Genomic DNA, 232,549 nt, shown 5'->3' with positions numbered 1-232,549 from the left:
ACAATCACAAACAAAAACAGAAATTTTAAAAGTAGGAACAGGATTTGATGCACAAAAACAATTCTTAGCAAATGTACAAGATGTAATAAATAGTCCTATCGATTTACCCACCCAAATATCGAATTACGAAAATGTTTTAAAATACGCAAGAAGTAAAGTTGATTATGCTTATGGACTTGGTTTATATATGTCTCCCAGTGATATGGTTTTACAAATTGGAAGTATTGTTGGTTATAATAATAAAATTATAATTGCAACAGAAAATCAAACACTTGGGTTAAATGATGATTTAAATAATAAAAATTTTGATCATGTTGATTTTAAACCAAAAGAACCTGTAAAACCACAAGAACCTATAAAACCTGAAAAGCCTAAAGAACCAAAAATAGATCCAATAAAAAAAATTGAACATGAAGATCATGAAGATAATAAACAAGCAATAATATTTGTAAGTATTGTAATAGGATTTACAGCACTTTATTTTTTCAAATAATCTCTAGCAGCAGTAAACAATAAACTAACAACTAAAATAAGCAATGCCCATAAGTTGTTTGCAAACCAATTTACTACGTCTTTTGTTGCAGACAATAACCAAGAAACAATAGAACCTATAATACCTGGTAATGCAGCTGCTAATTTTCCTGCAAGAAAAGATAATAATTTTCCAAGATTTTTTAATTGTTTTTTTATCCAGTCTTGTACACCACCACCTTTTGATGGAGGAGAAGGAGAAGGAGAAGGAGAACCAGTAAATACTTCAACAATAACACCAATAATCATTCCAAAAGCAGTTAAAACACTAACTATTGTTATTCCTTGTTCTCTGAATAATGTTCTTATTCTTTCACCTAATGTTTTGTCTTCGTTTAACATTTTATGTATTGTTTGTTTAAATCTGTTTACTTGACTACGTAGTTTTTCTTTATTAATATTAATTACTTCTAGTCTTGCACTTCTCTCAGATTCTAACTCTCTTATTCGACTACTTATTCTATTTATTTGAAATTCATCATTGTCTTCTTTAGCTTGTTCTAATTTGGCGTTTTCTTTTGCTAAGTCTTTATTTGTTTCATTCAATTTTGCTAATTCATTTGCAATCTCTTCTTTTACTGATGTCATTGCACTGATTATACCATCCATCTCTCTTTTTGTCATATCTGTTTGTGTTTCTTCATTTATGAAAGATGTTCCTTGTTCAATAAATGAAGTTTCTATTTCTTTCACATGTGTTTCTTCATTACTTGCTATTTCTAATAATTCTTGTCCTTCTTGTTGTGTAGATATTTCTTGTAATGGAATTTCTATATTATCGAGTTCACGAATTGGTGCTTTTATCTTTTTTTGAAAATCTTGAAACACTGATCTACCTTCTTTTAAATAATCAGATATTTTATAATCATCTACACCTAAAACATCCCTGACAAAATTAACACCGTATTCTTTTTGAAGAGTACTAAATTTATAAAACTTTAATACTCCTTTTTGGTAATATGTTAATGCAATATCATTACCTTTTTCATCTTTTACATATAAGATTTGTCTTTCATTATGATCTTCCCTAACAAAAAAACCTACTTCATTACGTGTAGTTTCACCATTTTTTTTATAAAATTGTTTAATCATTTTTTTTGTAGTTTCTTTTTTACGAATTTTAGCTTCATTTTCTGATAAATCTCTTGATTTTTCAAATTCCTTATTTATATTATTTTGAAACTCTTCATCATCTTGAAAAGACGTTTCTTCTTCTTCATAATCATCATCATAATCATTATTTTTAAACTCAGGATTATCAAACTCATAACCTCCTTCAGCCATTTTATTCATCTAAAATATTAGATAATAAACAATAAAAAGAACCTGTTAAAAACAACTTAAGATAAAAATAATTAAATTTTTTATTTAACATTATTTTTACATTTTTTACTAATTTTTCTTTTGTTTCTTCATCCATTTATTTAATTAAAAATTGATTCATAGTTTGGTGGATTTCCCACGTTCACATAGTGGTGATTTTCAACTAAAGTTATTTTGTTTATAAAAATTATAGATTTTCCATTTTTTTTTTTATTTCATTTCTTACTCTATTTTCTGTTTCTTCTATAATTTTTCTTCTTTCATCTTCTGGTAAACTTTTTGAAGTTTTTAAATTTGCCATTTTTAAATTTTTTTTCATCTCATTAAATTTTTCTAGTTCTTCTAAAATAAGTTTAAATTCTTCTTCACTTATTTTATTGTCAGTTAAAGATCTAGAAATTAAATCTTTAATACTATTTAATTTACACTCTGCTAAAGTTTTTATTTCATAATGTTTTTTAGCTTTTGAAGTAAGCTTTCTTCTTATTAATTTTATTACACCCCCAACACTACCGCATGCGACTGCTGTAATCTGTAATGGTAATAAAATAGGAATAGCAATACCTATACCTGCAGAAATAACTGATGCTGAAATTAAAGTTGTATCTATTCCATCTGTAAAGTTTACTCCTCTTTTATATTTTTTATATAAAGAATTTCTTTTGTCTCTTTCATTTTTTAAAGAATTTTCTATTTCTGAAATTTTTTGTAATCTATAGTTTTGTCCATCTTCTATAGGTAATTCTGGATATAAATTAGGAGCTGTAGGTTGTTTCATTTTTTTAAGTAAAAATTGATTTTTTTATTTTTCTCTTAAATCCCACAGAATTTTTTCTCTGCCTGTTCTCCCGGTTTTTTTTATTTATTTTTTTTGGAATTTTTTAGTTGTTTTTTGGGTGTTTTTAATAACGTTTTTTTCCAAAGTAAAAAAAAAATTTTTTTGGGAGTAAGAAAATTTGGTGTTTTTTGGGGTGTTTTTTTGCTTTTTTATGAAAATTTAGGGCTCTTTTACTTGAAATGAGGGTAATTTTTTGGGGGTCAAATTTTTTTTTTTTTTTGGAGGGGGTGCGCTGGAGTCGTTCAAGTACTATACTACTCAGGTTAGAATAGTCATAAAACCAAATATTGCAAAAGCGCAAATGTCTTATGTAAAAAGCGCAAATGTCCTTTTTTAAAAAGCGCAAATGTCCTATGATTTGAAGCGCAAGTATCCAAATAAAAAAGCGCAAATGTCCTATGAAAAAGCGCAAACGTCCCGTGCCGATAATGGGCTTAGTACACTAGACGTGCGTTTGGTCTACATAAGACTCATCAGTGACGCTCAGATTAAAATAGTTATAAAGCCAAACAAGTACAAAGTTGAAAAGCATCGAGGACCCGAAATTTCCCCAAAAAATTTTTGTGCCAAATACGGCTACGTTAATCTTTTCCCGGGATAAGAAAATCCTTAGTTTTTCAAAAAATTCAAAGTTTTGTAACAGGAAATTTAAAAAAAAAATAACCATATAATTGATATTCATGTCAACACCTAATTGCCGACAACTAGACTGTTGATACCGCGGGGACGAAACGTCAACCGACAGTGGCATCGATCCAGTGGTGTAAATAGTTATCAAAGGTACCTGGATTATGATTTAATACGCCAGACCTGAAATCATCTTCTAGAAATGTGTGTCTTTAGTTTGGTTTGAACATATTTTTTTATAGTGGATTGGGAAACATGTTTGCAACTTATATTAATCCCTTTCACTTTTCGGGTGCGAGTTCTGCCTTGTAGCGGCATTAGGCTTCTCTTTTTCGAAATCTACTAAGGGTGTCTTTAACGTGCAAGAGATATGGCTCTCTCTTAACACGGGTCAGCCATAATTGATTAATCGTCCCCTTCCGACGGACTATCATCGTTTCCTCAAGAACATACTCGCAAATGGTGTCAAGAGAGCCGAAAATTGAGTTCCTGAAATTTTCATCCCAAACGGGAATCGAACCAGTAACCTTTGTATTAGTGGTCCGATGCACTAACCACTTCACCACGGCTCTACTTATGTGTTTTTTTGTTACCGTTGCTAACCTTATTGAAGCTGATCTAGCTGGTGCAGCTACAAACATTTTAGATTTTAAACTTTTTGTTTACATATATATATATATAGATGTTACAGGCATTTTCTAAATTTAGGCATTTTGTAAAATGACTGAATTTAAAGGCATTTTAGATAATGCCTAAAGTTGACAAGCAATTTATATAAAGTGCCTTTTTATATTTTATATATATAATTTATATATATAAAATGCCTAATATTACCTAGTCATTTTGTAAAATGCCTGAAATTTGTAATGAAAATTTTACAAATTGCCTGGTCTGTTTTAGGCAAATTGTGTAAATATGAAATACATGAAATAGCTAGATGATAAAAATGTATTGTAAAGCTACAAAAAGGGTTTAGTTACATAAATTTAAGATTATTCTTTAAATTGTAACAAGCGTTAATAAGAAAATATGTAGGCTTCTAGGAGCCTGAATTGCTCATCTTGCAAAATATTGAAAATAAAAGTATGATACACTCATGGAATATTTTAACTACTAGTATTGGTCAAGTAAAAAAAGGACATAATCACATATGATGATTGAGTTAACGACTTCTGTTACCATTAAGTTGCCTCGTAGGCCTATTGAATATGCATGAAATATTTATTACTTGAAAATCATGCACCATTCAATGTCTGATACTATTACTTGTCATCTGTGTTCAAATGAAGAGGTTATCAAAAATGAAAGAATGCATGCATCAGACTCAATGAAAAAACAAGCTGTCAGGTTAGAAATCTATCGGAAAGAGTTTCGACAGAGGTAGAATTGGAGCAAATGTATTAGTTGCAATTCCCCATGTGGATCGAGAGAAAGGAGACCTGTGTAACCTTTTTACTGTTGTTACTGGAAAGGAAGAGCATGGTTATCAACTGGAAATTAAAGATGGAATACTACGTGGACTTTACACCAGGAATCAGAATATGAACGGTCTGACAGTAACTTTATTGCTATTCAATCTGTAAATTATGATAATGAAATATCCTTCAGTAAAGCTGTAAGTAAAGTTTCTTTGGGTGAAGGTCAGGGTTACACAAAATGTGGCTGTAGTGCTAGTGGTAAGACTTAACATGTTTAACCCCGCCAAATAATTTATGTTTGTGCCTGTCCCAAGTTAGGAGCCTGTAATTCAGTGGTTGTCGTTTGTTTATGTGTTACATATTTGTTTTTCGTTCATTTTTTTTTACACAAATAAGGCCGTTAGTTTTCTCGTTTGAATTGTTTTACATTGTCTTATCGGGGCCCTTCATAGCTGACTATGCGGTATGGGCTTTACTCATTGTTGAAGGTCGTACGGTGACCTATAGTTGTTAATGTTTGTGCCATTTTGGTCTTTAATGGATATTTGTCTCATTGGCAATCATACCACATCATCTTATATTAATGTAACACTAAACGTTGTCTTGCAAAAAGTTAAAAAAAAATGTGTAACAGTTGCTGCCATCCAATCATTACATGTAGCAAAAATAATTGTCATATTCAGTTTAACGTAAATGATTTAATTACAATTATAAAATTGTAACTGTTCAAATTGCATGCTATATTTAATGATAGAATAAAATCCAGTCGTTAAATTTTAAATACATTCCATTCAGTTTTAGTCTTTAGGCATTTTGTCAAATACCTTACAACTTTTTCAGGCATTTTATAAAATGCTTGAAAAAAATAGTCAATTTGTAAAATGCCTAAATCATGCAGGTCATTTTACAACATGCCTAAATTTAGAAATTGCCTGTAACATATATATATAGTACTAAAACACTGCACAGAGTTTGCCGCTAGTTTTGGTACAATTTTTCTGTTTACATACACAGCTTATTTTGCATAGGTACTATTTCTGTACTAAACATTTGTAGTACTGGAAATCTACTTTTAATATTCAGTACTCAGTTATTACTCTAAAATTATTGTAATATTTAGGTACCTGTATTTTACGGTACTTTATTTGTACTTGAAATTTAGGTACTAAGATTTTTGGTTACTACCGTTAAATTTTCAGCATTTTGAAAGTTTTTCTATTTCAAATCTCTTAAAGTTATGGAATATTGTACTATTTCTGTACCAAAATATTAGTACAAATCAAGTACTGTAAAATACAAGTACCTTAATATTGCAATAGTTTTAAAGTAAAGAAAAAGTCCTAAATATTAAAAGTAAATTTTCAGTACTGCATTTGTTAGTATATAAATAGTACATATGCAAAAGTAGCAGTGTAAAATCCAGGTAAAATATCAATTCATAACATATTTGTTTGTGAGTGAATTTGTCGAGTTAATACACCAATAAATTCCGTTAAAAAGACGTTAAATCCTATAAAAATTTCGAACGACACAAATAACAAAATGACATATATAGAGGTCAGTATAGTTTTTTGTTAATACTGTTTTTATTAAAAAGACAAGTGACTTAAAATATGTAAGACTTCCATTCGGTTCCCCAATTTGTTTGCTTATTTTGTCAGTAAGACGGGTTCACATTGAAGTATTTCCAAATATATCGTATATTTGCTGATCAGTTTTGAATTTATAGTCTCTACTGAAAGAACAGTTTCGAGATAATGGAGAAAACATATGATTAGATTAAGAGTGTCATTTAAAAGCAATAGATTCTATATTGAGTCATCAAATGAACACGGTCATTATTGATATTTTAGTAGGACTTGCGTTACTTTTTTTCCTTCCGTTTTCGAGTAAATAGGCAAAAACGCGAAAATAAGTAAAGCCAATGATACTGCAAAGGCAATAATTCTTTAAAAAAGATTTCCAATGGTTTCAGTTATATTGACTTTTTGTAGATTTTCAGTGATTGAACAAACAATGTAAAAATCATAATCCGTACCAACTTATTAAGCGATCTGTATCTCAAATACCATAAACAGAGAAACCAACTAAACTATATGTGGTGCGAAAGAATGATTTTAATGTTTAAATGACAGTTTGGTGGATTTCATCTGACTGTGCATCTTTTTCGTGGTTCACTAGGATCTACTCTTACGTAACGATCAAACTCAAATGTTTACAAATAATTATGAGTAATTGGTATAAGATCCCTCTTTTTTTTTATGGTGAATCAACAGTTGCAAGGTCTATTTATATTGGTCATAGAAATTATATAAAAAAGAAAAAAGATTTGTACAGGAAATAGATGGAATATTATTACAATATTGATCATTACTGGCAATCGGAATTATCATTGACATGAACATTAGTTCTCAACTGGAATTGGATTTAACATTGGTAAAATTATCAAAAACTAACGAAAGATGCTATGCGATGTATGTTTGATTTTAATATGTGAAAATGCATTCCCTTTGAACATGTACATTATGTCTAACTCGGCAAACTAAAGTTGTAACTCATTACATTATAAACACGAAGAAGGAAAATTAATTGCACATTAGTAAAATTATAGTTATAAATATAGGTTCAGTTTATGTGGCCTAATATGCATCATGTTCTTACACTTCTAAATTGAACTGACGAGGAAAGTTAACCCGAGGCCACCAAAAACTGAATGTTAGTTCAGTCTAGGTGACCGAGTGGTCTATAGCGCTGAACAAAGTACAGGCGGTGTTGCCTCGATATCCAAATTACATGAGTTCGGGAAGTTACAAAAATTTACTGACGCAAATCTGCAGATTGAACATTGTTGTGCAGATAGTTAGAGAAATGATATACAATGGGGATGATCTTGTTTGTCGTAATTTAGTGGATTTACTACGCAAACCAGGTGATATCTTTGGTCATTAAACTTAATCTTAATCCTGTTTGAATTCGTTCCAACTTTTCATTATAAGCTTTTGGATTTTTAAATATTTCTACCTCCTGCATCATGGAAGAGATATTGATTGTCGAAATGTGAAATTAGTACCAATAATAAATAAACTCATCATAGATATCAGGACTAAATTTAGTATATACGCCAGACGCGCGTTTCGTCTACAAAAAACTCATTAGTGACGCTCGAATCCCAAAAATGTTAAAAAGGCCAAATAAAGTACGAAATGAAGAGCATTGAGAACCAAAATTTCTTAAATTTTTGCCAAATACAGCTAAGGTAATCAATGCCTGAGGTAGAAAAGCCTTAGTATTTCAAAAAAATCAAAAAATTGTAATGTTATAAGTAGAAAAATTTGATAACAAATCCAATCATCAGATGGTTGCAGTGTGTAACCGGTTTACTCAGTATAGAATTTTATATGACTTTAAATCGAAATAAATTCATTTAACAGCGATAACTAAAATGACTTTTTATGTTTTTGAGTGTTTCTTATAAAGGTGAATGCAAAAAGCTTCGGATAGACCTAACTAATTCATAGTTATTTTCATTTACCAGCACTGGGTTGATACCATTGATGATGAATTGTTATAGTTCCCGAAGGTATCATCTCAGTAGTCAGCTCTTTGATACTGATTTTTAATTAACCTTTTCAAAGCAGTTTATGTTGATGGATTTAGAAATTATTAATAAAAAATAAGGTTCTTCAGGCCAATGCGACCTCAGGTTTTTTTGGATTTCATTTGTAGTTCCCTTTTGATAGAGCTCTTCTCATGTTTCGGTCTTATACTCCTTGGCCTACAAGTGTTTGAACTAGAGCCTTTGTAAATCGAGAAAATTCTTCGGGCGAACAAAATTGATAAACCGTTTGCAATCATTTGAGTTTGGTAATTTTTTTTATAATTTCAATAGTATAAAACAATTTCAAATGAAATACACTTTTTTCATTAAAGTCATAAGTAAAAATCCGGTGACCACAATACGCATGGATTTGTCATTGGAATAAACAAATATGTGATTATAGATGTTAAACACGTGCTCACTACCCATGGTTTTTGTGATTTGTTTACTATAAGGTGACAATCGGTAAAACTCGGCTCCAAAACACGGCATTTAATGAGCAGCCATATTTGTTAAATCATAACAAACAGAGAGAAAAAAAATTGACGATTATATGATATATTTGCGAAAATAATGAAAAATCGTGCACAGAGGACTAAGTTAATGATGTATACATGCATTGGTTCAAGAATTAGACGTTTCATATGACTTTAAAATGCCAAAACATGTATCCGACTATGGTAATCGCTAAAGGATATGCGTATAGTTGATTAATTGAGTTCGATATTCGAAATACACCAGTCGAGGCCTGTTATTGTATTGTAACATCATTCTGCGACCTACGTTGCAAAGAAACATTCTTGTATCTTATAAAACAATCATTATATTTAAAAAGCTTATGTTTGTGAACATAATAGGTCAAAACATCAAATATTACAATTAAAAAAGTCAAAGTACAAGTATAATATCTAGATGAATCTTTGAATCTTTAGACACATGTAATTGTTTTATCAAATATTTCCTTGATTTTTATATCTATTCTACTTTTGACAGGGAACAAATGACTTTCAATAAGTACAACTATCTACTAGAACACACCCAGGACATTGCGTGTCAGTGGATGACTTAAAATAAATCTGTCTCGAATTCTATTATGCGTATACTGTCATCTGAAAAAGTCATTAATTTTCTATCTGAATCAGTTCTGATTTTTCTTAATTTAACAGGAAAAATTCAGGTGTCAATAATTGTGTTATTCCCTTTTAAGCATGCAGTTCAGGTGTGATTTGACCCTTGTAAATAGCAAATACACCGTTTGGTGATGCGCCTGACATGAATGGAACGTACAGATTAGGTAATATATGTAACAGGTGACATACTATTGGTATCGGTGTCGGATTCGTATTCGACCTCGGCCTTGTAAGTTATTGATAATATTATCAATATTGAAAACAAAAATGCCTGAAATGGTGCAGTTTTTTTACCAACAGCGTTGTCATATATAAGTGAAATGTAAAGTTAAATTAAATTCTTTGATTCGTCGTTTTTCCGTCATGACGGCAAACAAATTGGACATTGTTGTTTTAGTATTATTAATATGTCAGCAGTATCGACTATTCAATATATAAAGAAAGTCATATACAGCTACTTTAAGTATTATTATTTCGTAGAAATTAAACAAGTCATTTCCTAATTGAAAAAAAAAAAATCGACAAGACCAAATATAATTTTAAATGATTTACAATAAAAATCTTTTTTTATGCTTGTTAAATCATTTATTAGATAAATTAATGATAAAAAAAGAAGATGTGGTATGATTGTAAATGAGACAACAAATGACAAAACTGACAGAAATGAACAATTATAGGTCACCGTACGACCTTCAACAATGAGCAAAGCCCATACCTATGGAACGCCACATCTGTCTTATGCGGAACTGTGATATTACTTTATGTTGTTTTATTATTACTTAATTATATTTTGTCTTTACTTAATACGGTTTTGATATTACATAATGATGTTTTAATATAACTCAATATGGAATAGTCATTACTTTATGATATTTCGATATTACACTTTGTGGTTTCGTTTTGACTCAATATGGTTTTGTCATTTCTGGATTTGGTTTCACCATTATTTGATATGGTTGTGTCAATAGACAATGTGGTTTTAACATTACTTGATGTGTATACGGATTAACGTAATGTAGTTGTTTCATTACATGATATGGTTTATTTATTTCGTAATGATGATTTGTCTATTTTTTATGTGGTTAACTTTAAACATTACGTAATGATGGACACTGATGGTTGAAAATTTGTCGATTTTACACTACTTGTCACGTGACCAATTTCGGAAAAAACAGTTTTTTTGTTAGATATATTTTCATGTTGTATGTGCCTGGAATACGTGTGTCAATCCATCTAGTAAGTGTTCAAATTAAAGGTCGGGTTACTGTTTGAGTATGTTTTCGAACTCAAGTCATGCTTAGAATTAAAATGCTAGTCAGCATTGAGTTTCGAGTTGGACTTCGAGTTTGAGTCACATTTAAAGACAGAGTTGTAGTTACTTGAATTTGAGTCACTTCTTGAGGTAGAGTTTGAGTAAGATTCGAATTTAATTCTCATTTAGATTAATTAAGATTTCCAGTTGAAATTCGAGCTTTATTATGTGTCTTTTTGAGTTTGTAATTAAATTTTCTATCGCGGAAGAAGGGTTTTTGCTCTGGCTTCTGAAAAGAGGCTCCGGGATATGCGTAGTAAATAATAAATATTGCAGTATACAAAACGCAACATAGGAGTTGAAATAAAGTTAGATGTGGTGTGATTGCTAATGAGACAACTATCCACCAGAGTTCAAATGCAGTGGATGTAAGAAATCATATATATGCAACCATACAGCCTTCAGCACTCCGTATAGTCAGCTACAAAAGGCCACCAAGCACTATTTAAAAAAATCAAACGAAAAAACTAACAGTCTTTTCTATAAAAAAAAACAAATATGACACATATGTATACAACGACAACAATTGAACTGTATGCTCCTGACTTGGAGCAGGTACGTAACGAAAGTGCACGTGTCGGAGTTTAACATGTATGTGAGCGAACATCGGACTGATCTGTAATAGTAGTGTAACAGCACAAAACGAGAAAAAAATGTAAACTAGACAAAGTAATGATCCCGCACTTCACTCATTTAACCGCTTATACACCAAAAGGGACAAATATCAAATGTTCTCCCAATAGAGGAAAAATAATAAAAAGAAAAAAACCTGACCACATGCACATCTTCAATACATGTTACAAACAGCTAGCAGAGTGATAAATTCCTAGCATTCAAACTGTAGGAGGAGTTATCTGGAAACGCCCTACTTATGCATGTAAATTTCCCAAAAATTACAAAGTTCAACTCTCTCCCCAAAAAACACATATTAATAAAAATTAAACCCTGACCACATGCAGCACAACTTCAATATATATACAAACAGACAGTTAAGAGAAAACTTCCTAGAATTCAAACATGCGGAATAACTATACACCCATAATGGGACGTAAAGACGTACAGAGGTTGAACAATATGCCCCCAACTTTCAGTTGCGGTAAAGTTCAATTGGCTGACCGAATAAATCAGTATGACTGGGTTTTTTAAATCCATCGGGGTGATCTCGAGTTCCTCAGAAAGGTAAGTAGATTCTTCTAAACGTGTGCCACTAGTCGTGTTATTCGCGAAATTACAAACCGATCGATTTGGTTTCATTTATAAGTTCATAATTGAGAAAAAGATGAAAGTATTATGGTTACGACAACTGGAACATGTTCGTCGTCACATGTGAAACATATATTCCAAAAACTTTATTTTTCAATTAGTGCGAGGTAGATCAGAGAGTTCAATTGATTCAAAGTAAAAGATTGATATTCGGATATATGTTCAAATGATCATTAACGCTAAAATAAAATCGGAGAATTCTTATTTTATAGTATTTATGCCTTGTCGCTTAGTCCGAGCCCCGTCCCCGACTTTCCTGTGACTTAAGTGTGAGTTGATTTAAAGTGTCTCATTTGTTAACAAAAAAGTATTAGTCTTTTGATTTGTGTCGAGCCTGCGACATCAATGTAGCGGCAGAGAGACACAACAACTTCGTTGGAAGTGGCGTCATTTCGGGACCTTTTATAGCTTACTATGGGGTATGGGTATTACTCATTGTTGAAAAGCATACAGTTTTGTTTTAATTAAATAAAACCGAATTAAACTATTTTGACATGATAAATTTATTACCTCCATGAAGTGTTTTAAAACTTATATAGGAGTTTTTCATCAATATCAAGAAAAAGAATCTACAGAAAAACATTTTTTAATTTTTTTTTTTTTTTCCGTGGACTTCCGTGGACTATTTTACAAATTTATTATAATACTGCTTTCATTTGAGAATTTCGGATCAAACAGCAGGACCAAGTGGTTTGTGGATATCCGGCCTAATTATATCCGAAATATTGAAAAATGTAGGATTTTGTATTTTTTATTATTGTCTACCGTTCCCCTTTTTCATACCAAATAACTCTGAACAACCACTCGAACTTCAATTTGAACTTTAACTTTGGCGATATCCATCCAAAGCACATTAAACAAATGACATATTGAAATCTGTTACAAAATAATTTTTTTTTTCACATAGTGGATGGTGATCTTTTGTAGCTGACTATACGGAGTGCGGAAGGCTGTGCGGTTGCCTATATATGATTTCTTACATCCACTGCATTCAAACTCTGGTGGATAGTCTCATTGGCAATCACATAACATCTAACTTAATTTCAACTCCTATGTTGCGTTTTGTATACTGCAAGCCAACATTGTTTATTAAGAACGCATATCCCGGAGCCCTCTGTTCGGAAGCCCTAGCAAAAGCCTTTCTTCCGCGATAGAAAAATTAATTACAAACTCAAAAAGACATATGAAATAGCTCCAATTTCAACTCGAAATTTTAATCAATCTAAATGAGAATTAAATTCGAATCATACTCATACTCTTCATAAAGAAGTGACTCAAATTCAAAGTTGTAACTACAACTCTGCCTTTAAATGTGACTCAAACTCGAAGTCCAACTCGAAACTCAATGATTACTAGCACTTTAATTCTAAGCATGACTTGAATTCGAAAACTAAAACTCAAAGTTTAACTCAAACAGTAACCCGAACTTTAATTTGAACACTAATTAGATGGATGACCACACGCATTCAAGGCACATACAACAAGGAAATATATCTAAAAATAGAACAGGTTTTTTTTTCGGAATTGGTCACATGGTTTTACCTCATCAAGTAATGGGATAACCACATCAAAGAATGACAGGACCACATCCAAGAATGACAAGACCTCATCAAATAATGAAACAAACACATCAAGTAGTGTAAAATCGTAAAACTTTGAAACATCATTACGTAATGTTAAAACCATATTAAGAATAGACAAATCATCATTACGAAATAACAAAACCACATCATGTAACAATGAAACAACTACATTACATTAAGTCTTATACATAAAAAGATGAGTTGCGGCCCCTGACTAAGGTAACGGGTCTGTGAGTAGCTCAGCCAAAAAATAGATTTTTAGTATCAATTCTCGGTGAATATCGAATGCAGACTATTTAAAATAAGAAAGACTACAAACAATGATAATTATTCACTCGTAAAATTGCATTTGCAATTTAAAACTATCAAGATATTTTAGTGAACATGACAAAATCAAACACACAAGAAGAATCCAATATGGCGTCGTATGCCGAAGCATTTAAAAGAGGTCCTAAATCTGAAACAACTGACTCTCTGACTTCAGTAAAACCAGTGTTTGTGGAAGAATCAGATGTCTTTAGTCACATTCCCAAAGAAGCCACTAGAGGCTTATTTTTAACCATATCTGAAATGTACAAGGCTATAGGTGCAGTCGTGCCAGACAGATCAGTTATGGGCCTTCAGAGAATTAAAGGTTTGTGGAGAATCTATCTCGACACATTAAAAGGCAAATAATTTCTCCTTTCAGAAGGTCTTGAAATTCGAGGCAAATCTATTTCTATATACTGTATAAATACTAGAGTTCGCATTGAAGAAAATTCAACAGATGTGAAAATTCGCGTTAAAGATGTACCACTCTCGGCTGACGATGGACAGATTTTGAGAGCCTTAGAGGGGTACACTTGTGTAATTTTGAAGCACTTAAGAGAACGATTGCGCTACAATGACATGATAACTAACTGTCAAACTTGTGACAGGATAGTTTATTGTGAAGGTCCATTGATCTCTACTATTCCAAAGTCTATTCCAATTGGGAAATATAGAGCAACGGTTATTTACAGAGGTCAACAAAATTACAACATTAAATGCAACAAGTGCATGGAACTTGGACACACAACCAAAAATTGTGAAAATGAATGGAAGTGTAGAATCTGTTGTGAATCAGGCCACAGGCAAAATGAATGCACCAGTGAAATGTCTTCTGAGCAGGAGCAAGAAGGTGCCTCGAGCGCACATCATGAAAATCACTACGAGCCGAGCGATGTAAACACACAACAACATACAAACAGTAATGAAAATCTTGATGCTATGCAACCAACTGAAAATGTAGCACACGCAGAAAATGATTCTGTCTCAAATACAGTCACTTACGATGATGCAATAAAATCACAATCAATCTTGACTGAAGACCAGAGCTCGAGCCCTCTATGTGAACAAAAAAATCAACCTCCAGCAGCCAGACCAAAAATAAAACCAGGTCGAAGAGAAACGAACAAACCCTCACATACAACAAGTGAGGCCACTAACAAAAATTCCCGTGGTCAATCACAAATCACCAGTTTCATTCACGGTCCAAATCAGTCAACACGTCGAAACCAACATCAAGACACTCCAGTCAAAACTTCAAACAGAAGTGGTTTAGAGAAGTCTCCAGTGACGCCTACAGAAAAGCTACATGATGGTACTAGTAACAACACAAGTAAAAAATCAAAAACAACAAAAATATAGTTCTGTAGCTGTCATATATATTGAACTTTGAAATTAACATTAAACTATTTCATTTTAGTTGATATTATATTTTTACCATATAAAAAAAAGAATAATAAAAAAAAATATCACTGTGTATAACACTTTTCTCTTTTTCATTTCTCATTGCTGGTATATACATGTATTTGGAATGTAGTCCGCTGTATTCTAATTTTCTGATTTTGGCAAGTGATACCCATCACAGATTAAAAAGTAAAGAAACTGTAAAATACAAAGCATTTAATTGGTATCAAACTGCTTATTTTTTACAATTACTATCAAGCATACTGTTTAATAATGTTTCTAGTAAAGCAACATTGGAAAAAAATCCAATTTCTATTAATCTGTTCATATTCCTTCATTCACAACCAGTCAGAGAGGTCTTCTTATCCTAAAAATAAAAATAAATATTTTTTACCTTGTTTGTACATAAATATTGTTCTTTTTTTTTAAATTGATTTGCATATGTATTTCAATATGAAACGCATACATAATTGTACTTGTATTTGTTTGACAAACATTGAGTGTGCTAAAATTGTGAGACACATGTCAATGTGTGTTTTTGAAGTCACATGGATGACCCAAATAATGACCCCTGTGGTACTATTTGTGAATAACACACATACATTTTCGACAAAAAAAGATCAGTAGATAACTAAAGAAAACTTGAATAGTAAACTCACCATATATAATCGTTAAATCCAGTGGATAATATTTATATAATTTAGACACACATCCAAACTATACCCGATATAGTAGGGTGCCCAATCAACAAATTTTATCGATTTGCCTTAACGGAATATCATACGGCTATATTTTATATCCTTGTAAAGAGGAGAACAAGCCTCATCGAAATAGCGTTGTCATCGTTGTCTGTCGTGGTCACGTTTTTTTTTAATCAGGGTCAAAGGTCAAAGCAAAAAATCAAGAAAAATGCACAGTTGTAACGGTTTATTTCTTCCTCTGTGATATTTCATCCTGAGGATAATTTGTCCCGGTAATTTTTTTCCAGGCATGGTATTTCACAGGTTAATTTTTTCCAGAGGAGTGAAAATCTATCTGTGTTCTGCGGATAGTATGTACCGGTATATATTTGCCGTACTATATTTCACAGAACCGTGTGAAATAGAGTCCCATTAACTACTATGTATGTTACTCACAATCAATATATACCTGACTATAATTATAAAATGTTTCACAAAGGAAGACCAAATTTGCATAATTTATCAAAGGGAGGTAATTATGAGGAATTTGTATTTTAAAGATGTTAATATAAAATATTTCTGAATCTATTTTTGTATATACATGTAGTGAAACTTTTCCTTTATATATTCATTTATATAAAACGAAGACTTACAACTTGATTTAATAAATTAGATAACATTTCACAGGTAAAAACTATCCAGCTGTTAACCATGCTTTTGTTCCAATATATTGTTAGATGCTATGAATTATCTGATTTCCATATAATCAACAACTATATCTCTGTCTCCAGACAAAACTATTTATATAGTTTAAATATCATCATAATCAAATTCTCCTATTACTGTTAACAGTAGTAATATTTAATGCAACTATATGTCTACCTTACTTTTAAATTTATATTTGTACTGAGATCTGAAAACAACTCACTTTTACATATATTTCACTAACCTTATTTAATCATGATATCATTTTCACAATTACGATCTTGGAAATTACTTCTGGTTTTCTTCCTTATGTTTCATGATAATTTTCTTTTTAAATATATGATATATATATTGACTTGAATATTTCAGGAATTTTTTTCAAGGATAATTTGTGAAATTATTACCCATTATAATACAATTTTTTTTAACAATTTTGCTTTATTTCAAATACACCATTATTATTTCATAGTATTTTTTAAGGACAATTTTTTTCTAATAACTATTCAAAAAGTTAACTACCCAGATAGAATTTCACGGCAAAGGAAAAAATATCCCAATAAAACTATATCAAGTCAATACGAAACCATATCGTGTAATATCGAAATCTCATTAAGTAATGACTATTCCATATGTAGCTATATTAAAACATCATAACGTAATGTCAAAACCATATTAAGTAAAGACAAAATATCATTATTTAATAATAAAACGACGTAAAGTAATATCAGAGTTCCACATAAGACAGCTGTGGCGTTCCATACATACCTTACTTTTAACACGGGTAACTATCCAAACCTATTGTAAAAATCTCTCCTGATAGCTTTTTACAGAAATCCAAATGATCACAGCAATCTTGTTCTTTTTTTATTTCAATTATTTGTCTTTTAGACATAATTAATACAATTTTGAATAGCAGGTTTAAAATGATTAGAGATGGGCAACTATAAGTAAAAATCAAACTGTTGTTTTCCTTCTTTTTACGAGATAATAAGCAAAAACGCTTAAATGACTGAGTAAATCTGATGACAATGTAAGGGCAATGATTCCATATGTTTGTAAAATAATATGATCAACACACCAAATTTAAAAAAAAAAATTAAGTGCAAGGATAGTATCTGAATGAAATCTTTCCAACTTTGGACACATGCAAATGTTTTATTAAATAGTTCCTTGAATTATATATATATATATATATATTCAACTTATGACAGGAAATGATTGTCTTTCAATAATCATAACGATCTTTATAAACAGTCGAGACTATTCAATTATAAAGAAAGACATATATAGCTTCACCAGTGTTTTCTTAACAAAAAGTAGGTATAAATATATCGTAGAAATTAAACAACTTGTTTCCCAACTGAAAACAGGTAATTTAACAAGATGGAACGGAATTTGAAATGGATTGAAAAAAATGATGCCTGGTAAGTCATTTATTAAGTAGCGTAATTACCGTAACTTTAAGGCTCGAATTATATTATTCGTATATTGTAATCTGAAAAGGTAATGCTGATTAAATTCTGTCTGAACCCGTTCTAGTTTTCTTACTTCAACAGAAAATTTATGTGTTAATGATTGTGTTATTTCTTTGTAATGATGAAATTCATGTGTGATCTGGCCTGTGTTAATTGATAGCAAATCTCAAATACACCGTTTGGTGATGCACCAGACTGGCATGGATGGGACTCACATGGAGATTATGTAACATATATAAGTTGCAGGTGGCATATACTATTGGTATCGGTGTCGGATTCGTATTCGACCTGGAACTTGTAAGTTATTGTTAACATTAATGATATGGAAAACAAAAGGGACTGCAATGGTGCAACTTTTAATCAACAAAGTTGTCCTATATTAATGATACGTAAAGTTTAATTCTTTGATTCGTCGTCGTTTTTCCGTCATGACGGAACACAAATTGGACCTTGTTGTTTAAGTATTATAGATATATTGGCAGTCTATAATATTCAATATATAATGATTTCCTGTAAAAAGCTATCAGGAAAGATTTTTACAATATGTTTGGAGACTTACCTGTGTTATGATATTCCTTATTCAGGAAATCGAAATGATGCACAGCAATCTTTTTTAAAAATTTCAATAAGTTGTCTTTCAGACATAATTAATACAATTTTAAGTACAGGTTAAAAAAGAAAGAGATGGTCATCTTATAAAACATCAAATGTCTATGGTCATAATTGATCAGAATTGCCGTTTTAGTATATCATGCGTTATTGTGTTTCCCCTCCGTTTACGTGATAATAAGCAAACAACGCTAAAATAAGTAAAGATAATGATAATGTAAGGGCAAGGATAATATCTAAATGAAATCATTCAATTTTTGGAAACATGTAAGTGTTTTATTTAATAGTTCCTTGAAATGTACACATATTCAACTTATGACAGGAAATAATTGTCTTTCAATACTCATAACTATCTTTAAAAGCATTCAATACTATTCAATTATAAAGACATATATAGCTCCATCAGTGTTTTACAAACAAAAAGTAAGTATTATTATATCGTAGAAATTAAACAAGTTGTTTCCCAACAGGTAGTTTGACGAGACGAAACAGAATTTAAAAGGATTGAAAAACATTTTTTTTCGTGCTTGGTAAATAATCTATTAAGTAGCGTAACGGCCGTAACCTTATTTTGAAAACGGGTAAATATCCAAACACATTGAAAACATCTTTCCTAATAGCTAATTATAAATCAAGAAATCAAATTTATTACGTCAATCTTATTTAAGTTTCAAATCAATTGTCTTCTAGAAATATTTAATCCAATTTTTGATAACAGGTTGAAAAAATAAGAGATTGGCAACTATAAGTAAAAATCGGTTCCAATTTAGAGAACGTTAGCGAACATCAAATACCATATTTACTTTAAAACTTTTAAATTATGAAATTCATACAAGAAGAAATTCAAAGTACTGCAGTACTGAACATCGGATGACCACAAGTTCTTGTTGATGCTCAAACGCACTTGTCTCAGAAAATAAATTCTCATATCTCTTTACCTGAAACTGAGTTTAATGTACAGAGATATATTTTTTTCTGGGGCAAGTTCGTGCGTGGATGATGAACAAATGACAGGAATTCAACTTCACCGTAATAACTATTCGGTGATATTGTAGTGATACACTGATTTGTTGTTATATATCATATAGTTACATGCAACTCGTCTAAACATCAACCCAACAATGTTAGATCTGTAAATTTGCTTTCGCAAATTTTTGGTTCTTCCCTCGCCGGGATTCGAACCCATGCTACTGTGATATCGTGACACCAAATCGCCTGCACTGCAGCCGTCTCGCTAGACCACACGACCACCTGGGCTCTCAAAAAAGAGCATTCGCTGGCCATGTGTTACCTTTCCACGTCAGTTTTAATCTAGCGGCGTACTACAGTACATTTTATATAAGGCATGAAGATGATATTGTTACAGATCAGCTAAATTATCTATAGTAAAGGATCCTACAAATTAATGTAAGATACAGTCACAGAAAATAATTATATTCATAAGTACGTCTGAGTCAGTGACAACCCTACAACAGATGTTTCCATCGGATCACCATCAATGATGGTGATACATGGCTGTGTACATAAAATTCTGGTATATACAACTCGTCTAAACATCAACTTAACAATGTAAGATCTAGTTTCATGTATATATGATTTCAATCCATTTCTGTATACCATTCTATTCTACTATTCTAATAATAGTGCAATGCAAGTGCATGTTGAACATTTTTCTGTAACATTCGATTTTTTTTTTTTATTTTCCAGCAAAAACAATTACAGAGTTACCGGTCTTGCCGGTATTGTCGCAAAACGTTATTTGAGATATTCTTCCGCATGTCTGAATACAATTTATCGGTACGTGTGCATTGATATTATCAATGATTTTTTACTTATCTATATATATATATATTTATCGCTATTTTGTGCATTTTTTCTTTGATCTTTTTTTGTGATAATTTTCATATCATGCTTCTCGCTTGAGATGGAAAAATTATCGCTAGAAACTAAGGAGGCCACGTGGGGTTGCTAACGAAATTGACATGAAATTGACAACGTCTTCATAGGTAAAATAGCGATAAACAGATTATCATTGGTCATCTCAACTCGATTGCTTTTCTCACTTTCGCTGTACCAGCTCAAGCGAGAAAAACAATCTCGTTGAGATGATCAACGATAATCTATAAATATATATAAATCTAACTACGAAACCTTTTCATATTATTAATTTATGTTGTACACAAACATATTTTTATCAGTATTCATTGAAGAGATGTATTTATATCAAACGATAAGGAATGATATTTTGCACTCGTTTATGTGCGCGTATTTATCATGTTACAAAACCAAAACTAATTTTCCGATAATGGAAATCAAGGCGAAGCAATACATCGAAATGACCACAAGGTCAACGCGATGAAAACATGGGATGTAGGTATGCAGGTTTCGTTGACCTCTGTAAATCGTGTGTATTGGTGTGGACAAAAACCTTGACGGAATAGTTTTTCTCATTGTTGAAGGCCGTACATTTGCCTGTTATTACTTACATCCACTTCATTTGATATTTGGTGATTGAATATTTCACTCGAATATCTATTAAATTGACATTTATACCACATAAGCTCATATATATATTTTATAAAAACTAGTGTAAATCGGGTCTTGGAAAGTATGTATTTAATGTTAAACAAGAACACTTCAAGAGTAAAGCATCCTCTATCAAATATGAAGACAATTTTCAGATTATTTATATATTCCAAGACGGGTGAAACAAAGGGATTCATTGACATTTTTAAAAAGTGTTATTGTGATAATTGACAGCTAAGTTTAATTGTAAATAATTTATGTGCGTCTTGTTGTGTATTCTACATTGGTTAGAGGTATACGCATTGCGTGCATGGTTATTTTTAGCCTTTCAACTATTTTTATCTCAGCGTAACTGATGAGTCTTATGTAGACAAAACGTGCATCAAATTATAAGCCTGGTACCTTTGAAACTACTGATATCTCATAAGACTTGTTTAACCCCGCTGCATTTTTGCATCCGTCCCAAGTCGGGAACTTCTACCCTTTGTTTGTCTTCTGTATTAATAAAATTTTGGTTCCTTTATATGGTAAGGAGTTAAATGTGAAGTCTATATAGCTGAATTAACTAATGCCTGCTTCTGATGGTGGTATTTCCTCGCTGCTTTGAAGACCCATTGGAGGCCTTGGGATTCATTCTGCATTTGTTTGGGTTGATGTCTCTTTTACACGTTCACAGCTGCAATTCTCAATTCTAATGTGACGTTATTTTTCATTTTTTGATGATCTGTTTTACAAATTTAATGACGACATTTTTTCGTTTTTTAGTTTCAAATATGACATCACTTGGAGTTGAGGTTTAAACTTATTTGGATGTGTCTACTTTTGTGTTTCAAATGTCTGAATATGTAATGTATATCAGTTGTTTCCTGTAATTAGTTAATACTTCAGTTTTATCATGTACATCTTTTGTATAGTCATTTTATAAAATTTACTGTTTGCAAAAGTATAAATTATTCTAAATAATAAGGATGTTCTGGTTACTAACAGAAAACCCTTGCCGTTTTTGGCACAACTTTTTTTGATCTTTTGGTCCTCGATGCTGTTCAACTTTGTACTTGTTTCGGCTTTCAAACTTTTGTATCTTGACGTCACTAGTAGGGTTGAGTGGACAAAATGCACTACTGGCGTATTAAAATTTTGAACTTGTTGCTTTTTGTTGGCTGTTGTTCGTGTGATTCTTTGTCAATTGTGTACTCCAATTTATATATATATATTGTAGTCCTGTGGTGTTGTGTTGTCATTTTGATGTTATATTTCACATGGCCATAAAAGTGCGAGGTTTGGCATGCCACAAAACCAGGTTCAACCCACCATTTTTTCCTTTAAAAGTGCCCTGTACCAAGTCAGGAATATGGCCATTGTTATATCGTAGTTTGTTTCTGTGTGTATTACATTTTCACGTTGTTTCGTTTGTTTTCCCTTATTTTTGAGTGTACATTCACATTGCGATAAGACGTGTCACGGTACTTGTCTATCCCAAATTCATGTATTTGTTTTTTATGTTATATTTGTTATTCTCGTGGGATTTTTTTCTGATGCTCGGTCCGTTGCTGTGTGTGTTACATTTTAATGTTATGTCGTTGTTCTCCTTTTATATTTAATGCGTTTTCTTCGGTTTTAGTTTGTTACCACGATTTTGTTTTTGTCCATGGTTTTATGAGTTTTGAACAGCGGTATACTACTGTTGCCTTTATCTATGATAATGATAAAGAAGAAATGCTCTGAAATGGTTCCTGCATTTATAGCTTGCAGATATAAATACCAATGTCATATACAAATGTGTAACAATTTTGGGAATGTTGAATTCATTAAGTCAACAATAATTTATAATTTTGCTTAATCTCCTCTTTTTCAGGTGAATATTCAATAATGGAACTTACTGTATTACTCCGTGTGATAATGTTTCTTTCATATGGAAACAGTGAACCAGCCTTAATGAAACCAGGCAATTTTCATAGTGAATGTAACTGTACAAGGAATAACCATTTACTGATTACTAATTGTTCAAATTTAGAACTATCAGAACTTCCAATATTCCCATTAGATGTTAATGTCTTGGATTTAAGTTTTAACAGTTTTGAAATACTGAAAAATAAATCTTTTGACAATCTACATCAACTTATACAACTGAATCTAAGTAACAACCAATTGTTACATCTAGCTAGCGATGCCTTTTACGGACTTAGTAGATTACAAAATCTTAATCTCAACAGCAATTACTTGAAGTATGACTTGGAATCATTTCCTAAACTTATTTTCAAGCCTCTGATATTACTCACACACTTGAATGTAGCACATAATTCTAAACATGCAGATAAGTTTCCAGATGAAGTGATTTCACACTTAACAAATTTGCGAAGCATTTCAATAGATGCTAAAACAACTGAATCGAATGAAACACCATTTGGAATAGGATTTCTACAATTAATCCATCTTCAAACGCTTACTATTCATAATTGCAACTTGCACTTCAATTCATATACCTTTGAAAATCTGAAATATTTACACTCTATTGACCTTTACCGCTGTTTGATACGTACTTATACGTATGGAACTTTAAGTGGAAGGCACCTGGAATTTCTTAACCTTGTGAAATTGCGGTTACGGACGGGATATAGTAATATTCGAAATTCCATCATGGTTGACCTATCAAATACTACAGAGGGAACTTTGATAATGACTGAAATGTTTATTGATCAGAATATACATGGAAATTTAGGTTATCTAATTAGAAAACTAGAAAACACTACCGTTCAGACGCTTTACTTGAACAGAAATAACATATACATGTTTGAAAATGATGTTCGTCTTCTTCCTAAAACTTTAATGTTCTTAGATTTATCTAATAATGTATTGGAGGCATTAGTAATTTCCATGCCTAATTTGATTTTCTTAAACTTAACTGGGAATAAGTTAGGCAATTTTTTACAACGGAGCAGATATTGTCGCTCCAATATAACTAAACTAAAGGCCATTTACCTGTCAGATAACGGAATTGACAGACTGATTGTATCAATTTTTCATGGACATCCTCAGTTAGAAATTATTGACCTGAGCAGAAATGCATTAATTGACATCAACTTTGACCTTGCTCAGTTACAAAATTTAAGATTGCTTGATCTTTCAAGTAATAGAATTAGTAGTTTAAGTCCAATGTCAATAAATGTTATCAATGAAATATTTAAGAAATCTGATTTAAAAATAAACTTGTCCAACAATGTGTTGCAATGTAGCTGTGAAACTTATCAATTTCTAAAATGGATGGCAGAAAATAGTAATCACTTTATGCCGAGCAATAATTATAAGTGCAGGTTCTCAAATAGTTCTATCTTAGAAATTCAGGAATTTAAACATACATTTTTACAGATAGCGAGAGAATGCGAATCCCATGCAGTGTTTATAATTTGTGTTTCGATTGCCATTTTTGCAATGCTGACAGTGACAATCGTAGGATTAGTATATCGTTACCGTTGGAGGATCCGTTACTTGTATTACATGACAAAAAGCAAATATAAACAAAACAAACCTGTTGATAACTGTTATCAACATAAGTATGATGCTTTTATTTCATATGCAGACAGTGAAGTAGATTTTGTTCTGAAAGATTGCATTGAAAACTTTGAACAACACGGACACAAAACATTGTGCATACACCAGCGTGATTTTATTCCCGGCGAAGAAATAGCAAATAACATTTCAAATGCAATTCATGAAAGTAGAAAAACTATCTGTATTGTAACTAGATCTTTTCTGGATTCGTATTATTGTATGTTCGAATACAATATGGCCAGAATGGAAAGTATTTATTCTAGAAACGGACAAAATATTCTATTTTTAGTATTCTATGAACAGATACGTCCAAAGGAGCTTCCATTGGTTATGTTAGAACTTGTGCAGCAACATTCCTATATAGAATATCCACATGATGAACAAGGAAATGTAGTTTTCTGGGCTAAATTGATTGAAGCTATTAGTTAATTGCATACCACTAAATGATGGAACGTACACAGGTTCAATCCATCACGCAATATCCAATCGATACACGAGACTATCTTCTGTGGAAAGCTGACATGTGTCAATGATATTGTGTTTTATTTGTAGCATACAAAATTAGAAACAACAAACAATATTTTAACACTTACGGTTCTATATCCTGTCAAAAATCGTGATCGTCATTGCAAAATAAGTCTTGTTTTCTTAGAATGGTAACGACGTCATTAACTAAATCTATTGGATGTGTACTGATTGACATTCTTTTTATAAAATTTGTAAATGGCTTGAAATTAGCTTTTTGTAACTGCATGTACCTTCGAATCGATACTGCGTGTTTGGTTCCTTATTTTCAGAAGCCTTTAATGAGACGTATTAGGGTATACCGCGGTCTGTCCGTTCGTCTGTCCAACTGTCCGTCCGCCGTCAACATGTCGGACAATAACTCAAAAACGCATAAACCAACTTAGATGAAACTTTGGCGAATTGTTTATATGTATTGGTGCAAGCTCTCTTTCGATTTTTTACGTTTCCGAGTTACTTTATGGTTTTATCCATTAAAAGGTTTTTTTCCAAGATTTCGACTTTGAAAAACTTTAAAATGTTTTTGGCAGTTTTCATGAAACTTTGGTGAATTGTTTCTATTGACTCTCTTTCGATGTTTATATAAATTTAAAATTTTTACCTTCAAAGTTTGAAATTATTTACATTAAAAGGTAGGGATTTTTTCGGCTTTTCGGACAATAACAACAAAGTCCTCTGATCTTTGAGCAGTTTTCATAAAACTTAAGCGAATGATTTTTATCTATTAAAATAATCTCCCTTAGTTTTAAAAAAAGAAGATGTGGTGTGATTGCCAATGAGACAACTATTCACAAGAGACCAATTGACACAGAAATTAACTACTTTAGGCAGTGTCAAACATCGTTTTATGTAACATGTGTAAACTGCAGGGGTTTCTGCTAGGCATTTTAAGGGGGTTTAGTCACTTTTATGCTAAATGAAAATCAACCTAATTTTGGAAAACACTTAGTATTAAAGGGACCAAGGACGTATATTAATAACGCAGTCTTCCCTAGAAATTTGTTGATGCATGGTGGGTCTAAGGTAAAGTTGCAATGGAGAGCGCATCGGCCTTTCGAAGAATTATTTTTATTTCATTATTGAAATGAATTGTGGATGTCAGTTAAAATAGTACACATACATCTGTAATACAGTCAGGAACAATGCCTAACATTTTCTCCAGGGGCCAACCTGGATCCCAAAACTGTTTTCCAAGTAGAAATTGTAAGGCTTTATTTAATAGGGTATTTTTACTACATGTACATACTTATTAATAATACTTCAGCAATGAGTAAGGTCATAACGCATAGTCAGCTATACAATTAAGGTTAACACCTGTAGGTCACCGTTAGGCCTTCAGTAATGAGCAAAGTGATTATGTTTGAATTGTTGGATGAAACATGTAAATATAGAGCGAGGATTTAGTTTGACCGTTTTCATTTTAAGGAGATAAATTTATTTTACAGGTCATATAGTTTCAAAAAAACACATTGAGAATTTACAATTACACACTGAGATTTAAAAAAGACACTGAGATGAAATAATTTGAAAAACACACACTCACTGAGAAATCCAAGATTAATATCCACTTTACTAATGAATTTTCATCACAGAGATGAATAATTCAATAGATTAATACTTTGGTTACGAGCATATTCGATATCATCTGTGAAATTTGACAAAGTTTCATCTATTAAAGTTGGTTTATGCGTTTTTGAGTTATGGTCCGAAATGTTGACGGCGTACGGACAGTTGGACAAACGAACGGACAGATAATGGTATACCCTAATGCGGTGCCAAATTGGAGGTCAAATGACTTATGAAATTGTTTTTGTCTTAATTAGTTGTATCTCAATATCAGAGTAACTTTCAATTCACAGCGTTTGTTTTTCAAATAAATCTCAATGCATTTTTAGCTCACCTGGCCTAAAAGGCCATGTGAGCTTTTCTCATCACTTGGCGTCCGTCGTCGTCGTCGTCGTCTGTCGTCGTTAACAATTTTTCAAACATCTTCTCCTCTGAAACTACTGAATGGATTTCAATGAAACTTAGCATGACTGTTCCATAGTATATCCTGCACAAAATGTGCGCTTCGATTTTTGATCCGTCAAAAAACATGGCCGCCGTTACTTAAAACAGAACATAGGGGTCAAATGCAGTTTTTGGCTTATATCTCAAAAACGAAAGCATTTAGAGCAAATCTGACACGGGGTATAAATGTTTGTTAGGTCAAGATCTATCAGCCCTGAAATTTTCAGATGAATCAAACCAACCATTGTTGGGTTGCTGCCACTTAATTGGTAATTTCAAGGAAATTTTGCAGTTTTTTGTCATTATCTTAATTATTATTATAGATAAAGATAAACTGTAAACAACAAAAATGATCAGCAAAGTAAGATCTACAAATAATTTAAAATGACCAAAATTGTCAATTGACCCCTTAAGGGGTTATTGTCCTTTAATGACAATTTTTCACAATTTGTTCATCATATTTGCTAACTTTAAAAAATCTTCTCCTCTGAAACTACTTAATGGATTTGGTTAAAACTTAGCATGATTGTTCCTTAGATTATCCTGCACAAAGTGTGTGCTTTGATTTTTGATCCGTTGAAAAACATGGCCGCCGTTACTTAAAATAGAACATAAGGGTCAAATGCAGTTTTTGGCTTATATCTTAAAAAACGAAAGCATTTAGAGCAAATCTGACAGGGTAAAAATGTTCATTAGGTCAATATCTTTCAGCCCTGAAATTTTCAGATGAATCAAACAACCAATTGTTGGGTTGCTGCCACTTAATTGGTAATTTTAAGGAAATTTGGCAATTTTTTGTCATTATCTTGAATTTTATTATAGATAAAGATAAACTGTAAACAGCAAAAATGATCAGCAAAGTAAGATCTACAAATAAGTTAATATGACCAAAATTGTCAATTGACCCCTTAAGGGGTTATTGTCCTTTAATGACCATTTTTCACAATTTGTTCATCATATTTGCTAACTTTAAAAAAATCTTCTCCTCTAAAACTACTCAACTAAATTCAACCAAACTTCAACTGAATGATCTGTAGGGTGTATAAAATAAAGTTTGTGCTTTATTTTTTATTTCGTCAAAAAACATGGTCGTCATGGCTAAAAATAGATCACAGGGTAAAATGCAGTTTTTGGCTTATATCTCAAAAACTCCAGCATTTAGAGCAAATAAGACAAGATGTTAAAGTATTTATTAGGTCAATATCTACCTGTCCTGTAATTTTCAGCCGAATTGGGTAACTGGTTTTTCAGGTATAATGCCCCTGAATTGATGATTTTAAAGAAATTTTGCAGTTTTTGGTTATTATTTTGAATACTATTATAGATACAGATAAACTGTTAATAGCAAAAATGTTAAGCAAAGTAAGGTCTACAAATAAGTCAAGTGACCCAAATTGTCAATTGATCCCTTAAGGAGTTATTGCCCTTTAAAGACTTTTTTCACAACTTGTTCATCATGTTGACTTACTTTAAAAAATCTTCTCCTTTGAAACTGCTGTATCAATTTCAGCAGTATCTAGTATAAATTTTATATTTCATTTCCTTGTATGTCAAGAAACATGCTCATATGGCTAAAATAGAACATAGGAGAAAATGATTTTTTTTGCTTTTGAAGAAAATAGGACGATTCAAAGAACATTTAAATAAATTGAAAAGCCAAAATAATCATTGATGAGAGATTTAACCAAAAAAATTCAGGTGAGCGATTCAGGCTCTTGAGAGCCTCTTGTTATGAAATCTCATTGCGTAATTTTCAATTCTTAGTGTGTGCGTTAAGTCTTCTCAAGTAATCTCGGTGTGTTTTTCTAAATTCTTCTAAATTGGTTTGAACGTTGTTGTTATTTTACAAGAACGGCTTTTCATAACAATATTTGGGTTTCACAAGGTTTTGTTTTTTCCTTTTATACTATAAACAAAAGGTCAACCTTTTCTTTATGGAATGACTTAAAGGTGTACATGCAGTGGCGAAGCTAGGTCATTTTTACGTGTACGCCCGGAGCTCGGCCAGAGATTCTGAGGTTTCCAATCGGGTCCATTTCATAGCACCTGCTGGTAGTAGGTTCGAGGGTGGCGAGATATCGAGAATGAGATACCGTTGCTTTCATTAAAGACTCAGCAATACCACCATTCTTAAGAATCTAAAACTTTTTTTATGTTCAATTCATTCATTGTGTTAATTTGGAATCTAATGGTAATTGGTTCAAGAGAAATTGTCAAAAGCAGTTACTTTAAAAATAATAGGTTCATTCTCAATTTTATCAAATTAAAGTGTAAATCGTTAACCGACAAAAAAAAATGTGCAAATTTGTTATTTAATGAAAATGAAAATGTAATACTAACTGTTCAGAAATGTTAAGGTGCACTATTATAATTCGTCAAGAGGTCTGTGAAACCCTGGTCCACGCCTGGGATTGCTTTACGACAAAGCTGGATCCGGCCTTCGTCAGTTATTCAGAGGATTAAAAAAAAAAAGCTTTCGATATTTTTTCGTGAATTGGTCAAGTTTCATGACAATCTATAAAGGTTTATAAATTTATCATGTAAAAAGAAATCGAGACGGTCTGTTAATTGCGGAATAATAAGTCTATCTGTCAATATAATACTGAGAAATGAAAGAAAAAAAAACTTTCAAAATTTTCTTTGGACAATAATCATTAAAAAGCTTCTGTCCAAACTTTCATGAAATTCAATAAAAGTTTGACAAAGGATGTTTTGCGACACGAATGTCAAAGGCTCGAAAAAAATGCAAACTACATATATATCGAATTTCAGTATAGATAATCAATTGCTATAAAGAAAAGCAAAGTGATTAGAATTCACATATTTCAGACTTTGACAAAAAATGACCAAAAAATATAATATGATACCATTTGATTAAAAAATGGAAATAGTTATCAAAGGTACCAGGATTATTTAAAATAAGTACGCCAGACGCGCGTTTCGTCTACATAAATTTCGAAATTTCGTTACTTACAGTCGAAACTGCAAGCTATTAAAGAAAGAATTGCATGCGGCTGATGTGCCTATACCAGTTCTTTTAATTTTATTTAGATTAAAATATCTTTTTTTGTTGTTGATCAAAATGCACGGTGTACCGGGCGTTTTGACGTAAACGTAGCTACGCACCTGAGTTATGTATTTCTGTCATGGGTTATCTGATCCGCCAGCTTGAAATGGAGACGCTAGAGGAAAGAAGACACAGCCTCCGTCTTATCCTGATTTACAAAAATGAGTTCAGTTTAACAAAATTTGTATCATACTACAAATTTAAAATTTTGTTATACAAAATTATCTTTCAGCGGACAAAAGTCACTTTTGTCATGACAAAATTCATTTTTGTTACACAGACTTGACTTTTGTTACCTAATTTGAAAATTGGGCGACAAAAGTCAATTTTGTATTCAAATTAGTTTAGTTTGGTTTCTGTGAACTAATTTGCATACAAAATCGACTTTTGTTACACAAAATTGACTTTTGTCTCAACAAAATTGACAAAATTGACTTTTGTCTCAACAAAATTGACAAAATTGACTTTTGTCTCAACAAAATTGACTCTTGTCTCAACAAAATTGACAAAATTGACAAAGTTGACTTTTGTCTCAACAAAATTGACAAAATTGACTTTTGTGAGACAAAATTGACCAATGTGATCAACAAAACTGACAAAATTGACCAATGTGAGAACAAAATTGACAAAATTGACTTTTGTCTCAACAAAATTGACAAAATTGAATTTTGTCTCAACAAAATTGACAAAATTGAATTTTGTCTCACAAAAGTCAATTTTGTCTCACAAAAGTCAATTTTTCTCACAAAAGTCAATTTTGTCTCACAAAATTGAATCTTACCTCACACAATTGACTTTTGTGATTTAATTTCCATATCAGGTAACAAAAGTCAATTTTGTATGCAAATATGTTTATATTTGCATACCTTTTAGACAAAATTGACTTTTGTCATGACAAATATGACTTTTGTCTACAAAAATGAATTTTGTCATGACAAAAATGAATTTTGTCATGACAAAAATGAATTTTGTCTACACAAATGAATTTTGTCATCACAAAATTGAAGTTCTCACAAAACAAGTCTGTAGCACATAGTTTTGTAAGACAAAAATGATTTTGTTATGACAGAATTGAATTTTGTACAAAACCACAAGAGTCCCATTGGGCGCCCCGTATTCAGCGTGTGCGCTCTTGTAAACTTCATTTACTTAACCATACTGTAATAGCAGATTTTGATCAGTTTTTTTAATCATGGCAAGTTAAACTTTTTTTAGTTCCTTATAAAAGAATTGTTGAAGACGCAAGTTTGTCACAGTACCGCTGTATATCGAGTGCATGAGAAAATTGACAAATTATGGCATAAAATAGGTTTTTAAATATCTACCCAGATACTTGGAACCTGTAAGTAACATAAATCACCCATTGGAATACTCGATACGCGGCGACGTGAAATGACGTCTTGACGTTAAAACCACAGGCACTTGTTTTTATTTATGGTTTCCACTTGCTTCTATTCATGAGAAGATCCACTTTCAACGTAAATGTACGTTGAAAATGGGTTTTCCGGGAATCCCATTGATAGAAACAAGTCCTGTGACTAGTAGAATAACGGAAAATCTATGTTGTCCGTTGTTGATTTTAAATTATTAAAATTCATTCACTTCCGGTTGATTTATAACAACGTTTTTTTTGGTCCCAAGTGTTTTGGTAAAACAGAATATATCATGTATATTATCATGCAGTGATATTCTCACAAAAATAGATGACTGGCTTCTCCCTTGTGGAAAAAACATTGATTATAAACTCAGATACATCAAGGGTACAATGAGCGATCGATAAGTCTGTCACTGACACTGTCAATAATTTCTTAGGCCCATAATCAAAGGCACTTGTCTCTGTCAATGTGGCGTTTACTATCCATACCAGTACAAAAAAACGTAACTTTGGTAAAAAAAATAATCAGTATAAGACTCCACATAGTAACATTTGTCTTCAATCTAATCATTCATTACACCAGCACTTGTTTCTAGGCACTGGCTACGGTTACATGGAAATGTAACAATAATAAAAATATTATTGTTACATTGCCATTGGAGACTAATTACCGGAATGCAAAGTTAGGTAAGGAACCGATTAATTACGAATGTAACAATAATTATTGAGGCTACGGTTACATTACGTTTTTGTTACATGAAAACTTTACAGCAAGTCAGGAATGTACGCTACATTTATTAAACTTAAGGTGGTACCTAACACTACAGGGAGATAACTCTTTAAAATCAGCTTAACGTTTTAATTACATTGTGTTGTAAAGGGAATAATAAGCTTCTCAATGATCAAAATTAGTGTTTGTCAAACTGCTATATATATAACCAGTGTAATTTTTCTGACAAAACGGTTGGTTCAAAACTTTTGAAATTTTTATATTTTTGTTAAAGGGTCAAAGTAAATATTTTGTCAAAATTTTATGAAAATTAAACGAGCCAAATTTATTTTAGTGAAAGTGTTGGGTACCACCTTAATTTTTCCTATAGTTTTGTTGCTTAATTTGTTCATATGTACTAAATAATACTTGTAATAATGATAAATAATAAATATTATTATTCAACAAATGGTGTTTAAAAAGATTTGCGTTTTCAATGGTTTTGATGTTCTTAAAGATACTACTCCAGATGAGGAGTGCCAAAGGCGAAAGATATATCGTGCAATGGTTTCACTTCTAAGTATTTAACTGCACACCTACCCTTAATATCATTGTCATTATACTTTGAACAATGGATGAAGATATTTTTATTACCAATTTTGTTTAGGGTGAAAAATTTAAAACTTGGGATTCCTTTTAACATGTTTAAACGAAACTCGGAAACAATATCAAGACACACATTTCATATACAGCTATACAAACGCAGTTCTGAAAGAAATTGATACATCAAAAGAAAAGTTTGCTAACTGTAACTTAAATACTGGGAACTTCTGTATGTACATATATCCATGGAGGACGAAATGTCGTTCATCAAACTGAATGTGTCGGACTTAAACATGCTTTAAAAATCACTTACTGGATTTGTAGAAACTGTCATTGTAAATAAAAAAATACATTAAAGTTATTGTATGTAATAAATGTATGTATTTTAAATATAATGAGAATGTCTTCAACTTTTATTAGGCCTATTTAGTATATATTACTAGTCCCATCGTAAATTGCTGTTTTTCATGTAACAATAAGGCCACGGTTTTTTAATTTGTTGGTTTACGGATTTTCTCCATGAAAAAGTCGGGTCGGTCGGTCGGAAAAAAAAAGAAAAAAAAGATCTTTCAAGACAGAAAACTGATATGCAAAATAAAAATATATTTCACCTTTCTAATATATGTTTGTCATACTATTTTTTCATCGTTCTTAAATTTTAGTTTGATAATTATTATTGCTCAGCTATAAACATCGCATGACATTGTCTAATAATTTCCCGTAAAAAAAGGGGGGGGGGGTACACTGTCAAAGACGAAATTAAATCGTCAATTCACAAACAAGAAAAACAGATTCACGTCAGTTATTTGACTTAGCTTTTAATCAAAACTTGGTGAAAAATAATAAGCACAATAACTAATAAAGAAAAAAAAAGTAAAAACGTCGTACGAAAATAAGTTTCAACACACGTGTCAAAAACGTAATAGACTCGTCCATTGGAAAAACGAGAATATCAGGTTAAATAATCTGTTGTCATGCATTCCCGTTTATTATCCAAATGGACAATATTTTTTTATTATCTATGAAACAAGAAAATATCAAATGATTTGTTAAAATTCAGTATTTTAACTTGATATCTTGAAATTCCACTTGTCCACATTTGGACAAGTCTATTTATATGAGAACATGCATCTTACGGACTGGTGACTAATAAGGAAAACGAACTTATTGTGTAATTGGTTTTAAACACAGGTTATTTGCGCAAACAACCTTTCAAGGTCATTAATAATTGATTTGTCTATTTTTAGAAACGTAAACTGAAAGTTTCATTTTTCACAACAGAAAGTGTCATCACTTCTGTTAGTGATTAATGCATTTTATTTCATAAAAAAGGATATTTTAATTATTTTTCAGGGATAATGCATTTCTTAGGGTCGGCGAGAATAAAAAAAAGCCTGAAAATTCGATTTTATTTTTATTTTGGAAATCTGCAAAATCGGGTCGGCGGATCCGTAAACCAACAAATTAAAAAATCCTGGCCTAACGCAATGTAACCGTAGCATCAATAATTATTGTTACATTCATATTTAAACAGGTCCTTACCCAACCATGCATTCCTGCATTTAGTCTCAAATGTAACAATAATATTTTTATTATTGTTACATTTCCATGTAACCGTAGCCAGTGCCTTGTTTCTATCCATGGGAAGGTCGACTATTCATATACTAGTATATGTAATTTCTCATATCATATGAATGTTCTATGTGCTTACTGTGTGCTTCACCTACCTCCCACCCTTTATTTTTCCATATTTAAACAGTTTTCACAGTGACCCATCGATTCAGACATTTTTACCTTAATTTTCAAAAGGATGTCATGATTATCATGTGACCATGTCAGAGAAAAAAGTGATGATTTATGGAAATGACTATAATCTAAAACCTCGTTCATATAAGATACAAGTATTCTTAATGTCCAAGAGCTTCTGACTGTTATTGTGGTTGGCACTAAATGCTTAATACCGATCTCCTGTAAAGCAGGTGAAATATATATCCTGGTTGGCTTTTAAATATAAAACATAGTTCTCCTGTAAAGGAGATGAAAAAAGTATAAAATTTTGCATAATTGAGTCATGATGTAGTGAAATCTCTCGAAACTTTTGAAAATAAAAGTAAAAATGTCTGAATCGATGGGTCACTGTGAAAACTGTTTAAATATTGAAAAATAAAGGTGGCAGGTAGGTGAAGCTTACATAAATGAAGAGATAAATGAAAAATGAACAAATTGATACCCAATTTATATAATACCAAGGCTGTTAGTTGGCACCAGAAGCAACAAAGCACCCCATCTATTTTGGATGGGCAAATATCCACTTTTTGATACGGGACGAGCTCTGATGTCACACGGCCCCAACTTTTCTGGCAAACAGCCGTTTGATGTCAGAGTAATCTTGGACTACCTTAAGAAATATATTGATTTTTATCATTTAAAAGCATTTAAAACTGTATAGAAACAGTTGTAAGGAAGTGATGCCCATTAGAATATTCAACCCTTAGCTCAACGTACCAACATAAACAATTTATACAATGAAACTCTACACATGTATCAGGAATTACTTTGTGAAATTATTTTATGTCAAATTCTTACACTAGACCTTCAAAAATTCATCTTTAAAGATCTTCTTAAAGCAAACATAACTTATTGCAATAAAGGAAGAAAAAAAGAAGTCAATATGGCATATTTTTTTCTCCAGGTGCAGCTTTCAGCCTTTTAAAGAAATTTAAGTGTAGATTTCCTTGTAGTTTGAAATAGCAGTAGTTTATACATGTACATTTATTCTTATATCGAAGATCTTACTGTATTTGATAGGTATGACAAGATTTACTAAATTAACTGGTAGTCAAAGAAAGAGACCTGAAGAATCAACTAAATGGGAAGATCTAAAGAAAAATCAGCAAAACACTGACAGAAGTGGTGAAAACAGGCAGAGGAATTATGGACAAGCGAGTTCAGAGATTCATCACAGACAAGGTGCTAGTTGTGGGAAATCCAGAGACGGTTTTAAATTGAAAAAATTTGGATTTAGTGATGAAAAGGAAAAAGAATTATTTACCATGTTAAAGAAGGAGACAAGAAGTGACAACAGGAGGGTGAAAAGAATAAAGAAAAAACAAGACGAAAAGGTAAATGTAACTGACCACTGTAACTACTTCTCATGGAAAATGGTAATGGGTAGATGGTAGTCATTGCTGTGCACCTAGCTGATTTTTTTTTAGCATTTATGTTAAATGATATTGCTTTAATACAATGTTACAATGTATAACAGTGCTCCAGCTAAATAATTCGGAATACAATTTAATTATAAATTATTATACATTCCAACTCATTATTGCAGATTTTTTTTTCTGTGCATTTATATGTGCAATGTTGTACATGTACAACTGTCATATTTTCTGGCATGCAAAATGCAACCTTAAATACCTTCTGGCAGCAAGAGGGTTGATGATTATTTATTCTGTATTTCAGGTTTGTTATAACTGTAGAGAGCCAGGCCACAATATGTCTGAGTGTCCAACAGCAAAAAAAGATATTGAACACGGAACAGGAATATGCTTTAAATGTGGGTCTACAGAACACTCTTCTAGTTCATGTAGAGTTAAAGTCAAGCCAGGTATGTAATGACAAACTGGAAATTCATTAATCAAGTATGATTTATTCAAATTATTCTGTAATCTTTATTATGTCCTAGCAAGAAACAAGCTTCTGCATTCCAAGGCTCTCGCTGGAATCAAGTTTTGCTTTATATTTAAGAACCATCATATAGGAATACAGATTTTTGGAAGCATCACTTTGAAAGTTCTTGAGTTATGTCCCTTAGTAGCATTATTATGCTAGCGGGGGAATCATCTGTGTCCCTATGGATAGATACCCCATTTCTTGTTTTATTTTTTAAAGAAATCAATTCTCATAAAAATAATGTAAAATGTGTAAAATTTAATTAAGGTCTTTCCTTTTACAAAAGGGAAAGACCTTACTGTATTTCTTCTGTTTATTATTATTCTTCCACCAAACTTTGACAAATTTATCCGCGTTAACAGTAAGACGTGTCACTTTCATATTCACACTTTGTATCGATGTCATGAACACCTATCCTGAACTCACCCTGTGAGTCGAAATATTTTGTCGGTTCGGAGTAATCATTCCAAACCCAAAAAACTTGTTATCGTTCCAACACCGTAACCGTAATAGGTAGAAAAAAAACAAAGGGTGAAATTTGTTCAGGACCAGACCCTGGTTCTTCGTTACATTTGGATCAAAAAGATTCAACGACTCATTGGTAGGGTTATGCCCCTATTGAAATTAACCGGTGTCGGTTGGCCACCAAAACTCAGAAACCGTAAGTCGTAGACACCTAGGATCTTCACCAATCATCATCAATTCATGTATCTTTGAAAAATACCTCAAGGTCAAATTTGTATGTTGACCTTGACCTTTGACCTAACACCTTGTTATGGGATAATCTCAGGAACCATTATACTTACAGAAGATTTAAACAGTGGAAAATGTTCGGATCATTATGACGCAACTTTGTTACATTTTGACCAAAGAGATTTGACCTTTTTTTAAGGGGCATAACCCCTGTTTTAGGTTTCTGAAAACTCAAAATCAGCTTTTACTATATAACCAAAGGTCCTAGACCCTTGGGGTCTTCAGTAATGGCATTGGGGAGTAATGACCTTGACAAAGGACAAAAGGTTAAAGGTCAAGATCATGTCCCAGATAGCGAATTTAGTGTTTTTAACCTTATATAAAGGATTTTTAGTGTGTTTTCGAGCTTTTTAAGGTTGACCTTGACCTTTTCAATACATTCTACGTCTGTTGGAACATGTATTTTACATTACAAAAGGAAAGACCTCTCAATTGTTCAAGAACAATTGACAGTTTAATTAATATTTTGTTTTGTTTTACAGGAGATTTTCCCTATGCTAAATGTTTTATTTGTGGAGAGACAGGTCATTTATCTAAACAGTGTCCTGACAATCCTAAAGGTTTATATCCTATGGGTAAGTACAAAACCAATGCATATGGTAAAAACAGATACTGTGGAATTTGTTTATTTTCACGTTGTATGAATTTTTATGGATTGAGAAAAAAAACTTGCATTTTCATGGATATTTGATTTCCTGGATTTGCCAAAGTTTGCATACAACTTGATGGAAAAGTGTTAATGGTGAACTGTTAAATTTGTGAATCACCTAGTCCTGTACACACGAAATCCATTAAAATTGGCATCTAAACAATAATAATGAATCCACAGTTAAGAAAATCAACTTGGTTAATTGAATTTCTGTGACGGTTAATTATTAATGATAATAGAAATAAACTGTTTAATTCAGTCAAAAAACATAAACATAAAAACAACAAATTGACCAGTGCACTCACAGACTGAATAAAAGTCAAAGGCTTAAATGTTGAATCTGTTTGTGAATTGAACAGTTTACACACAAAAAGCCATGAGAAAGGGTAAACATCTTATTTTAAACCTAGACATTTGTTGTTTTTGTTTCTATAAAATTCACCTTAGGCTCTGTTGGAACCCTTGGATTGCATTCAAATGTATCCCTCATGAATGAAACACTGTGAAATCAACAATTTTTACAAGGGTAGCAAAAGTAGTTTCAACTATATGGTCTTTTAAAGTGTAAAACAGACAAAGAAAAGGGCCAGTCATATTCAAATAACAGTGCAATTATGCAAATTATTTAAGGAATGACTAATATTTTTTCTGTCTATGAAGAAATAACATAAAAAATGTGGTGCACACTGAATAATTATTTAACTGTGTGCACCACATTTTTTTTGTTATTTCGAATAGACAGAAGAAATATTACAGTCATTTGTTACAATTTAATACTTAACTCTATTTTAAACTATAGAAAACCATGAAAAAACGTTGATGACATCATGTTCACATGACTTAATTATGTCTATGGACTGATAACAAAATAATGTCAGTCAATCAGAAGAAGCGTTACATCCAAAATTAAATTATTTAAGAATAAATGCAAATAAATTCAAAATTTTTATAATATTCTTCATACAAGGTTTCATACCATATTAAAAAGAGATAACTAAAATCTCAGTTCAAAATTTGTTATATACATGTGTCATGTCCTGACATAGTTATGCACATATTCTGATCATTTCAGGAGGGTGCTGTAAAGAATGTGGGTCAGTGGAACATTATGTGAAAGATTGCCCAGAAGCACATGCCAAACTGGGTAAGTTAACTGTAATTCAAGTAATAAAAAAATATCAGGGTTTAATTTCCAGAAAAATTATCCAGCCTATTTAGAGTTTTTTTTTTATATACCAATTAGATTCTTCAGATGCACAAGTAATATGACATTTTGATGCAAATATTTTACTGCAGTAAACTACAAAGTAAATTACCACAAAATTTGGCATATTTCTGTCCCATCCAATACACAAAATGTACCCTCATTTTCTAGTGAGAATCCCAATTACCTGGACAGCCTCAATTGTATTTATTGATAATTTGGTTTCATCCTGAATATGCAGTAAATGTTAGCCACTGGATGTTAGCAAACAAAAGTCTATTAAAGCAATAAATCCTATACATTCATGAAAAAGTTGAGATGAAATGTAGATTTTAATAACACTAATCACAATATTCAGTAAAATCTTGGAAAACAGCAAGCAGACAGCAACCCAACAGTATCTAAAATGCACATTAAACATTTTTTTCACTCCAAGAAAGATAAAATTAGTGTTATCTAACTTTTGTGATTGCATTTTGCAGGAATAGACAGTGTCACACTTCCCACACTAGACAACTTCACAAGTGCTGATGCAGAGGAAGAGTTGGAAGATGTTTATAAGCCACAGACTGTCAAGAAAAAAGTTCCGAAAATGGTTAAATTCTGATTCCTTATTAAATGCCTTAAAAAATGTTATACTGTTATATTAAAAAGTGAATTATTATCAATGTTGTTCTTCTCTTTGATCTTCTTTAAATGACTTTATTTAATCTTTCTATTAATTGTTGACTACAGTATGGACTTTGCTCATTGTTGAAGGACATACAGTGACCTATAGTTGTTAAATTCTGTGTCATTTGGTCTCTTGTTGAGAGTTGTCTTATTGACAATCATACCACATCTTCAGTTTTATATTTTGGGATTTATTGCATCATATGCATTCAGCGCCTATTAAAATACTAAATTCAAAAGTTACTCTGAAATTTTATTCTTGTGAATATTGCCGGTGATTATCACAATAGTAACTTACAATCCAATACCTAATACATATGCAGATTTTCATGGAATCACAATAATACAACTCATATCTTTGTCCTTGCTTCAAAAATCGCATGCCATAATTTCTGAATTTACATTACCAGTTTTCTGTTGTCTTGGACTTATTGTTTAACCCCTGTCCGTCTGTTCTATTATAGCTGTTTGAGATAACTCCTACAGTTTGAATGCAAGGAATTTTCACTTTGCTGTCTGTTTGTGCATATATTGAGGGTGTGTATGTGGTTAGGTTTTCGATTTCTGTTAATACATTCTTTTTTGGGAGATAGTTGAATGTTGTCACTTTTTAGTTTTTGCTTGCATAAGAGGTCTATAGCATGTTTTTTTTGTTTATACAGTTTTGATTTCGAAGAAAATCCAACCTGGTTAGAAAGCAGACACTGAAATATCTTGCCTTCTTTACTTAACATTGATTTTATGTTGATAGTCCTAAATATAAAGCTTTACAACAAGTAACACATAAACTTAACATGATCCAAGAAAATGACATTAAGGTCAGATAAACCATACAAAAATACATGTAGAACACCTTACAATCATTCAATAAACCAAACAAAGTTGACCTATTGAATATAGTTTATAAGAAACCAACTCAAACTAGAAAACTTAGCGTTGACCAAAGAACCATGAAAATGAAGTAAAAGTCAGACAAGTATGTAACCATCTTAAGGTCTTGGATTTTAGTTTTGGTGTTTTAACGCCACTTTTAAGTTTTTGGGCATTTTCATGGCAGCCAGGATTATTGGTGGAGGAAGCCAGATAGCCCAGAAAAAAAAACAGACCTTCGATATGAAAACTGACAATCCAAGTCAATTAAGATAGAAGTTGAGTGCACCTGGATGAGCAGAGTTCAAACTCACAACCTCAATGTTGACTGGTTAGTGTTTACAAGGGTCTTGGAAAGAACAGTTGAATCTTAGCTATGTTAACATAAGCTTTACCAGCCTGTGCAATGCATTCAAATGTACAGTGAAGTGTTTATGTAGGCTGAATTTCCCTGATAAACATGCCCCATCAAGTTCTAAATCAACTAAATATGTTTGACTGTACATCAACCCAAAAACTGCAGACAAGACACAAATACAACAAAAATGTATCACTTTTATTATTTGCCATCATGATCATAAATTAATGGTTATTAACAAAATTCTTTCTACTGGAATAAAATACAGCTATATGACATGATTATGAATGTTAATTATATGTAATGGAACCTGTCTTAAACTGCAAAACTTACTTTGAATCCTCCTTTTTATTTCATTAATTAAAGAAAACATAATTTATATGCATAAACAGACTTGAAAGCGTTTTTGTTTGTTTATATAACTTTACAAGAATAAAATATGAAACAGGTAATCATGTATTTTATATTAAAATAATTTATTGAGATTTTTAAATCTTTTTGCAAGAATTTGTCAATGATTGCTTCAAACTCCTCGAATAATTGAAATATTCTATCCGCTAAAATGTCACTGGCAGTAAGACAGGCTCTGCTATGTACAATTTTACAAGACTATAAAATGATTATATAGTTTGCAGTCATGACTAGTATACACGTTATCACAAGCATACACACAAATTTTATCTTCAAACTAATTACAAACTAAAGCTGATTCCAATGAAATATAGACAGTATCCACAGAAGAAAGACATTTCGAAAAAGATACACTAGCCACTAACTGAATAAGTTTCAAAATTATTTTGAAAGGAAAACTACACAACCGTTTATCAAGAGATTTAAAAATGCCGTCTAGTACAGTAAGTGATTCATAGTTTCATAGTAATTTCCAGATCATTACATATGATGAACAAAGGAATGGACAGGTAAAATACAAAGCCTGTTCTTATAAAAATAAATTTGTTTTCAGGAAAGAAGTTCTAGTATTAAATAAGGTATGAAACAAGAAGGATGGACATGAATGCCAACCTTAATGTAACAATTCATTACTGATTAAGTAGCAGCTGAAAGCAAGTTTAAAGTCAAAGTTTCTATTTACATGTATACCTTACAATGAATTGGGACACTAATTATGGTTGACCACTATCTCATAGTAACTTGAAACAGTTTATGAAAAAATAAATAAATGTCACTGAACCAACCAGGAAAATTAGGTCAAAGGTATATGACATGACGGACAAAACTTCAGAACACCTTTTTCAAAATATGGAGGTCTAGCTTTTCTACATTAATAAATAAAGCTTTATACAATTAATTACTGCCCTTCCTGCCAGCTAAGTGTCAAGTATTGTGTCTTTCCTTGCAGGTAAGACAAACAGATTACAAACCTTCCAGTACCTCAAAGGACCCTGTAGTCCAAAACATTTTGTATATTAAAAAAACACACTTTGTTATGGATGATTGTATACTTTTCATTTACTGATTTTTTTAAAAAATTTACAATGCAGGGCAAAGTGATCTTCTTTTAGACATAAATATCTGTGTGCAAAATTGGCATCAGTAAAATAGCTACTATCTGGTCAGTACTGATAAAATTTGAAGTAGTGATAAGGTTTACAGATATGAGCATGTTATATGTTTTACCAACATCACTTGAGTTAAAACAATAGTAAATATTTACTTGAATATGCACTAGTAACTAAACAATCTGCAAATCTAGTAATTAAATCAATAATGGAATGTATGAAAATCCCTTAAATAATGGAGATGTTAGAAAAATACTAGGGATCCTGTAAAAATGAGCTAAGTGTCCATTAAATACAGAGTTATATCCCTTTATTTCAGTAAGAGTTGTCTTGTTTAGCAGAAACAATTCTGTCATATATTTTTTTCTCCTGTTTTGTTTTTATGAGCATGACTATATACATATAGATTACTCATATCAAAACCTTTATTATGTTTTTACTTTTTGCTTCCATTAAATTTTCTTCTAAAGCATTCATGTCAATTTAACTAAATCATATTTAGAAAATTCACATATCACATTCTTAGCTTTTTACCATGTAGCAAAATGTTCTTCCCCAACACATAATAATCTATAATCCACAATTTAAAGCATATAATTATACACAGTACAATCAGTGACTGGAAAATAATCAGCTCTGATGTAGCACTTCAGGCTCCCTTACGATTTATATCTTTAATAAAAGTGGACTCTTAAAAGTTCCACATCCCTGGAAGGGGATTCTAGAAAAAAATAGCGAAGTAAAACGATGCTGGAAAATATATAAACCTTAAAAGAGTATAAAAGTATCAGAAAAATGTGACAGACAAAAATTGAGTTATCAAAAAATACCTATAACTGTCAAATGGTTAATGGTTATTGTAACAAAAATCTATAACAAAAAAACATAAAAGCAGAGGAAGTAGAAAAAACATAAATACAACTGAAACAGACCTAGCAAAGTGCCTTCTGTCAAAGCTTGTCTAACCAGTAAAAAATGTCTCTACTTGACTTCTACCATGCTACCCTGTAGGGTTTCATAAAGTTACTATAATCCAAAAATATCCTAAAATTAAGGCAAAACAGGTAAGGAAATAATGAGCATTGAAAACACACTCCATCAATACTGGTCAATTGGCTTGTATTTAGTCATCTGCAGCCAGTGAATTGGTAATGGCATAATTTAAATTATACATGTTTACTTAATTTTTATTCATTGAATAACATAATGTTTAGTGAATTCCTATAAAAGCGTAAATTAACCTTAGATATTTGATTATTCTGTTTTGGCCCTTTGGTTTTGATGGTTATAAATTTTTGATTTCCTAAACATTTTGTCTCCAGAATAACTGATAACTGGTAATTACAGAACCTTTTAGTTCTTCTATACATTATTCTACAAATTCCTAAAATACTTCAGCATTAAAATAGAATTTTAAAATAATCACAAGCACTCTTCATTTAGTAAAGTATGACTGCCACACAAAACAATGATACTAATTAGCATCTAAAATGCCAGCAAGTATAAAATGGAACAAAAAATGTTTAAAGTCAGAAACAAATATATTCTAAAAAATCATTAACAATAAATAAACAAAATAAGCTCATTAACAAAATGGAATAGTCTTACTGACACTAAAACAAAGTAATAAAATAGTTATTTGTAACAATATTCAATGTATTTGTTGACACTCAAAACAACTGCTTAAAGCTATGACATATATACAAAAATCTATATACACAATCTGATTGGAGGACCTGCCCTGTTACAATGTGCACAATAAAAAATCAATTGTTTCGTTCATTAAATACCTTCTCATTGTTATATGGGGCTATTTCAAGGCTTTGCTATGATAAAAATGGCACTTACTTGATTCTACATTACATTTATATTTCAATATCACTAATTTTAAATTAAATTCAAATAATGATAATCATATTCTTGAACAAATTGTAACTTGTATTTCTTACCAAACACTTGAATAAAAATTTAAAATATTCAAAAATTAAAATCAGGTTATTTTTTTATTTACTTGATCAGCGTTAAAACAACAAAGCCAAGAAAGAGTGACAATTTAAAAAGTGATATTTAGTACAAAACAACATTGTTAAGGAAAGCATGAGTGCAATGTACTGTAAATTCAGAAATTATTGCAAGGTTTTTATTAATGCGAAAAATGTGACAGAGTTGTAATCGCAATAATTTAAACTCGCATTTTGAAATATTTTATATCAATTAAACAGGATTTTTCTCAAAATCGTAAAAATTAAAATCGCATTTTTGTTAAAAATGACAAAATCGCAATAATAAATGCACGCAATAATTTCTGAATTTACAGTATGTTATGAAATATTTTATTTACATTGAATCACCTGTAACAGAGAATGCTCTCATGTGACAGTATCATGAGGGTCTGGAAGGGTGTCCATTATTTCTGTATTCTCAAACCAATTTTTAGGTAATTATTCTCTATTCTTTATATTTAATCACCCCATAATTTTCTATTCTTTAGTTTTTTTTAGTTTGTTTTTCTCTGTTCTTTATTTCTTGGCCCATTTTTCTGTAGTATTGACCAACTATTCTGTAAATTCCATCCAGACCCCCTATTATGCATTACTTTTATTTTCATGTATCATATAAATAAAGGAAGATTAATTAATAATACTTTCAGAAATGAAAACAGATTTTGCTTTTCTTGACATTTTACTAATAATTTCATGAGTAACAGTTTAAAAGAGATTATCATCGTGTTAAATATCCTGTGAATAAAACTGCAACTGGCACCAAATTAAAACAATATGAAAGGGTACCAGTTACTAAACAATGATAGGCTAACAATTATGGTCAACAGTTGGTGTAGTTGTTGCTGACTGGTCTAACCAGATGAAGTTCACTTTCTTGTGAAACAATCGGAAGTCCATGTTTCATATGATATTTAATTAAATGAGGAACACTTTCAAATGTATGGTCTTTGGTTCGTACCTGAAAAAGAACAATAATTTCAGATTTCATTTTGTGAACAAATTTTCACACAATTTTGACTTATTAATTTATGTAATGCTTCTGTTTAGTTGAGTAATTCCTGTTTTGGCTGTTCTTTAAATTTTAATGATTTTGTGCATGTCTTTTAATTTCTAATAAAAGAAAAGAATGTATTCTACAAAATACTGTTCACTTTCTATCTAACTGACTTCCAAGGATGCAAATTTATACATCCTGCACAGCCAAACAGACAAATGTTTTATTGATGGTCTGAAAAAGATTTTTTAACCCTAGTCATCCTTAAGGATTATTGCTTTTAAAAGTAATGGTTCTGTGAAGTAGAGTTCTATATATGTACTTGACTTACAATGCCATCTGGGTCAACTAATAACAAGTGTTTAATAACACCATTTTGTCTCCCACTCAGGACGAATTGATTTTGGTCATTTGAACTTTTCCGTACTAGAAAATCACCATCTTTCTGCAGAAGTTTTTCAGCCTGTAAAGAATAAACATCAGTGATTTAGCTAGCGCTCGTCACTTTCGTATTTTACGAAAAGGTTTTAGAAATGACGAAAATATTTCATATCAATTTCGTCACTTAAATTTGGAAAGTGTAAAAATATTTACACATCAAATTACTTGAATTCTACCTGTCTTTATGTTTCTGACAAGTTTATGACCCTCAGGTAATTAACGTTTACCAAAGGTGTTAAAAGTTGTGATGACAAGTAATCCGCCTATCGCCAATCAGATGGGTCACTAATCCCTTAATTATCATTATAAAACCTCATAAATGATCATCATAATAATCTATTTAAGTTAAATCAGTCAGTCAGCTTTTCATTTTAATCATTTCTCACAGTTCAGTTGTATTTTCGTCATTTGAACAAAATTGATAAACTTCCCGGACATTTCAACTTTATTTTATTTTCAATATTTCCCTTACGATCATAATTTGCAGTTTGCTTGTCGTAGTTTCGTCAGTTCAACGTATTTTCGTCATACTTTATATAAATATTCATTAAAAACTTTCGACAACTTCGATTAAAAAGAATGAACTTTATTAAAAACGTAAATATTTTCACTTGCAAACAGGTGCTTCCTGTTCTATGCATTGCGCATGCGTTAAAGTTCGAAAATGAATCCGGTTTTGTTCTGAAATTATTATTCAATTGTCACTTCCCGTTTTCATTTCATTTTGTTTAAAAATCGAAAGTAAACGTGATCTACAGTCTACAGTCATAAGAATCGTCACATTAAGTATAGATGCAGATTCTTCTATCCAATATTAAAGAAATTGATTCCAAATAGATATTAAAACGTATTTTCAAGGATATAAATGATTGTGAAGTGAAAAAGTCGTTACAAGTTCATTTGTACAGTGGTTAAAAAATAGAGGCACCCAACTTTTGTTGATAATTAAGGGGTGTGCCCTGAAAATAACTGAAGTGAAGTTTTGATCTTATTACCAGATCCCTATTCTTATCTTCATATCTTAGCATCACATCAGTCAATTCATTCAATATTGCCAATAACTGCCTACATAAGCAATCCTAAAGTCTTCAAAGATCCTAGACTAGTCCTTAAAGGACTTGGACATATATGTATAGCTAGTTTGATAAACATCCTAGATCCCTTGCTTTATAAAAAAAATAAGGCTGATTTTTATCGCGCAAAAGTGACTAAAGCCCTCAAAATCCTAGCTAAAACCCTGATAAACATTTATTATTTCTGTAGCATACTTTTTTTTCTATACCAATGTTAATTCAGAAAGTTTAACTACTTTAGATATATGAAAACTGTATTAGAATTCCACAACTAAGTAACAACAAAACTAAAATTTAAAATCTTACTTGTATGTAGAAATTTTAAAGACCCAACAAAGGGAATGTATGTTATCATGAGATGTTCAGTACTTGGTCAGACTTTTAATGATTTAAATCATCCCTTAACTCTGAAACAACTATTCTAAAAATTGTTAAAAAGATAACGGAGCATTTTTAGAGAACACAAGGTGTGAATATTTGTAAATTTCTGTTAGCCAGACCCGAGTCGTCACAAGACAATCTTCTGATCATAAAATGTTTAATGTTTGAAATGCTTGAAGTCTGAAACAACAATTTAGAGAGCTTGACTTCTTAAAATAAATTTGATAAAGATCCATTAAATCAATGAGTTACTATGAGAGGTGTACAAATGGATGGAAAGATTGCTAGATGAATGAATTGACAGATAAACAAACAACCATGTTCCATAAAATATAATTTTGTAAGTTAACTAATGTAAACTTGTCTTGAGAATTTTGTTCCTACCTGCTTTCTTGGTAATTGACCATGGTACCATGTTTCAAACATAGGAGCTATATTATGTTTAGAGACACTATCTTCCTCTGGTAATCTAGGTTGAGGTCGCTGCGGTATTTCAGGTCGAGAGGGCTCATGTACAACCATACTGTCTGAAAATTGTCGCTGGGGAAGCTCTGGTTCTGTTTCTGTGTTCTGTAGGGATGATTGAAAGGGATCTGAAAGTTGATATATATTAACATATTATGCAAAGGCACTATGTATATAAACATTTTCAAAGTTTCAAGACCAAAAAAAAACAAGAACCATTACAGCTGATTGAATACCTTTGTTTCTGTTGAAGTTACTGTTTTGATATTTTTCCTTTTGTTAGATACTAAGGATTCTTTTATTTTTCAGCTGTACAATTTTTTATAAATTGAGGACAAATTTCATTTTCATTGATATTTTATTTCATGGATTTTGACAGCTGCATAAATTAGAAGCTTTCAAGTATCCATAAAATCCATGAAATTTAGTTTCCATGAAAAATAATAATAATCCAACAGTAAAGAGATCAATATAAACAAAACATTTCTGTTAAAACATGTTTTGTCATTTTATTTTCATGTGCAACCGTGAAAAAGTTTCCTTATTCGCTGTGTTTTGTGAAATTGGTAAAAAGATCAACAGGCTTGAAATTTTGTATTGTTTGTTCATCATGAAATGGCAATTTTATTTTGCGTTTTTCCGTGCAGATACCCCCCTTTACGCCCCTCCATTTAATGATTTCCAAAACTCTTCAGAGACAATTATCCATATGTACATGTAATCTTACCCATGTCAAAAGGATCCCCATTTGTTGTTGGTTCTTCCATAACATTTTCTTTATTGTCATACACATTACCCTCAAACTCAGCATCACCATTGAATACGGTTTCTAAAATAAAACACAAATACATAACAAGTTAACATGTTATATTTGGACAAAAGACAAATTGTTAGACCAACCTTAGTATGATTGAATAACAACTCAGCTTCTCAATCTCCTGTTCTGAAAAATCACGGTCGCAAAACAAGTGACCTTGAATACCAAAAAATCTTCAACAGGTCTGAAATATTTTGTGAATGTTCTCTGTGAAACAAACAGTGAAATTCAACTGTATATGCATCCAAATATTCACAAGAAAAGAATGCATATGATGAGGGGGGTCCTATGTATGAACTCAATGATATGTAAATACTTACATTTAAAGTTTACATCGAAGCAAACTATAATAATTTGACGGGTGCCATTTTTCCATGAATCTGATCACACTAAAGTCATGTGTTTCTCGACCATGAAAGTTATAATGCAAAATAATTAAAGTATATCAAAAACTTTATTAAAAAAGTATTTTCTTACATTTTTATTAATTTCAAAGTTAACTAAAATATTATGATATTAAAATATTATAATATAAAGTAAAGTAATTTTCTATATACTGTGAAAGTGGGTATCAATTTTCGTGGTTTGAGCAATATTTACATGTTCGTGGGTTTTTAAATTCGTGGATTTAAGTTTTCTCAAAAAAAAAATTAAAGCATTTAGAAACGAAGGTTACAAATAGTCTGGATTGAAGGAAATTGCAAAGTAAACATTGCCCCGTGTAAATCGTAGTGACAACACTAATTAACCCAAGATAAAGTGATCAACAGATTAAGGACCATTTTTATGAGAATTAAAAGATCAAAAGTTGTAAAGTTTAGGTTATTAAAGATTAAATGGGTATAATTCTGCATGCAGTTGTAGTTCTGTGACTGCTATTAAAGAAATCTCAGATTCCAGGCTATTCAATATGTTCTCTAGATCATATCAGAAAGCCCTTCATGGTGATCTTTCCATGTCTTGATTTGGACAATGGTTGATTTATTTCGTTGGACACTTAAATTCGTGGATAAAGTCATCCACGAAAACCACGAAAATTGGTACCCCACGAATAAAAGTACTTTCACAGTACAGGTATTTCATTTCTAAGTTGTTTTATTTATTTCTTTAATTGTATGTGATTGTATTTTGTAATTTACCTCTTGTTTCACATGTCAATGTGACTGAGTGTTAAAATAAAGCATATTGTATTGTATATCTAATATAAATGCATTAGCTGTCCAGCATGTAATGTTCATCTATGAATGTAATTAAATATGCTCTTGCTACAGAATAGATGCATGAAAGAATGTTTACCTTTATTATCATACACCTGACCATCTTTATTGTCATATGTCTGTCCACCGGTGGCACCAAAGTCAATCAGAGGTTGGTCTTTAGGTACATCATAAAGCTGAGGAGGTTCTTTTACAGATGCATACAAGCCATCACTGACCTGTAATATATAAAAGTAAATAATCCATATGTTTTTCAGGAAGATAAGCCTTCAGGCCATGACAAATATTCCCATTTCTAAGAACTTAAAATTCCTTACACTTTAATCAAGTAAGGCCATGGAAATATACCTCAAATTGTTTGTTCCACAAGTTCTGCTATACAAAGAAAACTGACACAGTTACAGAATCTGTTTTTTGGCAGGGGAATAAATTCAATAAAATTATGTAAATTTTTAAGTGATAAAATTAAAGTAAGCTGCATAATGAAGATTTTTCTCACAATTTTTTTTTATTATCTAAATATATAAGTTCAACCCTTTTTCTTTATACAGGTATTAATTCATTGAAATACTGGTTTGTTAAATCAACACAAAACATTTCCTGAAAAACCTATACAACTCTTATCTTAATTCATTGAACAAACAAGATTTCCTTAATAAATCATAACATACTTATCTAAATGAGGACATATTAGACGTCATTCAGATCAATACAATACTATTTATTAGGGGCATTAAAACAAGGGTGTACACAGCAAAATGTCTCAAAAATTTTTTTTTTAGTATTTATGATAATCTTCTAAATTTACTATCTAATACATTGTTGATCTAAACAGTAAGCTTAAATCTCACCAATGTAATTTCATTTGAGGTGATACAAAAATTGTATATAAAAATGTGTTAATAAACTATATTTAGCTTTATCAATATTTTATCAATATTTGTGAATATGTGCTTTTTTAATTTCTTTTGACAATTAACACAAAGGATAAAATTTTTCTTCTTTTTTAAATTTAAACAATCGACTGGTGCTAAATATAATTAAAAAGTTTACTTCTTTATGTGTCTTGCCAATACCTGAAAGTTGTGCAGAATTGGTGTGTCAATATATAGGACAAAAGTGACTTACAGGCAGGTTAGACTTAGGTGCTGAATAATTAGTGTTTCCTGTTGCAGCTTCAGCTAGAGGAGGTCTTGCATCAGGTCGGTCATTATAATAGTCACTCTCGTCATTTCCCCAGGCATCACTGTCAGCAATACCTTTCTCTGTGCTGTGGAGGAAGGAAATGTGTAAGGCATTTAGGTCAAGATTGATGGATGGATGGCCGTTTCAATGCCAGTGGCAAATTAGTTGCATATTCAGATCGATATCATGATTATGTGATATGACATATAAGCCCTGCTTTGAAATAGACAAACACAATGTCATATCTGGATTGTAAAGTGCTAGTTTACAAACTAACAGTCTGCAGGAAGATATGTCACCCTTATTCTTAATATGACCAGACCAGATTTTGCTTTTTCTTTATAATGACATGTGCTTAGCAGAGAAAAAGCAAATATTACTTTTTAAGTCTTTGGTTTGACCTTACCAGGATTCGAACCAACAACCTCTCACAAGACCACTTAAGCATTTATTGAAGTCAAGAAGGTTAAAATTTAATGGAATATCATTACATATAGGAAACATAAAAATGCTAAAAAAAGAAAGGGGAATTGAGAATTTTGTTTCTTTTTCAGCACCTTCTAAATATTTATTACACAAGGGAAATAACTTAACTTTACAATTCAGCTTAACTCAATTTTTAGATACATCTTTGTGGGTTCAAACACTGTAGTTAAAGTCTACTAGAAATCACAAATAAAGGCATCATTGTCACCATCTACACCAACCAAATCTCTTTTTATTTGTCTATTTCTCATAGAATAAAATCACAATCTGAATTATAGTGCAAAAATCATTTCCATTTAAGAGCTAGAGTATTCTTATAGAAATTGTGACCTATAGGAAGGCTAAGGGTTTTGGGAAGGTGGAAATATGGGAATGGTGTGAAATTTACTTTAAATAACTTACAGGAAACTCACTGCTATCATGCTTATCATAAACTGGGCAATCCCAGTCCTCAATGCCACTACTACATAAATGAAAGTTTAATTCAGATTTAAGATTAAATTAAAAATTTTGAAAGGGCCACATTTTTCATTAATGCAATCAGGGCTGCACTGAGCAATGGGTTGATTTTTTTTAAATGGTCTTATATGTTATTGTGGCATCCATATATTGTCATTGTAAAATTGAGAAAAGAAATGGGGAATGTGTTAAAGAGACAACAACCCGACCATAGAGCAGACAGCAACCGAAGGCATTATAATGGTTAAATCTAGTTACGCTTGAACCTTTCCTTCAAATGAGTTAGAAATCATTCAAATTAGCATAACCATAGTTCGCCTTTATCATTTAAAAATTTATTTCCTTTCAATCAAGTTAATACTGTCAGATTAATATACAAATAAGGATATATGGTATGACTGCTAATGAAACAAATATCCACAAAAGTTGAAATGAAGTCTTTTTAAAGCTTTCACCTTAATTGTATTCATCAAATTTCATAGACACACAACCAACATTGTGTTTACAATAAATGGCAAGCCAATTGGTATTGAAACAAAGCACTGTTGAAAAAGGCCATTACAAGTGCCCTATCTTTAATTTCAATCATGGTTTTTGCTTTAATTTAATTTATGCAAAATATGTCTGCTGACTTACGGGTCCTGGACTGTAACTGGTTTTGGTTGATTTTTTAGATATTCTTTGAAACGAAGTTCAAAAGCTTGTCCTACTGTGGTTATAACATCTTCAGCTAATCCACCTCCACATTCTAACACATGACACGCTCGACCATTAGCTGTGTCCTTAGCAACATATGCTACAAAGTCTAGTGTTTCCTGGGAAAAAAAAGAAAATCTGAATAAAATGAGGCAAACAATTTCTAAAGCGAATATGATTAAAATATGAATGATAGCAACCCAACTACATGTACCCATGAGCAAACAAAAAATATGCATTCAATTGTTTCAGTCAAAATAAGATTATTAACAGGGGTTGTGTCACTTTAGAAATCATGAAAAAAGATCGAAAATGTGATGATTGTCCAGAAAAAAGGACTTATTTGATTTTTAAAATCTTTTTTTGCTAATAGGTTTATAATAAATGAAGCAGATATACATTTTGTCTTAAAATACTACTAAAAATATTTAACAAGCATGACTTCACATTAGATAAAGATTACTGAAACTATCATATATAAAAAATCCACCTTCACAGAGCTTTTACAGTGGTAACTGTCTCTACTCCTGTTTTGGGAAATGCTTCTGGAATTTGACACTTTTACTTAAAATTTGACAATCTGCCTACTGAGGGTAACTTTAATGAAGCAACAATCAAAATAAACTTTACATTCAAACTTACAGAATCTCCTCCCGAAGCAAAAGAAATTCCAGGCATCTGGTGATTGGCTATCATCTGAAAGTACAACATACATAATTTTAATTATTATGTGGAATAAAACAAAACAGACAATTTGATAGCATTTTTTCCCATCCATGTTTTAGTAGTCATGTTGTATAAAGAAGCTGCAATATGCAGTGTTATTAAACTGTTGTATGTAAACTACGCAAGCAATTTAAAGAGAATGAACCATGACTGGGGGGTAATCAGTAATTTCAAACTAATACATTGTTGATGACGCTGCCACCAGATTGTGTCACAAAACGGATATCCTCAGCTTGGAAAATGTATAATTAAATGAATACCACTATAAGAAGTAAATACTAATCAAAAAATAAAACTAGACTATAGACTGTTGAAAAAAGATCCATTAGTTTTGATTCTACCTTTTTTCTTATTTCAAAATGACTTAAAAGCTAGGACATGTAGCTGTTAACATCCTTATCTCTTGGTGTTTTGGTGGATATTTGTCTTTACTGAAACATGTTTTTATTTCATAATTTCACTGTTATAAACTCAGGTTGACCTTTACCCTGCAAAATTCAAGTAACAGTTATGCCTTTACCTCTCCAGATTCCATTATAATAAGTGTGAGACAGTCTGTTGTGATTGTCAAGTTGACATTTGACCCTGCATACTGCATCTTTGGTGCATCACCTAACATTTTTACCAACTTTTTATCTACCTGAAAATGAAAATGATAATGACGATAATATATAATCCAAACAACAAGGCATAGAAATATTTTCTTCCATATTTTCAAACTTTTAAAAGTTTCATTAGAAAACGTGGCATATTTAAGGTACATGTATTTGACATTTGTATCATTAAAAATAATTATGCTTAGAACATAATAGGAATACTGGACATAAATGACATTTTTTATCCATAAATAATGATGTGTACTTGATAAAATGGGCTCTTTCTCTTTACTTACTTTACGTTTCTTTGCCGTCTTTAACCCTGCTGCTTCACATACCCTGCATATAGCTTCCCTACAACATATATAACAACATAATGGCATTGCTAAAATAAACTTTTCCTCAAAGTATTTTAAGTAAAAGATATGTGAGGTATATGTAAATGAGATAGTAACAATAAAACATAAAACATAATACACAATAAAACCCGGAAAGACATCTGTTAAATTTATTGACAACTTTTTGACTGTTCAGAGTCAGACAATTCAAAACTAGACAAATATCATGAAATCCTGAGGTCCTGAATTTAAATAAATTTAAATCCTGACATCCTGAAATTCAAAAAAAGAATTCCCGGATGCCGAAAGGGTCAATCCCAAAATCCTGAGCTTAAAAATACCCAATCCCGAAGTCCCGGCAAAGGTTCTACATTTGTATCACCCCTAACTTATACCACATTCTCTGATTTATTTTGTATATGCTGGAATTACATATATACATATGGAATGTATATACCATAGTAACTTTTGACAATTCATAACAATTGTTCATTTGTAAACAAATGATTCTTGAATCTTATTTGCATACAAAATGCTGTAATGCTCTAATCATATTTGGAACTGAAATTAATAAAAGGGAGATAACACCTCATTTACCTAGCTAATGCTGTCCTTGTATCAAAATCTAGTTGCCTCATTGACTCTTTGACCTCCAGGCATCCTATATACTGATAAATAAAACAGATACAATCAATGTAAGTCATTATTAAATACATGAATGTTTAATGTGTCATTTTGGCTTTGGGGACATTTTTTAAACTAGTATTACATGTTTGGTTATATATTCAAAACTTTTGTCATCCATGTTTTATTAAAAAAAAGGCCTCTTTTGATAATTATAAAAGGCTAAAATAAATGGTTTGTACAATGGAGAACTCTTTTCCAGATAGAAAAAGATAAAAACAAAAGTAAAATGCTTACTTTGATGTAATGTATTCATAATTTGATGTTACAATACATGTACCAGTATTTTAAATCTATTGAAAATTGTCTCTGTTACACTTTTAACATTAAGAGAGGTTACTGCTACTTACCCTTACACCATAGCATACACCAGCATCAGGCTTTATTTGTGCATCTGGATGAATCCAGCCTCTCTCTGGTTTGTGCATAAAACTACCAGTTTTTGACCATTCAGAAGGTTGCTTCTTCCCCTTTTTATGCTTGTCCATTCTGGAAAAAAAGTGCTTGTAGACATTTTGACTACTGTAAATTTAGAAATTAATGCGAGGTTTTTATTTTGAAAAATGCGACTGAGTTGTAAACGCAATAATTTAAACTCGCATTTTAAAATATTTTATATGAATTAAACAGGATTTTTCTCAAAATCGTAAAAATTAAAATCGCACTTAAGTCCAAAATGACAAAATCGCAATAATAAATGCACGCAATAATTTCTGAATTTACAGTACTATCATATACAGGATATATATATCTATAAGTACATTATAAGGAAAAATGTTATTTGTTTTCTTTGGTGTTGGTTTCAGATATCTTGCTGTTATGTCTTCATTATATATAATCACAATCCTGTCTAGACAAGAGACTTTATTTTGTATTGAGCCAATCCATTAGGTGTTTGTTTGTTCAAATTGTTCATAGTTGGAATTTGTCTGTGCTTTTGTTTTGCATGTGGTTAAATACCACTGAAGCGGTAAGGTTGCTCCCCTACACTCACACCATACATTATTCAAGGACCAAGAAAATTGGAAGTGCATTGGTTGTCATCTAAATTTTATAAGACTGTATAGACACAGTTTAAGCTAGGATTTTGAGGGCTTTGGTCACTTTTGCGCTGAGTGTAAAGTCATACATGTATTTTAATGGGTACCAATTTTCATGGAATAAATAAAAAAATTGTTTTTCGTGGATATTTGATTTCATGATGCATGATCTTGTTTTTGCATGTGCAACAGTTTGCATAAAAGCATACAGAAAATTTGTATTTTGTTAAATGTTTAAATTTGAATTTCACCAAAACCTATGAATTCTGTGAAATTTGGTATCCCACAAATAATATTAATGATTTCACAGTTCTTCTAAGACGACCTTATTCAGTCCTTGTATCAATTGTTTTTCCTTTGTTTTGTCATCTCAAAAACATATATAGATTTCTATGAGGTATTGTTGGAGATTATCCACCATCAAATGATTTCCTTCTCATCAGATCATATCGAAATTCACAATAACTTAGACAAGGCTAAATTTTAAATGAATTACTGGTTTAATGATCAAAATTGAAACTCTATATAACTTTTTTAACCATGTTTTAAAACATATTTAAACTTATTGAAGTAAAGGCAAACTTTTCATAAGAATGATTGGACAATAATAATTTTACACAAAAGTCATACATTATATATACACAATGTATTATACATGCATATTTTTGTAAAGCACTGTATCCTTTTTAACATGTAGGCCTTTAAAATAAAATGTACCAGTATATATTACATATACTGTGACATGTTACAAAAGGAGGTTGAAATAAAGGTTAACTAAAATTATCAATGTTTTTCAAAAGGTCAAATAATTTACTACAATACTAAAACACAATAATAACCATCAACCAACTGAATATCCATATGTTTAATCTAACAATAGTTACTTACATGTTATATGTATCATTTACAGTGTGGAAAAGTTTTGTATTATATTATATTAATAAAATTAAAATTTATCACTATCATCATTGATCATATATATTTATAAATGGAAATAGATGTATAAAATGATTTATGAAGATTACAGATATATATCACTTACACATTCAAAGTTATGCACATTTACAAACGGTTACAGATGGTTACTCATGCAGATATGGTAGAGCGATGACATTATTACTAAAACATATTGTACACAATATAACCATATGTCTGATAACAGGGATATTAAGTTTATCTCTTAGTTCCTGGTTGTAATATTTCAACTTTATTATGAAAGTCAAGGACATGGATACTTTATTTTATATATAATTTATGAATGTTATTTGACAAATTATCTTTCTTCAAATATATTGGTTTTTTAAAACCCTTCAGCATGTTGAGTGTGAAAACCAAATCCATCAGATGTACACAATATCATTATCAATATTTTTTAAATGTGCCTTACCTATTTGTTTAGGGGTTCAAACTTCTTGGAAATCTTGACAAAGGAGTCTCATTTTGAGATCTTGGCATTTATATTTAGATATGAGTTATCTAAAAAGATATTTTTGACACATCATGTCTTATGCAATGATGTAAATGGGGGTAAAATACATGTATGCAAGGTTGTGACTCAAATATTGTTTTGCCAAAACGGGACCATTTTATTAAAGACAAATCTGTCAATTTAAACATGTTTATGACAGCATAACTTATATTTTTGCACTAAAATCATAAAAATGTCAGGAGTATATCATTCTATTAATTTCTCATATAATAAAGGATAATTTAATCTGATGTCTTGTGCAGAATATGCCACACATTCTGATCATATTGTCCTTCTAACTAGTATGCACTTGTGTATATTTTATTATCATTGTTGATACTATCTCAGACTCTCTTCCATAAAATTTTGCCCACTTTGTTTAAACTTCATTACCCATTGTTTCATCAAAATGTGGAAGCAATACATGTATCACTGACCTACATCTGACCTATCCACTTATGGTTTTAGAGAAGAGGCTCTAGACAGGCCTAGGCATGTACTTATCATGAATGTACAATACATGTATATTCTGAAAGGCTATTAAAATAGTCTACTCTAGATTTTGTTGATATAAACTGAAAAGAAGAATGCTTGATTGTTGGTAATTCCCTTTAATTAACATTTCTATTTCATCATGTGCCATCCATATGGAAATCTAGTTTTTTTGAAAGCTGTCAGCTCACTATAACTCACTCAATACATCAACCACTTAACTGATCCACATTGTGTATATCTTATATCCAATGATACATGTAAATGTGAGTCTTGTTCCAGCTACCGGTATATATTAATGTTGCAATTCATTCAAATTAATGTGACATTCAAAAAATATCTCTGATCAGTTTCAGATCTACATGTACATGTCTTAGAAATGACTTTTGTTAAATTTGATTGAAAAAAAAGAACATACATGTATATTTTATTGTAATATTATTAACATTAAACAAATAAAAAATGTACATTTAAAAGTACCTTGATTCATCCTAGATACAGGACATTACTTTACTACATACATGTAGTACTTACATAGTACCAAAACACAACAATAAGTCCTGACTCATCACAACTGGAGCAAACGATTTGTCATCAATAATATATAATTGTTTTAATGGCCATCATAAACTTCCTGATCAAAAATAAAACAATACCACAAGACTGCACCTTGTAAAGAAATGTACTTGGCTCACTTAAAATCTATACTTCCCAATTGACATATATAAAGTATATAATGAGGTTCATATATCATATACTTTTACATCTTTTCATGTATTTTATATACCGGTACATGTACATATGGTTAAAAAGGTCAATAAAGTACATTCAATAATGGTTTCAGAGGAGAAAATTTTGGTGCAAGTTTGTTACCAGAAACCAGGTACTGTAAATTCAGAGATAATTGTGTGCATTTATTGCTGCGATTTTTGAAGAATTATCATAAATGGGAGAATAATTAGTGCAAATTTCAGCATATATACATGTATGCATATATCAGATAATCATATTAGAATGCCAGTTATTATCATTGCACAACTTCGCTAGCCAAGGGTTACAATCCACTTCATTCCAGAGTGGAAGAAAGTGGATTGTAACCCTTGGCTAGCAAAGATGATCATTACAATACTAAAAGCAGTCCCATTATTTACATTAATAAACATCATCAAAACATCGTAATAATTTATGAACTTACAGTAATCTCATTTACTAGCCCTCCATACCAGGTCAGCTAAAAGGGGGAGTTATAGGTTGTACTTTCCACAATCAAATTATATTTACATGTAATACTGTACTTGACAGCTTAATCATGTACATGATAAATTATGATTTTTAGAAAATTTTCAAAAAAACCCCTAGAATTGGGTTTAAAAGCAACGCAACATTACAATGTACACCAATAACAATATTTCTGATTATACTTTTTAAGTGCTTGATTTTTAATGAAGCTAATAACTTCAGTTTTATTGCTGGTCATCTTAAACTTGCAGTTAGATTTATCACTTAGATCTGTGCTTATGGCCTTACTGTGACTTAGAGATGAATAACAGCAATAAAAGTTCTTTTACCTTGGTTTTTTTTTTTAAACTTTTTTGGCTGTGCATGTACTGATATAAGTGGATATCTCAATCTTTCCATGTTATTTTTTGGTACATGTATAAGGTTGACACTGCTTGAATTTGATTCAATCCAAAAGTTAATCCAGCATCAAGATTATCTATTCAGCTCAATAATGAACAGATAGTTCTAAGAGTCTTGAGAAGCATTTGGTTCAGGTTAAATAGAAATTTGCAGATGCAAAATTTATTGCACTGATGATGAACAAAAAATCCTTATATTTTTAAAGATGTAACCATAAACCAACATTTTTGTCTGTGTCTAATAATAGTAATATGGTATAAAAGTCAGCCTGCTTATATATACATAAATATATATATATAATGATATGGACAGAGTCAGTCTGATTCTCTGCAATGTAGCCTGAGATTACTCTGATGTCTGTTTAGTCAGCCAAGCTGGGGCTGTTAGACATCAGAGCTCCTCCCATGTCAAAAAGTGGATATTTAACTGTCCAAAATCACTGCGCTGCTTTGTTGCTTCTGGGCCGGGGCAGACCGACAGACTTAGAATTATATAAATGGGGCATCAATCTGTTCATTTTTCATTTATCTTTTCATTTATGTAAGTTTCACCTACATGTACCTGCCACCCTTTATTTTCCCATATTTAACAGTTTTCTATATACATTCATTTGTATGTGACACATTGTTTTTTGTGCATTTTTAATACACTGAATGAGATACATTGTACTTTATAATGTGTGTTTTCTATACAATGTATGTGATATTCAAATTGTTCTTTTGTAAGGTAGATTTTTAGATTTAATATCTTTAAAAAGCTTAAGGGATTCAAAACCCTGAATCTGTCACACATTGATAAAATCATGAAAGTGGGTCTCATTGGGGTCTAATGACGCGGGATTGCTGATTTTTTGTAAGCGTGAAACGTGAAAGTCAAATTATTGTGTCGTGAAAACAGGAAATGAGGTCAAGCGGGATCCGGGAAATGACAAAAAAAGAGAATTGCTTACGTACATAGTGTAAGCGGGAAACGGGAATGTGACAAAACAGTAATCGGGATCCCAATGAAAATGACACTGCTTTTTTTAACACTTATAATTATTGCTATAAGTAATGTTTCGGATATGGGAGTTCCGCCCCTTTCCAATTATGCATTATAGTGTATTGCCGCTTAGCACATCAGATTTTACACCTGCACAGAAATAAAAGGTAAAATAAAAAGTTAGACGAGACTGCCCTTCCTTACAAGTTACATCGTTACTGCAACCACCTAACGGCAATGTGTAAGGGTTTTCAGTCTTGTCATTCCTAAAGAGGAAGATATGTGATGATACTGATAAGGGTAACATATATTTCTTACCTATTCTGTGATTGTTTACTTCATAATTTACCAAAATAAACGATTTCCAGATTTTATCGTGACAAAGTAAAACCGGAAGTTTATATCATTACTTCGCATGCGCAAGAAATAAGATCGACAACTTTTGTTCCCGCGAAGTTTAAACTGTGATTTTATCTATCCTTAAAAGTATTGTGCCAATGTGGACTTACTATACACATTTGAAAACAAAGACCAACAATTCTAAAACTAATTGCTAAAACTACAATTCCCATAAATAATAAGATTTTGACAAAAGTATGTAAAATAAGTCATTAGTTGTGTGTGGACTGTTGTACTTATTGTCTTTCCCTTCGTAAACATCATTGAGGCTAAATTTTGTAGACACATAGAAAAAATACTAAATTTTGTATGTATTATACACATAAAATGTGAACCAATGACTAAATTTTGTAGAATGTGAATCAATGAATAAATTTTGTATACACATAGAATGTGAATCTATGTCTATGACTAAATTTTGACTAAATTTTGTATACATATAGAATGTGAATCAATGACTTAATTAATTTTGTACTATAGATTTCTACACATAGAATGTGAATCAATGACTAAATTTTGTAGAATGTGAATCAATGACTAAATTTTGTAGAATGTGAATCAATGACTAAATTTTGTAGAATGTGAATCAATGACTAAATTTTGTAGAATGTGAATCAATGACTAAATTTTGTAGGATGTGAATCAATGACTAAATTTTGTATACACATAGAATGTGAATCAATGACTAAATTTTGTATACACATAGAATGTGAATCAATGACTAAATTTTGTATAATTGATTCACATAGAATGTGAATCAATGACTAAATTTTGTATACACATAGAATGTATCGGAGAATGTGAATCAATGACTAAATTTTGACTTAATTTTGTATACACATAGAATGTCTCAGAGAAAGTGGATCAACTGAGACTACTATAACACATATACTTATTCAATTATATCTTATCTTCTGAGCTAAAAGCTGTTGAAAAGAACACCATGATTCATTGTGATTGATGAATCATTATATATGGAAGTTTTTCATGTTAAAGTATATCCTGGTATAGGTTTTTGGGCCTTCAATCTCTCAACTTATGAACTCTGGTCAAGTTCTTACAATTCGAAAATTACGTTAGCTGCTGATGCATTACGAATATTTGTTGGTGGTAATGCTGGGGATTAAAGACAAGACAATAGAATTAACTTAATCACTCAGTTTAATCATTGATTGACATTCTATGTGTCTAAACTGAGACTACTTCCATATAATGATTCATCAATCATTCACAATGAATCATTGTGTTCTTTTCAACAGCTTTTAGCTCAAAGGGTATGATATAATTGAATAAGTTTATTTGTTCACATTGTTATTAATATATATATATATATATATATGGATTTCTTGTTTATAGAAAGTGATCATTTTCCAAGAAAAAACTAAGCTATGTTTCTTATGAACCGATTGGAATTATAATATATATACACATACATTTGTCTGAACTCCCGTCTTTCCCGACGGTAGCTCTCGTATATACCCGTGGTCGTCTTTTGTCACAGTTTCTGACTGTTTGAAAATGCGGTTTTGTTATTGGTTGATGCTGTAACAGGAGAAGGTTCACGAAGGGTTATTAACTTATTATATAAGATTGGCCTCAAATGTTTGATGGTTTTTTAAATCGGGCCAAAAAATTACAAATTTCACATATTAATACTTGTGACAAATTCAATACTCTTAATTAAGACACAAACATTTTTTTTAACCTTCCTTAAATAAAATTTATGAAGATATGACCCCTTAGATAAACATTATTCGTATTTTAATAAGGTCAATTTTGGTAAAAAAAAATTAGATAATCCATAATCCCGCCATCCACGATCCAAAAATTTTTATGTTAATGAATTCTATATCAAAGTTGGAATCTTTTGTAACAACACATTTTGGATCGTAGGGGGAGGCCAAGCCTTTTCTAAAGCGTTAAAAGGTCTGAAAATTGAACAAAATCATCTTATTCTGACAAAATTTGCAAAATGAGCTTATATTTTGTACTTTTATGAAAAGAACTGATTTATTTAACTTTAAAAAAACTTTTGAAATATACCCATTTACAAACCAAATTGTGATCTTTTGGTGATTTATGTTAAAGTTGATATTTTATGCCATCATTTGAGCCATAAGTGAATCTTGTCCGTTATTCACAGCAGCGTACACGACATCTCAAGTTGTTTGATTGTTTGCCTAGGTTGATGACAAACCAGCGACCACTATTACAAGAATTACAGTTCGAGACGGACATAGTGATATATATATAATTGCATGGTTATATTTTCTTTTGACAACTAGTCCCTTGGAACAATGTACCCCTAATCTCTTTTGGGAATTCAAGTCCGAAGCGATTTTGAAGTGGCCACCCTTAGAGTTGTCCAATATTGACAGACCTCGAACGAAAATCGCCTCTGAATACCAAAAAAGGCCGGATTAATGGACATGGAAATTTTTTAATTAGATAATTGTCTTTGTTTCAATCATTAATGACACGTATTCTATCTCTTTTTTTCAAGGTGTTCTGTAATAAAATGGTTTTCTCAACACAATCGTACATTTGTCTGTCCTACTGATTGATTTTCGTACCCGGTATATACCGTCTAGTCTAAAAATAGAACACGATATTCAATGATTTAAATGTAAGATATTTCATAGGTCAATAAATATAGAATTAACCTTTCAGTCGCTATACATAATGTATAAACATATATATAATCATAACACGGTTTAACAATATTATTGAAAAAAATGGCGACTCCGTTAATTGATGTTTATGTGAAATTACCGACAGGTCGTACTTCAGTTTTGAAATTATTACCCACGGAACAAGTAAAAAGAATTATTGAACAGATTGCAAAAGAAGAAGAAATTATCCCCGGGAGAGTAAGAGTGAAGTACCAAGGAAAATTTCTTGATAAATCTAAAGCAATCGGATTTCTCGGAATTCGTCCAGAAACTATACTGAAAGCAGAGGTATATATCTTATTCTTTTTTGTTTTTTTTTCCACAGTCGCTTGCGTTGACTATGTAATGGAATTTGATGCGACTGTCATAAAAGTGAGAGCCTGGTTTAGCTAGCTACAAAACCAGGTTCAATCCACCATTTTCTACATTAGAAAATGCCTGTACCAAGTCAGGAATATAACAGTTGTTATCCATTCGTTTGATGTGTATGGACTTTTGATTTTGCCTTTTGATTTTGGACTTTCCTTTTTGAATTTTCCTCGGAGTTCAGTATTTTTGTGTTTTTACTTTTTGTGAAATGTTTTTTTTCCACGGGCGCTTTATTTAAACGTATTGAATAATTACATACTATGATATTCAGATTTTTTTAATTTGTGTTGTATTTAAAAAAAATCATAAATATCAAATTCAATTATTTAATGTGTTTTTGTTCTTATTCATCTAGTTTTACAACAAAAGTAGTTGATACATCTACAAGAATGTGTCCCCAGTACACGGATGCCCCATCTGCAGTATCATTTTCTATGTTTAGTGGACCGTGAAAATGGGTTAAAAACTCTAATTTGGTATTAAAATCAGAAAAATCGTATCATAAGGAACATGTATACATACTAAGCTTCAAGTTGATTGGACTTCAACTTCATAAAAAAATACCTTGACCAAAAACTTTAACCTGAAGCGGGACAGATGAACGAACGAACGAACGCACAGACCAGAAAAACATAATGCCCATAAAAGAGCATAGAAATATCTGTAATGCTGAATAAAAAGATAGAGAAGATGATAGTGATGTCGCGGAGTAAGACTGGTATCTGTTTTAATCTAGCTAGATATTCTCAGATATACGTAACTAGTAGAAAACGGTTTCAAGTTTACATTTCGGACTTTTAAAGATTTAAATGATTCAATATTTGACCTTACGAGTGCAACATTTAATTTGAAAATTGGCCCTAGCTCTTCACACCGATTATGTTACAGCATACACGTTTTGTTTGTTTTCAAATATGTGCGTAATATGTCATTCACAGTTCGTAATTCCAAGAGATATCAAAGTTTATGCTAAAGTAGATGGAGGAGGTTCAGCTCCTATAGATATACAGAACATTAGTACATTAGAGGATTTGAAATCTGCTGTTGTTGAACGTCTAGAGATTGTGTCTCCAAAAATAGTGCAAGTAAGTGTCATTTCAATTCTAGAATATGAAAGAAAATTTAAAGGAGGGGGGTGGAGGGAGGGGGAGGGGTAGAAAAAAATATAATTTCTACAAATAGTTTCTTTTTTCTTTTTTTTAATCTAAAATGAACAAAGTCTAATCGATATAGCCATTATTAATTGACTTCCATTGATAGAATCCTTTTCAACAATGTACTAAAATGAATTTGTATTAAAAAAAAAGCATTCCATGAAGTTATGAATATTAAAATTTACTAAACTTTCAAATTTATTTATTTTTACTCTTCAGTCCTTCCAAAGCTCCGGCACTGTTTATCGTCCATGTAACACACCACTATATGAAACAAGTATTAGAGAGGAAAGTGTTATAGAAGTGACTATCTACGACAGAACAGAAACTGGTAGGTATGATTTCTTGTAAATCTTTGTTTAAGTAAACCCCAAAACTTGTGTCGAGTCCAGGAAAAGCATGAATGGTTTACAGCCTTGTGATCTGAAACGAGAATAAAAAGTCCGTGTTATTTTGCTTTGTTTAGTTTTGCACATGTGTGTCTGTGTGCGTGCTTTTTTTAGAGGTGGGAGACCGACATGTTTTAAAGTTTTATGAGCTTGCTTTTACTAACCGAGAGCGTTATGTGACATAATGTTATAAATCATTATTTTTGGGTAAAGATTGCAGAAATACAACCAAAACCCCATGTTACTACCTTGATATCTAAATCTTCCAAGGTTTATTACTAATTTTGAGATACACTAAATATAGTGCATTGACCATAACATTCTATTCACCCCATCCATGAACATTTCCAGCAATTAATCAATGAAATATATGCTCAGATATTCAAATTACAAAAGGGTGCTATTTTGTCAAGTAAAATCACCTTTGTAAGGTGCAGGAATCATGTAATCAATGATGTCGTTGTTAAGTCATCTTTAAAAATTTGAGTTATCTTTCTTTGTCCATAGTTGTAATTACATACTTTTCCAAAGAAGAAACGAAACATAGCATAATAGGGACATATAAACTCATCAATCGAAAACAAACTTTTATCGATGAACTAGTACACATTTTTGTTTAGGGCCAGCTGAAGCACGCTTCGGGGTGCAGGATTTTCTCGCTGTGCTGAAGACCCATTGGTGACCTTCTGCTGTTTTCTGCTCTTTGGTTAGGTTGTCTCTATGACAATATTCCTCCTTATCATTCTCAGTTTTATTTACAACGACAAACAGGAAAAAATAAAACGAAAAATGACCAACTGACAAACAACTGTTTACAAGGCACACTATAGATAGGGAACTATAGATTGCAACAGGAACCCTATCAAAACACCCCTGTGTGATATCATGTGCCTCGGAAGGTTTAGCAGATCTTGTTCCAAGTGCTTTAGGTTTCGAGAAACGAGGTGATTTGAGCTCGACATATCAGAGTGCATGAAATTATGAAATTCTGTAAAAAGTTAATTATTCGATCGATGTGTATGAAAATTAAACACTACCACAAATTGTTGGACCATTTTAACAGATCACACTTACTACCAACACTCGACTTCTTAAAGCCTAGACTGGTAAAGTTTTGTTCATTTCGAAATATAACATGCTGATATTTACATTGTTTTGTTTATCATATTGTAATCTGGAGCGGACATTATTTATTATTAAATGGTTTACTTGCATTCAATTCATTTTACTTTGAGTAAATAAAACATGATGAAAGTAAACTTTAGAAAACCAAACTTGGTACAGAAACAGTATGTTGGGATTATTGCAGTTCATATCCCTTTACAAATCTAGAACATCTCAAAATTATAATCCAGGTAAAACCTGTCCATAGCAGTTACCAATATGATTAAAAAAACATTACAAACAATTTTAATAAGAAAAAAGAGACAATACATTATTTGTAAAGTGCTGTTGGTTGGTGTATGATTTTTTAAAACAGCGTTTCAAAATAACTCTGAACGTTTGAAGCAAAATTCCCGTTTCCCTTTTAATTTATTCTATGAATATTTTTTTTCAAATCAAATATACAGATCACACAGCTATTGATGATGATTTGAAAGATGCCGTTCTCTCAAGTTTCGAGACGAATGGAAAGAATGTAGAAGTCGTGTTCTCCTTTGACACAACTGGTAGTATGAGTCCATATCTTGAGAAAGTAAGAAAACGATGGCATTTCTGCAGACTACATTTTTTTCTATTTATTGTTGCTTTGCGTTGAAGAGTCAAAAATTTCTGTGCCAGATATTTCAATTTCAATTTTCATATTTATAAAAAAAAAATACAGAATTGAGCATTTTCTTGACCAATTTTTTTTTTTACCTCTCTCCAAATAAAATAAATTCGTGTTTTTTTTTTTTTAAATTGTTTCTTTTCTCTTTGTAATTCATAAAATGTTTGGGTTGTAGGTGAGGAAAAAATTAAAAGAAACTTGTCAAAAACTTTTAAGAGACATACCAAATATAAAAATTGGAATTATGGCTCACGGTGATTATTTTGATTATGAAAACTACGTCATCAAGATTCAGGACCTGACATCAGACGTTCAACAGCTGGTAGATTTTGCTTCTAGTACGTCATCAACTAGTGGAGGCGATGCTCCAGAGGTACTTAAATGGTTTTAAAAACGAGTTATCTCGCTTTGAATGTTTAAATCAAATTAAAAGTAACCTCGAGATTATTTCACACAATTATGATAACATGTAAGAACATGAAGAATAAATCAGAGGTTGTACGATTGCTGATGAGACATCTATCTAACAAAGACTAAGGACAAGTATGAGAAGAAAGTTATCTAACAAAGACTAAGGTCAAGTATGTGATGCCAACTAACAGTTTGTCTTTGCAAAATATCTATAATTGATCACACATGCGAGTTGGTTGCAACTCTTGATCATTTTTTTTTAAAACTTGCATATTTTATGTATTGTCCCAATCGCAAACTCATTTAAACATTTTGGGGCCTTAAAGTCTTAAGAAAACAAAAACTTTGGAGACCTTACCAACGAAAATTCCACACTTGCCATAACACCCCTCCCGAAAAAGAAAAAAAACCAACATAAACAAACACCAATTTACAATGTTTAACCAAGCATTTAAGATGAATTAATATTTAGGCCAATAAATCAAGTTCATTGTATTTTCTTTTTCAGTGTTATGAGTGGGCATTACATAAAGCTCAACAACTGGACTGGTCAGAAGATTCGGCCAAAGCTTTGGTTGTAATCGGAGACCATGAGCCACATCCACCATCTTATACAGATCAGAACATCAACTGGCACACAGAACTAGACGTCTTAAAAGGGATGGGGGTTAAGGTACGATAATAAGATACTCTGCTCTTGTCTAATATGAAACTGGATGACTGGTTACTGGAATGACGATGATAACGAGATGCAACACGACCGGTTGCAGAGGTTGCCGATGTCAGTGAACAGTGAAACTTCTTCTATAAAAAAAAAAGGACTTTAAACTGATCCTGTACATATTGTGTTTTTTAATATACAAAAGACTTACATGTATTTTCCCTTAATGTTTTATCATTAATATAGTCAGCATCGTATTTTGATGTACCGGTATAAAATTTACGAAATCGAATCCTGATACTATAAGGATAAGAATTTTTCAATCTAATTAAAAATATTGATCTCTGATTTCGTTATACTACATCATAACAAAATCAGAGTCCAATATCTTAATTAGATTGAGAAGTTTTGTTTGACTGGTTCATACGTTTCTGAGACGTACATGAAGTAATAGTAAAAGCTCAAAATGGCATTCCGCCAAATGAGCTAAAATGTGAAGTTTTACTTATTTCTTGAGATAAAGATGACCGAAAGAAAAATTATCAAATAGCAATTAAAATTGACTGATTGAAGAGCCAGAAAAATAGTATTCAAGTAGATTTTTCCTGAAAACATGTCTTCTTTTTTCTAGTAAAAGACTGATTAAGCGACTGAAAAAGCTGAACAAATAAATATACTTTAATACCTATTATGCATATCTCCCTAGGTTTATGGTGTATTTTGCAATAGTGCAGAAGGAAATGCCGAGAAGTTTTATGAAGAATTAGCAGACCGTACCGGTGGATGTCTTCTTAGATTAGCCAATTTCAGTTTAATTACAGAAATGTTTTTGGGAGGTATATAACTTTAAAATTATTATACATTACAATGATATTTGATTCGTATCAAAATATTTAAACAACTGAACTGAGTTTTTCACTAGTAGCTATAAAAGCCTTTATGAACGAGTACTAACATGCATATGTATTCTAGGACAGGGGAATATGTTGTATGGCAGTAGTATTGAACGGGGCTCTGGTCTGACTGTGCATTTGTTTATATATATATATTATATATATATATTAAAAGTATATAATCATTTAAATTATTTGTGCTTTTAAATATGTAAATCATTGAATCATATTTGACAAAAACACAAAATGCAGAAAATAATTAGCATGCGGAGCAATAAATGAAAATAAAAAGACAATCCCAAAAGAATCCTACTACCCCAACCAGAATACAAATGTTAGCCCCCTTAGAATGACAAACGTCGAAATACTTCAACGGGTATTTTGTATGGGTTATCTCTCCTTTATAGTGTGTTACAAGGAGTCGAACCAGGAACAGTTGGAAGCATTCACTGAAGAATTAAAACTAGAAGGTAAACTAACAGAAGAAACCAAAGACCTCATGAAACAACTGGAAAATACGAAACCATCAGAAGAAAGAAAAACGAAGGGCACTCCCAGTTACTTGGTAAATCTTTTTTTAATCAGGGATGGATGTAACACTGAAACTGGAAATTGGAAAATCGGGAAAAGCGGGTGAAAAAGAGAATGCGTTCATTCATCCACTGAGCATGTTTAATGTTTTTATTTAATATAAACTAGTAGCAAATTTTGTAACTCGTTGGTAACTGAAAAAGTGTCGTGTCAGCATATTTTGATTTTGAATAAATAATTCAAATTTTGTTGACAGAATTTTTGGAACAGTCGGCGAGTTCTGCTGCATAATGACAATCTGTTCTAAATAGTCGGCGAAGTACCGCTGCGTTTTGGCAATCTCTTTGAAACAGAAGGCGAAGTAATGTCAATCTGCTTGAAAAGAAATGTTTACTTTTTTGTATTTTTCAGAAAAAATACAAATTTGATTGGTGGAACTTTAAAAAGGACCATACTAAAACACCACAGTATAGTTACAACTCTGAAACTGACAAATGGAAACAATACAACAATCCAACACAAAGTAAGAATTTTTTTCTCAAAAAAACATCTAATCATATCAATGATAGAAATATTTACATGGTCAGTTTCAACTTTTCCCTTCATTGTTTTAATGTTTGTATTTAATTATACAAAAAATTACGACATCTAATACATTCTCTTATAAGGGAGGAAGAGTGTATATATAAATTCACAAAAAAAACTTACGACTAAGATTGGTCTTAAGTCATGAACAAATCAGCATACTTACGATTAATCTAAGTCGTAAGTTGTTTTGTGAAATCGACTTCTGGAATTTTGAACATAGGTCAGTGTTTACATCACCACCATTTACAAATCCACATAGAGGGGTCAGTATATCAAACTTCTCTAATGTATTCAATATCTTTTTTTTTCAGTCCCTCCTTCGACTTTGACATCAAGCGACACAAATTCGCCAATGATTGAGTGTAGCTTATTTAGGGGAGATCGTCACAAGAAAAGACGTGGATGTAATGTAATGTGAACAATGAAGTTTGTCATAAAACACTTAAACTAAGTGAAGAGGATAGCCATAGCCAGCACCTGCAATGACGGGTACCAGTGTCCTTAATAACAAGCAAGGCCGTTTTAAGCTCTCCAAAGAAAAGACTATTATGCAGCAATGTCGATATGTCACATGACATACCAAAGCATGCATTTACATGGAAGAAGATGACACAAAAGAGAGAGTATCAGAATTTGCATTGTTGGATATAGCAAGTGTGCAAATGATCTGAGACAGGCACATATAATTATAATGTACTTTCGTTGAAGTGGGTGGAATAAAAGAATGAAATTTTCATTCATATATTTGTTACTTATTATTTTGTTCTTAATAAACAAATAAATGGAAAAATATACATGCAATTTTTGTTATGTACTTAAATTGCGGATCCAGCTATTTTTAAAAGGAGGGGTTTCCTAATCCAGGATTGAGGGGGAATGTTCAACTTTATTTCCCCATTCAAATGCATAAATCATCAAAAAAGGGGGTTTCAACCCCCGGAACCACCTCTGGATCCACCACTGAACCTTCCATATCTTCCCGTTTTTAAAGTTCAGTTTTCTGCCTGCATATTCTAATATCTGCTTCTTGTCCTTTTGTTGGTTTCTGTCTCATGAACGGTTAGGTTTTTTTTATTATTTCATCTGTGAAAATAAAAAGATGTGGTATGACTAATGGGACGACTCTCCAAAAAATCAATATGACACAAAAATTAACAACTACAGGTAATCGTACGGCCTTTAACAATGAACCAAACCATACCAATATGTAAGATATAAAGGTCACGAAAAGAAAAATGTAAAACATTTCAAACTAAAAAAACTAACAGCCTGATTGGTGTACAAAACAAAGGACGAAGAACAAATATGATTTATAGTAACAAAGGACAACCACCTAATTACGGTCTCTACTTGGGACAGGGGGATACAGAATGTGGCGGATTTGCTGGCACCAAACGCTTCCCTTTACATGGGACAGCTATGTAATAGTACAATAGAAGAACAAATCATTGAAAGGGGTTTACTCATCAGATATTTATCAAGCAGAACAAAACTTATCAAATCACAGACTGAACATGAAAGGGTATTTATACATCTCTACCGACAGGTAGTTCAAAACCAATAACAACTAATGAAAAATCATGCATCTAAGACTAATATTCTACTGAAACCATCTCTTTATTCAACGTATGCAGTCATTCTTATGTTTTTAAACAAAATAAAACTTAGACATGCATGTTAATTCAATCCATTCTGCATTAATACTACACCAGTACAATTCCATGTGCTTCCACACTCAGCAAAAAATATATAGATATTGATCCCAAAAATCATTACTAACACCTTCTATAAAAAGAGGAAACATAACATTTTGGGATGACAACTTGTGTCGAATCTCATGTAAAAACTTCGTATTTGAGGATTTTGATACAGATCACTGTTATGTTAGCTGAATGAAAATTGGGCATCCTACAAGTACAAATGTTAATCTCTAACTGGCCATAGTTTGCAACATAAATATCAAATTAGTCCTTATTATACAAACTATAGTTATAATCCTTTGAATTATTTGAATTTGTTTTCCTATATGCAAATATATGAAGGGGCGGTCAGCTATCCGAAGGGGACTGCGTTTTCCTTGAAATTTAAGCTATGACCTTTGACCCAAGTTTCAGAAAATTGTGACCACTGTTGATAACGACGACGTCAATATTTCGATGAGGCTTATTTTTCTCTTTTCAATCCTATTAAGTATATATCAGTGTATTATTCAATTAACCCAAATCGGAAAAAATCGTTGACCCTACTATTTTTACAAGTCCTCTTTTTAATGTTATGTGGATGACTGTGCCCCCTACCATTCCATAACCAAATTTATGTTACCGACCATTCTTCAACTTTCCACGAAATGAGGTCGAGGACTAGTGAACCTTGTAGACATTACAATGATACCATAAATTAATTACCAAGTCATAGTTATCATAGAACTCATGATACAAGAGATGTGAAAGATACCAAAGGCACATTAAATCTCACAAGTGAGACATTCACATGACGATCAACGTTATTTAGCAGGCACTTAACCATGACAATGAGGTCAAGGATAATGATTAAATGACAGACGAAAAATTCGTTGCAAAATAGGTCTATATACAAAGTATGAAGTGTCTTGGTTCGAATTCGATTATAAAACGAAAATTGAATAAGCTTTCTAACCTAACCGTGTCAATAGGCTTTCAACTTAACAGTAGGCAGTTGAATATAACAGCTACTGCTAGCTGCGGCACTTTTTCTATGTTATTTTAATCTGATTAAAAGTTGTGAGTATTTCCATTATTTTGCGTGCTTGTATATATGAGCTCAGCGATAACTTAATTAGAGTTCTATATCTTAATTAAATTGCTGCTGTTTACCACTCTTTTATATGTACCGATTATCAGGTTATCTGCATGTTGATATCGTAAAATATCAGCTGCGAGACATGATATGAAGCTTTTTGTCGAGTGAGCGTAGCGAACGAGATCAAAAAGCCTTCATATAATGCCAAGCAGCTGATATTTTACAATATCAATATGCAAATAATCTGATAATCAATTTATCGGGCTATATTTGCGTGTTTCGGAAGTGTTTGCTTTGTTTCGCCAGCACACAAAAGATGACTTGATAAGTTCAGGTCAAAGTTATTAACGTCGGTTCAAACATTATGACGTCGCTGATAAGTCCGGGTCAAAGTTATTAAGGCCGGGTCAACGTATTTGTCGTCACAAAGACATGATACGGAATAATATAAAGAGCTGAACAGAGTGATATAGACAGAGGGACGACCGATAAATATATATATATAAATTGTAGGCCAATTTATGTTTAATAACTAGGCATATAAGTGTGTAAGATTGACCTGTGTCTAATTGTCATTTTGTTTTCATATATATATACTTTAACAGAAACCCTTCTCTTCTTCACCGTTTGCAGTCTTTCTTAATTCTATACAGCAAAAATATAGATCTGCTTATTCAGTGCATTCTGCATTAATATTATAACAGTTTTGAAACTAACTACAATTGTATGTGCTTCCACACTCAGCAAAAGAAATTGGATATTTACCCCCAAAACTCATTATGGACACGTTCTATCAAAAGACAGAATTATAACATTTTGGGAGAGCAACTTATAAATGTAAATATCTTGAAAACACCTCGGAATCACTTGCATCGAATCTTAGGTAAAACATCCGAATTGGAAATTCTAGCAGGTCAAGATCACTGTTATTGAGGCCCCTCATGGGGGGGGGGGGGGGGGGGGGGGTCCTAGTAATCACATAATCACCATTTTTTTGCCAATATAATCACATAATCATTAAATATTTGCTTATCTTTAGTAATCAAATAATCATAAACTAAAAATACAGTCCTAGGTAATCAAATAATCATGAAATATTTGGCTTAATAATCAAATAATCATTAAAAAAACGGCCAAGTAATCACATAATCAAAAAAACCCATGAGGGCCCTCGTTATTTAACAGTGAAATGAGAATTGGGCATCCTATTACCGATATTAGAATTTGGTTTCTTATAAAGGAATATATGCGGCAGTGCAGCTGTCTAACGTTAGTATGCGTTTTCCATTAAAATCTAGCTATGACCTTTGACCCAAATTTAAGAAAATTGTGACCACTGTAGATAACGACAACATCAATATTTTGATGTTGCGTATTTTTCACTTTTCAATACCTTAAATACCATGTTTTTCACTGCTTAACAGGTTCCATCATCAGGTGGATCACCTCTCCTCGACTGTTTCGGCGTTGTCCACGACAATCTCCAGGGGTGCGCCGACTGAGTTGATCAGACTCAGCCAGGAACGAGCATGTTTCCCAACTTTTCCAACCAAGCTTCTTCTGACTGGTCCAGTTAGTCCTAAGGCTCTCCACAATGCTTGAGAAACAAAGCCTCTACAGCCTACCTCCACTGGAAAATACCATGTCATCCAATTCTTCTCTTGGATGTCTGTTACCAATTCCTGGTACTCGGCAAGCTTTCTCTCATGGGCTTCATCCAGTCTTATTTCCATTGGCACTGTTAGCACAATGTTTGGTCGGAGGGTTGTTATTAGAATCTCGTTTGGGAAGGTGGTCTTTCACTCAACGTCGGCTTGCATCTCCCAGTCATTTGCTGTTGCTAGAATACCACTGGCTTTGCTGTATGTGTCTTTTGATGACTATCCGCCTCTCCACGAAGAACTTCTTGATGAACAAGTTTTCACTTTTAAGTCTTGCATCTACTGACTGCCATAATGGTTGCTGAATGTTGCCAAACACAAGTGGCCCTGAAGTCACCACTCCCACTATGTCTCTCTGTCTTAATCGGCTCTCTACATTTTCAACAGCGCTCTTGGCCACCCATTTTCATCCTTTCATGACATCAACATTTGCCTCTTTCACCTTGTCATCTTTACTGTCTTGTCTGGTTTTGGTGACTTTAAACTCCTCTGTGATAGAAGACAGTGGTAGTTGAAGTTTTGAACTGGTGCTGTACAAGCCAATGCTGCTAAAACTCTTTGGAACCCCAGGCCATTTCTGTAACTGTTGAACATCCTCTCTTTCAACTTTGGTTAGAGATATTTCGTACACCAATAGTTATCCTTGGTAATATTCCATGCTGGTAGCACCACACCTTGTACTTTCCAGGGTAACCAGACTTGTCAATAATGTCCATCCTATTTCCTGCCTGAGATACCACCCATCTACGCTTTCTATGTGGTTCAAGGAGTCTCTAAACCACTTGCCCAAGCTTTTGACCGGTTTCTCCATGATTTTTGGAATGATGTCTCCTCCAATCCTAATCTTTCTGTCCTGCACCTTTTCTTTCTTTAATATCACACTCCTTGACTTTGATGTCTTGAACTTCATACGTGCCCAGCCTATAAGCTCACATAGATCTTGCAGCATACACTTTGCTGTTATTGTCATGTCATCCATGAATGCTCTTGTTGGTGGCTGACTTATCCCAGATGACATTACAGGCCCTCTTTTCATCTTCTCTGCTGATTTTACTAGCATTTTTATTGCTGCTGAGAATAAAACTACTGATATGGTACATGCTGTAACGATTCCCCCTTCTAGCCTTTGCCATGCTGTTGTGTAGTCTGTCACTGTAAAACATATTATAAAGTTGTTAAACTAGTACTGAAGCATTTCTCTAATCTTTCAAGGTATGTGATAGTACTCCAAGGTTACGTCAACTAGCTTGTGTGGAATACTTTTGTAAGCAATTGCCAGGTCTAACCACAGGACAGCCAAATCACCTTTGTTTTCCTTGGCTTCCTGGGTAAACTTTCTTAAAACGCTTGTATGTTCGAGGTACCCTGGTACTCCTCCTTTCTGTACTGAGATGTCGATATAGTTGATCTCAAGCATAATTGTTGTAACCTGCTTCGCAAAAGCAAGATTGCAAGACAAACCTTTCCCTCAACGTTGCGAAGTTATATGGTCCTAAACTAATTCAGCTCTTTAGAATCTTCCTCCTTTTGAATAAAACAACCATCTGATTTCAAGTAACCATTCATCTGGATACCGATTTCTTCTCCTATAACTTTGATAAGACTCCATAGATGTTTTGCGAGGTTTGGACAGTTCTTATAAACTCTGTATGGACCGTTTGGTCCAGTTGATGATGCTGCTCTTTAAATTTTACATCACTTAATGGAGTTTGGGTTTTTTGCATATCAAACTCTACTGTTGGCTCATCTGGACCTATCAGTTTATGTTGGTCTCCAAGCTCTTGTTCTCTGTCTAGATCACTACGAGTATCTCCCAAATATTGTTCAACCTATTTTTTGGGCAATCTCACCGGCGTGATCTTTTATCTCCTAGAAGTTTCTTTACAAAGTAAATTGTGATCCCTTTCTTGCTCCTTTCCTTCTGTTCTTTCTAAGGTTCTCTAATCTCCTCAGTGTTTGTAATCTTTTCCTATTGACATCTCTTAGCTCTTTTAATGTCTTTTGTTCGTGTAACTCAGATACCAGGATGAAATAAAGTAAATATATGCGTTAGACGCGCGCCATGTTGGTAACCGTCTCCCCATTGTTTTTATAATTCTAGGTCCACGTCTGAATAGACATATATATGTCTAATTTTCCCCACGACGGGATCTTATTATTGACGAGTGGTCGACCATGGTAATGTTTATTGTCATTAATTTATGTCTACTTGTAAATACGGCGCGTTGTTACCGGAATAGATTCGTGTTAAAGATCGGAATCCTAAATAGTGTCGGCTGTTGGTTAGCGACCAATATTTCAAGCATTACAGTTGCAGATAGATGTAGTGGTATCTCTAAATGTTTTTGTTCCGCTTTATAGGTGCATTATGTTTTTCGGTCTGTGCGTCCGTTCGTTCGTCCGTTTGTTCGCCCGTCTGTCTAGCTTCGGGTTTAAGTTTTTGGTTAAAGTTTTTGGTCAGGGTAGTGTTACATGAAGTAGTAGTTCAATCTACAATCAACTTGAAACTTATTACACATGCATGTTCCCTATGATACATGTATGACCTTTCTAGTTTTAATACCAAATTAGAGTTAAAATTCAATTTTCACAATCCACTGAACATAGAAAATTATAGTGCGGATGGGGCATGATGATGCGTGTACTATGAACAAATTAATGGTGGTTTTTTTTATTATTATTTTGCCTGTGTGTGTGTGTGTGTGTTTTGGCTTTGTCTGTGTTAAAGTATTTGTTTTATAAATACATATAATAAAATATATAGTTATAGAAATTTTTATTTATATCCCGAAGACTTCGTCGTCTTAACAATCATTACAGTATCTACTTTTGTTTAACCTACAGGTGCTTGCGATTTGAAACCCCGGGCCCTCATTCCTTTTGGGATACTAATTAAATGCGGAGGGTTTACTTTTCCGACTTGGCCGCCCTTGCTTGTATTTACAAAAACTGATTCTCCTACCATTTTAAAATTAATTCTAAAATATCAATATAAATAGTATGCTAACAAATCGATTTTTGTACACCGTATCGTCTAATAATAGAACAGGATATTTTAAGATTTTATTATGAGATATTTCATTGGACAATAAATATAGAATAAATCTTTCAGTCGCTATAGTATATAAACAAGTTAGTATAACAAAGTATTCAGTTTAATATATATTATACACTATAATTCCTTAGTACACGGTTAAATATCACTGAGAAAATGGCAACTCCTTTAGTTGATGTTTATGTGAAATTACCGACAGGTCGTACTTCAGTTTTGAAATTATTACCCACGGAACAAGTAAAAAGAATTATTGAACAGATTGCAAAAGAAGAAGAAATTATCCCCGGGAGAGTAAGAGTGAAGTACCAAGGAAAATTTCTTGATAAATCTAAAACAATCGGATTCCTCGGAATTTGTCCAGAAACTATACTGAAAGCAGAGGTATATATATGTAATTCTTTTTTTATTTTTTGTTTATATTTGATATGCTCACAGGAATACACTTAATTGTGGGATGTATTACATTTAATTTCTTTTGCAGATTTACATTTTTTGTGTTTTTATACCTAAAAATTCATTGATATTTTAATTAATTCATTAATTTAATGGCTCAGGAAAGCACAGCAAATTTTACCCCCAAAAATATGTATACATATATACAAAGACATCCTGAACAAGATATTGTTTTGGTGAAGGTAAAGCTGTAACCTTTGGTAAGAGACATTCTTCGATGAAAAATTTTACAAACATATTGTTGGTAACGGATTTAATAGAAAACCAGAAGATGGGGTATAATTGCAACAAGAGACCAAATGACATCATATGGCTTATAACAATGAGCAAAGCCCATATATACCGCTTTGAGTTAACACTTTTAAATATACTTTTATATTTGGCACTGCGAACAAATGCAAGTAATTTGCCTTGCCACTTATCGTTTTTCAATATAGCATTTCAACATTAACCTTAAGTTATCTTCAAATATATATGCGTTATATTTCATCCACAGTTCGTAATTCCAAGAGATATCAAAGTGTATGCTAAAGTAGTTGGAGGAGGTTCCGCGCCAGTGGATATACAGAACATTAGTACATTAGAAGATTTTAAATCTGTGGTTGAACGACTAGAGATTGTTTCTCCTAAAACAGTGAAGGTACGTGTACACACGACAATAATTTATTTCCATTTACAGAATGAAAGTTTAACAGGAAAAATAGAAAATTATAATGTCTACAACATGACAAATAATTTATTTTTATTAACCCCTAAAATAAACAAAATCTTATTGTAAGGTCCTCAGTGCTGTTCAACTTTGTATTTGTATGGCTTTACAAGTATTAAAAGATCTGAACGTCACTGATAATTCTTATGAAGACGAAACGCGCATCTGGCGTATCAAATTATAAGCCTGGTATTATGAAAAATATTATTGATATAAGCATAAGTAAAATTGTAATGGACTTATTTCATTGATATAATCAAATGGAATTGACTTTTTCATGAAGTGACTTTATCGTTGATAGAATTACTATTGGATAATTTTTTTTAAACAATACATTAATCAAAACATGCAATTTATTAAGTTGTACATTAAAATCTACTATAAAGTTTCAAATTTTATAAATATTTTCTTCAGTCCTTCAAAATCTCAGGCACTGTTTATCGTCCATGTAACACACCACTATATGAAACAAGTATTAGAGAGGAAAGTGTTATAGAAGTGACTTTCGGTGACAAAGCAGAAGATAGAACAGAATCAGGTAGGAATTATTTCTTGTTACTCTTTATACAAGTGACATTCGGTGACAAAGCAGACGATTGAACAGAATCAGGTAGGAGTTATTTCTTGTTACTCTTTGTTGGAGTTAATCCCCTGGGGCGGAATGCATTGATTGTCAAAAAAAAGGGGGTTCCAACCCCTGGAACTCTCCCCTGGGTCCGCCACTGATCCCAACACTCTAGCGAATCTAGAGAGGTCATTACCGAGAGTTATGCACTTGGTGTTTGTGTGTGATTTTTATAAGGAGGGGTATTTTAGCACACTCGTTGATAGACTTGCGAATTATATGGTTAGTAGACTTGTGATCAGGGTTAGAAGATTGGTTATTTGAAACAAGAATAAAATTTGGGCGTGATTTTATAAGGGGGATCGTGTTTTACTACAGTCGTTGATATTCAAGTGTTGGACAATGTAATTTCTCATCGACATGACGGTTTTTTTCTAATACTATGAGCTTGTCATCAGTAACTGCGACCACTATTTGAGACGTTATTTTAAAATTATTGTTTTTCTTGTACCTGTCAGGGTTGTTATGTATTTAACAATTATATTTCGCTTCTTCTATTTACCTTAAACTATGCCTTTGTCAAGTTTAAAAAGGGGGGACATATCTAAGAAATGGTTGACCGTTATAAACTCAAATAGTTTTTTCAAGACTCGAGTTGTTTGGAGCTAGACCTATCGTGCAGAAAATGTTTGATTGATTATCAAATTATGTCAAAAGTAAAAAAGGCGATTTAGCAATTAATTTCAGAAGACCAAACTTAGAGCAACCACAAACTGTGTTGGGATTTATCCAGTTCACCCCGTTGCAGATCTAGACCATATGTGGCAAAAGTAAAATTCACATTAATAACTGTCCAGTGCATTTACCTAAGAGTATAAACTGCAGCATGACTACTAATTTTGATATGGGAAAAACGAAGACACTAACGTTCTGGTGTTTGGTGTATGTTCTTATTAAACCACAGTTTAACAAGTTTTACAAATCAACCCTGAACCTTTGAAGCAAAGTTCCTGTTTTCATTTTATTCTATTGATTTAATTTTTATTTTATTAGACCCAGCTCAAGATACAGATCCCAAAGCTATAGATGATGATTTGAAAGATGCCGTCCTCTCAAGTTTCGAGACAAATGGAAAGAATGTAGAAGTTGTGTTTTGTTTTGACACAACTGGCAGCATGAGTCAATATCTTGGGAGTGTAAGTAAGGCTGCTTTAGTTTATGTGATCAGATAAGTTGTTTTTTTTAGGGGTGGATGGGGTTGACAAATAAAAAAAATAATGTTGGTTTATAAAATGGTATTTCTACATTCGAATAATATTTCTATATTGTTGCAGTAAAATGTAAAAATGTTAACACCAGCTATTGCAATTAAAATATTCAAATGTTTCAAAATAAATGTGCAAAATTTAGCATGTCCATAACAAAAGTAAATTTAACAGTCTATAATAAAATCAGTTAGAATTCCTTAAAATAAATTCTTAATTTTGTGATTATTTCTCTCTGCTTGTTATATTACTAGTAATCATAAAATATCCGGGTTGTAGGTGAGGACAAAATTAAAAGAAACATGTCAACGGCTTTTAAGAGACATACCAAATATAAAAATTGGAATTATGGCCCACGGTGATTATTGTGATTATGATAACTACGTCATCAAGATTCAGGACCTAACAACAGACGTTCAACAGCTGGTTGACTTTGCTTCCAGTACCCCATCAACAGGTGGAGGCGATTCACCCGAGGTAATGTGGTTTAAAAATGAGTTATCTCGCGTTGAGCGTTTGAAAAATAAGACGTAAAATTAACACTTTGATACGATGATGTGATACGATTGGTGATGAGGCAACCCTCGAAAAAAGAAGTCTAAATAACAAGTTTTTAACACAACGAACAGTTTGTCCTTGCAACATATGTGTTGTTTAAGCTTTAAGCTGGCTGTAATAGCTCTTTATGATTTCAAGAAAACCTTGCATGAAGTCTTCAATCATTCAAGTTCAATTTTAAATTGTATGGTAAAAAAGTTAAAAGAAACCCAAAGATGATGACCTATCCAACGAACATTCCATACTTATCAACACACGTCATCACCCCCGAAAAAATATATATATAACAGTTTTAATGGAATGAATTGTCAATTCCATAATATTTTCTATTGCAGTGTTATGAGTGGGCATTACACAAAGCTCAACAGCTGGACTGGTCAGAAGATTCCGCCAAAGCTTTGGTAGTTATTGGAGATTGCGAACCACATCCACCATCTTATACAGACCAGAACATCAACTGGCACACAGAACTAGATGTCTTAAAGGGGATGGGAGTTAAGGTATGCCAATTATATACTATACTCTTGTCCATATACTTAGGGTGCGAGAAACGTGATTGGGTGATATGAAAATTGGCAGATTAGTATCATTACCAGAACAAACTAGGACTACATCTGGATATATAAACTAGAAACCACAAGGAGCGTGAATCACTCAACAGATAATAATGTGTCTACTGAAAATTTGTTTGAAAATCGGGGATAAAAGGTTCATTAAAAAAACCCAGACCCCATGTTTCAGTTCCTTATAATTGCTGTTTTCTATTTTATACCGATAACTCCTACAGTAGATGTATTATAGAGATCATATTGAAATTGCTGTACTAATATGTCTTACCTTGACTACCATTGTACTGCTTATATATTATAGTTTTCAAGATACCGTGTTGAAGGCAAAACTCTGCTTTACTCATAAGTATTTTTAATTCGTTCTAGAGTTTTGGATAAGGATGTAAAGTGATAGCAAAATGTCAAAGTGGTCTTGGGCCAGATGAACATAGTAAATGTGAAGTTGATTTTAATATTTCCTGAAATAAAAAGGATTAAAACATTGACCAAATGAATTACCAATTAAAATGTACAGACTAAAGAAACCAGAAAATATAGAAATAGAATCTCATGTAAGCTTGTCCTTTTGGGTAAAATTATGATAAAGCAACCGAAATAAGCAGAAATAATAAAGTTCTTCGTTAAAAATACGTGTTATGCATATCTCTTTAGGTTTATGGTGTATTTTGCAATAGTGGAGAAGGAAACGCCAAGAAGTTTTATGAAGAGTTAGCAGACCGTACTGGCGGATGCCTTCTTAGATTAGCTAACTTCAGTTTAATTACAGAAATGTTTCTTGGAGGTACGTACCATTAAAATGATTATACATTGCAATGTTATTTTCTGTTAGTATGAATACTTTTAGGGTGAAATTTAAACATGCGCATGCATGCCATTACTGGGAGCATATATTGAATGGGGCTATTGCGTTGAACGTGGCTATGGTCTGGCTGTGGTTTTTATATAAATTGTGATAATTTATTCATAAAAACAAGTTCGCAAATGAATTTATTAGCTAAATTATTTGTGTTTTTACATGTCCATCATTGTTGTATATGATTTTGCTTGTCATTGTCCTTATCTCATCATGTTGTACTGATCTTGATATTATTGTATGGGAGATGACGTTAGTAAGAATCTCAACCCCTATTTGTTGTCCGGGTATTTATTCGTTAATGTAACAGGCAAATATGACCACAATACTCGAGAACTCTGATATCAGGAAGGCCAGCTGAAGGACGCCTCCGGGTTCGGGAATTTTTCGCTGCATTGCAGACCTGTTGGTGACCTTCTGCTGTTGTCTGTTCTATGGTCGGGTTGTTGTCTCTTTGACACATTCCCCATTTCCATTCTCAATTTTATATAACAATCAGTTATCAGAATAAAGATGAAATCATCTATAATATCTAGTCAAATGAGTTTTCAATTTAACGAAGCGAAATTATATAAAGGGGTTACGACATTAAGGTAAAGTCTTGCAGAAAAAGGAACAAAAAGTACACAGTGAAGTTAAAAATGAAGAAACAGAAACGACCAATTGATTTCTGGAGAGGGATTGTGATTAAAAAAAAACATATTTAATTCTGAATATAAATAACCTTGCAGAAACAGGATGTGAATGAATATTTTGCATCACAAAATGCAGGGAATAGTAAGCATGCATTGCAACAGAAGAAAATACAATCCGGAAAAATCCATCTTTCTCTTCCCCTCCCCAAGAATATGGAATGAATGAGGAATGTTGGAATACTCTATTGATTATTGGTTGTGTTTATATTACAGTGTGTTACAAGGAGTCGAACCAGGAACAGTTAGAGGCATTCACTGAAGAATTAAAACAAGAAGGTAAACTAACAGAAGAAACCGAAGTTCTCATGAAACAACTGGAAAATACGAAACCATCAGAAGAAAGTAAAGTGGAGGACACGCCCAGTTATTTGGTAAATTTTTTTTTTTTTCAAATGAGGGACGGACAGGGTAATAAAAGATTGCCGAAAGAAAGTAGGACGAGGGAAGAGAAAATAGGGGAAAACAGATAGGAGAGAGGACTGTGATATAAAATAAAACCTGGAATCAGAAATGAACCATCTGTCCATTTAACAACTGAGCATTCATTACAGGTTGAATTTTTGAAAATTTGTCTTAAACATAATAGTAGAATATTTACTTCTATTTTGTGTGAGACAAACACAGTAAAAGTGTTAACACAATAACTGGCGGTAACTGCATAGCTTTCCTTACGTTGTCATACAAACATATTTTTATGGGTTTTGAAGTTTTGTGTGACTGTCAGTTTGGATTGTTTTTGCAAAATAAAAGAATCAATACTTGTTGACAGAATTGTAAGAAAGATGTGAGAGTACTACGTTTGAAAGAGTCTGTAATGTACCGCTCCGTTAAGTATTTTTGACCTTTTCTTATTTATTTTATAGAAAAAGTTCAACTTTAGTTGGTGGAACTTTGAACAGGACCATACGATTATACCACAGTATATTTACAACTCTGAAACTGACAAATGGAAACAATACAACAATCCAACACAAAGTAAGCATGTTTTTTTTCAATTAAAACATCTAATTAAAAAGTGTTCTCTCATCATATCAATGACAGCAAGCGTTTATTTATCAGTTTTAGATTTTCCAGAAAGGTTGCAGTATTCACTTATATCAAAATAATTAACACACATGAAAGTTTATACTATAGTGTTTAAGTTTGCAAAACAAATCGTTTTATCTGAAATTTTGAATACAGGTCAATTTTTACATAACCACCATTTATTAATCTAGAAATATAATCTAACTTCACTTGTATGTATCTTTCCAGAGCAAACGTCGACATATATATATATCCCTGGTTTAACCCCTTCTCCGTCTTCGTCAGCAGGAGACAAACATTCGCCAATCAGTGGCAACTACGTAAGCAAACATCGAAAAAGCAGTCGTAAAGGACGTGGATGTAATGTTATGTGAACAATGTCAGTGTCTAATAAATGCACTAAAACTGTTATAAAGAAAGAGGATATTCTAGTTTGAGGACATTCTTCATAAAAAGCATCAAAATGTTTGACAGGATCCCTATGAACAAGCATGCCCAGTGTCCTTTGAACCTCTCGTAATATAAGCTTTCAGCTGGCAAGACAGACTATCATACATACATATGTCAAATTCGACATGCCATACATCATTACAAAACATTTTCATCGAAGAGGGTCAATATATCAGCTATAAGCCGTAGAGGTGAGCGAGTGAGAGAAGGATAATTCAATTTGTGTTTGGACTGATATACTATGTATACTTGTTAAACAATAAATAAAGATATATAACTGAGTCTTTTATTAAGTTAACATCTTCCATAGTTGTCATGTACTCATAACGTTGTGTCCGAAGCATTCGATATTGCCGACAGAAAACCTCGCATTCATATTTTCTGTGGATTTTTTCCGAGATAAGAAAAATAAATTCTTGAACTACCAGAACACTAAATATTCTTCTTTAAGTACCTATATTTGTACAAATTTGAATTTTTTTCAATGAAAAGAAGGGGAAGACTTTGGATAAGCAACAAAGATAAGTATACCGACAAGCTACAATGTAAGATTCACTAGAGATTACATTTTATATTTCATGATTTCATTTACCAAATCTCGATAAATTTTTAAGAGCTTTGACCTCAAAAGACCAATTGTTGAATACTCTACTTATCCCTATGTATATCTCGTCAACAATTTTATACTAATCTCATCCATAATCGGGTCGGGTGTAATAGAGGTGGACGCTCTTGGTTGTTGATAGCAGTGTGGATAAGGTAAATAATAGTTAATACAAGTGTCACTTATTGATCTATAATGAAAATTACGAAACACAAAAAACAAGTAACTCAGCTCAGTTTTCCTCTTTCGGGTTACGAAAATACATACTATCAAAGTTAATGACAATTGCTTTGACCATTTATTAGTATGACCATCAAAGTGTATTTAATGTTTCAACCTTTAAAAAATGAATTGAAGTGAATACTGGCGCTTTTCTAGAGTACTTAATTGGCCTGAGAAAATGAAGCATATCAATGATAAGAGGGGCAAAAGATGACAGAGGGACGGACATTCAAATGGTGAATAGACACTAAATCTTGTTGCATAGTTTGGTTTGCGACACCTTGGAATAGTTTTTTTTTTCAATATTTACATAACTTTATAAGCATCTAGTTTTATATGGTTGATAGCTAGTGTATTTAATGACGTATTTTCTTTTACAAGATACCTGTTTTATCTTCCTAACCGTGATACTTGCAAAAGCGTACATTTGCTGACGTCTTCTCAAAATGTTTCATCTCAAGGCTGTTATTTCATATCCGTTCATATGTTAAATGCTTTTGTCAAGGAAATTGATAAAACCTTTTGATATAAATCCTGAGAAATATAATATTTACGTATATTCTAATTCAAGTTGTGTTTTCAGGGACCATGAGACCATGGTACCAAACATGAGTAGTCAGATCAGCAAAAACCCAACACAACAAACAAAAAAATCAAACGATAGACAGTTAACATCAAAAGCATATATCATATTGCATTTATTGTTTTCTACTGTAGAAGCCATCCCGAAAATGATGTTTTACCGAGTTTGTTACTATATATGTTACCATTCCCGCCGTATATTGACTGATTTCGAACATAAACTGTATCTCCTTTTGACACATGAGCAACAACTGTGCCACTGACTCATCCATCGTCTCCGTCATTGGCACGAAGACTGTGGACCCGTAAATCGTATTGTTTATCATCAACTCGGTGGAATGCTCGGAATGAAACATTCGAATGACCCATATAAATACGTAGATTCCTGTCTTTGGACATGTAAATACTCCAGTATGTCTATTGTATCCGTTTCCTTGGTTTGTCTTGGTCACATCAAATACCAGTCTACGACCAGCTCCTGGATTCACGTCTTTAGATTTGTAAGTATAAAATGCTATAACTTTAGGGATTTTATCACCGACACTTCGACCAATTAAACTGACTTTATATAAGCCTAAAATAATGAATAAATGGTCGGAATTAGTAAAGATAATTATTTTAGGATCACATCAATGGTCTTCAATTTCCATACCTTTTTTTTGGAATATAAAACCCGACATTTAAAACCTTACTCCGAATAATACCGCTCATAATTGATGTCAAAATTGCTACATAGAATTTAAAATATTTTGGATAATTCTGACAATTAGCAGTAAAGTTCGACAATGGCCGATTCCTGAATACTATGAGGAACATGTTAACGTCTGAATTAAAGTCATCACGTTTATCATATTGTAAAAGAATATATTGTGGTTGTGCTTCCTCAAGAATTAAAACCCACTGATAAGTCTTTCACGATGTACTTACCGTATGTTGTGTGACATGAACTTTCAGCAATCCCATATCCAGTAACAACAAAGACAAGTATGAGAGACGTCAACATTCCAAGTCGTTTGAAGCCCATGCAGCGTTAGGTGGGGGAAAAAATTGTATGCGCGTTATTGTACAAATAATTTCGTTTTTGCGTGTGTCATGAAATTTGATAGTTTAGAATTTCAAAAGGCAACTAAATTATTAAAATAATATGTTTAAGTGAATAGTTTCAAAATACAATGGGTGTTTTCATTTTTTTCATGCTTCCTGGAAAAATATTAACATACCATACCTTATCTGTAGAAAACACATGTAGAAGATAGACCAGATGAAGAGTAACATACAAGTGAGAGATTGATCTAGCTTTAAAACCAGGTTTAATCTTCAATTTTCTATTTACGAAAATGCCTGTACCAAGTCAGGAATATGGCAGTTGTTATCTATTCGTTTGATGTCTTTGAGCTTTTTGATTTTGCCATTTGTTAAGGTACTTTTCGGTTTCAATTTTCTTCGCAGTTCAGTATTTTTGTGATTTTTTTTTCAAAGGGTGAAGAGGTGCCGACATATTAACCTCTAGGTAAACATTCTCTTTTTTTTGTTGATCTTGTTTACTAATCATTTATTCACTTCAAATTTTCTGTCTTCGTAAGATTTCCCCTTAAGGATATTCTTTTAAAGATTTCATATCACCGATTTCGGCAAAAGTTTGACTTAGAATCATATTCAAAACAGTGTGGTCCTGGCCAATGATTGACGACCTTAATTATCCCATTGACTGGGACAGATTAGGTGAACGTTTGTCGGTAACTATCACTGCTCACTACGTACTTGTTAAAGACACTGAATCTGTGGGGTCACCAAATGTTCTCAACACCTAAATAAAGCAATTCGAAAAACGAATCCGGAATAATACGATGTGTTGATTTATATTAATAATATAAATCAAAACATAAAGGTAATTCCTGAATAATTTTTCGAATTATTTTATTATTAAAGGCGTTAAGAACCTTTGGTGACCCCACAGTTTAAATTCTATAATAAGTAAGAAGTGAGCAATGGTCGTTACAGACCAACGTTCACCTAATATGTCCCAGTCAATGGGATAATTTAGGTCGTCAATCAATGGCCAAGACCACACTGTTTTGAATATGATTCTATTTGTAGATCTTGTCTTGATGATCATTTATGCATTTAAAATGTCTATCTAGCTCTTGTAGTTTTCAAGTTTGTAATTAGAAAAAAATAAAAAAATTGGTAAAACTAAATATTCAAGTGCAACAACTTCAATAAGAAGTCGACTGACGATTTCAATAATTCGTCTTATTTGTAGATTTTTAAATATAGAGTCGCTAAATCTTGTTTAGTTTTCAACATAAAAGGCAAACAAGAAAATCATTGTTTTTTGAAATTTAAGAGAAATGATCTGGCAGTTATGTATAAATAAACAATTGATACAGCGGAGATCACTTCTTAACTCTCATCAAATCTGTCTGAATCTGACAGGAGAACTGTTCTAGAACAGTATCTATGGAACTGTCATCTTGACACCTTTTAGTCAGTTCTAGCTTGAACAGTTCTGACCTAGAATTGATCCTAACACTTCTAACCTAGAACAGTTCTACGACTAGAACAATTCTACAGCTAGAACAGTTCTATGACTAGAACAGTTCTACGATTAAAACTGATTTGGTCAGTTCTTCGGTTATAATTGATTTAGTCAGTTCTATCCATAGAACAGTTTGAAGAACTCTATGTCTTTAATACAAATAAGTCAAAAGAATATAATGTCTAATGTATGTTATAAAACTCATTTTAATCTGTTCTACAATCCGGACAGGTTAGGTTAGTTCTACGACAAGAACAGTTTTAGACAGTTCTGCTGATAGTTCTACGGTTAGAATTGATTTTGGTCAGTTCTGCTGACAGTTATACGACTAGAACTGGTTTTAACAGTTTTAGACAATTCTACACTAGAACTTATACTGACAGTTCTATTCAGAACTGATTTAGTCAGTTCTGCCTAGAACTGATTCTGACAGTTCTAAGAGTTTAGAACAGTTATATGACAGACTTTTTTGAGAGTTCTATTGAGAGGTTAGAAGTGATCTCAACTTTATAAATGTGTCCCCTTTCAAAAATTTTCTATTCAAAACTGTTTTACAAATAATATGACAAAACTGCATTTCCACCTCTTTAACATTTTAAGATACAAAGTTTATGTTGGTTGGCTGGGTCATCGATCGCACCCTTTAAAATAGATACTCCAAGGATGGTTGCGAGTTTGGTCAAATGGCCTACTATTTTCAGTTGAGAAGATAACTGAAAATTAAACAGACGCAAAGAAATGATAAAAAGCTTCCTTTGCCCTTTTTAAGCTAAACCGTAAATATTATATTATGTAATAATTGTCTTATAAATGTATGAAACGAGAGTGAAAAAGTTTACAGGGGGTTTATATAAACTACACATATGCCTTACCTGTTTCCATTTATTTTTCTACTGGCTTTGGGAAAACGAAAATAGCATGACTAAGCACAATGATGAATCAGAAAAAATAAAAAAACAAAATCGAAAAACAAGAGTGCACACACTGAAATGTCTCGCCTTCTTTACTAATCATTGATATTGTGTTGATAGTCCTAGACATAAAGCTTTATTACAACTGTCACCTAAAGTTATTTACATTAACCAAGAAAACTAAACATTGAACAATGAACCATGAAAATGAGGTCAAGGTCAGATGAACCATGCCAGGCAGACATGAACAGCTGAAAATTCTTCAGTACAACAAATATAGTTGACATATTGCCTATAATTTCAGAAAAACAGACCAAAACACTAAAACTTAAAATACTCAACAATGAACCCTGAAAATGAGGTCAAGGTCAAATAAAACCAGCACGACTCACATTTAATTCATAAAATATTTCCATACACTAAATATAGTTGACTTATTGCATAATATTTGAAAAAAAAAGACTAAAACTCAAAAACTTAACTTTGACCTCTGAACTATGAAAATGAGGTCAAAGTCAAATGATACCTGTCTAAGACTTTCATCATGGGCGGTTCTTCTAAAGAGTACATAATCTACATACTGTTCTCGTCCTGTACACGCAGGAAATGTTTGTCACTAGACGTTAATCAAACATCAATCAAACAATCTAGTGCATCATAGGACTATGTGGATCAGAACTTCTTGCTTGAATATTACCATACTTCAATGTTTAATTTAAAGTGAAATTCTGCTTGGCAACACCTTAAAAAATAATTGTTTTTCATCTAGTAGTGTCCATAAAAACATGGTGTTTCGACTTAAAACTCATTGGATGTAATTCAAATAATGAGTAACATAATAATTTCAACAAACATTTGTAATGATTTTAATTGTAAAGTTTGTTTAGCAATAGAGCTTCTGTCCTTACTTTGGAATGTTACAAAATCACATTGTTCAGCACTATTCATGAAAGACTGTTTTAATTGAAACATTTGATACTTTTTCTCTTTACTCGATACCATATAGCCGATAGTAATGTTCGCAAACTCTGGAAACATCAGGTAAATTATGGAGTAAATTTTCTGAAAATGTTTTAACTTCTTTGTAGATAAATTCGAAATCTTCACAGCTGTGAAATAATCCAGGAGGTAAGTAGTCGCCGTCGTCACTTTTGGTCTCCTCCACGGCTATTTTCCATACACACAATGACAGCATTGATGGACGTCTTTGTGAAAGGTCATAATCTTGAAGGGAGAGCTCTAGAACACAGCGAGCAAGAGCACGTGATTGTCTGAAAATATTGATTCAAATCTTTGAAACATGTATTTTATTTTAAATTTTTCAAAACTTAGTAGAGAGAAATGTTCCATTTCAGTGCATGACAAACTGACAGTTCTAAGATTTAGTAAACGGTATGCGTTAAAACATTGGTTTCAAAGACATTGTATTGCTCACTTCGTATAAATCTTCTGAGTCACTATAGTATTGACTATTTAACTAGTATTGTCAGATTTCAAAACCAAATCGGCTTCGAGACAACAGGAATGCCTCTGCATGCCTTTGAAATTACGAAAGAACTGTCTTTTTTCAAGTTGTTCATTCGGAACAAACAGGAACTCGATTTTTATATTTTGTCATTCAATAAATAAAAAAAACCACTTAGATCATCTCAGAATATAATCAAAGAGCTGATAGCTCTGAAGTGGAAGAAGGTGAATAAAAAGTAACTTGAATTACCATAAAAGCAGCCCCACTTACCCAGGCTGCTTTGTTCCATTATTGTTAAAATGTATTTTTTTCTTCAAACAAGAAAAGGTCATAAGTACATGGATTTCCCATCCGTACAATCTCTTTCTATGTTCAGTTTACTATGAAAATTAGGTAAAATCTTTAATTTGGCAGTAAAATTAAGAAGATCATATCAAGAGGAACACATGTGTACTAAGTTTCAAGTTGATTGGATTTCAACTTCATCAAAAACTACCTCGACCATAAACTTTATAACCAGAAGCAGGACGGACGGACAGACTAGAAAACATATTGCCCATAAATGGAGCATAAAAATAGTAAGACTTGTTACATACCTGCCAACTTTTGAAAGTTCCCATATGGGTTTTTACTGCACAACAACAATTTTAAAGGTTACAATTTTTAGCGACGTATTTTGCAAGATCTGGATTGTCTAGAAAAAGTGTCATATTTGTATGATGAACTTACATGCCTTTTCCTTAAGTTTGTTTGCATGATTCTAGTTATATATTAAATCGGTAGAAAAAATATACATGAAGCTAGCAGACCAGGGTTTATTTTCCAGATTAAGAATATTAGATGCTTGTTGAAATTTCCAATTTTGAATAATGCACAAAGATGGACCTTTAACAGGTTGGGAACAACACTCCAAATGAGGGTAACCTAACTGGAAGATCATCACAACCCACTGTTAAAAATGAGCACAAAAAAGTCATTTATATTCATATTATTTGATGAAACTTTTCCCCAAGAACTATGCATCTATTAAGTTCTGAATGGTCAAAACATCATGTTTTTTTTATCGACATCAATTTTGTCGTAAATGTAACCAAATGATGTAGAAATTGTGTTTTTTCTTCAAATCTCCATCAAATTGTAATGTTTATAGTTCCCTTATTGCCTCTCTATTTGAATAAAATACAATAATAAGAAGAATCTGTTTCTTGTTTTGTTTTGTTTTTGACAAATGATTGTTCACTGCTTGCAAATGAATCATTATATTTATATATCTTATCTGTATATATTTTTGTTCATGTCTCCATCTCCTTATCATTTGTAAATGTTTAGACAAATAAGAAAGAAATAAGCTCCACATGTATATTTGCAACATCGTAAATTAATTAAAAAAATAACATACACTATCACTAGTACTGCATGGATTTTAAGCATTATGAAAGTCATATTAGTAGAAAGCTTAAAAAGACTTGAAAACCGTGTAAAATGTCTTGCTATTTCTTAGCTTACACAATAAAATCTAATATACACTAACATTTACAAATCTAAATTTCAACATTTTACTAGAATTAATCTACCTACTACCCCTTTTATTAGTCTAGTTGCACATATTGTATGATGGTACATATCATTTCTAATAAATAAGAAACAAATTTATCATATAAACTTCAATGTAATCCTTGAAAGGAGGTCTAGATTGCTAAAATAATTTATAAATTTTAACTTTTTTATTTGTCCAAAATCATTTAAATTCATTTAATTAACATCATTTTATGATTATTTGATTAATATATTAATCATTTATAGTCTTTTAACAATTTACATTTTTAAAAGCAAAATAACTGAAAACAGGCTAAAACAAAGGGAAGTAACAAAAAAGTATTTCAATATTCCAAATACACATCGTTTTGATAACACAACGGCAGTTAGCCGGAGGTAAACATCGTTGATTACCAGTATGTTTGACACCCAAGCTGTCAAGTGAAGCCATATAATTATACATCTTCTTTGATGTCCAGGTAAAATTTAACACAGGTGTCAATTACACCCGTACAGTAGTAAGAAATGATTAAATTTGGCGTCTGAAAATTTTCATACACGGGAGTTTTTTCCTCCTAAACGGGAGGACGGGAGGAGACCCCTGAAAACGGGAGTTTTGTTCTCCCGCCGGGAGGTTCACATGTATGTATTACGAAGGGCATCTAATTCACATGACAAAGGAAAACCATGAATGAAGACAACACTTTATATATCCTTTTTATTTATATAAAAACAAAATCTTCTTGTCTGCAGGATTGCAAATTCGTAACTTCAAGGGCGAACTTGTAAACAGGGCGAGTTGTCCCGATACCAAATTCACGCATGCGTAATACAAATATCTACAGTTAAAACATCCTGTTACAAGTAAACAAATAACGTTCATGTGGATGAGATGAAATCTAATAAATTACATAAATAAAAGGGTCATATTGTTTTACAATCATAATTTACAAATTAAATGATTCAGATGCCTAATCATGTGTAAAAATCGGTGTCAGGAATCTAAGTTGTTTTGAAATTGTAATATACGAAATGAATGCGGCATACAGAGACTCAATGCCAAGGGTCGGCCCCTTAAGTCTTCAGAAGACTTGACGTCTTCTTCCACTAATAAAAGGACAAAACCAAACCGTGAACTAAAATACTTCGATATACTTTTCAATTTCCGCATGCTGTGTTTATTTTGTAAAGCAGTGTAATGCCTGAAGCTATATGTGGCAATTTTAGGTGTTTATATGCTTGCGTTATTTGCTAGCTTCAGAATCGTAATTTTTACTCCGCTTTTAGTTCCCCGTGATATTTTTTGGCTTTTTGAGGATAGCTAAATCTGTTCACCTGATTTGATCTACATGCTTCATGATTTGATCTATTTGTTACTTTAAGATTTATACATTCGACAAAAAGCTAACGTTATAATGTTTATCGAATGATGTTTAAATTTACAAAACATGAACTCATCTGCAGCTTACCATTATAAATCGTTATATACTAATACCACAATATGCACAGACATAACAAACAAAGTTATTTTGTTTTAATTTCATTTTAAACAGCAGAAATGATAAAACATTATAAGAAGTATGCTTCTATTGGGCGTTATTTGAAATTAATAAAATATGTTTGACGTCCAGATTAAAATAACAGCCACCACTTCTACAAATCAGAGTGCAATGAACTATCAGAGATTTTTATAACGAATTAAACAAAAAGATGACAAAACCACATCAAAACGAACGTGAAATACTTAAATAAATTTATAGAGTTTGCACCTGTAAGCTGGCATCAATTACTAATACTGACTACTTTTTATAGGATGAAACGACACGATTACATACCAGCAAAACAAGTGCTTTGAACATGCTTTTAGTGACAAAAAAATCCTTTAATGTCGTGCAAGTCCAACGATCGAAATATTGTACGGGTGGAGTTTATATAACATCACTTAATCCCTTCATATATATATTATGTTGCCTGTTGGAAGTCAGGATCTTCGTCAGGGGTTGTCATGTCAATCTTATTGTTTAAATTTTGATTTTAGAAGAAATTGATGTTGACGAGAGACATTCTGATTATGTTCTCTCTCGTACCTAACATTCTAACACTTAAAACAAGTTTCAGTTTATACTTGTTCACCGTTCTAATTTCGACTGATTTAAAACTCACCTGAGTTGGTCTCCTTGGAAACCTTGGAATGAATTAATGCAGGACGTTGCGTAGTATTCTAAGAAAAATTGTGAAGTCGGGACCATCAGATCAAATCTGATAGCGTCTAATATAACCCTTTCTAATTGCTTCGCCATGTCCCTTGTGTACACCCCGTCACAACAACCAAGTAATTCGCTGATTTCGGGCGGCGTTACTTCCTCCTGTAAAAAAGGTATCCGAAATACAACCATATAGATCATAGTGAACCTGCGACTTTAATAGTCGTTAAATCGTCATGTAAATTTTTTATAATTCTCATTTTAAGAACCCTTAATATTGATCGATTGGTTGATATTTTGTTGATGATCATCAGGTGGGTAATATTGCATGCATGTTTTGGACCTAAACATAGAAGTAAAAGACATGATATGCAAGCCGCTTCGTTGCCTCTGGAGTCAACTGGCTTGGATCCATATAAATCGGGCTTCAATTTGTTCATTTTTCATTTATTCATACATTTATGCAATTCCCATGGGCCCAGCCTGTCTGGCAAAACAGCCGTTTGACGTCAGAGTAATCTCGGACTACTGTCTACTAATTTGAGAACAGAACTAGTATGTTGGACAAGATGACAAACGTTTTGAATATATGTATTTTATAACACAAATCATGTTTCAAACTCTGTTGCTTATAATACTTACAAGTTTGGAAGCAATCAGTATTGTAGTTATTCCGAGAAGTTGTAGATAATCTCGAGATGCCTGCATAACGTCTAGAACTCTGTCTACGATGTTTACAGCAATGAATAGTGTGTCCTGACATAACTTCATCTGGTGATGGACACCGGTCATCCAACTGACCAGTAAGCCACGCATACCTGAATCAACCTACAAAATATATATTATGATCTGACGTAATGTTCCATTGTATAGTTGACGAATTACAAAGATCTACTCTATCAAAATAGTAATATTCAACTCCTGACAACACATTTATATCGGGTCGGGTATTTGATGTACAGCACGAAACTTTATCAATAGGACTCAATTACTTTACCCAAGTATACATAAAACAGTCACTAAGTCCGTTCCCTTAAACAAAATTCAAATCGAAACAGGAGATTATAAACGTTAGAAGGTACCAAAGGTAGACAAAACCTATAGATAGAAAATACCATTGGCAACTGACAAACGAGTACAAAAATGCAAAAGGTAAAAACGGTCTCAAAACACCAACATATAATTCAAAGACTAAACCCTGTGAACAACTGGCGATTAACTCAAATGCTCCTATATATCTCATAAATATATTCGTTTGTACTTTGAAAAACCTCTTTTGTAAGTACGCTCTGTCCTGATTGATCACTTATATATTGAGATTGAACATTGAACATTGCACATGAACAGCTGTTTATGTATGACTTTGTATTTCAAAGAGCATTGTGAAAACTGATGCATAATAAAGCTTTTGCATATTATATCTGTTATTTAAAAATTGTCCACGTGTTTGTACCTGGAACAAGAAAACATTCTTAGCTTTACCTCCGGTTGGTTTTCCAGACAAGTCGTCACTACATATTTATATTCTATACTAAGTCTATGGTAATATATATCATCCAAATAATCCTCGAACCCTTGGTGATCTAAACAGTGGTGCATACATGTAGCTGTTGGTGATGCTGGGCTCTCTATTGTTTTGTCATCTCCTTTCTGTCCCTTCCAGTCGAATACGCTTTCTAAACATTGTAAACTGAGTGCATCGTTAAAACCAGAATCTGCTAGTGACGGGTCCAGTGTTTCCGTGTCTGAGGGTGTGTATGGGATACTGTATTCCTAAAATGTGATAAATACAATGATATTTGCAATGCATAAAGGGAGATGTTCGTACTTTCAAATTTTCTTCTAGTAATATGTTTTCCAGGGTAGTTGAAAATACAAAAATATGAGCAATCAGATATTAAATTTCAAATATGCATTCTTTATTAATATCAGTTTATAATATATGATTTTTTTAACTAATAATTTTAAACCTAGTATCTAAAGTATTTAGCTACAGTAACAATATTTATGGAATCAAAGTGCAAATGATTGCTGAAGTATTATAGAGAACTCGATAGGCATTTACTCGAAAGTTGGAGGAATACGGTACGCAGATGATAGTCTTGGTGCTAGAATATTCACAAGACCTACTAGTTGAACTCAATGCTTTCAATGATTCAGTACAATGTGTTTAGGGGCCAGATGAAGCCGCCTCCGATGCAAAATTTTCTCGCTGTGTTGAAGACCCATTGATGGCTAACTGTTTTCGGTTCTCCGGTCGGGTTGTTGTCTTTTTGACACATTCACCATTTCAATTCCTAATTTTATTTCAATGAGTATTACAAGAAAAGCTTAAAAAGCCACGTTTGAGCTCTTATAAGACGTAAGATTAAATGGAAGATGGATTTATTCGATAAAATCGTCAAACCAATATGGATGAAGAATTTCATTAACAAATTTTGCCAAAAAACATCTTAAATCTTAAAAACCAACAACCAACTTTATGGTACCGATGTACTGATGAAATGCATTAATTGGCTGTTTGAGAAGTAAATACTAGTACATATTAGACAAAACTTCTTTCTTTCATGCATTCAATTAATAATTTTGAGTAATCCTATTTTTGTAACAATATCTGTCTTTTGTCTACGTTGGAACTTTATTTGAATTCATGGGTGCCTGATAAACAGACTGATAAGTGAGAATAGGCAAACACTTTTTACTTTGATAAAGTAAATGTTGAAATGTAACCCAACTTGTTAACGATTTTTTCAAATAAGCCAGTGCCCGTGAAACTCGAGTCTAATACTGGAAATGTTCACCTATAATACAAGTGTGTAACAAAATCGCACGAAGTCGGTCGTTTTAAATTGTTCATTAGTTTTGAACGTTGATCTGTGTAAGTTATAATTCAGGCTCAATACGGGTTCTGTTAAAAAGTCTATAAAGAACTCAAAGAAATTAATGGCCAAAGGAGTAGGTCCGGTAAGAGCCCTTTTTGGCCCCAAAATATAGCAGTTTTACAAAATTCTGAAAATGTAAACTTTTAGTTATTTATTGGATAGTAGAATGGTTCTGCTACATAAATATTGGCTGTTTTTGGCAATGCAATGCACATATATTGAGAACTAGCACCATTAAGTCATGCTAAATTACTGAAATCATCAAAATTCAAGCATTTTAGTTAAATTTAAGACGGTTTCCGTGTAAAACGAAAGTGGCCGCATTCGTGTTCATCCAAAATATTTAAATGGAAGTTGTATTTGATGATAATACATAACATATATAAAGATTGAGGATGAACACGGATGCGGCCACTTTCATATTTGACAAAAACTATCTGAAAAGTGACATTTTTTCGCATATTTGGTAGGTTTTTCATATTTAAGCTTGAATAGGATCATTTTTTATGACTTAATGAGTTAAAATCTTTCACAAAAAATAATTGAATCAAATGAAATAGACACTTAAGTGTTTAAAAAGTGGTCAAAATCTTTCGTCAGATGAAACTGAAATTTGAGGCCAAAATCGGTCCTTACCGGACCTACTCCTTTGGTTTAAAATGTCACAGATATCACAAAAGTATATTTTTTCACATGATTGTTTCCATCAATGATTTATAGTATACCACATAAATCCTTGTTTTCTAGATGCCGATATGTACATTGAATTCTTCCAAAGGAGTGGTTACATTAAAACCTGAGGTTGTATCATAAATATTCGAACCTGTCTTCCACAGGTTTTTTTTAATAAAATTTCTATATGTAGTTTACTAATGACAGTGATATATTATTGGTCCTCTAGTCTGAAATCTTTTCTTTAGGTGAAAAAAGGTGGGAGGCTGTCTGCGACGTCTATAATAGGGACTTTTTTCACTCAAATTGGCTATTATCTTAGTCTAATAATAATGTTGCTTTGTTGGTTATTCTCCCAAACTTTCTATACAGTTTTATAATTGGTCATGAGAGATAGGTTTGAAAGTATGCCCGTTAACATGTCATTCCACTAACATCTTAATCCCCGCCACATTTTGCATGTATGTGCCTGTCCAAAGTCAGATGCCTGTAATTCAGTGGTTGTTTTTCGTTTATGTTACATAAAAATAAAATTGAGAATGGAAATGGGGAATGTATCAAAGAGACAACAACGACCATAGAAAAAACAACAGCAGAAGGTCACCAACAGGTCTTCAATGTAACGAGAAATTCCCGCGCCCGGAGGCGTCCTTCAGCTGGCTCCATCACAAATAAATACTAGTTCAGTGATAATGAACGCCATACTAATTTCCAAATTGTACACAAGAAACTAAAATTAAAATAGTACAAGACTAACAAAGACCAGAGGCTCCTGACTTGAGACAGGCGCAAAAATGCGGCGGGGTTAAACATGTTTATGAGATCTCAACCCTCCCCCTGTACATTTAGCCAATGTAGAAAAGTAAACTTTGTTAGCATTGTCATTTCCGGGCCTTAAATTGCTGACTATGCGGTATGGGTTTTGCTCGATTGTTGAAGGTGTACGGTGACCTTGTTTTTAATTTCAGTGTCATTTTGGTCTATTGAGGAGAGTTGTCTCATTGGCAGTCATACCACATCTGTTTTATATAACAACTTATGGAGTGTGTGTATGCGATTTTAGACTCTTATTTAGAATTGTAAGCAAAAATTGCAGAAAAGATGGTAGAAAAAGAGGCAAAAACATAGACAAAAAAGAGTCACAAGACAGAAAAATACGAAAACAGAAAATTAGGGAAAAAAATAAGGAACAGAAAATCATGTGATACTAAATTAAAAAGATTAAAGGGAATAAATGGCAGAAAAAAAAGATTGGAGAAAAATGTTCTAAGAATTAAAGTTGAAAGAAATGTCTGTTTCCATAAAATGTATTTACTAATTGAACTTTAAATGAAATGCCAGTCTATAAACTAGTTTTTATAACTCCATAAACTATATACTGATTGGCACAAAATAAACTCGTGCCAAATTTTCTTGAAAAATATCTGACACGTTTTCATTTGATTTAATTTAAAACCTAGAACACTGATTGCCTGTGAAAGAAAATTTCGGGAAAGGACAAGTCGTGCATATCATCTCGGACAACAAGGGATTCATTTATGACTTTGAATCAGAAAATTGTGAATAATATTAACCTCTAACACGTGCGGAGGTCTTCGATTTTTTAATTGTTGATTATGAAAATATAAGTAATATACACATACATATTGATTTATTGGGGTTTGTTTTACGCTGCATGCGCATAAATGTCATATAAATAAATGAAATCGAAAGTTTTATAGGTCTCAATTTTTATTTTGGAACATTGCAAATACATACTACATAAAATTTATAAATTTCTGAATTTTATTCAGAAAAATGTTCAGGCAAAAAATCATAAAACAATTAACGTTCTGAATCGCCAATTATATTCTTATTCCAATACTATTTTTCTGACAAAATAATTTTATTAATATATATATACATTTAATAATCTTTTCAATTTTGGAGTTTCAAAATTGCTGCTTCTCAGAACAGAAGAAATAATATCATTATCACCTGTCATCGGACGAGATGGCAAAAAGGGTGATCTTAGAACTAAAACTGTTGACAAAATTCTTCTATAGTAGTGAATTGATATTTACAAATTTAATTTCTTATTTCATCCTCATATAGTTACCTGATCAACATAAATACCGACATCGACATCTACGTCAAGGAGTTCCGTCTTTAAACTGGTAATAATGCTGTCACCATCTTCAGTAACTTGTCCCAGCATGGAAGCGACCGAAGGGGACAGAGTGTCCGTCATAAGAAAATCGTCAGGAAGACCACACAATAACCAGTAAACAGGCTCCTCCAGTTTGAATTCGACAAATTTATTTATTTTTTTGTCATTTAGAGTCTTGTTCAAATCGTTGGCCTCGTCAAAGTTTTCGGGCATGTGTTGACTGTTTACATTTTAGTGGACGATTCCACAGGTGGCAATTAGGTAGTGGACGAGTTCATTGCGTACACAAATAGAATAGGGGTAATCCCATGATTGGTTCATTAATTAAACTTTTGTAAGGGGTCGTCAATTTAATATTCGTGACAAGGGAAATCGGATAGAATTGCGAATCGTTTGTTTATTTTCATCTGTTGCCTTGCTACAAATGCTATTTTGCGGAAATTTATTTTCATTTTTCTACATTTTGTCGCGTTCAGTACTCATGTACTAAATCGAATAGAAGATTAAAATTTTGTTCATCTCGTATTTCCTGCCTATTTGTGCTAAACATAGATAAAATATCCGTATTAAATCTATGGTACCAAGGAATTGTACATTTGAAAGGTTTCAAATATACAATTCATTGATGGTAGTACTAAACAACGCATTTAACATTTGCATCAATATTTCTTAGTTTTCTAGCAATGTACAGTTAACTATCCATGTCCGTATAATTAATTTGGTAATTTTTAAAAGTATATTTTTTAATGCTTACTTCAGTTATAAAATAGATACCATAGTAAAGACATAATGAAAGACAGTAGTACATTTTTAAACAAAAAGTTCCTACACATAGATGTGTAAATAAATAAAATATTGTCGGTAATTTAAAATGTTTGGTATCAAATAAAAACTTAGGACTTGAGATGACTGTACAACCCTTGTGGAAAATTTCTTTTGAATACAAAATGAATATATATATTTAACAAAACATGAGGGGATATTTCCTGTGTTGCTCATGAGTGATCAGAAATACCTGTAATTGTACTACCAAACTTTCGGAAACCATTTCGTAAATGCATTTTGAGATTTATGGGAATTTTCAGCTAGAAAGGATAAGACTTTGTCTGACATGAAATGACTGTCGCTTTTTTTAAACTTAATATGACAATTAAACTAGCTGTGGAATGATTGAAATTGCAGTATTTAGCATAGATAGCAATGGGACTATGCATTGCTGGTTTTATTCCCATAAAGTAAATAATGAGTTGTTAGGTTAATTTTTTCCCGACTTAAAGCCCAACGGCAAATAATGCACTTGTATATACAAGACAATAACAATAACTATACTTTTTCCTTTAGTTTCTAACTTCTACAACATTTAGTCTCTGGAGCAAATATGTCTCACTTGCGATGTTACCCCATCATCTTGATTTAAATGACGATGCTCTGCCTTATATAGACCGACATAATGAATTGGATTTGTAACGTGACATTTTGGATTCCGAGTATTCAGACAAATCTTTTTTTTCCTAACGTATAAATATCGTTTGAATGACAGCGAAGCAGTGAATACCAATTGAAGCGTTTTGTCGATCTTTGTGTGTTGATTTTTTTTTCTCAGTCATCTTTTCGTCCGAATATTCTTTATCTTTTAAAACAAACTTTGCATTTTGGTCATTTGTGCACCACCATCAGACGATGGGGCTTGGGGGTATGCTATCATAACTGATGATGCTTTTTTTTTTATATATATACTTTGACGACAAAGTCAACATACTTGTCCCGAATTTCGAAATTGTTCTCTATGCCTTTTCTGTAATGTCGTTATAGATTTCAAGGAACGAAATATTTTTGTATATAACTAATTTTCACAGTGGTTTATATTTTGCTGTTACAATCCTCACAACATAATATTTTACTTGGAGGATGGGGATCTTGAACGCTCGAAAACGTGTATAAATAAAATTAAGAAAGGAAATGGCGAATGTGTCAAAGCGACAACAATCCGACCATAGAGCAGACAACAGCCGAAGGCCACCAATGGAACTTCAATGAAGCGAGAAACTCCCGCACCCGTAGGCGTCCTTCAGCTTGCCCCTTAAAAATATGTATACTAGTACAGTGACAATGGACGTCATACTAAACTTCGAATTTAACACAAGAAACTAAAATAAAAAATCCTACAAGACTAACAAATGCAAGAGGCACCTGCCTTATGACAGGCACAAAATTGCGGCGGGGTTAAACATGTTTATGAGATCTCAACCCTCCCCTATACCTCTAGCCAATGTAGAAAAGCAAGCGCATAACAATAGGCACATTAAAATTCAGTTCAAAAGAAGTTCGAGTCCAATGTCAGAAGATTTAACAAAAGAAAATAAATAAAATGACAATAATATATAAATAACAACAGACTACTAGCAGTTAACTTCCATGCCAGCTTCAGACCTGTATTAAACTGATTGAAAGATTATGTCTTCCATCATATATATGAATATCAGGCATACTCACTCACGTTAGGGGTTTAGTATCATACTATCATAAAATATGTGACGGAAGAACATAACCCATGGCATGTTAAAAACTGTTTTTAAAAAGATAAATGTGTTTACTTCCGTTGCAAAGACCCTATAACTGAATCAATATTAAAGCCAAAATACGCTATTTTTAATGACCTGATACAGTATCGTAACTATATCCCTTCTTAATAAGTCTGTTTAAAGGTTTTGTAAGCTTTTGAGGTGAACACTGACATTTTTTGTGCTTTGTAAAGAATATTACCTTTGTTAGTCTTGTATCATTTTTAATTTAGTTTCTTGTGTATAATTCGGAGTTTCGTATGACCAAGCATTTGTATAGGAAACTATACAAATCCTTGGTATGACGTCCATTATCACTTTTAGCGTACATACTAGTATACATATTTTTTAAGGGGCAAGCTAAAGGACGCCTCTAGGTGCGGAAGTTTCTCGCTACATTGAAGACCCATTTGTGGCCCTCAGCTATTGTTTGCTCTATGGTCGGGTTGTTGTCCCAATTCCTTTCTCAATTTTAATATCAAATTTATATTGATGCACACAGTTCAAGCATAGGTCTTCTGACAGCTTATTGAACAAGAGGCTCTTAAGAGTGATAAAACTCTTAAATACAACTGTAACCACTGCAATGATGTTATAGTGCTTTGTTTGATGTAACACCCATTCGTTTGTAAATATTTGTAGAGGGTGAAAGATTATGTGTATTTTCAAACTGATAGTACTGTAGTTTAATTGTATCAGATTGTTTTGTTGCAATGCCTATCAGTTGTTGTCCATTCGTTTGATGTGTTTGAGCTTTTGAATATGCCAATTGATTATGGACTTTCCGTTTTGAATTTTCCTCGGAGTTCAGTATTTTTGTGATTTTACCTTTTTTAAAAACAAAAGAACGATAATGTGCTACGTATGCTTGTGAGTCCATTGAATTGGAAAAAGACACCTTCTTTTTTTGTAATCGAGGAGCTTCTTTATTTGTTCCGCTTGGAAAGGGTAAACAAGAACAGTTGATGAAACCTTGTGGAATATGAATATTGAAGAATCTTCATATAACAAGTGTTTTTTTACAATTTTTTATGTTGATTTTGTGGGTAAAATTTTGCCTTCAAAAGCATCCAGAAATAAATTTAAAAGAAGAGTTTTAAAGGTATTACTTAGTTTTAATTTCAATAAAATTGAGAATAATTTAGAAATATTAACAGCAGTTGATAGAGATCTCCAAGCAATTATGATATGAACTCATGTAAAACAAAACCCATAGCCCCCCCCCCCGAAAATCAAATGGTTCCTGCCTAATAGTCGACAATGCAAACTGATGCCAATTATTGAATGTGAATTTAAGAAAAGAAAGTCTGAACAGTCTTCAAAATCGAAAGACAAAACAAAGGATTGAGTAAAAGCTAAACTGTCAAATGGCATATGAACTGCTGCATAACTGTCTTCCATACCATTTTCCAACATTAGAACAGAAATTAACGAAAGGTCACGATTTGATAAACTTTTCTCTACCCGGTAAACCTGCTTTCAAATGATAAAAGTCTATGACGGAACTGCCAATGAATAAAGATACTGTAGTTGAATAGTCTATAAATCACCGATTCTCATAAGATAAAATATATAAAGCCAAAGGAGGTATTGACCTCGTCAAAGGTCTTCGTGAATATTAATTTAAAGACTTTGCAAACTGATTGCTAAATAAAATAAAACATGAAGGCGGATGAGAAAAGAGATATTTTATTTCAAAAACTAATCAAATGTGATAAACAATCCAATGTATTCACGCTGCTTTGCATGTTAAAACGATCATGGTACATATTTATTTTGAAGTTGATGTCATAACTGGTAAAATTCAAATGAAAAACATGTTTATTCTTGTTTTATTACAATAATAAGAGAATTACAAAGAAAACATATGTAGATAACTATAAGTACTGAAGAAACTGATGAATGGATCTTGACATTGGATGGGCTTTGTGGTTTAATTATAACTGGTTGGATGTGACCGTGAAAATTACGCTACATATTGATCAAAGTATGTCTGTATCATTGCTGCAGAGATAGAATAATACTTACATTGTGAAAAGGGCTATTATCTAAATTCTGCTGAAATTAACATGAGCGAAAAAAAAAAAATATCTTGATCTTACAGTGTTTTTTTTTAACCCTAATTTAAAGCATGGGTACTATCAGAGACATATAAATACATGTATACATGTCTCTGGTACTATCAACCAGTTCTGATTTTCTTCTTTTGCCCATCAGAGCAAATTTTGATCAGCATGAAATTTACCGTTATATTCGAATACTCTAGGCTACTTTGAGATGGGCATAATGAAGACTAGATCAGAGTTATTATTTCTTTCTTTAAGGTTGCTGCAAGTGTATAATTATTTTTTTACTTGCCAATACCGCCTTACTATAGGCTAGTAAGATGACGACGTGAAGGTTATAGAACTAAACGTGGTTTATACATTATGTCGAGCACTAAATCAGACATTGTTTAGAAAAAAACTGTGCATCAATTGCACGATGGACTTCCAAAGATCTACCGTCAATATAAAATTCTGCAGTTAAAACGACCAGAAACAATATATATATGCATTACAGGCCTGTAGCCAGGAATTTCCAGGGGTGGGGTGGGGGGTATTTGGACTCACAGACTCGACTTTAACAGTCACAATTCGAACAGAACGTTGACTTTAACAGTGCTATTTGTTTTAAGGCCCGACCCCACCTGACTACGGGTATGTATTGAGTCTATTGACCAGCGACGGGTTCTGGACTTAGGGTATACGTAGATGCATGATTATTTAATCTTTACCTCCCCGATTCAATATGGGTCTGTGCTACAGCAAAAGGTGACAAAGCATACACTTACATTAATATGCCATTATGATAGAAAATAAAAGACTGGCAATCAAAACAACAACTTATTGTGTTCTGGTTGTCGTATTACATATTCTTATCTATGTGCATGCTTGCAGGGAGAGAGAATTTTAACGGTAAATGTAAAGGTAGTGTAATTGTTTTACATTCTAATGTGCCAATCAACGAATCAGAAATGTATGGTGTTTGTATCAGTGTTTTCATACGTTTAGTAGAAACAATGCAATGACATAAAATAAAGTTATTCATGAACTTCAGTAATATTTCAATAGATAGTTCTAGTAAAGAAAATATATTAAAAAAAATAATAATGGAAATATACATTTGATTTTTATAGTTAATATTTTTGGAATATGGAATATTTAAGTATTTTTCTTTTTATGTTTGGATTTATCACAGTTGTCGAATCCCAGATTCGTCAAGGTAAGTGATATAGATTTCTTAATTCAATTTAATTTTCATTTCAAAATATTTTTCTTGGTTATATATTCGTTTCCTAAAGATGTGCTGTTATGTTTGTAGAAAAGCCATTACGATTGATTAATTGCTTCTACGAAAGTATTATGTCTATTTCGAAGTTTATTTTTGTTTTTACGATTCCAGTTTTTTGTTTTTCAATTTCTAAATTGTTGCTAAGGCTTTTGAACATTAAAGTTTGCAACCGCCTCGATGGTTTCGTGGGTACGATCTCCAACTGGGCTAAATCAAAAATTGAAAAAAATCTATTAGCTGCATATTCTCCGGCTGCTCGTGGGTCATCAATGCCTGTCAACTTCGCACTTTATTTCGCCTTTTAAGTCGTTTATTATATCTTGGGGTCACCGATGAGACAAGACGAGCGTACACAATTTTAATCCCGGTCTATCGTGAATTTGTTTACATGCCTTTCGGCACACTGGACCTTATGAAGTGTTATAGACCTTTTAAATCTAGATTTATTGTGTCGGTCCGTTACTAATCAGGGCCATGTATTATGAAAATGTTCTCCTTTTGATATGCTGTACAATTTTTCACTGAACGTTAAGCACCAATTCATCATGATCATCATTTTAAGATTTCTCCACAACACTAGAAAAAAAAAAATCGGCGACGGGAAATTGGCGGGAAAATCACAAGGTCCCGATTACAAACGGCTCTGTTTTTTCTTACGTGTCATAATTGTAAATGAAGTAAAGACAAAACAAATAACATTCATAATGATCTGCGTTCAAAATAAACCGAAACAATGGTTTGAACTTAGTGATACGTAGAAAAAACTATAACCCTAATTTGCTAGTTCTTTAGATCACATCCATAATAACGGTACTAAGAAAGCGTCTCTCTAATCTATTTCTTGGATTGTTAGATTCAGCGTACAGCTTGGTTATAGAAGACCAATACTTGTCCTGAAAATTAAGAGCATCACATGTGTTATTTTACTGATATTGTATAGGCGTGTCATACATTCGTACATCCATCTTATATTCCATTAAGATCAGTGTATGTAAGTTGTTCTAAAATGTCAAATTCGAAAGCACTAGTATCTCGACGATTAGCCCAGACAGAAAACCCTAACCGTATTGGTCGCAACGTTTTGGAACTGTTGTGCTCTTCAAATTTGTACTTCTTCGAATTTTTTTCATCTGATCGTCAGTGGTTAGTCTTGTGTGTACGAAACGGACGTCTGGCGTATCAAATTTTAAATCTGGTACCTTTTGTTTGCTATTATTCTTGTGTTTTTCTGTTCTCCCATTGATATGTATTGTAGTCCTGTCATGTAATATTGTCATTTCAATGTTATATTTAACATTGCCATTAAAGCGGGAGGTTTTGGCATGCCACAAAACAAGGTTCAAACCACCATTTCTTTTCTTAAAATGTCTTGTACCAAGTCAGGAAAATGACCATTGTTATATTATATTCGTTTATGTGTGTGCTACATTTTAAAGTTGTGTTTCTGTTGTCTTTTATATTTTTTTTTAAATGATTCCGAATGAGACAAAATCAACCAAATACTATCCTGTAATGATCTAGTGCTTTTCTTACATACAATAAACTTTAATAGAAGTCTTTAGATTTTCGCTTCTTAGACTTCCAGATTAAATCATTGTCGAAAAGGAAGAATGTGGTCCGCATTTTATTCTTTTCCTGACTTGTTTTATATTCCAACTTTTATTATTACTGAATTCAATTTTCTATTTCTTACCACAAACACAACTCATAACAACATCTAATTTTGAGTTGATTTATCAATTCTGTAACGTGTTACAACTACTTACTAGTACTTTACAATCCAATAGTATAAGAATAAGAATATTTATTATTCCAATCGAGGGCCCTTGATGGGCAGCATAACATGTACACATGAAACAATACATCATGATTTGTAACAGAAAAAAAATGAAACATTAAGAAAAGTTCAGACAGATATGTTATAATCTTCATTCTGTAAAAATCATATACATTTAATTCCAGGCAGGACCAGAACCATAAAATCATTGCAATTATCATTGTTATTACATACATAAATTAACACTTCGTCAATACTAAAATACAGTTTTCAACTCATTTATTTCACTACCCTTATATATTATTTGTATTTAGTTCAGCAGTATGTAAATAAAGGTTGTTATTTATTGCTGTATATTATATTTGTTTTCCGGTTATTGTTTTGTAAAAAATTCCGGCCGTTAGTTTTCTCGTTTTATTTGTTTTACAATTGTCAATTCGGACGGGCTTGTAATAGCTTGCTTTTGAATTAAGATAATGTTTGTAGAATTCTCAGAGTATGATAAAAATTCTTTGACAAAACATCTAGGGGTTTCAAATTTCAAGTCTATTACATGTTATAAATTCGGCTGTATTGAAAGGGTTGGTATTTAGTTATCATCTTTTCCTCAATTCTAATTTGTAATGTACTCCTGCTAGTTGCTATATGCCATGTGACTATATGCTAAACATTCAAGCAATGCATTTTACTTTGCAATGACTGCAAAGAGTGATTACATTTGAAACATGCAGCCTCCTTAATTTATAACTTATTTCCCAAATCTTGTGCAATCGGCATTGTTATGTCATGATAGGCTTTGTCATTAAAATGTCTGCATTTCGATCTTCATTCGGTCACTAAGGCATTGAAAGAGACAGCAGTATTTGTTTTATGTTCATGGGCAAAGAATGCAGTAGTTTTTTTATCAGCAATATTAACCTGGTATCTTTTATCGGGTATGGTGTGCCATAAAGATAGAACAACTATATAATTAATCATATTTTATTTGACATTGTTGCACATTAAGAGCTAATGGATTACCGGAAGTTTTACATACCAATATCGTTTTTTGGATCACATGGATATAATTATATAATAGTTTTTAATAATAACAAAAAATGTGCGTTACACGTGCAGCTCTTGTGTTGAAGAATATGAGAAAGCGATCAAAGATGCAGAATTTGTCTCATTTAATTAGAGAAGTTACAGTTGAAACGATTTGTGAGAAACCACAAATGTACATCATTGTTTATTAAATAAGTATTGTGGTTTCCTGGTACGCTCCTTCAGTGCAAAAATGTCGAATCAAATTGTGAGTCACTATTTTCGTGCACTGTCGTTATAAAAAATTTAAATTGAGAATGTACTATTTTCCGTGTACTGTCATTACCGAAAACTTTAATTTGAGAATGTACTATTGTAGTTAATTTCTACGACAAAAGAACATATTCTTATTTTTAAAATTTGTACTATCATATATCCATATGATCAGTAAAATGTGAAATCTGGGTAAATTCGTAAATCAGCTCCAAATTTCAAAAGTTTCTCAGTTTCAAGTTGGTATGGCTACAACTTCTTGGTAATTTGTCCCAGCCAAAAACTTAAACCCGAGAATATACTTATTGCATACTGCCTCATTTCTATGTTCATTGACCATTTAAATCGGGGTCAATACCGTAACTTAAAATTTTGACAAGAACATTTTAAATTGAAGTGACCGCATCTTAATGGTACTTTACCTTGACAAAAATGTGTATTGTGATAGTGATACGAGACAGACTAACAGACGGGCAGACAGAAGGACTAAGACAAAATAAATAATGCGTTTTACTACCATCGACAGGGTAATTCAAATTCTAGTTACAGTTATTTGAACTGCATTGCACATTTTGTTTTGTATTTCGTTTCGTGCCGTTGTTTAAATTAATTGTATCATAGCAGATAAATCAAATGTTTGTCCTAAATAATAAGTTCATTTTGATCATTATCCTCATTGTTTGAAACAAAACATTTTGATCTGTGAAAATATATAATTGTATTACCGCTTGTGTCAATTGTGTTGTCTTATTATTTATAAAGTAAACACTTTTGAGAATACTAAGTTATTTAAATTATGTGTTGCTTAATTGAATTATATAGATTGAGCATGTGGTTAAACTGTTTGCGTTCAATTATTGTCTCTTGTACTGTTTGTGTTTTTGTGTTTCTATTAGTATATTGTGTGTCGTGCCAGCCTGATGAGCCTGAAGAAATTTCAAATGATTTTTACAGTTTGTTCTTTTGTTGTGTTGTAACATCACTGTCTCGTTTAAGCACTCAAAGAAAGGCAACAGTAGTATAATCATCTGTGTTCAAAAGTCATAAATTGATTGAGAGAAAACAAATTTGGGTTACAAACTAAAACCGAAGGAAACACACAGTTTGTTTTTATATTGAGCTGTTTCTCCACTGTCTCGGCCTACATGACGATTTCATCACTCAAATAAAGGCAACAGTAGTATATCGGAGTTCAGAAGTCATAAATCGATTGGGAGACGGAAAAAAATCCGGATTATAAACTTAAACCGAGGGAAACACATCAACTATAAAAGGAAAACTGAAATGCAACAAAACAAACGCCAAAATACATAAACACACACTATTTGATAACAACTGCCACATTCCTGACTTGATAAAACGGTGCGTTGAACCTGGTTTTATGGATAGCCAAACCTCCGGCTTTTATGGCAATGTTAAAAAATATCACTAAAATGACAACACTACGTGACAGAAATACAGCAAAAACACACACAAGAAAAATCACCACAAAGAAACGCCAAAACAAATAATATAATAGTCGACACAACATAAAACCATCAGAACAACGATCATACATATTCTATCAGTGACAAACACCACAAACAGTGACACGGTGATGTCCGTCACATTCTGTATGAGTTCGTTCCAAGTCAGGAGCCTGTAATTCAACGGTAGTTACTTGTGGCTGCTATATTCATATTTGTTTTTCGTTTATTCGTTTTTTTCCCTTTGAATTGCTTCACATTTGGCTTACCAGTGCTTCTTATAGTTGACATTAATTTACTGTATTATGCTTATTGTTTATGACCAAACGATGACTTATATTTGTCTATATACTCGACATTTGTTCTGATAGTTGTCTCACTCTCAATCTTACTAAATCTCTTCAATTTCATATGTGTATAATTTCGACGCCATTGGCATCCTTTCTTTATTACACAGACTCCATTAACTGATCAAGGACAGTTGTGACTTTTAAATGATATTTTTCTCAATTGAATTTTTTCATATTTTTTATGTCGTAGCCTTTTAAAGCCGTCTTTACGGTATGGATTTTTCTCATTGTTGAACGTTACTTACAATTGCCTACATCTATTTCACTCGTACTTTGTTGGATAGTTGACTCATTCATCTCCTTATTTTTATATTAGGTGCCACTAATGTGCAAAATTTTAAATCGTTTTTTAAATTGTCAAATCTCCCTATGTTTTTTTTCTAGCTGCTGATAATGAACTGTACGAAGTATTTTCAAGAACGGAAGATGTTTTTCTTAGTGGAGAATTACCCCCTTCCAGTGTCCAGAGGTCTGGTGTTACATTCCTGTTTAGTGGACAGGATTTTGTTGCAGGGACACAGTTTGCAGTGTATATAGATTTTAATGTAAATCAAGGTAACGCACATTAAGGAATATATATGATTTTGAAAACACCCGGTTACATTGATTATTCTTATTATGAAAATGTGACACACATTTTGTAATTTTAGTTCAAAATCACAAAACCACAGGATTAATTCAATACTAATTTGAACACCAAAAAGTGCAAGTTATTTATAATTAAAGAAAAGATAAGGATGACGTTTATCTTAGCAGCCTACATCTACAATAGCTTTCTCATTCTCGTGTATAAAAAAGTCAATCATTTTGTAGTGGAGACAATATTTTAGCAATAAAACATCTGCATGAAACAAAAAACAGGACAATATAATCTTGCCGTTACTCATTAGTTAGCGATTTTTTTTTCAACAATTGTGATTATATGTTTTCTTCATCATGTATGCATTTTCTTACTGGTCTTTTTCAGTTATCATTAGATCGTCTTCACGAGCTGTTGGCGATGATTCCATGACATTCCAAACACCATTGCTGAAAACTACAGATGGAATTAAGATGATCATTCATTTTCACAATCTATTTCGGCAGCGAAATGTTGCTGATCTCTACGTAAATTGTGTGCGCCAAGGTCAAACCAGGTCAAAATTACCATTCAAAGCAATGTTGTATGGTAAACAAGCAATTGTAAGTTTATAATTTTACAGGCTCGAACCCAACACTATATATCGTTTTGTGAGTGTTACAATGTTGTAAGTCTAATTGGAACATAAAGTTTAAAAACGCAATATCCTAAATATTTGACAAAAATGAAGATATAAAAAGTCACGGACATGAAGAGTAACTGTTTTTTTCAATTGTCTTTTGAATAGACAAGCACATATAATATATAAAAGACCACCATTTCTGGAGATGGAAGGTGGTCAAGACAAACAATGTCGTTTTAAAATGTCATCCCCTCATCTCTATTGAAGATAGATCATGGATTTTACAATTGTGTATTATCCTCAATCCATTCAGGAAGTTATTTTGCTAAGCATTAATCAAAGATTGAGTTTAAACCATGCAAACAATTAAAGCAAAGAACAACTGTACTAATTTTGATAAGTATTTAACCGCAAAAATAACCTGTTATTATTCAATGGGAGTGATGATATAGAACAGCATATAGTTTAACAAAAACTTTTAGAATGTAGAAATCTCGCATTATAGATATTCTAGTATATAAAGCAAGATATACCATTGCACCTGGTTATCAAATATTAGTATAGCTATCTCCATTTTTATCAAATTAAGTGAAATACAACTTTTTAAAACTCACTTTTCTGCATTCTTCGAAAATGACTATAACAAGGTGGGGGAAGCGCCAAAAAGTAGGGGTTGTGATACAATATTTGCATTGATGTTATATTCCTTCCAACATGTTTATTCTATTAATATAATTGAATTTCATTACTGAAACATGCAGTTGCTTTTTAAGACGTCTGTTTCGACAGCTGTGCAGACACATGATCTTACCTGCTTTTACTTAATTAATGGTTATTAGGCATTTGTTACCTGTCCAAAGGTGAAATATGTACGCAAAATTTAAGTATAAATGATAAACTATTTACCAGATGCACTGAATCAGTATTAACAATTTATTATCATTGAAAAATTATACAGTAACAAAAAACTATTATCAATCGAGTAAAACTGAGGTTAGTAGTAGCTACTTCGATCTGTGTCATTGTAGCAATGTAGCTCTGATTACGATTCTTAAATATCAAAAGCATACTAAAGTACTCACCAACCGTGTCAGCACTGACGTTAGTTTTCCGATCCAATGTAGTAAAGACGACACAATAATTGACACATTCTTTACACAGATTGGATTTTCATATGTTTCATTTGTTTACAGAAGAAAGAAGATGAATTCAACTTCTACTGGAATGCAGACATTCATATGATTTTAAAGAGACAACACTGTAGTACACCACAACCATCGTTCACAAGACCGACCCAAAGACCATATTTGCCACTTCCAAAATCCCGCCAGCGTTCATCACAAGTAATAACTGTACCGGAAAGGGACGGAATTCCAATTACAAGGCAACGGAATGAAGTCTCTAACGTAATTCCTGCCAGGGAATTTAGGGGAGTGGAAATCAATGTAATCAAAGGTCCAGATGATCCAAATAAGCAGACGAATGGTGGTGGTGGTTATAGGACAGAAACGGAAACTGTCAATCATTGTAAATATATAAAGTTTACTATAAAGAAAAGGAGCTGTCGAGCATGCGTCAATGAGACAGCAAACCAATAACATATGAAACCAAAATATATATTGAAAAGATTAACTTACGGTCTGAACTTACTTTATTAAAATGTAATGGGTTCACTTCCATTCTTCTGGTAAGCTCAGTGTGTGCCTTTCTGTTTAAGCTCTCTTCTTGATTTTTCGAAACAATGGGATACAAATATTTAAAATTCTGCCAAGTTTAATTATGTGTTCATGATATTCACTTTTCGCTCCTCGTTGATTTCCATACGGTTGCATTCAGTTTTGTCCATTGACTAGTGTGGTAAGTATTGAAAGTATATCAGTCTCTGCAAAAGAAATCAAATGACAAGGTTTAATATGCACTGGTTTAAGATGCATGGTTGATGGTTGAAAGGAAATTGACTGTTAATTTAATGATAGTCGTTTGTTGATGCAACACATCAACAAACGACAATTCGTTTATATTTTGTACATAAATTCGACCGTTAGTTTCCTCGTTTGAATTTTTTTACATTTGTTATTTCGGGGCCTTTTATGTCTGACTATGAGGCATGGGCTTTGTTCATTGTTGAAGGCCGTGTGGTGACCTATATGTGTCATTTGGTCTCTTATGGATAGTTGTCTCATTGGCAATCATATCACATCTTTTTTATATGGGCCGGAGACAGAAAGGCATTGGTGTCATTCATGTTAATTGGAGACTCGCGCACTCTTATTCACTTGTATTTATAGTTGACAATAGTGATTTTCATATTCTTTTTTTTTAGTTCAAGATGTCAACAATCTGCTGACAGATGCTTTGAAAGAGTTGACAACTTCAGTGAAATCACTACAAGAGGAAATTAAAAAGCAGGTTTGATTGTATTTACAATCTAGATTGTCAATACTTAAAACTATACGCATATATTTACATCATTAATGATCTGATTTCCCACGTGCATTGATTGATCTGTAAATACGAGACCACAAACATTTTCGGCAAATTAAATATGAACATGTACTTTCTAAGTACAATGTTTTGAGTGTTTCTTGTCTTGCGTTTAGATATTCATTATAAGACCGGAGTGGTATCACAATCGATGTTAACATTTTGTTCCTAACATAAATCTAGCTGGGCTCTTTCTTTTTATGAACTTGAAACGTTTTTTACAGAATTGAAACTGTTGAGTCTGTATGTTTTGTTCAAAATCGTTGTCAATATAATGGAATTTTATGCGACTGTCATACAAGTGAGAGGTTTCACAGAAAATGACAGTTGTTGTCCATTCGTTCGATGGGTTTGAACTTTAGATTTTGTCATTTGACTAGGGTCTTTCCGTTGTGAGTATTCCTTGGAGTTCGGTATTTTTGTTGTTTTACTTTTCATCAACATTTTATTATACATTCAATGATAAGACTAGTCCAGTGACCGTTAAACTATGAGGCACAAATCTATAATTTTGGTGTCGCCTGATGATCAGAAATCATATTTAAAGTTTTTGCTTAAAGCTACATTGTTCGTTATAACATTTCTTCATACACTAGGTCGATATATCACTTTACAGTTCCTTTCATAAATCAGCGAGACCATTTTAAGTGTATTTCTTATGAAAAATGCATAAATAAAAGTTTATAATAACCAAATTACTTGATTATCAATTCATAACTGTTAATCCTGGTACTTTTGATTACTATTTACATCACTGGGTCGATGCTACTGCTGGTGAACGGTTCGTCCTCGAGGGTAACACCAGCCCAGTAGTCAACATTTCGGTGTTAATATGAATATCAATAATGTGGACATTTTTTAAAATTTTCTGTTTACAAATTTTTCGAAAAACTAAGGATTTTCTTATCCCAGGCATAGATAACCTTAGCCGTATTTGGCACAACTTTTTGGACGTTTCGTCCCCGAGGGTATCACCAGCCCAGTAGTCAGCACTTCGGTGTTGACATGAATATCAATTATATGGTCCTTTTTATAAATTTTCTGTTTACAAAACTGTGAATTTTTAGAAAAACTAAGGTTTTTCTTACCCCAGGAGTAGATAACCTTAGCCGTATTTGACACAACTTTTTGGAATTTTGGATCCTCAATGCTCTTCAACTTTGTATTTATTTGGCTTTTTAACTATTTTGATCTGAGCGTCACTGATGAGTCTTATGTAGACGAAACGCGCGTCTGGCGTATAAAATTATAATCCTGGTACTTTTGATAACTATTTGGAATTTTGGATCCTCAATACGCTTCAACTTTGTACTTAAATATTTTGATATGAGCGTCATTGATGAGGTTATGTAGACGAAACGCGCGTCTGGCGTACTAAATTATAGTCCTGGTACTATTGATAACTATTATTACTAATAGGAATATTATTTTTGGGTATGTGTTAGTATGAACATATTGAGCGAATCAAGTTAGCAGACTATCTCCATCTTGCAAAATATCCATTTTAGGCTACTGAAACGCGATCTCTTCGGGAAATCATCAACAAATGTGATATGTGTACTGTACTTTCGGAGCGAGGTGAGTAGACATAGCGTTTTTGAATACCTGAAAAATAGCAATATTTTATAGAGAGTTTTGTGTCAGTCAGTTTCATATAAATAAAGGCAACAGTGGTATACCGCTGTTCAAAAGTCATAAATCGGTTCAGAGAAATCAAATTTTGATTACAAACAAGTACTAGTACCGAAGAAAACACAACAACATAATGAGAAAATAACGAAACAGAAACACTGATATGTAACCAAAAACAAACGACAATGCAACATGCACAGAAACGAAAATTACTTGTACTTTCTGTTGAATTTTAAGAAGTTGTTAACACGGAACTATTGCTGAGTAACCATTAAATAATTAGTATTACAAATGTAACAGTTGAACACTATTTCCCTTCTAAACTGTCTCTGTTCAATCTGGAGTTTGAAGCCACGACCCAGACTCAGTATATTGTATATATTATGTTAAGGTAAGCACGGTTGTTATAGTAAAACATAATCGGACAATTTTTTGCATGGAACATCATCGTACCAGAGTAACCGTGCAGCTTAGTTTAAATATACCACATATAAACAGGATTATATAGAGATATGTAAATTAGACTTCATAAAACACCTCAGTTTTTCCTGTAATTATTTTAGCTCCACGGGACCAGCTTATTTTAAAGAAGTTAACATGTGCTGATAATCCATGCTCCAAGGGAGTGTCCTGTAAAAACACAAAGAGAGGTTTTAAATGTGGAAAATGTCCGCCAGGTTTCAAAGGAAATGGTAAAAAGTGTTTTTTGCGGCCTAACTGTAAACTGCAGCCTTGTTTTAAAGGTACATGATTTACTTATTTTGAAACGAAAAATGACACGTACAATGAACTCAAAATATTGTACCAAGAACAGGAGTGAATCAGTGTTTTTAAAATATAAAGGAACGAACAAAATAAAAGTCATGTATTGACTAAAATGAGAAAAATCACTGCAAAAAAAAAAAGATGAGAACACAGGATGATCACATGTTATTTTCTTTTTTAGAAATCGGGATTTTTTCCACCTTTTTTTCTAGTAGTTATTGTTTCTTTTATAGAAATACTAATGTTTCAAGACACAGAACCACCCAAAATATAATTTTGACATCACTGATGAGTTTATTTATAATAATAAAACACAGGCTCTTGTCTCTGAAATGTTTTCTTGATATACACCTAAGGTATTTTATTTGGAGACAACTGCTTGTGTTTACAGCCATACTGGATCGATTCAACTGCTGCACGGTGGAGGTTTAGTCCTCTACAGTATCACCAGCCCAATAGTCAGTCAGAACTAATGTGATGACATGAAGTATCATTTATATGGTCATAATTACAAATTTACTGGTTACAAAACTTTAAATTTTGCAAACCTTTCAAAGTTATGGGTCCTTAAATTTGTACTTTATCTAGCATTTTTAATTCGGGCATCTGCGGGGTCATTTGAAGACGAACCACGTGTCTGGCGTACACAATTTCAAACCTGGTATCTATGATCAGTTTATCAAACTGAATGAGGCAAACACTGTATTTGTTAAAATATAAAAAAAAAAGAATTGTAAAGAGGTAAACATAAAATAAAAGAACAAAGCAATTAAAACAAAGTGGTAAAAGACATATAAAACATTCACATGGGTTATGTTCTTCTCATATATGTTATAATGGTATGATACTAAACCCCTAACGGGAAGGATTGTGCCTGATGTTCATATGATGAAATCCTAATCTTTCAGTCAGTTTAATTGAAGTCTGGAGCTGGCATGTCAGTTAACTGCTAGTAGTCTGTTGTTATTTATGTATTATTGTCATTTTGTTTATTTTCTTTGGTTACATCTTCTGACATCAGACTCGGACTTCTCTTGAACTGAATTTTAATGTACGTATTGTTATGCGTTTACTTTTCTACATTGGTTAGAGGTATAGGGGGAGGGTTGAGATCTCACAAACATGTTTAACCCCGCCGCATTTTTGCGCCTGTCCCAAGTCAGGAGCCTCTGGCCTTTGTTAGTCTTGTTTTATTTTAATTTTAGTTTCTTGCGTACAATTTGGAAATTAGTATGGCGTTCATTATTACTGAACTAGTATATATTTGTTTAGGGGCCAGCTGGAGGACGCTTCCGGTTGCGGGAATTTCTCGCTACATTGAAGACTTGTTGGTGACCTTCTGCTGTTTTTTTTATATTTGGTCGGGTTGTTGTCTCTTTGACACATTCCCCATTTCCATTTTCAATTTTGCATATATCAATTAAATATGATATAGTAAAACAATTTTTTTTACGAAAGATCGATTCCATCCATTGATAGTTGACGTGTTTTGTGTAATATTTTTTTTGAATTTTAAAGGTGTCTTATGCACAAATACCAGGAAAGGCTATAAATGTGGGAAATGCCCGTCCGGAATGGAAGGCGATGGAACAAAAAACGGATGCAAGTTACCTATAATAAAATGTGATAAATATCCATGTTTTGACAATGTATCATGTACAGATACAAAATCAGGACATATATGTGGGCACTGCCCAATCGGGTTAACCGGAAATGGAAGCAAAGACAACTGCAAAAAGATTATTATTGGTTGCAATTCAAATCCATGCTTTGAGGGAGTTCTGTGCAATGACACAAAGGATGGATATGAATGCAGCGCTTGCCCAGAAGGAATGAAAGGTAACGGTGAAAGGGATGGATGCATGCCATCATGTAGTTCAGAACCTTGTGATGACGGAGTAGAATGCTCTGAAACAGAGACTGGATTTACATGTGGTGCGTGTCCATCTGGTAAAACCGGAACTGGTTTGAAAAACGAATGTGCCACAATAATTATTACGTGCTCGTCCCAGCCATGTTTTGAAGGATCTGTGTGTACAAATACAGAGGATGGTTTCCAGTGCGGAGCGTGTCCAAGTGGGATGACTGGAAACGGGACAATTAATGGCTGTATGTCACTTCCTGTTACTTGCAGTTCCAGTCCTAGTCCTTGTTTTCCTGGTGCAACATGCGATGATATCACAGATGGATATATTTGTGGCAACTGTCCGCCTGGTTTCGAGGGAAATGGTACCCACTGTACAGACATAGATGAGGTATGTAATTGAAATATTTTCCAAAATTATAACAAAGATAAATATAGGTTTTCTATAAATTCAAAATTCATATTTACTTTAAAAGATATTAAGGTGGCTCGTGGGTACAAAATTTTAGCAAAGATTAAACCTTTATTTTTTTTATCATTACAAATTTTATTTATTACACTATTAGCTGTTACTTTATGATATGGTACAAAAAACAACCCCAAAAAATGATTTGGTTTGGCCCCAGATGTCTTTAAAAATTGAAAAAGTTCCAAATTATCTCCCTTTGGTGCAAAAATGCCATTTTTTGGTCTTTAATTTGAAATTTCTTTTTTAACTCATCGGTGACCTATATTTTTTATTATTGTTTTCAAATAAGCTGTACATAAACTAAATTATTGTAAAATTTGAGCGGTTTCTTATATTAGGTTATTTTTTTATTTTTTTATTTCCTCTTTTTCTCCTATTAGTTCAACAGAATAAAAGGACAAATGTATGCTTCTTCCAGAGGCAGATTTTAGCTGAAATGAACGGTGACCCCTTCTTTTTATTTCATTTTTCTTTTAAGTATATAATAAAGTTCATTTATGAAAAAATATAGCGAAATCCTATATTAGAAAAAAAAATCATTTATACCCACTAGCCATTGGTTTCATATCGTTAACAACTAAATTGATGCACGCATCCGGTCATGCTCGAAAATCACAGACTTCTATTTCATGTAAATAAATTACGAATCTCTAGAAAATCGTGTATCGTGTACGCTAATTGATTTCTGTCGGTATAAGTGTAACATCTCTGAATCAAAATAATACCTTATATCTATACCGATCCTTGTATCTATTAATAAACAAACAAAAAATCCGATGAATTGATTGAACACCACATAACCATTTCATTTTAAAGAAAAATGGTGGGTTGCTTGTCATGACGACAAATTATTCCAACTTTGAGCACATTCGTTTTTGCCCTTTACTTCTAAATTAATTATGCACATGCTTCGGAATTGCCTGAAGGTCAGTCTTTGTTACGATCAAGCCAGTGCTTGAATCAAGTTCGTCTTGCATATGCCATTGATAACGAAGTCACAACATTGTGCACAGTAGGCTCCATGTTTTAATCATAGTATAACAAATAGTAGTCGTACTGTATAAACTTCATTTGTATGAATCAGTGTGAACTGTCCAATCCATGCAGCAATATGTCCAGTTGTATCAACTTAGAACCAGGCTTCCGTTGTACAGAGTGTCCATCAGGTTATACTGGGTCCATTGTGACAGGAGTTGGATTAAATGACACCACAACTCAACAGGTATATATTTTCATATTGACTATTTGCTATTTTTACTAAAACATTATTTAGACCCTGAAAAGATAAAAGACAAACTTTATATTATATTATATTATGTAAATACACAAATGCGATAAAGTCTATACATGGAAACAGGATATAAAACACCAATAAGAGACAATTAAAGATAACCATTTACATATATTGTCAGGTCCTGACGAATGTAGCATTATAATTTTGATACATGGGGCATACGGTATTTCGAAGATTGATTTTTTAAACTACACGAAAAGACAAATTTTCACAACCAACAATCTATCTTTAATTTGTTTAAATGCATCTTGATTGGTAATGATTGTTAAGAATATTCAATATTTGAATACCATTTTGTTTCACCATTGTTCGCTAGCATTAAAGTCTGGTTCTTTCTGATGTTAAGTCCTTGAGCAACAAAAATGTAAATTTCTCTTGTCACTTTTCATCTGTCTGTAAGACTCTTACTGTACCATAATTATGTAATAAATCGAGATCGTCACATTGTCAAACAGTAATTTAACTTCGAAAAGTCAATTCATGGGTTACAGAACACAAGTAGGACAACAATGTAACAAAATACAACAAAAGTATATAATTTGATGTAGTTTATTAACATATCACTATTTACAGATCTGTTCAGATTTTGACGATTGCAGCATCGAAAATGGAGGATGTGCAAACTTTTCTGTGTGCCAAAACACTGTTGTGAGTATTGTGTTTCTTTTATCTTTTTCGCTATAACTCAAACATATACGATTATTTAAATACAGGAACTGTTACTACTCCATATGACAATGTCTTCTTCCTATACTGGAAAAGACATAACTCTTTCAAATCAAACATGTAAAATCGTATAATATGATGTCCCTTCATACAACATATGTTTCCGGAATCACACACATCATGGAGGTATGATCATGCAAACTAAATAAATAATTATGAAAGCGATAGAACAAAAAGTGGATGAACAGAACAGCCAAAAACAGATAACGCCTTTGTCGACTGGCCATGGCCTTGTCTATTGTCCTTTGACTTATGAGTTTTGAATGTTCCCTTGTTATATTCTGCTCTGTTTTGTTCTAGAGTTAATAATTGATAGCAAATGATTAACAGTCCAGAGAAGTGCATTAACAGATAATTTAAGTAGCATAAGTATAGTAGAGTAAGCTGTAAGGAAACCTATGTGTTTTAACATGTAAACGAGATTCTTAAATAAAAACAGTTTTAGGTATGGAAAGCAAGATAATAAAATACACAAACGTATAATTATTCCGTAACATTTTTCGGATATTATTTTTTACATTATATATATTCAAAAAGGCATATCGAACGTTATTTTAGGGCTCATTTGTATGTGGAGGTTGTATTGATGGTTACTATGGAAACCAGACAGACGGTTGTAAAAAACTTGGAACAAAATGTCCTGACCAGGAATCTGAATGTGATATCAATGCCAGATGTATAAAGCACCAACGTAAAGCAGGATTCTTTTGTCAAGTAATAGTATTTTTACATTTCTATGCATACTCAGTATGCAATTTGTCATTTCATTTTAACCAGGACTATTATTTATCAATGTTTTTTTAAATGGAAATAGTATTCCCCATTTAACCTGTCGTATAAATTTCTTTTTGTAAGAACGAAATAGAAATTCACTTCAAAATTACATGTTATAAAAAACTACAGAAATGGTCACTTTTAATGATTTCTGAACTATTTTTACAGTGTAATATTGGTTTCGCTGGTGATGGATATATATGTGGAGAAGATTTTGACATTGACGGTGTCCCAGACAAAACACTTGACTGTTCTGGCTCTAGATGTTTACGAGTATGTAAAATACTTTAATGCGTCATAGATAAATTCATCTTTCATCTTTCTCTGAATGTTAAGCAAGCAAACGTTAACCTATTAACCTTTCTATCTATATTTCTGAAGCATTAATATTATATAGTTTTATAAGAATTGACCCATGGGCACTCACACCACATCTTCCTATATTTATTTTGTCTATGATTAAATTTATCGGCATCTTGTAAACGTTCGTTTTGTCGAAGTTTTTTCGTTTCTGTCTTACCTGAATTGGCAATATTACATTAATTCTTTTGTTAATATCGCGTCTAATATCTGTTTTCCACTTCTCTTTAAGGACAATTGTCGTGTAATTCCAAACAGTGGTCAAGAAGATACGGACATGGACGGTGTAGGTGACGCTTGTGATGATGATATAGATGATGACGGGATACCAAATTCTCCAGTAAGTATTTTCGTCTCTGGATAGTCAAATTTATTCTAAATCTCAGTCATCAACTGGCAAGCCACACATCATGATGGGTAACCGGTATTCAAAATTATAAAACTGGTTTAAGATTTTGACATCTCAATAGCAATCCAAACTTTTAAATTATATGTAGGCACTTTTAAAAATAATCAAGCTTCATTTTCTTCCAAAAAAGTTAGGTTCACTATCGAATCACGTTTATCTCGAACTCGTTGTATTTACATTACAACTAAAACCAGTTTCCTGTCGAACGTTAATCTTCATCAACTCGCGCTTTTTTATATGTCGATTGAGTTGCAGACCATCGATATTTAGCTATTTTTTTCTGTAAAATGTCATATTAAGTACAGACATAATTTGTTTATGTATTCAAATAATTAAAAAAAGTACTAGATATCAAGGGAAGTTTACAAACAACAGTCAACTCTATTTTACACAGACTTAACAGTGTCTGACTGTGGTATCCTTTATATCAAGATAAATTGGATAGAAAATGCAGCAAGGTCACATAATTTTAAGTACTAATAACTTACTTACTTCGGACCTTGGCTCATGTGGGGAGTATAGGCTATTGGCGAACCCCCTAGCTCAACTTAGCGTCGCTTCTCTAATGTGTTACAGTTGTGTCCTTGCTACTTCCTTTTAGATTCTTGTTCATGCACCAGGTGTTTCATGGTCGTCCACTGCTTTTTCCTCGAGGGTGCATTGGCAGTTGTTGATGAACCTTTGGAGTCTAGACAACATTGTTTTAGTTGTTCTTCATGTCTCTGATCAAAAGCAAGAGCTTTGATTTTACGTTGGAATTGAAAATTTCATATTTGTGCTTCTTGAGATGTTCTTGGCACTCCATACTTTCCCTAGAATTTTAAAAATGACTCTGGCTTTGTTGATTCTTGCTTTGTCATCAGCGTCTCATGCTATGTTGACAATGCTTTCTAGATAAGTAAACTCAATCTTAATTGGTTGTTTACGTTTGATATCGATCTTCATCATTTTTTTCTTTTCTTCGGCACTTGGTTTTAGTCCGAGCTTTATGGATGTTGAATAGAAAAGGGTTGTTTTTTCTTTCATTTGTTGTGTACTGGATAAAAGGGCTATATCATCAGCAACATCCAAGTCTTCTAGTTGTTGACACATTGTCCATTGGATTCCATTTATTTTCCCTTCAGTTGCTTCTTTCATGAGGTAGTCTATTGCCAAGAGGACAAGAAAAGGTGATATCAGGCAGTCTAAAATTTTTACATAAAGACTCTAGCTGAGCTTGCCTGCATGTATAACTCTGTATTTTATGTTGTTATAGAAGTTTTTTTTATGATGTTTATGAATGATTGTGGTATTCCAAAATGAGCCATGATGGTCCAAAGGGTTTCTGTGTCCAAACTGTCAAATGCCTGTTCGAAGTCAACAAAATTAATCAGTCGCCAGGTGTTCCATTCTAAGGGCTTTTCTTTTATTATGCGTAGTGTGGCTATCTGGTCTATGCATGATCGGTCTTTCCTAAATCCTGCTTGCTATTCTCTGAGTTTTAAGAAAATGACATATAAAGAATATGTACTGTTCAGTTAAAGGAAAATACTACTTTCTGTTCATTTTCATAATCCAGATCACACGAATACAGAAATAAATCGACAAGTAAGTATGTGAATGTCGATTGTCCATTGAAAAACCAACGTTCTCTTAAAACGTAACCGATGTTTGAAAATAAATAATTCAACTTTCAGGACAATTGTGAATTTGTTGTGAATCCCGACCAAGAACACATAGGAAATGATGAAGACAAGTTCGGCGATGCATGTGACAACTGTCCTTCTCTGTCAAATCCAGATCAGATAGATACTGACCAGGACGGATACGGTGATGCCTGCGATTCCGATATGGACAACGATGGTATAATTATACGTTTTTCTCTTTATATCTTCTACTAAGGGTTAACAATTTCAGATTTAGAACGACAGAAACTCTTTGATGCAAATTTATTATTGCTTTTGAAATAATTCAAATAATGAATTTGTGTGAGGGTTTGCAGAACCATGTATTCTCATAGGCAGCCGCATACTAAAAACCAGCATGTTACTTGTTTTTTTTTTCAATATCAATGCTTATTTTTCAACAGAGAAAATTTACGGGAAATTGTTTTCGTTCGTTTGTTGGATGTGTCTTTTACGTAATCGTTAGATCTCATTCAAGTGTCGAGATACTTGTCCGTTCATACTAAAGTTCTACCAATGTATCCGTCTATATTTCCTTCTTTACCAGTGAACGGATATCGTTATAATATAATGTGTGTCGTCTTTAACTATTTCAACCAAATGATTTTCATCTTTGCAAGCGAAGGGTTACGGTTCAGTTCCTTTCTCTTTATCATTGGCGGAGTAAGATAGAATAATTTCGGAGACACTATTATATTGATTTATATTGGTAATAGTGTAAAATATGTCACTGCTGGTGGAGTGTTAATTCCCCGAGGGTATCACAAGCCCAGTAGTTAGCATTTTTGTGCTGACATGAATTATCATTGATATGGTCACATTTTTAAATCAACTGTTTACCAAATTTTTATTTTTTGAAATACTTAGGCTTTTCTAACTCTGGAACAGATAACCTTAAGCTATATTTGGCAAAACATTTAGGAATGTTGGTCATCAGTGCTCTTCAACGTCGTACTTAATTTGGCCTTTTAACGTTTTTGGATTCGAGCGTCACGGATTAGTCTGTTTTAGACGAAACGTCTGGTGTAAATACAACATTTAATCGTGGCATCTATGATTAGTTTATTTGTAACTGGTTTCATCCAATTTCGTAATTCCTGGCTAACAAAGATGAATGATTTGTTGGTTGCCAAAAAAAACCCCTAACATACTGTAAAGTAGGCATCTCATTCCCAACGTTTCCTCCTAAAACATTACATAACGGATTCATGTGTGTTGGTGATAACCCATATTATTCATAACACAACAGCATTGGCAGATTCTGTTACTTTTATCTTTATCTTAATTTAATTATTGAAGATTACAATACCAAAAAAAAAAAAAGTTTTTCAAGTAGGATTTGACAACCCATTTATAATTTATTTTTGCATTTGGCTCAGTAAATTGAACTTAATTTTTACAGTACCCAATGTTAAAATGTATATTTTAATTTGATATGGATCAAGGGGATGACAATAAAAAAAAAAAAATTCTAACAAAAAAATGAGATGTTAACAGTCGAAAATTACAAAAATAAATTTATTGCACAAGAAGTGCTTTTTCTGGATTTTCCTTCACTAGAGACAATCAAATCCTACAAGATTGGAAGGCAACGACGTAAGTGTATTTTAACAACCGAAAAGCTATTAAGCGAGGAAGAACCATGTCTTATGAATAACCAAATCCATCGGAGGAAAACTTTCCCAAAGGAATTGGACCACTTAGTTTCTTAATAATTTCCAAAGTGCCCAACAGAGGATATATACAAAACACTTTGTGGCCTTTGATCATAGTACATCTTAATTGTATGGCAGTATATAAATAACCGTTATGTTTTGTATTAAGTTGGAACTTTTCTTTGTGATACGTTGTAATAGATTAGATAATGATCTTATATAAGAGAAGATGATAATGAAACATCACTGTATTCCTGTTAGTTTATTGGTCTTACATGTTATTTTAAATCGTAGAAAGACTCCTACAGACTTGACATAGATATCCAAAATACACCCAAATGCCAAGGTCAAGAGCAGGAAATGAATATACCTTGAGGTACCTACGACACGTTTGTCAGTACAGCAATATTTTGTAATTTTGTGGAATAGGTTGGATAATTATCTTATATATGGAAATAAATATCACTTAAGTCTAACTAATTATTGGTCTGTCAAGTTAGAACCCTTGAAATATTTCATTAGACATTGACATACATATAGAAATACTACGAATGCCAAGGTTGGGAACGGAAATGATGCCAAAAACTTGATATTGTTTGTATCCCTTCTTTCTCATAAATCTTCATAATATGTAACAATTGTAACAAATGATTAGATCAGCTTTGACGTGTGGGAGATCATTTTTCAAATAGTGTTCTTATTTTAGCTGCACTAATTTGACATCGGTATAATTTAATGTTCAGTTATCTTGCGTACTTGTATCATTGCCATTACTAAATGTGTTCTTAATTGTTATGATTTTTTTTTAAATTTGATAGTGGCATAGTGTCTTCGGATAGTTAAAATAAAAACGTGCATGTCTGTCATGATCTTTATCTTCTATTTCTTTTTACTTTAAAAGTTTTAATATTGTCTGGTCCATGTTTAAGATGTCAAATTCAATCTCCCCGCTGATGAATTGTATTATACACCTGAATATCATCTTTGGCACTATCCTTAGTCTTTCCTGCTGTTATTGTAAAAAACTGCAGTTAAAGTGCAAAACATAATCAACAGAACACATGAGAGGAAAAAATCGACAGAAAAACAGGCGGACAAGCGAACATGTACAACTCTAGATGAAATGATCATTAACTTTTGAATATTTTCAAGTTTATACTTGAAATTTGGTAAGAAATTATATTGTTAAATTGTTAAATGATTACGTTATCTATTTGCATTCAATGAATTAGATTGTCACGTTTGTAATAAACTTTTTTTAAAGGTATACCAAACGAATTTGATAACTGTGAGAAAGTGTACAATACGGACCAGAATGATACAGATAGTGACGACGTCGGGGATGCCTGTGACAATTGTATAAATATTTCAAATTACCTACAGGTATGAATGAAAAGATTTATAATGTATATATTAAAAAGAGTGGTCTATATATAGTTGGTAAGTCTAAGATAGCTCTGACTGTTGGTGGTCTTTACAGACTAACTAGGACCATTGCATGTCCATATGGGTAACATGGAAATTACCAAACCAGATTAAGTGCGGGTTCTTTCTCGCAATCGTAATAGATACATGAAATTCAGTAAGGCTGTTCTACCTCCTAAAGAATACCTAACCTGTATTTGGCAAAACTTTAAGAATTTTTTGGTCCTCACTGCTCTTCAACTTCGTATTTTTTTGGCCTATTTAATTTTGTTGGAAGACAAAACGCGCGTCTGTCGCAAATACAAAATGTTAATCCTGGTATCTATGATGAACTTATTGCCAAGCAGATAAACCATACATCATCCACGTCCTTAACCATTTTTATCCGAATATTTACCTGTAGTTCACTGACTTCTTACTCGAGCGCACAAGCGCTTATTACGTTTCCCTCTACCCTACATTTCCAGCGATGCAATTACGCTATCTTTAAGATATGCTATATTGCGTTATTTCCTATAAGAACTTGTAATAATTGGACCTAAATGAATGGTGTAATGCCAATTCGTCGAGCATAATTTATATAGTGGTATTGTCGTGTTTTATTGAATGAATAATATATGTGAATAGGATGGACTACTTTTGCATACATCAGATTGAATGAAGAGGCAAATTTCGTTAATATGTACTGGTTAATGAAAATAACGCGTTGTGCGCTTAACAGCCTACTGACTATGGTATTGCCAAAGTTGTTACTGTAGTACAACAACTTCTGATATCGCTCATGAGACATGCGTTTCTGGTATAAGATGATCAAAACCATGACAAATTTCTAAACACTTAACCGAACAATGTCATAGCTTAACCAAACCATAACAATTTCGATAGTTTGCGTTAGTTTCTTATAAACAACAATTCTGATGTAGACTAAGAAAGCACATTATAACATATTAATTGCTTTTTATTTGTTTGTTTGAACAGAACTGAGGCAATCGTTTGGGAAAGTAACTGAACACAACCATGTTCATCTTAACCAACTATGACAAAATCACTGCACTAATCGCTTCTCGATATGACGAGGTTACTATCCGTGTTTTGTGTGAATTAAATATTAGTATATTCATTTTACAAAAACAATGTTAATAACCAATGTTAATTTATTGTTTGTTTTCTAATGATTATATTTTCAGTTAGATGACGATAACGACGGTATCGGAAATGAATGTGATACAAACATTGATCTGTAAGTTAAATATGGATGATTATAGGAACTAAAAATATATAATATTATTTTTCAATGTAACACGTCTTCTGGTCAGTCAATAGATAGAAAAATATAACTACCATTCCTTTAATACGTAAAACCTGCACAAAGTTTAAGCATAGTTGAAGACTCTGTGCTATACCTTCGTTCTGGGAATTGCATGAACTATTTGCCTCAGGTCTTTTAATTTAAATCACAAAATAATTGGTCAGTCATGTAAGTAAGTGCATCTTACAGTGCAGAGTGGCATAGGAGTAAACTTAAAAATTTGTGGGGACAAACTTCTGAAAGTGACAAGCATGATCACCCAACTTGTCAATAGTACAAGAATCAGAGGTAATTCAGTCCTCTCTTTTTGTTTTAAATGTTTATGTTAGTTAATATTTTCACCCGAAAAAGGTAGAAGAAAGCAACAAAACAATCCCAGACTCCTCGATAAGCTCCTGTGTGATAATGATTGTTTTATTCTCTTTAATACATTTTCAGTGACAGCGATGGTATACAGGATGACCGTGATAATTGTCTGAATAAAGCCAACGCAGACCAAATAGATACCGATAAAGATGGTGTAGGTGTGTAAATACGACTTATGAAAGTGTCAATGACATCACATCTTATTAAAATGTTCCCAGTTTGTATCAATTGAAGTGTTATATTTCCTATTTTGCAAGTAAATTTCAAAATATATCTATAACATTTTGAAATTTCCAATTTGCAAAATAGGAAATATAACAGAAGTAACGTCAATTTGGTGCTTTAGAATTTGCCTGTAAATTTGTTTTTACTTTCTGTAAATACAAAAAGTAAAGCTAATAATTTGGCTATAGAAAACTTATCTTTATTTTCTACATTTCTACGTGAGGTTCTGGAAATGGAAACATACATTATATGATTAGATAGAAAGGAGTTTGAGTTTATTATGCCTTGAAATGATCGAAAAACAATTTAATTTGATAGTAATGGTCTTGTATTGTTTTCAGTCTACGTCTTGGCTTTAATTGAGACATAAAGATCACTAATAGTGCTTTCTTAGAATTTTGAATCAAGGGAGCTCCCCTTAAACTTTTGGCTCTTTGCACAAAAACTCTTGAGATAAAGATAAATCGTAAGTGACTTATGAGTATCGTTTAGCGTCAGATTTGTTGTGAAATGAATCGCAGGTATTATACCCTGTTCATACGACATTATATAAATACCACAGCCATGTGATAGAGTAAATTAACATCCTCGAATTAGCCAATCAAAATATGGCATTTTAACGTGAACTACAATAAAACAAAATGATATCTTATACAAACTTAATCAAAAATCCATAAAACCTTATGTTAATCTTACATGCGTGTGAACCGAGTATTAGTTACATGTACACGGACTTATTCTTATTGTTAAATTTTGTTTAAGTGATTCACCTTATTAATCCAGAGCATATGATAGTTACTATATTTCTTTTCTAGGCGATGCTTGCGACGATGATGACGACGACGATACTATTCTCGACGATGTTGATAACTGTCCATTAGTCTACAATATCAATCAAACCGACACAAATGGTAAGATTGATTTGTAAAAATAAACATGCAATATCAAAAAAGTATAATATAGAAAAACTCCGAGGAAAATTCAAAACAGAAAGTCCATAATCAAAAGGCCTATCGTATGTTGCCTTCATTTGGAATAACAACGTCAGACATTTTCTTATTTAAACCCACTATTTAAACCTCTCACCTGTTAAAACATTCGCAGAAAATTTCATGATATTGACAACGATGTGTGAACAAAACAAGCTGACATAATTGGTACAGATGTCAAACTCTTTTTTTTAACACAGCTTGAAAACTCCGAATTTTTCTAATTTGTTAATATAATTCGTTTTTTTTTTTTTTTTTAACTACCTTATTTAATATTTGTTTTCTGTTTGTTTCTAATAAGAACCAGAATTATATGCTTTTTTTAAATATTCAAATTGATTTGAGTGCTCTTAAAATGATATTATGCCTTCCGGATGAGATTTTGCCCCAAAAGTGCTGAGACATGATGTTATGCAAGTTTGGTCGAGTTTTCCCGACCCGTATGTCAACTGAGAATTTCAAGACCCTGTGTCGCTTACCTGACTCTAATTTGGGTTTGGAAATCGTGTTGAAATAGAAAAAAATCATAACAGATGAGTGAGGCCAAATTTGGTTCAATATTTAATAAAAATTAGTGGATCGGCAACAAAGTAGCAATACTTCTTCATCACCTCATCATAAGAAACATTTATGCCATGTTTGGTTTCCTTCTGTTCAGTGGTTCTCTAAAAGAAGACCTTTGTTTGTATTTCCCTTAGGGTCCTGTGTTAAACTGAGTCCCCCGTTGGTTTTTGTTTCTTTCCGTTCAGATGTCTCTTAAAGATGACATTTGTATGTATTTCCAATAGGGTCCTATGCTAAACTAAGTCCCCCGCTAGTTGCCATCTTGGATGATGGATCGGCTTTAAAGTAACAACACTTGGTCAGCACCTCATAAGGAACATTTATGCCATATTTGGTTCCTTTCCGTTCTGTGGATCTCTAGAAGTTCAAACTGTAAAAAGTGACAAACGTTAACGACGACGGACGCCAAGTGTTGATAATAGCTTATAGTTCGTAAAAACCAAAATACAACATTTATGACACTGTTTTGATATTATATGAATTTTTGCAAAGCCTCAAAATCCATCTTTCTCAAGCATATTTTCATATGAACATAATTATTTTAGAGTTTTTAAATTAACCTGTGAACCAAATTATTTAGATATCACATAGAGTTTAATCCTAAAATATAAAAACAGAATTAAAGTTTTTTTTTTAATTCTTTTACTCTTGCAAATATGAAAAATAAATTTGAATATTTATCATCAGGTGATGGGTATGGAGATGCTTGTCAGTTCGATAGTGACGGAGATGGTTATCCGGATGATGAAGATGTGTGTCCGAACAACGCGGGAGTTTTTGCGACTGATTTCCGGTCGTACCGTACTGTTACATTGGATCCAGTTGGAGATTCCCAAATCGATCCTAAATGGGTTATATTGCATGGCGTATGTAGATTTTTTTTTCGAAATTATTATTTGATTTGAACAATTTGTCCACTAAGTATTTATTTTTTAAACTAAATTGAATTTTTTGGTTCTCTTGGCTAAAAAAAAAGCCACCCTTCCCCTGACTAAAGATGAATGGCCGTTGTGGTGCCTATTTGAAACGAATTACATTTTCAGTATGAAAGTGAGATACAAATATCTGAATTTACCTAAATATATTTTTAATCACTTTTCTAGAATATAGACTCATGAAAATAAAAAAAAATGAAAAATAAAATGGAACATGAATATTTGTAGGGTGCTGAAATTTACCAGGTTATGAATAGTGACCCTGGTGTAGCTATTGGTAAGTACTTTATATGACATTTGTGTTTAAAATATAAATATGAAAATGTATAGTTTGTGTTCATTTTGCAGCAAAATATATGCAAACTGTGGGATGTTTTGCATGAAACGTGATAGTAATTCTTGATAAATATTGAGTCGAAACTCGATCATAATTCTTTTTGCTTCACATTATCAAAAATTCGAATCGGTCATTGAGGTAAACCAATGTCTGATTTTGCCACATATTTTAAGAGAAGTGTTACTTTCCCGCTTTACCTATTTGCAAATGGCTGCAATGTTGGTTAATAAAAACCTTCAAAACCAGCCGAAAAAATATTTTAATAGGGTTTTGCCTACAAGGTCCATATTTTATTTTTGTGGTGTCTGGGGATTGTTATAATCCCACCAAAAACAATTGTAAAATTCATGATTTTGTAACTCTGTGAATATTATTGATAATTCCAACAATATAATATGTCTCAGTTTATTACAACCACATTCGCACGCACTCATACACAAGCCCTAAAGTATCTCCATGCACAATAGTAAAAATACCGATGAATTTCAAAAGGAGCAGGTCAAGTGAAACGCAGATTCCTTTTCTCTGACTGAATTGTTTTAGCTGGGATAAGTTGGTGAGAATGATTTTTATCTTTAATACAACTTTACTTAATTTAAATTATATGGTTCTTGTAGTAAATACGTTCATATTTGTTAATCACACTTTGTATGAATTTGTTTAAATCGTGTATTTGTTTCAATATCAGACTACGCCCAATGACTTTTCATTTTAAGGGCATACATAGTTGAAAGAAACATTAAATAGGCATTGTTCTAAAATGAAATTCGATGCATATGACACAAAATAAAGAAATCTTTTGATAAACCAATGAACCGATACGTTGATTTAAACAATTGAAATCGTGTGTTGACTTTTTAAGTCATTATTAACGAGCACAACCGCTATCCGAATATTTAAAATTGGGTGTCAGGAATTTCAAAGGTAAGTTTTTTAATTAAAAATTATGTTGTCATTTTATAATGCACTGTGAAATGTTTTGCAATCCCTTAATACATAATTCACATTAGTTTTCGGTCAAAGTTGAAATAGTTTGTTTTGGATCCAAAAAATATTTGCAATTTTGCAATTTATTTTTTTTTAGATTTTCAAGCATCATTTTAATAATCCGGCTGCTTCTACAAACTTTTTTTTTCAATGATGCATACTTATCAGCGAATAACTTTGATTAATTATTAAAATGCACGTAAATGATCTGTAAAAATTGTATTTTAGACAAACAATGGCAGAAGCAGACGATAAGGCAGTGAAGTTTCAGTCCCCTGATCCAACACCGGAAGAAAAGGAACCTACCAAGCTGTCGTTTGAATCTCTTCCAATTAACGACAATCAGAACGAAACACCGGAGGTTGTCCATGAAATAATCAGGCTAAAAGAGAAAGCAGAGCAATTCTTAAAGGACCAGCTTCCACAATCCCCAGGACATGTGTCGTCTTTATCTACAAAAGAAACAGGAAATGCAGCAGCACAAACAGCAACGGAACAAAAATTGACACCAACTCCAAGAAGTACTGCTAAACCAAGTTCTGCTGCTTCGAAAACTAAACCAAGATCCAAAACTCCAGTTTCTTCAAGGTCTTCTTCCGTGACTTCGCGCAAAACACCCGATTCAATACCGAAAACTGTACAAAAAGGAATGTCGTCCAAATCCTCATTCACTCCACGCAGTGGCAGAATGTCCACGGGGAAAATACAACTTTCTCCTATTCAGAGTCACAACAGCTCATCACGTGTTTCTAGCAGGAACAAAACATTTACTTCAGCGAACTCAAGTATTTCTATTGACCTATCTGAACGGGAGCATACAAAGGATTTTGAAGGACTAACTTGCACACCATGTGAAAACCAAGACACTTTCCATGAAGCACACTATTGGTGCCGGGATTGTAACGAGGCTCTATGTGAAGCGTGCAGTGACCATCATAAATCTCTCGGAATGTCAAAGACTCACAAGCTCATCAAAATCTCCGAAACTGACGAAATGCCATTTACTCTTAAGATAAAAGAGAACTGTTCATTTCACAAGCACAAGAAATACGATTTTTTCTGCACTGAACATGATGTATCAATTTGTGCACAATGTGTTACGTCAACACACAAATTCTGCAACGACGTGCTGACCGTAGATGATGCTGCACAAAAATCGCTAAGTTTTACCGACATGAAGTTGATTGACGAAAAAATGAAAGTTTGGTCGCAAATGGTAGAAAAACTCCAAACACAGAGAGCTAGAAATATGCGCGAGCTAGATCTACAGCGGTCAGCCATAGAAAAAGAAATTAAAAGGTTTAGAGATGAGTTAGTGAAACATTTTGATGCCATGCAACAGAAATCTCTCGACGAACTAGCAGACGTGTATGCTAAAAACATGAAAGAGATTCAGCGCCAAAACCAAACCCTTCAGGAACGACAGCTGTCTCTCGGGGATATGCAAAGGGATATCAAGATGATGCAAACTTATGCATCACAATATCAAGTTTTTCTTGGTAACCGGGAACTAAAGGAGAAACAGGCTCATGAAATGAAACTTCTAAAAGTCTTCGAAGGTCAATTCAATCACGTGACTTTGGAGTTTGTCGTCACAAATTTTATGGATTTGCCCTTGAAAGTGGAAAAGTTTGGAATAGTCAGAAGTAACATCAAACCAATGCCGCTTTCGCTGGATATTAAATTCGACAAGAAAGAAAAAGACAAGAAAGCTGCCAACCAGGCTGTTGTTACTACCATGCCAAGCAATATCATTTTGAAATCAAAAGGTTGTTTCTCAGTGGAAAAGGGTAGCAACTTTAATTTTATACGCGGAGGAACTATCTTGTCGGATGGGCGTATTATATTATTAGATCACAACAATAAATGTCTCATAGTATTTAGTCCAAAAGGATCAATTTTGGACAGGATCACATTTTATTCTTGTCCTTGGGATGTGGCGTGTATTGAACCAGGCCAAGTGGGATTGACGATCCCCGACAAGAAAGAAATAGTCATCATGGAAACGAAGAAATTCTCTTTAGTACAACAGATAAAAGTTAACAATCCGTGTACTGGAATCGCTGCGATGGATGGAAGAATTGTTGTTGTGTGTGAGAAAGTTGGATTTGTCATTCTAGACAGGACCGGTACAATAGCTGCTACCTTAAAATGTGACGTCAGTGGAGTCCGGTACGTCGTAGCTGCATTTGGAAACCTGTACTATACCGACTTTATTCGCAAAACTGTAAATTGCATTGATTTGAATGGGAGTAAAGTGTTTAAGTTTCAAAATGATAATTTGAAATATCCCTGTGGAATCACTGCGATAAGAGACGAATTTGTTCTCGTAACGGGTTACAATTCGAAAAATGTCATTGCTGTGTCGGCAGACGGCAAGTATCACGAGATAGTTCTTACTCATCGAGATGGATTGATGTATCCAACCGCAATTGACTATTGTCATGAAACTAGTACATTAATGCTATGCTCCAACAGAAGGGGAACTGTTGAAGTTTTCGATATGACATGAACTTAGTAAACAAAATGTATATATATAGTAGTTATCGGTTTTCTAGAGACATATTTATTTAGTACTGTTTTGCTTGTATTTGTTATATTTGCTATATTGTTGTTTTTTATTAGATTTTTTATTAAAAATTTCTGAAGTAAAATAGTGTTTATGTTATGATAGGAAATTCAAAAAATGAAACTATTAGATTAGAACTTATGAACGGTGATCATAATTTGACAAAAAAACTGTCAAGAAACAGATTAACGAAATTGTTTAGGTTAGTCGACTACGTGCAAATGAAAAAAGACAGCAAGTATTTCCAAAACAAAAAATAAAATTCAGGGTAATACGAGCATCATCAGTAAAGGACCTAAATATCGTCCCCCGTCAATTATTAATTGGAATGAGTGTCGTAATATCATCCACGACTCACTCCATACTTACTGTATGAAATGGATAAAACGGGAAAAAGCTGACAAAAAATCTTTAGACTCGTTTTTTAATTCAGTAATGAAGATAGTTGATATACGTATTCAACATTTTAAAGAACATTTTACTATTAACAATAACCACAATGAAACTATTTCTCGCATCAAACATAAACTAAAAGAACTAGCCAAGGAATTTGTTTTTGTCCCGGCCGATAAAGCTGCTAATAATATTATTATTGTTTGACGTAAATTTTACATTGAGATTCTGAAAAAGGAAATCACCAATTCACCAACATTCCAACTGACTCCATTTTCAGAAAACGAAATCTGTAACAAACATAAATTTTTAGCCACCGCTTTACAAGCAGAGCCAAATACAATGAAAGTCCCAACTATGTATTGGCTTCCGAAGCTACACAAAACCCCTTACACATATAGATTTATTTCGTCTTCAAGCCATTGTTCAACTACTGAATTGTCTATTATTCTTACCAGCACACTTGGTACAATTAAAAACCTTATAATAAATTGTTCAAATAAGGCCTTCGAAAATAGTGGAATAAATTACTTTTGGAGTGTCAAGAACTCGTTGGAAGTACTTGATAAATTGCATGCTTATATTGGTGATTTTGAATCTGTTCAAAGTTTTGATTTTTCTACCCTGTATACCACATTGCCTCACATTCTCATTAAGAAAAAATTCACACACCTAATTAAATGGGCATTCAAAAAATCAGAATGTGAATATATATGTTCAAACTCTTTTAGGTCATTTTTTAGTAGCAATAAACAAAAAAACTATGTTAATTGGACATGCTTTGATATATGCCCTTGAATTATCGGAATTCCAATGGGGACTAACTGTGCACCACTTATTGCGGACCTCTTTTTGTATTGTTACGAGTTACAATTTATGACAAAAATATGCAAAGACCCATCAAAACAACATTTGATAAACAAATTTAATAATACTTTTAGATATTTGGATGATATTTTGGCTCTCAATAATGACGACTTCAGTATGTATATTAATGAAATTTATCCTGGTGAACTTACTTTAAATAAAGCTAATACTAACAATGACCACTGCCCTTTCCTCGATCTTGATATCTATATCACTAACGGAAAGCTGAATACTAAAATTTATGATAAAAGGGATGATTTTTCATTTCCTATCGTTAATTATCCGTTTTTAGATGGTGACGTTCCCTTGTCACCATCTTACGGTGTTTATATATCTCAACTTGTACGATTCGCTCGTGTATGTAACAATGTTTTAGATTTTAACGAGAGAAATTTATGTATTACTGAAAAATTATTACACCAGGGTTTTCGATATCACAAACTAGTCAAAACATTTACTAAATTTTATCATCGGTATAAAGACATCATTCGTAAATATAGCTCAACAGTCAACATGCAGACTTTTTATACGTTCAGGTATTTCACATCCAATTTTTTATGGAAATATTCTTTATAAAGCACAAAGGTGTCAGTATTCACCTCATAAACTTACAAAACCTTTGAATAGACTTATTAAGAAGGGATATAATTACGATACTGTTGTCAAGCCATTAAAGATTGCATATTTTGGCGTTAATATTGAGTCACTGATAAGGTCTTTGCGTCGGAACTAAACACATTTATTCTAAAAACAGTTGTTGGCATGACACGGGTTATGTTCTTCTCATATATGTTATGATGGTATGATACTAAACCCCTTACGGGAAGGATTGTGCCTGATGTTCATATGATGAAATCATAATCTTTCAGTCAATTTAATTGAAGTCTGGAGCTGGCATGTCAGTTAACTGCTAGTAGTCTGTTGTTATTTATGTATTATTGTCATTTTGTTTATTTTCTTTGTTTACATCTTCTGACATCAGACTCGGACTTCTCTTGAACTGAATTTTAATGTGCGTATTGTTATGCTTTTACTTTTCTACACTGGTTAGAGGTATAGGGGGAGGGTTGAGATCTCACAAACATGTTTAACCCCGCCGCATTTTTGCGCCTGTCCCAAGTCAGGAGCCTCTGGCCTTTGTTAGTCTTGTATTATTTAAATTTTAGTTTCTTGTGTACAATTTGGAAATTAGTATGGCGTTCATTATCACTAAACTAGTATATATTTGTTTAGGGGCCAGCTGAAGGACGCCTCCGGGTGCGGGAATTTCTCGCTACATTGAAGACCTGTTGGTGACCTTCTGCTGTTGTGTTTTTTTGTTTTTTTTGTTTTTTTTTTGGTCGGGTTGTTGTCTCTTTGACACATTCCCCATTTCCATTCTCAATTTTATCATATTTGTTTAAAACGTGTTACAGCTTAATCATGCTCTTCTTATATAAGTAACGAGGAGTTATGTTAAAACAAAATAAAAGAAACGCTACTCTGTTTAAAGCTAACACGTCAACAATACAATGCACACATCAGTCGGTTGAAAAACAAATTGAAATTATTTACATCATGTTATAAGACAAGACATACCCAACATAATATATTTATATAGTTATTCTAATATGACTTCGGCTTCTTTCGCTTTGTAAAAAACACCGTGATAAAATTCGCTCAGAATAAAACACGACCCAGGCCATGTGTAAATTCCAATTATTCACATCATTTACAATCATTTACATCCAACAAACCTATGACTTCCATGAAATATTTCGTAAACAAACTTCTTCTTTCAAGTAAGGAACCAGATTTAAAAGTTGAGCGCCCACAAACAAGTTATGCTTTTGATACACCAATTTCTTAGTTTTGATCACAAACAAAAAATCTGCGCTGTTGTTACACCAATGTACAAAGATAGGGGATTGAGCGCTAACAAACTTGGTGTGCTGTTATACCACTGTCCCAGGTTAAGCAGTTGAGAGCTCACACACAGCTCACACACTTGTTGTGTTGTTACACTAATGACCTTAAATTAGGAGCGCTCACACAGTTGTGCTTCCAGATAAGGTGAATCAGCAAACACAAACATGTGTTCTTGTGGCACCGATGTCTCAAATCAGAAGATTGGGCGCCAACAAATTTGTGCTGCAACACCAATGACACAGGTTGGGGATTGAGCGGGTATGAAATAGGAGTTTAGCGCTCACAAACTTTTGCTGTTGTTTCACTTATGTCCCAGATAGGCGTTGAGCGCTCATCAACTTGATGAGCCTTACGGCCAATGTCACAGGTTATGGGGTTAAGAGCTCACGCACTTGTTGTGTTGTTGTTAAAGTAATGTCCCAGGCTAGGGGTTGCGATCTCACAACATTAAATAAGGATATGTGATACAGTGAGGTGTATGATTTCCAATGAGATGATGATCAACCAAGAATCAAATGAAGTGAATGTGAGCAATGTATTATAGAACAACGAGAAAAAAAACACTACATGCACTAATTTTGCTACTTTTTTTTAGTGTATAATGCTTACATGTTGCCATCAGTAACGTTAGTAACAATTCACTTGTTGTCATTAGTAGTTACAGTTTTTCCTTTTAAAAGAGGCATCTTGTTTTTATTCCTATCTCATTTTAATAACAATTTAATCACTTGAATTTTAAGTGATAAAACTCTTTTAATGAGGTTTTTGTCTTTTATTTTTTAATTGATTCAACTAGTATTCCTACAGTGTTAGATTATTGAACAATTTATTTACATTTTTACAAGTTTTTTCCCAGTTTCGTATTTTAATATTACTTCAGGTGATGCCACATTTGGAGGGGTAGATTTTAGCGCCACATTCTTCATAAACTCTGGAGTAGACGATGACTATGCAGGGTTTATCTTCAGTTACCAGGACAGTTCTAGTTTCTATGTTGTCATGTGGAAAAAGTCCGAGCAGACTTATTGGCATGCTACTCCTTTCAGAGCCGTAGCACAGCCGGGCATTCAGTTAAAAGTTGTTAAATCTCTGACGGGACCCGGAGAAGACCTCCGAAATGCTTTGTGGCATACTGGTGATACAGAAAATCAGGTAAACTACGAATTCCTCACATAAATCAGTCCGCTATGTAGCTGCAAAAAGTGTCACGCTCTATGCATTCAAAGCAACAAGTCAGAGGTCCAAATATGTGGTCTTTGCAAGACACAATTATGTCCCTATCAAACATTTTCTCCTTTTCTGGTGGCATTTCAAATTTCCCTGTCGGCTCAACTGTCTGAACCTACCATTTGTATTAATCATTATTTTGTTCTTGTCATGAATATGCATGAAATATTAGACTAAACGTATAAAACAAACTACAATCAATCAATCACCTGTCTGTCATGTTAATTGCATATAAAGCAATACTGGTATCCTTAACAAGATACTTGTAGTTTTGATAATCATGGTAGTTTCGGATAAAATGGTATGACTGTGATGTGGTAGAAAATATTTGAATTGTGATTTCATCCGTTCAATCAGTTTCAATGCAATTCTTATGTCATGATTTACATCTCCGATGCCCGAATCTCCATTGTATAAAACGAGACTTTTTTGCACAAGGTTTCCCAGAAACAAAAAATAAAAGTTAGTTTTTCAGTTCCAGAAAAGTAATAACCATCAAAATCGAAAAGGAGGAACTGTGGCATGATTACCAATTAGACAACAATCAAAGTGTAATACGCCTGATCAGAAGAAAGGTTGATCTAGAGATCAACCATTTGGTTTCAGAGGAGAAATCATATCCCAAAGGATTCAGTGTTGAGATTTGTTGGGTCGTTGCAACCATGCCTGATACTATAACGGCACACAATTTGGAATTGTGTATTTCGCATTCTTTTTAAAGTGTAGTGTAGATGATATGTCCTGTTTTATTGACCTTTCGGAACCCCTGGATTCATTTCCTTGTAAGTAGACACGGGATCTGTTATTTATTATTTTTATAATAGAAAATAACTTTATAGTTGCAGAGTAGAATAAATATTAAAATTCTACTTATCTGAACAAATAATTGCAAACGGTGGAAAAAGACCATCTCAGATTTCGACAAATTTGTTTGAAAAGAGAAGAAACATTTTGACGTTTTTATCTGAACATTTAAGGTATTCTTTTTCCTATGCGTAACTCACTCGCAATTGAAGAACAGGAAGTAGGTGGCTGACAGTATCACAAAGCGCTTACACGCTACAACTTATCACTTTCAACAAACTGCTGAAGAAATCATAAAGTTATTCTGTTGTAGTTGACGAGGAAGGTATGGGGGAAATATTTGTCTGATAAACGGACGGACGGACAAGGTAAATGAAATCAGCACCAACCTAGGATATGATAAGATTATTTTTTTCTGGTAAATTGTCAAGACGAGATACTTTTTTTACCACACACAAATTACTATAGGGACTATAACCTTTCCTCAAATTCATTTATAGATTTGGGCGGTCGACTGTATCTATGGTAACTTATTTGAAAATAGATCTCACATGCTCGTTTTTACGGCGATGTTCAACCTTTTATAGCTTACTATGCTTATGGATTTTACTCATTGTTGAAGGTCATACTGTGGCATGTAGTTGTCAACTTAAACGTCATCTGGTCTCTGGTTGATAGTTGTCCGAGACTCTCATTGGCAACAATACAACATCTGTGACTTTTTATATTGAGTATAGAACCCATAAATTTAGTTACCCTATGTAAACATGTCGATCATTTGAATTAAACTATTTTGAAGGTATATAAATACCGTAAGATCTTTGAATATTGTCTTTGTAGAGTACAGTTCTGAATAATTGTGGTCCTACATTCTAGGATATATGTAGTTTTGCATTGCACAAGGATGTGCTTTTCCCAGACTGTTTAATATATGTATCGATTGAAATATTAGGTTTGGAGAAAAAATGTTTATCTATTACAAGCGACTTTGTATTATTTCAAAGTAGCTGGCTGCAAGTACTCAAAGATTTTTTTCTTTGTCATAGTGTGTGCTTAGTGCCGATCTGACGGCTCTTTAAACCTTTTTTAATTGAAGTTTATTGCTTATTCTCTGGTTGTGCTAGCCGAGACATAACTTGCCCAGGTTTGGTAGTGTTTAAACACTCACATACGTGTTTAACCCTGCGAATGAGACTGTCCAAAGTCAGGGGCCTACAATTCCGTGGTTGGCATCAGTCTTGCGTGGTTTTATTTTGTTCGTTTAACGTATATATGTTTGTTTGTTTTATCTTTCACACTGCTTTACCATTGTGTCATGTAGGGTCTTTAGTAGCTTAAACATTTTCAATTTTCACTGAATTAGTACCCGTTGCTCCTTGGAGTCAGCTGAATCCCGACTACGAGTCCGGGATTTTCTCGCTGTGTTGAAGACACATATGTGGATTATTTTTTTTGCTCTTTAGTCGTTTTTTTTTTTTGCTCCGTTTGCCATTCTCAATATCATTGTTTACACAATATGGAATAAGATAAGTGCGTGCAGTGTTCTATACGAGTAAGTATCCTCATTATTTTGTTTTTAGTTGATAGATGTCTCATTGACAATCGTACCACACCTATTTTGTTTGTAAATACATTCAGAGTGAGTTATAATTGCGCTTCTCAACTGATTTGATTGAGAGAGTTATTGTTGGTTGCTCAATATCCAGTGCACGGGCATTCGATCAATTGTAATCAATACATTACTATTACACCCTAGAACTGGTTTAACCCAGTCGAGTGGAATTTTTCCATTTCTAAATTTTTCAATGGGTTGGAAATTCTAAATCACATGATTTTTTTCTACATATCGAGATGAAAATACCAAAAAACTTAAGAGTCGTTGGTTAACCGTCTCATCGGCCGTTTCCCCATTAATATACATTTCATATCAAAAGTGGACACAATACACCATACATCATTCATGTGGCAAGGCGTCTGTCCCTAAATTCTTCGAGCAAACACAATTCAAATGAAGACCAAAACACACACTGACAGCCTGGATGTTATAGAGCAAGAACATCAAGGTCAAGACTTTCATTATGCAAACTACATATAAATAAATGACAAAACTTATTCGCAAAATGGAATAATTTTAGTTTAATAAACAACAAAGACGTCAATGATCTACAAACTTTTATAGTAAAATTCTACACTAAAATTCAAAGCTTAAAAAAACTGGTATACTATACGTGTTCATAAAATATGTGTTGATAAAAATGTAAACTTCGTGCAATGTTAAAATCTTTCAAAATATTTCAGCAATAACAATATTAATTCAATATAAAAACCAAATTCATTTTTTTCAACTCTTAAAATCTTTTCTTTTTTCTGTAATGGTACTATTATGTGAAATTAATATAAACGATCGAATTACATTTTCCAATGATACCAAGTTCAAGAATTACATGTGAAGTTCAGACAGTCAATGTATTTTATTCCTTTATACACAATACCAAGATAATTAACATCAAACGGGTCTTGGTAATTTGTTGGTTAATACTCGATAAACGCAAGGATTTCTTTCCTTCATCAAAAAGCGAACTAACAAAAAGTTTTAAAAAGTTGACCAAGTTCATGTACAGTGGCAGTGTTTGTCTGACCATTTACAGCCACAACTCTTTCTTGTTGACTTTATAGACGTTATTGGTGCCTTATCTCGACCCATAGGACAGTATGCTACTGTATGGGCGTAGTCACCCGTCGCCTGACATTGAGGACAAGTATAATTCCTTAGAATTGGACATTCAACATTACCGTGCAAATCCTTCAGAGAATGGGAATAAAAGAATGCCGCTCTTTCTCCATTCCGCCTGCAGAAGCCACATCCATTTTGTTTTCGTCCCCCGGCGATTCCTCGAAAAGTATTGTCATTTATTTTCCATTTTCGGCTTTTCTGTTGTGTGACAGAATGCATGCTATTGGTCAAGTCCAGTTCACCGTTACGATAATGTTCGATATGTTTGTCATTTGTTGTTGGTCTTCCGGTCATGTTTTCTTCCTCAAGTGGCCACATTGCCACAATCCTCTCCTCGTCAACAGGTAAAACCGGCACAGGTACAAACTGGATAATATGAACTTCTCGGATTACCACAGGCTCTGGATTTTCCGGTGCTAAAACAGTAGTGCCAGTCGGATTAAACGGCTTAAGACCTGGACATATTACATCTTCTTTCCTATTATTTCTCAAAAAGTCACTAAGTTTTAAATAATCCTGGTTCAAGCTATACATATTTGCAATCTTATGAAATCACATGCGTTCACTTCGTCAGCATCTACGCATATGGTGCGAAGGAGAATTTATCTTTATACAAGGAATTTTGATTGACAGCTCGCTGACCTTTGATGATTGATTCTATTTTTGGGACTTCACTGAGGTGTCGGCAGATCAAAGAATTCGCATTGTGAGAACATTTTAATCTGATCGTTGTTTCTTTTCATGTTGGTTTTGAATAAAATAAAAATTAAAAAAGAACTATTATTACGTTAACAAATTGTCAACTCCAATTTTGTTTATATGAAATTGTATAAACAAGTTATGATTCGAGTATGTATATGTGTGATATTTTATTATTTTATCTTCCAGAAATGTTTCAATTCTAAATGTTTGCCGTTCATAATTAATATTAAGAACTGCGCAATTTTGCTATAAGAACAAAAAAAATTCAATGCTTGCACCAACGTTGTTGTACAAATTTGACACGGCCTTTATTAAAGTCTTTGTTTTTTTGTCGGACGAATTTTTGCAAGGAATGGTATATTTCGTCATTTTCCATATGATTTTGTTATATAATTGATTACAAGTAATGATTGCATTGCGTATTGTTTGTCGTCAAACTCTCGGGTGTGTTAATTTTAACTTTTCTTAATATTAGTATATTAACCAACAGTTAAATAAATATCCACATCTCCCATTTGTCATATAAAGTCAAAGAATTCTACTGAAACCGGTGCTAGGGACCGACCGTCTTAGTCTCGCAGTGAAATGAAAGTTTTTCCGTGCACTGTCTCTCGAATAAAGAATTTTAGATCCCCGAAAGTGCTTAAACATTTTAAATGACGTCACAATAATATTAATTATTCGAGATTAAAACAATACACAAGCGAGTTTTTATTTCAGTTTATACGCATTGGTTGAAGGAATGGGGATATTAGATTGTTATCCCCGTCGTAACAATGTGGACATGACGAGTAACCTGTAACTGCCCTTCTGTTGGTCCGTCCCATTTCATTTGCGCACTCTTATTTAAATTTTCCTCATGCAAGTTTTATGAAACTCATACGCAATGCTAGGGACCACAACACACAGTTCTAATTAGAACCAAAACTCATAGACAGTAGGAATATGAATTTTTGCGTTTTAGATTTATGCCTCTTTACAACTTGGAAAATTATAATGCTGGAGCGGGGCCATTCGTGCATTTTTATTTTATTTTCCTTATGAATATCCAGCCCAATCTTTTATTTCTTGAAAGGTTTTGTGCAACTTTTTTGAAAACACGAGAGTATCACAATGTTTATTTTCCTTGTAGGTAAGGTTGTTATGGCAGGATCCACTGAATGTTGGATGGAAAGACAAGACAGCATATAGGATGGAACTGATTCACAGACCTAACAATGGATTAATCAGGTCAGATAAATTAACTTTCCTTTAGTAAGGCAAAGTTTAGAAATTTCTATTTCTGAATATATTTTAAGTGTGTTTTGATTAACGTACCCATTGAAATCCATAATGTAGCTACAGTATAAGAATAGAACCAACAAGTAAATGAACAGTTTGTCAACAAACTAGAGCCACACAGAAACAGGTCTGTTTCGATTACATGAACTTTTTTTTTTTATAGTATTGGTGCTTATACCACCGTGATAAATATGTGAACAGGCAACGTACTGAATTTCACTAACAAGCATGTTTGTATAATGAAAAATAAAAGATGAGTTGTTCCTCCTTATTTTTGTTTGTATACTTATTAGTGTTGTTCGATTACCTTTCTGAAAGCACATTTTTGTTATAATGATACACACGAATTAATTTTATTCTTTTTTTGTTATGTTTTAGAGTTCAGTTTTTTGAAGGAGCAGATCTAATAGCAGATTCTGGTAACATAATTGATACAACTTTACGTGGCGGGAAACTTGGTGTTTTCTGTTTTTCACAAGAAAAAGTCATATTTTCAAATCTGTTATACAGATGCAATAGTAAGTATGTTATTTGATTGGTTAAGCTTATAATCTGTTTACCCTGCATGGATCTGCCTATAGACTATTCATATTCTTTTGGAAGCCGGCAAATTATAGATCTATACCATGCAGCTAATAAAAGCGCAGTTCTTTCACTTTTTGGTGTTTTTTTCATGTACTGAGTTTGTGTCTCCCGTATACTTTGGTTTTCTATTGTAATGTGTTGGTTTTTTCTACAACTATCCGGTAAACAAAATATATAAGTTTTTCTTGGCCTCTATGGAAGCAACTGATTTTATATTTGGTATGGAACCTTATAAAGTCAAGTCGTAGTATGTAAGTCATTTTGACATCTATTGTGCAGCTACATCCTGTTTGCCGGTATTTTGAGATTTCACAACACTCATTGGACAAGAAAAAAACGTCCGTCAATCTTTCCTTGGTTTCTACTAAAGCAAATAATTTTAAATATGTTCTTGGAGCACAACACATGCTTCCTGCATTATTATTAAAATTGCATGCAGCGACGCAGCTACGGACCCAAAATATGTTTCTTTTTTTAAAGTATGAATTAACCGTTCTTATACTAATAACCAATAGAAAACAAAGGTTGGGTATCCATTTGTCACATATAATCAGTACATGCACAGCTAAAACACACAATAAGTAAAAGGAAAAGCATTTGTATTGTTGTTCATGATCTCCAAGGCCTTCAACACGGAGTTAAAAAAAACTCCCCTCTGCGAGTTAAAGACGGGCCCTTACACCGGCTTGAGCGAAATTCTTTACAAAAAATGATTTGGATAGACTATGAGATTCGAGATGAAACACCATGAAATAGGGCCCGGTTGAAAAAGGAACAACCTGAGAAGTAGTACATACTGTTACATTTATTTAAAACATAATAGTTCCTTCGTATAGGTGTAAACGTAAAACTATGCATATTATAGTTTAGTAATTTTAGGTATCAGATGGAAGGTGAAGGACTGATGGTCCTAGTAAAACACATGTTGCGTGATAAAGTTAGATACTGCATATTCATGTTCTCAACCTTTTTGGTGTAAAGAGGGTTTAGTGAGCGGTGATATCAATGTACAATATAAAAAAGAAGATGTGGTATGATTGCCAATGAGACCGGCAACTGTCCACAAGAGCCCAAAATGACACAGACATTAACAACTACATGTCACCGTACGCCTTCGACACTGACCAAAGCCCATACCACATAGTCAGCTATAAAAGGCACCGATAAGACAATGTAAAACAATTTAAACGAGAAAACTAACGGCCTTATTTATATAAAAAATGAACGAAAAACAAATATGTAACACATAAACAAACGACAACCACTGAATTACAGCCTCCTGACTTGGGACAGGCACATACATAAATAATGTGGCGAGTTTAAACATGTTAGCGGGATCCCAACCATTCCCCTAAACTGGGACAGTGGTATAACAGTAAAACTTAAGAACGAACTATAAAAATCAGTTGAAAAAGGCTTAACTCATCAGATGGACAAAAATACAAGTGGACGTGGCCGGGTACGTATAAATCACAAGCTCTGCTCACAGTACTTCTATTTATAATTTTATTTTCAGACTTTGTACCTGAGGGTCTTATGGACGAAGACTACAGCTTTAATGGAACAGAAATACACAGCAAAACGAGAAGATAAATTAAGATATAATAATAAAAAAAGATGGTGCTCACCAACATCGTCAGGCTTGCAACCAATTTACCTTTTGCAGCTCATGAAGACATTATTTTGTTCTCAGGTTCCATAAATTGAAAATATCTGAAAACTGTTAAGTTATATTTTGTTCAATATTAATATGATCATAAAGCTTTTGCAACTGCAAGTTTTGGTTTTGTAAAATATGGAATTTAAAATTTAATAAAAATATTGTTTTATTTTTCTGTCTTTGTTATTTCAACTCTGCATTTTGACCTAAATGCCAATGGCATTTTTATTTTTATTTGATGTTTATTATTTAGTGGCACACTATCAGAGGTATTAAGCCCGAGGACAATATCATTCGGTGGTTGATAATAACAGAACAGATCTAGAACAGGGCATGCAATAATCAATTTTTAATCACTTATCTATTTGTGTCAATAATCATGGTATATTTCTTGTGAAATAACTTTTGAAACAAGAGAAAACATCAAAAAGATCTGTAAAATTGATTCAACAATATTGTCGAACATTGAACAGTGGCGGATCCAGAAATGTTCATGAGTTGGGGCCCATTGACTGCCGAAGAGGTCATTCTTTAGTGATTAATTGTGCTTCGTATCAATCTTAACAGTCAAGTCATTATTAACTGAAGTAGTTTCGTATGTTGTGCTGCTACATCACTGTCCCAAGTTTTACCCCACTATATTCTCTGTCTGACTGTCCAAAGTTAAGAGCCATTAGTCCATAGTCGTTGTTTCCTGGTGGTCATTTGTGTGACCTATCCGCTTTCGTCCGCGTCATCTGGGCTATGTTGGATATAATATGTGTTTCAGGTCGAGTTCACATTGGATTTTACTCGATATGCGGGATTGCCATAATGGTGTTAATTTATCCTAGGTTAGGGGGCCCGTCCCCTGCCCCTCCTACATCCGCCTCTGACGTTATTTATAAATTATAGGATTTCGTAACCTGGGATGAATTTTGTTGATTTTAAAGGGAATAACTAAATCATATACAGCAACAAATTACGTTTTTTTCTTGATTCATGACCATTTGATAAATATGAGTTATTTCTGAATAAAAAATGCATAATATTTTAGGATTCTTATAAAATACAGAAATTAAAAATTATTTAACAAAAAACAATTTGTGTTTATCTTTTAAATCCAAAAAGTTACGTCTTTCTTTCGAAAAAGAAAATACGGCCACAAATTTGAATTTTGAGCAAATACACAAAATGTCGACCTCATTTTACTCAAAAGTAGCACATGAAGGTATATTTTTTATTACACATTTGATTTAATCAGGTAAAAAATCGCCAATATGCAAATTTTCATCAACTTGTAAATATAGGTTCAAAACTATCGTATATAAACTGCACCCTTAATTCAAGATCTGTGATTTACTTCAAACTTTTGGTGTTGGACTTTGGGAAGATTTAAAGCTAGATATATTACATAGATAGGTGACCGACTTGCCCATTATATACCCTTTGATTATTTTTTCATTAGTTCGCCGTCTTACTTGTATTGACTCAATATATCCTCGTGTTTTAAACAAAACACCATGGATATCTAATTCGAGTATGTTGCCCTCGTTCGTCTTCTTGATTTCACTAAGATGTAATTTGAAGCAAATGGGAATATGAGGCTCTTGTGGTGTCTTTTGTACTCTTCACAATGATAACATTTGTTCGTGGCTCTTCTTTTCTATTGCTGGATAGATAACAACAATAGTTCTAGGATCTAGAAAACTTGTAAATGAAAACAATTATTATTCTGCGTTTTCTTCCAAAAAGCACACAGTACTGATATTAACTTTTGATCTCACAAACTAAACTACCTGTTATTTATTGACAGTCTCTGGAACTGTCGTACAAGAAATGTTTATCGTAATCACGCAAAAAAACAGGTTACACTCGAAAAAACACGTTACACTCGAAAAAACACAATAGCAACCGTAGTCACAGTTTACCTTCAGTGACTACGCTTTTAACTGAAACGCAATAGATTTACAAAATTAATTATTTATAGTTGTAATATTGAAGTCTTTGAAAATTGATTCATGTATAGTGCACCATTAAACATGTTTAAATTATGAATGAGATATCGATCCATGTCGATAGTGCCTACGATACGTATTTATTGTACTCACTAACACAGGAGTGGATCTAGTTCGAGATTACTAGATGATGTCCAACGACTGTTTTGCCAGACAAACTGTGGACCTTGGTTGTCTAATAAAAAGGCCGTTGGACGTCAGGGTAATCTCGGACTAGAGCGAATCCAGCACGTTTGCAAGGGCGCGCGTTATTCCACAATATTGAAGACATTTTTTTGACGATTTGATGCTAAAAGTTATATACTAGTCAACAAAAGAAACGATACACGACTTTGAAGTAAAAGTTATAAAAAAGTATTAAATATAAAACAAAATGTGATACACTATTTTAAAAAGGTTTATTATTTGCAATGTATGCACATGTGATAATGAAAATCAAAACTTGTCGGAAAGTATCTAAATTCCGTGTCAACGATTATAGGGTGCAAATTAGTTTGGCGGAAATTTGAATAAAAAATCGACACGTAATTTTCTAAGTACTAGATAAAATTTCAAACTTGTTTAAAAATATGCAATATGCTAAATCAAGTTGTGTTTCATGTTGTAACTAATGGGTTGAAATATTGTTTTTAAAAAAAGTTTTTTTTGAAATCTCAAAAAATGCATTTTTTTTTTTTAATTTTGTCTCAAATATATGAAAACAACACAAGTAAATTTGGAACGTTTCGGATTAGTTTTAAGATTGTGACCGCTTTTTAATATAACTTTACACGTACTGTCTATGGTAAATCAGTTGATAATGTATACATTTTAACGATTTCTCGTGGGGCCGAACTTTGCTTAACAAATAAACGAAGAAATTGTATGATTTTTAAAAACAAATTGATGGCAAACATTGTCTTTGCCGTTAAATGAGAGGTTGACATTATTAGTTGGAACTTCTGTTTATCAAATTGTCGTTTTATGTAAATTTTGAAAAGAAAAAAAAACGCTAAAAAACGTCAAGAAAGCAAAAAAAAATATTGTTTACACGGATTTATATTTCCATAATGATTAAGTCTTACTACCTTCAATATTGGTCCTATAAACGGAAAACTTTATCTTTAATTTGAAAAAAGTCTTGTATCGTTTCTTTTGTCGACAAGTATATATTTCACTATCATATTGACGGTACGGCCTAATCCTCCTCATCACATGACGAATGTCTGTCGTCCCACTGCTATTGTCATGAACTACAGAACTAGGACCATATAAATTTTACTTTTCCATATCCGTCGATAGGGGATAATCGACGGTAAACACGAACTTTGGGAGCAATCATTTTATCTTTGAATGTTTTTTAGTATGCGTCAAAAAAGCAAAGTGAAAATTGGTTGCTTTCTAAAGTATGAATCGCTTGAATGTTTTGTCACTAGTATTTTTTAGGGCCCTTTTTTATCTTGAAGTTTGATGTGAGTCTATGCTCCGTGTTGAAGATCGTACCTTGACCTATAATGGTTGTCTTTTATAAAGTATGACTTGGATGGAGAGTTGTCTCATTGACACTCATACCACATTTTCTTATATCTATAATATATGAGGAAAAAATTGGTTTCAGAATAAAAAATTAAAAAAAATTGTCATCTGCTTGACCGCAATATTTCTTTCTCCATCAAATTGGGGATCAGAATAGTTTATTACAAAAAGTAAATAAGTTTAAAAAAAAAATACCAAAAAAAACATTACCCTTGCTGACATTTTAAAGGAAATCAAATAAATGCAATAGATATACAGTATTGGCCACTGTTCTTGTAAACAGAGACTGTAATATAGGAACGTAATTCACTTGCTTGTATAAAGTCGTTAAAAAATACAGGTACTCATGTGAACATAAAGATCGACAGGCATTTGCAAGTAAAAAAGTTCCGGGAATTTCTCACTGCAGTGAAGACCTTTTGGTGACCTTCTGCTGTTGTCTGTTCTATGGTCGGGTTATTGTCTCTTTGACTCATTCCACATTTTCATTCTCAATTTTAAGTTGAATTTCCTGCTCAATCTTCAACATTTAACTACTATAAATGGCATTGAGATACTGTATTATCGTAATTTGGTATCTTTGTAAGAACTGCCACATACATTTTCAATTGTATTTACCATACATCTTTATAAAATAGTTTTCAATCAATTACATATTTTTGCGATTTTTCGTCGAATCAAATACTTGATCACTGATGGTTGAATATATGTACTTCCATCCTCAAATTCATTCCAAGTTTGTACATTTTGCCATGAGGTATAGAATAGTTTTCGCCATCGCGACATTGCTTTGAAATGTATATTCGAAGGAAGAGCATATTTTGGGAACAACTCAATTACTCCTGATCCGGGTTCCAGGAAAAATACATGTGACATACCGGCTCCATGCATTCCAATAAGAATATTAGTTTTTGAAATCAGAAATAGTTGTTCCTTCAAATTTAATTTATCCATTTGCCTACCATCGATATTATGATTTGGAAAAAAGCGTCTAGCATTTTCTAGAAGTTCGAATTCATTTTTGATTTTTCTTTTGAGTTTCCCAGTTGGGTTTCGCGGATGAGCAACATAGTCGTGTCTCCATATAAAAAGGATATTAAGATGGTTACAGTTTTTAGTCACTGTTTCGGTTATTCCATGTTTTTGTAGAAAGAAGTTTCTGAATGATTCAACCATTGGCAAGCTTTTTGATTTATGGTCGTTCAATGGGCTATTATTTCCCGCCAAAATGAAGTAACGGTATAAGGTTGGTTGTCTGATAAAAGATGCTCTGGTAACTTTTCCGAACAGCGTCGACCATGTAAAATCTAAATCAGAATACGGGTGACCATCAAGAAACAATACATTAATTTGGCAATTAATTAGTTTTCGAAAGACATAAGCGACCAAAAATACATTGTACCATTCCGTCATTGCGTGGTATAAGTTGGCATATTCGATTCGGTGGACGGCGATCGTCAAAGTATTTTTAGTTTCGTTAAACATCAACATCCCATCCTGTCTTGCAACTACCTGCATCCACCGACGATTCATGTCGTTAAGAAACACAAAGTGTTCATTCGTCACTTTTTTATATTGCTCGAAATCACATTGAATCGTAAAGTAACCTAGTTGAGGCTGAAGCTCTTCTTCGTCTGCTTCTTGGCCTATGACGTTGGTTAAATCTTCTCCTCCTTTTTTAATTTTAGCTTTAGTAGGATTTATCACAACATTTTTCAACATGACGAAAGCATAAGGATAAATCTTGATATTTGCACATTTCTGAAAAACGACAGACGGTGAGTAAATGATATCCGCTAAAACGCTCACATTGGGACAAATTTGAAATTCAGGTTTGTTTGATCCGTATACTTCAGTATTTGTACTGGGGTTCAAATGACTGACTGTCCACGTCAACCAAATAATGTTTACCATCACAGACATGAAAAAAAATATGCCAACCCATAATCTGTATCTTCGCATGTTCTTTCATTCTGGGGGATAACTGAAATTAAAGGTTGGACAGATATTGTATAGTATAGCACATTATGTATCCAAATTTTACGTCGAGAATATTTACACACACTACATGATTATGTCAAATGAAGTTAAAGATTAGAAAGAAAATTGTTTTAAAAAGAGTTAAAGAAAACCATAAAAGGTTCAAATATCATAGCTGTTTATCTAAGCAGTAGACGAAGTACTTTTCAAATGCCCACTAAACCAGCCAAGTAAGTCGGCTTTTTTATTGTTGAGGAAGCATGCATATACTATATCTAAATCACCGTTATAAACCAATTGTCCAACAAAGACTACCTGTATACAGCTGGATCAAGGAACCCATGTCAAATGTTTTGAATGGAGCCGATTTTTTGTTTTTACCATGTAATTTCCATAGATCCCCCGGTAGTATAAATGAACAGTTGAAGGGTTGTGTATTTGCTAGATAATTTTGTCTTGCCTTTAGGAAGCGTCAACAATGAACTTGTTAGGGGAACTACTAGCAGTGTTAGCAGTGTTATTTGGTTTGTAGTTGTATATATTAGCTTTAACACATCTGTTTTCCATGGATATTATTTGGCTTGTTCCCTCACAATTATGGTCTATCGACTTTGAAAATTTTGCATAAGTTAAAGACATTTTTAAAAAAGAAATCACTCCTAATTAATTTAATTCAATACTATTTGGTAAGCAGTTGTTTTGGCTCTTGCACATCTGATTTCCACAAATTTAATATGATCATGCATATTCAATGATCGTTAGTTTTTGATTTTGAATGTTTGCTTAGTTTATATGTTAAAATATTCAGCAAGTGCATGATACTTTCAAAATTAAACAAATATCTCCGTGGAACCAGTTTATCTTTTATTTTTGTGTGTATGTATGTTTAGGGAAATAATTCATATTTAAAACGGTATTAGTATTTCCGACATAATCATATTATATAACGCTAATAATACCTACAACAATCTTCCTGTTTAAAAAACAGTTTTTGTATCAATTCAAATAACGGCTTTTGGTAAGTTCCTACAATCTAAAATACGAAAGAATAACGACAAGGAGCGGATATCAAAATGAGCTGTGGGATAGACATATCAGCCTCTCATAAAAATATTAAAATGGGGATAATTCATGAAAATAAAGTAACTTTCATGGATTAATTTTCGAAATCTTTGTTAAAATAAAAGAAAACAAAACAAAGATGAATGTATGAAAAAAAAAATAATAAGTCATATATAAAGAAAAGAAATAACAACATACCTGATGACTACCATCACAAAGGTTCCTGGTTCGATTACCGATCTGGGATGATCATTTCAGGGACTTAATTTTCGGCTCTCCTTTGACACCATTTGCGAGTATGGTCTTGAGGAAACGATGATAGTCCGTCGGAAGGGGACGAAGAAAGGCTGACCCATGTTAAGAGAGAGCCAAATCTCTTGCACGTTAAAGAACCCCTTGTAGATTTCGAAAAAGTGCAGGCTAATGCCGCTTCAAGGCAGCACTCGCACCCGCAAAGTGGAAAGGGATTGATGTAACGTGCTAAACTTGTTTCCCAAACTACTATAAATAAATATGTTTAAACTTACATACCTGATGATGAACAGTTTGTGCTACAAGGACATTGTAGAATTATCTAGTTCATATATGTTATTAATTTGTCGATATGGTGTAATCACACGAGGATACCTTATTAAAAATGCAAACATCCAATGATTTTTATTACTGTATCTATTATGATCTATCATCATCAACTTCTCTCCCCATTCACAATAAACTTAATCATGACAACGTGTCTCATCAAGCATTTCATTCTGAATCTATTGAAAATTTTAAGTCTGAAATTACTGATGTTGTAAGGAAGTAACTTTTCAACTCTAGTAAAAAAAGGGGATGTTTTTTTTTGTCAAAGTCAGAAAGTTTTTTTATTCCGTTTTCAACGCTTTCAGTCAATGTTTTTCTCTCTCAATAATTAACATTCTGAAGGTATGGGTAAAATTTCGACTCTGATTTTTGTCATCTGCTTAACCAGATATTTTTTTTCATCAACTTATTGGGGATCAGAATATTCTTTTACAAAAAAAATCCCGTTAAGGTTAAATGTTTTTTCACTAAGCAGTTTCATTAAAAAAAAAAAGTCCAGTATCATTAAAAATCAGCCCTCTTCCCAAAATGTTGACCTTGACAAATTTGAAATTATGAAGACCCAAGTGACCCCAAAGATTATTAAACATCACACTTGTATGTACTATTACTGCAATTCAAAACAAAATTGCTTTCTTGGAATTATTTCGAAATGATAACACATAAATTGACTGTAAAGGACAATAACTCCTTAGGGGGTCAATTGACCATTTCGGTCATGTTGATTTATTTGTAGATCTTATTGCTGAACATTATTGCTGTTTACAGTTTATCTCTATCTATAATGATATTCAAGATAATAACCAAAAACAGAAAAAAATCCTTAAAATTACCAATTCAGGGTCAGCAACCCAACAACAGGTTGTACGTTTCATCTGAAAATTTCAGGGCTTATAGATCTTGACCTGATAAACAATATTACCTCTGTCAGATTTGCTCTAAATGCTTTGGTTTTTGAGTTATAAGCCAAAAACTGCATTTTACCCCTATGTTCTATTTTTAGCCGTTGCGGCCATCTTGATTTAATGGCCGGGTCACCGGACACAATTTTAAAACTAAATACCCCAAAGATGATTGTGGCAAAGTTTGGATTCATTTGGCCTAGTAGTTTCAGAGGAGAAGATTTTTGTAAAAGATTACCAAGATTTATGAAAAAATGGTTAAAAATTTACTATAAAGGAATCAACTCCTAAAGGGGTCAACTGACCAATTCGGTCATGTGACTTATTTGTAAATCTTACTTTGCTGAACATTATTGCTGTTTACAGTTTATCTCTATCTATAATAATATTCAAGATAATAACCAAAAACAGAAAAAAATCCTTAAAATTACCAATTCAGGGGCACAACCCAACAACGGGTTGTACGATTCATCTAAAAATTTCAGGGCTGATAGATCTTGACCTGATAAACAAGTTTGCCTCATATCAGATTTGCCCTTAATGCTTTGGTTTTTGAGTTATAAGCCAAAAACTGCATTTTACCCCTATGTTCTATTTTTAGCCATGGCGGCCATCTTGGTTGGTTGGCCGGGTCACCGGACACATTTCTTAAACTAGATACCCTAATGATGCCAAGTTTGGTTTAATCTGGCCAAGTAGTTTCAGAGGAAAAGATTTTTGTAAATGTTGACGACGACAGACGACGACGGACGACGCCGGACGCAAAGTGATGGGAAAAGCTCATTTGGCCCTTTGGGCCAGATGAGATAAAAAAGAGCTCGACCTTTTTTTTTTTTATATATATATATATATATGGACAATATGTTCTTCCCATTGTTAATATTCTTTTACTAGTCAGTAGTGACATAACGTCGAGTGGCTGTGGTCAAACACGACACTACAATTAAATTGGTAGATCAGAACTACAATAGAAAGATTTAATCAACACAGAACTACAGTGACTAATTTACATTGGGAATTAAAATTTGACACTTCTGTGCATGTCTCACCTAGTTTCGAGTGATTTAAACGACCTAGAGAAAATACCAAATTTTACTATCCATACTAAGAAAATTTAGTATGGATAGTAAAATTTTGTATTTTTTCTAGGTCGTTTAAATCACTCGAAACTAGGTGAGACATGCACAGAAGTGATATATATGTATCATAAATATAGAAAATTGAATATTTTAATAAAAAAAAAAAAAAAAAAAAAATCTGTATCATAGACCCAAGCGCCTGTGGTCAACGCCCTCACAATAATGCAACGGAAAACGAACGAAAAATTGGCTATTGCCGTGATTCCAATGTGTTTGCAGAAAATGAAATCATAAGAATTGAATGCTTCTTTATTTGTACTTTAATGTATTGGGTTGCAAAACCATTGATTGTGCGCATGTTTTTAGTATGAAGCGTTCCCACAAAATGTGCTTCGGTGAACTTTTTTTACAAACCCAATAAAATCACAAAATGAAGCTTTCAATTCTTATTAAGATGCGTACCTACAGCAAATAGGGAATTATCAAAATTAGAGATCTATAAGATAGACCACCGGCTACCGGTGTCCTATAGCCATTCTTCCCCATGCCAAAATTTCCGGGGGGAAATACTGGATCGATCCAATATTTCCTCCCGGAAAAATTGGCATGATCCCACTTTTCCCCCTCAGCGTTATAAGGGGAAAACTAGGATCAGGCCAATTTTTCCCCTGTAAGTAGCACGATAAGCTAAATTTTCCGCCTTGTAATATAACGTCGGCGACGTCACGATAAGATTTTTTAAATGATAGTTACTTTTTTTCAGCTTATAGTTACCAAAGCTTCTGACTTTCCGCAGGGGAAGAATGACAATGATCCAAAATTTCCCTGGGGGAATGATTGGCTCATGACAGTCTTTCCCCCGGGGGGAAAACTGTCATGGGGGAAGAATGACTATATAACACCGGTACCATTGCTATTAGAAATAAGATTGCAAGGTAAACACATCGTCAATGTTGTTACATATGAAATATAAATATGTTCATACATCGTAGAAGGGTTTCTTGGGAATTCAGCGTTTTAAGCAATATAATTTCTATTGATATTGATAATATTTTCTTTACCATTATTGATTATGACCCAAAGTGGCATTACATTGTATTGATTTGGTATATTAATATTAACTCTCCGATAATTCCATACATGTAACTTCTGTAACCAGAGACATTGTGTAAACCAGAAACATTGTATTATATGTCTCTAGTGTAATCCATTGAACATTTTACAATAATAAACTAAATGTTGAGAAATACATAAACCAACAAAGAGAATATCTAATGTATTGAAAACTTTAATAAAAAGAGTTTTGAGTTTTATTACTAATGTATTTTTTTAAAATTGTTTTCATTATTTCACTGGTGTATGGAGTGGAAGGTACAGTCTGTAGTCAGACAAGACGAGAGATTAGAATCCGAAAAATGCCTAACAATCATGAATAAATTGTGCTTTTTATCAGTGGTTACTGATCTGACACAACTGACGGTATAACAAAAAGAAGCTGTATAATTCTTCCTCTTCTGTAGGTCAAAGAAACAGTCAACATTTTGAGTATGCATTTACTTCCGGTGCGTCTCTAACTGAGTTGCTTTAACGTTAATTTCATTATTTTCTTTTATTTGCAAACTATACAATTGTTGTTTTATATATATATATATATATATTACATATAAACAACAACAACAACAAATTGGCAAATTTAGTTTTGGCGAGAGAATGTTTTAAAGAGGAGTTCGTGCTTCCTTAAAATTGTCTGTGGAGGTTTGGTATGAAATTTAAGGTGGTAATCTATTCCAATCTTTGATTGGTTGACTAAAGCATGAGAACTTAAAACTGTCTTTGATACATTGATGTATGTATGTTTGTTGATGTGTAGATAATCTTTTAGACTTTCTTTTTATGAGAATATCTGTCGATGGAATTATACTTTCATTGTTTGTGCCTTTGTAGAATATTTTGAGGTCGTGATATTTGTTACAAGTATATCGTGCAGCTCTTCTTTGCACTTGTTCCAGTTTGTATATGTTTCTTGAAGTGTTTGGATCACAAACTTTGCAGTAATAAACTAATTTTAGTATTCCTATAGTTTGATAAGCTCTTTCCCTTACTTAAATTTTGAGTTATGTTTTTGATTTGAAATTCGTCTGATAAATAATACGCATTTTCTTTAGATGCTGACTATTGTATATGTTTGTTCAATTTGAGATCAAAAGAAAATGTAATAACTTCGGAATTTTGCCATTTGTACTTATTCTAGGATATGGTCTTGCTTGTTGTTATGATAGTATTCTTTGCTCAGACTCCAATGATATTACATTTGTCCGGGTGGAATGTCATAAGCCAGTCTTTCTCTCGTTTTATAGGTAGGTAATAGGCTGGTGGATAATGCTGTCGTCTGCAAAAAGTCTTCAAGTTATTTGGTTGTGTTTAAGGTAGTCAGGTAAATCGTTTATATAGAATCATATTCAAAACAGTGTGGTCCTGGCCATTGATTGACGACCTAAATTATCCCATTGACTGGGACAGATTATGTGAACGTTTGTCTGTAACGACCATTGCTCACTTCTTACTTATTATAGAATTTAAACTGTGGGGTCACTAAAGGTTCTTAACGCCTTTAATAATAAAATAATTCGAAAAATTATTCAGGAATAACCTTTAAGTTTTGATTTATATCATTAATATACATCAACACATCGTATTATTCCGGATTCGTTTTTCGAATTGCTTTATTTAGGCGTTGAGAACCTTTGGTGACCCCACAGATTCAGTGTCTTTAACAAGTACATAGTGAGCAGTGATTGTTACCGACAAACGTTCACCTAATCTGTCCCAGTCAATGGGATAATTTAGGTCGTCAATCAATGGCCAGGACCACACTGTTTTGAATATGATTCTAAATAGGAAAGAGTATTGGTCCTAGAAGAGTGCCATGAGGTACGCCTGAAATTGTGTTTTCGATGACTGTTTGAGTTCTGTTGGATAGGAATTATTTAATTCATTGAGTTGCCTGATCTGAAATGCCGTAGTGTTTTAATTTCAACTTTTGTATGGCACTTTATCAAATATTTTTGGCAAAATCCATGATCACTAGATCAGTTTGTGTGATTTTATCGTTGTTCTGAGCTAGTTTTGATTCATTTGATGTTTATGCTCTATTAAGTCCGTGTTGTAATTCATTCAGTATTTTATGTGTTTCATCATGAGGTGTAGGTAAGTGAAATTGGTCTGTGATTACTAGGATGATATTTGTCTCACTTATTATATACTGGTGTAAACAACATATACTGGTGTAAGCACGGTTCCAGTCTGATGGTATTTTGTCTGTTTCTAGAGATTTGCTTAAAAAAGTATAAGTTTATTTCAAAGTTTGCATTCAGTATTTTGCGAGCAATAGTATCTGGTCCTGTAAATTTGTTGATGTTTTTTTTATAAGTTTGTATATTCCTTCTCAACTGAATTTTATTTGTTCCATTCAAGGGCCTGAACTATGTTCTTTCGTTTGTAAAAGGAGTCATACTTATTTCTTGTTGTAAATTTGGTTTTTCTTTCTGATAAGTCTTTTGAGATCTATATAAACTCATGTTAATGATCGTTAATGTTGATTAATAAATTTCTTAGGTTGATACTTTTAGTTAATGGATTTTACCATTTAGGTTTTAAATGTGGCCAATCATAATCTTTCAGTCAGTTTAATTGAAGTCTGGATCCGGCATGACAGTTAACTGCTAGTAGTCTGTTGTTATTTATGTATTATTGTCATTTGGTTTATTTTCTTTGGTTACATCTTCTGACATCAAACTCGGACTTCTCTTGAACTAAATTTTAATGTACGTATTGTTATGCGTTTACTTTTCTTCATTGGTTAGAGGTATAGGGGAAGGGTTGAGATCTCACAAACATGTTTAACCCCGCCTCATTTTTGCGCCTGTCCCAAGTTAGGAGCCTCTGGCCTTGTTAGTCTTGTATTATTTTAATTTTAGTTTCTTGTGTACAATTTGGACATTGGTATGGCGTTCATTATCACTGAACTAGTCTATATTTGTTTAGGGGCAAGCTGAAGGATGCTTCCGGGTGCGGGAATTTCTCGCCACATTGAAGACCTGTTGGTGACCTTCTGCTGTTGTTTTTTTATTTGGTCGGGTTGTTGTCTCTTTTTTACACATTCCCCATTTCCATTCTCAATTTTATGCTTCAGTGATTCCCTATATAATCAACCAAATTTTTCGCACAAAAGGGGGGGCTGGGCCCCCTCCCTCTGGATCCACCTATGATGGTAACTTTCTCCTACGTGATGGACTTGTCATCCACATGAAACCTAAGTTCTATCTTTTCTAGTGCTCTTGTTATTTTCTTGTATTATCATTCAGAATATTAAGTAGTTGTAATTACTTGTGCCAAGCTAATCAACTGAAATGTGAATTGGAGGCCAAAGACAAAATTATTAAATCTAAAGAAAACAAAATCTGCAAACTGGACTCAGAAATTACAACGCTCAAAAAGCAAATAGCCACAAACAGGTCATTTACCATCAATTTAGAACAAGAAAAAAAGGACGTAGAACACTCTCTGATAATAGCAAGAAAGAGAATTGAACAACTTGAAGGTATTAACGGAAAATCCCATGAATCAAGTCACACAAATCCAACAAACGTAACATCTGACTCAAACTCCACAATGAATGAAATGAAAATATGGTTTTTGGAGCAAAAAGTGCGTCAAATAGAGCTAGACATGCATAAACATGACACGAAAATAATGTACATGAATGAAAAAATTCACAACACTAATAACACCAGAAAGGAAGAAAATCACCACGCTCCAAAGGAAGCCAGAAAACGTACTTTTCAATCAAACAGTACCAAAAACCACACAAACAATTTCCCAGATGATGCAACAGATCTATATACCAGACTGGACGACCTGATAGTCAACATGCGAGGTGACGAAACTGACTCTATTAATGATGATGGGGCCAATAGCTTCAATGAAAATGAAATAAATCAGGACCATTTTTTAGAAACTCCCATTCCAAGGAAGGTACGGCTAAAGGAAGCAGAACAAATTCAACCCCAACTCGGAAACTTCAAAAACAAACACATTCGATCACAGACTTACAATTGGAAGAGATCAAACAAGCAGAGATATCAGAATCACAGAAAACCAGCAAAGGAAACAACATCATCCAACAAACAAACGTGCAGTCAGCAACCGAACAGATATCAGCAAATAACACCACAGCATCAGATCCAGCCCCACCCGCATGTCCAACCAATACCACAACAACACTGGATACATCATCCAACAGCAATCCAGTCACATCCTCATCACCAGATGCAACATCAATTCCAACTGCAAAATCCGTACGTCAATCCAACAAATGCACCATATCACTTCTAACTTTTAACGTAGAAGGATATAGATCCAACAAACTATATCTTGAAAAAATAAGCAATAGAGCAGATATAATCTTTGTGCAAGAACATTGGCTTTATAAGCATGAAAAACATATAATTGGCACAGAATTTTCGGACTTTCAATGTCATGTTAAGTCTTTTGACGAGGATAAGATGATTGAACCAAGGGAACGGACAAGAGGACATGGGGGGGTGGCTATATGCGTACGCAAGAAATTTGACCAGTTCTCTGAATTACTCCCAGATGGTGGAAACAGAATTATCGCTATAAAATTAAAGTACGAAAAGCCATTAATACTTATCTGCGCTTACATGCCAACAAGAGGCAGCAATACACAGGATGACTATCAAGCCATACTGGATGAAATAGCAGAAATTATGGAAAAATATAGTGCTACCGCTGACATTATTCTGGGTGGAGATATGAATGCTTCACTTCACAGAAAGGATGGGATTTCCAGAGATAAAACATTCAAAAATTTTCTAGAGGAGCAAAAACTATTCATTCCAAATCAATGTCGTAGGCAAAATACATTTTATCATTATAATGGGAGGGATGAATCTCAAATAGATTATATCATACAGAGTAAAGAAATTATCTCTATGTACACAACATTTATGAGAGAACCAGAAAACTGCTCAACTCATGACCCAGTACTGGTGTTACTCCAGGGTGCAATACCAATACAGGATACTCAAAATGTAAGAAAACAGACTAAACGAATCATCTGGAAGAAAATAGATAAACAAAAATATGCAAAGGACGTAGAAGATGACTTAAAATTATTTAGCTCAGATATCACCTGTGAAAATGCTGCAGAGAACAACTCTGTACCATACTAAATAAAAACGCAGAAAAGCAATTTAAACAACCCGTCAAAAAGCGTAAAAAGAGAAAAATATGTTGGAGCCCGGACATAGCCGCAGCAGCAAAAACAAGCAAAGAGTGCTATGGAAAATGGAAGTCGTTAGGAAAGCAAAAAGATCCTACTCAGAGTGCATACATTGAACTAAAAACTAGTAAGAAGGTACTCAGAAATACACAGCGTAAATCGGCTGCACAAAAGCGAAATGAAAAATACGAACGAATTATGGAACTAAACGAAAATGATAGTGAAGGTTTTTATCAGCTTATTCGTAAACAAAGAGACCCTGGGAATACCTGTGCATCAGCATTCATCTTTAAGGAAGAAATAATCAACACAGACCCTGAAATAAGAGAAGCATGGGCGGACTACTTTTACGATCTCGCTACACCATCTGAAAATCCAAACTTTGACCCAATCTTTAAAAACCATGTAGAACAAGATGTACAAAACCTACATAAATATTTTTTAGAAGAAAATCAACACAATATAGAACATGTATCAACTGATGTTGTGGAAAAAACAATTTTATCTTTTAAAAATGGGAAATCACCAGATGAACTTAATATATCCGCTGAACATCTTAAATATGGTGGATCTTCATTAATATCTATTTTAGCTTTTATTATAAACTTCTTGTTTAAAAATGTACATATACCAGCACTTATCAAAAGTGGAATAGTGTGTCCGGTTTTTAAGAGTGGTGGAAAGCCAAAGGATGACCCAAACTCATATAGAAAAATAACAATTACAAGTTCAGTGAGCAAAGTTGTGGAGAAGATACACTTATCTAGAAATGAAAATAAAATATTAGATAGACAAAGTAGTCTACAAAAAGGATTCACAAAGGGTGAAAGTCCATGTATTGCGGCACTTATCATTACGGAACCAATAATGGAGGCAAAGAAAAGGAAATCAAGCCTTTACATTGCTCTGATGGATGCCAGAAAAGCCTTCGATATACTATGGCATTTAGGACTCCTAAGAGAAATGCACAAAACAGGACTTGAGGGAAACAACTGGCTATTTTTTGAAAATTGGTATACAGAATTGACATCAAAAGTTAAATGGAAAGGAGAACTCTCCCATCAAATCATAGAACAACAAGGAGTACGACAAGGAGGAATATGGTCCCCGTCAGCATATAAGATATTCGTCAACTCCCTACTAACAACATTTGAAGAAAACCAAATCGGAGCCACCATTGGCTCAATATACTGTGGTATTCCAACTGTTGCTGATGATGTCACATTAATTACAACCGACCCATATGAACTTCAGACCATGCTGGATATCCAATCGAGTTTTGCAAACAAGAATAGATACGAAATAAGTGAACAAAAGTCTGTGGTACTTACCTTTAACGATTCTTCAGAATGTAATTGGCATTTAAATGGCAAACTTATGGCTACCCCAACGTCATCAACACATCTAGGAATTGAGAGGGACAATACCTCAAATACAGGCACAAAACTAGTCGTAAAAAAACGGATCATTACAGCAAGGAGAACAGTATATGCACTGATGGGTGCAGGTCTTCACGGACTTAACGGAGTAAACCCAAAAGCTGCAATTCATCTGATTCAAACATACGTTCTACCTCGATTGTTATATGGGCTCGATGTCATCACACTTACTACTGAAGACATGAAAAACCTCTCCACTTATTTTCGGAAACTCTTGCGACAAATTCAACACCTGCCAGACAGAACTGCAAACGTAGCTTCACATCTTCTTCTTGGACGGATTACCATTGAATCAGAAATACATAAACGAATACTAAAAACCTTTGGAAATATCATAAGAAATGAAAACTCAATTGAAAGAAAATTAGCTATCAGACAGCTAGCAACAAAATCTCTACAATCTGGTAGCTGGTTTACAAAAACTGTTGAAATTGCCAATATATATGACCTACCGTCGCCATATGATATTATAGATAACCCACCCGGGAAACAACTTTGGAAAAACCTGGTAAATAAAACCGTCAACGATCACTGTATAAAACAAATGATAAGTGAAGCAAAATCGAAATCTACTCTGTCTCGCCTAAATTATGAAAATGTCAAAGAAGGGAAAATACATAACATATGGAAAAGCTGTGGCACAAATCCATATGCCATCACATCTGCCTCCTTAAAGGCAAAGTTAGCAACAGGGACAATATACCTGCAATATCACTGAGCTAAATTTAGCAATGGACATGTGTCGCCTATTTGCCAGTTATGTGCAGAGGAAGAAGAAGAATACTTAGAAGATATACTTCACTTCATATTAAAGTGCTCTAAGCTACAATATATAAGAGTTGATTTTCTACATATGATAGGCGAGGTATTGACAGAAAACCTAGATGATCAGGATCTTATCCAAGAATTAATAACCAATGACGAACATTTGTGTCAGCTAGTTATTGACTGCTCAAAATTTAGATTTTTAAATGAGAATGCACAGAATAGAATAGAAACATTATCGAGAGGTCTGTGTCATAAATTATTCCAGCAACGGGCAATATTAATTGAACAGTGATAAAAAGCGTGTAATACCGAGCTGAAAAGAAGGGTCATACCAAAAGATAGAACATTTTGTTGTATATAGTGTATTTACATTTTACCGTTTTTAATATGAAAGAAACAACTTTTATATTTGAATGATGGATGACTTTTTATGCATACCAGAATAGTGTAAATATTGGTGATAGGGTCACATCCCCCAGACGAGATAAATTAATATCTCTTTTATAGTTTTAAAGGTTTTATATATCTTTTAAACATAATCTTGAGGATTTTAACCGCGAGTGATATTACACCGATTCTAGGATTGGTGGTTCTCCTGACATAGGAGGGAGTTGCAGTACAGGTAACAGGTAACAGGTAACAGCTAATATAAGCAGTGGTTGATGTAATGCTGAGACAGGTTTGTTTGGTTATAAGAAATGTTTACCTCAGTTTATGTGATCAAGATAATATTAATCACTTAGCCAGATGTTTGGATTTGTTTTCCTGCATGCAGTATTAAGAGAGAAACTCATGTATTCTAATGATTCCCCTTTATCTGAAGGTGGTCTATAATACACACCTACATTATGTAAGTGCAGTGTTTTATGATCTTTTATACTGCAATCAGCTATTTTACTATACATATAAAGCTATACGTATAAACGTAAGCTTTATACGTCAATGACCTCGACTAACCTATAAGCCCCGCCTCCTTATTGTATTTCACCAACAACGTCACGTCACGACCATGACAACGTAAAGTAACAATGGTCAAACTTTTATGAATTTAAACTTTTATGTATTTATATACCATGGTTATCAAATGTTATCAATTAAGTTCATTTTCGCTTTCTAATTCCTTAATATGTCAATGTCTTACCGCCTGGACTACGCTCTTAGGGAAATACCCCAAAATGGTACCCCAAGAGGGAAATTCCAAACACTTTTTTTAACAATTTTTGTTACATAGTTTTTTCATTTTTAAATTTTTTTTTCGATTTCAGTATAAAAACAATATACGTATAGTGTCTTGAAATATGAAATTTATTTGTATTCGGCACGAAACTGGAAAATGCTCGGTAGAACCTTGCATTTTCCCGTTTCTAAGCCTCATACAAATAAATTTCATATTTCAAGACACTATACGTATATTGTCTAATTATTGTTTGGGGATGTTATTTTTGCCAAGATTATTTTACACTCTGTCAAATTCGTTTACTTGTGATGAGATGTATTAAATTGGGACTAGTATATTAGCAGAACTCTCCCATATAAATTTTTTATATTTCTGGTTTTTTTTTTGTAACTCAAAATTTCCTAATACTTTACAATCATTCAATATACACTACATAAAATTGACCTATTGCTCAAGTTATGGTTTCTGAGAAACAAATTTCAACTTGACAAGGAAAACTTAACGTTCATCACTGAACCATGAAATTAGGTCAAGGTCAGGTAAACACTCTCTGACAGGATATGTAGACTTTGCAAGGATCCCATGTACCAAATATAGTTATCCTATAACTAATTTATAAGATGACATGACAAAAACAATAATTCTCAAGCAGTCGTTGAACTATGAAAATGAGGTCAAGTACAACGGACACATGACAGACAGAAACTTTGTAACATAATTCAAGGCATTCAATTATAAGGTATGAAGCATCCAAGTCTTCTACCATCTGAAATATAAAGATTTACACAACTAGTTTATTCAATCACCACAGGATAGTAAGCTCTCTTCTGGCAACTAAATATAGAGATACAGCAATTTGGTTATGTAAAACCAAAAATGTTTTGCATATTAAGTGAAAACATTAATTATTTTGATTTTATTTAATTCATTCAAGTAGGGTTGAGTCTCACTCATGTAAACAATAGTACACATAAATAATAATGTATACATGCACTAAAAATCCAGGCATATAATTGCAGCATCTATCTATCACATATTCAACACACCATTTTATAAACAACACTAATATATCAAAAGTAAGATTCGGTCATTCTTACAAAAACAAACATTCATATAAAAAATCTTGTAAACTACTTGCACCAAATAAAACACAATAATGATCATCAGCAATGTTCATGTTTGTTATTGAAAAATACAATCATACAACAACTTATAATATTTTTATATATCATAACATACAAAATGCTCTTAATAACATAAATCTGTCCAAAGATTTATTTAAAGAATTTGTTAAAATTGACCCCTAAAAAATACCATAAAACTGGTTCAAAAAGTAGTTTTTGACATATTCTTAATGTCAATACATACTAAATACTTAAAGGTTAGGCTATATTCAATATACATATATTATGTTCAATGAAATAGAAAATAAGCATCCTTTAAAAGGTAATACAGTAGATTTATTTATTTTTGTAGGTACAATTTTCATGGATTGAGGAAACATTGTACTTTCATTGACATTTGATTTAATGGTTTTGCCAAAGTCTGCATAAAAGCCTATAGAAATTGTTCTATGTTGAACATTGGACATGGTGGTTCATCATGGCCTCAAATATCAACTTGATTATAAAACACAATAAAGGTCACAAAATCAATGAAATTTGGTACCCCTGATTTTAAAATAATGAATCTGCAGTAACAAATGTACACCATGGCATAATCAACTCAAAAATAACTTTCCATAGGAAATAATACCCTTTTTGGTCTATTTTTCCATGTTCAGTGAAATGATAAATTATAGGAATCTTGAAATCTGGATCAAAACCCTAATTTAGAATATATTTTTGAAAGTTTACTACATAATGAACACATGTACTAAATTTCAAGTTGATGTGACCACAAGTTCATAGTAAACTATCCCTTAAACTAAAATATTTCACCTGTTACAGGACTGATAGATATTGAGATTAAAATTTATAGTTGTTAACTTCTATGTTATTTGGTCTCTGGTGAAAATTTGTCTCATTGGCATTCATACCACATCTTTATAAACAGAATAACACAAAGACACGAAAATGAATATCCCTTACTTTTGTAGCCAGTACTTAGACAATATACATATAGTGTCTTGAAATATGAAATTTATTTGTATGAGGCTTAGAAACCGGAAAATGCAATGTTCTACCAAGCATTTTCCCGTTTCGTGCCAAATACAAATAAATTTCATATTTCAAGACACTATACGTATATTGTTTTTATACTGAAATCGGAAAAAAATATTTAAAAAAATGAAAAAACTATGTAACAAAAATTATTAAAAAAAGTGTTTGGAATTTCCCTCTTGGGGTACCATTTTGGGGATATTTCCTTAGAGCGTAGTCCTGGCGGTAAAACATTAACATATTAAGGAATTAGAAAGGGAAAATGAACTTAATTGATAACATTTGATAAACATGGTATATAAATAACCAATTTGAAGACATGAAAGTTTAAATTCATAAAAGTTTGACCATTGTTACTTTACGTTGTCATGGTCATGACGTGACGTTGTTGATGAAATACAATAAGGAGGCAGGGCTTATAGGTCAGTTGGGGTTTTTAACGTATAAAGCTTACGTTTATACGTATAGCTTTATCTGTTTAGTAAAATAGCTGATTGCAGTATAAAAATAAATAGATGTCCACATATAATGGTCAATTTTTTCAGGGAAAATATTGCAACATTCGACCATTCATTTTCTTGGATCTTTTCTTACTCAAGGCACTTGGCAAAATGTAAATCGTGGATCAACACAGAGGATAATTATGTCAACATGACTTTAAGTTTCCTTGACTGGTTTATATAATGCTTCTATCACAGCTTTTGGGCTTTTGTATAGTTTATAAACAATACATATAATATGCTATGATATAGATTGTCTTTGGGCAAGATTGGCTTGTATCCAGGCAGCTGTTACGGCTAGGTTCCCGTCATTGTGTCTTTGTATAAAACTGTGAAGCTGAAAAAAGAATTTTCTCAAAATAATATGCGTGTTTAGCATTAATGGTATTCAAGTAAGGAATAGTTAATAGTATTTTGCAAGACTAAATATTAAAGTGGTGTGTAACATTGAATTTACTTTCTTACTACACATTCAGAAACATAATAAATCCTAACACGTGATACTGAAAGTCCATTACTCTGAATTTTCATTATATTTTTCATATATCTATTATGGGCACAAACACAACATAAATATAGATATTCACTTTCATCCAGTGTTTAGTTGTTTAATGATTTTTTTCAAAATAAGACATGATGTTTTAGTAAAACTCATTGAAGTCACTGTTTTGTTAATTTTCAAAACAATGAAACAATGAATATTGAGTAGGGTTACATCAATTACTTTAAAGTTTTTGGAATGTTTATTTAAAATTGTAAAGAAATTTTATTATATCAAAAATGACATCCCCAAAAAAACTCCTTATAAATGTATCATTTTATGATTTTGGTTGATATTAATCTTAACGTTTATGCTCTTTCAAATATGGAATGAAAATGAGCATAGCACAACCAATATTTGTGTGTGTGTGTACTTAGTTGTAAAACTGATATAATTACCATGTAAAAATGTAAATCATGATTTCAATATTAACTTAATCATATAATGTACATGAATAAAGTTTTATTTTGAATGAAGACAGATAATACAATTTTCTCAATATTGATGACTAAATACAATATGGCCAATACTTACAGACAATTCTTCCATCTTTAATCTGTGACTTGGAATTGGCTGCATACTGTTAAAGAAAAAAATGTAAAAAAAATTTCAAATGAGGTTGTTCACTGGTAGAGTTTAAAATTTGATAGATTTTTCATTCTGCCTGCTACTTAGAAATCCCCCCCCTCACAATTTTTATGATTTCTTAGATTTTCTTCATTTTTGTTATCAGCATCAGTATACATTGAATACTGTTATATAAATCAATGATATATGCAAGACCTAATCTCAGGCCTCACAGTCATAAAACTTTTGAGCATGATTTTTGTACTCAAACTCGAAAATCAACCAATCAAATTGTTGGATTTCATGTTTCGAGCATGATTTTTGTGCTCAGGGCACTGAGCAAAGTTTTATGCCTTCAAGCAGTGATAGTATTTTCATCAAGTTTTATATTGATTCTTTGATTACTATTCTTGTGTTTTTTGTGTGATGTGTTTCAGTTTTTTTTTTTTGGACAGATGTGATAAACATGAAAAGGGGATGTTTGTTATACTTCAGCAACATAAATTATTAATAAATAATTAAAAGACTGTTAGGTAGACACAGTTTCAGTGTTAGCCACCATTAGTGTTTTGGAACATAACCAGATTTTTAAAATGATTGATAAAAAATAGTTAAATGATTGATAAAAGACAGTTAAATGATTGATAAAAGATAGTTAAATGATTGATAAAAGATAGTTAAATGATGGATAAAAGACAGTTAAATGATTGATAAAAGATAGTTAAATGAAGGATAAAAGATAGTTAAATGATGGATAAAAGATAGTTAAATGATGAATAAAAGATAGTTAAATGATGGATAAAAGATAGTTAAATGATGGAAAAAAGATAGTTAAATGATGGATAAAAGATAGTTAAATGATGGATAAAAGATAGTTAAATGATGGATAAAAGATAGTTAAATGATGGATAAAAGATAGTTAAATGATGGATAAAAGATAGTTAAATGATGGATAAAAGATAGTTAAATGATGGATAAAAGATAGTTAAATGATTGATAAAAGATACTTTAAAATCAATACCAATTTTTATCATAAATAGCTGATATTTTTATATATTTTTTATAATATATGGCCTTAAAAAATAAAATAAGAATACAGCTGTTTAAAAACTTACCATCTTGATACAAAATCAATGAAATCAGGTGAATATTCATTTTCAGGTAGTCTTGGAGTAGGCTGAAAAAAAACAAAATATCTCTGTCTTAAAATATCGGAAATGTTTAAACAATATTTGGTTTATGTTAAGCAATGATATAGAAATTGTCACAGCACTTCAGTTTAACTTTCTGAGCCTTTCCAGTTTTCCTGAAAATCAGAATATTGTAAAATACTTCTTGAAATAAATATAAAAATAGCATATCAACATTTTGTCCATTTGACAAAGCAATGTTGTTTTACAACACAAACCTTAACTAGGTAATAACCATCCATTTAAAATATAACAATTTAAATTCAGACTTTTATGTTGCTTCCTACAGGAGATATGAAACTTTAATTAAAAGGATGTATTCTTCTGACTTTTCAGTCTCATTCAGTCTCGTTGAAATCTCGTTCTTGAATTATTTCCAAAACATGTGATACAAGTGGAAAATATCAATGAATTTTAAAAATATTATAATCAAACATAACTCTGTGAAAAAATTGTGTATTTACAATGAACGGTTTTTGAGTAATCCAGTTTTCAAATTTTACGACCAAATAAGTCAGTACATTTAGCAAAATTTTGGAGAAAATGGGTGAGGGATACAAAAAATGATTTTACAAGAATCATGTACGTCCCATATCATTTTGGTCTTTTCAAAGTTCTTAGATATGTATTTTTTCAATCATTTATAACAAAAAAGTTGAAATAACATGCATTTTGTTCTTAAAACTGAGAAAAATCACAAAAATTCAAATTTGACAGCATGGTAAATTTTACACCAAAAAACGTCAAAATATGATAAAACTTTCTTATATTAACACCTACATATGATTTTTTTAAGTAAAATTTATTCAGATTGGTCCCCTTCATCTTTCTAGAAAGTATGAACAAAAGTTTAATTGTGGAACCAATATTTTTTTCACAATAATAGCCCAAAAATAGGTGAAAATCGATGAAAAATGGGAAAATCATCAAAATTGGGCATTTTCAAAGGGCCGTAGCAAAAAAAGAAGTGCACCACCATATGATTTTTTCTTCACCAATTATTTCGTTACAGTCTTTTAAACCCAAAAACCAGGTTAAGAACAAAAGTTTAATTCTAGAAATTTTTGGCTCCTCAGAGGTGTACATCCTTAAGTGAAAGATCTAAAACTTTAGTTAAAAGTATTCTTTACTATTTCATTGATAATGACTAAAATCATTGTTTTAATTTGTGTTAGGTGGTAATAAGCATTGAGTGTAAGCTTCATAACATTCGGTTCAGGAAAAATAAATAAAGAAAGAGTGTGAAAAAGTCAATTTCTGCATTTTTTTTCATTTATAAAGGGACATAACTCAAGAATGGCAAAAGTATAACCACCAAAATTTGAATTTGATCAATGTAAAATGGTATTTTAAAAGCATTGTAAATAAGACTAATAACATTTGGTTGAGGCAAACTAAACATAGAGAACAGAAACAAATTTCAGAACATATTAAGGTGTGTACAAACGGACTAGGGTAAACCTGAATGCATCCATTGTCCATGATATGGTCAAAATCATGACAAATAAAAAGTAGGAAATGTACATTTTGTACTTACTTCACTAGTTATTCTGTTAAGTAATGCCATAGGCTGAAAATAAGAAGTTTTATTGTAAATTAAAAATATTATAGCTTTTTACTGAAAAATATTTAAAGAACTACCGGTATGCATGATAAAAAGTATGATGAAAAAACAACTGTTCATTCATATTTTATGTGGACTATTGTAAAGGTAGTCTTGTGAAATCAATGGTAGAATTTTTTTTAATTAAACAATCACTAATGCTTCACTCTTTATTGCCTTTATATTAAAACAAAATACATAAATTGCATATGGTATACAATTTATAAATCTAAATTAAATATTAATAAAATATCACCAATTACCCATCCAACTGTTACTTTCAAAAGTAAAAGCCAAAGAAAAATACTCACTGAATTGTAAACAGCCATCTGAAAAAAAAATTAAGGTTAACAAATGAATTAAAATCGAAAGAATTAATTTACAACCTATTAGACTTAGATCTTGATATTCACATTTAGAAATTAAAGTTGATAAAGCCACAGCTTTAAACTGTTTTTATCAAATTATTATATTATTATACTGTATTCATTCATAAGAATCACCTTCAAATTCCCCATCTCATATTTTACCATCCACCCCTACTTAACTGTCTATAAATAATCATCCCACATGCTGAATTATGACTTTATTATTTATCTCCCACTAATTTTAAACAATGATAATTTAATTTTGGATGTAACACATCTTCTGATTGGCCGACATTATTTTGTTATCAGACCATAGACATAATTTAGTCATGTGAACGTGACGTCAACAACATTTTTTCATGGTTTTCTACGGTTTAAAATGGAATTTAGAATTAAATCATAAGAAATGACTAATATTTTTTCTGTCTATACAAATAATATAAAAAATGTGGTGCACACTATTAAATAACCTGCTACACGCGTTTTTCAGTGTGCACCAAATCTTTAATATTATTTCTTCATAGACCGAAAAAAATATAACAGTCATTCCTTAAATAATGTGGTAAATGTATGTTAAGATTGATTTTTCCCCCCGAAACACTTAAGTCTATATTTCAATAAATAAATGCGTGATATTTTTTGAAATGAAATCCCATTGTTAAACATATTATTTTATTTAATCCAAATCTGAATGCTCATTTCAATTATAATGTGTAGAATTTTTCAGTTGAGATTCTGTAAGTTATCAATTTTTTTTTCTCAAAACAACAGTGTTGGATGAACATGGATAGAACATATCTGGTTATATTTATGACTCAGTAGTTATTTATTTTGGTTTAATTCTCTCTCTCTCTGACTCTAACTTATGATTTTTTTTTATCTTAGATGCTGACTTATTATACTCAACACTTACATTATCATATGGAAATCTTCCTTGAACCAGCTGCAAAAAAACAAAAATTCTAGATATTTTACATATGTACTAAAAAAAATTACCAATTGGAGAGGAAAGCAACACATGTCATTAAGAGTAAAAAATTACACATTTCTATAAATCATATATACAGGATTTTCTCGCTGTGTTAAAGACCCATTGGTGGCTTTTTTTACTATTTGGTCAGGTTATTTTATATTTGACACATTCCCCATTTCCATTCTCAATCATAACATGCCCATGTTAGATGGCAATGTTTTGAATAGTGTTGGATAATCGGTTGAAATTACCAACCGATTATCTATTACAATCGGTTGACAGCAACCAACCGACTATCGGTTATAATCGGATCATAATACCTTGCCCTTTTTTTTAAAGGAAATCATGTATTTAGTCTCATTGTACATGTCTTATGTGTACATTCAATATCATTGCAGAGTTTATATATTCATATTTGATCTTTTGTTTCCTTTTCATATTCTTGTGTACTAAATTATAATCCTGGTACCTTTGATAATTATCTATTCAGCAGTTAAAACAATGAATTGTCTTGATAAGAATCAAGATTCATATTGAACATATTTTATCTCATAATTACAACATTTATTACCAACAGTGACACTAACATTTCTAAATTTCAATGGTGCAACTCACAAAACAATTTCAATAACATAGCTGTATGAACATTTGAATGCTTCTAATTAGGAAAAGATATATAAAGTTTTTAATTTTTTGAAATTTAAAATTAACACAAACAAATAAAATAATGCATTTGCATTATAAGATATATACAGGATACAAAGGGTATTAAGCCATTGTCTGTTAATTCGTGAAGAACGCTTTTTTTCACTCTTGTGATCATTAATTTCTGTCAATTGTTTCATTCGTACGTCCGAAATTATAATTGTAAGAATGCGGAATTATTACATAGTTGAACCGTATCCGATTCGTGATTCTTATATTTTTATAAATGGCGGACAAATTTCGGAAAATTTACAACAATAAACGATGTTTGGCAAACAATTTGGAAAGGAATATGACGTTTTTGATGCAACACATGGATAAACATTTCTAAAAGGCAATTTGCAACACGTTCTAATGAAGCAACGAAATTATTTTGTCTAAAATGATCTAAAATCAGAATGATTTGTACCGCTCTCAAGTAACAAATACCGGTAATGAAAGAAAGTATTTCATACAAAGTTATTAATGTTAAATAACCTTCCATCAATCTGCAAATGCTTTTGTCACGTTTATAAAGAAGGAAATTGGTTTATTCTTTAATTATTGGATGTTTGACATTGTTACTGTCATCGACTGGTTAATATTGTTTGACTGCGCATATAAAATGCAAACCGTAAAACAGACCGGAAGTTGACAAGCTAAAGGTCCGGAAACTTAAAACGACAATCGATTGAACAAAATCCCAATCGATTATCGACATCGCAAGGCCCAACCAACTGATTTCCGACTTATTCCGATCATCGGAACAACACTAGTTTTGAATATGTTTAAGAGACCAGTTTTTCACCATTACTTATTTTTTTTATCATTGTCTGTCATTTAATATTTAAGGGAGGGGGATATACCAACGCTCCTTATGACTCCAGGATGGCTACTTACCTCAAATAAAGTTATACCAAAGCTCCAAACTTCTGCAGGATGACTATATACCTCTCCCCTTATTCTCTCTGGCTAAAAGTACATTGATATTAAATTATACAAAATTTGACAAAGGTGAAGTACTTAACTTTGCAGTTCTACATTACAATGTTCCCTTTTTTATGGTTAAACAGTCAATTAATGAGGGATAATTCAGTAGAAAGGCAAAATTTTGCTAATGCTTATTACTTGTGTATTCAAATCGTACACTTTTGCCTAACCGGTTACTCGGATAATCGTTCGACCGATTAACCGGTTAACCGGTTGTTTGAGTTGGTGATGGAAAGCCTTATCAATAGTACCCTACACATGTGGTATGAGTGTCAATTTGACAACCTTTCATCCAAGTCATAAATTTACGCTTTTATAATTGAAATTTGTCCTCCTTGTTATAAGGCTTGTGTGTGAGGATTCCTGTCGAAGTTTGGCTTTTAATAATCAACTACACCGAATCAACTATAGCGTTTGTACCAACTTCAGATTGAAAATAGAAAAACCTTCTTGATCTCGTAGAATTGAATATGTCTGAAACTGATTATTCTTTTCTTTTCACTTGTTGACTCCGAAAATAATATGGAGTGTATCAATTAAAATGATTGATTATAAAAAAGAAGATGATTGCCAATGAGACAATTCTCCACACAGAGATTGAAATGACACAGAATTCACAACTATAGGTCACCGTTTCTTTACTTTGTTCGCATGTTACTCGTACTATCACGTATACATTGTGTACATTCACATTGGTTTGCATTATACATTTTTTTAGTTAGCATTTCGTTTAAAGTATAAAGACTAAGCCTTGCGAGACGGATGTTGTACATTCAGGTGTTGGTTTACACACTATTAGATCAGTAGCGAAGTAATGAAGTAAATCGTAAAATTTAATCGCATTACTGATTTAGAGTTACTGTTGAAAAAACAAATATACTAATTATGTTTCTTTAAGATCCTGCCCCGAGCTGAGAGACAAGTTCTAATTAATTAATTAATTTTATTTTTATGTGTATAGGATTAACAGTAGCAATCAATTTAATGGACAATTGATCTGTCAAATTAATTACCAAGACGACAATTATTAAATAAAACCTAACTATTTTATGATTTCAATACAATTTAATATAAAATCTGTCAAAATTGAAAAAAGTCCGTTTAACCGGTTAACGATTTTGGTATTCGGTATTCGGTCGTTCGACCGATTAACCGGTTAACCGGTTAACCGTTGACAACACTACTTATGACCTCATAATAAAATTTTGCAAAACTCAAAAAAAGTTTGCACACATGAATTCATCTCAAATTAATCTATACACTGACAAGAAATATTTTTGGCAATAAGTTAGCTCTATTTTAGTTGTCAATTTTTTTTCTAGAATTAGTCATTTTTTTGGGGTCCAAAATCTGACCTGTATTTATCTTTTTACTGTTCCTTTAATGATGGCACAGTCACAAGTCCATATTTCTTCTTTATAATCAACTCATTCCATTGATACGTAATATTTCAAAAAATGTGTGTCTTCAAGTGAAGACTAGGCTTGCTGTCTCCAAAATAATATGAACAGAAATTGTGACCTTTTAATATAATAGAGAAAGGAGTAGGTTCAGTAAGACCCCTTTTTGGTCCCAAAATATAGCAGTTTTACAAAATTGTGAAAACGTAATCTTTTAGCTATTTACTGGAAAATAGAATGTTCCTTCTTCATAAATATGGACTGTTTTTGACAATACAATGCACATATATAGGGTACTAGCATCATTAAGTCATCCTAAATTACTGAAATCTTCACAATTTTAGCATTTTAGTTAAATTTTAGACGGTTTCCGTCTTAAATGAAAATGGCCGCATTTGTGTTCATTCATAATATTGAAACATAAGTTGTATTTGATGATAATACAAACCCTTTATAAAGGTTGAGGATGAACATGGGTGCGGCCATTTCTAGTTTTGACATAAACCATCTGAAAAGTGACGTTTTTTGGCATATTTGATAGATTTTTCATATTTAAGCTTGAATCGAGCGTTTTACTCCTTTATAAAAAAAAATCTGTTTGAGCATTTAAAATATCTAAATTAACATCAAAGATTAATATAAAATATCTCATGAATTTACAAATCAGTTTCTTTTTTAGATGTTATATAGAGTTCAATACATGCTTAATTTTTAATGTGAAATATCTTATAAATAAACTTACAGCCATATATGCATTAGTTCCTATATAGGTTTTAGCTATTGACTTTACAAGCTGAAATTACAAAATATATCAATGAATATACATGTATATGTTTTTTTAATATAGTATTCATACTCTTACTTCATAATATCCTTTTTACTAATAGATACAACATGTGTATTAAGAAAATAAATGGGAAATGTGTCCATGGGGCACAGATGATGCTCCCACTTGCACATCATATAACTTAGAAAGGGACATAACTGAAGAACTGTAAATGTGAACCTACCCAAGTTTGTTTTATGGTAATGAACATTGTGTATAAGTTTCATAGCATTTGGTTGAGGCAAACTCAAGTAAGAAAACAGAAACAAAAATCCAGTAATTTTTCCATTTATAAAGGAATATAACTCTAGAACTGTTAAAGTGATGCCACCAAAATTCAAACTTGATCTGTGTTTTGTGGTAAACAGCATTGTATATAAGTTTCATGGCAATTGGTTGAGACCAACTTAAGTAAGAGAACGGAAACCAACTTTGGAACATAAGGACATATGTACTGACTGAAGTAGACATACAAGGGTAACACTTTATACCCCTTCTGCTTTTTTCAATAGCTTTAGTTTAAAGGTAACCGAGTACAAGAATACACAATAATCCCAAATAAGCATTTAACTTGTTTAAGGACAGTTAATCAGCAGAAAATGAATGATTATATATCTGTTTAACTTTATCACACCATCTTCTAAGAAAATGTCAGTATATTCATCATTTAACAAGGAAGGGTAAAGAAATGTGCATACTATTGTTCTCCATTTAACATAAGACATTAGGCATGCCCCTTATGCACTATCACATTTCCATGTTCAACAAATCTGCTTCACAACTCTAATTTGTCAAAAAATAAAGTTTCATTATAATGAATATGTGTTTTTATATCTTGAATTGTAATCAAACACATTCCTTTTTTGGGGTTTCATATTGTGTTGTTTTATTTGTTCATATCATATTTCATATTTCATTTGATTAAAATAATTACCTGAACACTGACACCAAAATCACAGAGTTTGACCTGACCCTGGGTATTGACTAGAACATTGGAAGGTTTGATATCTGTAAAACAAACACATCCATTTAATCATTAATTATATCAAAGGGAGGATTTTATAGAACTGTGTAGAATATAATATAGTTATCTTTAATAACTGTAGTATGAGTTGGACTTTTTGGCACAGTTTTGATACAAAATTTCCTGAACTATAATATCTTCATTGACTTCTGTAAAGTGTAGCCAATAGATACTTATTAAGTTTAATCCATACCACTATTAAGTTAAAACTGATTTACCATGTTGCAAAATAGTTGTATGTGCCTGCTTCAAGTTATGAATTCAATCAGTGCTTGTCTCTGTGACTCTACAAACTTGGAATTGGTGTTCAATAATTTGCACATCTCTTGAATTTGTTTGCAACTTTTGAATAGGGTGATTAAAACCTTGCCATATAGTGTGAATGTTCTTCAAGACCAACTAATGACCAGTAGATAGATATAGGAAGATGTGGTATTAGGGCCAATGTGACCAGTAGATAGATATGGGAAGATGTGGTATGAATGCCAATGTGACCAGTAGATAGATATAGGAAGATGTGGTATGAGTGCCAATGTGACCAGTAGATAGATATCGGAAGATTTAGTATGAGAGCCAATGTCCTAACTCTTCATCTAAGACAGAACTTATAAAAGTAAACCATTATAGGTGAAGGTACAGTCTTCAACACAGAGCTTTGGCTCACACCAAACAGGAAGCTATAAAGGCCCCAAAATATTATGTTCATATTTGACGACCTTGTAATGCAAGGTTTGCTGTCTAATAAAACATTCAACCTATACCTCTTTCAAACCAGACTAGAAGATATACAATAAGCAACAATCAGTCTCTAGCATTTCTTTAGGTACCTCTGTGTAGAATTTTTAAAGCCCACATGTAACATAAACCTTCTACCATAGACACAGCCATTCTTCCTAATATATGCTCAGGAATCAGGCCATACTTATCTAAAGATCCACCTGAAAATAAAAACAGATTACCAAAGTACAAGCAAAATATAAAGGTATATGCTTTATTTAAACATGCAACATTTATTACTGTTCTTCATCTTAAAGTCATATGAAGCACTTCAACATGGAGCAATAAACATTACTACAAATTCAAAATGATCTCTAGGTTATGTTGGGAAATGCCTATATACCAAATTATGACTAATTTCATAGTTGTTTTTAAATGCACAATATGACATAACGGATGTATATTTCTTTCAAATATTAAAATAGCACTGGTATAAGCTTTCTGATCTTGAAATTAGAAGTATAAAGAAATATCTGTACAGTCTAGAAATTTTTTCAATGTTGGACCATAGCATTGAAGATTAATGCCTGCAAATAAAAGAAAAACCCAATTGTTATTTTTAGTTCTTCTAATAAATACATACCATCCATAAATTCTGTACAAATAGAAATTCTGTTTTCAACAAAGAAAGCTTTATAAAAGCCAATTATCACAGGAGAATTACACTGAAACAAAGAGAAACATATATCATTATATATAAAATCAGCATTAATATACTGTTGTTATAATTATATTTCTTTCTTTTCCCTCAATCTTGTTTCTCTTTTTTGGCTGAAAACCACAGTCATATATTTTAGACACAATAAACATTGTGTAAACAAACAAAAACACAGTTTGATATTGGTTTTACTCATTGACAAAGGCTGTATAATGATCTATACATCATTTGAACTCTGGTGGATATAAATAGTTTTCTCATTGGCAATCATTACCACATTAACACACTTTCATAATAAATTGTCAAGTTTGAAGGACAAAAAACTATATACAATGCCTTCACTCTCATTTTCTCCAAAGTGACAGATTTGACATTCTTTTCACAAGACTGGTTTTCATAAGAAAATTGATAGTTATCTTCCTTAGATATTGTAAAATATTGTAAAGCTCTGGTCAATATCTGTAGAGTTCACATAATGTACTTAACTTCTAAGAAGGTCGCGCACATTTGTATATTGCTATATCTTAAATGTCTTCAGTAATAATAATTTAACCTCAACCATGCTTGTTTTAATTTACTCTATTCTTAACTTCTACTTACTTTGTTTAAAATATCTAATTCAGACAATATACTACTTTGTTCTTCAGTTGAAACATCAAGCAGCATTACCTATAGACATAGATATAAAATGTAAAGAAAATTTAAAATAACACTTTCCACTTATAACAAGATCAGATGCAGGGAAGGAGTACTTATATACGAACATTGACATATAAATATACAACTCGTCTAAACATCAAACCTCGTCCTGAATATGCATGAAATGTTTGCTACTGGACATTAAGCAACCAACAATCAATCAATCAATCTAAACATCAACCCAACAATGTTAGATCTGTAAATTTGTTTTAGCAAATTTTTTGTTCTTTCCTTGCCAGGATTCCCACCCATGCTACTGTGATATCGTAACACCTAATCGCCTGCACTGTAACCAGTGCGCTAGGCCACACGACCACCTGGGCTTCAAAAAATAAAGCTTTCAGTGGCCGGGTGTTACCTTTCCACGTCAGTTTTAATCTAGTGTCGTACTACAGTACATGATATATAAAGCACGAAGATGTTATTTTTACAGATCAGCTAAATTATCTATAGTAAAGGATTCTACAAATTAATGCAAGATACAGTCACAGAAATAATTATATTTATAAGTACGTCTGAACCAGTGAACTCTACAACAGATTTATTCATTGGATCACCAGCAGCAAATTTTTTGTTCTTCCCTTGCCAGGATTCAAACCCATGCTACTGGAATATTGTGACACCTATTCGCCTGCACTGTGAAAGCAAATTTACAGATCTAACATTGTTTGGTTGATGTTTAAACGAGTTGTATATACAAAATGTACACAGCCATGTATCACCATTGCTGCTGGTGATCCAATGGATAAATCTGTTGTAGAGTTGTCACTGGTTCAGACTTACTTATAAGTGACTACTTAAGATAGGAACACATAATTTGTGACTGTCTTTATCTCTTTAGAATGTTTTCTCTTTTTGCATCCACACTTTAGCAAAATTCAAATTAATTTTCAGGCAGCTTATTGACATACATAAAAGATGTTATTTCATCAAATTACACTCATATATACATCCTTTAAATCAAAATAAACAATCTCACTGAGTTCACTAGTTATGACCCAACAACAAGTTAGAAAATACTATATTTTACCTTTACGGCCATTATTGCTTGAGTAGGTTTATGTAATGCTCTGAAATAAAGAAGCATAATCATGATAACTTGACACATACAGTTCTGTAAAACACCAGAACTAAGACATGATTTTGAGCAATAACTTCAATGATAATGGCAAACAATATCCTCATGAATTATGAATTTGCTTTCTGTTTGACACATTACAATTTCATGACATCCTTATTAAATGAATGCAACAAAGTTTCATAAATGTATACAAAATAGAGCATGACTTGTCTCCCTTTAATAGTTCTTGATTACAGCTTACAACATTTTACACCCAGGTGATTCCATGTAAATTGTGTTGACCTTATTGTTCTAGTATATAATTTTTCTTTGTATGGTTTATATATAGTTTTAAATGTGTTCAGTTTTTAAAAGAATGAAGAGCCATAAACATATATACATATATACTGAATTTGGTGTTTCAAACACAAATTTTGTACCCAGAGTACTGTGTAAAGTTTTATGAGGAAAATAAACTAAGAAAATGGATTAGTTGAAAATGGAATCAAAAGACTGATTTAATCTACGTCATCATCATCATTTAAAAAACTGCAGATGTATCTGTTTGTCTACAGTGAAAGGTACAGGTGACATTATACAGAAGAGTTTCTTCAAAGGGCAAAAAATCAATGCTGTTTTCCATTGCACACAATTTTCATTTATTTTACCCATACAAATGAGTGCTTCCATTTAAAAGTCAATTTTCAAATTATTTCAAGTGACTTAACAAGAGATAAACAAAATAAACAGACTAGATATTGTTTAGAAGCCAGCCAAGGAGCCTCCAGGTACGGGAGTTTTTCGCTGCATTGAAGACCAGTTGGTGACCTGCTCCTGTTGTCTGTTCTTCTATTGTTGGGTTGTTGTCTCTTTGACACATTCCCCATTTCCATTCTCAAATTTATACTTTCTTCAAAACAATGAGAGTTATAAAGGAAATATTTATTTACCTGTAGACACAGCCTACATTGCCTTTACCAATTAAATTTAAAATTTGTAGATCTTCTTCTGAAATGACTTGTGTAGCTAACAGCTGTCTCAGATCACTAGATGTCCTGATCAACTTATGTTCCATTCCTGTAGGATTAGTAGGTTGAGAACGGACTTCTGCAGGATGTAAGCCTTGTCCTATACCAGTAGGATACAAGGCTTGTCCTGTGTTTGTAGGATTATGTCCCATTTCTGTAGGATGCAAGTTCTGTCTCATATTAAAAGGCTGGTGTCCAACCTTAGTCGGCTGAGAAAACTGCCCGGTTGGTTGTCCTGAATCGAAATGTGTGACTGAGGCTGGATGTAATGGCTGACCAGGAGGACGTCCTGTATCACTGTCACCACAGTCCATCGATTGACAATTCTTTTTAGGATTGTTATTTCTGAAAACAATAAAACACTAGATAATTATTGATGACCTTTCGCTGACATATATGTTATTTCAAATTTGGCATACGGAAGATATATAGATTCCACCAATGCATCAAGTGTGTTATGATATTTATCCACTTGACAGTATAATTTTAATATTTAAAGCATGAGGCTTGCAGAGAAATATCGTAATACATGAGTTATAATTGTGGGTGGAATTTGTTTCTCTGATGATTTTTAAACTTCCTTTACAAAGATCTGCTTAAGTTGTGTTCTTTATATGTCGCTTCATCAGACATGTCCATCTTTTTTCATTACATCACAATAGAAAATTCAGAAGCAATCAAGTTTAACATCATAATTAAACTTTGACCACTCATTTGCAGGGAACAGAACTAGTGAGGAGAACAATTTAAACACATTTGTTGGGAAATGTGAAAAAAGTGAAAAATTATAAGTATGCTTGACGAGATTATTAGGAATTCTTTTAATTCCTTTTTTTTCTTGTGCAGAACTGGTCTATGAGAGATATATAGAGGAATTTCTATACAAAAATACCTACTTCTGAATGTCTGAAATCATTAGTACAGGTTTTGATGATTTGGATATTGACTGTTTATCTGTTTTAATCTGCAAGAATAAAATGCAACAATTCATTTTTCAAGTACATGTAAATCAGCTTACACTCTTTCCTCAATGATATTAGATTTTTTCAGATCCATTTTACTTAAACAATACTTCCCTTGATAATCTATTGCTCAGTAAACAAATGACTTTTTTTTTTACATCTTTTAATTCTTGCTTTTTGATACGACCATTGTTTGCCTACAATACTTCTTGTGTCAGTACTATATGCTGATCACAGTGAAATGTGTCTACCACACTGCACACATGTTTTATTTCTCAATATTTGGTTCATTTCTTCAGCTAAAAAATGACGGAGGAAATCATTACAGTATTAAGTATAAAGCCAGGTGGATGATTAAGAATCCATGCTGACTCCTATTCTTGTACTGTCAATCAAATGCAAATCCTACTTAAAAGTATGTCCGGTATAAACAGACATGGAATGTATAGAAGGCACTTGAAAATAAGTGGACTAAGGAGACAAAAACCTTTTGCTCAATTCATTTTTATTTTAAAAACAAAATATTTTTTTTATGGAAATGATTTTAATGCACTTTGCTTGCAAGCCATCTCATCAAATACAATGTACCAATATAGGAAATCCCTAAATATGGTAAAGATTTCCATCTATGAGTGGGCCTCAGTGGCTAAGTGGTCTAAATAGTCATACTTCTGCATTACTAACTGGTGAACACTGAAGTCAAAAGTTCAGGGTGCCAGGTGTGTTTGACTCCAATTTAAATTGACTAGGATTGTCACTTTTCCAAATGAAGGTTGGTGGTTTTCTCAGTGCACTCTTGCTTTCTCCATTGAACAATAAAAAAAACTGACTTAAAAAAAAGCTCAATAGTGTTGAAAGTGGTGTTTAAACGCCAATCAGTCAATCTTTCAGCCTTTCAAACTTACTTTTAAACCAAACTTGTTTCTGTTCTGTGGTGTTTTTCCAACTGAAATATAAATAAATCAAGCATAATAAAACTTTTAAAGTTAACTGTCACTGATCCAAAGATAATATAAAAATAATTTGTTTTAATTTTGAATGGTCAGCAAGGTCAGAACTCTAACAAAATACATTATAATTCAGTGATCAAAAAGACTGTTGAAAAGAAAAGGAGGTAATCATTTACCTGTGAATCCTTTAACTAAACTAATATCCTGAGAATATAATTAGGGGATGTAATAATTCACTTGAGACTTATATTTCCAACTTAGCTCTAGAGTATGATAAGGGGAGGTAATTATCCACCTATGAATCATTTTTGGTAACTTACCTCTAGGGTTTATAATCAGGGGAGGTAATAACTCACTTGTGAGTTATATTAATAACTGACCTCTCTGGTATGATAAGGGGAGATAATTTACTCTTATGAATTAATAATCAGGGGAGGTAATAATCCTCTTATGAATTATCTTTCTAACTTACCTCTAGGGTATATAATCAGGGGAGGTAATAATCCTCTTGTGAACTATCTTTCTAACTTACCTCTAGGGTATATAATCAGGGGAGGTAATAATCCTCTTGTGAACTATCTTTCTAACTTACCTCTAGGGTATATGATCAGGGGAGGTAATAATCCTCTTGTGAACTATTTTTTTAACTTACCTCTAGGGTATATAATCAGGGGAGGTAATAATCCTTTTGTGAACTATCTTTCTAACTTACCTCTAGGGTATATAATCAGGGGAGGTAATAATCCTCTTGTGAACTATTTTTTTAACTTACCTCTAGGGTATATGATAAGGGGGGGTAATAATCCTCTTGCATAGTCTTCATCACTTAGTAAGTTAAAATACTGAAAAGTAAGAAAATATAGTTATACAAAAAGATGATATCCTTTTAAATTTAAAGCTAGTTACAAGGTAAGTTTTCTTAATATCAGAATTGTGTCAATAGTGTCATTCAAATTGTCACATTTGTGCTTTATATGTATCAAATAAACATTCAGTTCACTTTTTGAAAAAAACTTACGAAAACCAATTTTATGTCATGTGTACATTTACCCCACCAATATAACACCAAGTAATCATTTTCTTTTTTTTTTATTTCCCAAGCTGAGAAATAATTGAACAGAATTTGTCTCATGGATTTGATTCTATCATTGTATCAGCAGTGAGTTTTTCTAAATAAATCTAAAGCATTTTAGAATATCAGATGTACCTACGGTTTGGAACATAGACTTCATCTCTTCATCACTTCTTACTGTTATTCTGTCCCCATCTTCATCTTCATCTTGGAAAAAAAATAATAATACATAATACACAATTTAGTTCTTACTCCCAGTACATAATTACACAACTTTCACATGCTTCTTACCGTTCACTAGTACTTTTTGCCTACTTTTTAAGGTGAACTACAAACAAGAAAGCATTGTTAAAATAACAATGCATTTAATGTACACCTTATTTTAATAACAATTAGAACCAAATTGTTGTGTTGAAATAAAGACACAATACATACAATTTCTGATTTTCAACAGATGTTTACATAAAAATTGAAAATAGTGTTGTAATTTTAAGAAATTCTTTTATTTGCACATTAACTCTTAAATTCTTAATTAATTTATAATATGTCAATAACTTGCCTCTGAAAAATTAGAGAAACAATAGTTGTTTTGCCCCCTGATTTAAACATGTGTACACTTTGGTTTCTGATGGAGAGTTGTATCATTGGCAATCTTACTACTTCTTTTTATTTTTCTAATAATTTCAAAATCATAGATGCCCAGGCCCGTAGCCAGGAATTTCCAAAGAAGGGTTCGTTGGACTCACAAACTCTACTTTAACAGTCACAATTCGCACAGAACATTGACTTTAACAGTGCTTATTTGTTTTCAAAGGGGGTTCGTCTGAACCCCCCCGAACCCCCTCTGGCTACGGGTATGGATGCCTATTATCAACGATAACATATACAGAAAAAAATAATCACACTTAAATATTTACATACATTCAAATGCTGTTATCGTGGCTTGAGGTAGTACTCTTGATATCACTTCCTGTCAAATATAAAAAGATAAATAAAATATTTTGGTCAATTATTTGAGACCATCATTCATTATCATGATAAATGTTATGTATATTTTTTGTTATTTAGTATATATATAATATCATATCCCCTATGGGAGGGTAGTAATGCCCTTTACCATCAGACATCAAATAGTCATTTATCAGCTACCGTTTATTGAAAATTAGAATGAAACAGAACTTACTTCTAAAATATTAGAAAATAACAAAGCTACATGTATTTTCATGCTACTGTCCTTTAAAAGTTTCTGATGTTCTGTATTTTTAAAAAGTTGTTTTTTCCCTGCAGTAGGTATACATTTTGTATACCTGACACAGAACCAAAACAAGATTTAAGGGCTGAGAACTCTGAATTCATAGGTGGAAAAACATTGGAGGTCATGTCAATTTTGGAGTTTCTCTGCAACAATTACTGGTTAATATTTCTGAATGGTTGTCATTGATAACATATTTATAATATAAACATATCTATCTAAATGAAAAAAAGTCTATATAATTACATGTATATACCGGTTTTTATTTATTAAAATGGTTATTGTTGGACATTATGTGAATAAAGTTATATTGTGAGCTTATTAATTACATTCTGTAATTTAGGATTGGTATTATGTGTTATTATATTTTTAATTATTGACATTGACTATGGACGGACAAATTCTATTCTTATGCTTTGGTTAAGTCTGATTTCACAGTTGATTTGAGCGCTTTCGGACATTTCTACTATTGGTCAGTACTTTTGGTGGTTTAATTCTTTTGTTTTATATCGTATGGGAAGACATGATATTGTGGTCAACAAATATATTTACTTGTTTGCAAATTAACAACTTTAGAAACCAATCTATGCAATAACAATTCTGTGATTGGAGTTTCTTATATAAGGTCAGTCCTATAGCTTTCTTTATTAATTGAATTTTAAGATCATATAAAATAATACTTTAATCACCTTTTAAATCTGGTATAATGATTTGAAGATAAACATGATAAAGTTTACATATAAATTGAATGATTGCAAGTGTCGAGTGGACCCAAAGAATGTTGTAATGTTTAAAGGTTAATCGAGTTAAAGTAAATAGATATAAGAACTAAAAATAAATGCATTGTATCTAGATTTAATATTGATTTTTACTACATATATAAACAATAAACATTGCTTTATAAAAAACAAAATAATCAATTTTGTTATACCGGCATATTTAAACCTTACCAAAGAAGTGTTTGTAATATAATGGTTTATATGGAAATGTGCCACTTGCACCTTATGTGAGGTAAGCTAAGTGTATTTGTATTCTTGTTTCGCTTTATAGCTTTAGTTTTTAATATTTGCTTTGCTTTTATTGTTACTTTTTGTGATTAGTTGCTTTTTTATTTAACAAGCATGCAGCTTATGTTTTGTGTAGTTTAAAATATCAACACAAGTATTGTTCAATAGACTTTGGTATGAGACAGCATATGAGAACATGTACTATAATAACTTAAAGTTGAATTGGTATAACTGTAATTGAGACAAGTAATTGCTATGGTATCCACATTATATATTTTTGTGATGATGTGATCAGATACATATGCATGCAGCTAAATAAGTTTGCATGATAATTAATAACGAACATTAGTTTTAATTATTATTCAATATTAACCGATTTATCTATCTGTAACTTAAGTACATTGATATTTTACAGGGCTTTATTTACATAAACAATACACCTTATCACTATTTAGTCCATTCCTGGAAAAACAGTCATTTATACAACTTCCGGTTTATGGAGCAACCATTTGATTTTAAAGGGGGGGGGGCTAGGATGAAATTTGAAAAAAATAGGCAGGACAGGAGTTTTGAGTAAAAAAAAAAGGCAGGACGAGCAACTTGGTAAAAAAAAAAAGGCAGGATGACAATTTGTGTAAAAAAAAGTCAGGATAAACTAGTAAAAAAAAAGGCAGGACCAAAAAGAGTTAAATGGAGGTCATCAGCAGTGAGCTGAGGGAGGAAAAACTTTAGAAAGTGATCATCAAAAAACTTTGATATAGTATGATTCACTTTTTTCGAAATTAAAATTGAAGTCAAAAAATATTTTGTTTCAAGTATTTACGGTAGGTTAAACAGGTCTCATTAAAATGTATCGTGCATGGTGAATTGTTTAAACAGGGTCCCAGATAGCTTCAACTGGATGAAAAAGATGTGTAATTTTAGAACTTATCCGGAATGGAATAAATAGCGATTAGGTGTATATTGAACTTCGTAAGTCTGAATAAAAGTTACAGAACCCTAGTCAGAAGTTTCAGTTATTTATTACTAAAAGCCTCAAGAAACCGGCTTTACAATTAAATTACTCTAGTCTCTAGTCAAATTAGCACTACTTCATTGACACTGAGATTACTCTCAGATTGACGGTTCTTCACTCCTTCAACATGTTCAAGAAAAGTTGCATTCTTCAGCTTATGATATAAACATTTTTTTCTGTGAATATAAAGAAACGATATTCTTTGAAATTCAAAGTGTAATTTGTTAATATGAGACTTCTATGATTTCATGAATTTATTGTTTACAAAGAAATGCATAATTGTAAACAATGGTAAAAATAGGGCCTAAAATCATGAAATCATAATCATGGGTTTTTGATTTTCTCACTAAAGCCTGATTAAATGTGATCTGATCGGGTTGCACCATCCAATCCATATCTTGTTCTTGTTCTGTACGAATTCGAACAGTAAATGTTGGTTGTAAAGACATCTTCTCAGTTTACTTCCCAAAATTTTTCACGTTTTAAGGGAGATAATCAACACGTTGAAACGTTATAAATTGAGACCTACAGTTTCGAGAGAGCCGATGGGCTCGAATGGATAGTAAAAAAAGTTATTGTAATCGACTAGCAATGGATTGTTGAGACTTGATATATGTGTATACATTGTAGAAAATTGTAAATAAATAAAAAAAACAACAAAAAAACATTTTTTTTAGTGAGGTCCAAAAAAGGGGGATCCATGCCCCAAACACCTGTGATTACATTTGCTAACTTTATGTAATAGTATTAATAAAGATAAAATCTTTCATTTAGAGATCTTTAAAGGCTCCGGTGTACTCCCTATTTGTGTTGTTTCTAAACATGGCATATCTGTCCTTTGTCATGAAAAAAACTTGATGTTTGTGCCCCTCCCCCCCCCCATTTTTTTATTATCAAAAAATATAGAACTCTGATATAGTTATGCTCTCTCACATCTGGAACTATCATACTTGTCCCAGCTCATATGGAGAATAGATTGGTTTTCACCACAGGGATTTTCTATACGTTTAGTATAAAAAGTCCCTGTTCACCATGATTTTTATTTTGAACTTTGCATTCGGTCAAATGGTAGATTTATTCAGTGACATACATGGCTGCATTGTATAATATAGTTGAATAATATATGACTTTGTGGTACCATCACCTAGTTGAGACTAGATTTTACAAATATTATAGCAATGCAAAACTATTTTTTTTCTAATCATGGAGGGTCCACGGTATATGCATAAACATGTATAAATGTTAACAACCTATATGGATATGTGTGTTTATGTATATATCTAAATTATTGTGAAAATTTTGTAATAATTCTTGGTTTGAAACCAATAAAAAAAAATTTGTTCTATGAATTTTCGGTGTTGTATTTTATCATCCTGAAGTAACTGATTCGGTGGGAGTCGCCAAGAGGAGTAGAAACAGCATTCACGGCAGGTGAGCATCAGAGTCAATACGGGCCAGGCTATTTCAGAGCGGTCCATAGTGTTGCTTTAAGAAATCACTAGGAAGTACAGAGGTCAATACCATAAATTGTTACGAAGAAGCCGTGACACGATAAGATTCTCTAATAGTCCTCGTTGATACCAAGGATTTCTATAGTCTAACTTTACAAATCCTTGTTGATACTATTCAATTTAACCAGAGACATATATGTGTATATATGTCTCTGATTTAACTGAGTTATTTCTTTGCTTCACTCCAGATCCCACTTTTTTTTTTATTTCTTTTACATGATAATTCAGACTGATGAAACTAATCAGTGGTTATCTTCGTTATAATCTGATTCTGTCCAAAAATCAGGACGATTTACGACTTGAATTAATGTTGAAAAGTGTGGATCAATTTTTCATACACTACACTCTTTTCGTAGTCTAAATAATTATAAGATCGATATGTGAAGGAATCGGGCCTTTATTATATTCTTTTTGTGTGTTCAAAATGGAGAATGATTTGTATATATCATTATTAAACTAATACATGCGCAATATATTCAAAACTAATCGACAAAGGGGATTAAAGTATTAACTGCGAAGACAGAGAGAGCCGGTCCTGTCACGACTGCAATAATCTAAGACGTCAATGTAGTTTCTAAAGAAGGTACTAATATTGTAAGAGATTCAAGGTGTATACGTTTTAAGAGGAAAGTCTGCTTTCAAGTTGATCATGTTATACCACAGTCTAAATTTAGAGAGGATTTAGCGATTCCCGTATGAACCCCTTTGCATATATATTCCTTTAAGTAGTGGGGAGTTTGATTTTGTTTATTGACATAATATGATCTAATATATATATATATTAATACAGTCACTGTCACTTAGTTATCAAAATATCATAAGTCTTCCCCTATTGTTGCGAGGCGTAAAAGGCGACCGCTTATGTAAACTTGATAATTCCCATTCCTATGAGACGGCCAAATTTCATCAAATCAGAAATTAAATAAAAATTTTGTATTCCTTATTTAGAGCAAAAAAACTTAATCTGTACAGATAAAAAGTTCATACAATATCCAAACATATATCACACGCAATCTTACATACATGCTGATTATCAACAATTAAAAATGTTTAATAACAAATATTGAAAAAATAAACAGAGGTTTTAAAACAGGTTCATAACCAGTACAAAGAGGGACAACTCAATTAGTTAACTCTGACTTATATTTCTTTTTTACTGTTTCATATGAAATTTTAGGTAGACTAGCTAATCAACACTTCATTAAAATCAGAATCTCATAGTTGAAACTATATTTGAATAAGTAACATGTGATGAGTTTTCCCAGGTATAGTTGAGTTTTCAATCCTTGTCAACATTTCGATTTAAAGGTCATTAAACAGTGATGTCAGGTCCAAACTTAGGTCCTTCATCACCTAGCTGGTTTAAAACCCTATTGTTGCCTTTACCATCTAACCATAGACAAAGATCCATCATTAATTCAGTTATATCAGCATACATAATATAAATAAAATAGTACAGGAATCAATGAATAATAATGGTGAAATAAAAACAATAATAATATATTAACACATGGCAAGAGTAAAATCTCTTTGTTCTTACTGTGGTATAATCTGGATAATGCACAGCTAAGGATATTACTTGAACCTCATGTCTTTGAATTAATTTTTGCGGCAAAAGAGATTTATGGATTGATTGCTTGGCTTGAGGGGACAATAGAAGAAGGTCAAACGAATCTCCTTATATATAAACAGCAGAAAACATGATTTTTTTATTAGTTTAAACTGGTTTTGTACTAGCTTTAGTAATTTTTAGTATTTTCCTTTATTATTATTTTTTTTATGTGTGATTAATGACATTAATGCCGCTTTGGTGAGCCAAGTGTCATAGTTTGTTCATATTGTGCTGTCACCACTGTCCCAGTTTTAAAATGGTTTTAGAGAGGGTTAAGCGTTCACAAACCTGTTATTCTCTTTGTCCCTGTCCCAAGTCAGGAGCCCAGGGGCGGATCCAGCCATTTTAAAAAGGAGGGGTCCAACTACATGTCCCCATTCAAATGTATTGATCGTCCAAAAAGGGGTTCCAACACCCGCCCCTCCCCCCCCTGGATCAGCGCCTGGGAGCCTGTCATGTATTGGTTGTAGTCAATTTCTGTCTTCCTTATTTGTTTGCGTGTTTCAAGATGTGTTATTATAATGTAGGGCGTTGTATTTTTCGTTCGAAGTATTTCAAATTTTGTCATCTTGAAGCTCACGATAGTTTACCATACTAGTACATCATTGGTTTTACTCATGGTAAAGACTATACGGTTCACTATATATAAAAGAAGATGTGGTATGATTGCTCATGAGAAAACTCTCCACAAGAGACTGAAAGGACACAGAAATTAACAACTATAGGTCACAGTACATCCTTCACTTATAGTTGTTTACACTCTCGTCTCTGGTCCATAATGGGTAGCTATCTCATTGGAATTTATACCACATTTCTTTATTTATATTAACCGTTGACATATAAACTGCATGGCGAAATCGGCAAAAAGCTGATACTATTACTAGTATACCGTTTAGTGTTTTGGGCTGACAAATTACTTCTTGCATAAAGTAGATAACTTTACGGTATGATGGTTCATAAATATATAGTCAACAGAAATTTCCAACAATATTGCAAAACATATGAAAAAATAGCTCTCATACTTATTCAATAGTATATATAAATTGGCCTTCTCTATCAACATTTCAACTAAGTTATCTTAGTACTGAAAATAGAAACTTTTGAAGAGATCAAAATTATTTCAGATGTGGCAAAATAAAGCATAAGTAAGATATCAAAATTATCCCCCCCCTCCTCATTTTTGATTTAAGGGATTAGGTACTGAATGTTTCAGCTGGCTGCTCATCCGTATCTTAAAAGGTCCGAAGTGTGCACCCGGTTCAAATATGGTCGATTCTAAACCCCAAAATTAACTGCATAAACCAGTGAACAATCAACTAATTAATCTTATAATAAATTGAATTTGTCATATTGAATAAAGCAGTTTATTTGCATTGACACTCTGTTCCAGTAATTTTACAAAGTTTGGCTGCAAACGCATATATATCTATAGTCTTATTTTTCTTCGTTGTGCCACTGTCACCCTATATAATTATAATCAATTTAACTATTGTCAGTTTATTGTCTTAATTTTGTATGCCATAACCATTTAATGTAAATGTGTTTGCGCTAATAAAAAAATTGTCTATTGTCTATATACTTGATATTGAATCCTTACAATACTTCAAGTGGTAATGATTGTCTTTTTTAGAACTATAGCATAGAAAAGAATATTTGACAAACTGAATAACACATGCATTACAATATATATAATAGATATGTAACTATATATTTATATGGTTCATGATATAGAGCAAACATAGAAGAGGGTCATAGAAATAACTGATGTCCAACTCGGAATGACTTACTAGTTATAAATGTTTATACTGCAATCAGCTATTTTACTATACAGATAAAGCTATACGTATAAATGTTAGCTTTATAAGTCAATGACCCAAACTAACCTTTAAGCCCCGCCTCCTTATTATATTTCATCAACAACGTAACGTCACGACCATGACAACGTAAAGAAACATTAATCAAACTTTTATGAATTTTAACTTTTATGTCTTCAAAATTGGTTATTCATATACCATGATTATCAAATGTTATTAATTAAGTTCATTTTCCCTTTTTAATTCCTTAATATATCAATGTCTTATCGCCTGGACTATGCTCATAGGTAAATACCCCAAAATAGTACCCCAAGAGGGAAATTCCGAACACTTTTTTTTATCAATTTTTGTTACATATTTTTTCATTTTTAAATATTTTTTTTTCGATTTCAGTATAAAGACAATATACGTATAGTGTCTTGAAATATGAAATTTATTTGTATTCGGCACGAAACGGGAAAATTCTCGGTAGAACCTCGAATTTACCCGTTTCTAAGCCTCATACAAATAAATTTCATATTTCAAGACACTATACGTATATTGTCTAAATACAATGTATTATATTTATAATTATATTCTGAACAAATTAAGATATATTTAATAATTTATGTTGATTTACATGCCACTATGATTAACAATTTACTTACTTATACAATATTAAAAGTGTTTCGAAACTAGATAATTTCGCATATTTCACGACTACCATAACTTTATAGCAAAAACAGATTTTCAATTTAGCTGATAGTATTTAATTTTGAAGATAAAAAATATCTGGGAATTCCTCGTTCATGGGGAAGAATTACAAGCCCCAATCCCTAGCACGAAGGAGGTTCAACGGGTTACCCGAATAATTTGATTAGTCCGAGATTACTCTGACGTCCGACGGCTGTTTTGCTGGGGCCGTGTCAGAGTAATCTCGGACTATAATTTGATGTGATTTCGTCGAAAAACCAAATAAAAATAATCGCCCTTGGCACGTTAAAAAAAATCAGAAAAAAACATACCCCCTGTATTAAAATGGTTGCTCCCATAGATTTACGGTTAATTTGAAACCGTGCTTCTCAAAGATTGAACCCGTTTTGATTGCCTTACTTAGGTGCACTTGATTTCCCGCTATTTCTAAGTCCGTGCGACACAGAACATCTTCGTCGCAGTAAGATCAGGTCTTCTTTGAGTAAGTAAAACACATACAGAAATTGTAAAGTTATTGTCAAACTAATCTAATATTTATTCCATGGTTGTACGAAAATTGTTTTTGTGATAATATATCCATGTTAGTCAATTTTATTTTAATCAATTGTGATATGTTAAAAAAAGAAAGTTGTAAATGATACAACTTGATGTCACAGATTCAATGGCAAAAGGGATTTATATATCGGAAATAATGCAAATTTTATATTTTCAATTTAGATATTCATTGTTAAGAGCAAATTACCAATTTTTATTAGCGTAACCTTTTGTTTATATGCAAAATCGAAATATTCTCTACCGGACAAAATATCGTAGAACAAAATGTCCACGTATAACTATAAATTGAGAAACTTTAGTCTTTCAAGACAATATATATATTGTGTAGTGTTCGTCTGAATCGAATGTTATCAAGTTCTTATGACGATATTTTAACTGAATTTCTGTCCGACATTATTTCACAGGCACTTGTTTCTATTCATGGGAAGGTTGACCATTCATATATATATATGGTCGACCTTCCAATATAGAAACTAGTGCCTGTGCAATATTCTATAGAATTTCGGTTGATGCGTCAATATTTTCTACTCAAAATATGCCTTGCGCCATGCGATTGTGAGTATTTCTGAAATCTTGAAAGTTTTTTTTCGTGAAAAGTATGAGTATAACCGTGAAAAATGCATAAAAAAAATCTTGTCTACACTAAAATACACACACATGAAGCATGCTCATTTATATGCCCCTGTGTTGTTCCTTATGATATGATCTTTCTAATTGCAATGCCAAATTAGTTTTTAAACCAATTTCACGGTCCACTGGACATAGAAAATGATAGTGCTAGTGGGGCATCCATGTACTGGGGATACATTCTTGTTATATCATTTATAACTGAATATATTATTAATTTATGCAAGTATGTTATGTATTAAAAAACATACATGTATATATGTAAGAGGTAATTTCAAATTTGCAGTTCTGAATTTTGCTAATCACATAATTGCTGGTCATAGTTCATCTGTTCTTGATCTCATTTTCATGGTATATTTATAAATTGTTAGTGTTCCTTGGTCAAGTCTTGAGTCTGTATTAGAAACTATAGCATTGAATAGGTTAACTTTATTTAATGTATTGATTGATTATCTAACCGTGGTCTCATTTTCTTGGATCTTGTTAAGTTTAGGTGATACTTTATATTTAGGACTATAAACATTATATCAATGGTTAGTACATTTATTAGACATTAGACATTAGACATTATTTTATTTTTCCAATCATGGGCCCTTGTCAGGCAAGATACAAAAACATCATAGTACAGAAGGCTAGACACTTCAGTTTTTTCATCTGGTAAAATAAAGATATTGGCATACACAAGTTCAAGTATGGACCTAACCAAGTACACCCTCAAATTTAGATACTCAGCACCACAATGTTTAGGGGATTGATGCGTTGCTTCTGACTTCTTGAAAACAAACTCTGATTCAACTCTAGCACAACATGGACAAACAAAGTGAAAAATTATTTTTAAAATGTTGTCACAAAAATCTCGGTTTTAAAACCTACAGATGTGTAAAAATTTTGTATTGAATTAAAAAAAAACCCACCCTTTTAGAAGTTGATTTTATGCAATGAATTAATCAATACTTTTACTGTGAACAGTTTTTTCTTAAGGTTTATAAAAAATTTCACACATTTTTCATATAGTTTAAAAACAATGAGACAATTATAACCCTTTGAACCACTAGGGATGTGTGATTAGCAGACAAGTATTTAGCAACCATATATTTAGGTCTAAATTTACCAAGATATTTCTTTCAAAAACAAATTGTGGTAAAAGGATAAAAACCCTACATCAGTCTTTTTATTGTAGAAAATGAGTGGAAGAGGAAAAGGTGGAAAAATCAAAGCCAAAGGAAGAAGTAGATCATCAAAAGCCGGTCTACAATTTCCAGTGGGTAGAATCCATCGTCTTCTAAGGAAGGGGAATTATGCTGAAAGAGTTGGAGCTGGTGCACCTGTTTATCTAGCTGCTGTGTTGGAATATCTTGCAGCAGAAGTGCTTGAATTGGCGGGAAACGCAGCGAGAGACAACAAGAAGAGCAGAATTATTCCAAGACATATACAACTAGCCATCAGAAATGACGAAGAACTTAATAGACTATTAGGATCTGTGACCATTGCACAAGGAGGAGTTCTACCCAACATCCAAGCAATGCTTCTACCAAAAAAGACGTCGAAGAAAGCTGCTGGGGGATCGTCACAATCACAAGAATTTTAAATCTAAAATACTGTTTCTGTTCATAATAAAAATTGTATTTGTCAGTCTGCAATAAATTGTTGTAAATTCTAAAGCTTTTTAATATTGATAATAACCTATTGTTTGTCGTGGTGGCAGTTTCAACTTACTTCTTAAATGCTTTGTATTTTAAAATGGATGCTTCATACTTTGTTTATATATGTATACACAAAGCTCTTTTAATGAGAGCCCAGGTGGTCGTGTGGTCTAGCGGGACGGCTGCAGTGCAGGCGATTTGGTGTCACGATATCGCAGTAGCATGGGTTCGAATCCCGGCGAGGGAAGAACCAAAAATTTGCGAAAACTAATTTACAGATCTAACATTGTTGGGTTGATGTTTAGACGAGTTGTATATATATATACATTATATACACATTATGTTACAAAGTTCCCGTTTGTCACATGTCCATTGTCCTTGACCTCATTTTCATGGTTCAGCAACAACTTGAAAAAAAAGGATAAATTTTAATGTTAATTTCTCTCTTATAATGAGCAATAGGATAACTATATTTGGTATGTACCTACCTTGCAAAGTCTTCATGCCCGTCAGACAGTTTTCTCTTGACCTGTATCTCATTTTATGGATCAGTGAAACAAGGTTAATTTTTGGTGGTCAAGTCCATCTCGGATTCTATTCCTATATAAAGCAATAGGTCTGAATATTTGGTGCATTGAAGGATTGTTAGGTGTATGTCCAAATGGCAGGTGTCATCTGACCTTGGCCTTATTTTCATTGTTTTGGGTCCGTTTCCTATACTGTAAACAGTACGTCTATTATATTTGGTGTATGCAATGATTGCAAGGTGTACATGTCTAATTGGCAGGCGTCATCTGACCTTGGTCTCATTTTCATTGTGCATGGGTTAAGTTTTTGAGTTTTGGTCTTTTCTAATACTATATGTCAGTCTCGCACGTTTTATTTGACCTTGACCTCATTTTCATGGTTCATTGATCGGTGTTTGATTTCTCTGACTGCACCTCCTAAAATAGCGTTTTGTGTTTTGTTTCGGATCGATACAAAGCACAACAAAACTTTAACAAAAGAAACAAATAGATATAAGAAGATGTGACATGAGTGCCAATGAAACAACTCTCCATCCATGTCAGAATTTATAAAAGTAACCATTACAGGTCAGAGTACGGTCTTCCACGCAGCCTTGGCTCAAACAGAACAGCAAGCTATAAAGGGCCGCAAAAATGACGTGCAAAACTCTCAAGTCCAGATCTAAGATAACTCTAGTTACTGAAATGTAGTTGAAAGCTAAAAAATAAATAAAAAAAATTGTACTCAAGATTGAATCTCGAGCAACTTTAAGCATTTGGTCAACACTTCTAGCATCCAACCCATTATCGGACTAGTATAAACATAACTACTGTACATCAGATTCCTGACTTAGGACAGGTGCAAACATTTGCAGCGGTATTGAACGTTTTAATGGTACCAAACTTCTCCCTTTTCTGAAACAATAGCATAACATCACAACACAGAAAAACACGATAAAATATCAATTGGCAGTCTTGACTCAATATGCACGATTTACTTTGATCTATTACTTCCTGTTGATACCTTTGATATTAATATAAATTGTTCAGGAATAAACTAGCAGTAAAGCTAAAGGTTTCCTATATTCTTTGGATTACGATGTATACATAGATCATCTTATCCAATAATGAATTTCTTATCTAAGTGCATTTTTTTTATATCTAAATTGAGTTCCTTTTATCCAAATGGTGTTTGATTGATACGCGACAAAAACTTGACTTTAATTTGATAAACAAATTTAATTTCATATTTATTAGTTTTCGCCAATTGGAATTTAACGAAGTTTATACTCCTTATGATGTTTTAAAATGTTCGTTCTTATTGTTAGCTGAGTTCCTGCCATGAAGGATGAAAGGGTGTATTACATTTTTTACGAACACAACTGTATTATCTGTGTGAATCCCGTAGGAAAAATATTTTACAAATATTTTAGGATGAAATAGTGCCATTAAACATTCTATGGTGCATTATTAACTGACACTTTCAGTCGGCTTCACATAGTTAATAAACGATTTTTTTTTATTTAAGTTTTAACTAAAGCTATTTTAAAACTGAATTTACCGGATTAATCAATGGCATGCCATTTAGTTCAGCGACATATATTTCATACTTATAATATAAAAATAAGGGGATGTGGTATTACTTCTAATGAGATAACAATCAATCAAAGTTGAAATGGAATTGATGTAAGAAACATTGCAAGCAACTGTACGGCCTTCAACAATGAGAAAAACAACACCTATGTCGCCTATAGAAGACATCAAAATGAAAAATGTGAAACAATTCAATTGAGAAATTCATAACACTATATTTGGCTTATACATATTTGTGTACAAGTATAACACATAATGTTTAATCATTTAATTGGAAAAAAACCTGAAAATACTGAGTTTTAACGTTTAGAAAGATGTGCCAGGTTCTGTATTTCTATTTCCAATATCACTGGTATTAAAGAGATAATAGTAACTGCAATTACGATTATCCCAATATGGCGACGGTAGATATAGGTAAAATCTTTACACTCGTTTTTCTTAAATGTAGCATGTATTTGTCAATTATAGTTACTCAGCTGCAAGGTTTATCTATACCATTTCATCATATTTGAATCGTAACGGTGCACTGGAATTGTCTAAGCGCTGTGAAAATAGCCGTTGAAAAATTCGGGATGATAATCGTAACTCGGAAAAAAAGATAATCGTAATTGTGTATCTAAAAATAAAAAAGATAATCGTAACTGGAAACTGTTTTATTAATATTGACACTAAAAACGTAAATCTGATAGCATATAATGAAATTATGGCGATGGATTATTTACGAAACGTACCAACATCTTATGACATTTCTTTTTATGCATATATAATTAATAGTTCTTATGAAAACAGCTACATACTAGTATACCATACAATTGGAAGGGCGAACAAGCTTCAAGAAATTTGGAAATGGGAAAACACGAACTTTGTTAATTAACAGAAATTTCCAAACACTAGGTAAGCCACAAAATATGTGAATGAGCGATGGAAATTATGATACATGATAATAATTGTCCGGCGACACGCATGTGTCCCCTTATATCAGATTTCTGATTAAGACAGTAAACAAAAATTAATTTCTGAAGTAAATAGTAAATATAGTTAATATTGTTTAAATTCATTTATTGCAGGTGGTTATATGTGCTATTTCTGCCCCCGGTGATTTAATTCTAGAACATACCCTATTATGCCATAACGAAGTAGGAAAGACATTTAGTATTCGTCAAAAACCGTTTGACGAGAAATTAGTGGCTACTGTTTTCATGTCACTTCGATCATTTTTCATGGATGATATCATAACTTAAAAGCTATGATGAACAAGGGAAAACTTTGAAAAGTGTTTTACAGTGTCATTTCGGAGTCTTTTATAGCTGACTATGCGGTATGGGCTTTGTTCATTGTTGAAGACCGTACGGTGACCTATATTTGTTAATGATGAGTCCTGTCGGTCTCTTGTGGAAAGTTGTCTCATTGGCAAACATACCACATCTTCTTATTTATATTGGCTACTTCATGACTGTCACTGAAATTTCAGTATCTCAGATATAAACTATAAAAAAATCAAATTTAATTTTGAATTATGATAATATGACATCCTTAAAACATTTATTGCTATATAATTACATTAGATGTATGTTTCATTATAATACGTTATTCTGATTGGCTAATTGCACATCACATGTTATTCCGTAAGCAGTTGCATGAGACAATAACATTTCATTCATGATGACACGAGGTCCCACAATAAAGTGCACAGGTGAATTAAAAAAAATTTAACTTCATGAAAATCGTGTTTTTATAATCCTAGCTAAAAAATGTAATTACAATGTATAAGTATTGAATGCTTCTTTTTGTAACTTTATAGGGTTGTAAAAGCGTTGACCGTGCGTACATTTTTAGAATGAAGCGCTTGCGCGCTTCATACAAAATGTACTTCGGTCAACGCTTTTACACCCCAATAAATTTACAAAGAGAAGCATTCAATTCTTAAATAAGATTAGAGAAAGATTGGCCCTACATAGGATTCTTTGTGTATTATGAAATTAAGTAACGTGGAGTTCATTAACAAACATGGATTTGTGTTCTTTTATAGTTTGGCCAAAAGCCCGAAAATCAAGAAATAAAATTGATGTGACTTTGAATTTTCTTACAAGAAATACTTATTCAAAGAATGACTGCAAAATTGAGAATAATTGAATAACCCATATTCCGCAAAATAAGAAACAAACTTATTAAAAATTCATAAATACTCGGTATATGAAAAATATGCTGCATACATATGCATGGAAGATATTGTAGAGAAAAATATTGAAGGTACTAAACAAGGAACATTTTTGTATTTGCATGCTTGCCATATAATTCGAACTTTTCTATTAAATTACATTTTTAACACACAAAATACCATTGAAATGCTGAAAGACACATTTATTATGTTTCAGTTACTATTATCCTATTAAGAAAATTACGATTATCAAAGAAGAAAAATACCATAGAGTTACGATTATCATCCCGAATTTTTCAACGGCTATTTTCACAGCGCTTAGACAATTCCAGTGCACCGTTACGATTCAAATATGATGTAATGGTATAGATAAACCTTGCAGCTGAGTAACTATTGACAAAAGCATGCTACATGTAAGAAAAATGAGTGTAAAGATTTTACCTATATCTACCGTCGCCATATTGGGATAATCGTAATTGCAGTTACCATTATCTCTTTAATACCAGTGAATATTATTTCAAGGAGATGATATTGCTTGACCATAAACAGAGAGTATTTATCAACTTTTAACATCAGCTTAATTAGATTTCATATAGACCCTATTACAGATTTTTTCTTACATATCGATTCATGACATTATTTTGGTATTTTTAGCCATGCATACGACATCTATATCAACTTATCAAGCTTGAAATTTTAAAGAGACCAGTGCTTCAACTTAAGGCCGTAGCGTAATGGAGGCAACTGAGGTAAATGCCTCAATTTTGAAACGACGACAAAACTTTAGAAGTGTCATTTTTTTTCTTTCAATTATGTATTTAACATTATCAATATGCGAGTTTCGAGTTTCAAATTATCTACCGGCTCACTACATACAGTGTGTCCAATCTGCAGCGATTGCAGCTTTAATCATAGCAGTGACGGTAAAAAAAAAAGGTGTTCCGAATACAAATCAAAATAAAAAAATTGAAACAAATCTTAATGTCGTTTCAAAACTGGTTGAAGACGGGTTCTTAAAGAGAAAGAAAAAAATGAAAAATGTAACTCATGCGTATAAACGCCCTCTATGAGTATACTGGCTTATTACTTTCTTTGGTTTATTTTTTGAATCGATAACGATATAGTTACGGTATACGTATAGTTACGGTATACGTACAGTTACGGTACCAATGTTTACACTATCAACTCACTGAACAACAAATGCTAATCTATAAAATAATTCATTTACCAAATAATGAAGCGCCTTTTCTATGGAAGTCTTAGATGTATAAGGCAATTCCTGATTTTTAGTTATCTTTAATAAAAGTGTGAAATATATTTTTGGTATTGTTTGAAAATATGTTTTTTTCGTGTTTCTTTTTCTGATTATGATCAGCATTGTCTGGTTGTATGCTAGCGTGTTCAATTGATTCTAGTGCGGTAGGTCGTGGGTTCGAACCCCGGTAGGTCAAACCAATGACTTAAGAATTGGTAGAATAATGTGTCTAGGTAGGTTGACATGTCTTCCAATGGAATGTTAACAGGTAACTTGTGCCGATCACTTGCATTTTGTGACATAAACACGTAGTCTTCTCGGTTGAAAACATGGGAACGGGCTACAATGGGTGGTGACAGGCTTTGTGAGCTTGTCATGCTCCATGTGCATAGGAATGATAAAGTTGACAAAGAAAGTGTGTTGAAGCTTTTCGATGATACAGTTCACAGGAGAATCGGAAAGTTTTGGTTGACCAACAGAGATTAACCTTGATATTGAAACTTATTTTGTTACTTACTAGTCTAGCTAATTTTTTTTTATATTATAAATACATTGACCTCTCCCATAGTAATGCTGAAATAAGCTTCTCCCTTTTCAGGCACCCGCACCCCCTAACCAGTATTTGGCACTATTTTTTTGATTTTTTGTATCCTCAATGGTCTTCAACTTTGTACTTGTTTGGCTTTATAAATATTTTGATATGAGCGTCACTGATGATAGTTATCAAAAGTACCAGGATTATAATTTTATACGTCAGACGTGCGTTTCGTCTACATAAGACTCATCAGTGACGCTCAGATCAAAATAGTTAAAAAGCCAAATAAATACAAAGTTGAAGAGCAATGAGGACCCAAAGTTCCAAAAAGTTGTGCCAAATCATCGGCTAAGGTAATCTACTTCTGGGGTAAGAAAATCCTTAGTTTTTCGAAAAATTTAAAGTTTTGTAAACAGAAAATATATAAAAATGACCATATAATTGATATTCATGTCAACACCGAAGTGCTGACTACTGGCTGGCGATACCCTCGGGGACGAAACGTCCACCAGCAGTGGCATCGACCCAGTGATTCTTATGAAGACAAAACGCGCGTCTGGCGTACTAAAGGATAAACCTGGTACCTTTAATAACTAATTATTCTTTCGATTTGTTCAAATGTCGATGGCAGAGTCATCGATCGATGTACTCTATAAGGTATATAAAAAGATGCATTAACCTCGTACTCTGGACACACAAGTTCAGCAAGTAATGAAATATTTGTTACAATGTCATCAGGAAACAAGTGTCAAATGAATCTAAAACACATTATTATTTTATTGCGCCATCTTAAAAACTAAAACAATGAAATCTTCTGTAAAATAGCTGTCCCTTTAACAACTCAAAATCAACCGTTTGTTTCCAGAAAGAATAATAAAAACAAGATTGCTGCCTTGATATCTTTTTATCTCTTTAAAATATTTATATCTGGCTATATCTTGGACTTTTATACGCAGATATTGTATATTTTACTGTCGTGATTTGTATTATTTTGTGAAAATGTTTTTAATATCTTTCTGTGGTATGACTTATATAAGTTGTTTTGAGCTAGCATTGGGACAAACCAGTCCTTGATTCAAAAAGCTAAACATATTCGTTCGTGCGCAGCTAACTACTACAGCAAATGATAATGATATGACATATGCAAACAATTAAATTAAAAAAGGGTCACCAACAAGCGAATGGATATTTCAGAGTTAATAATGCAAGAATACGTGATTTTACTTTTGACTACTTTTATTCTTTGTCAAGGTAGGTAAAACTGTCAGACAGAGAAACTATATACTAACTTATTTATCTTTTTCATTCCATTCTACTGCTTTACTGTAATGTGTGATATTTTTTAACAAAAAAAGCGACATCTTCGTCCTTTCCCTTGTATGTTGTATTTTTATACAAGAGTCGGTAACATTATCAAACAATACAATTAAAGAAAGGCGAAAAATATCAAAGGGATATTTAAACTCATAAATTAAAAATAAACTGACAATGCCATTGATAAGAAAGAAAAAGATCATCAGACAATGTATAGTACATAAAGCACAATGTATAACAATATTGTAACATAAATTAAATTTTTTCCTTTGATGTTTTTATGAAATAATTTGCCTAAAAAGTGTGGTGAGGGAAAACCATGGTATATTATATGCAAATTAATGTTGTACCATACTTTGCTAATTAAATATGCAACTCAACTAGAATTCAAAGGAAAAAAGGCGGAGCTTCAGCCATGGTATAACATTCATGTTCATGTTAGTTTTAAATGTATCCGCCTCTTAAATATTAAAAAAACGGTTAAACGTACTAAAAGTCGAGATCTTCATTTGTTTTCATTTCATAACAAAAAGCAATAAATAATGTGTACCCAAATCTTAAGAAACCTTTTTCAAACTATATAGGATTGTTACGAATTCCCCTAATTTTGGAAACAATTACTAAATGTTTCTTCTTTAAGTTGTGAAAAAAATGAAATGTGAAACTATCATTTCCTTTGCGAAGATCCAATTAAGTTTCGATTTAAAAAAGGGGGTACTTATAGAAAAAGGAATAAATATCGGCTACAAATATCTGTGAAAAAAACATGATTTTTTTGCGATCAATTAGGGGAACGTAATCTATCTACAATCCCTGGATCTGCTACTGTTTAAATACAGTGTTTTATTATTAAAATTGTGTTTTAATAAAATTAATAATCTAATAATCGAATTAATAAAATAACGGAAGAAAGCAGTTTGTACGAAAACTAGAAATGTACAAATATGCATTTTTCAATGAGATGAAAATTCTGTAAAAAATGATTAATTTGTATGATACTAGTACTTGAAACTTGAAAACAAAAAAAAACAATTCTTACCGACATTAGAATAATTATTTAATCCTTGTCCTGCGCTGGAATCCGATATTTTTGTTTACCTCAGATTGATGAAATTATGAAGTTACTTGCGCAAACAACCATACACGGGGCGCAAAACTAAATAAAAATCGGGAAAATCTGACATTTCCTTTCCTTTTTGCAAATTCAGGGGTTCTATTACATGAAATACACAAAAGATCTTACACGAGGCGCAAAAGTGACTTGCGCGAGCTTCCATTTCATTGGATAAAACTGTAACGTGATCAATTTCCAATATAAGTTGAAGGTCTTGAAGCTGTCAATCATTTTATTTATATTACAAATTTTATATACCATGTGTCTTACTCATTAACATATTTAAACAAACTCATCCTTCGGATTCGTTTGTTTAAATATGTTAGCTCGTAAAAACCATGGTATATATAGTACTTGTGCTTTTCCGTTGACTAAAATAACTGTTTGACAAAAGTTCCCTCTCATATACCTTTTTTACTTGAGAGTAATGGTTGTTAGTTTCGGAAAAGTGAGTATGCTAGCACGCATATACAAGGACTATTGTTTGTGTCTTTTGACTATTGGATACAGAGATAATAATTTTGCACCCCGACCATATCAACACTCGATCCCGAGTGTATCATCGGTCCAGTAGCTATAACATCATTTCTTATGCAGCAAAAATACTGCAATCTGATTGGTTAACTACCCCGGTGTAATCAACACCCCACCCTTGTTCACCGGAGATAAATAAAATGTTGCCATAAACTATAAAAAAATAAAATTTTGCCGAAAATTAGAAGAAAGAAAAAAAAAGAAAAAAATAAAGAAAAAAATAAATTTCAAAAAATAATAATAATGAGAAAATGCTAAAAAAAACCCAAAAAATCTAAATGTTTTTAGATTTTTTTTAAACTCAAAAGGACACAAACATTTTCTGTTTTTTCCCCCCAAAAAAATAAGTAAAAAAGTATTAAACAATGTGAAGCAACATGGGCATTGAAACAATATTACGCTGGAAATTTTTCATTATAATTTTTACAATTTTACATTCTAGTTTCAAAATGAGTAAAGGAATTGATCATAAGAAATAAATTCGTTATCTTGGTATACATGGTGTAATCAAGGTGTATGGAATTTTATACCGTTGTTGAAAATTCATACACCCATTCGGCTGCGCCTCAGGGTGTATGAATGTTCAACAACGGTGTAAAATTCTGTACACCCCTGATTACACCAAGATAACTAATAGTATTGGCATGCAAAACTTAAATTGTGTTTCTAAAGTTGTTATATAGTTTTGGAAACTATATTAGATAAGGGAATATATATCGCTCATGCAACGCTTAGATTCATTGACCGACTTTTACGTTTCTTTTTGTCCTTTTTGTTTTTATTAGCTCTTTATTATATATATCAGATTTAGACATTCAAATTTTGTTGGCCTCAAACATGACCATGTTCACTAAAGAGACATTTCTTGTCGAAATGTCAATCTGAAGTAGTAACATTGGTACCGTGTATGGTTAGAAAGGTGAATATATATTAACAACAAAATGTAACTATGAATTTCTTGTTTTGAGATGGGCTTTTGTTTGTGTTTGATATCTTTTATTAACTTTCTGATTTCAATTTTCACTAACAATTTCATTTCTTTTGTTTAATAAATACAATCAGTACGTGCTTCGTTTTTTTCTGAAAAAAAAAGAAACTACACTTTAGATAAACAAAAAAACGACGAATTATAGGAGTACTATTAAACAAAAACGTTTCTTTCTATTTCTGCATACATGTCTTTCACATTTTCAGTCTTGATTGTTCATGTTGTAGGTAAAACAAGAAACGCTTCGAACGTAAGAAAGTTATTTGTGCTATTTCTATTGACTATAAAATCGTCAATATCATAAAATATAATTTAAAAAAAATGGACAGAAACTCCTGGTTTTACAGACGATGGAACTCCGAGTTATACCGTATTAACAATTGATCGATATAATTGTAGATTCTTAACGATTAATTAGAATAACATTATTTTGAAATTAATTATTAATGATGCAGTATACATAAAACAATAACTGTATTTTGTTTCGGTAAATACGTGGTTTAATTGAATTTTGAAAAACTGATATTAATTTCGGCCTTTGGCCTCAGTTTATATCACTGTCCACTTTAAAAATGCTTTATCAAAACGGATGCCGTATGTGGAGCTGGCTTTGTTTTACCTTCCTGAGCATCTGTTTTTGTGGATAAACTTATAGATACCAGGTTTAAACTTTGTATATACGCCAAACGCGCATTTCGTCTACAAAAGACTCATCAGTGAAGCTCGAATCCAAAAAAGATAAAAAGTTCAAATAAAGTACGAAGTTGAAGAGCATTAAGGACTAAAATTCCTAAATGTTTTGCCAAATCCAGCTAAGGTTATCTGTGCCTGAGGTAGAAAAGCCTTAGTATTTAAAAATTCTAAATTTTGTAAACAGTTAATTTATAAATATAACCATATCAATGATAATTCATGTCAGCACAAAAGTGCTGACTACTGGGCTGGTGATACCCTCGGGAAAATAAATCTCCACCAGCAGTGGCATCGACCCAGTGGTTGTGATTAAACTCATCATAGATACCAGGACTAGTACATACGCCAGACGCGCGTTTCGTCTACAAAAGACTCATCAGTGACGCTCGAATCCAAAAAAGTTAAGTTTGTGTTGATCAGACCTTATGCCGGCGTCACACATTGGCATATAGAACGGCGTGCACCAAACGTACGGAGAATCATAAGTTTGAAGTACGTCGAAATACAAAGGTATACGCTTGGTGAACGCTACTCGTGGAAATTGTAATACGCTTGGTGAACGCGACACGTGGACAAATTTATGCAGTATAAAAAAATTCATCCAGCTCAAACGTGTGTCTAGCGTATACATGTACGCTACACGCATGGTATACATACGCTACAAGCACGTTATACTGTTTCATACGCTACAAGCGCGTTTAACGCGCTACATATAAGGATGAGACACGTTTAACGCACGTTGTATACGCTTCAAGATCGCTCAACTTTAACTAAAACGTATGCGGGTGTGTTTGTAACAAACACCCCATAAAAGAACGTCCATGACACGACCGGGACGCGTCTCAAATACGTCCAAGACATTTTTTTCCTTCGAAGCGTGCATTCCATCTACGTCAGACAAACGCCAGGCACACGCCAACATACGTTTCTTGAACGCCCGATAAACGTTTAGGTACGCTTTTCGTACGCCAAATACACGCTTAAAGCTCGTTCTGCACACGTTAAAGATATGATTGACAGGTTGAATGCATCCAAAACTAGTGTATTGGCAGCCTAAACGATTTTTTTTAACACGCCCGGCGTACGTCGGGGCTATACGCTGATATGTGACGCCGGTATTAGTTTTCTATACTATTGGTTGTCTGTTGGTCCTCTCTTTTTTTAGCCATGGCGATGTAAGTTTCAAAGTTCCGTTAAAATATTTCGCCTCTCTTTTCTTTCTGCTTTTTTAACATTTTTTTAAAAAATTTTCAGGGTTAAGAGAAAATGTTGCCCTTTATAAAGAAAGTAGACAGAGTTCAACGTTTTACGAAAAAGGGATACCTGGTAATGCATCTCTTGCAAATGATGGTAACAAATACCAAGTTTTTGAAATACCATATATACAACTATTTTGCACCCATACACAAGTTAATGAAGTGAACTACTGGTGGGGAGTGGATCTTGGACAGGAGTATTCTATCAATAGTGTCACGATCTTCAACAGACTAGACTGTTGTAGTAAGTATGTAAGATGAATGATATGTTTTAGTGAACTTTACCTTATCAAAAAGTTCCCCGTATCTGTACCTTTACTAGCCGTCGGTGGAAGAACACATGATTCCATACAGTTGTGAGATATCTGCAAGAGGTAAATATCTACCTGTGTAATGAAATAACAAAACAGAAGGTTTTGGGTCCAAGTGACATTGATAGGATACGGATATATGCATCAATACTTTTGTATTTTCTATGTTTACCTGTGCTACGAAAGTTACAGTCTTAACAACCGCTTGTCGTAGTGGAAATTCAGGGAGTTAATAAAAGTGCCAACGAGTAGTATTGCGTTTCCCGGGGTTATATTGAGCTTTTTTTATACTTAAAACAAGTAGTTGACGTCAATTTTGAAGCTCGGTGATTGAATAGAAGGGTATGCACAAGTTGGGAACGGAACTGTACGGTTTTACAATGTTTTGGTCATTTTGGAAACTGTCAAGCGGGACAGGGTGGTATGGCACGTTTAACAAAATAATTTTTCAATAATTGTTGAACTTAACTGAAGATAAACCTCTCACTTGTTTGACATTGGATCAAATTCCATTATATTGACAACGACGTGTACAAAACAAACAGACATAATAGGTAAAAATGTCAAAATATGGGCACATCAGTCAACATCAAATGTAAATTTAATAAAGTTATCTCCCCTTATATTGTAAAGTTGGAAAAAACTGAATCAAACAAAGAATATTCTGTGTAAGTAAGAAACAGACGTAAAAATATGATGAAACATGTAATATTCTTTATTCTGTTGAAAAGTTTCACAAATGAATTCCATTCTTCTCTCGAAATTTGCCCTTTTTATGCTTTTTTGCAAGATTGCAGAAGGCAATTTATCTACCTTGTGTCAATGATGAGTTTTTTCTTTTTCATATATTTGTTTTTTACCTGAGCCTCATTGTCAGTTGCTCTTTTGTCTTGCTTTCAAAGTATTATTTGCAAAAAGAAAATATTGATAAAGTTTTTTTTTTTTATCCGATGTCGAATGATTTATGAGAGAAGCCTGTAATAACATATAAGTCGATACATATTCAAAGTGAATACAATTTGATTAAAATGGATAACTCCTGTTAGAATCTTTAATAAAGAAAGGAGAGTTCAGGTATATGTCAATTCGTGAGCAATCCAACGAAAACAAACACAACAATAGATACAGACCGGTCGTCCTCCTTTAATCGAAATTCAATAAAAGGGTATATAAAAAGTAAAGTAAAAAAATGAATCTTTATCTCGGTAAAAAACATAGAAGTTTGCACAAACTGGAAGCTCAAAAATTGACTTCCTTTACCTGTTTTGGGTAAAAAAAGGTCAATCTAAAGCCGGCCGGAAAAATTCAATACTTTTCGTTGCCAATTGCATTAACTACCGTTTATAACTTCCATTACGGCAAGAAGTATGTTGAAGACTAATTTTCGTAGCATGGGTAAAAATATAGAATACAATACAAAATTATTAAACTGCTAATTTAGAATTAATCCATTTCACACCGATATATCCGTACTATGTTTATTCTCATTTAGTAAGTTGCTTCTTTCTTTTTCCTTTAAAAATGCCCTGTACCAAGTCAGGAATATGGCCATTGTTATATTATAGTTCGTTTCTGTGTGTATTAAATTTTAAAGTTGTGTCGTTTGTTTTCTCTTATTTTTTAGTGTAAATTCACATTGCGATAAGACTTGTCACGGTACTTGTCTATCCCAAATTCATGTATTTGGTTTTGATGCTATATCTGTTATTCTCGTGGGGTTTTGTCTGATGCTCGGTCCGTTTCTGTGTGTGTTACATTTTAGTGTTATGTCGTTGCTCTCCTCTTATATTTAATGCGTTTCCCTCGGGTTTGGTTTGTTGCCCTGATTTTGTTTTTTGTCCATGAATTTATGAGTTTTGAACAATGGTATACTACTGTTACCTTTATTTTTCTGTTATTTTAACATTGTACTTAATCTAAATCAAATGGCAATAACAACGTATCGACTCTCCGTTTTAAATTTTCCTCGGAGTTCAGTATTTTTGTGATTTTAGTTTTCCTTGTTCTAAATTTCTCAAATAATTTTGCATTTACAACATCTTTTCCTTGTTGTTTAATTAAGAACTCAAATTCTTCATCTGTTAATGTTAACATTTAGCATTTCGTTTTATGATACGTCATTTCAGGCGACTGTTTGTCTGATATATACACTTATGTGTACGCTCCAACAATAAACCGTTGGTCAAATTGAGACAAGTTCTTATATTTAACTATCCCACTTTACTCTCAAATATCGGTTTCAATGTTTTCTCATTTTGACTGATAACATTATTCCCAATCCTAATCACTATTTTAAATTTGTCAAATCATTTTAAATTTACAAAATTTGAAATGAAATCTTTCATCTGTTAGAACTAAAACGGCTTTATTTTATGATTTGTAGCAAACCGATTGACTGACATATACATTTATGTATATGCTCCAACTATAGCTGATTGGTCAAATTTTGACAAAGAATCAGGCCAGCTGTGTTTCTATCACCAAGGAGTAGTTCCTGGTATATTAAGTGCTACCTGCACTAGAAACCTTCGTGGAAGATATGTTAAAATCTACAAAGATTATCGATATAACATTGTATCTGATTGCTTAACTTTGTGTGAAGTAGAAGTGTATATTGACAAGACACCTAATACGGGTATGTTTTGAATATTGATTCGTGAAATAGAAATTGTAACTGTTCTTTTAATACCAAAAATAGTCAACGTATATTGTCACATTTGCATCTATATAAGTGAAATACCGCTGTAAATGAAAGACAAAAAGATCTCAATTTGACTTGTTTAAAGATTATTCGATTAAAAAAAAATGTTATTAAACAATCTAATATGGCTTATGATAATATTCGAGAGGAATAAAAGCAAGTTGACAGCATGCAGACAATGTAATAACTTGAACGAAATCAAATTAAATATAAGAGGACTACACAGAAATCTAAAGATTGAGCTCAATTAATCCCATATGACAAAATGAATGCAAAAAAAAAAAACTCGCGATGGTAAGCAATATAGACATTAATCGCCAAACCCACCGTCTCTCTTTTTATAGTGGAAAAATTCACAATCAGAGATGAGGTAATTTTATATAGCAGGCCAGTTGCTACTTTTCTCTTTTATGTTTTCTAACTTAAAAAAGATACATGGACACTTTTATATTAATGATTTACCTGAAATGACGAACACAAAAAAGTTACTGAATCAAGAGTCAAAACTCATCTAAAGAAAATAGATTGACATCTACAACGCATTTGGTACGAAATAATTTATCAATTTATCTTTAAATAAAATAGAAAAAAGACCTGAATAATATATCATTATTTCCTTTGCTGCATAAATAAGCAACTATTTACTATAAGATTTATCTTTTGTAATTTATATTTATGCTATGCCCCAAAGTAGAGTTTACTTGCTTGAACATACACCATGATCCTTTTCCATGCAAATGCTTTCAACTTCACGTCACATTTTTGATTACGCAAGATAATTTTCGGGAAAATATTTATTATTTCGAATACATTGTATTTTATAGCAACATACTGTAGACAGCTGAATAAAGAACCTCTCGATAGATTTGAAAACAATTTACAGCACGTGTCCCGTACAGAATGTTCTATCGTCTGCCGACAAACCGAAGGATGTCTTGGATTTAGTCCAACGACTGACAATTCATGTTCTATTATCAAAAAAAGTCAACATGTGGAAAACGTGACCAATGGTGTGGATTACTATGAAAGGTGTTGATCTCTTAAAAATTAGCTGAACTAATTATTAATTCTACTTTTTTATATTTTGTTCAGAGAAAACTTCCAACATTGTAAATAACTATGCTGAACTATATATACCTGCTTTAAAAAAATAAAAACAAAAAGCTAACTTGATAATTATTTATACCACTGGGTCGATGCCACTGCTGGTGGACGTTTCGTCCTTGAGGGTATCACCAGCCCAACAGTCAACGCTTCGCTGTTGACACATGGCCTTTGTTAGTCTTGTATTATTTTTATATTAGTTTCTTGTGTACAATTTGGAAATTAGTATGGCGTTCATTATCAGTGAACTAGTATATATTTGTTTAGGGGCCAGCTGAAGGACGCCTCCGAGTGCGGGAATTTCTCGCTACATTGAAGACCTGTTGGTGACCTTCTGCTGTTGTTTTTTATTTGGTCGGGTTGTTGTCTCTTTGATACATTCCCCATTTCCATTCTCAATTTTATGAATATCAATAATGTGGTCATTTTAATAAATTTCCTATTACAAAACTTTGAATTTTTCGAAAAGCTAAGTATTTTCTTATCCCAGGCATAAATTACCTTAGCTGTATTTTGCACAACTTTTTTTAGAATTTTGGATACTCAATGCTCTTCAACTTTGTACTTGTTTGGCTTCATAAATATTTTTATATGAGCGTCACTGATGAGTCTTATGTACACGAAACGCGCGTCTGGCGTACTTAATTATAATCCTGGTACCTTTGATAACTATTAAGTCAGTACGAAAGCAAAATTATTGAAAAGAACTATAAACATATATATATATACAACTCGTCTAAACATGTAAGATACAATCACAGAAAATAATTATATTTATAAGTACGTCTGAGCCAGTGACAACTCCACTACAACAGATTTATCCATAGAATCACCAGCAATGATGGTGATACATAGCTGTGTACATTATGTATATACTTCTCGTCTAAACATCAACCCAACAATGTTAGATTTGTAAATTTGCTGTCGCAATTTTTTGTTCTTCCCTCGCTGGGTTTCGAACACATGCTACTGTGATATCGTGACACCAAATCGCCTGAACTGTAGCCGTCCCACTAGACCATACGACTACCTGGGCTTCTTTAAAATGAAGCTTTCGGTGGCCAGATGTTAACTTTCCACGTCAGTTTCAATCTAACGTCGCACTTCAGTACATGATGTCGTGGTCGTGTGGTCTAGCGGGACGGCGACAGTATATAAGTGATTGAAAGAATGCAATGTCACCTCGTTTATTTTAGATTGATGAGTTTGACTGTCCCTTTTGGTATCTTTGGTTGAAAGTCAGAATTTCAAGATTATGTTGATCAACGCTTGTAAAGTGAAAATGTAGAACTTTACAAAAAAAACCAGCATTTAAAGCATTGTTTCCAAATTATAAGTTGACAGTGGAATGTCTCACTGAGGATAAGAATTATTAAAAAAAGAGAAGAGGGACGAAAGATACCAAAGAGACAGTCAAACTCGTAAATATAAAACTAACTGACAACGCCATGGCTAAAAATGAAAAAGACAAACAGACAAACAATAGTACACATACATAGAAAACTAAAGAATAAACAACAGGATCCCCACCAAAAACAAGGGGTGATCTCAGGTGCTCCGGAAGGGTAAGCAGATCCTGCTCAACATGTGGCACCCGTCGTGTTGCTTATGTGATAACAAATCCGGTAACTAGTCTAATTCGGTAGGTCACATTCATGAAAGGGAAGGGGATTGTAGTTACGACGTAAGGAACATATCCGATATCATTTGTGAAACGGTTATTCCATAACGGTCAACCAACTCTTGATAGCGTCCATAAAATTTACGAATTGATGATTTCAACTGCACCATTTGGAACTCTTGGTTAAATAGCTTCCTTGTGAGCAGAAACCCTCTATCAAGAAAATCATGATAGGAAATGCAAGCACGGAAATATTATCTATATAGCGGAAAGTCGAGTTAAAGGATATTGCTAACTTCTTATCCTTTTACTTATAAGGTGATTTACCGATAAGCTTTAAAAGTAAATTACATATGCTCTACTATAATACACCTGCGTTATCGCGGGTGCATGACTGATTTAAATCATTCAATTATGTCCATCATGTATAGGCCTTACTTTTAGCCGACATTTTTTTATTTGGATTATCCTCTGATAAAATTCTATTGATTATAAGAAACATGTAGGTTTCTCTACTTTCAAAATGAGTTCGACCTTGAACTTACTAATTTAGCATTATAGAAAGCGTCTAAGACACGGCTCAATACCTTTTTCCCCATTCGAATATATTTTTAAAACATTCGCGTTTTCTGTGGAAAAAAAAATTGTTTCGAAGACAAATTTAGGAAGTAAAAAACTCCGCTACGTTTAATACGTCATATCACACATATATCCGATCACCAATAGACTATAAAAGTAGGTTTTCCAAAAGACTATAAAAGTAGGTTTTCCAAATTTCAAATATATAAATTTCCAAATATAGTTTTATAACAACTCGTTTTTTCTGAGTTAATAATATCTATTTATTATACATCTCCTGGAATACGAACCCCTATCTTCCCACTTTGACGATCTGTTATTATCGAATACACTTAATATTAACAAAACGCAATATTATTGTATCTATTCATGTTATTGATGCTTAGTAATCTCCCTTAGGTTATTTTAATTTATAGTTCATGTCAATTAAATTTACTACATAACAAACAGTTTGTAGCTTTCTTTTAGAAAATGTTTTATGAAATTAAAGTAAGTATAGAATTTTCCAAAGAATTTTATTATTTGTCTTCTTACTTAGATTGATGCATCTCATTACATCACATAGCACGCGAATGTGACAATTACGTTGTATTTGTTATGAGGAATCCATTTATGAAAAGTTCTAATGAAGCTTTACGTGCTCATCGGAAATGAAAGGTATTTGAATCGATATAATTTTTATGAAATCAATTAAAAGAAACTGAAAGTTCCCTTTTTGTAATCAATTTCTTATCAATTATGAATAATTATTTTTTTACTTCAAACGAGAAGGTTAACCGTCTTCATAGCTAATAGATGATACCCTAGGGATGAATGAGGTTTTTAAAAATCAATTTCATACAAATTAACGTAGATTCGAAAATTTTGTCCACTTCAGCCGATTACTTAAAACTAAGGTAAGCTGTTTATCTCTTATATACAAGTATAACGGAATTTAATGAGACTGTCGTACAAAGTGAGAGGTTAAGCTTAAAGCCAGGTTTAATCCACCATTTTCAACTTTTAAAAATGCCTGTACCAAATCTGAAATATGACAGTCGTTGTATATTCGATTTTTATGTGTTTTGTCATTTGATTTTGCCATATGATTATGTACTTTCAAATTTGGTTTTCCTCTGAGTTCAGTATTTTTGTGATTTTACCTTTTATTCAATTTATTGTCGAGGAATTTGCAGGAACCTCCTGAAAACAGTAATTATTGTAAGAATAATTGTATTAAAAGTTGAGATTGCATGCTAGTTACGTAAGCGCGTTGCTGATTTGGTATCATGTGGTATTTGTCGTTGATTGAATCTATTCCTTGTTGTTCTGCAGTTTGCAGGTTGTGTCGACTATTATAAGTAATCATGATTTACCCAACTAACATGGTTATTTAGACGGTATCGACAATTGTTGAACGGTGAGGGCGAAATCCCCAGTAGAATTCAAGTTTGCAACTGCATAACCGCACTATATATTATTTGTTTGTGCGTTTCACTGTGATGTTCTTGCGTGTGTTTGTGCTGAATTTCTATCACGTAGTCTTGCCACTTTTGTCATATTTTTTTCATCATGGCCATAAAACGTAAGGTTGGCTAGCCATTTGACCAGGTTCAATTCATTATTTTTCTTTGAATTTCGCGTACTGAGTCAGGAACATGTCAGTTGTCCCCAAACAGGTCGTGTCTATGTACGATGGCGTTTGTTTTTGTTGCACATCAGTGTTATTGATATTCCATAGTTTGCCTCTTACAATCGATGTGTTCCCCTAAGTTTTAGTTTGTAACCCGAGTTTGTTTTTTCTCTATCGATTCATGAATTTTGAACACCGGTAAACTATTTTCGCCCTTCGTATTTAGGACTCAAACTGTCGGTTTAAAATTCAGATATCACAACTAGCGAAACGTTGAACAATGTCTCCTTTTTTTAATCTTGAAGAATTTAATAATACATTTAAGAGAAGTAGAAATTAAAGAGAGGCGAAAAATGCCAAAATGACACTCAAACTGACATCGCCATTGCCAACGAAGAAAAAGACAAACAAACAATAGTACACAAAACAATATAGAAAACCATAGACCAAATTTCCCTCAAAAATACTTATTTCTCCAGTTTGAATAAGAAACTTGATTTCAAATGTAAAGAGATAGTAAGCACGTTCCACAGAGGTATACACCCAGTAGAAACAATAAGAAAATTTGGTACTCCAGGAGATTATTCGCATAGTAACTTTAAAAAAGAATAGCCAACGTAGATACAAGTATCTTGTCTTAGGGAGGGATAAATCCTACTTCGTAAAGGATCACTCTTATTCAAACAAAACATTCTCTGAAACTGATATTATCAAGATGCTTGATTTCTTGATTGACAACATATTTGTTACGTTCGGAGGACGTGATCTAAACAGACTACCGGCATTCCAATGGGAACAAATTGTGCCACTCTACCTGCCGACTTGTTTCTTTATTATTATTAGGATGACTTCATGCAGGAACTTCTTATGAAGAAAAATAAGAAGTTAGTTTAGCAATATTCTTTAACTCTACTTTCCGCTATATAGATGATGTTCTTTCACTAAATAATTCAAAATTTGGTGACTATGTGGAACGCATCTATCCCATCGAATAAGAGATAAAGGATACTAAAGATACAGTTAAGGCGGCTTCATATCTTGACTTACATCTAGAAATTGACAATGAGGCTTGGTTGAAAACAAAAAAAAAGTAGCAACATTCCAGCAGCACCTGCATACGGGGTAAATATCTTCCAATTGATACCATATTCCCGTACTTGCATTTCCTATCATGATTTTCTTACTAGAGGGTTGCTGCCCACAAAAAATTTTTAAACCAAGAGTTCCAAATGGTGAAGTTGAAATCATCCCTTCGTAAATTTTACGGACGCAATCACGAGTTGGTTGACCGTTATAGAATAACCGTTTCACAAATGATATCGGATATGTTCCTTACGTCGTAACTACAATCCCTTCCCTTTCATGAATGTGACCTACCGAATTAGACTACTTACCGGATTTTTTATCACATAAGCAACACGACGGGTGCCACATGTTGAGCAGGATCTGCTTTCCCTTCCGGAGCACCTGAGATCACCCCTAGTTTTTGGTAGGGTTCGTGTTGTAGTTTTCTGTGGTGTGTCATGCGTACTATTGCTTGTCTGTTTGTCTTTTTCATTTGTAGCCATGGCGTTGTCAATTTGTTTTAGATTTATAAGTTTGACTGTCCCTTTGGTATCTTACGTCCCTCTTATTGAATTATTTTAACAACAAACTCCTTTTATGTCTGCTCTACTCGTCATTTGTTACATCAGGAGGGAAGGATAATGTTAAATGGTAGGTTTCATTTATTTCGTTTTATCAAAATTTTTACTATACTAAAGTATCTTCACACAGAGATTTTAAAATGGTAAAACATACAGAAAGCACCATCTTGTTTTACGTTTTGATTAGTTCGCTCTCTGCAGCTTAAAGCTTTATTTTACAGAAATTTCATATGTTATGCAAATAAGTAACCAAAACAGAAATTGGATATAATAATGATACTAATTCTCCGATGTGAAAATAGGGAAAAAATAGATTAACAATGGACTACTAGCAGTAAATGACATGCTAGCTCAAGACCCAGTAACTCACATGCTAGCAAGACCCCAATTAAACTGATTAGAACATCTGTGAATTACTGTTGTGAATATTTATTCAACTTATTTTAAAGGGGCACTAGCTGTCAAATTCAAGGTCACCGATTTGACTCAAATTCTCATAATGAATTTATAACAATGTTAAACATTAATCAAAACTACCAAATGTCCAAAAGAAACAGTTTACAAAGCCTTGGTAGAGAATACGTAGGTTCGTTTCGTGTGAATTTTTGTCAAGACGCCATCTAATTAACTATCAATTTGACATCAGATGACTATATACGCGATGTAAACATAAATACAGATATGAATAGATTAAACCGACACGTGCAATTGGATTTTTATAGGTCTGTTTGATTCGATTTTATAGATTAAATCTATATGTTTCTCATAATTTTTAACCGTATAAGAATGATTTTTTATGGATCGAATAAGTAATCAAATGATTTACCGTAGTTTAACTTTCATTGTTGACATTCTTTTTCTTAGCTAGAGGCTAAACTGAAGTTCACATGAATACGGATTTAAGGAGGTCGACTAATTCACTTGCAAGTGAATCAGAAAATATCAATGTTTCTTCGCTTAATTTGACAAAATTGAACTATATATTTTGGCTGCTAAAAGAGAATTATTATTTCCCTATTTCACTTTCATTATTGATTTAACAAAAAAAATCTTACTTAAGATTTTTTATATATCTCGTAGCTAGTACCGCTTTAATGTCAATAGGAAAATCCTGTAATGAAATACTTTATATGGTATATGATCTCACTGAATTTATTTGTCTCAAATTCATTATGATAAGTACCCTTTTCAATCAAAAGCTAAAACATCACATCAATATTTTATCGCACCATTTCAAAAACTAAAAAATTCTTTTGAAGTTAGCTGTCCCTTTAACTACAAGAGATCAATTGTCTGTTTCTCGAAACAATATAAAAACAAGATCACTATTATGGTGGTTTTTTGTCCCTGTAAAATATTTATGTTTGTCTATACATATAACTTAGATTTTTAATATGCAGCTATTGTTTATTTTACTACCGGGATTTGTTTTATTTTTTGAACATTTTTTATAACTCTTTGGTAAATATGAATACAAATCTTACCGTAAGGTGAAGCATCTATAAGCCGAGAAGTTCCAGAACATATCAAAGGTTGAAAATACATCCGAGACATGTTGCATAAGTACGTTTTTGGTTTCAATAGATATAAGAAGATATGTATAAGTGCCAATGAGTCAACTCTCCATCCATGTCACAATGTGTAAAAAGTATATATCAAAATACGACTTTCAACACATAGCCATGACAACAAACAATAAGCTATAAGGGTACCAAAACGTGAAAGTGTTATCGAGTATTATTCAACATACAACAGAAAAAATGAAACTGGAGCCTTCAAAAGATTTTGTGTCGTTCACTGTATATACTTTTTCTCTCAATTAAATCATATTAAAATCAAGGGCAGCATCTTTTTTCACAAAATAATCTTAATTGAGTAAAAAATGCTCGTAAGTCAAACAAATGTCAGTACAACTTACGATTCAAATCGTTAGAATTTTTTGGGGGAAAAGATTCTCTGACAGATAATTGAATTTTCTATGAAAATAAGGCCCTTGATCTCCTTTTGTTATTTGAAACGAAGGACAAGGTGATGTGATCATTTAAATTAAAAAAAAATGAAATTAATGACAGAACAACACGAAGCCAACTGAAAGATCATTTTGGTACCACAATCGAGTAAATGATATGGGATTGTGGTGATACTTTGGTAATTTTTGATACAGATAAGATAATAAATGACGGACAACCATCTCATTATGACGCTCGTAAAATTCGCAAAACTCCATAATGAAATCGAAACACTTCCAACATAAACGTGAGCACCTATTAATTGAGTATTTAGTGATACACCAAATGCTCAATACTCTAGGAGGTCCTTATTTGACCGTTTACCGTGCTTCCTTTAAAATTGAAAATATAATCAGCGATCATACTAGAAAATGTTTGACAAAAAGCTCATCAAAGTCGATTAAGAAGATAACTAGTTTCTTTTCTTTGCTAATTGCTTTTCGGTGATGGTAATGTTCAGTTGACTTCTTCTTATGAAGAGCGCACTAGAAGTTTATTTCTGTATTGATAGGTTCGCACTTACGTCACTAGTTTCAAAGAATAGATTTTTTTTATGAAACGTCTTTTACATATGTATGTCATAGACGAAATTAAACACATATAGTGTATAAATGATAAAAAATATCGGATGAATCTTTTTCTTGATATCAACATTCACGTATGAATTCAAACTTGAATCTCAGGCAACTGATTATAAAGTGATCTTTTTCTGTATTCTTCCATTATTGGTGACGTCATATCTCGAAAACTTTATGACTCGAATGATTTATTATAAGTGCTTTGAATTGTAAAACAAATGCAATATATGATAAGTTAGATATTGAACCAAATAGGGTATTTTGTCATTTGTACATTTTTGTTTCAGATAGTGATATTGAACAGTACTTTAATTCATAACAACTGACATTGCATGATATTGCATTTTGATTCGTACATGAAACAAGTCATTTTAAAGTATGGTATATCTATATATGATAACACTTTGTTGACTTCATTCGCAAGAATGTGCTACATAAAAACAAGCAACAACAGAGATTGCATAACATAAGTTTTGGGGTCTCATCACGAATTTGTTGACCGATACATACGTATTTATTTTTTTAGGATGTTTATTAACAAAAGAATACATTGAATCAGTATCTCAAATATAAGTTTTTGAGCCAGACATTGGAACAAACCTTTCCTTTATTCAAAAATAGAAACATTTCGATAAGATAAAATAAGATTTTTGTTTTTATTAAAGTGTCACGTATTGATCTTACACAATAGTAAAATATTTTCACAAGTACAATCACATAAAAAAAGATCAACACCCAGCCTAAAAAGACTTATGAGACATATATATATGCGTGCGCATCTGATTTCTACAGCATCGCATAATGATATGATATGTATAATCTTTTTGTTTTAGTAAAATAAAGGTCAACAACAAGCGGATGGATATCTAAGAATAAATAATGCAACCATACGTGATTTTACTTTTGACTAACTTTATTCTTTGTCAAGGTAGGTAAAACTGTCAGACAGAGAAGCTTGGTATTGTAGTTAATATCCTTTGTTTATTCTTTTTATCGTGCTATACTAGAATGAGTTATTTTTTTATAACAGAATAGCGACAACATATTTCTGCATTCCCTTTGCTCTTGTATTTTTTTTTTACAAGAGTCAGTAACTTTATCAAAAACAAATTAAAAGAGAGAGCCTAAAAATACCATAGTTACATTGAACAATGGAGTTTATTTTCTAATTATGATAAAATTGAGAATGGAAATGGTGAATTTGTCAAAGAGATAACAACCAAAGAGGAACAAAAGGCCGAATGCCATCAACGGATCTTCAACACAGCGAGAAAATCCGACACCCGGAGACATGCTTCAGATGGCATTAAACATAAATGTGTACTATTTCTGTGATAATGGAATTAAAATGTCACTTCTGTATCTTATGGCTGTTTTTCATTTCTACTTCTCTAACGCTACTGACAAAATCTTTCAGGATTAAGAAAAAACGTTGCCCTTAATAAAGAAAGTCGACAGAGTTCAACTTATTACGAAAAAGGAATACCAGGTGTTGCATCTCTTGCAAATGATGGTAACAAGCATCAAAGTTTAGAAATACCATATATACAACTATTTTGCACCCATACATTGGTTGATGAATCAAACTACTGGTGGGCAGTGGATCTTGGACAGGAGTATTCTATCAACAGTGTCACGATCTTCAACAGACTAGACTGTTGTAGTAAGTATGTAAGATCAATGATATGTTCTAGTGAACTTTACCTTATTCAAAGAACAGTTTATTTTCCGTCGTTGTGCAATTTAATTCCTTGGTGCATCAACATGTGATTTAATATATTTGTGAGATATCTGCCAGAGTTTAGCATTTATATATGAAACGATATCACAAAGAAAAGGTTTTGGGTCTTCGTGACTTGGACATGATAATTTTACTGAAATGCTTATCATTACTTTTGAATTCTATATTTCTACCTGTGATAATAAAATTATTAGTCCTCAACTACCACTTGATGGAAGTAAAGTGAGTTAATAAACGTCCTATAATGTCTAGACTATAGGACAACGAGAAATATTGCATTTTCCGGCCTAAGGTTGGTATTTTTTGTATCAAAGTCAGGCGAAGGAAAGCGAATTTGTAGCGCTGTGATTTAATCTAAGGGTATGTGTTTGTTTTATTTCATTAATGAATAGATACTGTAGTGTGGATATTTGCAATTTTATTTTGAAACACGGGAAAATATTGTCAGTTTTGTTTTATCCCTTTGCTATCTCTTAACTGTCTTTCTTGGGAGTTATCAAATTTTCCTAAATTTGATGTTTGACTACGGTTGCCATGCATACTAATAATAAGCTCCTTTCCAGTCGAAGGTGGTCATGACCCGTTTTCTATACATTTATTTCTTAAAAAAAAATGTTGGGTTTTTTGTTATCTTTTGTCATGAAAGTTGTAAAGGAGTAGGTCCGCAAAGGACCGATTTTGGCCTCAAATTTAAGTTTCATCTGACAAAAGATTTTGACCACTTTTTAAACACTTAAGTGTCTATTTCATATGATTCAATAAATTTATGTGCAAGATTTTAACTTATTTAGTCATTAAAAACCATCCGATTCAAGCTCAAATATGAAAAATCTACCAAATATGCGAAAAAATTTCACTTTTCAGATGGTTTTTGTCAAAAACGAAAGTGGCCGCATCCGTGCACATCCTCAATCTTTACATATGTTATGTATTATCATCAAATACAACTTCCATTTCAATATTTTGGATGAACACGAATGCGGCCACTTTCGTTTTACCCGGAAATCGTCTAAAATTTAACTAAAATGCTGGAATTGTGAAGATTTCAGTAATTTAGCACGACTTCATGGTGCTAGTACCCAATATATGTGCATTGTATTGTCAAAAACAGTCCATATTTATATAGCAGAACCATTCTACTATCCAATAACTAAGAAAAAGTTTAAATTTTAACAATTTTGTAAAACTGCTATATTTTGGGACCAAAAAGAGGTCTTACTGAACCTACTCCTTTAGAAAATTTTAGTATTATTGCATAAGGAGGACAAGATTTATCCAAGATTTCAGACAAAAAAATTCATTTGTCAGACGTGTGTTTTTAATTCTGGTATCTATGATGAGTTTATTCGTCTACATAAGACTCACCCGTGACGCTCAGATCAAATTTTATCAATTGTTTAGGTCAATAAATAAGCTACCACATGTTAAGATAGTCGATGAAAACATTCGGAACACTGTTTACAAGTAACCTTATACGATACGTATGGGATAATTAAATTCCATATTGGATTCGACTTTCGTTTTCATATAGAATTTACTGAGCCTATATATATCGTATTAGGTCACTAGCACATTATGTAACTAAAAAAGTCCTTGAAGCAAATATTTCCCCTATAACTCGGCATTGGTAATATATGAATTCTATATGTCACAATATATTGAAAAAAATTAGTCTTACATTCCCCTGCTAAAAGTTGCCCTTTTGTGTTTGTAAGTCAACTTTAAACGCTGTAATACTACAGTATATTTACAAGTAAATTAATGCAATGGTGATATTTTCTTGAGATATTTTCAAAAAGCTTCTAAATTTTGCTTTATTTTATGTAAATGCAGAGGTCATTTATACTGTATACAATCACCTTTCGAAGACTGGTATGCAACTATTTCACTTCAATTTCTAAAACAGAATAACAAAGTACCGTTATCCGACATAATGATTTGGTACAGTCTTTTATCATTTAATGGTAAATTTAAAAATTGTTATCATTGTTGCGTACGGAAGAAGATAACATCATTTTCTTTCAATAGTCCATTTGCAAATTTCTGATTTGATTCTGGTATTACAATAATAACTTTCCAATGTCAATCGAAGACTAGTTCTATTGATAGTTATCAAAGGAGCCAGGATCATAATTTAGTACGCCAGACGCGCGTTTCGTCTACTTAAGACTCATCAGTGACCCTCAAATCAAAATATTATAAGTCAAACAAGTACAAAGTTGAAGAGCATTGAGGATCCAAAATTCCAAACAGTTGTGCCAAATACGGCTAAGGTAATCTATACCTGGGATAAGAAAATCCTTAGTTTATCGAAAATTCAAAGTTTTGTAAACAGGATTTTTTTTAAATGACCACCTCATTGATATTCATGTTAACACCGCAGTGTTGACTACTCGGCTGGTGATACCCTCGGGGACGAAACGTCTGCTAGCAGTGGCATCGACCCAGTGGTATCAATAGTTATCAAAGGTACCAGGATTATAATTTAGTACGCTAGACGCGCCTTTTCGTCTACATACGACTCATCAGTGAAGCTCAAATCAAAATATTTATAAGCCAAACAAGTACAAAGTTGAAGAGCATTGAGGATCCAAAATTTGATTCTCATGATAAGTTAAAAGTAAGAAATCGTCGTGTTAACCAATTAAAACAAAGATTATGCATAAACAACTCAGGTTTGTGTCAAAAAAGAAAAACAATAGAATGTATGATATAATTCTTTCCGACAATAAAAAAAACCGCTTGTTTTTTTTAATTATTCGTTAGCAATCAAACGAAAACAATACAACAAAAGACACAAATCGGTCGTCTAACTTTAATAAAAATACTATAGAGAGTTTATAAGAGAGGTAGAATAAAACTCAATTCAAACATAATTTTTGATGTTGGTAAAATACTTTACAAAAAAAGACTCTTTCATTGATTGAAAGCAAGTTAAATCTAATTTTTAATTATATTAAGCCCATTGCACCAAATATCGGTGCTATGCTTATTTTCATTTTTTATATCGTTACTTATATTTTGACATTGTACTAAATCTAAATCACTGTTCTAAATTTCTCAAAGCAATGGCTTTTAAAACGATCTTTAGACTTGAATTCATGTTTCTTATTAAGAAACATGATTCCATATCCTTTGTCTGATTATTATTAAGAAATTACACTTCTTTTTATGATACATCATTTTAGGCGATCGTTTGTCTGATGTATACATTTATGTGTATGCTCCAATAATAGCCAGTTGGTCAAACTTCGATCAAGAATCCGGCCAGCTGTGTTTCTATCACCAAGGACCAGTTCCAGGTGTTTTCAGTGCTTCGTGCAATAAAAATATTTATGGAAGATATGTTAAAATCTACAAAGATTATGGATATAATATCGAAGGTGATTGCTTAACTTTGTGTGAAATAGAGGTTTACATAGACGAGACACCTAATACGGGTATGTTTTAAATATACGTTCATCATGTTGAATTTGTAATAGTTTCTTTGATACCGAAATTAGTCAGTTAAATTTTTCGTATTTGCAATAATCGGGATATTGCAATATTTCAATCATGGTAACTTTGATGACTTTATATGAAACATGTTAGTTTTGGCCAAAAAGAGGAATAACTTTTAATAATTTTCAACGCATTTTATTTTCGAAATAATTCATCAATAAATCTATTAAGAAAAGTAGAAAAGACGTTTGACGAACCAACCATTAATTGCATTGCTGTATGAATATTTTTACAATGAGAAAGGTATCAATTAAAATTTATGGTATGCCCTGAAGAATATTTTATTTGTTTACATATACAACATGTCATTTTCTCTTGCAATTGACTTCAAATTTACGTAACGAGGACGTTAGTGTTTATTCGGACAAAGCTGAATACTTCAAATATTTTATAGGAACATACTGTAGACAGCTGAATAAAGAACCTCTCTCAAGATTTGAAAACAATTTACAGCACATGTCCCGTACAGAATGTTCATTATTCTGCAGGCAAACTGAAGGATGTCTTGGATTTAGTCTAGCGACTGATAATTCATGTTCCCTATTCAAAACAAGTCAACATGTGGAAATAAGTACCAATGTTGTGGATTACTATGAAAGATGTTGAGCTTTGCCATTTACTTGCAAAACAAACCTGCAATGCTTTTTAATTTCTTATTGTATTTTACTAATGCTAACATAATTCTTTATGGAGATTTTTATTACTAACACGATCTTGAACGTAATACAAATTAAAAACCGGACCAGACTACAATATATATATATATAAAACGAAAAAACAAAAGCATGGAGATTTGCCAATATTATTTTCGAAAACTAAAATATTTTATAGACTTATGATTTAACAAATCACTGCTAAAAAAACCTTTTTAAAAGATGTTATAAACAAGGACTGAAGTTGAAAAGCTCCTGTGCAAAGCGCATAATACGTTTGAATTTCTGGTACTAACTTTATCCAATATTCGAGGATACACTTGAATTGTATTCAGTTATTTGCAACGACAACTCCAGAATACAGATATTTACAATAAATACTACCAAAAAGTAAAATCACAAAAATACTGAACTCAAAAAGTCAAAACGTCAAGGCCTTTATCGAATGGCAAAATCAAACGCTCAAACACATCAAACTAATGGATAAGAAGTCATATTCCTGACTTGGTACAGGCATTTTCTTATATAGAGAAAAGCTGGATTGAACCTAGTTTTATTGCAAGCTAAACCTCTCACTTGTATCACAGCTGCATTAAATTCCATCATATCGACAACGATGTGTGAACAAACCAAACAGACAACGAAGGTAAAAATATCAAAAATAGGGGGACAGCAGTCACAAATGCGTTATTATCTTAATCACTATAAAAACAAACAAAATATATAACAAGCAAGCCCAAAACGGCATATAGATAAATCAAATTAGCAACAAAAAAAGACAAGAATACAAAAAAATACCATAGCATAATAACATAACGCCGGGATTTATAAAAACGGAGTCCTATGTATCAAGGAAACATAAATGCATATAGATATAGCACATTAGCTAAAATGAAATACGGAATACGAAACTACAAATAATATCATAGAACAATGATTTCAATAAATTGTGTAAATAGTACTTTTCCATGTGTATTTATATTGTTCAATGTGTTGTTTTAAAAAAAGCCTTTGTACACATTGGTACCTAGAGAAACAACAACTAGGTAGTAACTGCACACAAATAAATTTAATTAAAAGTATCTGGCACTTGTATAATTTATATCACTCTGCAATTATATATCAAATATGATTTCAATTGCATAAAACAAATTTATTCGTTGTCTGCCCTTTGCCCATTATTATCATAGTTTACGGACATTCATGACCTATCAACACACGACCTGCTTGATAAACGTGTCCTCAAACTAATAACTAAACAATTTAATACAAGATTACGTTAAATGCTTTTAATCGTCAAAAGTTGTCTTTGATATCTTTGAAAAATAAAACAAAAAATGTGCAAAATGTATGTATCATTTGTTTCGTATGAAAATAATTGGTGTTCATAGTATCTATGGGGTTCCGAAGGGGATAAAATGAAAATGTAGTGCAATACCAAACACCCGAAAGATTTTTTATCAATTCACTTCTTGGCTATTTGAATCAACGATGCTGTTCACATTGCACATGCTCTTGTTTAAAAGCTGTTTTGAGAGTCAAAATTACACCGTGGTCAGACCTTGGTGTCACTATCCAGAAAATAATAACTACGATAGTTTATGATTAAACATATCAATCAAAAATTGTAAAAGATGACAATAAGACACTCAGATAAAAATGGTTAACGTTGACTATTCTGTAAATACAAGTTCAGCTACTGTCGCCCTAGCTACAATATTCAATTGACAACTCGGGTTGGTCAAATATTTTAGAATGAAAATTTCCAGTATGAGGTCACTTCGCCTGGATAACTAACATAAGCTATGTATTAAATATGACTCGTACATACACTGAAGGTCCAATAGTTCACACAGGAACAGCAAAACAACACAGTATTTATTGACAAATATTTTGTAAACAATATATTGTTAATAATTTTGACATAAGAATATCAGTCAATTCATATACAATTTTTTTTTATTAGGAACAGAAAACTTTTGTTATTGTGGTAATAACAGACTTAAGTAGATATTAATATTTATATACAAATGAAGGGTCAGAATAGATTATCCTGCCTTTTCCTACTCGCAAAATCTAAGCAATGGCATTGTTCTATCCATTACGGCACCACACAGCCTACTTTTTGAAAATAACACTCCTCCATTATTTGAGTAGGGTTTGGGATGGAGCTTACACTTCGTCTAACAAACGATGGTTCATAAGATTGTTTATCAGTTATATTGTCAAAATCGCTATGATTGTTATCATTTGCTTTTTCATTCAGATGTTAGTTTTGTTCTATTTTGTCTCCTTTTGTTTCCAAAAATGTTTTCTTTTTCGTTTGAAAATTTGTTTTTTCTGGTGTTTCAATGACGTATGAGTTCGGAATATTATTAGTTCTTACAACAGTTCCTTGATCCTATTTTCCTTTCAGATTGTGCTTGAATAGTGTAGTATCATTTAGTTGTAGTTCCGGTAATAATTTTGAACTTTTATCGTAACATTGATTTTGATTCATACTTGTTGTTTCATTTTCCTTTGCGTGTTCTTCAAATTACCGCATTTTGGTTTCAACCTCACTTAAATTTTGGAATAGATGTCCTCAGTCTTCTATTTATTAAGAGTTGAGCTGGTGGGTTCAGATTTTCCAACGGCCTATTTCTATATTTTAACAAAGCAATAGACGTTCGTTTCCGACCTGTTAAGATTTGGTTACAATTTTTTCACGGTATTATGTTTCTCGCAAAACAGCGTG

At 32.4% G+C, this 232,549-nt stretch overlaps 12 protein-coding genes across 18 annotated transcripts; 6 read left to right on the top strand and 6 right to left on the bottom strand.

Annotated features, from left to right (window-relative positions):
• Positions 1 to 19,184: 19,184 nt before the first annotated feature.
• Positions 19,185 to 25,599, top strand: LOC134714227 (toll-like receptor 4). Its single transcript, XM_063575468.1, has 2 exons — positions 19,185 to 19,225; positions 23,184 to 25,599. Exon 2 carries the CDS (start codon positions 23,198 to 23,200, stop codon positions 25,304 to 25,306), a length of 2,109 nt encoding a protein of 702 aa, XP_063431538.1. The 5' UTR covers positions 19,185 to 19,225; positions 23,184 to 23,197; the 3' UTR covers positions 25,307 to 25,599.
• A 6,477-nt stretch (positions 25,600 to 32,076) lies between these two features.
• On the top strand, positions 32,077 to 40,115 carry LOC134716080 (zinc finger CCHC domain-containing protein 9-like). Of its 3 annotated transcripts, none has more exons than XM_063578825.1 (6): positions 32,077 to 32,127; positions 35,975 to 36,288; positions 36,632 to 36,776; positions 38,077 to 38,169; positions 39,316 to 39,387; positions 39,930 to 40,115. In XM_063578825.1, the coding sequence occupies exons 2-6, from the start codon at positions 35,977 to 35,979 to the stop codon at positions 40,052 to 40,054; spliced, it is 747 nt and encodes a 248-aa protein (XP_063434895.1). In that variant the 5' UTR covers positions 32,077 to 32,127; positions 35,975 to 35,976; the 3' UTR covers positions 40,055 to 40,115. The 3 variants fall into 3 exon arrangements, with proteins under 3 accessions (XP_063434895.1, XP_063434897.1, XP_063434896.1); XM_063578827.1 differs by having other exon boundaries at positions 32,122 to 32,146; XM_063578826.1 differs by lacking the exon at positions 32,077 to 32,127 and adding an exon at positions 32,140 to 32,239.
• Positions 40,116 to 41,531: 1,416 nt separating this feature from the next.
• LOC134716078 (SHC-transforming protein 1-like) lies at positions 41,532 to 61,466 on the bottom strand. Of its 4 annotated transcripts, none has more exons than XM_063578822.1 (13): positions 61,369 to 61,466; positions 55,779 to 55,917; positions 55,342 to 55,412; positions 54,703 to 54,760; positions 54,331 to 54,450; positions 53,727 to 53,780; positions 53,025 to 53,203; positions 51,387 to 51,528; positions 50,338 to 50,476; positions 48,952 to 49,053; positions 48,144 to 48,352; positions 46,196 to 46,327; positions 41,532 to 45,828 (listed from the first exon to the last, which is right to left on the bottom strand). In XM_063578822.1, exons 2-13 carry the CDS (start codon positions 55,914 to 55,916, stop codon positions 45,691 to 45,693), a joined length of 1,482 nt encoding a protein of 493 aa, XP_063434892.1. In that variant the 5' UTR covers position 55,917; positions 61,369 to 61,466; the 3' UTR covers positions 41,532 to 45,690. The 4 variants fall into 4 exon arrangements, with proteins under 4 accessions (XP_063434892.1, XP_063434890.1, XP_063434893.1 ...); XM_063578820.1 differs by lacking the exon at positions 61,369 to 61,466 and adding an exon at positions 58,963 to 59,096; XM_063578823.1 differs by lacking the exon at positions 61,369 to 61,466 and adding an exon at positions 58,909 to 58,930.
• A 2,677-nt stretch (positions 61,467 to 64,143) lies between these two features.
• LOC134716077 (uncharacterized) lies at positions 64,144 to 71,418 on the top strand. The gene is made up of 10 exons (XM_063578819.1): positions 64,144 to 64,409; positions 65,429 to 65,575; positions 65,864 to 65,975; positions 67,605 to 67,729; positions 67,980 to 68,177; positions 68,724 to 68,888; positions 69,583 to 69,712; positions 70,177 to 70,334; positions 70,712 to 70,823; positions 71,200 to 71,418. Exons 1-10 carry the CDS (start codon positions 64,185 to 64,187, stop codon positions 71,304 to 71,306), a joined length of 1,479 nt encoding a protein of 492 aa, XP_063434889.1. The 5' UTR covers positions 64,144 to 64,184; the 3' UTR covers positions 71,307 to 71,418.
• Positions 71,419 to 78,464: 7,046 nt separating this feature from the next.
• Positions 78,465 to 85,806, top strand: LOC134716076 (uncharacterized). Its single transcript, XM_063578817.1, has 10 exons — positions 78,465 to 78,763; positions 79,332 to 79,475; positions 79,959 to 80,082; positions 81,163 to 81,305; positions 81,654 to 81,851; positions 82,268 to 82,432; positions 83,153 to 83,282; positions 84,263 to 84,420; positions 84,913 to 85,024; positions 85,304 to 85,806. Exons 1-10 carry the CDS (start codon positions 78,539 to 78,541, stop codon positions 85,447 to 85,449), a joined length of 1,545 nt encoding a protein of 514 aa, XP_063434887.1. The 5' UTR covers positions 78,465 to 78,538; the 3' UTR covers positions 85,450 to 85,806.
• Positions 85,807 to 87,059: 1,253 nt separating this feature from the next.
• LOC134716837 (uncharacterized) lies at positions 87,060 to 87,957 on the bottom strand. Its single transcript, XM_063579849.1, has 3 exons — positions 87,861 to 87,957; positions 87,331 to 87,507; positions 87,060 to 87,184 (listed from the first exon to the last, which is right to left on the bottom strand). The coding sequence occupies exons 1-3, from the start codon at positions 87,955 to 87,957 to the stop codon at positions 87,060 to 87,062; spliced, it is 399 nt and encodes a 132-aa protein (XP_063435919.1).
• A 3,276-nt stretch (positions 87,958 to 91,233) lies between these two features.
• On the bottom strand, positions 91,234 to 101,571 carry LOC134714226 (cyclin-O-like). The gene is made up of 5 exons (XM_063575467.1): positions 101,244 to 101,571; positions 97,074 to 97,364; positions 96,234 to 96,419; positions 95,551 to 95,753; positions 91,234 to 91,654 (listed from the first exon to the last, which is right to left on the bottom strand). Exons 1-5 carry the CDS (start codon positions 101,505 to 101,507, stop codon positions 91,372 to 91,374), a joined length of 1,227 nt encoding a protein of 408 aa, XP_063431537.1. The 5' UTR covers positions 101,508 to 101,571; the 3' UTR covers positions 91,234 to 91,371.
• Positions 101,572 to 106,996: 5,425 nt separating this feature from the next.
• On the top strand, positions 106,997 to 149,411 carry LOC134716074 (cartilage oligomeric matrix protein-like). Its single transcript, XM_063578815.1, has 24 exons — positions 106,997 to 107,119; positions 112,462 to 112,632; positions 113,045 to 113,259; positions 114,473 to 114,806; positions 115,603 to 115,688; positions 117,272 to 117,341; positions 117,959 to 118,138; positions 119,679 to 120,415; positions 121,578 to 121,715; positions 122,361 to 122,435; positions 123,072 to 123,227; positions 123,456 to 123,560; positions 123,880 to 123,987; positions 125,733 to 125,898; positions 128,640 to 128,758; positions 129,988 to 130,040; positions 130,548 to 130,633; positions 131,516 to 131,611; positions 132,941 to 133,119; positions 133,417 to 133,465; positions 141,130 to 141,401; positions 146,849 to 146,946; positions 147,376 to 147,515; positions 149,099 to 149,411. The coding sequence occupies exons 1-24, from the start codon at positions 107,050 to 107,052 to the stop codon at positions 149,173 to 149,175; spliced, it is 3,780 nt and encodes a 1,259-aa protein (XP_063434885.1). The 5' UTR covers positions 106,997 to 107,049; the 3' UTR covers positions 149,176 to 149,411.
• Positions 144,640 to 145,670, bottom strand: LOC134716075 (uncharacterized). Its single transcript, XM_063578816.1, has one exon. It carries the CDS (start codon positions 145,546 to 145,548, stop codon positions 144,892 to 144,894), a length of 657 nt encoding a protein of 218 aa, XP_063434886.1. The 5' UTR covers positions 145,549 to 145,670; the 3' UTR covers positions 144,640 to 144,891.
• Positions 149,412 to 152,969: 3,558 nt separating the features above from the next.
• On the bottom strand, positions 152,970 to 156,432 carry LOC134714225 (uncharacterized). The gene is made up of 2 exons (XM_063575466.1): positions 156,328 to 156,432; positions 152,970 to 154,738 (listed from the first exon to the last, which is right to left on the bottom strand). The coding sequence occupies exon 2, from the start codon at positions 154,714 to 154,716 to the stop codon at positions 153,400 to 153,402; it is 1,317 nt and encodes a 438-aa protein (XP_063431536.1). The 5' UTR covers positions 154,717 to 154,738; positions 156,328 to 156,432; the 3' UTR covers positions 152,970 to 153,399.
• A 14,376-nt stretch (positions 156,433 to 170,808) lies between these two features.
• LOC134716073 (dual specificity mitogen-activated protein kinase kinase 5-like) lies at positions 170,809 to 191,849 on the bottom strand. Its single transcript, XM_063578814.1, has 20 exons — positions 191,703 to 191,849; positions 189,003 to 189,051; positions 188,221 to 188,288; positions 187,782 to 187,851; positions 186,965 to 187,005; positions 185,994 to 186,061; positions 185,020 to 185,442; positions 184,040 to 184,079; positions 182,911 to 182,979; positions 182,236 to 182,317; positions 181,703 to 181,813; positions 180,786 to 180,859; positions 179,768 to 179,818; positions 177,536 to 177,607; positions 175,892 to 175,921; positions 174,922 to 174,939; positions 174,545 to 174,577; positions 172,933 to 172,994; positions 171,785 to 171,830; positions 170,809 to 171,046 (listed from the first exon to the last, which is right to left on the bottom strand). The coding sequence occupies exons 1-20, from the start codon at positions 191,802 to 191,804 to the stop codon at positions 170,951 to 170,953; spliced, it is 1,605 nt and encodes a 534-aa protein (XP_063434884.1). The 5' UTR covers positions 191,805 to 191,849; the 3' UTR covers positions 170,809 to 170,950.
• Positions 191,850 to 193,301: 1,452 nt separating this feature from the next.
• Positions 193,302 to 199,828, top strand: LOC134716072 (histone H2A-like). 2 transcript variants are annotated; one of them, XM_063578813.1, is made up of 2 exons: positions 193,302 to 193,449; positions 199,348 to 199,828. In XM_063578813.1, the coding sequence occupies exon 2, from the start codon at positions 199,351 to 199,353 to the stop codon at positions 199,753 to 199,755; it is 405 nt and encodes a 134-aa protein (XP_063434883.1). In that variant the 5' UTR covers positions 193,302 to 193,449; positions 199,348 to 199,350; the 3' UTR covers positions 199,756 to 199,828. The 2 variants fall into 2 exon arrangements, with proteins under 2 accessions (XP_063434883.1, XP_063434882.1); XM_063578812.1 differs by lacking the exon at positions 193,302 to 193,449 and adding an exon at positions 197,325 to 197,466.
• The last annotated feature ends 32,721 nt before the right edge of the window (positions 199,829 to 232,549 follow it).

The sequence above is a fragment of the Mytilus trossulus genome, chromosome 4, assembly GCF_036588685.1.
Source record: "Mytilus trossulus isolate FHL-02 chromosome 4, PNRI_Mtr1.1.1.hap1, whole genome shotgun sequence".
Classification (NCBI taxonomy): Eukaryota; Metazoa; Mollusca; class Bivalvia; order Mytilida; family Mytilidae; genus Mytilus; species Mytilus trossulus.
This window is presented reverse-complemented; position numbering and strand designations above follow the sequence as displayed.

What these genes read in the sequence shown, in the direction of transcription:
- LOC134716077 (XM_063578819.1), top strand. Translation starts at nt 64,185, where the DNA reads ATGGCGACTCCGTTAATTGATGTTTATGTGAAATTACCGACAGGTCGT. An exon ending in AAACTATACTGAAAGCAGAG is followed by an intron (nt 64,410 to 65,428) that starts GTATATATCTTA and finishes TGTCATTCACAG; the next exon opens with TTCGTAATTCCAAGAGATAT. An exon ending in ATACAACAATCCAACACAAA is followed by an intron (nt 70,824 to 71,199) that starts GTAAGAATTTTT and finishes TTTTTTTTTCAG; the next exon opens with TCCCTCCTTCGACTTTGACA.
- LOC134716076 (XM_063578817.1), top strand. Translation starts at nt 78,539, where the DNA reads ATGGCAACTCCTTTAGTTGATGTTTATGTGAAATTACCGACAGGTCGT. An exon ending in GTGGAGGCGATTCACCCGAG is followed by an intron (nt 81,852 to 82,267) that starts GTAATGTGGTTT and finishes TTTCTATTGCAG; the next exon opens with TGTTATGAGTGGGCATTACA. An exon ending in ATACAACAATCCAACACAAA is followed by an intron (nt 85,025 to 85,303) that starts GTAAGCATGTTT and finishes GTATCTTTCCAG; the next exon opens with AGCAAACGTCGACATATATA.
- LOC134716073 (XM_063578814.1), bottom strand. Translation starts at nt 191,804, where the DNA reads ATGTCTTTACAACCAACATTTACTGTTCGAATTCGTACAGAACAAGAA. An exon ending in TCACATTTAATCAGGCTTTA is followed by an intron (nt 189,052 to 191,702) that starts GTGAGAAAATCA and finishes TATATTTGACAG; the next exon opens with GAAGTGATATCAAGAGTACT. An exon ending in ATGATTTCAGACATTCAGAA is followed by an intron (nt 185,443 to 185,993) that starts GTAGGTATTTTT and finishes TATTGTTTTCAG; the next exon opens with AAATAACAATCCTAAAAAGA.
- LOC134716078 (XM_063578820.1), bottom strand. Translation starts at nt 58,997, where the DNA reads ATGAGTCAGGACTTATTGTTGTGTTTTGGTACTAT. An exon ending in TTGTTGTGTTTTGGTACTAT is followed by an intron (nt 55,918 to 58,962) that starts GTAAGTACTACA and finishes CTTTTTTTCCAG; the next exon opens with AATGGACAAGCATAAAAAGG. An exon ending in ACAAGGACAGCATTAGCTAG is followed by an intron (nt 54,761 to 55,341) that starts GTAAATGAGGTG and finishes TATATGTTGTAG; the next exon opens with GGAAGCTATATGCAGGGTAT.
- LOC134714225 (XM_063575466.1), bottom strand. Translation starts at nt 154,716, where the DNA reads ATGCGAAGATACAGATTATGGGTTGGCATATTTTTTTTCATGTCTGTG.
- LOC134716080 (XM_063578825.1), top strand. Translation starts at nt 35,977, where the DNA reads ATGACAAGATTTACTAAATTAACTGGTAGTCAAAGAAAGAGACCTGAA. An exon ending in AGAAAAAACAAGACGAAAAG is followed by an intron (nt 36,289 to 36,631) that starts GTAAATGTAACT and finishes TCTGTATTTCAG; the next exon opens with GTTTGTTATAACTGTAGAGA. An exon ending in TAAAGGTTTATATCCTATGG is followed by an intron (nt 38,170 to 39,315) that starts GTAAGTACAAAA and finishes TGATCATTTCAG; the next exon opens with GAGGGTGCTGTAAAGAATGT.
- LOC134716837 (XM_063579849.1), bottom strand. Translation starts at nt 87,957, where the DNA reads ATGGGCTTCAAACGACTTGGAATGTTGACGTCTCTCATACTTGTCTTT. An exon ending in TTCATGTCACACAACATACG is followed by an intron (nt 87,508 to 87,860) that starts GTAAGTACATCG and finishes TCATTATTTTAG; the next exon opens with GCTTATATAAAGTCAGTTTA. An exon ending in ACATACTGGAGTATTTACAT is followed by an intron (nt 87,185 to 87,330) that starts GTCCAAAGACAG and finishes TCAGTGGCACAG; the next exon opens with TTGTTGCTCATGTGTCAAAA.
- LOC134714226 (XM_063575467.1), bottom strand. Translation starts at nt 101,507, where the DNA reads ATGCCCGAAAACTTTGACGAGGCCAACGATTTGAACAAGACTCTAAAT. An exon ending in TCGGTATTTATGTTGATCAG is followed by an intron (nt 97,365 to 101,243) that starts GTAACTATATGA and finishes ATCACATTTTAG; the next exon opens with GAATACAGTATCCCATACAC. An exon ending in TTCCAAGGAGACCAACTCAG is followed by an intron (nt 91,655 to 95,550) that starts GTGAGTTTTAAA and finishes CAATATTTTCAG; the next exon opens with ACAATCACGTGCTCTTGCTC.
- LOC134716074 (XM_063578815.1), top strand. Translation starts at nt 107,050, where the DNA reads ATGGAATATTTAAGTATTTTTCTTTTTATGTTTGGATTTATCACAGTT. An exon ending in AAGAGGAAATTAAAAAGCAG is followed by an intron (nt 115,689 to 117,271) that starts GTTTGATTGTAT and finishes TATCCATTTTAG; the next exon opens with GCTACTGAAACGCGATCTCT. An exon ending in CTGTGTGCCAAAACACTGTT is followed by an intron (nt 122,436 to 123,071) that starts GTGAGTATTGTG and finishes ACGTTATTTTAG; the next exon opens with GGCTCATTTGTATGTGGAGG.
- LOC134716072 (XM_063578813.1), top strand. Translation starts at nt 199,351, where the DNA reads ATGAGTGGAAGAGGAAAAGGTGGAAAAATCAAAGCCAAAGGAAGAAGT.
- LOC134716075 (XM_063578816.1), bottom strand. Translation starts at nt 145,548, where the DNA reads ATGTATAGCTTGAACCAGGATTATTTAAAACTTAGTGACTTTTTGAGA.
- LOC134714227 (XM_063575468.1), top strand. Translation starts at nt 23,198, where the DNA reads ATGGAACTTACTGTATTACTCCGTGTGATAATGTTTCTTTCATATGGA.